Source organism: Erinaceus europaeus, chromosome 13, assembly GCF_950295315.1.
Source record: "Erinaceus europaeus chromosome 13, mEriEur2.1, whole genome shotgun sequence".
Taxonomy (NCBI): domain Eukaryota; kingdom Metazoa; phylum Chordata; class Mammalia; order Eulipotyphla; family Erinaceidae; genus Erinaceus; species Erinaceus europaeus.
Window position 1 is genome coordinate 97,776,809 of NC_080174.1, and position 288,358 is coordinate 98,065,166.

The following is a 288,358-nucleotide window of genomic DNA, read 5'->3' on the forward strand; positions in this document are numbered from 1 at the left end:
CTTTATCCAGCCCATGGACACACCAGGCCTTTTTCCATATATAGATATGGAAAGAGAGAGAGAGCTGTTACTGTATGGGACAAATGTGTCTCTACCTGGTGACTCTGAGGCCTGGCAGCCATACAGGTCACCAATAATCCATAGAGGCCACCTCCCGGACCAAAAATCTAAGTTCTTTTATATGGCAATGTGAGCATCCTATCAGTTGTACTCCCACACAGCCCTAAGTTTTTATCATTTGCTAATTACAAAACTACAGAAGGGTGATAGTGAGAATAGGTATATCTCACTGTCACATGAGATGCCAGGGATTGAACTCAGGGCCTCGTGAAAGAATATCCAGTATTCTAACCAATTTACCAACTTCTAGACAATGATTCAGAGGTATTTGATTCTCAAGTCACCAAAGACATGTTTGCAGATGAGAGAATCATTCACAGGCTTCCTAAAGTAGAGACTGAATGGCTAATCTGCTGTCACTCGCATTTTATCACATGAACACACTGCACATATTTTAGGGCTCAGTGACTTATGAAGCTGTAGCTGTAATATTCACTTAAGAGGAGTGGGCACTATTGAATCCTTCAGAGAAGAAACTCTACAGAGATGTGATGTGTGAAAGCTTCACAAACTGTTTCAGTAGCTAACTATAATCGCCTTAATTTTTGAACCAGAAGACAAATCACTTTTTGTTCAGCAATGTAAAAATGGAGACACTGTTAAGCGAGCAAGGTTTGACCATGAGTCATGATGGATCAAAAAGTAATCTATGTGTATAACTTCTAATGCTTTTATATTTTGTAATTTTAGAAAGGATAAGAGATACATTTACAATGAAGCATGATATCATTTACCACCTAAAAAGCTGTTTTCAAAAATTTTGTCCCTGTAATTTAATGATATCTGGTGCCTGCATGGTTTCCAGTATGACTCATGGGTTCTTTATTGTGTGCTCTCACTGAATAATTGCATAGCAAACCTTTTAATGCAATTTATTAAGAAAATGAAATGTATCACTACAACAAATAGATTAATTTTTAAATAAGTTAAACAAAAATACTTCATGAATAGGTTATAGAATAGTTGGGCAAGTGACTCAAATAAGATGTATGTGATCTGTGACTTCACCACTTGCAAAGCTTTCTTCCTGCAGGTGAAGACCAGGGTCTCAAACTCGGGTCCTGGAGAATTGTAGCATGTGCCCCCAGCCAGTTGTGTCACTGCCCAGCCCTTTTTACCAATTTTTAATAAATTTGTATTTATTAAGAAAGAAGACATTGACATAACCGTAGGCTAGGAGGGGTACACCTCCACACAATACCCACCACCTGATCTCCACATCCCATCCTCTCCCCTGATAGCTTTCCCATTCTATACCTCTCTGGGAATATGGTCAGTGTCCTTGTGGGTTGCAGAAGGTGGAAGGTCTGGCTTTTGTAATTGCTTCCCCACTGAACATGGGCATTAACTGGTCTGTCAATACTCCCAGTCTGCCTCTCTCTATCCCTAGAAGGGTGGGTCTCTGGGGAAGCAGAGCTCCAGGACACACTGGTGTGGACTTTAGTCCAGGGAATCCTGTTCGGCATCATGCTGGCATCTGGAAACTGGTGGCTGAAGAGAGTTAACATACAAAGCCAAACAAATTGTTGAACAATTAGGGACCTAAAGGATGGAATAGTGCAGATGAAGTGTTGGGAGGTACTCACTGCAGACTAATTTTCTGAAATTGGGTATTAAAGACTCTTGTGAACTTGTGCTATACAAAATATCTGTAAAGCTATTTTGCCTTAAATATGATTGCTTTCTCAAATTCCTATTGAAAAAATGAGGAACTGGAGCTTCTTGGTCCTACTTTTACTCTCTTTCCTTCTTTTGTCATTGGTGGTCTGCTAAGCTCTATCATATGGTCATGCTGGGAATTTAACCTGGGACTTCAGGGTCTCAAGAATGAAAATCTAGTTCACAAATCACTCTATCTTCCTAAACCCTGTTATCTTTCTAGCATGACTTCAACAACACCTGTTTTAATGCAATCTCTTCTAGGTGAGAGAACACACAATATCCGTGGATAACGTCTCACCACAGCAGCATGAATGCTTTGCCCCATCAGGATTTTCTCTTAGAATCTCCTGTACACACACCTGCTTCCCAAACCAGGGCAAATGGAATCAGAGTTCATAATGACAAGTCATATCTGCTCAGAGAGATTTTACATGACCACATTCTCCATAAAAACAGCCTTTTCGTGGAAGGTTGATAGCATAATGGGTATGCAAACAGATTCTCATGCCTGAGGCTCCAAAGTCTCAGGCTCAATCCCCCGCACCACCACAAGTCAGAGCTGAACATTGCTCTGGTTAAAAAAAAAATCCTTTCAGGGGCTGGGTGGTGGCACACCTGCTCCAATGCACATACTACCAGGCAGGAGGAGCTCGGTTCACGTCCCTGGTTCCCTCCTGCAGGGCGAAACCTTGAGGTGGTGAAGCAGTGCTGCAGGTGTCTCTCCCTCTCTATGGTCCCCTTCCCTCTCAATTTTTCTGACTGTATTAATAAATTGTATACTTTAAAAACAGCCTTTTCATGATCATCCAAATGGCTTAGGTTTGCCTGACACAAATGAAGATACTCAGTTTCAAGATAGTTCACTCACGAGGTACTTTATGATGCCCTTTAACACACAGGGGTTGGGGAGGGCACCATCATCTTATTTTCTCTATTTCAACAGTGAAAGACTAAAAAGGACACACAAGGTCAAGCTGCGAAGCAGGTGGCCCAAGGCAGACATACAACCTCAGAGTCCAGACTGGTGTTCAGGCCTGGCTCAGCACCTCAGCAGATTCCATATACTGAGAAGGACCAGGCCACTGTGAGCAGACATTTGTCAATTTCAATTTTTTATTTTTTAAATATTTATATACACATATTGTAGCATCCATTGTTCCTCCACTGTTTTACATTCACTCGTCACTCTAGGACAAGTTCTTTTATAGGACTGTAAACTCCCTCCACAAGGACTACACTGATAATTGTTTTTCTAATGGCAGTCATTTTATATGTGCAAAAACGGTTATCGATTTGAATACATCTAAGCATTGTTGACATCCAAGTTCCCAGTTTTTCACTGTTTATTTTCACTAGGTGTCTCTCTACTGTGAGATCATTCATGTATCCAAAGAAAACTGGCTTAAATGTTTGACTACATTGTTTACATTCAAGGTTTCTTTCTCTCCACTGTGAGTTCTATCATGTAACTGAAGAGAACTATATCCCACGAATGCTTTGTTTACATTCATAAGGTTTCTCTGCACTGAGTTCTTTCATGTGTCCAAAGATTTCCAGATTGCCTGAATGTCTTACTGCATAGGTTACATTCATAGGGTTTCTCTCCACTGTGAATTCTTTCATGTGTCCGAAGACTACCGGAACTCAATGTTTTATTACATTGTTTACATTCATAGGGTTTCTCCACTGTGAATACTTTCATGTGAGTTAAGACTACTGGAACAAATGTTTTACTATACTTTTTACATTTATAGGGTTTCTCTCCACTGTGAATTCGTTCATGTGCCTGAAGATGACTGTAACAACTGAATGTTTTACTACATTGTTTACATTCATAGGGTTTCACTCCCCTGTGAGTTTTCATGTTTCTTTAAGACTACTTGAACAACTGGATGTTTTACTACATTGTTTACATTCAGTTTGTCTCCACTGTGGGTTCTTTCATGTTTCTTAAGACTATTGGAACTGTTTTACTACATTGTTAACATTCATAGGGTTTCCTCCACTGTGAGTTCTTTCATGTTTCTTAAGACTACTGGAACAACTGAATGCTTTAGTACATTGTTTACATTCATAGGGTTTCTCTCCACTATGGGTTCTTTCATGTGTTCGAAGACTACTGGAAACACTGAATGTTTTACAACATTGTTTACATTTATAGGGTTTCTCTCCACTGTGAGTTCTTTCATGTTTCTTAAGACTACTGGAACAACTGAATGCTTTACTACATTGTTTACATTCATAGGGTTTCTCTCCACTGTGAGTTCTTTCATGTAATTTAAGACTACTGGAAACACTGAATGTTTTACAACATAGTTTACATTCATAGGGTTTCTCTCCACTGTGAGATCTTTCATGTAGCTTAAGGCTACTGGAACAACTGAATGTTTTACTACATTGTTTACATTCAAAGGGTTTCTCTCCACTGTGAGTTCTTTCATGTTTCTTAAGTTTACTGGAAAACATGAATTTTTTACTACATTGCTTACATTCATAGGGTTTCTCTCCACTGTGAGTTCTTTCATGTGTCCGAAGACTACTTGAAAAACTGAATGATTTACAACATTGTTTACATTCATAGGGTTTCTCTCCACTATGAGTTCTTTCATGTGAGCGAAGAGTCCTGGAACAACTGAATGTTTTACTACATTGTTTACATTCATAGGGCTTCTCTCCACTGTGAGTTCTTTCATGTAGCTTAAGACTCCAGGACCAACTGAATGTTTTACTACATTGTTTACATTCATAGGGTTTCTCTCCACTGTGAGTTCTTTCATGTAGCTTATGATTCCAAGACCAACTGAATGTTTTACTACATTGTTTACATTCATAGGGTTTCTCTCCACTGTGAGTTCTTTCATGTAGCTTAAGACTACAGGACCAACGGAATGTTTTACTACATTGTTTACATTCATAGGGTTTCTCTCCTCTGTGAGTTCTTTCATGTTTCTTAAGTCTACTGGAACAACTGAATGTTTTACTACATTGTTTACATTCATAGGGTTTCTCTCCACTGTGAGTTCTTTCATGTTTCTTAAGTTTACTGGAACAACTGAATGTTTTATTACATTGTTTACATTCATAGGGTTTCTCTCCACTGTGAGTTTTTTCATGTTTCCTAAGTTTACTGGAACAACTGAATGTTTTACTACATTGTTTACATTCATAGGGTTTCTCTCCACTGTGAGTTCTTTCATGTACCTGAAGATGACTGGGACAACTGAATGTTTTATTACACTGTTTACATCCATAGGGTTTCTTTCCACTGTGAATTCTTTCATATTTTTGAAGATGAATAGAATCAGTGAGTAATTTGTTGTATACTTCACATTCTTGAGATTTTCTACCATTCTGACTTTTTTTGCCCTCAGAGACTTTCACTGCTGTATTACTGTAAAATAATGAACAATTAATTAATTACATTTGAATGAATATAACTGATTCTATTATCAGGATGCAGAACATAATTTTACATAATAACATCAGATATTAACAATAGATTTTACTAGAACGTATACCGAAAAAAAAATCACAAAGATTCAAAATTAGAAAAAAAATCTCCAGGGAGTTGAGCTGTACCACAGTGGGTTTAGCAGGTGCAGTGCAAAGAGCAAGAATTGGTTAGGGGTTAAGCGCAGGTGGCGCAAAGCACAAGGACTGGCCTAAGGATCCCGGTTCGAGCCTCTGGCTCCCCACCTGCAGGGGAGTCCCTTCACAGGCAGTGAAGCAGGTCTGCAGGTGTCTGTCTTTCTCTGCCCCTCTCTGTCTTCCCCTCCTCTCTCCATTTCTCTCTGTCCTACACAACAACGACAACAACAATAATAACTACAGCAATAAAACAAGGGCAACAAAAGGGAATAAATAAATAAAATAAATATTAAAAAAAAAAGAATTGGTTAGGATCCCAATTCAAGTCCCTGGCTCTCCCTCCACCTGAAGTGGAGTCACTTCACAGGTAGGGAAGATAGTCAGAAGGTTTCTCTCTTCCTCCCTATCTCCCCCTTTTCTCTCTATACAATAATAATTTTTTTAAGATCTCGTATTAAATGTTAAAAAATTGGTTAAAAGGGGCTGAATTGGGAGTCAGGAGGTATCACAGCAGTCTAAACACACATGGTGTGAAAGGTAAACAGAGGTTGAAGAATTACAGTTTGATCCCCTGGCTTCCCACCTGCAGGGGAGTCACTTCACAGGTGGTATAGCAGGTGTTTAGGTGTCTATCTTTCCCATTCTCTCCAATTTTATCTCCTGTCCCAAATCAATGACAGCAACAACAACAAAACAAGGGCAACAAAAGGGAATAAATATTTCAAAAAATATTTTTAAAAGAGGGGGATGGGCAGTGGTGCACCTGACTGAGCACACATGCTACAATGAGCAAGGACCTGGTTGGAGTCCCTGGTCCCCACCTGTTGGGGGAAAGCTTTGCAAGTGCTGAAGAAGGACTGCAGGTCCTCTTTCTCTCTCTCTTCCTTTAGATTTCTGGCTGTCTCTATCTAATAAATAAATAATATAAAAACTGGTAAAAACATACTTTCATTTAAGTATATTATGCCACAACTAATGATATCTTTACAGGTATTTTGTATATATTAATAGAACTACTATTTGTTAACAGCCAGTTTTGGCATTGTGTTGAAATTTTTCACTGAAAATATTGATCTTTTCTAGAAGGACTATATCTACGTATCATAAAAATATAGGTATTCATACATTATAGATACTCTTATTGTTTCCAAGTGTACTATTTTATAAACACTAAGCATCTTTGCCCCCTTTTTAAGACTTCGATTTCCTTGTTACTTGTGAATGATTTTCCTATGATGTGAAGAATAGACAGATAATGTACAACATCATTATGGTCCTTTGGTTGCCAGTGAGTCAGATGGAACTTCAGTCATGTACGTCACATACATTGTATTTGAGTCACTTGTCCAACTATTCTATAACCTAGTCATGACGTATCTTTGATGAGATTATATAAAAATTAATTTATTTGTGGCAGTGATTATAAATTCTGTTTTTATTATAAATATCATTTTCTTAATAAGTTGTATTAAAAGAGCTACTATGAAATTATTGTCAGTAGAGAGCACACAATTAAGAACGCGTAAGTAGGGAGTCAAGTGGTAGCATAGCAGGTTAACCGTAGGTTCCAGAAAGAACAAGGACAAGTTTTAAGGATCTGGGCTCGAGCCCCTGGCGTAATACGGGGAAATTATGCAGGCACCAGAACTAGGTAAATAAAACAGAGACAAAATATTTGAAAACACAATAGCTTTCTGGGTGGCACATCACATATTATTGTAAGTTTAAATCTCACCTTTGTTGACTCCTGTGTAAGTAATGCTGCTTTTTGGTGGAAAGTTCTTGTATTTTTTCTAAAATTACAAAAATATTTAAAGGATTAGAGCTTATACAAACTGTGGTCACGGAGGTTGAACAGTGTGTAAGGCACTAAACTCTCAATCATGAGGTCCCAAGTTCAATACAGGCAGCGCATGTACCAGAGTTATGGCTGATTATTTTTTCCTCCTATCTTTTGCATGAATAAATAAGTAAATTAAAAAGACAGAAATTATACAAATAGATTGAATTTATTTATTTTATTTATTTTTACCAGAGCACAGCTCAGCTCTGGTTTATAATGCTGCAGGGCATTGAACCTGGGACTTATCAGAGTCTCAGGCCTGAGAGTCTGTATAACCATGGTGCTACCTACCCCCACCCTGAAAACTTTTTACCGGCCTCATCATCCTGGTTTGATATCCCGGCTTTCCACCTGCAGGGTAGTTGCTTCACAAGCGGTGAAATGGTCTGCAGGTGTCTGTCTTTGTCTACCACTCTAACTTCCCATTCTCTCTTAATTTCTTTCTGTCTTATCCGACAATAACAACAATAAAACAAGGGCAACAATAGGGAATAATTATTTCTTAATTCATGAGAAAGATAGTGTGAGAGAAAGAATCAGACATCAATCTAGTACGTGTGTATCCAAAGACCAACCTCAAGACATCATGGTCAAGAATCCAATATTTTATCCACTGTGCCATCTGCCGGACCACAAGACTGAATTTGTGATCCATTATGAGTCTCAGTCAAACTCTGCTCATATAACACTGTCTCCATTTCTACATTGGTGAACACAAAGTGACTTGTCTTCTAGTTGAAATATTAAGGCGATTAGTTACCTATGGAAAGAAAGTTCCTCAAGTTTTCACCCATCACATCTCTGTAGAGTTTCTTCTCTGAAGGATTCAATAGTGCCCACTCCTCTTGAGTGAATATCACGGCTACATCTTCATAGGTCACTGAGCCCTAAAATATGTGCAATGTGTTCATGTGAGAATATGTGAGTGGCAGCAGATTAGCATATAAACTACTCAGTCTCTTTTTCATAAATAAAATCTTAAAAAAAAATGAAACATCTCTAGCCACACATAGCTCTTTATAAAATCAACATCATTATGGAAGCATGGAAATTATACTATTTAGAGTCATCATAACACATTAGGCATCTCTGCAGTGTCAGTGTCCAATAAAGGGTTAAAAATGCAAGAATGTTATACAAATAAGTATTATCAGGTTCAGAGCAATGGTGCACCTGGTTAAGTGTACATTTCACCATGACACAGGACCTAGGTTGGAGGCCTGCTTCCCTTCAGAATTGGGCCACTTCATGAGCAGTCAGACAGGCCTGCAGGTGTCTCCTATCAAATAAAATGGAAAGAAAAACGGGATTTCTACAGCAGTGGATTCAAACTTTGCACAATGAGCTCAAGAAATAACCCTGGTGGCAGAAAAAACGATCGGAGTACAAGAATTGTTCCACAGTAAGCTACATCCTCCTCAATTTCTCTATCATAGGAAGTAAAATATAATTTATAAATACAAAAAGATTCTATGAGGAGGAGGGAGCCATTGTGGAAAGTCTGGCAGTGAAAGGTCTTATGTTCCTTAAGATGCACTTGGATGTTACAACATTAACCAAAAAAACGTATAGAAGTCAATCCGAGTACAGTACTAATATCTGATTTGGAAATGTCTTCAGAAACCTGAGCTCAACATTAAAGATAAATAAATGGAGACATGAACCACTGATAATACATGAAAATGAATATATTTGGCATAATGACAAGACCAAAGATAATATCACCAAGACAAAGAGATGAAGTAAAAAAATATATATATTTACATGCTATACATCAAAGCGCTAATGAGCAATATATGTACTCACACAACTCAGTAGAGTAACATAAACAACCACAGTAAATGCACAGAAAGACATGTATAATCTCTTTAACCAAGATGTTTAGTCACAGTGCAATTAAAAATCGCTCACAATCCCTGAGTGTCAGATACCTGTATGTTCTAACAATAAAGTTTCATTTTTTTAAAAAAAGAGTAATTCTGGTTTATTACCCTTTTGTAGAGTGACTGAATCTTATAATATCTTAGACAGAGGTCGTGAAAAGCACACATGGAAGCTAAGCAGATGTGTTAGGTCTGTGATATCCCAGGAGAGACATCTTCTCAGTAGGAATACTGCATTAATGTCATTACTTGTATCTGCAAAAATTAAGACATTTCAAATGGTCCTATGCCACTAATCAACATAAGAATTGTTGAACCTAGGAGTTGGGCGGTAGCACATGGGTTAAGCATACGTGGCGCAAAGCCCAAGGACCTAAGTAAAAATCCCGGTTTGAGCCCCCGGCTCCCTAACTGCAGGGGAGTCGCTTCACAGGCGGTGTAGCAGGTCTACAGGTGACTATATTTTTCTCCCTCTGACTTCCACTTCTCTCTCCATTTCTGACTGTCCTATCCAACAACTACATCAACAACAATAACTAAAACAATAAAAACAACAAAGGGAAACAAAGAGGAAATAAATACAGAGTAAAATAATAATGATAATAAAAAAGTATTGTTCATCCCACATGAATGCGGGATAGTTGGGTTGTAGTCAGCGGGTTAAAGCGCATGTGGTGCAGAGCTCAAGGACTGGAGTAACGATGCCAGCTTGAGCCCCCGGCTCCCCACCTGCTGGGGAGTCACCTTCACAGGTTTGCCGGTGTCAGTTTTTCTTTCCTGTCTTCCCCTCCTCTCTCCATTTCTCTCTGTCCTATCCAACAATAAAAACATCAACATCAATAAAAAGTACAACAATAAAACAAGAAGGCCAACAAAAGGGAATAAATAAATATTAAAAAAAACTCTTTGAAAAGAATGTTGGGTAGAGAGAAAAAGAAGGTGGGAGTCAGGCAGTAGCATAGCAGGTAAAGTGCATGTGGCGAAAAGCACAAGGATTGGAATAAGGATCCCAATTTGAGCTCCTGGCTCCTCACCTGCAGGAAAGTCGCTTCACAAGTAGTGAAGTAGGTCTGCAGGTGTCTCTCCCCCTGTCTTACCCTCCTCTCTCCATTTCTCTGTCCTAACACTGATGATGTCAATAAGAACAACAATAGTAATAAAAAAATGGCCAGGGGGTCAAGTGGTGGCACACTTCATTAAGTGTTCACTATAGTGTTCAAAGAACCAGTTCAAGCCCCTTGACCCCACCTACAGCAGGAAAGCTTCATGAAATGTGAAGCAGGGCTGCAGGTTTCTATCTATGTCTCTCCCTTCCTATCTCCCCTGCTCCATCAATTTCTCTTGTTCTCAATCCTTTATTAAATAAACAAATACTGTTTTAAAAATCTACTTTAAAAAACAGAGAAAATTCCTTTTAGTTCCATCCAAGATGGGCTCACTGTTCTTAAGTGAAGAACAGTGCAGTATTCAATTGTGTATATATACCACAGCTTTCTCAGCCAATCATCTGTTGTTGTTGGGCACCTGGGTTGCTTCCAGGTTTTCGCTACTACGAATTGTGCTGCTATGAACATAGGTGTACACATATCTTTTTAGTTGGGTGTTATGGTGTCCTTGGGATATATCCCTAGAAGAGGAATTACTAGGTCATACGTAAGGTTCATGTCTACCCTTGTGAGAGTTCTCCAGCAGGATTTCCAAGAGGCTGGACCAATTTGCATTCCCACCAGCAGTGCAGAAGGGTTCCTCTGTCCCTACAGCCTCTCCAACACTTATTGCTGTTGTCCTTTTTGATGTTTGCCATTCTCACTGGGGTGAGGTGCTATCTCAATGCTGTCTTTATTTGCATTTCTTTGACAATCAGTGACCTGGAGCAATTTTTCATGTGTTCATTAGCCTTTTGGATCTTCTATTGTGAATATTCTGTTCCCATCCTCTGCCCATTTTTGGATGGGGAAAGCTATCAGGGGAGGGGATGGGATAGGGAGTTCTAGTGTGGAAATTGTGTGGAGCTGAACCCTCTTATCCTATGGCTTTTTTTCAGTGTTTCCTTTTCATAACTAAAAAATAAAATTAAAAAGACAGAAAATGAAGACTCTGAATATTAGGAAGTATGTATTCTAACAAACCTCATTTGTGCCTGATTCCATTATTCTTGGTGGAATGATTTTATTTATTTATTTTCTCTAGATTAGACAAAAAAAAGGGAAGACTCCACAGTAATACCCATGAAGTTCCCCTTTTCATGTCTATCTGTGTTGTCAGGGCTTAAAACTCAATATCTGGGTATGACAAAGTAGCACTTTACAACATGAGTTATGTCTTGGTATTCAAAAATTATTTCACAGGCGCTTTCTGGTGGCATACCAAGTGGAGACCACAAATGATCACCTGTGAGAAGTCAGAAGGGTTCAAGAATCATCTCTCCAACAGCTGTAGAGGGAAGTCTCACAATTGTATGGGCTTAACAGCACCCCCCATTTCTTATATCTATTCATGTCTGTATATATGTAACATGACACTAAAGAATGGTGACACTGAGTCCCAGTAATAATACTAATTGGAAAATTAGTTTTAAGAGTAAATGGCTACGGAGATAGCATAGTGTTTATGCAAAATATTTCCATATTTGAGGATTTCAATCCCCAGTAACAACATAAGCCAGAGTTGAGCAGTACTCTGATCCGTCTCTATCTCTCTCATTGAAATAAATAACAAAAAAATAAATTAGGTGAGTCCTGCTTCCCCACAACTCTGCCCCACGAGGAAAAGCTTGAGACAGGCTGGGAGTATGGATTGACCTGTCAGTGGGGAAGCAATTACAGAAGTCAGATCTTCCATGATCTGGACCCCATAAAGATTCTGGGTCCATAGTTCCAGAGGATAAAGAATAGGAAAGCTATCAGGGGAGGGGTGGGATATGGCATTCTGCTGGTGGGAATTGGATGGAATTGTGACTCTCTTCTCCTATGGGTTTGTCAGAGTTACCTTTTATAAATAAATAAATAAATAATAAAAAAAAAGAATAAGTGAAAAGAGAAATACAAGGGTGGGGGAGGTAACAAAGTTTCTGCCTGCAGCTCTCAGGTTCCAGGTTCTACTTCCTGACACGTTAGCCAGAGATGAGCAGTACCTAGGTAGAAAGAGATAGAAAGAGACAGAAACAGTAAATTAAATATGTATCAACTAAAATACAACTTATTCAAGAGGAAAAAGATACAGAATCTGATGTGGGGCAAGTCAATCTGCCATCTCTTCCGCTTTTCCTGAATGTCTTTCAGGCCAGAAAATGGAAGATCAATCACAGCAATAGCTTGAGACTCTGTTTAAATCTAGCAGCACAGCCTCTTCACTGGACAGTATGACCTCTAGATGGAAGATACTGTAGTGAATAAAAGGTACAATACCCTAGCTGAGCAATGTGAACAGAAGAGGTTATGGAAACATTTAGCGAGTTATCCTGCCTATTAGGACCACTACAAAGCCCAGAAATTCTACTGACATCTCTTTCAACCTTTTAATTTTACTTCAACGAAAGCATTCACAATAATCTACTGAAAAGGGAGTCAGGAAGTATCAGAGTAGCGTGTTAAGCGCATGTGGCCCAAAGCTCAGGGACCAGCCTAAGGATCTGCTTTGAGTCCTTGTCTCCTCACCTGCAGGGGAGTCGCTTCACAGGTAGTGAAGCAGGTCTGCAGGTGGCTATCTTTCTCTCCCCCATTGTCTTCTACGCCTCTCCATTCTATCTAACAACAATGACATCAATAACTACAACTATAATTTAAAAAAGGACAACAAACAGGGAAAAGAAATAAAATGAAAAAAGGTTTAAAAAAATTAGTAAAATGTATATTACTTTTCTTATTTAATTCAAGCCTCACCTAAATACTGCTCAGACATCTGTATGTATTAAAACAGTGACATGTGGAGGGGGTGCAGTGGATGGAGCCAAGATGGCAGCTGAAGACACACCTGGCATGAGCTCTGCAAGGAGGCTGCTTTAATCCTGGGAATTGCAGGTGAGGGTAGGATTTCCAGGCCAGTGGCAGAGGCAGAATGTAGAAGAGCTCTAAGGAGCCTAGGAAGAGTCCTATAACCCACCCTTAGGCTGGCAAACCGAGGAAAAAAGGACAAAGGAAACGTGGGGTTGGCCCACTGGCTGTAAGTCTGACTCTTTCATACTGTACCCTAAGAGCAACCCTCACACCAGAGTAAAGGAACCAGCTTCAGACAGGAGATCACTAAAGATAATTTACTTCACAAGCGGTGAAGCAGGTCTGTAGGTGTCTGTCTTTCTCTCCCTCTCTGTTTTCCCATCCTCTCTCCATTTCTCTCTGTCCTATTCAACAAACACATCAATAATAACTACAACAAAAATACAAAATGGGAAACATAAGGGTTAAAACAATTTTTTTTAAATGGTAACTTCATTATCAAGATACCTAGAGCCATCCAGAGGGGGGTACTTTTCACAAACAAACGTTTTTTATTTTATTTATTTATTTTTACAAAGGCTGGAGCTCAATCTGAGTGGCTGAATACCTGACCAACCTCTGTCTCTGCTGGGGGCTGTGAGATTAATGTCCTTTGGTCTTACTTAGGTTAATTTATCTATTTTTCTTTCTCCATTATACCTATTGAGTATAATGATAGTAATATCGAGTAATTGATAGTTGCTTCTTGTGATTGTGTGTTTTTGCTTTGTTTAGGAAGTGGGTGGGGTTGTGTAGCCAATCTGGAATAGTTTAATCTAAAAACTGATTGTTTGGGTTTTATTAATCTGGATTTTTTTTTGGCAGGTTTTCTTCCTTGTATTTTTTTTTATTAACTTTATAGAACTCAGGACCTCATGGTTGAGAATCCAATGCTTGCTCCACTGCACCACCTCCCAGACCACTGTTTTTTTCCCTTTGATTTACAGTTGTCTGTTTTTCCTTCTCTCTAGGTTGACCAAAATTAGTTATTTTGCTTTTTCTATTGATTGGTGATTGGGTGTACTTTCTATTGTGGGAGGAGTTTGCTTTTCTTTCCTTTTCTCTTTCATTCCTCAATTCAGATAAGATCATTTTCCTTTTGCTACTGTTTTTCTGTAATCACTTATGCATGTTTGTGAATTATCCTGTGAAAGAAGTTAGACTCAGAGTGGATTCTCTTTTGTATTTTATAGTTGATTACTGTAATTGTTTATTTTTGCCTTGTCTGTATGGTTTGGATTGGTTTTTGTTCTTGTTTTGTTTTTGGAGTGGAGGTGTTGCTTGGCTAACTGGTTTGAGTGGAACTGCATTAATCTTTGCTTCTGTGGATAGTATTGTATTTTCTGAGGCTTGCGATTTCATCTGTGAAAGGACTTTGATTTGGTGTGCCTTGTACTCACAAAACACAACAACTGAATGACAACAGACAGGATAGAAAAATATAAACCCAACCACGTTAAAAACATAGTCAAATCTACCACAATTAAAGCAGCTACTGAATGAATTATGCATATCCCTTTGAATCAGTGTTGTTCTATCATTTTGGTCTATGCTTAGTAGTGGTATTGCTGGATATGTATTTGTTTTTCCATTTGTATTTGTTTAAGGATTCACCATAATGGCTGATAGTACTTAGCTTTCACTATTTTAAAAAATATTTTAAAAATTTATTTATTAATTTTCCCTTTTGTTACCATTTCTTAATGTTGTTACAGTTGTTGTTATTGATGTTTTCATTGTTATATAGGACAGAGACATGGAGAGAGGAGGGGAAGATGAAGGAGAAAGACAGACACCTGCAGACCTGCTACACCACCAGTGAATTCACTCTGCTGCACGTGGGGGTTGGAACAGGGGTGCTAAAATTGGTCCTTGTGCTTTGCGCCACATGCACTTAACCCCTTGCACTACTGTCTCATTCCCCCCCCCCCTTTTTTTAAAGCAGAGCACTGTCCAGCTCTGGCTTGTGGTGGGAGGATGGAACCTGGGGCTTTGGAGCCTCCGGCATGAGAGTCTCTGCATAACCATTATGCTATCTACCCTCTACCCTATCCGTTTAGTATTTTAAGTATGATTTCAACTTTTGAGTATGTTTCTCAATACTGGGGGATACTCTTGGAGAGAAATGTGTGACAAAAATGGCAATAGAGGGGTTTTAGCTCCATAGGCTTTAGCACCAATTGTTACAAATATGAGACACTAAGTGGTGCACGAAGAGTCAGGAATGTAGACAAAGGGAAGTTCAGTAGGAGCCAGGGGAGAGCTTGAGAAGCCCAGATAAAGTAGCCAGGAGAGCTTAGGAGGCCCATCCAGGATTGAAGAAGACCCAAAATGACTCTCATGCCTGAGGTTCCAAAGTCCAGGTTCAACCCCCCACATCACCATAAGCACAACCATTAGCCACAGCTGAACAGTGCTCAGGTTAAAAAGGAAAGAAAACGGACCAAAAAGCAGCAAAACCAAAAGCCTCCTGCAAATTGATGAAATCACCACTAAGGTGCAGGCTTGACCCATCGATGAGCTGAGTCAAGTATGTAACCCAGGCCCAAAGGATTCTGGAACATTTTCGGGTTTTATTTCAGTCTCTCCCTCACTCCCTCTCCCTTTTCCTCTCTCTCTTTCTCTCTCTCTCTCTCTCTCTCTCTCTCTCTCTCTATATATATATATATATATATATATATATTTCCAAAGACAGAGAGAAACAGACAGTTACAGATCTGCTTCACTGCTTGCAAAACTTTTCCACTGCAGGTGGGGACAGGGGGCTCATACTTGGGTCCTTGTGCTCTGTAACATGTGCACCACACCCAGCCCCACAAATGTTCATTTGCACACACCACCTTCCTCCCACTCCCAAGAAATGTATCAGTAACTTCCCTCTCTCTCTTTTTCATCTTGAAATATTTTTCAATTTTATTGGTGACTTAATATTGATTTATAAAATTATAAGATAACAAGAGCATGATTCCACATTGTTCCCTGAATCCTGTGTCTCAATCTCACCATTGGAATCAACAGCAGTTCTCACAAGGTTTAGGATATGGTTAATTATTATTCCTAAACTAACTGTCTATATTTGTCCTTTTTTTCCCCCCTCATGGTCCAATTTTATTTTCCATTCCACAGGAAAAATATTTTTCTTTTATTTTTTTATTCATGAAGAAGATAGGAGGAAAAAGAACCAGACATCATTCTGGTACATGTGCTCCTGGGGACTGAATTCAGGATTTCACACTTGAGAGTCCAATGCTTTATCCACCATACCACCTCATGGACCACTCTTTTTTCTTTTTCTTTCCCCTCCAGAGCACTGCTTGGCTCTGGTTTATCGTTTGGCCAGGGATTGAATCTGGGACCTCTGGTGCCTCAGGCGGGAAGGTCTTTTCCATAACCATTATGCTATCTCCCCAGCCCTTCTCTTCCTCTCCAAGCCACACCTATGACTATATCCAAATGCTCTTCCTTTCTTGCTTTTCTCTCTGTGGGTCCTGATGGAGTTGGACTCCAGAGCCCTCTGGTCATCTTCCCTCTATCATGGAACTCTAGGAGAATGGGCCAAAGTTCTTTTTGGGATGCAGAAACTGGGATCAATAACTTCTCTCTCTCTCTCTTAAATATTTATTTATTCTCCTTTGTTGCCCTTGCTGTTTTATTGTTGTAGTTATTATTGATATAGTTACTGTTGGATAGGACAGAGAGAAATGGAGAGAGGAGGGGAAGACATTGAGGGGGAGAGAAAGAGACACCTGCAGACCTGCTTCACCGCTAGGGAAGCGACTCCCCTGCAGGTGGGGAGTCGGGGGCTCAAACCAGGATCTTTATGCCAATCCTTCTCTTGCACCACCTGTGCTTAACCTGCTGCACTACCACTGGACTCCCTCTCTTTTTTTAATGGTTAGGTGCTACGATACAAAACAGTGTGGTCAAACATGTCCTGAGCAGTGCAAAAGACTTTTAAGTTCTCATCAAAAACATAATGCGGGGCCAGGCTGTGGCACACCTGGTTAAGCACTCAAATTACAGTGCTCAAGGATCCGGGTTCAAGACCCTCCTCTCCCCACCTGCAGGGTGAATTGTGAATCTGGGCTTCAGGTTTCTCTTTGTCTCTCTTCCTCTCTATCTCCTCCTCTCCCAATTTCTATATATATCAAAAAATAAGTAAAAATATTTTAAAAAGCAGAATGCTAATATGAGCTCTACTCAGGTGGATGGGGTTTACAGTGAATGGTATTTATATACTCTCCCAAATTAGAGAGCTACTCTCTGCTCTAATCCAGCTTTCTAGTTCTATTATCAACTCTGACACCAATGTCCCAGACTATGTTTTTACTCCACCTGCATGTTAGCAGTCTGGCTTTTCACGTAAAAATTACTCAAGTCATGGGCCCCTCAGAACATACCTAAAATAGACTCCCTAGCTTCTTCCCAAATGAAGACCCATAATTTCATCTGCTCTATTTCTACTTTTGGATCCTGTTTATTAAACAATTTGTCCTGCTTTATATCTTAGCACCTTTCAGTCACCATGCTGCTATGCAGATGCTACCATGATGCTATCCCAACTTCCCTGAACAGATGACCTCACCAATGTGTCCCAAAGTCTCAGCTCCCAAGAGCCCTGGCAGTATATACTCCAGCTAACCTCACCAGCCTATCCAAGTCTTCTCTTTCTGCTGACCTACCACTGCTGACTTCATCTTTGCATGTTTATTGACTGCTCACTTTTCTCACAATGTTCCTCGATGTTCAAGGAACCTCACCTTAACTTCTAATGTGTATGTACTTCCTCTGTGTTTTGGTAAACACCACTCTTTATTTTCATGTCAATTCTTCTCTACCTGGTCCTTGACTCCTAGTTTTGCTTGTTCCACAGCTGACCCTCTATGAAGAAGAAAAATTTCTTCAGTTGGCACTGACCAGACCAGACGTGCTGTGTTTCTTCCCCTGGACATCACATCCACTGACTGCTTCCCTTAGACTTGCTGGTGGCATGCTAGGACACTCTATATATTCCTCCCATGAATTTTCTGACAAATTACAACAGCTTATAGACTCCACCACAAATAGTCTTGAGTCACTACAGAGCCCCTTATGAGACCCCTTATTAGTCTTTTGTTAATGATTACCTTAAGACCCTTTATTTTTAATAAGATTACTGATTTTATAAAACGGCAGATTGACTCCTTGGCATCAAAACCTTTGCAAATTCATTATCACAGACTTGATTTGGCTGATAGAGGCCTGGCTGAACCTGAGGATGACAGACCTCCCTTTCGGATGGCATAAAACTCAGAATTATGTACTGAGACATCCAACCTTGGCAGGGCAAAGACACCAGTAAGGGGTGCAAGGCAAAGCACTGCAGGGGGAAGACCCTATAGTCCGCCTCTGAGTCCCCCGTGAAGCAAACCTGATTTGCATGGAGGTTGGTGTCAGCAACAAAAAATCATTTCCCTGGAAACTGTGGCTCTGCCTCCCCTCCCCAAAAAGACACCGAGAGCCTTATAAGATGCGGGAAGGTTGGTTTCTGCACCCACCCCGCGGGAGGAATCGGGTCAATACTTCCCCCCTCTGGTTATACCTGCTGTTCAGGTCCCTGCTCCTCACCTCAACTGCCTGCCTCAAGTTAAATTATAATGAAGGGATGAGATGCCAGGAGCCATTTCTCTGCTTGATAGATGATAAGCTTTGAAACAATGGAAGCCCTCAAGACAAGTCTCATTTCCCCCTGGGCAGGCCATTTTCCCCTCAGGTAGACCATTTAAACAGTGACACAACACATAGTTGTGATAGCAAACATGATTTCATCCATTGTATGTTGCAAGGAACATTCCCCCTTTGAAGATTGCTCCCCCTCCTCCTCCTCCAGCACTTCCCCAAAGCCTTATAATGCCTGTGTTCACAATAAAATTTACAGCTTGATCAGAAACTTGACTTGCTGTCATTCTTCGTGTCTCGTGTCCCTATCATTTCAGGTCTCATTGGGTTCCTAGCCCCTGCTCACCGCCCTGCTGGCCGGGGCACTTGCACTTTGCACCAACTGCGCTGATCCTGCTGTACTACCACGTGATTCAATTCCTCTCACATTATTTAAAAATACTCTTTTTTTCACCCACAATGACCCTGGATCCATACTCCCAGAGAAATAGAGAATGGGAAAGCTATCAGGGGAGAGAGTGGGATGTGGAGATAAGGATATAGGAATTATGTGGAACCGTACCCCTCCTATTCTATGGTACTGTTAATGTCTTCTTTCTTAAGTAAAAAATTATTCTCTTTTATCTTTATTAGTGGACACAGACAGGGAGAAATAGAAGGTGCTAGAGAGTGAGAGAGACAGAGATACCTGCATCTCTGCTTTACCCCTCATGAAGCTTTACCCCTGCAGGGGCTTGAACCTAGAGCCTTGTACACTGTTGCTGGGATAGCCTGAGGGTGCTTCTTCCTGAGCAAGTGCTCTCTGGGTTGGAGAGAACTCAACTGGAGCCAACCTAGGCTGCTGCTTGGGAGAGGGATCAGGAACTTGGCTAGCACTGCAGGAGAGACTCTGGGACTATTGGAGCCAGATGACATTCCAATGTGTTTAATCTGAAAAGAAGATTCCTTTATACATCCCAAGAAGGAAGTGCTAGGTTGTGACTAGGAGAGCGGCCGAAGCAAAAAGAGTGCAAACCAGTGGGGATTAAATGGTGGAAAACAGGGCGTGACTAGGACAGGAGGCGGAGAAAGAGTGTGAACCAGTGGGATTAAACCAGTGCCCTACAGGAAGGGCAGGTCTCAGGTAAAACAGTGATTATGTAAATAGACCACAGCATTAGTATTAAGGGGAAAATTGGCATACTGCCCAAGAAACTGTAATGTGTATACTTAATAAGGCATGCCACTACCTGATCCCCGTCTCCTTCTGCCCTCTCAATTTCTCTCTGTCGTATTATGAAATAGAGAAAAAATAGAAAAAATGGCCACCAGGAGCAGTGGATTCACAGTGCTGGAACTGAGCCCCAGCCATAACCTTGGTGGCAATAAAATACACACTTCTGGTGGCCCAACACACAAGGACTGGCTTAAGGATCTGGGCTCAAGCAACCAGCTCCTCACCTATGGGGCAGTGCTTCACAAGCAGTGATGCAGGTCTAGAAGTGTCTATCTTTCTCTACTCCTCTCTCCATCCTATAGAACAACGATGACAACAATAATAAAACAAGGGGAACGAAAGAATAAATACATATAAAAATCTTAAGAAAAAAATTAGACCTTAAAAATACACACTCCCAGAGGATAAAGAATATGGAAGCTTCCAGTGGAGGGTACTCTGGTGGACATGGAACTCTAGTGGTGGGAGTCAACGATCTTGTTCATCACTATTAAACCACTAATTTAAAATAATGAGTAAATAAGTAAATGAATGACAAAACAAAAAATCATTTAATCAAGAGAGTGTTGATATACAAAACTGTTCTATGCAAAGGGTAGGTAGCACGGGGGTAGGCAGTGGCACACCTGGTTAAGTGCACAAACCACAATGTGTAAGGACCCAGGTTCAAGTCCCTGGTCCCCACCTGCAGGGGGAAGCTTCACTAGTGGTGAAGTAGGGCTGCAGGTCTCTCTCTGTTTCTCTCCCTCTACTCTCAATTTTTCTCTGTCTCTAATAATAAATAAATAAAATTAGAAAAAGAAAAAAAAGGGTAAGTAGCAAAATGGTTCTGCAGAGATTCCGTGGCTCCAGAGCCCAGGGTAGTGTCACCACCCCTTAGTCTCCAGCGACACTGTGTCCTCACTGCTTTCCGACCATCCAACCTGCTTCCTTTGAGTCCCTGGATCAGCTGTGATAGACCACAGCTAATTAAAGTCTCACCTGTGTGTTCCATTTATCGCTCATTTTTCTTTTTTCAATTCCCCCCCCCATTTTTTTGTTGTTGTTCTTGTTTTATGCCCAGAGATCAGATACCATTCTCACAGAGTGGAGGCCAAAATCACATGTAAAAGCAAAGACTCTATTGAAGCAAGCTTAAGCCTGGGCTACATGCATTTCCCAATAGTGGAATATGAGCCCCGAAGGCAGGCAGATTAGTTTTATGCACATCAGAAGGGGGCACTTGAGGGGGTCACCTAAAGTTCAGACTTGCTTGTCAAGGGGTTCTTTGACCACAGTCCTTGACTACAGTCCAGCAGTCTTTGTCTGTTAAGCAAATTTTGGGTTTTGGGGTTGTAATGACCTTCATTTACAGAACTACTGCTGGACTGTAAGTAAGAACATTAGACTGGTTTCTCAAGGATAAGGTGCAGCTGCTCTGCAGCTGTAACTTGTTGGGTTATAGTATGGAGGAACTTCAAGGACTATCTAAAGTAACAGTGGCCCTCACATTTGTTGTCATTATTATGGTTGTTGCCATTGCTCTCGTCGTATAGGACAGAGAAGGAAAGAAAGAAATACAGATACCAGCTTCACTACCTGTGAAGCAACCCCCTGCAGGTGAGGAGCCCGGGACTCGAACTTTGATCCTTGCTCTTCCCGCCATGTGCGCTGAAACTGATGCGCTACTGCCTGACCCCCTTATTAACACTTATTATTAGGATAGAGTAACAAAAATGCAGGGAAAGATATACCTGCAGCCTGCTCTACCACTACTAAACTTTCAGTCCTGCATGTGGGGGCTGGACACTGGAACCTGTGTCCTCTCACTAAAGAACTTGTGACCTTTATGGTTGTTCCTACACATGACCACAGAATGTGAGCTCAGGTCACATAGGCTCCTCAGCTGAATCTGGGCCCCAGACGACATCAAATTGTTGGGGTCTACAGTCCACAATATTTATACCCCTTTCCCATAATAGGGAGCTACTTTCTTCCCTGATCCAGGTTTCTGTTCTTCTCCAGTCATGACATCATCTACCCTGACAGTAACTTGGATCCACCTGCTTATCAGATGTCAGGCTCAGAGGAAAGGAAAAAAAAAAAACTAGTATAGCCACAGGCCCTTTGGTATATATAAATTATGCCTACTAGCTATATGCAAAATGGAGACACCCCACTCCCCCAACTCTTCATCTGCACTACTCCAGCCTTTAGGTTCATGATTAGTCAACAACTTGTTTGGCTCTGTATGTTAACTCTATTCAGCAACCAGGTTCCAGATGCCAGCATGATGCCGACCAGGCTTCCCTGGACAGACCACCCCTCCAATGAGTCCTGGAGCACGGCTTCCCCAGAGACCCACCTTACTAGGGGAAGAGAGAGGCAGACTGGGAGTATGGATCGACCAGTCAATGCCCAAGTTCATCGGGGAAGCAATTACAAAAGCCAGACCTTCCACATTCTGCAACCCACAACGACACTGGGTCCATACTCCCAGAGGGATAGAGAATGGGAAAGCTATTGGGGAGGGGATGGGATACAGAGTTCTGGTGGTGGGAACTGTGTGGAGTTGCACACCTCTTATCCTATGGTTTTGTCAATGCTTCCTTTTTATAAATAGATAAAAAGTAAAAATTAAAATAAAAAATATTAATGAAGGATATAATATAATAAGCAGAAGAAAAAGAAAATAAACATTAATTTCACTTATCATATATGAATAACAATTTCATATGACACACACAGAGAGATATCTCTACTTTAAATTCTCCCTCACTTTTCTTATTAAATTTTCTTCACCTGATGCTGAAGACAGAATTAGCAAGATTGAGGATGAATTAGAGACAACTAAAAAAGAAGAGATCTCAAAAAGAAATTAAGAGATGCTGAAAACAACAACAGAGTCCTTTGGGATGACTTCAAAAGAAATAATATACACATTATTGGCATACCAGAGGAAGAAAGAGAAGGAGAGGAAGAAAGCATTTTCTAGGCCATAATAGCTGAAAACTTCTCTACTCTAGACAACATCAAAGACATAAAGTTTCAAGAAGCCCAGAGGGTCCCAAACAGAATTAACCCAGACCTAAAGACACCAAGACATATCGTACTTAGAATGGAAAGGAATAAGGATAAAGAAAGGATCCTCAAGGCTGCAAGAGAAAAACAAAGAGTCACCTACAAAGGAAAACCCATAAGACTAGCAGCAGACTTTTCCATACAAAAACTACAGGCCAGAAGAGAATGGCAAGATATCAATCGATCTCAATGAGAAAGGCTTTCAGCCAAGAATACTATATCCTGCTAGACTGTCACTCAGACTAGATGGAGGCATCAAAACCTTCTCAGACAAGCAACAGTTGAAGGAAGCAACTATCACCAAGCCTGCCCTAAAAGAAGTTCTGAAAGGTCTCCTATAAACAACCAGACCACCACAAATAGGACATATATCAAAATACTCTAAAACTCTACAAGAATGGCGTTAAAATATCTTCAATCTTTGATATCAATAAATGTCAATGGCCTGAATTCACCTATTAAAAGACACAGAGTAGGAAGATGGATGAGAAAACATAACCCAACAATATGTTGTCTACAGGAAACCCACCTAACTCAACAAGACAAACACAGACTTAAAGTGAAAGGATGGAAAAATATCATACAAGCCAATGACCCACAAAAAAGGGCAGGAACAGCTATTCTCATATCTGACATGATAGACTTTAATATAGATAAGATTTAAAAAGATCAGAATGGACACTACTTAATGCTCAGAGGATCAGTCAGTCAATAGGATTTAACAATTATTAACATCTATGCACCCAATGAGAAGCCATCTAAATACATAAAACTTCTACTGAAAGAGCTACAGCAATATATTAACAGTAACAGAATCATAGTAGGGGACTTCAACACCCTATTCTCTCAACTTGACAGATCATCCAGGCAGAAAATCAATAAAGACATAAGGGAGCTAAATGAAGAGATAGATAAACTAGAACTATTGGACATTTTCGGAGTCATTCATCCCAAGAAACTGGAATACACATTTTACTCAAATCCACATGGGTCATTCTCAAGGATAGACCATATGTTAGGCCAGAAAGACAGCTTCAGCCAATTAAAGAGCACTGAAATCATCCCAAACATCTTCTCAGACCACAGTGGAATTAAACTAACACTTAACAATCAACAAAAGATTAGTAACAGTACCAAAATGTGGAAGGTCAACAGTACACTTCTTTTTTTAATTTTTATTTATTTATTTTTATTTATTTATTCCTTTTGTTGCCCTTGTTTTGTTCTTGTTGTAGTTATTACTGATGTCATTGTTGTTGGATAGGACAGAGAGAAATGGAGAGGGGAGGGGAAGACAGAGAGGGGGAGAGAAAGACACCTGCAGACCTGCTTCACTGCTTGCTTTGAAAAGTATTCCAGAAGATTGAAGACACTGGAATACTCCCTGCCAGCTTCTATGAAGCCAACATCACCCTGATACCAAAAGCAGACAGGGACACAACCAAAAAAGAAAACTACAGACCAATATCTCTGATGAACATAGATGTGAAAATATTGAACAAAATTCTAGCCAACCGGATACAGCAGTATATTAAAAAGATTGTTCATCATGACCAAGTGGGGTTTATCCCAGGCATGCAAGGTTGGTTTAATATATGTAAATCAATCAATGTGATCCACCACATCAACAAAAAAACCTAAGGAATCCAGCAAGAAGCTTTTGGAAATCATCAGGCAATACAGTAAGGTGTCAGGCTATAAAATTAACATTCAAAAGTCAGTGGCATTCCTCTATGCAAACACTAAGTTAGAAGAAACTGTAATCCAGAAATCAATTCCTTTTACTATAGCAACAAAAACAATAAAATATCTAGGAGTAAACCTAACCAAAGAAGTGAAAGACTTGTATACTGAAAATTATGAGTCATTACTCAAAGAAATGAAAAAGACACAAAGAAGTGGAAAGATATTCCATGTTCATGGGTTGGAAGAATTAACATCATCAAAATGAATATATTACCCAGAGCCATCTACAGATTTAATGCTATCCCCATCAAGATCCCAAGCACATTTTTTAGGAGAATAGAAAAAATGCTACAAATGTTCATCTGGAACCAGAAAAGACCTAGAATTGCCAAAACAATCTTGAGAGAAAAGAACAGAACCGGAGGCATCACACTCCCAGATTTCAAACTGTATTAGAGGGTCACTGTCATCAAAACTGCTTGGTACTGGAACATGAATAGACACACTGACTAGTGGAATAGAATTGAGAGCCCAGAAATGAGGCCATACACCTATGGACACCTAATCTTTGACAAAGGGGCCCAGACTATTACATGGGGAAAGCAGAGTCTCTTCAACAAATGGTGTTGGAAACAATGGGTTGAAACATGCAGAAGAATGAAACTGAGTCACTATATTTCACCAAATACAAAAGTCAATTTCAAGACAATCAAGGACTTGGATGTTAGACCACAAACTATCAAATCTTAGAGGAAAATATTGGCAGAACTGTTTTCCGCATAAATTTATTTTTTATTTATTTTTATTTTTTAAATATTTATTTCCCCTTTTGTTGCCCTTCCGCATAAATTTTAAAGACATCTTCAATGAAACAAATCCAATTACAGACTAAGGCAAGTATAAACCTATGGGACTACATCAAATTAAAAGTTTCTTCACAGCAAAAGAAACCACTACCCAAACCAAGAGACCACTCACAGAATGGGAGAAGATCTTTACATGTCATACATCAGATAAGAGTTTAATAGTCAACATATATAAAGAGCTTGCCAGACTCAACAACAAGACAACAAATAACCTCACCAAAAAATGGGGGGAAGACTTGGACAGAATATTCACCACAGAAGAGATCCAAAAGGCCGAGAAACACATGAAAAAAATGCTCCAAGTCTCTAATTGTCAGAGAAATGCAAATAAAGACAACAATGAGATATCACTTAACTCCTGTGAGAATGTCATACATCAGAAAAGGTAACAGCAGAAAATGCTGGAGAGGGTGTGGGGTCAAAGGAACCCTCCTGTACAGCTGGTAGGAATGTCAATTGGTCCAACCTCTGTGGAGAACAGTCTGGAGAACCCTCAGAAGGCTAGAAATGGACCTACCTAAGGAACCCAACACATCCATCCAAAAAGATCTGTGTACACATATGTTCTTAGCAGCACAATTTTCAATAGCCAAAACCTGGAAGCAACCCAGGTGTCCAACAACAGATGAGTGGCTCAGCAAGTTTTGGTATATATACACAATGGAATACTACTCAGCTGTAAAATATGGTGACTTCACCGTTTTCAGTCGATCTGGGATGGACCTTGAAAAAATCATGTTGAAATAAGTCAGAAACAGAAGGATGAATAGGGAATGATCTCACTTTCAGGCAGAAGTTGAAAAACAAGATCAGAAAAGAAAACACAAGTAGAACCTGAAATGGAATTGGCATATCACACCAAAGTAAAAGACTCTGGGGTCGGTAGGCTGGGAGAATACAGGTCCATGAAGGATGGTAAATGACATAGTGGGAGTTGTATTGTTAAAGGGGAAACTGGGAATGTTATGCATGTACAAACTATTGTATTTACTGTTGAATGTAAAACATTAATTCCTCAATCAATAAAAAAATTAAAAAAAAACAAGGACAACAAAAGGGAACAAATAAATATTTAAAAACAAATTAAGATCATTATGGAAGCATGGAAATTATACTATTTAGAGTAATCATACCACATTAGGCTTCTCTGTAGTGTCATTGTCCAAAAAAAAAAAAAACCAGTTAAAAATGCAAGAATGTTACACAAATTGAGTATTATCAAGTGAAGGGCAGTGGTGCACCTGGTTAACTGTACACATCACCATGACACAGGACCTAGGTTTGAGCCCTGCTTCTCTCTTGAGAGTGGGGAACACTTCATGAGCAGTGAACAGGCCTGCAGGTGTCTCTCTACCTCTGTCAACTCTCCATTTCTTTCTGTCCTACCAAATAGAATGGAAAGAAAGTATTGCTTTCTGGAGCAGTGGATTCAAATTCTGACACTGAACTCAAGAAATAACCCTGGTGGCAGAAAAAAGAAGAGGAGGATGAAAAGAAAAACTGTTATTCAGTAATGTACACCCTCCTCTGCTTCTCTCTATAATAGGAAGTAAAATATTATTTATCTGCAGGGGAGTCACTTCACAGGCTGTGAAGCAGGTCTGCAGGTGTCTGTCTCTCCCCCTGTCTTACCATTCTATCCATTTCTCTCTGTCCTATCTAACAATGATGACATCACTAACTAATAATAACTACAACAATAAAAAAATCAAGGGCAACAACAGTGGGACAATAAATAAGTAAAAAGTTTACTAAAAGACAATTTAGAGAGAATATGTATTTTTAACTAGACAGATACAATTTATGCAAGAAAAAAATATAGATTCACATATTGTAGCATCCATTGTGATTCCACTGTTTTACATTCACTGGGCTCTCCAGTACAAGTTACTTAGTAGGTCTGCAATGTCATTCTACAATATCTATACTGATAAGAATAGTTTATCTTTTTTTTTTTTTTTAAAGATTTTATTTATTAACGAGAAAGGCAGAAAGAGAGAGAGAAAGAGCCAGACATCACTCTGGTACATGTGCTGCTGGGGCTTAAACTCAGGACCTCATGCTTGAGAGTCCAGTTCCTTAGCCACTGCGCCACCTCCCGGACCACTTTTTTTTTTTTTTATAAAGGTTTGTCTTTATAAAACATTTTGATTGGGGGCCGGGAGGAGCGCAGTGGGTTAAACACATGTGTCACAACGCACAAGGACCAGCTTAAGATCTAGATTTGAGTCCCGGCTCCCAACCTGCAGGGGAGTCGCTTCACATGTGAAGCAGGTCTGCAGGTGTCTGTCTTTGTCTCCCCCTCTGTCTTCCCCTCCACTCTGCATTTCTCTCTATTATATCAACAATGACATCAGTAACAACAACAGTAATAACTACAACAATTTCCAACTGTCTCTAATCAAACAAAGACAATTTAAAAATCAAGTTAAAAGAATAGTAATAAAATAAATTTCAAAAATGCAAAATAAATGAATCCTGCTTCCTCAAAGGTCTGTCCCACTAGGGAAAGATAGAGACTGGTTGGGAGTATGGACTGACCTGTCAACGTCCATGTTCAGTGGAGAAGCAATTACAGATGCAAGACCTTCCACCTTCTGAACCCCATAAATGACACTGGGTCGATAATCCGAGAGGGTTAAAGAAGAGAACTATCAGGATAGAGGATTGACTATGGAGTTCTGGTGGTGGGAAGTGTGTGGAACAGTAGCCCTCTTATCCTATAGTTTTGTGTTTCCATTATATAAATGATAATTAAATATTGGGAGTCGGGTTAAGTATACATGGCACCAAGCACAAGTACGTACATAAGGATGCCGGTTCAAGCCCCCGGCTCCCCCACATGCAGGGGAGTCGCGTCACAGGCTGTAAAGCAGGTCTGCAGGTGTCTTTCAATCCCCCTATGTCTTCCCCTTCTCTTTCCATTTCTCTCTGACCTAACAATGATGACAACAATAACAACAACAACAACAATAAAAAACAACAAGGGCAACAAAAGGGAAAATAGTTTTAAAAAAATTAAATAATAAAAGTAAAAAAGACTAAGTGAAAAGAGCAATACAAGGGAGGATAAGATAACACAGTTTCTGCCTGAGGCTATCAGGTTCTAGGTTGTATTCTATGACCATAAGCCAGGCATATAAGCCAGGGATGAGTAGTACCCTGGGAGAAAGACAGAGACACAGAAATATGATGGGCAAAACAGAAACAGTACATTAAATATTTATAAGTTAAAATACAACTTATTTAAGAGGAAAAAGAAACAGAATCTGATGTGGGGTAAGTGACTTACCCAAGAAACTGCCATCTCTTCCTCTTTCCCTGAATGTCTTTCAGGCCAGAAAATGGAAGATCAATCACAGCAATAGCTTGAGACTCTGTTTAAATCTAGCAGCACAGCCTCTTCACTGGACAGTATGGCCCCTAGATGGAAGATACTGTAGTGAATACAAAGTACAATTCCCTAACTGTGCAATGGAAACAGAAGATGTTCTGGAAACATGTAGTGAGTTATTCTGCCTATTAAGACCATGACAAAGCCCACAAATGCTACTGACATCACTTTCAACTTCTTAATTTTTCTTCAGCAAAAGCATCCATCAAAATTGAGTAAAACGGGAGTCGGGCAGTTGTACAGCATGTTAAGCTCACATGGTGCAAAGCTCAGAGACCTGCTCAAGGAGACATTAAGGCACCCATAGTATATTTAATAGTTAAGAGTCATGAGAAGCAATTTAGAGTTAGATTTGCATGTTGTAATGCACCAGAAAATATTTTAAGTATAGGAGAAATATGTAAGATATTCCCTAAGTTTTTATGTATGAAGAGAATTGCTAAAGCAATTCCATGTGGCCTAACCACTGTAAATATACTTGATATTAAGTGACCACGCACAGAACCTAGCTTCACCAATCAGTACCCAGTTAAGGAAGGAATGGAAGAGATTAGTGAAACAATTTAGATCATGCTAAAGGAAGGAATTATAGAACCTACTCAGAATTTTAACTATAACAGCCCAATATGGCCAGTTTAGAAGTCCAATGGTAAATGGAGGATGACAGTGGGCTATAGAAGAGCACGTGAAAGAACAGGAAAGATGCCAGGAAAATTACCAGACGTTGAAGATGTCTTTTTTTTAAATTCTTTTTGTAATTTTATTTATTTTCCCTTTTGTTGCCCTTGTTATCTTTTTATTCTTGTTGTAGTTATTATTGTTGATGTCATCGTTGTTGGATAGGACAGAGAGAAATGGAGAGAGGACGGGAAGACAGAGAGGAGAAGAAAAAGACAGACACCTGCAGACCTGCTTCACCGCCTGTGAAGCGACTCCCCTGCAGGTGGGGAGCTGGGGGCTCAAACCGGGATCCTCACGCCGGTCCTTGTACTTTCGGCCACCTGCGCCCAACCCACTGCGCCACCGCCGGCTCCCAGAGGATGTATTTCTAAGAATTAGGAAGGCTTCACCTAAATGGCTAGCCACCATAGACTTAACTGACATGTTCTATGCCATACCTTTAGCACCAGAATCTAGAGAGATTACAACTTTCTCATGGCAGGGAAGCAGTATCAGTTTACTCGTCTCCCACAAGGGTACAGAAATAGTCCTATCATTGCACATAATACCCTCAGATGGAGCTTAGAAGCATTACAGCTACAAAAGGGATGTGAAAGTTTTTCTTTTCTTTTTTAATATTTATTTTATTTATTTATTCCCTTTTGTTGCCCTTGTTGTTTTATTGTTGTAGTTATTATTGTTGTTGTCGTTGTTGGATAGGACAGAGAGAAATGGAGAGAGGAGGGGAAGACAGAGAGGAGGAGAGAAAGACAGACACCTGCAGACCTGCTTCACCGCCTGTGAAGCGACTCCCCTGCAGGTGGGGAGCCGGGGTTCGAACCGGGATCCTTATGTCGGTCCTTGTGCTTTGCGCCACCTGCGCTTAACCCGCTGTGCTACAGCCCGACTCCCGTGAAAGTTTTTCTTATGTAGATCATCTTTTAATTATAGGGCAGAATAAGGACACCATGACACAGACTCTTGATGTCTCTGTTAAACAACTGAGACATCAGGGATGGACTATCAATCAAGACAAGGTCCAAGGCCCTGCTGAAAGTGTAAAGTTCTTCTTTCTTTCTTTTTTTTTTATTTTCCCTTTTGTTGCCCTTGTTGTTCTTTATTGCTATAGTTATTATTGTTGTTAGATAAGACAGAGACAAATGTAGAAAGGAGGGGAAGGCAGAGAGGAGAGGAGAAGCACAGACACCTACAGACCTGCTTCACTGCTTGTGATGCAACTCCCCTGCAGGTGGGGAGCCAGAAGCTTGAACCCAGATACTTATGCTGGTCTTTGCACTTTGCACCATGTGCACTACCCACTGTGCCACCGACTGACTCCCAAATGTGTAAAGTTCTTAGGAGTACATTGGTCAACCATGGGTACCAAAAATTCCTGAGGCTATAAAAGACATAATTAAGGCCCTACCAACACCACAGAATAAATCTCAAACCCAGCAAGCAATAGTAGGTACATTCATGTATTTGAGGAATCATATACCATACTTACACATGGCGCTTAAACCTTTATATGACATAACTAAGAAAGCTGAAGATTCTGAATGGGGAAAACCACAAGAAGAGGCCTTCGGTATAGTGAAGAAGTGAATTATAGAATATAAGGAGCTCACTTACATTAAGGAAGGTCAAACAGTAGTCATTGATGTACTCTATAAACCCAGATGGGGAAACTGGAATATATTTGTGAGGGAACAGAGCAGGCTAACTCCCGTGGGATTTTACTGTAAAAGATTCCCATGGTCAGAGAACAAATTTTCCTTGTTTGAAAAATATGTATGGACAGTCTGAAGCTTTGAGAACGTGCCACTCTATTTTGAGGAATAATCCAGTAGTCCTCTGAACTACCGTGCCCATATTAGATTGCGTAAAGGCACTGGCAGAAGCATGGGCTGGCCTACCCATGGAAGCAAAGGTACTTCAATGGAAATGGTATCTCTCGGAGTTTCTTCGTGAGGTAGCTCAGAGTTATTGGAGGGAATTGAAAACACTGCACCTCAGGCAAGTAAAGGCACTGTGAGCTGGTATATGGGATGGCTTAGCTTTCTCTCAAGCTCCCCCTAGACCATTGGCTCCTTCTAGGACCTTGGGACCAAGGGGATGGAATGTCACAAACAAGAATATTCAAGCGTTCAGTTAAGTGTCTCTTACATATATCAGATGAAGAAAACATGACCCCTTCAACACAAGGGTGGAGACCTTGGATTCCTGAACAAATATGTCAAAGGAACTCTCTTACACTGCTGGTGGGAATGTCAATTGGTCCAACCTCTGTGGAGAACAGTCTGGAGAACCCTCAGAAGGCTAGAAATGGATCTACCCTATGATCCTGCAATTCCTCTCCTGGGGATATATCCTAAGGAACCCAAGACATCCATCCAAAAAGATCTGTGTACACATATGTTCTTAGCAGCACAATTTGTAATAGCCAAAACCTGGAGGTATCCAGGTGTCCAACAACAGATGAGTGGCTGAGCAAGTTGTGGTATATAAACACAATAGAATACTACTCAGCTGTAAAAAGTGGTGACTCCACTGTTTTCAGCCGATCTGGGATGGACCTTGAAAAAATCATGCTGAGTGAAATAAGTCAGAAACATAAGGATGAATATGGGATGATCTCACTCTCAGGCCGAAGTTGAAAACAAGATCAGAAAAGAAAACACAAGTAGAACCTGAAATGGAATTGGCCTATCCCACCAAAGTAAAAGACTCTGGGGTAGGTGGGTGGGGAAAATACAGGTCCAAGAAGGATTCCAAGAGGACCTAGTGGGGGTTGTATTGTTAAATGGGAAACGGGGGAATGTTATGCATGTACAAACCAATGTACTTACTGTTGAATGTAAAACATTAATCCCCCCCCCAAAAAAAAAAAAAAAAACAGAAAAAAAAAATCCCCGAACCAGACCTAGGAAAGGACTCGCACCAGCTAACTGGACCAGCACAGGACAAGATCAGGATAAGAACCAGGACCAGAACCTGAACAGATCTGGACCAGGACCAGAACCAGGGCCCATCCGAACAAGGCCTCTGCCTAGACCAGCTTGCTCAATCTGAGGACATCATTTGTCATGACCTTACCAATGCACCTCCCTGTCTTAAACTGAGGATGTATTTGGGATAAATTGCAATTATAAGAATTTGACGTCAGGATATTAAGATTTTTAAATTGCATTTCAATAACTTATTTTAATGTAAGAGTGTGATACTAGAGTGCAACGTGGTTAAAGCGCCATCTGGTGTCCATAAACAGTACTACAGGGAGTCAGGCGGTAGCGCAGCGGGTTAAGCGCCAGGGACCAGGGAAAGGATCCTGGTTTGAGCTCCCAGCTCCCCACCTGCAGGGGATTCCCTTCACAGGCCGTGAAGCAGGTCTGCAAGTGTCTATCTTTCTCTCCTCTTCTCTGTCTGCCCCTCCTCTCTCCATTTCTCTGTCCTATCCAACAACAATGACATTGATAATAACTACAACAATAAAACAAGGGCAACAAAAGGGAATACATAAATAAACATAAAAAAAAATAATAAACAGTACTACGGTACATAAAATAACAGCCTAGGTCTCCATTGGCAGATTCTTTACCCTACTCAATTCATTAATATCAGGGTCATTTTTTAGTCTATGCTCACGACAGTTTCCAAGGCTGTGGAGACCTCCCACGTTTACTACTAGTATTAAACAAGAGTAAAATGTCTTAGAAATATTTCTAATTCTTTCTGCCTGTTTTCAATGCAGCTTGTAAAAATTCACAGAAAGTTGCACAGAAGGGTGGGAATAGATAGCACAATGGTTAGGCAAAAACACTCTCATGCCGGAGGCTCTGAAGTCCCAGGTTCAATCCCCACACCACCATAAGCCAGAGCTGAGCAGTGCTCTGCTTAAAAAAAGGGGGGGGGAGTCGGACAGTAGTGCAGGGGGTTAAGCCGCACCGCAACACGTGAGGCGGCCGCGGAGTCGCTGCACAGGATCCTGCAGCGGGACCAGCTCCAGCAGGCCAGTCCCGCCCGGCCTCAGACACGAAGCTGGCGGCCACCTGCAGCCGCACAACCGCGCAGGCGCCGCGCGCACTCGGGAACCGCAGCCCCGCGCCTGCGCAGAAGCGCCGGTCCGCCCGCGGCCAAGGCCAGAGGCCGCCGCGCTCAGCGCCGCTCCCCGCCGCGGGTCCGCGCCCCCGGTCGCCCGCCGGAGCCCGGCCGGAGCCTGCCCGGGACACCCTGCAACCACCCCAGCGGCTCACGCCGCGCCACCGCGGGCCCCGCACCTCCCCGCAGCTCCGCCGGCCCCAAAGCGGGGCGAGGGGAAGCGGGACCCAGACCAGCAGGGAGGCGGCGCAGACTGGCCAGAGGCGAGGCTGGCGCACATCCCCGCACACACAGAGCCCCCGGTCTTTAAGGCCGGTCACGCCAAGGCCTCGCCCGGCTCCTGCCGCCACCCGACACCCACCAGCTGCCACTGACCTGATACCGCCGTGCAACCGACTCTGCACGACAGGACTCGCAGCTACAGCAACGCGAACCTGTCGCCCAGCCGCGCGTGTGCAGGACCCACTGGCGTCGCTTGGCCTGACGGGAGTTGTAGTCCAGCTCCTCGCCGTCAGCCGCGGGAGAAGCGCCGTGCGAACTACAAGTCCCAGCAGGCCGAGCGGCTGGCCTAAGCTGACCCTCCGGGAAATAGAGCTGTTTCAGCCCTGGAGCCCAGTGCTGCCTCTCTAGCCTGGTGGTTCAGGGTCGGCTTCTTGTGGTTTTTAAGGAGCCTGAAGCTCTAGATAATGAATGAGTGAGCTGCTCTGCGCCATGGTGATTTAATGAGAACAATCTAAGCTGTTTGCTTTTTTTTATTGATTTGTATTCATTTTGGACCAAGAAAGAGAATTGAGAGTAGGGACCGGGTGATGGTGCACCTGGCTGAGCGCACGTTACAGGCATGAGACTGAAATTATCTTCACTTGTTTATTGAACAGAGACAGGCAGAAATCAAGAGGGGTGGAGACCTACTCCGTTTGCTACATATAACCGTTTCAATTTGATGTCACTGTTTTCATTTATTTTTACTTTTGGTTTCCGTGCAATTAAGTTTGTTGGTGAACATGTTGACAAACTCATATAGAGGAGACTTCTGCATATGTTTTTATCTAAATATTTCATGATTTTTAGCCTATCAAATCATTTATCAGTCTGGAGCAAAATTTTAAGTCTTAATTTTCTTTAATAGGATACAGATAAATCACGAGAGAAGTGGTAGAGGGGGCAAGACATCTGCAGCACTTTTTCACAGCTTGCAGCTTGATAATCAAAATTAGATCCCATGAACTAGGACATGGGTGAAAGCACCCAGTGTCCACATGCAGGGCACAAGCTTTCACAGGCTGGGAGGCAGTGCTGAAGGTGGCTCTCTTTCCCTTACTACAATCTCCCAGTCAATTTCTCTCAGGCTTACCAAATAAAATGAAAGTATTTTAAATAAAAAGTATAAAAAGAGAAATTTAGAGAGAATATGTATTTTTGAACTAGACAGATACAATTTATGCACAAAGAAAATAAAGATTCACATATTACAGCATCCATTGTTATTCCACTGTTTTACATTCACTGATCTCCCCAGTACAAGTTCCTTACTAGGTTTGTAAATTCAGTCTAGAGTGTCTACACTGATAAGAACTTTATTTATTTATTTAAAAAAAACATTTTATATATTTATTAATGAGAAACATAGGAGAAAGCCAGACATCACTCTGGTACATGTGTTGCCAGGGATTGAACTCAGGACCTTATTGTAAATTTAACTCTCACCTTTGTTGTCTCCCATGCAAGTTATGCTGCTTTTTGCTGGAATGTTCTACTTTTTCTAAAATTAAAAATATATAAAGTATTAGAAATTATACATACAGTGGTCTGGGAGGTGGCACAGTGGCTAAGGCACAAGACCCTCAAGCATGAGGTGAATTTGTGATCCATTATGAGTCACAGTCAAACCCTGCTCACTTAACACTGTCTCCATTTCTACATTGGTGAACAAAAAGTGATTTGTCTTCTAGTTGAAAAATTAAGGCTATTAGAGTTACCTAGTGAAAGAAAGTTCCTCCAGTTTTCACACATCACAGCTCTGTAGAGTTTCTTCTCTGAAGGATTCAATAGTGCCCACTCCTCTTGAGTGAATATCATGGCTACATCTTCATAGGTCACTGAGCCCTAAAATATGTGCAATGTGTTCATGGGAGAAAATGCAAGCGACAGCAGATTAGACATTCAGTCTCTACTTTAGGAAGCCTGTGAAGGATTGTCTCATCTGCAAACATGTCTTTGGTGACTTGAGAATCAAATACCTCTTAATCATTCTGTAGAAGTTGGTACATTGATTAGAACACTGGCCTTTGTTTCACGAGGCCCTGAGTACAATCGCTGGCATCTCATGCGACAGAGAGAAATCCCTATTATCACTATTCCCCTCTATACTTTTGTAATTATGATACATTTCTTAGAAATGAAACATCTCATGGTCCCAGAAGTGGCACAGTAGTAAAGCTTTGGCCTATAAGCATGAGGTGCTGAGTTAGATCCCCCAGCAGCACATGTGCCAGAGTGATGTCTGGTTCTTTCTCTCTCCTCCTATCTTTCTCATAAATAAATAAAATCTTAAAAACAAAAAATGAAATGAAACATCTCTAGCCACACATAGCTCTTTATAAAATCAACATCATTATGGAAGCATGGAAACTATACTATTTAGAGTGATCATATCACATTAGGCATTTCTGCAGTGTCAGTGTCCAACAAAAAGCTAAAAATGCAAGAATGTTATACAAATAAAATAAGTATTATCATATGCATGGCAGTGGTGCACCTGGTTAAGTGTACATATCACCATGACACAGGACCTAGGTTTGAGGCCTGCTTCCCTCCTGAGTGGGGACACTTCATGATCAGGGAAACAGGCCTGCAGGTGTCAAATAAAATGGAAAGAATAAATGGATTTCTGCAGCAGTGGATTCAAACTTCTCATAATGAGCTCAAGAAATAACCCTGGTGGCAAACAAAAGAAGAGGAGGACAAGAAGAACTATTCTGCAGTGATCTACATCCTCAATTTCTCTCTATCATAGGAAGTAAAATATAATTTATAAATATAAAAAGATACTCTGAGGAGGAGGGAGCCATAGTGGAAAGTCTGGCAGTGAAAGGTCTTATGTTCCTTAAAATGCACTTGGATGTTACAACAGTAACTAAAAAACGATCCTCAGTACAGTACATAATAAAATTGCTTGCAATCCCTGACTGTCAGATACCTGTATGATATAACAGTAAAGTTTTTTTTTTTTTTTTTTCCCTCCTCCAGGGTTATTGCTGGGCTCGGTGCCTGCACCATGAATCCACCGCTCCTGGAGGCCATTTTTTTCCCCTTTTGTTGCTCTTGTTGTAGCTTCGTTGTGGTTATTATTATTGCCCTTGTTGACGCAATTCGTTGTTGGATAGGACAGAGAGAAATGGAGAGAGGAGGGGAAGACAGAGGGAGGAGAGAAAGATAGACACCTGCAGACCTGCTTCACTGCCTGTGAAGCGACTCCCCTGCAGCTGGGGAGCCGGGGGCTCGAACCGGGATCCTTACGCCAGTCCCTGCGCTTTGCGCCACATGCGCTTAACCCACTGCGCCACCACCCGACCCCCAAATTTCTTTTTTTTTAAAGAAGAGTAATTCTGGTTTATTACCCTTTTGTAGAGTTACTGAATCTTATGTCTTAGAAAAAGGTTTTGAAAAGCACACATGGAAACTAAGCAGAATTTTGTTAGGTCTGTGATATCCCAGGAGAGACATCATTCTCAGTAGGAATACTGGATTAATGTCATTACTTTTATCTGCAAAAATTAAGACATTTTCAACAGTTCTATGCCACTAATTAACATAAGAATTGTTGATCCCGGGAGTCAGGTAGTAGCGCAGTGGTTAAATGCACGTGGCGGAAAGCGCAAGGACCAGCCTCAGGATCCCCTTTCAAGCCCCCAGCTCCCCACTTGCAGGGGAGTCACTTCAAAGGCAGTGAAGCAGGTCTACAGGTGTCTATCTTTTTCTCCTCGTCTCAGTCTTCTCCTCCTCTCTCCATTTCTCTCTGTACTATCCAAAAACTACGTCAACAACAATAACAACAAGAACAATAAAAACAAGGAAAACAAAAAACAAATAAACAAATACTAAAAGAATCATTAATAAAGAATTGTTGATCCCACATAGAATGCTGGGTAGAGAGAGTTGGGTTGTAGCACAGCGGTTTAAGTGCACGTGGTGCAGAGCTCAAGGACTGGAGTACGTTGCCAGTTCAAGCCCCCCGCTCCGCACCTGCAGGGGAGTCCCTTGACAGGTGGTTAAGCAGGTCTGCAGGTGTCTGTCTTTCTCTCCCCCTCTGACTTCCTCTCCTCTCTCCATTTCTGTCTGTCCTATCCAACAACAAAAAGCCAACATCAATTAACAACAACAATAATAAGTACAACAATAAAACAACGGCAAAAAAAGAACAAATATTTTTTAAAACCTCTTTAAACGAATGCTGGGTAGAAAGAAAATGTGGCTAGGGAGTCAAGTGGTGGCACACGTCTTTAAGTGTTCAGTTTGAAGTGTCCAAAGAACCAGTTCAAGCCCCTTGACCCCACCTAGAGGAGGCAATCTTCATGTAATGTGAAGCAGGGCTGCAGGTTTCTCTCTATGTCTCTCCCTATCTCCCCTGCCCCATCCATTTCTCTGAGTCTCGATCCTTTATTAAATAAATAAATATTATTTTAAAAATCTACTTTAAAAAAGAAAGAAAATTCCTTTTATCTCCATCCAAGATGGGTCAGAGAAGGTGGGCTCACTGTTCTTAATACCTGTATAGTATCAATTGTGTATATATTTCACAGCTTTCTCAGCCACTCATCTGTTGTTGGGCCCCTGGGTTGCTTCCAGGTTTACGCTATTATGAATTGTACTGCTACACAGGTGTACACATATCTTTTTAGTTGGGTCTCATGGTGTCCTTGGGGTATATCTCCAAGAGAGGAATTACTGGGTCCATGTCTAGCCTTGTGAGAGTTCTCCAGACTGCTCTCCAGAAAGGCTGGACCAATTTACATTCCCAACAGTAGTGCAGAAGGGTTCCTCTGTCCCCACAGCCTCTCCAGCATTTGTTGCTGCTGTCCTTTTTGATGTTTGCCATTCTCACAGGGGTGAGGTGCTATCTCAAACTTGTCTTTATTTGCATTTCTTTGACAATCAGTGACCTGGACCAATTTTTCATGTGTTTGTTAGCCTTTTGGAATTCTTCTGTTGTGAATATTCTGTTCCTATCCTCTGTCCATTTCTGTATGGGGAAGGCTATCAGGGGAGGGGATGGATATGGATTTCTAGTGGTGGGAATTGTGTGGAATTGAACCCCTCTCATCCTATGGTTTTTTTTTGTTTCCTTTTCATAACTAAAAAATAAAATTAAAAAGAGACATAAAACAAAGATCTGAATATTAGGAAGTATGTATTCTAATGAACCTCATTTGTACATGATTCCATTATTCCTGGTGGAACGATTTTATTTACTTATTTTCTCTAGAGAGAAGATTAGACCAAACAAAAATGGAAAGACTCCAGAGTAACACCCATAAAGTTCTATATGTGTTGTCAGGGCTTGAAACTCAGAATCTGGGTATTACACAGTTGCACTTTACAACACGAGTTATGTCTATGTATTCAAAGATTATTTCACAGGGACTTTCTGGTAGCATACCAAGTGGAAACCACAAATGATCACCTGTGTGAACTCAGATGGGTTCAAGAATCATCTTTCCAATAACTGTAGAGGGAAGTCTCACAATTATATGTGCTTCACCACCACCACCACCACCACTTCTTGTATCTGTTTATATCTGTAGCTATATATCTATATAAGATGTCATTCGAGAATGGTGAAACTGAGTCCCAGTGATAATACTAATAGGAAAATGAGTTTTAAGAGTTAGTGGCTGTGGAGATAGCACAGTGGTTATGCAAAATACTTCCATACTTGAGGCTTTCAATCCCTAGCATCAAGATAAGCCAGAATTGAGCAGTACTCTGATCAGTCTCTATCTCTCATTAACATAAATAATAAAGAAATTAACGGGAGTCGGGCAGTAGCACAGCAGGTTAAGCACAGGTAGTGTGAAGCTCAAGGACCAGCGTAAGGAACCCGGTTCAAGCCCCAGGCTCCCCACCTGCAGGGAAGTCGCTTCACAGATGGTGAAGCAGGTTTGCAGGTGTCTATCTTCTCTGCCCCCATCTGTCTTCCCTGCCTCTATTTCTCTCTCTCCTATCCAACAATGATGACAGCAATAACTATAACGAGAAAACAAGGGCAGCAAAAGGGAATAAATAAATAAATGTAAAACATTAAAAAATTAACTAAGAGAGACCTGCTTCCCCAGAGCTCTGCCCCACTAGCGAAAGAGTGAGACAGGCTGGGAGTATGGATTGACCTGTCAATGTCCATGTTCAGTGGGGAAGTAATTACAGAAGCCAGACCTTCCACTTTCTGGACCCCATAATGATCCTGGGTCCATACTCCCAGAGGATATAGAATACAGGAAAGTTATCAGGGAAGGGGAGGGAAATATGGCATTCTGGTGGTGGGAACTGTATGGAATTGTAACCCTCTTCTCCTATGGTTTTGTCAGTGTTTCCATTTTATAAAAAAAAATTAAATGATAAAAAAAGAGTAAGTGAAAAGAGAAATACAAGAGGGGTAGATAACATCAAGTTTCTGCCTGAGGCTCTCAGGTTCCAGGTTCTATTCCCTGACCCAACATTAGCCAGGGATGAGCAGTGTCCTGACAGAAAGAGAAAGAGATAAGCAAAGAAATATGATGGGTAAAACAGAAACAGTAAATTAAACATGTATTAGTTAAAATACAACTTATTCAAGAGGAATAAGAAACAGAATTTGATGTGGGGCAAGTCAACTTACCCAAGAAACTGCCAATACCCTAGCTGTGCAATGGAAACGGAAGAGGTTCTGGGAACATATAGTGAGTTATCCTGCCTATTAGGACCATGACAAAGCCCACAAATTCTACTGACATCTCTTTCCAACATTTTAATTTTTATTCAACAAAAGCATTCACAATCATTTAGGAAAACAGGAGTCATTAAGCACATGTGGCAAGAAGCTCATGGATCAGCCTAAGGATCCAGGTTTGAGCCCTTGCCTCCCCACCTGCAGGGGAGTATCTGCTCAGGTGGTGAAGCAGGTCTGCAGGTGTCTATCTTTCACTTCCCCACAGGCTTCTCCTTCTCTCTCCATTTCTCTCTGTTCTATCTAACAATGATGACTACAATTACAGTAACTACAATTACAATTTAAAAAACAAGGATAACAGAAAAGCAAAATAAAATACATTTAAATAGGTTTAAAAAATCTAGTAGAACATCTGTTACTTTTCTTATTTAATTTAAGCCTCACCTAAGTACTGCTCAGAGATCTGTATTAAAACAGTGACATAGGGTGGGGAGGGGATAGATGGAGCCAAGATGGCAGCTTGAAGACAAACCTGGAGTAATTTCTGCAAGGAGGCTGCTTTAAACCTGGGAATTTCAAGTGAGGGTAGGATTTCCAGGCCAGTGGCAGAGGAAGAATGTAGGAGAGCTCTAAGGAGCCAAGGGAGTGTCCTTAGGCTGGAAAACTGAGGCTGGAAAGGACAAAGGAAACATGGGGTTGGTGCATGGGCTGTAAGTCTGACTCCCACTTCATCCCAAGACCAACCAGAGTAGTAAAGGAACCAGCTACAGACATGAAATCACTAAAGATAATTTCTTTATCTACTTCTACCTATATATTATAACAATAAATTTTCATTTTTTTTTAAAAAAGAGTAATTTGGGTTTAATATCCATTTCTAGATTTACTGAATTTTATAATATCTTAGACAAAGCTTAGAAAAAGCACACTAGTAAACTAAGCAGAATTTTATTAGGTCTCTGATATCCTGGGACAGACATCTTTCTCAGTAGGAATACTGGATTAATGCCATTACTTTTATCTGAAAAAACTAAAACATTTTCAACAGTTCTATGCTACTAATCAACATAAGAATTGTTCATCCCCTATAAAATGCTGGGAGAAGAAGGCTAGGTAGGGGGTCAAGTGGTGGCACACTTGGTTAAGTGTTCACTTTATAGTGTTCAAAGAACCAGTTCAAGCCTTCTGTCCACACCTACAGAAGGAAAGCTTCATTAATTGTGAAGCAGGGCTGCAGGTTTCTCTTTGTCTCTCCCTTTCTATCTCCCCTGCCACATCCACTTCTCTCTGTCTCAATCCTTTATTAAATAAACAAAAAATTTCAAAATCTACTTAAAAAAAATAAAATTCCTTCGAGCTCCATCCAAGATGAGTCAAGAAGGTGGGTTCACTTTTCTTAATAGCTGTGTAGTACTCCATTGTGCATATATACCACAGCTTTCTCAGCCACTGATCTGTTGTTGTGCCCCGGATTACTCCCAGGTTTTTGTAATCAGGAATTGTGCTACTATGAACAAATTGTGCTGCTATGCACATAGGTGCACACATATCTTTTTAGTTGGGTCTTATGGTGTCCCTCGGGCATATCTCCAAGAGAGGAATTACTGGGTCATATGGAAGGTCCTTGTGAGAGTTCTCCAGACTGCTCTCCAGAAAGGCTGAAACAATTTACATTCCCACCAGCAGTGCAGAAGGGTTCCTCTGTCCCCACAGCCTCTCCAACATTTGTTGCTGCTGTCCTTTTTGCTGTTTGCCATTCTCACAGGGGTGAGGTGCTATCTCAAACTTGTCTTTATTTGCATTTCTTTGACAATCACTGACCTGGAGCAATTTTTCATGTGCTTGTTAGACTTTTGGATTTCTTCTGTTGTGAATATTCTGTTCCTATCCTCTGCCCATTTTTGGATGGGGACATTTACTTTTTTGTGGCTAAGTTTGCTGAGCTCTTTGTACATTTTGGTTATTAGTCTCTTTTGTGATGTATGGCATGTGAAGATCCTCTCCCATTCTGTGAGGGGTCTGTTTGTTTGTGTGATAGTTTCTTTGGCTGTGCAGCTTTTCAATTTGAAGTAGTACCACTGATTTGTTATCATTATCTATTTCTTTTTTTATTAAAATATTTTATTTATTTATTTATTTATTATCTAGGGACAGCCAGAAATTGAGAGAGAAGGGAGGTATAGAGGAAGAGAGACAGGGAGGCACCTGCAGCTCTGCTTTCCCACTTGTGAAGCTTTCCCCCTGCAGGTGGGGCCAGGGACTCAAACCTGGTTCCTTGCACACTGTAATTGTGCGCTCAACCAGGTGTGCCACCACCCAGCCCCTATCACTTTCTATTTCTTTGAATACTGACTCAGTTTCCAGTCTTTCGCTTTTTTGGTCAGGTTTATTCCTAGGTATTTTATTAATATTGCTGCAACATGGAATAGGAGTGAATTCTGGATATGCTCTTCTTTGGGCTGATAGAGACAGAGAGAGACAGAAAGACACCTGAAGCTCTGTTTCACCACTTGTGAAGCTCTCCCCTTGCAGGTGGGGACCGGGGGGGTTGAACCTGGATCTTTGCACATTGTAACATTTGCGCTCAACCAGGTGCACCACCACCAGGCTCCTTTTTATGTTTTTCTAGGCAGACAGTCATATCAACTGCAAATAGTGAGAGCTTGACTTCTTCCCTTCCAATCTGTATTCCTTTGATTCCTTTCTCTCATCTGATTGCTATGGTGAGAACTTCCAATACCACTCATCTCTATCAGAAACAACAAAATAGACCCCTTTGTGGGCCCCCATAGGAATTTGCCCTCAACTTGGTTCATCAATGGTAGAGAATGTTCCATCTTCCAAAGGGAGGCTGGGTCCTGACAGTAGGTCAGATGGGTCCTGACAGTAGGCTAGCTTGGAACCTTGGAACCACAGAATGTGAGCTCAGATCTATAGGGATGTAAATAGACCAAAGCTTTGAATGGGATTAAATCTATCCCTATATAGGCATATGGTTAAGCAGAAGCCAGGGGGAGCTGGCATACTATCCAACATCTTCCCCTTTCTTTTTAACTATTTGCCATAGTATCAGGAGTGTGGGGCACTTTGTGAGGCAGGGAGACTGATAAGAGGCACACCTTTTTTGGGGTTCTACTGTCCCTCCTTGCTCAACCTCTCCGTGGAGAGAGAGACTAACAGGATTGACACACCCCTCAGGCTCAAGCCCTTCCAAGCTCAACCATATCCTCACAATTCCCCAACATCTCCCTCTTACTAAATGGCCATATGTAACTGGATCAATGTCTGTAAAAGGCTTCATCTCTGTCAGGGGAATAGCAGTGTAGGGGTGAACAGAAACCTGTTGGGAAGAAAGCAGAATGATAGCGTGTGTTTTCAAAAAGAACTAGCACAAGACAGGGAGGGATAAGTAAGAGTAGAAAGAGACAGAGTGAGCTTGATGGATGGAGGAGTGGGGGCCTGATAAGCCGAGGTGCTAGAGGGGTGATCTGGCATTGCCAAATCCTGAGTCAGCTGGCGGAAAGTTCTATGAACTGCTACAGTCATTCTTCAAGAAGTCCAGCAGTATAAAGGGAGTGTCCAGCAAGTTCTATAGAAGCATCAGTCCAATGTCAACGGCCAGGAAATAAATGCCACAAGTCTATCATGATGGAGGAGGACAGGCACTGGAACTTTTCTTCTCTGTAGAGAGTGACCTGGAACCGCCAAAACATGGTGGGCGAAACAGAAGCAGGAAGAGCAGACACCGATGGTTGAGAGAAAGGCAGTAGGAAAGTCTTGTCCTTTGGAGTCTGTGAATCAGGTTCTCCAGATCGTGTCAGGTCACATCATGGGTTTCGGGGGATGGCTGAAATTGTGGGTGATGTCAGAGGTCAGGGGTCCAAGATGGATTTCTGGTGATTCTATATGAGCAGATGCTTCTTTATGCGAAGGCTTGTCATAGCTGTAGTCAATTACTTATGAAAAAACTTTGTAACAAATTAGAAGTTTACTACAATTGATAACTCAATGATTATAATTGGTTTAGGTATCTTTATAATTTCGTGTAAAGGTCATCTTATGTGACCTCATGTAGCAGTCTCTATATAGCAAAATTTTCATACCGAATTTAAGTCACATATATTGATTCTTAACTATTTTTACATTGGGTTTTTAAGCAAATTCAGGTTACTAGAGTTGACACATTTTAGTGTCAATTTTTTTTGGTACATTTACAATATCAGATTGATGCCAAATTTGTTGCAGATTAATTTCCACAAGATAGCTTACAGGACATTTTTGGGGGCCCTCCAAAAATGTCCTGTATAGAGGATTTGTATTTTAACTTAGGAGATGATGAATTGTCACATTGAATATTTAGAGTTTTACCTTAAACACTCAGTTACTTTAATGAATTGATTTTACCTCTTCTCGTAAGAATGTAGCTTCGAAGTTACAATTTAACCGTTAAGTTAATGTTTACCAAACTTGAAACACGCATATTAATCATATAGTTTATAACACACAGGAGGAGAAAAACTTGTAACTAAGACATATCATTTCAAATGCGAATTTAGATCTACTGTCATAGTTGAACCATCTTTACTCACACAGTTTAAGACTAACCATTTCATATTTATATCAAGACTTAAAAAAGAAATCAAAAAGGGGAATGAACAATTTTTGGATTGTTTTTGGACGTCTCCAGAAACCATGGCTGCGTCCAGCCGTTTCATATAAAGTCAGTTAACTTTCAGAGTACTCTGAGCACAATGGGTCATACAAAAATTTTGATCACTCAACTCACTCAATTTTTTTTTTCACTCACTCACAAAACACAACTGGCCAGTCATAGCATAAGATATTCGGGGGGGGGGAAGAGTTCTGTGAATCTGATTTTTTTTTTTGATTCTGCCATGCTGTATTATGGATCCTGGGGTGCATCATGCAGCCAGTCCTCTTGCAGCCAGTCTTCTTGCAGTGTTTCTTGTTCTTCAGGGATATCAGCGCCATCATGTGGGTATTGCCGGACATGGCGGGCAGGAATCCAAACAGGCTTGGAGTAATTTTGTGGAAAAATGCATGCAAAACCCCTCCCCATAGTCAACAGGGGGTCAGGTCCTTTCCAAATTTTATCAAGTGGGTCTTTCCATTTGACTTTAATAGCTGGGGGGGTGGGTGGTGTTTGCCAATGAAGAATAATAGGAGGTTGGTCTGAGTTTTTGTAAATATTAAAGAGATTTAGTGTAGTTAAGGCTTTTGCCAGCTGGATATTGTGGGGGTACATTTCCCCTTTTTCTTTATTTAATTGAACCTTAAGAGTTTGATGGGCCTCTCAACAATGCCTTGTCCCTGTGGATTATACGGAATGCCTGTAGTATGAGTAATGTTCTAGAGGGAACAAAAATCTTTAAATTGTTTGCTGGTAAAAGCAGGTCCATTATCCGTTTTAAGTTGAAGATGTAAGCCCATTACAACAAAACAGGAGAGCATATGGCTTATAAGCTTCTTTGAGTTTTCTCCAGTCTGAGCTGTAGCCCACATAAACTTAGAGAAGGTATCATTGAGACGAACACATAATTTTGTTTGCCAAAGTTGGGTATGTGGGTAACATCAATTTGCCAAAGAGTGTTGGCTTTTAAACCTCGAGGATTAACCCCCAGAGTCTAAATAGCGGTGTTTTGATTAGACCTGCACATGAGGAACATGTAGCAAGAATACGTTTTAACTGTGGCAGAGGAATATCAGGAAATCGAGCTCGAAGACCTTTAAGATTAACATGGGTTAGGGAATGAAAGTCAGCAGGATTAGAGACAGAGGCTAGGAGAATTCCTGTGGAGGAAAGGTGGTCAGCTGCAGCATTCCCTTCAGACAGGGGACCAGGAAGAGGGCTGTGGGAACATAGGTGCTGAACATACAGTGGTTGGGTTCGAGAACAGAGCATAGAGGCAATTTGAATTAAAAGAGGAGAAAGTGGGTTGCCATCAATTCTTACATAAGATCGAGCAAGCCATGGAAGTAAGTTAACAGTATACACATTGTCAGAAAAAAGGTTGAAGGATTCTGGTACACCTTTTAATGCAAGGAAAACAGCATAAAGTTCTTTGTACTGAGGGGAATTATCAGGAAGTTCAGTAAAGAGAGGTTTGGGGTATTGCTGGTCTGGATAATATATACGGGCAGCAGCTCCCTTTTTTCCACCATCAGTGAACACTGTAGGAGCAGAGGGGATGGGATCTCGAGAGAAAAGTTTAGGTACTAGTAGAGGCAACAGAGGTAAATAAGCTATCAAATTATTAGAGGGAAAATGATTATCTAATTGTCCTGGAAAACCCATTAAACTTATGGCAAAACGAGAATGGTGGCGTATGAGCCATTCTGTATCTGTGAGAGAAAGGGGAAGAATGATTGAATCTGGTTCCCTTCCTAAGATCTGAACTGATCTGTTTCTTCCTTGGCGAACCATAAATGCTAAGGCATCAATCTCGGTAAGGAGTCTTGGAGCTCCGCCTACTGGCGTATGAAGCCATTCGAGAACACCATGTTTCTGCCACAATGCCCCCACTACCGTGGGGGTGGAGTTAAAGATTAGAAGATTTACTGGAGAGGAGGGGGAGAACCGAACGAGGTGCATGTCCTGGAGAACCTGGTTAACTTTTTCCAGTGCCAAAGAGGCTTCAGGGGTTAACATACACTTTGAGGAGGGCTGTTTGTTTCCTTTTAACAGATCAAACAGTGGTTGCAGGCAGCTCGTAGGCAGATAAAGATACTACCTAAGCCAATTCAAATTTCCAAGAAAACTTTGTAAAGAAGCAAGAGTGAGATTAGAAGGATAAGTAACACAAGGTTTTAAAGGATGAATCTGCGTTAGGGAAATCTCTGAGCCTAAGAAAGATATTGGAGGGATTAGCTGTATCTTCTCAGGAGCTACATTAAGTCCACTTCTCTTTAAGGCAGGGATTAGAAAATCACGTAGGGCGGAGAGATCTGTATCTAATTCTCCCCATATTAACACATCATCCATATAATGAAAAACCTTAAGGCCCTTATGAATATATGGGAAAAGGGCAGATTTAACAGCCTCTTGACAAATAGTAGGACTATTAGCCATGCCCTGGGGCAGTACCACCCATTCAAATCTATCGGCAGGGCTGGCATTATTAATAGAAGGAACAGAGAAAGCAAAAGGTTTACAATCTTGTCGGTGTAAGGGAATAGAGAAAAAACAATCCTGTATATCAATAGCTATGATTGGAATTCCTGTGGGAATTGCGGAAGCAAGAGGCAAACCCCTTTGGGGGGAGCCCCAAACCTGCATGGTTTTATTAACTGCACGAAGATCTTGGAGGAGGCGCCATTTTCCTGAGCGCTTTTTAATTACAAAGACTGGAGTATTCCATGGGCTCCGAGAATGACGAATGTGTCCCAAAGATAACTGCTCTTGGACGAGTTTTTAAAAAATTTCTAGCTTCTCCCTAGGCAAAGGCCACTGTTCCACCCAGACAGGCTCATTAGAAAGCCAATCTAAGCGGGGAGTTCTGTTACGAACAGTGGCAGTTAGTATTGGGGGTGCTGGTTGGGTCTAGCAGTCTCACAGGAGTGAGTGTGGTGTCCTGCAGAGGTGTCTGAGGATATCACTACATCTAAAGATTCCAGCAAGTCTCTTCCCAATAAATTGGTGCTTATATCAGCTATTAAAGGCTGAAAGCATCCGGTAGTCCCTTCTGGATCTTCCCACACAAGGGAATCTCGTGTGCGGAATGCCTGAGTCAATCCTCCAACACCATGTAAGCGTGGTCCTGGGAGGAGTTCCCAACTCTGGGGAACCTCTGCTTGTCTTAATATTGTCTTATCTGCTCCCGTGTCAATCAAACACTTAAAAGGAATATTACCAATCTTTACTGTCATAGTTGGGTGACCCCTTTCTAAAACAGGGGTGGTCCATAAAATCTCAGGCTCCGAATTCGAGCTGTTCTCTTGCTCCAGCTGGTTATTTCTATGCTGGAAGTTCCCACATACCGCGGGTTCCTCCTTCTGCTCACCCTCTGTTATTGTTACTTGGCGTGGTGGGTATAGCGATGGATTGGGTCCCAAGCTGGGCTTCTGTTTGTGGAAGAAGGGCACAGCACCAAGCAGGCGACCTGCTTCCTTCCCTCTTGGGGGCGGGGCTAAGGGAAGCCCCATACCTAGTTTAAATCCCTGTTTACATTTGGCAGAGGCGTGCCGTTCCTATGGAACCTTGACCAACAATCTCTCCTCCAGTGAAATCCTTTCTGGCATCTGGGACAAGGCATTCGTGGTCTCTGATTCCCTGTCTGGAGGCGGGGTTGCCCTGACTGGAGGTGGGGTCGCCCTGACTGGAGGCGGGGTCGCGGTCTATTTTCTGGACATTGGTTACGCCAATGCCCTTGGCGACTGCACTGAAAGCAAGCCCCTTTTTGCTTATGTAAGGTAGCTGCATAGGCCTGTAACATAGGTCCTTGAAAAGAGCTTGATCTGAGATCCTGTGTAGCTAGAATCCAAGTATCTGGGTGTTCGTTTTTAAGAGTGATATAGGCCTGTCGAAAATGCGGAAGCATTCCATCACAGACTATGGATCGCAGGAGGAGAAAACAAGCGTCAGGATTATAAATCTTCCTTTCCAAACTCGACTGGACCCTGGCAATGAATTTAGCGAGGGATTCATCAGGTTCTTGTTGCAGGGAGAGAATGGGGGCTGAGGCTGCTCCCATGGGTGGTGTTAATCGCTCCCATGCTTTTAATGCACACAGTCGTACTTGATCAAAATACCCCGGTGGAAACTTGGCTTCCGCCAGTTGAATCCCTGTTTCTAATTGGCCTGTTCCAAACAATGCATCAAAATTACCCTCTGGCTGATTTTGAATATTTTTCCGCGATTATTGTAAACATTCGTCGCGAAAGAATGCCTCCCATTGCTAGGGGGCCTGGGAGCGTAGCACGAGTCACATCTCTCCAATCTTGGGGGGTATTAAGGTTCTGAAGCAGGCCTTGTAAAATGGACCTGGTCCGTGGGGCATGAACACCGTCATCTTTGATAGCCTGGTGTAGTTCCTTCAGGTCTGTGGCGGAATATGGATACCAGGCCTGAGGTTTTTGTCTATTGGGGGCAACATTGACCGGAAATGTGTGGACTTGCTCTGATAAGTGTGTAGTGGTAGGAGGAGTCACCGAAGTGGAAGCTTCTGGACAAGTGGCCGAAGAAGTGGTTTTGGAGGCTACAGGAGAATTCGGACATGTGTCTATCAAAACAGGGGTGGGCGAAGAAGCAGCCATGGAGGCAGCAGGAGGTTCCGGACACGTGTCTGCCAAAATGGGGGTGGCCGAAGAAGTGGCTGTGGAGTCCAAAGGAGAATTCGGACACGTGTCTGCCAAAATAGGGGCCTCAGGGCAAGATGCCAAAATAGGGGCCTCAGGGCAAGATGCAGAGGAATTAGGGTGGGTCAAGATCACGACAGGCCTTTGCTTCTTCTTGTTTTTAAGGTGCTGGTTAAGTTCTATGATTACTTCCTTTATCTCTTGGACCTCAGCCTCTAGGTCCTTAAGCCTTTTGAGAGGTTGCCCTATATATCCCTTAAAAGCTGCTATGATGATCAACAGGATATAAGGTGAAGCCCCGAGAAAAATGTCCCAGATATATAAAAATTGTATACTGGAAAAAGAATGCAGAATTTGGAAAAGATTTTCCATGGTGGAGAGATCTCAAGAAAACAATAAAAAAGAAAAAAAGATCACAGTGCCTTAACACAATATTGCAGATACCCAAAAGGTGTGTACTTATCTAAGATGTCTTCTTGTAAATCTGCTGCTTACGGGTCCCTGTTCCGGGCGCCAGATGCCGGGATAGCCTGAGCGTACTTCTTCCCGAGCTAGTGCTCTCTGGCTTGGAGAGAACTCAACTGGAACCGATCTAGGCTGCTGCGTGGGAGAGGGATCAGGAACTCGTGCCGCACTAACTTCCGCAGGAGATACACTCTGGAACTTTCGGAGCCGGAAAGCAATTTCCAGGTGTCTTTAATCAGAAGAGCAGCTGTTTTTATACTCTCCAAGTAGGGTGGAAACAGGATGTGATATAGAGAGGGTGGAGAGAAAAGTGACTGGTGAAAATCAGAGTGTGACAAGGAGGGGGCGGAACAGGCGAGAATCCTATCACTGAACGACCAATGCCCTGGAGTGCTTTATGTAAAAGTGATTTATGTAAATAGACCAAAGCTTTGGATCAGTAAATCCCTATATAGGCATATGGTTAAGCAGAAGCCAGGGGGAGGTGGCATACTACCCAACAACCAAGCCTGCCCTGAAAGAAGTTCTGAAAGGTCTCCTATAAAGAACCAGACCACCACAAATTGGACATATATCAAAACACTCTAAAACTCTAAATAATGGCGTTAAAATATCTTCAATCTTTGATATCAATAAATGTCAATGGCCTGAATACACCTATTAAAAGACACAGAGTAGGAAGATGGATCAGAAAACACAACACGACAATATGGTGTCTACAGGAAACCCACATAACTCAACAAGACAAACACAGACTTAAAGTGAAAGGATGGAAAACTATCATTCAAGCCGATGGCCCACAAAAAAGGGTAGGAAGAGCTATTCTCATATCTGATATGATAGACTTTAAAATAGATATAATTTAAAAAGATCGGAATGGACACTACTTAATGCTCAGAGGATCAGTCAGTCAAGAGGACTTAACAATTATTAACATCTATGCTCCCAATGAGAAGCCATCTAAATACATAAAACTTCTACTGAAAGAGCTACAGCAATATATTAACAGTAACACAATCATACTAGGGGATTTCAACACCCCACTCTCTCAACTTGACAGATCATCCAGGCAGAAAATCAATAAAGACATAAAGGAGCTAAATGAAGAGATAGATAAAATAGAACTATTGGACATTTTCAGAGTCATTCATCCCAAGAAACTGGAATACACATTTTACTCAAATCCACATGAGTCATTTTCAAGGATAGACCATATGTTAGGCCACAAAGACAGCATCAGCCAATTCAAGAGCATTGAAATCATCCCAAGCATCTTCTCAGACCACAGTGGAATTAAACTAACACTTAATAATCAACAAAAGATTAGTAACAGTGCCAAAATGTGGAAGCTCAACAGTACACTTCTTAACAACTTCTGGGTCAAAGAGGAAACCAAGGAAGAAATCAAAATGTTTCGAGAGTTCAATGAAGACACAAGCTATCAAAATATTTGGGACACAGCTAAAGCAGTCCTAAGAAGGAAGTTCATAGGTATACAAGCACACATTAAGAAATAAGAAAAAGCACAAGTAAACAGCCTGATTGCACATCTTAAAGACCTAGAAGAACAACAAAGGAACCCTAAAGCAACAAGAAGGACAGAAATCACTAAAGTTAGAGCAGAAATAAATTACATTGAGAATAGGGAAACCATACAAAAGGTCAACGAAAGTAAACGTTGGTTCTTCGAAAGAGTAAACAAAATCGACAAACCTTTAGCCAGACTCACAAAACAAAAAAGGGAGAAGACCCAAAAAAAATCGGATAGTAAATGAAAGAGGAGATATCACAACAGACACAGCAGAAATTCAACATATCATGCGAGGCTTCTATGAACAACTATATGCCACCAAGCTAGAGAACCTGGAAGAAATGGACGATTTCCTAGATACCTACCAACTTCCAAAACTAAGTCAAGAGGAAGTGGATAACATGAACAGGCCCATCACAGCTAATGAAATTGAAACAGTTATCAGAGTCTCTTCAACAAATGGTGTTGGAAACAATGGGTTGAAACATGCAGAAGAATGAAACTGAATCACTGTATTTCACCGAATACAAAAGTAAATTCCAAGTGGATCAAGGACTTGGATGTTAGACCACAAACTATCAGATACTTAGAGGAAAATATTGGCAGAACATTTTTCCGCATAAATTTTAAAGACATTTTCAATGAAACAAATCCAATTACAAAGAAGACTAAGGCAAGTATAAACCTATGGGACTACATCAAGTTAAAAAGTTTCTTCACAGCAAAAGAAACCACTACCCAAACCAAGAGACCCCTCACAGAATGGGAGAAGATCTTTACATGCCATACATCAGATAAGAGTTTAATAACCAACATATATAAAGAGCTTTCCAGACTCAACAACAAGACAACAAATCACCCCATCCAAAAATGGGGGGAGGACTTGGACAGAATATTCACTACAGAAGAGATCCAAAAGGCGGAGAAACACATGAAAAAATGCTCCAAGTCTCTGATTGTCAGAGAAATGCAAATCAAGACAACAATGAGATATCACTTCACTCCTGTGAGAATGTCATACATCAGAAAAGGTAACAGCAGCAAATACTGGAAAGGGTGTGGGGTCAAAGGAACCCTCCTGCACTGCTGGTGGGAATGTCAATTGGTCCAACCTCTGTGGAGAACAGTCTGGAGAACTCTCAGAAGGCTAGAAATGGACCTACCCTATGACCCTGCAATTCCTCTCCTGGGGATATATCCTAAGGAACCCAACACATCCATCCAAAAAGATCTGTGTACACATATGTTCTTGGCAGCACAATTTGTAATAGCCAAAACCTGGAAGCAACCCAGGTGTCCAACAACAGATGAGTGGCTGAGCAAGTTGTGGTATATATACACAATGGAATACTACTCAGCTGTAAAAAATGGTGACTTCACCATTTTCAGCTGATCTTGGATGGACCTTGAAAAAATCATGTTGAGTGAAATATGTCAGAAACAAAAGGATGAATATGGGATGATCTCACTCTCAGGCCGAAGTTGAAAAACAAGATTAGAAAAGAAAACACAGTTCGACAGTCTGTCAGTGGAGACACCACCTCCAGTCTGCTCCACCAACAAGGGGACAGCTGAAGGGAGGAAAGGACTCCCCAGAGACTCACCAAGTACAACTCTGAGTCTCCATTGCTACTACCCTCAGAATCTGGAGCAGCAACAGGGAGGGACACCAGGGCACAGAGATCTAACCAGGAAACTCAGGGGAAGACCTATACCTCGGTGGCATAGCTGAAGGGCTGTGAAAGTCTCTTTACATAACCACTGGATTATCTCTGCCACACCCTGCTTTATCTCTTGGTCAGGAGTCATTGATTAAGCCAAGAAGCCTATTGATAGTTTAAAAGCCCTCAGGCTACCATAGCCTACAGGGGAAAAAAAAAAAAAGGCTTTTACACCACTGAACTCCAACTCAGGGATTGAAAAAACTGTTAACTTATATAAAATGGTTAAAACAACAAGAAAAAATAATGGAGACTCGAACCAGGACAAGAGTCCAGCTAAAAGTCCTCCAGAGGGCGAAGCACAAAACAACGAGTTCAACATCCAAACATTAGCTAAGGAAATAATAACAGGAGTGAGTAAAGAATTTGAAAAAATTGTAATCAGAACTGCAGGAACAACAAATGAGAATATGGAAGAAAATTCTAATAATCTCATGGTTATTAGAGAGCTGAAAGCTGAAATTGCTGAGCTAAGAAGGCAACTAGCTGAACAAGCTAAAACAGTATCAGAGCAGGGCAACAAAATAGATGAACTCCAGAAAGCAGTAGAGGGCAGAGAGAATAGAATCAATGAGGCTGAAGACAGAATTAGCAAGATTGAGGATGAATTAGAGACAACTAAAGAAGAAGTAAGAGATCTCAAAAAGAGATTAAGAGATGCTGAAAACAACAACAGAGTCCTATGGGATGACTTCAAAAGAAACAATATACGCATTATTGGCTTACCAGAGGAAGAAAGAGAAGGGGAGGAAGAAAGCGTTCTCCAGGCCATAATAGCTGAAAATTTCTCTAGTCTAGACAACACCAAAGACATAAAGATTCAAGAAGCCCAGAGGGACCCAAACAGAATTAACCCAGACCTAAAGACACCAAGACATGTCATACTTAGATTGGAAAGGAATAAGGATAAAGAAAGGATCCTCAAGGCTGCAAGAGAAAAACAAAGAGTCACCTACAAAGGAAAACCCATAAGATTAGCAGCAGACTTCTCCATACAAACACTACAGGCCAGAAGAGAATGGCAAGATATCTATCGAGTGCTCAATGAGAAAGGCTTTCAGCCAAGAATACTATATCCTGCTAGATTGTCATTCAGACTAGATGGAAGCATCAAAACCTTCTCAGACAAGCAACAGTTGAAGGAAGCAACCATCACCAAGCCTGCCTTGAAAGTTCTGAAAGGTTTCCTATAAACAACCAGACCACCACAAATAGAACACATATCAAAACACTCTAAAACTCTACAAGAATGGCGTTAAAATATCTTCAATCTTTGATATCAATAAATGTCAATGGCCTGAATTCACCTATTAAAAGACACAGAGTAGGAAGATGGATCAGAAAACACAACCCAACAATATGTTGTCTACAGAAAACTCACCTAACGCAACAAGACAAACACAGACTTAAAGTGAAAGGATGGAAAACTATCATTCAAGCCAATGGCCCACAAAAAAGGGCAGGAACAGCTATTCTCATATCTGACATGATAGACTACCCTATGATCCTGCAATTCCTCTCCTGGGGATATATCCTAAGGAACACAACATATCTATCCAAAAAAAATCTGTGTACACATATGTTCTTGGCAGCACAATTTGTAATAGTCAAAACCTGGAAGCAACCCAGGTGTCCAACAACAGATGAGTGGCTGAGCAAGTTGTGGTATATATACACAATGGAATACTACTCAACTGTAAAAAATGGTGACTTCACCGTTTTCAGCCAATCTTGGATGGACCTTGAAAAAATCATGTTGAGTGAAATAAGTCAGAAACAGAAGGATGAATATGGGATGATCTCACTCTCAGGCCAAAGTTGAAAAACAAGATTAGAAAAGAAAACACAAGTCGAACCTGAAATGGAATTGGAGTATTACACCAAAGTAAAAGACTCTGGGCTGGGTGGGTGGGTGGGTGGGTGGGGAGAATATAGGTCCATGAAAAATGATGAATGAAATAGTGGGGGTTGTATTGTTGAATGGGAATCTGGGGAATGCTATGCATGTAAAAAAAAAAAAAAAAAAAAGAAGTAGAAACGCAAAGCAGAAATTGACTGAGTTTGGAGTATGGCACCAAAGTAAGAAAGCAGAAGTACACTAGAGTTTGCAGTGAGTACCTCCCTAACACTTCCTCTCCACTTTTCCAAGCTTTGGGACCAGGATTGCTCAACAATTTGTTTGGCTTTGTATGTTAACTCTCTTTTCAGTCACCAGGTTCCAGGTGTCATCAGGATGCTGGCCAGACTTCCCTGGATTGAAGACACCACCAATGTGTCCTGGAGCTCAGCTTCCCCAGAGACCCATCCTACTAGGGAAAGAGAGAGGCAGACTGGGAGTATGGACCGACCAGTCAACACCCATGTTCAGCGAGGAAGCAATTACAGAAGCCAGACCTTCTACCTTCTGCAACCCTCAATGACCCTGGGTCCATGCTCCCAGAGGGATAGAGAATGGGAAAGCTATCAGGGGAGGGGGTGGGATATGGAGATTGGGCGGTGGGAATTGTGTGGAGTTGTACCCCTCCTACCCTATGGTTTTGTTAATTAATCCTTTCTTTAATAAAAAATTAAAAAAAAAATTAAACAATCCCTGGGCATGGGTATAGAGCATAATGGTTATGCTAAGAAACTCATGCCTGAGGCTCTAAAGTCCCAGTTTCAACCCCCCAAACCACCAGAAGCCAGAGTTGGGCATTGTTATGGTGTTTCTCTATCTCTGCATCTCTCAAAAATAAAATCAACAAAAAATTATTTTAGATGATAAACAATTCTTTCAAAATAGGTTCAATACATGGCCAGAATATTCTCAAGAGATCCACAGGGACAATAGATGTCTGAAAATATCCTCAGATACTGTTTAACATGGAAGGTAAATAAAACCAACAATGTGAGATTGTCAAGCTGTAGAAGAGACAGAAACACCAAGTGTTGGAGAAGCTACTGAGTGGTCTGGGAAGTGGTTTTATGCAAAACCTATCCACTATCCTACCTTCTGTGCCCTGACAAAATACCACAGTGAATTTACAGAAAAGCGTATGTTCCTTTCCTAGGCCACAGACCTGACCTTATCTCCAGGTGGTACAGAAAGAGGAGAGTGGAGGTGAGAGGAGGCACGACCTCCCACACGCAAAGTTTGAGCCCTCTCCAAAGCACTGGAATCTCTCTTAGGGTTTAGACCCCTCCTGAGGTCAGGGAGCCTTAACCTTAGAAGCTTCTTGAGCTCCCAGGGGCTGCAGGCAGCATCACCTTCATTTCCCTTCAAGCAAGTACAATCTTTATAATCTCAGATTGGTCACTTTGTTTGTAATTATATATATATATATATATATATATATATATATATATATATATATATATATATATATATGATAGAGACAGCAAAAAATTGAGATGAAAGGGGAAGGTAGAGAGGGAGAGAGACAGAGACACCTTCAGTCAGGTTTCACCACTCACAGCAATTTTCTCCTGCAGGTGGGGACCGGGAAATTGAACCTGGGTCCTTGTGCATTTTAACATGTGCCCTCAACCATGTGCGCCACCAGCCGACCAAAAATTGGTCACTTTATACCACTTCACATTCCAGTGGTTTCCCGGCTCCCCCTCAACTCTCTTCCTTCCCAACTTCTCAGTTCACACAGACTAGTGACTCATTGAGGCAGGTAGTCCAAAAACAAATGGTGTTATTAGGATGAATGATGACAGTTCCTGGTGACACAAACATTTGCTCTTCTTTACTTATTTTTGAGACAGATGCAGAGAGACAGACACAGAGAAAAACACCAGAGCACTGCACAGCTCTGGCTTATTGTGCTGTAGGGGATTGAACCTGGGACTTTGGGGCTTCAGGCATGAGACTCTCTTTGCATAACCATTATGCTATCTACACCCCCCCCACATTTGCTTTTCTAAAACTCTCAATTGTGCCCACCTGATTTTTCCAGTCCTTTCCTTGGGAGGTACAGTGACAATCACACTGTCTTTCCTCCTCCCCACTGGCATGTGTGCTATGACATGCTCCTTCAACCCTTCACCTTAGGGTCTGAGACTTAGACTCTTTCATTTTCTCCTTGCTGTGGGACTTTATTGCTTCAGGACAACTTTTTCTAAGAGAGAGAAACAGAAATATCTATTCCGCTCAGAGGGTAGATTCCAAGTTCCAGCCACTGGTACCTACCTGCAGGAGTAAAGCTTCACAAGTGGTGAAGCAGGTTTGTAGGTGTCTCTCGTTGTTGATTTTGGCAAGCTCTTTATGTATTTTGATTATTAAACTCTTGTCTGATGTATGGCATGTAAATATCTTCAGCCATTCTGTGAGGGGTCTCTTGGTTTGGGTAGTGGTATCTTTTGCAGTGCAGAAGTTTCTTTTATAATGCAGAACACTGTAATGTGAGCACTTAACCAGGTGTCCCACCACCTAGCCCCGAAGATATAATTTAAAAAAAATCAAGTAAGTAGAGGTCTAGTCATTCCTCTTCCCACAATTCAACCAATTTGAAGCCAGGATCCATCATCACCTCCTTTATCCAGCCCATGGACACAACAGGCCTTTATCCATATATAGATATGGAGAGAATAAGAGAGAGCTATTATTGTATGGCACAAATGTGTCTGTACCTGGTGACTCTGAGGCCTGGTAGCCATACAGGTCACCAATAATCCATAGAGGCCACCTCCTGGACCAAAAATCTAAGTTCTTTTATATGGCAATGTGAGCATCCTATCAGTTGTACTCCCACACAGCCCTAAGGTTTTATCATAAGCTAATTACAAAACTACAGAGGGGTGATAGTGAGAATAGGTATATCTCACTGTCACATGAGATGCCAGGGATTGTACTCAGGGCCTCGTGAAAGAATGCCCAGTATTCTAACCAATGTACCAACTTCTAGACAATGATTCAGAGGTATTTGATTCTCAAGTCACCAAAGACATGTTTACAGATGAATCATTCACAGGCTTCCTAAAGCAGAGACTGAATGGCTAATCTGTCACTCGCATTTTCTCACATGAACACATTGCACATATTTTAGGGCTCAGTGACCTACGAAGCTGTAGTTGTGATATTCACTCAAGAGGAGTGGGCACTATTGAATCCTTCAGAGAAGAAACTCTACAGAGATGTGATGTGTGAAAGCTTCACAAACTTTGTTTCACTAGCTAACTATAATCACCTTAATTTTGAACCAGAAGACAAATCACTTTTTGTTCAGCAATGTAAAAATGGAGACACTGTTAAGCGAGCAAGGTTTGACTACGAGTCATGATGGATCAAAAAGTAATCTATTTGTATAACTTCTAATGCTTTTATATTTTGTAATTTTAGAAAAGATAAGAGACACATTTACAATGAAGCATGATATACCACCTAAAAAGCTGTTTTCAAAAATTTTGTCTCTGTGTACTTACTGATATGGGTATGCAGATTCTCATGCCTGAGGCTCCAAAGTCCCAGGATCCATCCCCCACACCACAACAAGTCAGAGCTGAACAGTGCTCTGGTTAAAAAAACATCCTTTCAGGGGCTGGGTGGTGGCACACCTGGTCGAATGCACATACTACAATGCAGGAGGAGCTCAGTTCAAGTCCCTGGTTCCCTCCTGCAGGGCGAAACCTTCATGTGGTGAAGCAGTGCTGCAGGTGTCTCTCCCTCTCTATGGTCCCCTTCCCTCTCAATTTTTCTGTCTGTATTAAATAAATAAAATGTATATTTTAAAAACAGCCTTTTCATCATCATCCAAGTGGCTTAGGTTTGCCTGACACAAATGAAGATACTCAGTTTCAAGATAGTTCACTCACGAGGTACTTCATGATTGCCTTTAACACACAGGGGTTGAGGAGGGCACCATGATCTTATTTTCTCTATTTCAAAAGTGAAAGACTGAAAAGCACACGCAGGGTCAAGCTGGGAAGCAGGTGGCCCAAGGTAGACAGACAACCTCAGAGTCCAGACTGGTGTTCAGGCCTGGCTCAACACTTTAGCTGATTCCAAATGCTGAGGACCAGGCCAGTGTGAGCAGACATTTGTCAATTTAATTTTTTACTTTTTTAATATTTATATACACATATTGTAGCATCCACTATTATTCCAGTTTTACATTCACTCGTCACTCCAGGACAAGTTCTTTTCTAGGTCTGTAAACTCCCTCCACAAGGTCTACACTGATAATTGTTTTTCTAATGCCATCAATTTATATGTGCAAAAACTGTTATCGATTTGAATACATCTAAGGTTGACATCTAAGTTCCCAATTTTTCACTGTTTATTTTCATTAGGTTTCCCTCTACTGTGAGATCATTCATGTATCCAAAGAAAACTGGCTTAAATGTTTGACTACATTTACATTCATGAGATTTCTTTCTCTCCACTGTGAGTTCTATCATGTAACTGAAGAAACTATGCTTTCATTGTATACATTCATAAGGTTTCTCTGCACTATGAGTTCTTTCTTTTTTTTATTTTTTTATTTAAGAAAGGATTAATTAACAAAACCATAGGGTAGGAGGGGTACAACTCCACACAATTCCCACCGCCCAATCTCCATATCCCACCCCCTCCCCCGATAGCTTTCCCATTCTCTATCCCTCTGGGAGCATGGACCCAGGGTCATTGAGGGTTGCAGAAGGTAGAAGATCTGGCTTCTGTAATTGCTTCCCCACTGAACATGGGCGTTGACTGGTCGGTCCATACTCCCAGTCTGCCTCTCTCTTTCCCTAGTAGGGTGGGTCTCTGGGGAAGCTGAGCTCCAGGACATATTGGTGGGGTCTTCAATCCAGGGAAGTCTGGCCGGCATCCTGATGACACCTGGAACCTGGTGACTGAAAAGAGAGTTAACATACAAAGCCAAACAAATTGTTGAACAATCATGGACCCAAAGCTTGGAAAAGTGGAGAGGAAGTATTAGGGAGGTACTCACTGCAAACTCTAGTGTACTTCTGCTTTCTTACTTTGGTGCCATACTCCAAACTCAGTCAATTTCTGCTTTGCATTTCTACTTCTTTTTTTTTTTTTTACATGCATAACATTCCCCAGATTCCCATTTAACAATACAACCCCCGCTATTTCATTCATCATTTTTCATGGACCTGTATTCTCCCACCCACCCACCCACCCACCCCAGAGTGTTTTACTTTGGTGTAATACTCCAATTCCATTTCAGGTTCGACTTGTGTTTTCTTTTCTAAACTATGAGTTCTTTCATGTGAGGGAAGACTCCTAGAACAACTGAATGCTTTACTACATTGTTTACATTCATAGGGTTTCTCTCCCCTGTGAGTTCTTTCATGTGTTCGAAGACTACTGGAACAACTGAATGTTTTACTACATTGTTTACATTCATAGGGTTTCTCTCCACTGTGAATTCTTTCAAGTGTTCGAAGACTACTGGAACAACTGTTTTACTACATTGTTTACATTCATAGGGTTTCTCTCCACTGTGAGTTCTTTCATATGTTCGAAGACTACTGGAAAAACTGAATGTTTTACAACATTGTTTACATTCATAGGGTTTCTCTCCACTATGAGTTCTTTCATGTGTCTGAAGACTACTGGAACAACTGAATGTTTTACTACATTGTTTACATTCATAGGGTTTCTCTCCACTGTTACTTCTTTCATGGGCCTGAAGATGACTGGGACAACTGAATGTTTTACTACACTGTTTACATCCATAGGTTTTCTTTCCACTGTGAATTCTTTCATATTTTTGAAGATGAATAGAATCAGTGAGTAATTTGTTGTATACTTCACATTCTTGAGATTTTCTACCATTCTGACTTTTTTGTCCTCAGAGACTTTCACTGCTGTATTACTGTAAAATAATGAACAATTGGGGGAGTCGGGCGGTAGCGCAGTGGGTTAAGCGCAGGTGGCGCAAAGCACAAGGACCGGCGTAAGGATCTGGGTTCCAGCCCCTGGCTCCCCACCTGCAGGGGAGTCGCTTCACAGGCGGTGAAGCAGGTCTGCAGGTGTCTATCTTTCTCTCCCCCCTCTGTCTTCCCCTCCTCTCTCCATTTCTCTCTGTTCTATCCAATAACAACCACATCAATAACAACAACAATAATAACTACAACAACAATTAAAAAAGACAACAAGGGCAACAAAAGGGAAAATAAATAAATTAATTAAATTAAAAAAACTTTAAAAAATAATAATGGACAATTAATTAATGACATTTCAATAAATATAACTGATTGTATTATCAGGATGCAGAACATAATTTTACATAATAACATCAGATAGTAACAACAGATTTTATTAGAACATATACCAAAAAAATTACAAATATTCAAAACTAGAAAAAGATCTCCAGGGAGTTGGCGGTACCACAGTGGGTTTAGCACGTGCAGTGCAAAGAGCAACAACCAGTTAGGATCCCAGTTCAAGTCCCTGGCTCTACACCTGTAGGGGAGTCACTTCACAGGTATTTAAGCTGATCAGAAGGTGTTTCTCTTCCTCCCTATCTCCCCCTTTTATCTCTATGTCTCTATCCAATAACAAATAATCTTTTTTTAATCTCATAGTAAAAGTAAAGTTAAAAAATTGGTTAAAAGGGGCTGAATTGAGTGTCAGGAGGTAGCACAGCAGTCTAAACACACATGGTGTGAAAGGTAAAGAGTGGTTGAAGAATTCCAGTTTGATCCCCTGGCTTCCCACCTGCAGGGGAGTCACTTCACAGGTGGTAAAGCAGGTGTTTAGGTGTCTATCTTTCTCTCCCCTTCTCTCCAATTTTCTCTCCTATCCAAAATCAATGACAGCAACAACAACAAAACAAGGGCAACAAAAGGGAATATTTCAAAAAAATACTAATAAAAGAGGGGGTTGGGCAGTGGTGTACCTGAGCACACATGCTACAATGAGCAAGGACCTGGTTTGAGCCCCCAGTCCCCACCTGCAGGGGGAAAGCTTTGCAAGTGCTGAAGAAGGACTGTAGGTCCCCTTTCTCTCTCCCTATCTCTCCCTTCATTTAGATTTCTGGCTGTCTTTATCCAATAAATAATATAAAAACTGGTAAAAACTACATACTTTCATTTAAGTATATTATGCCACAACTAATGATATCTTTACAGGCATTTTGTATATAATAATTGAACCACTATTTGTTAACAGCCAGTTATGGAATTGTGTTGAAATTTTCCACTGAAAATATTGATCTTTTCTAGAAGGACTACATCTACGTATCATAAAAATGTAGATATTCATACATTATAGATACTCTTATTGTTTCCAAGTGTACTATTTTATAAATACTAAGCACCTTTGCCCCCTTTTTAAGACTTCCATTTCCTTGTTACATGTGAGAAAGATTTTCCTATGATGTGAAGAATAGACAGATAATGTAGAACATCATTATGGTCCTTTTGTTGCCAGTGAGTCAGATAGGAACTTCAGTCATGTACGTCACATGCATTGTATTTGATTAACTTGTCCAACTATTCTATAACCTAGTCATGAAGTATCTTTGATGAGATTATATAAAATTAATCTATTTGTGGCAGTGATTATAAATTCTATTTTTATTATAAATATCATTTTCTTAAAAAATCTATTAAAAGAGCTGCTATGCAATTATTAAGTCCGTAGAGAGCACACAATTAAGAACGCATAAGTAGGGAGTCAAGTGGTAGCATAGCAGGTTAAGCGTAGGTTCGAGAAAGAACAAGGACAAGTCTTAAGGATCTGGGTTTGAGCCCCCGACCTAATACGTGGAAATTATGCAGGCAACAGAACTAGGTAAATAACACAGACAAAATATTTGAAGACACAATAGCTTTCTGGGTGGTACATCACATTTTATTGTAAGTTTAACTCTCAACTTTGTTGACTCCTGTGCAAGTAATGCTGCTCTTTGGTGGAAAGTTCTTGTATTTTTCCTAAAATTACAAAATATATAAAGGATTAGAACTTATACAAACAGTGGTCAGGGAGGTGGAATAGTGTGTAAGGCACTAAACTCTCAATCATGAGGTCCCAAGTTCAATCCATGGCAGCACATGTACCAGAGTTAGGGCTGATTGTTTTTTTTCCTCCTATCTTTTGCATGAATAAATAAATAAATAATTAAAAAGAAAGAAATTATACAAATAGATTGAATTTATTTTTATTCATTTATTTCTACCAGAGCACTGCTCAGCTCTGGTTTATGATGTTGTAGGGGATTGAACCTGGGACTTGACAGAGTCTCAGGCCTGAGAGTCTGTATAACCATGATGCTACCTACCCCCACCCTGAAAACTTTTTAAAGAATTTATTTTCGGGGGAGTCGTGTGGTTGCATAGCCAGTTAAGCACACATGGCGCAAAGCATAAGGATCCTGGTTTGAGTTCCCGGCTTCCAACCTGCAGGGTAGTCGCTTCACAAGCGATGAAACGGTCTGCAGGTGTATATCTTTGTCTACCCCACTCTGTCTTCCCATTCTCTCTCAATTTATGTCTTATCTGACAATAACAACATCAATAACAACAATAAAACAAGGGCAACAAAAGGGAATGAATAAATAAATAAATATTTCTTAATTCAGGAGAAAGATAGTCAGAGAGAAAGAATCAGACATCAATCTAGTACGTGTGTAGCCAAAGACTAACCTCAAGACCTCATGGTCGAGAATCCAGTATTTTATCCACTGCGCCATCTGCCGGACCACAAGAATGAATTTGTGATCCATTATGAGTCACAGTCAAACTCTGCTCACATAACACTGTCTCCATTTCTACATTGGTGAACAAAAAGTGACTTGCCATCTAGTTCAAAAATTAAGGCGATTAGAGTTACCTATGGAAAGAAAGTTCCTCACGTTTTCATACATCACATCTCTGTAGAGTTTCTTCTCTGAAGGATTCAATAGTGCCCACTCCTCTGGAGTGAATATCATGGCTACATCTTCATAGGTCACTGAGCCCTAAAATATGTGCAATGTGTTCATGTAAGAAAATGTGAGTGGCAGCAGGTTAGCATATTAACTACTCAGTCTCTTTCTCATAAATAAAATCTTTAAAAAAAAATGAAACATCTCTAGCCACACATAGCTCTTTATAAAATCAACATCATTATGGAAACATGGAAATTATATTTAGAGTCATCATACCACATTAGGCATCTCTGCAGTGTCAGTGTCCAATAAAGGGTTAAAAATGCAAGAATGTTATACAAATAAAATAAGTATTATCAGGTTCAGGGCAATGGTGCACCTGGTTAAGTGTACATTTCACCATGACACAGGACCTAGGTTTGAGACCTGCTTCCCTTCTGAATGGGGCCACTTCATGAGCAGTGAGACAGGCCTGCAGGTGTCTCCTATCAAATAAAATGGAAATAAAAATGGGCTTTCTGCAGCAGTGGATTCAAACTTCTCACAATGAGCTCAAGAAATAACCCTGGTGGAAGAAAAAAGATTGGAGGACAAGAATTGTTCCACAGTAAGCTACATCCTCCTCAATTTCTCTCTCTATCACAGGAAGTAAAATATAATTTATAAATACAAAAAGATTCTATGAGAAGGAGGGAGCCATTGTGGAAAGTCTGGCAGTGAAAGGTCTTATGTTCCTTAAGATGCACATGGATGTTACAACAGTAACCATAAAAACCTATAGAAGTCATTCTCATTACAGTACATAATATCTGATTTGGAAATGTCTTCAGAAACCTGAGCTCAACATTAAAGATAAATAAATGGAGAATTGAACCACTGAGAATACATGAAAATGAATATTTTTGGCATAATGACAAGACCAAAGATAATATCACCAAGACAAAGAGATGAAGTAAAAAAAAAATAAGGAAACATATTTACATGTTCTACATCAAAGCGCTAATGAGCAATATATGTACTCACACAACTCAGTAGAGTAACATAAACAACCACAGTAAATGCACAGAAAGACATTTATAATCTCTTTAACCAAGAAGATGTTTAGTCACAGTGCAATTAAAAATCGCTCACAATCCCTGAGTGTCAGATACCTGTATGTTCTAACAATAAAGTTTCATTTTTTAAAAAAAGAGTAATTCTGGTTTATTACCCTTTTGTAGAGTCACTGAATCTTATACTATCTTAGAGGTTGTGAAAAGCACACATGGAAACTAAGCAGAATTGTGTTAGGTCTGTGATATCCCAGGAGAGACATCTTCTCAGTAGGAATACTGAATTAATGTCATTACCTTTATCTGCAAAAATTAAGACATTTACAACGGTTCTATGCCACTACTCAACATAAGAATTGTTGACCCTAGGAGTCGGGAGGTAGCACACGGGTTAAATGCACGTGGTGCAAAGCGCAAGGACCTCAGTAAAAATCCCAGTTTGAGCCCCCTGCTCCCCAAATGCAGAGGAGTCGCTTCACAGGCGGTGAAGCAGGTCTACAGGTGTCTATCGTCTATCTTTTTCTCCCCCTCTGTCTTCCACTCCTCTCTCCATTTCTGTCTGTCCTATCCAACAACTACATCAACAACAACAATAACTACAACAATAAAAACAACAAAGGGAAACAAAAAGGAAATAAATACAGAGTAAAATAATGATAATAATAAAAAAGAATTGTTTATCCCACGTGAATGCGGGATAGTCGGGTTGTAGTCAGCAGGTTAAAGCGCATGTGGTGCACAGCTCAATGTCTGGAGTAACAATGCCAGTTTGAGCCCCCGGCTTCCCAGCTGCAGGGGAGTCACCTCACAGGTTTGCAGGTGTCAGTCTTTCTCTCCCCTGTCTTCTCCTTCTCTCTCCATTTCTGTCTGTCCTGTCCAACAATAAGAACATCAACATCAATTAACAACAACAATAAAAACTACAACAATAAAATAAGAAGGCCAACAAAAGGGAATAAATATTTTAAAAAACTATTTGAAAAGAACGTTGGGTAGAGAGAAAAAGAATGTGGGAGTCAGGCGGTAGTGCAGCAGGTAAAGTGCATGTGGAGAAAAGCACAAGGATCGGAATAAGGATCCCAGTTTGAGCCCCTGGCTCCTCACCTGCAGGAAAGTTGCTTCACAAGTAGTGAAGTAGGTCTACAGGTGTCTCTCTCTCCCCGTCTTGCCCTCCTCTCTCCATTTCTCTCTGTCCTATCTAACAATGATGACATCAATAAGAACAATAATAATTAAAAAAGGCCAGGGGGTCAAGTGGTGGCACACTTCAATAAGTGTTCACTTTATAGTGTTCAAAGAACCAGTTCAAGCCCCTTGGTCCCAACTACAGGAGGAAAGCTTCATGAAATGTGAAGCAGGGCTGCAGGTTTCTATCTATGTCTCTCCCTTTCTTTTTTTTTAATTTAATTTAATTTTTTAAAATATTTATTTTATTTATTTATTCCCTTTTGTTGCCCTTGTTGTTTTAGTTCTTATTTGTTGTTTTTGTTGCCTTGTTGTTGTAGTTATTATTGTTGTTTTCGTTTTTGGATAGGACAGAGAGAAATGGAGAGAGGAGGGGAAGACAGAGAGGAGCAGAGAAAGATAGACACCTGCAGACCTGCTTCACCACCTGTGAAGCGACTCCCCTGCAGGGGGGGTGCCGGGGTTCGAACCGGGATCCTTATGCTGGTCCTTGTGCTTTGCGCCACCTGCGCTTAACCCGCTGTGCTACAGCCCGACTCCCTGGCTCTCCCTTTCTATCTCCCCTGCCCCATCCATTTCTCTTCGTCTCAATCCTTTATTAAATAAACAAATATTGTTTTAAAAATCTACTTTAAAAAAGAGAGAAAATTCCTTTTAGCTCCTTCCAAGATGGGCTCACTGTTCTTAATAGCTGTGTAGTATTCAATTGTGTATATATACCACAGCTTTCTCAGCCAATCATCTGTTGTTGGGCCCCTAGGTTGCTTCCAGGTTTTTCGCTATTATGAATTGTGCTGCTATGAACATAGGTGTACACATATCTTTTTAGTTGGGTCTTATGGTGTCTTTGGGATATCCCTAGGAGAGGAATTACTAGGTCATACGTAAGGTTCACGTCTACCCTTGTGAGAGTTCTCCAGACAGATTTCCACAGAGACTGGACCAATTTACATTCCCACCAGCAGTGTAGAAGGGTTCCTCTGTCCCCACAGCCTCTCCAGCACTTGTTGCTGCTGTCCTTTTTGATGTATGCCATTCTCACGGAGGTGAGGTGCTATCTCAATGCTGTCTTTATTTGCATTTCTTTGACAATCAGTGACATGGACCAACTTTTCATGTGTTTGTTAGCCATTTGGATTTCTTCTGTTGTGAATATTCTGTTCCTATCCTCTGCCCATTTTTGGATGGGGAAAGTTATCAGAGATAGATGGGATAGGGAGTTCTAGTGTGGGAATTGTATGGAGCTGAACCCCTCTTATCCTATGGTTTTTTTTTTCAGTGTTTCCTTTTCATAACTAATAAATAAAATTAAAAAGAGACAGAAAATGAAGATTCTGAATATTAGGAAGTAAGTATTCTAATGAACCTCATTTATGCCAGATTCCATTATTCTTGGTGGAATGATTTTATTTATTTTCTCTAGATTGAAGATTAGATAAAAAAAGGGAAGACTCCACAGTAATACCCATGAAGTTCCCTTTTTCATGTCTATCTGTGTTGTCAGGGCTTGAAACTCAGTATTTGGGTATGACAAAGTAGCACTTTACAACACGAGTTATGTCTTGGTATTCAAAAATTATTTCACAGGTGCTTTCTGGTGGCATACCAAGTGGAGACCACAAATAATCACCTGTGAGAAGTCAGATGGGTTCAAGAATCATCTCTCCAACAGCTGTAGAGGGAAGTGTCACAATTGTACGTGCTTCACAGCACCCTCCATTTCTTATAACTATTCATGTCTGTATATATGTAACATGACACTAAAGAATGGTGACACTGAGTCCCAGTAATAATACTAATTGGAAAATTAGTTTTAAGAGTAAATGGCTGTGGAGATAGCATAGTGTTTATGCAAAATATTTCCATATTCGAGGCTTTCAATCCCCAGTATCAACATAAGCCAGAGTTGAGCAGTACTCTGATCCGTCTCTATCTCTCTCATTGAAATAAACAACAAAAAATAAACTAGGTGAGTCCTGCTTCCCCACAACTCTGCCCCACTAGGAAAAGCTTGAGACAGGCTGGGAGTATGGATTGACCTGTCAGTGCCCATGTTAATTGGGAAGCAATTACAGAAGCCAGACCTTCCACAATCAGGACCCCATAATGATCCTGTGTCCATAGTTCCAGAGGATAAATAATAGGAAAGCTATCAGGGGAGGGGATGGGATATGGCATTCTGCTGATGGGAATTGTATGGAATTGTGACTCTGTTCTCCTATGGTTTTGTCAGTGTTTCCATTTTATAAATAAATAAATAAATAATTTAAAAAAAAGAGTAAGTGAAAAGACAAATACAAGGGTGGGGGAGGTAAAAAAAATTTCTGCCTGTGGCTCTCAGGTTCCAGGTTCTACTCCTTCTTCTAGCATTTGCCCAGGTTCTACTCCCTGACCCAACGTTAGCCAGAGATGAGCAGTGCCTTGGCAGAAAGAGAGAGGCAGAAACAGTAAATTAAACATATATCAGTTAAAATACAACTTATTCAGGAGGAAAAAGATATAGAATCTGATGTGGGGCAAGTCAACTTACCCAAGAATCTGCCATCTGTTCCTCTTTCCCTGAATGTCTTTCAGGCCAGAAAATGGAAGACCAAACACAGCAATAGCTTCAGACTCTGTTTAAATCTAGCAGCACAGCCTCTTCACTGGACAGTATGGGCCCTAGATGGAAGATACTGTAGTGAATAAAAGGTACAATACCCTAGCTGTGCAATGTGAACAGAAGAGGTTATGGAAACACTTAGCGAGTTATCCTGCCTATTAAAACCACTACAAAGCCCACAAATTCTACTGACACCTCTCTGATTCTTTCATACTGTACCCGAACAACAACCCTCACACCAGAGGAGTAAGGGAACCAGCTACAGACAGGAGATCACTAAAGATAATTTATCTACTTCACAAGCGGTGAAGCAGGTCTGTAGGTGTCTTGTCTTTCTCTCCCTCTGTTTTCCCATCCTCTCTCCATTTCTCTCTGTCCTATTCAACAAACACATCAATAATAACTACAACAAAAATACAACATGAGCAACATAAGGGAATAAAAATATTTTTTAATGGTAACTTCATTATCAAGATAGCTAGAATCATCCAGAGGAGGGGGGGTTTTCCACAAGCAAACGGTTTTCATTTTATTTTATTTATTTATTTATTTATTTTTACAAAGTTGGAGCTCAATCTGAGTGGCTGAATACCTGACCAACCTCTGTCTCTGCTGGGGGCTGTGAGATTAATGTCCTTTGGTCTTGCTTAGGTTAAAATTAACCTAATCTATTAATCTATATTTCTTTCTCCATTCTTCTTCTTCTAGCGTTTGCCCTTCTTCCGTAGCCAGTCAACAATGTCAGGTTGAGCCTGATGTAAAGTTTGAGACCTCCATTATAACTATTGAGTATAATGATAGTAATATAGAGTAATAGGTACTTGCTTCTTGTGATTGTGTGTTTTTGCTTTGTTTAGGAAGGGGGGGGGTTGTGTAGCCAATCTGGAATAGTTTAATCTAAAAATTGATTGTTAGGGTTTTATTAATCTGGATTTTTTTGCAGGTTTTCTTCCTTGTATTTTTTTATTGACTTTATAGAATTCAGGACCTCATGGTTGAGAATCCAATGCTTGCTCCACTGCACCACCTCCCAGACCACTGTTTTTTTCCCTTTGTTTGTTTTACTTTTGTCTGTTTTTCCTTCTCTCTAGGTTGACCAAAATTAGTTACTTTGCTTTTTCTGTTGATTGGTGATTGGGTATACTTTCTATTGTGGGAGGAGTTTGCTTTTCTTTCCTTTTCTCTTTCATTCCTCCTTTCTGATTGGAAAAATCCTTTTCCTTTTGCTGCTGTTTTTTCTGTAATCACTTATGCATGTTTGTGTATTATCCTGTGAAAGAAGTTAGACTCAAAGTGGATTCTCTCTTTTCTATTTTATAGGTGATTACTGTAATTGTTTATTTTTGCCTTGTCTGTATGGTTTGGATTTGTTTTTGTTCTTGTTTTGGTTTTGGAGTGGAGGTGTTGCTTGGCTAACTGGTTTGAGTGGAACTGCATTAATCTTTGCTTCCGTGGATAGTATTGTATTTTCTGAGGCTTGTGAGTTCATCTGTGAAAGGACTTTGATTTGGTGTGCCTTGTACTCACAAAACACAACAACTGAATGACAACAAACAAGATAGAAAAATATAAACCCCGCCATGTTAAAAACATGGTCAAATCTACAATTAAAGCAGCTACTGAATGAATTATGCATATCCCTTTGAATCAGTGTTGTTCTATCATTTGGGTCTATGCCTAGTAGTGGTATTGCTGGATAATATGTATTTGTTTTTCCATTTGTATTTGTGTAAGGATTCACCATAATGGCTGACAGAACTTTCAGTATTTTGAAATATATTTTTAATATTTATTTATTTTCCCTTTTGTTCCCATTTTTTAATGTTGTTGTAGTTGTTGTTATTGATTTTGTCATTGTTAGATAGGACTGAGAGACATGGAGAGAGGAGGGGAAGACAAAGGAGAGAGAAAGACAGACACCTGCAGACCTGCTACACCAACAGTGAATTGACTCTGTTGCACGTGGGGAGCTGGGAGCTGGAACAGGGGTGCTTAAGCTGGTCCTTGTGTTTTGCGCCACATACACTTAACCCCGTGCACTACTGTATCACTGCCTCCCCTCTTTTTTTTTAGTAGAGCACTGTCCAGCTCTGGCTTGTGGTGGGAGGGTTGAACCTGGGGCTTTGGAGCCTCCAGCATGAGAGTCTCTGCATAACCATTATGCTATCTACCCTCTACCCTATCCTTTTAGTATTTTAAGTATGATTTCAACTTTTGAGTATGCTTCTCAATACTGGGGGAATAATCTTGCAGAGAAATGCGTGACAAGAATGGCAATAGAGGGGTTTTAGCTCCATACGTTTTAGCATCAGTTGTTACAAATATGAGACACTAAGTGGTGCACGTAGAGTTAGGAATGTAGACAAAGGGAAGTCTAGTAGTAGCCAGGGGAGAGCTTGAGAAGCCCAGATAAAGGAGCCAGGAGAGCTTAGGAGGCCCATCCAGGATTGAAGAAGACTCAAAACGACTCTCATGCCTGAGGTTCCAAAGTCCAGGTTCAACCCTCCACACCACCATAAGCACAACCATTAGCCACAGCTGAACAGTGCTCAGGTTAAAAAGGAAAGAATAAAAATGGACCAAAAAGCAGCAAAACCAAAAGCCTCCTGCAAATTGATGAAATCACCACTAAGGTGCAGGCTTGACCCATCGATGAGCTGAGTTCCAAGGATGTAAGCCAGGCCCAAAGGCTTCTGGAACATTTTCAGGTTTTATTTTAGTCTCTCCCTCACTCCCTCTCCCTTTTCCACTATCTTCATATATATATATATATATATATATATATATATATATATATATATATTTCCAGAGACAGAGAGAAACAGACAGTTACAGATCTGCTTCACTGCTTGCAAAACTTTTCCACTGCAGGTGGGGACAGGGGGCTCAAACTTGGGTTCTTGTGCACTGTAACATGTGCACCACACCCAGCACCACAAATGTTCATTTGCACACACCACCTTCCTCCAACTCCCAAGATATGTATCAGTAACTTCCCTCTTTTTCTTATTGAAATATTTTTCAGTTTTATTGGTGTCTTAATATTGATTTATAAAATTATGAGATAACAAGTGTAGAATTTCACATTGTTCCCTGAGTCCTGTGTCTCAATCTCTCCACTGGAATCACCAGCAGTTCTCACAAGGTTGAGGATATGGTTAATTATTATTCCTAAACTAACTGTCTATATTTGTCCTTTTTTTGCCCCTCATGGTCCAATTTTATTTTCTGTTCCACATGAATAATATATATTTTTTTATTCATGAAGAAGATAGGAGAAAGAACCAGACATCACTCTGGTACATGTGCTCCCAGGAATTGAACTCAGGATCTCACACTTGAGAGTCCAATGCTTTATCCACCATAACAACCTCATGGACCACTCTTTTTTCTTTTTCTTTCCCCTCCTGAGCACTGCTTTGCTCTGGTTTATCATTTGGCCAGGGATTGAACCTGGGACCTCTGGTGCCTCAGGTGGGAAGGTCTTTTCCATAACCATTATTGCCAGGAGCCATTTCTCTGCTTTATAGATGATAAGCTTTGAGACAACGGAACCCCTCAAGACAAATGTTAATTCCCCCCTGGGCAGGCCATTTCCCCTTAGGTAAAGCATTTATCAGTAATCAAGTGAGTCAACACAAGTGAGTCAACACACAGTTTGGTTCCTGCCATTTGTTGCAAGGAATATTCCCCCTTTGAAGTTTGCTCCCCCTTCCCCTCCTCCAGAATTCCCTCTCCTTCCCCAAAGCCTTATAATGCCTGTGTTCTCAATAAAATTTACAGCTTGATCAGAAACTTGACTTGCTGTCATTCTTCGTGTCTCATGTTCCTCCATTTCAGGTTTCATTGGGTTCCTAGCCCCTGTTCACCACCCTGCTGGTCGGGGCATTCTGGCGCCCGGAACGTGGTTGAAGAAGCCTTCTGGACCTAGAAACTCTGCTGATCGAGAGGGTAGGCCTACCCGAATTCACTGAGTCACCGCGGCCCGAGGGGGGTAACGCAAAGACTCGCAGAGATCGCTACGGAAATACCCGACCGTGAGTCGCATCTGGAGGAGAGTGTCACAGCGGCTGAGGTAAGCAAAACCATGGGACATGAATTCAGCAAACTATTTATTCATTAAAGGACTCAAGGAGTCACTCAAGACACGAAGAAATAGGGTTAAAAAGAAAGAATTAAAGAAGTTTTTAGATTATATTGGAAATATTTGCCCCTGGTTCCCCCAGGAAGGCACTATATATGAGAAACGTTGGAGAAATGTTGATTGTCTTAATGATCACTTGATCACTATCAGTCTTTTGGTCCTGAACGTGTACCTGTTTCTGCCTTTTGTTACTGGAATTTAATTAATGATATCTTAAAAATCTATAATAATCACCCTGATATTAAAAACCTTATTACAGAGGGTGAAAAGGTCCTCCGGCAACTTTCTCGTCCGCCGTCTAGGACAAAGACCCCATCCCCATGCCCTTCTGTGATTATTGATCTTGATCCCCCAGTACCCAGTCAAAATAAAAGCCTCCCAGCACCTGATGAAAGTAAAAGCCCTATTCCCCTCCCTACAGGTCCCACTGCACTTACTAAAGTTCCCTCCATTGACTCTCCTATTGCTAATTCACATGAGAATGAAACCCAGCATTCTTTCCCCCACCTCTATCCAGTTTTACAAAACCTCCCACAAAACCCCCCCTCTCCTGAAGCACTTCCCGCGGAGGATGAGGCTTTGCTAGTAAAAGAGGCTGCCAGATACTACAATCCTGATTGGTGTCCTCCTCCCTTTAATTCCCCTCCCTATATCCATGCCCCTGCTCTCCAGCCTGACCCTCTCCTTGACAACCCCTCCGTCAGGAGGGCACGCTCAGGGGCCCTTACAGGAATATCCACCCTCTGCAAGGTCCTTGCTGACCGGAGAGAGCAGCTTCAATTAATGAAAAAATAGCTGCAGTCACAGAAGAGCTTACATTTTTAGCCTCACCAAAAAACCCTAAGCCCAAAAAACCTAAACCCAATCCCTAAAACTAAAGTTAAAACTAAACCATCCAAATCAAAACCAGTTTTGGCTTTCCCTGTTACTCGGAGCCAGGCTCAAACTGGCTAACCCTAACCCCTATGCTCTTCCTTGTCCAGACTGCCTCCCTACACCACCGCCCCTCCGTTTTGTGCTCTGGTCCTTGACTTTGCCAATAATACTGATTAAACCACCAAGGCTAAAACTCAACTAGCACGAAAAACAGCTTCCCTTAGAAAATTAGTAGGAAAAAAAAATGAGAACATTTACAATTAGTTAAAGAACTGTGGGCTCTTGATTTGGCATTATCTTAAAACTAGTCAGCCAAAAAAGATCCAGCTTTTTCCCCTCTACTCTGAGAAAGCTTAAAACCAGTTCTGAGTGAGATCTTATGGCTAACAAGCTATTCCTTAGAGAAAGAATAAAATCAATCAAACAAGATGTTCTCTTTAACTTAAAAGCTATTAATCAGAGAACCAGTACACACTTTTGATAGAAATTTAATGATTTGTTTCTTTAAAACTGTAAAATGTACCTTAGCCCAGAAAAAGAATTCCAAAGATTTTTCTCTGAGCGGCGGCGGTAAACTAAGCCCGCCTGTTCTGCCCGAACAGCCAATCACGGCACAGAGCCCCTGCTACACAGATTGGCAGACTGCAGTCAGTCACTCCCTAGCCACTAATGCCCCTCCTGGGTAGACAGTCTGTGAGTTAAGAATCCAAAAACCAAAGCGGTTTTTCAAAGGGAAAATTTTTCTGTTCACCAAGAATGTCTGTTTTAAGTCTGTGCTAACCTTGTTTTCATTAATGTGCGTTAACCCCTAAGTAACTAAAGTTTGTTTTAAGTTTTAAATAAGATTTAGTTAAGCTAAATGTGGTTTTAAAAATCCCGACTCATAGAGTTGGCACACCTTTACCAGAGTAAAATATAGGACAGTTTCGTCCTTCTGATAGCTAATATCAGCATCAATTCATTAATTAAAAGATTTTCTGAGATATCTAGGCATGGTAAAATGCCTCTGTAGTCTCTCTCACTCTTGTGAAAATTGTAGATATTACCAGCACCTCAATACCAACTGCCAATGTTTGTTAATTTAATTCCATGCTTGAACTGACTTTCTAATAACCCAGTCAGTGTAGAGCAGTGGCCTTGCCAGGAAAAAAAAAGGGTTAAACATATTGCTGGCCTGATAAAAAAATTTTCATTCAACAAAATTATTTAGTGTAAAATGGTCATCTAAAAGAAATGTTAACAGTAAAAATTTATTTTAACATTTCAGCTATGAGGTTTATCTTAGCTTTTTAAGTTACCTATCCAAATCAAAGTGAAAGATCAATTAAGTTGTGTACCCACCCTTGTTCATAGCTGCCCTAAGGGTGTGATAGCTTTGTGATAAACAAAGATCTTAACAAACAAAGTTTAACATTTTACTTAAAATTGTTTAAGTGATTTCAAAAAAAAAAAAGCTTTTAAAATACTTTCTCAACTAAACAGGCAAAACTGGCTTGGGTTAGTAAAAGATAACACAATGGTTATGTTAATTATTTACATGCCAGAGGCTTTTGCGCTGGTTTTCCTCTTTATATCTTTCTGCTTTTAAAAATTATCTGGTTTGTTTTAAGACACTGCCAGAGGTTTATTCTTGATAAATTAAGGTAATAAATGGTGTTTTTGGTCTGATAGAAGATTTGTTTTGGCAAATCCTGATTTAACAAAATTAATATTTTGAACATTTAAACTATGAGGTTTTATTTTAGCCTTTTAAGTTGCCATATTAGAGTTCTAAGGAACAAAATCTATTAAGAGTTTTATATCTATGCTTACTCATGATAGCCTTGTGATGAGTAAAGATCTTAGTAAACTAAAGGCATAATAGTGTGCTTAAACTGTCTAATCAGTTTAAAATAATGCTAAAATGGTACACATTTTATCATGTCAACACATTAGGTATTTACTTTCTATAACATATTGGTTTATTTTAATAAAGAGCCTTCTAAAATCATTAAAAAAACCTCAAGCCAATTCTAACCATTAGATCATCAATTAACTTGGTACAAGTTCTCTCCCTATGTAAATATTATAGGTACATCTGCACATGAAGAACTGACTGCTCATATGATAAGATTTAAAACTAAACATTTTTAATTTTTTATTTATGGGTGTGTGATGACTCCTAAAGTCACTCATATCCTAAAATTTTTCTCATTTTTTTTACAAGCCTCTTAAAAATTTTAATGCTTGACCTGCCATAGTGAGAGCATTTTACTGGCTCCTGCATTATTTAATTAAGATCTTGCTATTCAGACTTTTAAGATTAATCTCCATTGATAAAAGCCAATGCTCTCTGACAGATTGATGTAATTCACCTGCCCATGTTTAGTAAACAAAAAAACTTTTTTCTCAGTTGATATTTTTTCTAAATTTATGTGGGCTACAGCTCAAACAATAAAAACTAAAACCGTTAAGCTTAATTAATTAAAAAAAAAGAAGGGAACTGCACCCCCCAGTATTCAGTTGGCTAAAGTGTCAATGAATTAACATACTAAATCTTTTTAATATTTACAAAAATTTGAATTGTCCATTTATTGTATCTCATTGACAAAGCCACCCACTTTTCCAGTCATAGAGACATATTCTTTTTCTCTTTTTTCAACACTGGATGTCCATGTTTGTTTTCCTTTTATTATGGTGGATGACATTGCTCTTGCAAAATCCACAGAGTCCCTGTTGGCAAGTCCTTACCACAAAGGACACCATGGCAGTATATAGTCCAGCTAACCTCACCAGCTTATCCAAGTCTTCTCTTTCTGCTGACCTACCACTGCTGACTTCATCTTTGCATGCTTATTGACTGCTCACTTTTCTCAAAATATTCCTCCATGTTCAAGGAACCTCACCTTGACTTCTAATGTGTATGCACCTCCTCTGTGTTTTGGTACAACACCATCCTATATTTTCATGTCAATTCTTCTCTACCTGGTCCTTGCCTCCTAGTTTTGCTTGTTCCACAGCTGACCCTCTATGAAGAAGAAAAATTTCATCAGTTGGCACTGACCAGAATACCAGACGTGCTGTGTTTCTTCCCCTGGACATCACATCCACTGACTGCTTCCCTTAGACTTGCTGGTGGCACGCTAGGACACTCTATATATTCTCCCATGAATTTTTTGACAGATTACAACAGGTTATAGACTCCACCACAAATAGTCTTGAGTCACTACAGAGCCCCTTATGAGACCCTTATTAGTCTTTTGTTAATGGTTACCTTAGGACCCTTTATTTTTAATAAGATTACTGATTTTATAAAATGGCAGATTGACTCCTTGGCATTAAAACCTTTGCAAATACATTATCACAGACTTGATTTGGCTGACAGAGGCCTGGCTGAACCTGAGGATGACAGACCCCCCTTTTCGGATGGCATAAAACTCAGAATTATGCATCAAGACATCCAACCGTGGCAGGGCAAGGACACCAGTAAGGGGTGCAAGGCAAAGCACTGCAGGGGGAGGACCCTATTGTCCGCCTCTGAGTCCCCCATGAAGCAAACCTGATTTGCATGGAGGTTGGGGTCAGCAACAAAAATTGTTTCCCTAGAAACTGTGGCTCTGCCTCCCCTCCCCAAAAAGACACCAAGAGCCTTATAAGATGCGGGAAGGTTGGTTTTGCACCCACCCCGCAGGAGGAATCAGGTCAACACTTCCCTCCTCTGGTTACGCCCACCAAACCTGCTGTTAGGGTCTCTGCTCCTCACCCACATTTCCTGCCTCAATTTTAAATTATAACAAAGGGAGGATATGCCAGGAGCCATTTCTCTGCTTTATAGATGATAAGCTTTGAGACAACGGAACCCCTCAAGACAAATGTTAATTCCCCCCTGGGCAGGCCATTTCCCCTTAGGTAAACCATTTATCAGTAATCAAGTGAGTCAACACAAGTGAGTCAACACACAGTTTGGTTCCTGCCATTTGTTGCAAGGAACATTCTGCTTTGAAGTTTGCTCCCCCTTCCCCTCCTCCAGCATTCCCTCTCCTTCCCCAAAGCCTTATAATGCCTGCATTCTCAATAAAATTTACAGCTTGATCAGAAACTTGACTTGCTGTCATTCTTCGTGTCTCATGTTCCTTCATTTCAGGTTTCATTGGGTTCCTAGCCCCTGTTCACCGCCCTGCTGGTCGGGGCACATTATGCTATCACCCCAGCCCTTCTCTTCCTCTCCAAGCCACACCTACACCTATGACCTTATCCAAATGCTCTTCCTTTCTTGCTTTTCTCTCTGTGGGTCCTGATGGAGTTGGATTCCAGAGTCCTCTGGTTATCTGCCCTCTATCATGGACCTCTATGAGAATGGGCCAAAGTTCTTTTTGGGATGCAGAAGCTGGGATCAATAACTTCTCTCTCTCTCTCTTAAATATTTATTTATTCTCCTTTGTTGCCCTTGCTGTTTTATTGTTGTAGTTATTATTGATATTGTTGTTGTTGGATAGGACAGAGAGGAATGGAGAGAGGAGGGGAAGACAGAGAGGGGGAGAGAAAGAGACACCTGCAGACCTGCTTCACCGCTAGGGAAGCGACTCCCCTGCAGGTGGGGAGTCGGGGGCTCAAACCAGGATCTTTATGCCAATCCTTCTCTTGCATCACCTGTGCTTAACCTGCTGCACTACCATTGGACTCCCTCTCTTTTTTTAATGGTTAGGTGCTACGATAAAAAACAGTGTGGTCAAAGATGTCTTGAGCAGTGCAAAAGACTTCTAAGTTCTCATCAAAAACAGGATGTGGGGCCAGGCTGCAGCACACCTGGTTAAGCACTCAAATTACAGTGCTCAAGGATCCGGGTTCAAGTCCCTCCTCCCCACCTGCTGGGTTAATTGTGAATCTGGGCTTCAGGTTTCTCTTTGTCTCTCTTCCTCTCTATCTCCTCCTCTCCCAATTTCTATACATACCAAAAAATAAGTAAAAATATTTTAAAAAACAGAATGCTAATATGAGCCCTAGTCAGGTCGATGGGGTTTACAGTTAGTGGTATTTATATACTTTCCCAAATTTGAGAGCTACTCTCTGCTCTAATCCAGCTTTCTAGTTCTATTCTCAACTCTGACACCATCGTCCCTGACTATGTTTTTAGTCCGCCTGCATGTTAGCTGTCTGGCTTTTCAGGTAAAAATTACTCAAGTCATGGGCCCCTCAGAACATACCTAAAATAGACTCCCTAGCTTCTTCCCACATGAAGACCCCTAATTTCATCTGGTCTATTTCTACTTCTTGTATCCTGTTTATTAAACAATTTGTCCTGCTTTATACCTTAGCACCTTTCAGTCACAATGTTGCTATGCAGATGCTACCATGATGCTCTCCCGACTACCCTGGGCAGACGACCTCACCAATGTGTCCCAAAGTCTCAGCTCCCCAGAGCCCTGCCCCACTTGGGAAAGACAGAAACAGGCTGGGGGTGTGGAGCCACCTGCCAACACCTATGTCCAGTAGAGAAGCAATTACAGGAGACATATCTTCCACCTTCTGCACTCCATAAAGATCTTTGGTCCATACTCTCAAAGGGATAAAGAATAGGGAAGCTTCCAGCAAAGAACTCTGGTGGTAGGAACTGTGTTTGCACATTACAGTGCACAAAGACCTGGGCTTAAGCCCCCAGTCCCCACCTGCAAGGAGAAAGCTTCAGGAGTGGTGAAGCAGGGCTGCTGGTGACTCTCTGTCTCTCTCCCTCGCTATCTCCCCCTTCTCTCTCGATCTCTGGCTGTTTCTATCCAATAAATAAATAAAAACAATAAAAAAATTTGAAGGAACGTAGAAATAACCACTGTGGTTTTGCTCCATACTGCCCACTAGAGCTTCTCTGTAAGCATTGTAATTACAGGCACTGAACACATACAGGGTGTCTGTCACCCAGTTTGTCAATCAGGCACATCATTTCCACCTCCAGCAGAGATGCAGACTGTTTCCTTCTCTATATATTGATTAAAAACCGTGAAATACTTGGTAACTCGAGAACCACTCTACAGAAATGCCCCAGAATGTATGTCTGCTTGCTAATACTGTATGAAAATTTCTTTGCTTCAAACTCCTGTGTTTCACTCTTCAGTTCTTTGCTGACTGTCCAAAGAACCTAAGAAACTGGGGCTCTTCAATTGTTCTATCCCGTGACAGGGCCCGGGCTGGCCAGAAGCTGGCTGCACACGTTGCAAGGCAGACATTTCACTCAGTGAACCAACTCCAGATCTGGCTACAACATTCCTTTTTGAATTTTTTAATATTTATTTATTTATTTATTCACTTTTTGTTGGACTTCTTGATTGTTTTTATTATTGTTGTTATTGATGTCGTAGATGTTGGATAGGATAGAGAGAAATGGACAGGATGGGAAGACAGACAGGAGGAAAGATAGACACCTGTAGACCTGCTTCACTGCTTGGGAAGCTACCCCCCTGCAGGTGAGGAGCCGGGGACTCCAACCATTATCCTTACGGAGGTCCTTGGGCTTTGTGCCACCTGCACTTAACCCACTGCGCTACAGCCCAACTCCAACAATCCTTTTATTTTTCTACATTTTTCTTTTTGTTTTTTGGTCTTGTTTAGATGATGCAAAACCTTACTCTGTGTTAAAAAATGTTTTCATTGGGGCTGGGTGGTGGGGCTTTAGTGCAGTGCACATACTACCATGCAAAAGGAACCAGGTTCAAGCCCCTGCTCCCCAAATGCAGGAGGGAAAACTTCATGAGTGATGAACCAAGACTGAAGGTTTTTATCTCTCTCTCCCCATTAGTTTTTTATTTATTTGTTAAGAGTTTACTTATTATTTATGTTCCCTTTTGTTGCCCTTATTTTCCATTTTTGTTATAGGTAATGTCATTATTGTTAGAGAGGACAGAGAGAAATGGAGAGAGGAAGAGAAGACAGAGAGGGGGAAAGAAAGACAGACACCTGCAGACATGTTTCACCACAAGTGAAGCACCTCCACTGCAGGTTAGGAGTCATGAACTCAACCTGGGATCCTAATGCTGTCCTTGCACTTTGCACCACCTGCGCTGATCCTGCTGTACTACCACCCGATTCAATTCCTCTAGCATTATTTAAAAATACTCTTTTTTCAACCCACAAAGACCCTGGATCCATACTCCCAGAGAGATAGAGAATGGGAAGGCTATCAGGGGCAAGGATGGGATGTGGAGATCAGGATATGGGAATTGTGTGGAATCATACCCCTCTTATTCTATAGTATTGTTAATGTCTTCTTTGTTAAATAAATTTTAAAAATACTCTCTTTTATCTTTATTAGTGGACACAGACAGGGAGAAATTGAAGGTAGAGGAGCTAGAGAGTGAGAGAGACAGAGATAGCTTCAGCTCTGCTTTACCCCTTATGAAGCTTTACCCCTGCAGAGGCTTGAACCTAGAGCCTTGTACACTGTTGACGGGATAGCCTAAGGGTGCTTCTTCCTGAGCAAGTGCTCTCTGGGTTGGAGAGAACTCAACTGGAGCCAACCTAGGCTGCTGCTTGGGAGAGGGACCAGGAACTTGGCTAGCATTGCAGGAGAGAGACTCTGGGACTCTTGGAGCTGGATGGCATTCCAATGTGTTTAATCTGAAAAGAAGATTCTTTTATATATCCCAAGAAGGAATTGTTAGGTTGTGACTAGGAGAGTGGGCGGAACAAAAAGAGTGCAAACCAATGGGGATTAAATGGTTGAAAACAGGGTGTGACTAGGACAGAGGTCGGAGAAAAAGAGTGCGAACCAGTGGGATTAAACCAATGCCATGCAGGTAGGGCAGGTCTCAGGTAAAACAGTGATTATGTAAATAGACCACAGCATTAAGCATTAACGGGGGAGCTGGCGTACTGCCCAACATACTGTAATCTGTATACTTTATTAGGCATGCCACTACCTGGTCCCCCTCTCTTCTGCCCTCTCAATTTCTCTGTCGTATTAAATGAAATAGAAAAAAATGGAAAAAATGGCCAGCAGGAGCAGTGGATTCACAGTGCTGGAACTGAGCCCCAGCCATAACCTTGGTGACAATAAAATACACACTCCTGGTGGCCCAACGCACAAGGACTGGCTTAAGGATCCGGGCTCAAGCCCTCAGCTCCTCACCTATGGGGCAGTGCTTCACAAGCAGTGATGCAGGTCTAGATGTGTCTCTTTCTCTCCTCCTCTCTCCATCCTATAGAACAACGATGACAACAATAATAAGGGGAATCAAAAGAGAATAAATACATATAAAAATCTTTTTAAAAAATTAGACCTTAAAAATACACACTCTCAAAGGATAAAGAATATGGAAGCTTCCAGTGGAGGGTACTCTGGTGGACATAGAACTCTGGTGGTGGGAATCAACGATCTTGTTCATCATTATTAAACCACTAATTTAAAATAATGAGTAAATAAGTAAATGAATGACAAAACAAAAAATCACTTAATCAAGGGAGTGTTGATATGCAAAACTGTTGTATGCAGAGGGTAGGTAGCACAGGGGCAGGCAGTGGCACACCTGGTTAAATACCACAATGTGCAAGGACCCTGGTTCAAGTCACTGGTCCCCACCTGCAGAGGGAAGCTTCACTAGTGGTGAAGTTGGGCTGCAGATGTCTCTCTGTTTCTTTCCCTCTACTCTCAATTTCTCTCTGTCTCTAATAATAAATAAATAAAATTAGAAAAAGAAAAAAGAAGGGTAGGTAGCATAATGGTTCTGCAGAGTTTCTGTGGCTCCAGAGCCCAGGTTAGTGTCAGCACCCCTTAGTCTCCAGCCACACTGTGTCCTCACCGCTTTCCAACCATTCAACCTGCCCCGGTTGAGTACCTGGATCAGCTGTGATAGACCACAGCTAATTAAAGTCTCACCTGTGTTTTCCATTTATCGCTCCTTTTTATTTTTTCAATCCACCCCATTTTTTTGTTATTGTTCTTGTGTTATGCCCAGAGATCAGATACCATTCTCACAGAGTGGAGGCCAGAATCACATGTAAAAGCAAAGATTCTTTACTGAAGGAAGCTTAAGCCTGGGCTACATGCATTTCCCAATAGTGGCATGTGAGCCCCAAAGACAGGCAGATTAGTTTTATTCACATCAGTGCTGGGAAATTGTGCCGATGCAGTCACATCTGCCATGTTGTCCCCATGTTGTCAGGCTACTGGTAGTTCCCGCCAGAGTTGGGACATTCTCGGAGTGCCTGTTCAGCCATGTTGTGCCCTCAGGGCATTGTCTATATCCCCGTGATATTTGGAGTGCTTTGGTTACTCCTCCCCCCTCCCATTCTCATGAGAGTTATTATCCTATCCTGGAGTGCTATGGTTACTCCTCCATTCCCATTCTCGCGAAAGCTACTCCTATAATAGCCCTTCTTCTTCCGCACCTTGCTCTCTTGCCAGTGCTTCACTCCGGTGTTCAGACGCAGGAAGGGTTACTGCGTGAGGCAGCCATTTTCGCTACCTCCACGTGGCCCAACCTGCCTCTCTAGCACCCAACTCTGAGGTGCCAGCGCAAATAAAGATTTGTGTTTCCTCTTCAAAAGAAAAATAAAAGGGATAAGATAGTTCCCGCTTCCCTACACCTTAGAGTCTTTGTTAAAAGATAAGTTATTTTTCCCCATGAATATATAATAATAAATGAATAGGAAAGATACATCCCCCAATACTCAGTTGGCTGAGGCACCAAACCTCTTTTTCTATAAAGCATTCAAATCAGATGCCCTGCTAACCACAAGAAGCAGATTGCTTGTGTTTCTTCCACAGGAATCCCTGAAAAAAACCATCTGGACCCCTGCACACCCTGACTTCACCCACTAGATGGCACGACTACAGTGGCACCCCCCCCCCGAAACCCTAGATGTCATCTGACGCGATCTGAAGAACCTGATTCACAGACTCCAAGGAAAGAACTTTTTTACTGTCTGTCTGCCTTTCCTGCTTCTGCTTTGCCTGCCACGTTTTGGCGGTTCCAGCCCACAATCTACAGAAAAGCAGAATTGCAGAGGCTGACCTTCCTCATGCAACATTTCATCCCCTGCCATTTCTCCCCTAGTTGCCTACTTTGGACTGAGACTTTTATCGGACTTGCTGGTATACCCTTTGGACACTTTAGACAATTTTACAGCAGCTTCCTTCCCTTCACGTTGCTGGTTTTTCATAGACTGACCCTGAGTAGTTCATAGACTTTACACAGTTGCCCTGGGCATTAGATAAAAGGAAAGGGGGAGATACTGGGAAATTGTGCCGATGCAGTCACATCTGCCATGTTGTCCCCATGTTGTCAGGCTACTGGTAGTTCCCACCAGAGTTGGGACATTCTCAGAGTGCCTGTTCAGCCATGTTGTGCCCTCAGGGCATTGTCTATATCCCCGTGATATTTGGAGTGCTTTGGTTACTCCTCCCCCCTCCCATTCTCATGAGAGTTATTATCCTATCCTGGAGTGCTATGGTTACTCCTCCCCCTTCCCATTCTCGCAAAAGCTACTCCTATAAAAGCCCTTCTTCTTCCACACCTTGCTCTCTTGCCAGCGCTTCACTCCGGTGTTCAGACGCAGGAAAGGTTACTGCGTGAGTCGGCCATTTTCGCTACCTCCACGTGGTCCAACCTGCCTCTAGCACCCAACTCTGAGGTGCCAGCGCAAATAAAGATTTGTGTTTCCTCTTCGCTCCGGATCCCCTCTCTCTCTTCTCTGCGGCCCGTGCACAACAACACATCATGAGAAGGGGACTTGGGGTGGAGGTCATCTAAAGTTCAGACTTGCTTATCAAGGGGTTTTTTGACCACAGTCCTTGACTACAGTCCAGCAGTCTTCTCTGTTAAGCAAATTTTGGGTTTTGGGGTTGTAATGACCTTCGTTTACAGAACTACTGCTGGACTGTAAGTAAGAACATTGAGACTGGTTTCTCGAGGATAAGGTGCAGCTGCTCTGCAGCTGTAACTTGTTGGGTTATAGTATGGAGGAACTTCAAGGACAATCTAAAGTAACAGTGGCCCTCACATTTGTTGTCATAATTATGGTTGTTCTAATTGCTCTCGTTGTATAGGACAGAGAGAAATGGAGAGAAGGAAAGGAAAGAAAGAAAGACACCAGCTTCACTACCTGTGAAGCAACCCCCTGCAGGTGGGGAGCCCGGGACACGAACCTTGATCCTTGCTTTTCCTGCCACGTGCGCTGAAACTGCTGCACTACTACCTGACTGCCTTTTTAACATTTATTATTAGGACAGAGTAACATAAAATGCAGGGAAAGACATATCTGCAGCCTGCTCCAACACTACTAAACTTTCACTCCTGCATGTGGGGGCTGGATGCTAGAACCTGTGTCCTCTCACTAAGAAACTTGTGACCTTTATGGTTGTTCCTACACATGACCACAGAATGTGAGCTCAGGTCACATAGGCTCCTCAGCTGAATCTGGGCCCCAGACGACATCAAATCGATGGGGTCTACAGTCAATGTTGTTTTCGCCGGCTGGCTTCACGGGCGGGTAACAGATGACCCGGGACTCATGGCTGGGTTGTACACAGTATCTCTTTATTCATGCAGGACGCAGCGCAATCTATACCAAGCTAAGCTAAACCTAAAAACTACAAACAATCTTGTCCTTATAAATATACTAGCCCAGTAGGGTGGGAACAGGATGCGATGCAGAGAGGGTGGAGAGAAAAGTGACTGGTGAAAATCAGGGTATGACAAGGAGAGGGGGTGGAGCAGGTGAGAATTCTACCACTGAACCACTAATGCCATGAAGGGTGGTGCTTGTTAACAGAGGTTATGTAAATAGAATACAGTGTTATGTAAATAGAATGCAGGGGGGATTAAACCAAATGAAACAGAAGGGGTTTTTAAAAGCAGAATACGAAGCATACCAACAAGTCAACAATATTTATACCCATTTCCCATATTAGGGAGCTACTTTCTTCCATGATCCAGCTTTCTGTTCTTCTCCAGTTATGACATCATCTCCCCAGACAGTAACTTGGATCCACTTGCCTATCAGATGTCAGGCTCAGGGGAAAGGGAAAAAAAACTAGTATAGCCACAGGCCCTTTGGAATATATAAATTATGCCTAGTAACTATATGCAAAATGGAGACACCCCCCTCCCCCAACTCTTCATCTGCACTACTCCAGCCTTTAGGTTCATGATTAGTCAACAACTTGTTTGGCTCTGTATGTTCACTCTCTTTTTAGCAACCAGGTTCCAGATGCCAGCATGATGCCAACCAGGATTCCCTGGACAGACCACCCCTCCAATGAGTCCTGGAGCACCACTTCCCCAGAGACCCACCCTACTAGGGAAAGAGAGAGGCAGACTGGGAGTATGGATCCACCTGTCAACAACCATGTTCATCAGGGAAGCAATTACAAAAGCCAGACCTTCCACATTCTGCAACCCACAATGACCCTGGGTCCATACTCCCAGAGGGATAGAGAATGGGAAAGAAAAAAAAAATTCCGGAACCAGACCCAGGAAAGGACTCGCACCAGCTAACTGGACCAGCACAGGACAGATCAGGATAAGAACCAGGACCAGAACCGGAACAGAAATGGACCAGGATCAGAACCAGGGCTCATCAGAACAAGGACTCTGCCTGAACCAGCTTCCTCAACCTGAGAACATCATTTGTCATGACCTTACCAACGCACCTCCCTGTCTTATACTGAGGAGGTATTTGGGATACATAATTGTAATTATAAGAATTTGACGTCAGGATATTAAGATTTTTAAATTGCATTTCAATAACTTATTTTAATTTGTGTGATACTAGAGTGCAACGTGGTGTTAGAGCGCCATCTGGTGTCCATAAACGAATACTACATCACATATAAAATAACAGCCTAGGTCTCCACCCAACACCCACCAGCTGCCACTGACCTGAGGCCGCCTTGCAACTGACTCTGTATGGCCAACTCGCAGCTACAGCAACTCGAACCTGTCGCCCAGTAGCGTGTGCAGGACCCCGCTGGGCCTGACGGGAGCTGTAGTCCGCCGCCTCGCCGTCAGCCGCGGGAGAAGAGCCGGGCGAACTACAAGTCCCAGCAGCCCGTGCGGCTGGCCTAAGCTGACACTCCGGGAAACAGAGATGTCTCAGCCCTGGAGCCCAGTGCTGCCTCTCTAGCCTGGTGGTTCAGGGTCGGCTTCTTGTGGTTTTTAAGGAGCCTGAAGCTCTAGATAATGAATGAGTGAGCTGCTCTGCGCCATGGTGATTTAATGAGAGAAATCTAAGCTGTTTGCTATTTTCATTGATTTGTATTTATATTGGACCAAGAAAGAGAATGGAGAGTAGGGGCCGGGTGATGGTGCACCTGGCTGAGCGCACGTTACAGGCATGAGACTGAAATTATCTTTACTCATTTATTGAACAGAGACAGGCAGAAATCAAGAGGGGAGGGGACATGCAGAGCGAAAGAGGCAGAGACACATGCAGCCCTGCTTCTCCACTTGCAAAGCTTTCTCCCTGCAGGTGGGGCCCGGGAGCTCGAACCTGGGTCCTTGTGCTGTGACCTGTGCGCTCAGCTAGGGGCACCACCACACAGCACCGCTTTTTTTTTTTTTTTTAACAGAGCACTGATCATCTCTAATTAAGCTGGTGCAAAGGATTAAACAAGGGATTTGGAGACTAAGTCACTAGAGTTTCTTTCCATAAATAACCATTATGGTCTCTTCCCTGCCCATTGTATTTATTTATACATTTCCTTCTTTTTTTTAAAATTTAAGATAGAAGACATTAACAAAATCATAGGATGCTGGGGTACATCTCCACACATTTCCCGCCACCCAATCTCCATATCCCCTCCGCTCCCCAATAGCTTTCCCATTCTCTATCCCTCTGGGAGCATGGAAGGTGGAAGGACTGGCTTCAGTAATCGCTTCCCCGATGAACATGGACGTTGACAGGTGGATCCATACTCCCAGTCTGCCTCTCTCTTTCCCTAGTGGGGCAGGGCTCTGGGGAAGCGGGGCTCCAGGACACATTGGTGGTGTTGTCTGTCCAGGGAAGCCTGGCCGACATCCTGATGGCATCTGGAACCTGGTGGCTGAAAAGAAAGTTAACATACAAAGCCAAACAAATTGTTGAAGAATCATGGACCCAAAGGATGAAATAGTAGAGAGGAAGTATTGGGGGGTACTCACTGCAAACTAGTGTACTACTGCTTTCAGGTATATATTTGCCCTAGTTTATGGATACGTGTGAACATATGCTCTATCTCAGGGGACCTGGTCTATCTCTAGGTTTTAGGACTTTGTTAGGAAGTGAACCACCTGAGATGGAATTAGAGAATACTATGAAAGGAAAGGTGTCACCCGTGTAATGAAGCTGAAGGGTTGGAGTTCCACACCTGAAGCCTCCGGATACAGTCTGAGCTGAAGCATGTTGAGGTGGCACTCGTTGTGTTGATTATGTTGAGATCGGTGGATGCAATATTATTTCATAAGAATTTGGAGAAGCATGTAGGAAAGTGGGCCTTACCCTAGGGTCCCAGGACAGGGGGAAGTTTAGGCTCTATAGTGGAAATGTGAGGTTCCTGCTGTCTTAGGGTTCAAGAAGTCAGTGGATACTTATTGTTATAATCACATTATTTGGTAATTGGGTTAACTTTCAAAAGTTCCTTTGTTAGACATACAATTAATTTTCCCCCTCTCATATTAATTAAATACTGATTTATATGACTACAATTTAATAGGAGTGTACATACACACCATTCCTACCACCAAAAGATTGTGTCCCATCACACCCACCACACCCACCCCCACCAGCACAGAACGCCGTATGTCCACCCTCACCCTCACCACACGGTTTTTAGTTTGGTGCCCAATATTTTATAAATTTCTTTGTCTAACTAGAACACTGCTCAACTTTGGCTTCTGATGGTACAGGGGATTGAACCTGGCACTTTGGAGCCTCAGGCATGAGAGTCTCTTAGAGTAACCATTATGCTATCTGTCTACATGCATGGAACTAACACATTTGTTAGAGAAAAAATGTTTTAAACCTGAGACTTCACGGTTTGAGGGCAATTACTGACACCAATGGAAATGAAAGCCAATAAGTGCTCAGCCCTGGGGCCTGGATAAGAATATTCCACTAGTCCTTGGGGAGCTGACTATGCTGGAATGCAGCAGAGGACAGTCTGTGAAATGCATCCACAGAAAAGAGCCTTGTCCAGTTGCTGCAGAGTGAGGGGAACGCCAATCCGTCCAACTGTGACATTTTTCACACAGGGAAGCACTGGAAGAGAGGGTTCAGGGAAGGGGGCAGCAGAATACACAAGACCACTGAGCTCCTGGGAATACTGTAAACAGAACCACAGGAAAGTCTGTGCAGAATAATGGACCCCTTATACAGAGACAGAAAAATTTCTCTGCCCAAAGTTAACGCAAGACTGTTAAAGCAAAGAGCACTGCTCCTGTGTCAGACAACACCTATCCAGAATTAGAGAAGTTCTTTCCCTTTTGTCCTCCTGATTTTGAGAGCTTTTCACCTGCTTGAAGAACATCAGATTGCATACCTGCCCTTGAGTGGAGTGCCCCTCATGATTATCGAGCAGGACAAGGAAGTTGACAGGCTGCTGAACCTGGGTCTCCCTTTCCCAGTGAAGATGTTCACCCTACTGTGGGAATCTGATAGGTTCCAGTGTCCTTCAATCATTCTGTGAACCCTGGATGTTGAATTGCCACCTATTTGCTATGACTGAACTATTTAAACTTGACACTTTGCGGTTTGTGTGTGTCTAACTTTGTATTCATAAAGCAGTTCTTTGACTTCCGGAGGCGGAGCTAATAGCAGATCGCTTTCTCTCCTCTCCTCTCCTCTCCTCTCCTCTCCTGGATCAACTAGGAATACCAAAGGAGACCACCCAGACCGAAACAAGACAGGACTAGAATGACCACAGGAACCCAGTAAATCACCCGTGAGTACAAACATGCGTGGCTGGTGACAGAGAGGAGAGAGGGGTCTAAGGAGAGATTAAGTGACTGCTAACAGTTCAACAGTTTATCAGTGGAGACATCACCTCCACTCTGCTCCACCAACAAGGGGACAGCTGAAGGGAGGAAAGGACTCCCCAGAGACTCACCAAATGCAACTCTGAGTCTCCATTGCTACTACCCTCAGAATCTGGAGCAGCAACAGGAAGGGACACCAGGGGACAGAGATCTAACCGGGAAACTCAGGAGAAGACCTATACCTCCTTGGCATAGCTGAGGGGCTGTGAAAGTCTTTTTGCATAAACACTGGATTATCTCTGCCACACCCTGCTTTATCTCTTGGTCAGGAGTCAGTGATTAAGCTAAGAAGCCTATTGATAGTTTAAAAGCCCCCAGGCTCCCATAGCCTACAGGGAAAAAAAAAAAGAGGCTTTTACACCACTGAGCTCCAACTCAGGGATTGAAAAAACTGTTAACTTCCACCATGGTAAACCCTTTAATTAAATTACTTAGACACAAGTCAATCCAGGCAATAGTGATCAATAATTTGAAAATTACTGATAAAGGGAACTCATAACATAATATATAAAATGGTTAAAACAACAAGAAAAAATATTGGAGAATCGAACCAGGACAAGAGTCCAGCTAAAAGTCCTCCAGAGGGTGAAGCACAAAATAACGAGTTCAACATCCAAACATTAGCTAAGGAAATAATAACAGGAGTGAGTAAAGAATTTGAAAAAATTGTAATCAGAAATGCAGGAACAACAAATGAGAATATGGAAGAAAATTCTAATAATCTCATGGTTATTAGAGAGCTGAAAGCTGAAATCGCTGAGCTAAGAAGGCACCTAGCTGAACAAGCTAAAACAGTATCAGAGCAGGGCAACAAAATAGATGAACTCCAGAAAGCAGTAGAGGGCAGAGAGAATAGAATCTATGAGGCTGAAGACAGAATTAGCAAGATTGAGGATGAATTAGAGACAACTAAAAAAGAAGTAAGAGATCTCAAAAAGAGATTAAGAGATACTGAAAACAACAACAGAGTCCTATGGGATGACTTCAAAAGAAACAATATACGCATTATTGGCATACCAGAGGAAGAAAGAGGAGAGGAAGAAAGCATTCTCCAGGCCATAATAGCTGAAAATTTCTCTAGTCTAGACAACACCAAAGACAAGGATCCTAAAGGCTGCAAGAGAAAAACAGAGTCACCTACAAAGGAAAACCCATAAGATTAGCAGCAGACTTCTCCATACAAACACTACATGCCAGAAGAGAATGGCAAGATATCTATCGAGTGCTCAATGAGAAAGGTTTTCAGCCAAGAATACTATATCCTGCTAGACTGTCATTCAGACTAGATGGAAGCATCAAAACCTTCTCAGACAAGCAACAGTTGAAGGAAGCAACCATGACCAAGCCTGCCCTGAAAGAAGTTCTGAAAGGTCTCCTATAAACAACCTGACCACCACAAATAGGACATATATCAAAACACTCTAAAACTCTACAAGAATGGCGTTAAAATATCTTCAATCTTTGATATCAATAAATGTCAATGGCCTGAATTCACCTATTAAAAGACACAGAGTAGGAAGATGGATCAGAAAACACAACCCAACAATATGTTGTCTACAGGAAACTCACCTAACTCAACAAGACAAACACAGACTTAAAGTGAAAGGATGGAAAACTATCATACAAGCCAATGGCCCACAAAAAAGGGCAGGAACAGCTATTCTCATATCTGACATGATAGACTTTAAAATAGATAAGATTAAAAAAGATAGGAATGGACACTGCTCAGAGGATCAGTCAATCAAGAGGACTTAACAATTATTAATATCTATGCACCCAATGAGAAGCCATCTAAATACATCAAACTTCTACTGAAAGAGCTACAGCAATATATTAACATTAACACAATTATAGTAGGGGACTTCAACACCCCACTATCTCAACTTGACAGATCATCCAGGAAGAAAATCAGTAAAGGCATAAGGGAGCTAAATGAAGAGATAGATAAACTAGAACTATTGGACATTTTCAGAGTCATTCATCCCAAGAAACTGGAATACACATTTTACTCAAATCCACATGGGTCATTCTCAAGGATAGACCATATGTTAGGCCACAAAGACAGCATCAGCCAATTCAAGAGCACTGAAATCATCCCAAGCATCTTCTCAGACCACAGTGGAATGAAACTAACACTTAACAATCAACAAAAGATTAGTAACAGTCCCAAAATGTGGAAGCTCAACAGTACACTTCTTAAAAACTTCTGGGTCAAAGAGGAAATCAAGGAAGAAATCAAAATGTTTCGAGAGTTCAATGAAAATGAAGACACAAGCTATCAAAATATTTGGGACACAGCTAAAGCAGTCCTAAGAGGGAAGTTCATAGCTATACAAGCACACATTAGGAAACAAGAAAAGGCACAAATAAACAGCCTGATTGCACATCTTAAAGACCTAGAAGAAGAACAACAAAGGAATCCTAAAGCAACCAGAAGGACAGAAATCACTAAAGTTAGGGCAGAAATAAATAACATTGAGAATAGGAAAACCATACAAAAGATCAATGAAAGTAAATGTTGGTTCTTCGAAAGAGTAAACAAAATCGACAAACCTTTAGCCAGACTCACAAAACAAAAAAGGGAGAAGACCCAAATAAATCAGATAGTAAATGAAAGAGGAGATATCACAACAGACACCGCAGAAATTCAACATATCATGCGAGGCTTCTATGAACAACTATATGCCACCAAACTAGAGAACCTGGAAGAAATGGACGATTTCCTAGATACCTACCAACTTCCAAAACTAAGTAAAGAGGAAGTGGATAACATGAACAGGCCCATCACAGCTCATGAAATTGAAACAGTTATCAAAAATCTACCCAAAAATAAAAGTCCTGCACCAGATGGTTTTACAAATGAATTCTACAAAACTTTCAAAGAAGAACTAATACCTCTACTTTTAAAAGTCTTCCAGAAGACTGAAGACACTGGAATACTCCCTGCCAGCTTCTGTGAAGCCAACATCACCCTGATACCAAAAGCAGAGAGGGACACAACCAAAAAAGAAAACTACAGACCAATATCTCTATTGAACATAGATGAGAAAATATTGAACAAAATTCTAGCCAACCGGATACAGCACTATATCAAAAAGATTGTTCATCATGACCAAGTGGGGTTTATCCAAGGCATGCAAGGTTGGTTTAATATACGTAAATCAATCAATGTAATCCACCACATCAACAAAAGCAAGACCAAAATCCACATGGTCATATCAATATATGCAGAGAAAGCCTTTGACAAAATACAACATCCCTTTATGATCAAAACACTACAAAAAATGGGAGTAGATGGAAAATTCCTGAGGATATTGGATTCTATATATAGCAAACCTACAGCCAACATCATACTCAATGGTGAAAAACTGGAAGCATTTCCACTCAGATCAGGTACTAGACAGGGCTTCCCACTATCACCATTACTATTCAACATAGTGTTGGAAGTTCTTGCCATAGCAATCAGGCAGGAGCAAGGAATTAAAGGCATACAGATTGGAAGAGAAGAAGTCAAACTCTCCTTATTTGCAGATGACATGATAGTATACATGGAAAAACCTAAGGAATCCAGCAAGAAGCTTTTGGAAATCACCAGGCAATACAGTAATGTGTCAGGCTATAAAATTAACATTCAAAAGTCAGTGGCATTCCTCTATGCAAACACTAAGTTAGTAGAAATTGAAATCCAGAAATCAATTCCTTTTTCTATAGCAACAAAACCAATAAAATATCTAGGAGTAAACCTAACCAAAGAAGTGCAAGACTTGTATACTGAAAATTATGAGTCACTACTCAAAGAAATTGAAAAAGACACAAAAAAGTGGAAAGATATTCCATGTTCATGGCTTGGAAGAATTAACATCATCAAAATGAATATATTACCCAGAGCCATCTACAAATGTAATGCTATCCCCATCAATATCCCAAGCATATTTTTTAGGAGAATAGAAAAAATGCTACAAATGTTTATCTGGAACCAGAAAAGACCTAGAATTGCCAAAACAATCTTGAGAAAAAAGAACAGAACTGGAGGCATCACACTCCCCGATATCAAACTGTATTATATGGCCATTGTCATCAAAACTGCTTGGTACTGGAACATGAACAGACACACTGACCAGTGGAATACAATTGAGAGCCCAGAAATGAGGCCCCTCACGTATGGACATCTAATCTTTGACAAAGGGGCCCAGACTATTACATGGGGAAAGCAGAGTCTCTTCAACAAATGGTGTTGGAAACAATGGGTTGAAACATGCAGAAGAATGAAACTGAATCACTGTATTTCACCAAATACAAAAGTAAATTCCAAGTGGATCAAGGACTTGGATGTTAGTCCACAAACTATCAGATACTTAGAGGAAAATATTGGCAGAACATTTTTCCGCATAAATTTTAAAGACATTTTCAATGAAACAAATCCAATAATAAGGAAGACTAAGGCAAGTATAAACCTATGAGACTACATCAAATTAAAAAGCTTCTTCACAGCAAAAGAAACTACTACCCAAACCAAGAGACCCCTCACAGAATGGGAGAAGATCTTTACATGCCATACGTCAGATAAGAGTTTAATAACCAACATATATAAAGAGCTTTCCAGACTCAACAACAAGACAACAAATAACCCCATCCAAAAATGGGGGGAGGACGTGGACAGAATATTGACCACAGAAGAGATCCAAAAGGCGGAGAAACACATGAAAAAATGCTCCAAGTCTCTGATTGTCAGAGAAATGCAAAATCAAGACAACAATGAGATATCACTTCACTCCTGTGAGAATGTCATACATCAGAAAAGGTAACAGCAGCAAATACTGGAGGGGTTGTGGGGTCAAAGGAACCCTCCTGCACTGCTGGTGGGAATGTCAATTGGTCCAACCTCTGTGGAGAACAGTCTGGAGAACTCTCAGAAGGCTAGAAATGGACCTACCCTATGACCCTGCAATTCCTCTCCTGGGGATATATCCTAAGGAACCCAACACATCCATCCAAAAAGATTTTTGTACACATATGTTCTTGGCAGCACAATTTGTAATAGCCAAAACATGGAAGCAACCCAGGTGTCCAACAACAGATGAGTGGCTGAGCAAGTTGTGGTATATATACACAATGGAATACTACTCAGCTGTAAAAAATGGTGATTTCACCATTTTCAGCTGATCTTGGATGGACCTTGAAAAAATCATGTTGAGTGAAATAAGTCAGAAACTGAAGGATGAATATGGGATGATCTCACTCTCAGGCTGAAGTTGAAAAACAAGATTAGAAAAGAAAACACAAGTCGAACCTGAAATGGAATTGGAGTATTACACCAAAGTAAAAGACTCTGGGGTGGGTGGGTGGGTGGGGAGAATACGGGTCCATGAAAGATGATGAATGACATAGTGGGGGTTGTATTGTTAAATGGGAATCTGGGGAATGTTATGCATGTACAAACTATTGTATTTACTGTTGAATGTAAAACATTAATTCCCCAATAAAGAAAACATAAATTTAAAAAAAGCAGTTCTTTAACAGAAAGAAGAAAAAGAGAGAGAGTCAGGCTGAGAGTATGGATCGACCTGTCAATGCTCATGTTGAGCAGGGAAGCAATTACAGAGCCACACATTAAATCTTCAGCTCCCCATAATGGCCATGTGTCTATACTCCCAGAGGGATAAATAGGAAAGCTATCAGGGGAGGGGATGAGACCTGGAGTTCTGGTGGTGGGAATTGTGTGGAGTCATCTTATACTATGGTTTTTGTCAGTGTCTCCTTTTTAAAAAAATATTTATTCCTTTTTGTTGCCTTTATTGCTATATTGTACTTCCTATGACAGAGAGAAATTGAGAAGGATGTAGATTACTGAATAACAGTTCTTTTTGGCCTTCACTTTTTTCTGTCACCAGGGTATTTCTCCCCCCTTTTGTTGCAGCCTTGTTGTGGTTATTATTGTTATTGTGGATGTCACCTGTTGTTTGATAGGACAGAGAGAAATGGAGATAGAAGGAGAAGATAGAAAGGGGTAGAGAATGATAGACAACTGTAGACCTACTTCACCACCTGTGAAGTGACTCCCCTGCAGGTGGGCAGTCAGGGGCTTGAACTGGGATGCTTATGCTGGTCCTTGTGCTTTGCGCCACCTGGGCTAAACATGCTGCACTATCGCCCGACTCCCTAGTGTTTCCTTTATATAAAAATTTATAAATTCAGGGCACAGGAGGTTGAATAGTAGGTAGGTTTTAGATAAAACCACTTCCTGGACCTCTCAGTAGCTTCTACTGTTTCTGTCTCATCTAAAGCATGACAATCTCATATTGTTGGTTTTATTTACCTTCCCTGATAAACAGTGGTTTTGAGAATATTTTCAGATGTCTATTGTCCCTGTGGATCTCTTGAGAATATTCCATCTATATATTCCTATTTTTGAAGAGATTTTTTATATATTTTTTTTAAAAATATTTTGTTTATTTTTGAGAGATGCAGAGAGAGAAACACCATAGCAATGCCCAGCTCCAGCTGATGATGGTTTGCAGGGTTGAACCTTGGACTTTTGAGCCTCAAGCATGACAGTCTTTTTGCATAGCCATTGTGCTATCTATCTCCCTGCACAATGGATTAATTTTTTTAATTGATGGAATTCTTTATGTATTTTGCTTATCAATACTCTCTGATGTTAGACAAAACTTTTTCTCAGAGTCTGTGTGAAGTACCTGTTATGGTAGACTCCCTTTGCTGCATATAACCTTTTCAATTTGATGTCACTGTTTGTCATTCTGCACCACGTAGAAGAGAGAGGAGGTCCGGAGCAAAGAGGGAACACAAATCTTTATTTGCTCTGGCACCTCAGAGTTGGGTGCGAGAGAAGCAGTTTGGGCCACGTGGAGGTAGCGTAAATGACTGCCTCATGCAGTAACTTTTCCTGTGTCTAAACACCAAAGTGAAGCTCCAGCAAGAGAGAGAGGTGCAGAAGAAGAAGGGCTTTTATAGAAGCAGCTTTCACAAGAATGGGAAGGGGGAGGAGTAACCGTACCACTCCAGGATAGGATAATAACTCTCCTGAGAATGGGAGGGGGGAGGAGTAACCAAAGTACTCCAAATATCACAGGGAAATAGACAATGCCCTGAGGTCACAACATGGTGGAACAGGCACTCCGAGAATGTCCCAACTCTCTCGGGGACTAGCAGTGGCCTGAGGGGACAACATGGCAGATGTGACTGCCTCTGCACAATTTCCCAGCAACTGTTTTCATTTATTTTTGCTTTTGATTTCTGTGGAATTAAGTTTGTAGTGATGAACATGTTGACAAACTCATATAGAGGAGACTTCTGCATGTTTTTATCTAAATATTTGATGATTTTTAGCCTATCAAATAATATCAGTCTGGAGCAAAATTTTAAGTCTTTATTATCTTTATTAGGATACAGAAAAATCACCAGAGAAGTGAGTAGAGGGGGTAAGACATCTGCAGCACTTTTTCACAACTTGCAGCTTGATAATCAAAATTAGATCCCATGAACTAGGACATGGGTGAAAACCCCCAGTGTCCACATGCAGGGCACAAGCTTTCACAGGCTGGGAGGCAGTGCTGAAGGTGGCTCTCTTTCCCTTACTACCACCTCCCAGTCAATTTCTCTCGGACTTACCAAATAAAATAAAAGTATTTTAAATAAAAAGTATAAAAAGAGAAATTTAGAGAGAATATGTATTTTTGAACTAGACAGATACAATTTATGCAGAAAGAAAATAAAGATTCGGAGTCGGGCTGTAGTGCAGTGGGCTAAGTGCAGGTGGCGCAAAGCACAAGGACCGGCATAAGGATCCCAGTTCGAACCCCGGCTCCCCACCTGCAGGGGAGTCGCTTCACAGGTGGTGAAGCAGGTCTGCAGGTGTCTATCTTTCTCTCCTCCTCTCTGTCTTCCCCTCCCTCTCTCCATTTCTCTCTGTCTTATCCAACAACAACAACAATAACTACAAGAATAAAACAACAAGGGCAACAAAAGGGAATAAATAAATACAATAAATATAAAAAAATTAAAAAAAAAGAAATTAAAAAAAAGGGAGTCAGGCGGTAGTGCAGCAGGTTAAGCGCACGTGGCGCAAAGCGCAGGGACTGGCTCAAGGATCCCAGTTCGAGCACCTGGGTCCCCACCTGCAGGGGAGTCGCTTCACAAGCGTTGAAGCAGGTCTGCAGATGTTCGTCTTTCTCTCCCCCCTCTCTGTCTTCCCCTCCTCTCTCCATTTCTCTCTGTCCTATCCAACAATGACGACATCAACAACAATAATAGCTACAACAACAATGGAAACAACAAGGGCAACAAAAAGGAAATAAATAAATAAATATTAAAAAAAAAGAAAAGAAAGATTCACATATTATAGCATCCATTGTTATTCCACTGTTTTACATTCACTGGTCTCTCCAGTACAAGTTCCTTACTAGATTTGTAAATTCAGTCTAGAGTGTCTACACTGATAAGAACTGTTTTTATTTATTTATTTTTAAATCTTTTATATATTTTTTTATTAATGAGAAACATAGGAGGAGAAAGAGCCAGACATCACTCTGGTACATGTGCTGCCGGGGACTGAACTCAGGACCTCATGCTTGAGAGTCTGATGCTTTATGAACTGCACCACCTCCCGGACCACAAGAACTGTTTTTCTAATGCCAATGATTTCATATGTAAATATGTGTTAGCGATCTGAATACATCTAAGCATTGTTGCCATCAGGAAGTTCTCAGTAGCAAGTGGATTTTTTTATATATTAGAATTTATGATAAAGAATCAAAGTATTTACTCATATTCCTTACATTTATAGAATATTCAGAGGTATGTGTTCACTTGTATCATGAACTGTGATCCATACAATTATCTAGCTATATTTACTTACATATCTCCATTGCAAATATTTTCATGTGCTTGGAAGTTCGTGGAACATCTGAAAGGTTTATGACTTTCTTGGGGTTTTGATTCACTGTGAATCCTTTCATGTCCACAGAAAGGACCAGAATAACAGAATGGTTTCAACACTGCTTACATTTTATCAAATGTCTCTCTATTGTGAGTTATTTCATTTTGACAAAGATGAATGGCTTCAATCAATGTTTTGCTGTTTACTTTCACTGGGTTTCTCTCCACTGTGAGATCTTTTATGTATCCAAAGAACATTGACTTAAATGAATGTTTGACTACATTGTTTACATTCATGAGGTTTCTTTCTCTCCACTGTGAGTCCTATCATGTAACAGAAGAGAAAGAACTCCATGAATGCTTTCCTTCATAGTTTATATTCATAGGGTTTCTCTCCACTGTGAATTCTTTCATGTGACCAAAGACTACTGGAACAACTGCATGTTTCACTAGTTTACATTCATAGGGTTTCTCTCAACTGTGAATTCTTTCATGTCTCTAAAGACTACAGGACATCCTGAATGTTTTACCACACTTTACATTCAGATTGTCTCTCCACTGTGAATTCTTTCATGTGTCTGCTGATTAGAGTATTTCCTGAATGTTTTACTACATTGTTGACATTCATAGGGTCTCCACTGTGAATTCTTTCATGTGCCTGAAGATGACTGGAACAACTGAGTGTTTTACCACATTGTTTACATTCATAGGGCTTCTCTCCAGTGTGAGTTCGTTCATATCTCTGAAGACTAATGAATACCCTGAATGTTTTACTACTATGTGTACACCCATAAGGGTTCTCTCCACTGTGAATACTTTCATACATCTGAAGACTACTGAAACGACCGAATGTTTTACTGCACTGCTTACATTCATAGAGTTTCTCTCGCCTGTGAATTCTTTCATGGGTCTGAAGACTACTGGAACAACTGAATGTTTTTCAACACTGTTTACATTCATAGGGTTTCTCTCCACTGTGATTTCTTTCATGTGTCTGAAGACTACTGGAATAGCCGAATGTTTTTCTACAGTTTACATTCATAGGGTTTCTCTCCACTGTGAATTCTTTCATGTGTATGAAGACTACTGAAATAACTGAATGTTTTACTGCATAGTTTACATTCATAGGGTTTCTCTCCACTGTGAATTCTTTTATGTCTCTGAATATTGCTGGAATGACTGAATGATTTACTACATAGTTTACATTCATAGGGTTTCTCTCCACTGTGAATTCTTTCATATATATGAAGATGACCAGCTTGACTGAATGTTTTACTACAGTGTTTACATTCATAGGGTTTCCTTCCACTATAAATTATTTCATGTTTTTGAAGATGAATAGAATAAGCGAATGGTTTGCTGTATACTTTACATTCTTGAGATTTTCTACCATTCTGAATTTTTTTGCCCTCAGAGACTTTCACTGCTGTATTACTGTAAAATAATGAACAATTAATTAATAACATTTCAATGAATACAATTGATTCTATTACTAGGACGCAGAACTTAATTTTACTTCATAAACCAGAAACTCAGACATTAACAATAGATCTCACAAAAAAATGTATACTGAAAAAAATCACAAATATTCAGAATTAGAAAAAGATCTCCAGAGAATTGGGCGGTAGCACAGTGGGTTAAGCACACACAGCGCAAAGAGCAAGAACTGGTTAGGATCCCAGTTCAATCCCTGGCTCTCCACCTGCAGGGGAGTCCCTTCACAGGCAGTGAAGCAGGTCTGAAGGTGTCTCTCTTCCTCTCTATCTCCCCCTTCTCTTTCAATTTCTCTCTCTATCTAATAACAAATAAATTTTTTAAAATCTAGAATTAAAAGTAAAGTTTAAAAATTGGTTAAAAGGGGCTGGGCTTGGGAGTCAGGAGGTAGCACAGCAGGTTAAGCACACCTGGTGCAAAGTGTAAGGACAGGTTTCAGACTCCCAGTTTGAGCCAATGGCTTCCCACCTGCAGGGGAGTCACTTCAATGGTGGTAAAGCAGGTCTTCAGGTGTCTATCTTTTTCTCCTCTTCTCTCCATTTTTCTCTGTCCTATCCAAAATCAATGATAGCAATAACAACAATAATAAAACAACAAGGGCAACAGAAGGGAATAAATAATTTTTTATATTTATTTATTATTTATTTCCTTTTGTTGCCCTTGTTGTTTTATGTTGTACCTATTATTGTTGTTGTTATTGCTGTCATTGTTGTTGGATAGGACAGAGAGAAATAGAGAGAGGAGGGGAAGACAGAGGGGGAGAGAAAGATAGACACCTGCAGACCTACTTCACCACCCGTGAAGTGACTCCCCGCAGGTAGGGAACCAGGGGCTCGAACCGGGATCTTTTGGCTGGTCCTTGCGATTTGGGTCACATGCACTTAACCTGCTGCACTACTGCTTGACTCCCCGGGAATAAATATTTTTAAAAATAATTTTTTAAAAAGTGGGAATGGGCAGTAGTGCAGCAGACAGAGAGCACAAGCTACAATGAGTAAGCACCTGGTTTGAGCCCCCGGTGCCCACCTGGAAAGGGAAAGCTTTCCAAGTGCTGAAGAAGGACTGCAGGTGTCTCTCTTTCTCTTTCCCTTCCTTTAGATTTCTGGCTGTTGCTATCCAATAAATAAATAAGACAAAAATTGATAAAAACTACATACTTTCATTTAAGTATATTATACCACAACTAATGATACCTTTACAAGTATTTTGTATGTATTAATTGAACCACTATTTGTTAACAGCAATTTTTTGCTTTTTTAAAAAAATTTTTTTTATAATTTATTTCTTTATTGGGGAATTAATGTTTTACATTCAACAGTAAATACAATAGTTTGTACATGCATAACATTCCCCAGATTCCCATATAACAATACAACCCCCATTATGTCATTCATCATCTTTCATGGACCTGTATTCTCCCCACCGACCCACGCACCCCAGAGTCTTTTCTTTGGTGCAATACGCCAATTCCATTTCAGGTTCGACTTGTGTTTTCTTTTCTAATCTTGTTTTTCAACTTCGGCCTGAGAGTGAGATCATCCCATATTCATCCTTCAGTTTCTGACTTATTTCACTCAACATGATTTTTTCAAGGTCCATCCAAGATCGGCTGAAAATGGTGAAATCACCATTTTTTACAGCTGAGTAGTATTCCATTGTGTATATATACCACAACTTGCTCAGCCACTCATCTGTTGTTGGACACCTGGGTTGCTTCCAGGTTTTGGCTATTACAAATTGTGCTGCCAAGAACATATGTGTACACAGATCTTTTTGGATGGATGTGTTGGGTTCCTTAGGATATATCCCCAGGAGAGGAATTGCAGGGTCATAGGGTAGGTCCATTTCTAGCCTTCTGAGAGTTCTCCAGACTGTTCTCCACAGAGGTTGGACCAATTGACATTCCCAACAGCAGTGCAGGAGGGTTCCTTTGACCCCACAACCTCTCCAGTATTTGCTGCTGTTACCTTTTCTGATGTATGACATTCTCACAGGAGTGAAGTGATATCTCATTGTTGTTTTGATTTACATTTCTCTGACAATCAGAGACTTGGAGCATTTTTTCATGTGTTTTTCAGCCGTTTGGATCTCTTCTATGATGAATATTCTGTCCATGCCCTCCCCCCATTTTTGGATGGGGTTATTTGTTGTCTTGTTGTTGAGTCTGGCAAGCTCTTTATATATGTTGGTTATTAAACTCTTATCTGATGTATGGCATATAAAGATCTTCTCCCATTCTGTGAGGGGTCTCTTGGTTTGAGTAGTGGTTTCTTTTGCTGTGAAGAAGCTTTTTAATTTGATGTAGTCCCATAGGTATATAATTTTTGGCTTTGTGTTGAAATTTTTCCCTGAAAATATTGATCTTTTCTAGGAGGAAGGACTACATCTACATAATGTAGAACATCATTATGGTCCTTTTTTTTGCCAGTGAGTTAGATGGAAAGTTCAGTGAGGTACATCACATACATCACATTTGAGTCACTTGCCACAACTATTCCATAACCTAGTCATGAGAATTTTGATGAGATTATTCAAAAAATAATCTATTTGTGGCAGTGATTGTAAATTTTATGTTTTTATTATAAATAGTATTTTCTTCATAAATTGTATTAACAGAGCTACTATGAAATTATTAAGTCAGTACAGAACACACAATTAAGAACCCATAAGTAGGGAGTCAAATAGTAGTGCAGCGGGTTAAGGGTAGGTTCCACAAAGCACAAGGAGAAGCCTAGGGATCTGAGTTCGAGCCCCCAATTCCCCACCTGCAGGGAAGTCACTTCATAAGCGGTGAAGCAGGTCTGCTGGTGTCTGTCTTTCTCTCCCTGTTCTCTATCCATTTCTCTCTGTTCTATTCAACAATGACAACATCAATAACTACAACCACAAAACAGACAACAACAGGGAAAGAATAAATAAATTAATTAATTAAAACAGCAAAATATTTTAAAACAGTAGCTTTCTGGGTGGTACGTCACGTTTTATTGTAAATTTAACTCTCACCTTTGTTGACTCCCATGCAAGTTATGCTGCTCTTTGCTGGAATGTTCTACTTTTTTTCTAAAATTACAAAATATATAAATTATTAGAAATTATACATATAGTGGTCTGGGAGGTAGCACAGTGGCTAAGGCACAAGACTCTCAAGCATGAGGTGAATTTGTGATCCATTATGAGTCACAATCAAACCCTGCTCACTTAACACTGTCTCCATTACTACACTGGTGAACAAAAAGTGATTAGTCTTCTAGTTGAGAAATTAAGGCTATTAGAGTTACCTATGGAAAGAAAGTTCCTCACGTTTTCACACATCACATCTCTGTAGAGTTTCTTCTCTGAAGGATTCAATAGTGCCCACTCCTCTGGAGTGAATATCATGGCTACATCTTCATAGGTCACTGATCCCTAAAATATGTGCAATGTGTTCATGGGAGAAAATGTGAGCGACAGCAGATTAGCCATTCAGTCTCTACTTTAGGAAACCAGTGAAGGATTGTCTCATCTGCAAACATGTCTTTGGTGACTTGAAAATCAAATACCTCTTAATCATTCTCTAGAAGTTGGTACATTGATAAGAACACTGGCCTTTGTTTCATGAGGCCCTGAGTAGAATTGCTGGCATCTCATGTGACAGAGAGATATCCCTATTATCAGTCTTCCCCTCTATAATTTTGTAATTATGATACATTTCTTAGAAATGAAACATCTCATGGTCCAAGAAGTGGTACAGTAGTAAAGCTTTGGACTCTCAAGCAAGAGGTGTCGAGTTCAATCCCCCAGCAGCACATGTGCCAGAGTGATGTCTGGTTCTTTCTTTCTCCTCCTATCTTTCTCATAAATAAAGAAAATCTTAAAAATAAAAAATGAAATGAAACATCTCTAGCCACACATAGCACTTTATAAAATCAACATCATTATGGAAGCATGGAAATTATACTATTTAGAGTGATCATACCACATTAGGCATCCCTGCAGTGTCAGTGTCCAACAAAAAGCTAAAAATGCAAGAATGTTATACAAATAAAATAAGTATTATCATATGCAGGGCAGTGGTGCACCTGGTAAAGTGTACATATCACCATGACACAGGACCTAGGTGTGAGGCCTGCTTCCCTCCTGAGTAGGGGACTTCATGATCAGTGAAACAGGCCTGCAGGTGTCAAATAAAATGGAAAGAATAAATGGATTTCTGCAGCAGTGGATTCAAACTTCTCATAATGAGCTCAGAAATAACGCTGGTGGCAAACAAATGAAGAGGAGGACAAGAAGAACTGTTCTCCAGTGATCCTCCTCAATTTCTCTCTATCATAGGAAACAAAATATAATTTATAAATTCAAAATATACTCTGTGGAGGAGGGAGTCATTGTGGAAAGTCTGGCTGTTGAAGGTCTTATGTTCCTTAAGATGCACTTGGATATTACAACAATAACCAAAAAACGATCCTCAGTACAGTACATAATAAAATTGCTCGCAATCCCTGACTGTCAGATACCCATATGATATAACAATAAAGTTTCATTTAAAAAAAAAAGTAATTCTGGTGTATTTCCCTTTTGTAGAGTTACTGAATCTTATATCTTAGATAGAGGTTGTGAAGAGCACACATGGGAACTAAGCAGAATTGTGTTAGGTCTGTGATATCCCAGGATAGACATCATTCTCAGTAGGAATACTGGATTAATGTCATTACTTTTATCTGCAAAAATTAAGACATTTTCAACAGTTCTATGCCACTAATCAACATAAGAATTATTGATCCCGAGAGTTGGGTGGTAGTGCAGTGGTTAAACACACGTGGTGTTTAAGGATCCCCGTTTAAGCCCCTGGCTCCCCACTTGCAAGGGAGTCACTTCACAGGCTGTGAAGCAGGTCTACAGGTGTCTATCCTTTTCTCCCCGTCTGTGTCTTCCCCTCCTCTCTCCATTTCTCTCTGTACTATCCAAAAACTACGCTACATCAACAACAACAATAACTATAAGAACAATAAAAACAAGGAAACCAAAAAGGAAATAAGTAAACAAATACTAAAAGAATAACAAAGAATTGTTGACCCCACATAGAATGCTGGGTAGAGAGAGCTGGGTTGTAGCGCAGCGGTTTAAGTGCATGTGGTTCAGAGCTCAAGGACTGGAGTAAGGATGCCAGTTCAAGCCCCCGGCTCCGCATCTGCAGGGGAGTCACTCGACAGGTGGTGAAGCAGGTCTGCATGTGTCTGTCTCTCTTACCACCTCTGCCTTCCTCTCCTCTTTCCATTTCTGTCTGTCCTATCCAACAACAAAAAGTCAACATCTATTAACAACAACAATAAGTACAACAACAAAACAACGGCAAAAAAAAAATAGATATCGCTTTCTCTCCTCTTCTCTCCTCTCCCGGGTCAACTAGGAATACCAAAGGAGACCACCCGGACCGAAACAAGACAGGACTAGAATGACCATAGGAACCCAGTAAATCACCCGTGAGTACAAACACGCGTGGCTGGTGACAGAGAGGAGAGAGGGGCCTAAGGAGAGATTAAGTGACTGCTAACAGTTCAACAGTTTGTCAGTGGAGACACCACCTCCACTCTGCTCCACCAACAAGGGGACAGCTGAAGGGAGGAAAGGACTCCCCAGAGACTCACCAAATGCAACTCTGAGTCTCCATTGCCACTACCCTCAGAATCTGGAGCAGCAACAGGAAGGGACACCAGGGGACAGAGATCTAACTGGGAAACTCAGGAGAAGACCTATACCTCGGTGGCATAGCTGAGGCGCTGTGAAAGTCTCTTTGCATAACCACTGGATTATCTCTGCCACACCCTGCTTTATCTCTTGGTCAGGAGTCAGTGATTAAGCTAAGAAGCCTATTGATAGTTTAAAAGCCCTCAGGCTCCCATAGCCTACAGGGAAGAAAAAAAAAAAGAGGCTTTTACACCACTGAGCTCCAACTCAGGGATTGAAAAAACTGTTAACTTCCACCACGGTAAACCCTTTAATTAAATTACTTAGACACAAGTCAATCCAGGCAATAGTGATCAATAATTTGAAAAGTACTGATAAAGGGAACTCATAACATAATATATAAAATGGTTAAAACAACAAGAAAAAATATTGGAGAATCGAACCAGGACAAGAGTCCAGCTAAAAGTCCTCCAGAGGGTGAAGCACAAAACAACGAGTTCAACATCCAAACATTAGCTAAGGAAATAATAACAGGAGTGAGTAAAGAATTTGAAAAAATTGTAATCAGAAATGCAGGAACAACAAATGAGAATATGGAAGAAAATACTAATAATATCATGGTTATTAGAGAGCTGAAAGCTGAAATCGCTGAGCTAAGAAGGCACCTAGCTGAACAAGCTAAAACAGTATCAGAGCAGGGCAACAAAATAGATGAACTCCAGAAAGCAGTAGAGGGCAGAGAGAATAGAATCTATGAGGCTGAAGACAGAATTAGCAAGATTGAGGATGAATTAGAGACAACTAAAAAAGAAGTAAGAGATCTCAAAAAGAGATTAAGAGATGCTGAAAACAACAACAGAGTCCTATGGGATGACTTCAAAAGAAACAATATACACATTATTGGCATACCAGAGGAAGAAAGAGAAGGAGAGGAAGAAAGCATTCTCCAGGCCATAATAGCTGAAAATTTCTCTAGTCTAGACAACACCAAAGACATAAAGATCAAGAAGCCCAGAGGGTCCCAAACAGAATTAACCCAGACCTAAAGACACCAAGACATGTCATACTTAGAATGGAAAGGAATAAGGATAAAGAAAGGATCCTCAAGGCTGCAAGAGAAAAACAAAGAGTCACCTACAAAGGAAAACCCATAAGACTAGCAGCAGACTTTTCCATACAAACACTACAGGCCAGAAGAGAATGGCAAGATATCTATCGAGTGCTCAATGAGAAAGGCTTTCAGCCAAGAATACTATATCCTGCTAGACAGTCATTCAGACTAGATGGAAGCATCAAAACCTTCTCAGACAAGCAACAATTGAAGGAAGCAACCATGACCAAGCCTGCCCTGAAAGAAGTTCTGAAAGGTCTCCTATAAACAACCTGACCACCACAAATAGGACATATATCAAAACACTCTAAAACTCTACAAGAATGGCGTTAAAATATCTTCAATCTTTGATATCAATAAATGTCAATGGCCTGAATTCACCTACTAAAAGACACAGAGTAGGAAGATGGATCAGAAAACACAACCCAACAATATGTTGTCTACAGGAAACTCACCTAACGCAACAAGACAAACACAGACTTAAAGTGAAAGGATGGAAAACTATCATACAAGCCAATGGCCCACAAAAAAGGGCAGGTACAGCTATTCTCATATCTGACATGATAGACTTTAAAATAGATATGATTAAAAAAGATAGGAATGGACACTACTTAATGCTCGGAGGATCAGTCAATCAAGAGGACTTAACAATTATTAATATCTATGCACCCAATGAGAAGCCATCTAAATACATCAAACTTCTACTGAAAGAGCTACAGCAATATATTAACAGTAACACAATCATAGTAGGGGACTTCAACACCCCACTATCTCAACTTGACAGATCATCCAGGAAGAAAATCAGTAAAGACAAAAGGGAGCTAAATGAAGAGATAGATAAACTAGAACTATTGGACATTTTCAGAGTCATTCATCCCAAGAAACTGGAATACACATTTTACTCAAATCCACATGGGTCATTCTCAAGGATAGACCATATGTTAGGCCACAAAGACAGCATCAACCAATTCAAGAGCACTGAAATCATCCCAAGCATCTTCTCAGATCACAGTGGAATGAAACTAACAATTAACAATCAACAAAAGATTAGTAACAGTCCCAAAATGTGGAAGCTCAACAGTACACTTCTTAAAAACTTCTGGGTCAAAGAGGAAATCAAGGAAGAAATCAAAATGTTTCGAGAGTTCAATGAAAATGAAGACACAAGCTATCAAAATATTTGGGACACAGCTAAAGCAGTCCTAAGAGGGAAGTTCATAGCTATACAAGCACACATTAGGAAACAAGAAAAGGCACAAATAAACAGCCTGATTGCACATCTTAAAGACCTAGAAGAAGAACAACAAAGGAATCCTAAAGCAACCAGAAGGACAGAAATCACTAAAGTTAGGGCAGAAATAAATAACATTGAGAATAGGAAAACCATACAAAAGATCAATGAAAGTAAATGTTGGTTCTTCGAAAGAGTAAACAAAATCGACAAACCTTTAGCCATACTCACAAAACAAAAAAGGGAGAAGACCCAAATAAATCAGATAGTAAATGAAAGAGGAGATATCACAACAGACACCGCAGAAATTCAACATATCATGCGAGGCTTCTATGAACAACTATATGCCACCAAGCTAGAGAACCTGGAAGAAATGAATGATTTCCTAGATACCTACCAACTTCCAAAACTAAGTAAAGAGGAAGTGGATAACATGAACAGGCCCATCACAGCTCATGGAATTGAAACAGTTATCAAAAATCTTCCCAAAAATAAAAGTCCTGGACCAGATGGTTTTACAAATGAATTCTACAAAACTTTCAAAGAAGAACTAATACCTCTACTTTTAAAAGTCTTCTAGAAGATTGAAGACACTGGAATACTCCCTGCCAGCTTCTATGAAGCCAACATCACCCTGATACCAAAAGCAGAGAGGGACACAACCAAAAAAGAAAACTACAGACCAATATCTCTATTGAACATAGATGAGAAAATATTGAACAAAATTCTAGCCAACCGGATACAGCACTATATCAAAAAGATTGTTCATCATGACCAAGTGGGGTTTATCCAAGGCATGCAAGGTTGGTTTAATATACATAAATCAATCAATGTGATCCACCACATCAACAAAAGCAAGACCAAAATCCACATGGTCATATCAATAGATGCAGAGAAAGCCTTTGACAAAATACAACATCCCTTTATGATCTAAACACTACAAAAAATGGGAATAGATGGAAAATTCCTGAAGATATTGTAGTCTATATATAGCAGACCTACAGCCAACATCATACTCAATGGTGAAAAACTGGAAGCATTTCCACTCAGATCAGGTACTAGATAGGGCTGCCCACTATCACCATTACTATTCAACATAGTGTTGGAAGTTCTTGCCATAGCAATCAGGCAGGAGCAAGGAATTAAAGGCATACAGATTGGAAGAGAAGAAGTCAAACTCTCCTTATTTGCAGATGACATGATAGTATACATGGAAAAACCTAAGGAATCCAGCAAGAAGCTTTTGGAAATCATCAGGCAATACAGTAATGTGTCAGGCTATAAAATTCACATTCAAGAGTCAGTGGCATTTCTCTTTGCACACACGAAGTTAGAAGAAATTGAAATCCAGAAATCAATTCCTTTTACTATAGCAACAAAAACAATAAACTATCTAGGAGTAAACTTAACCAAAGAAGTGAAAGACTTGTATACTGAAAATTATGAGTCACTACTCAAAGAAATTGAAAAAGACACAAAGAAGTGGAAAGATATTCCATGTTCATGGGTTGGAAGAATTAACATCATCAATGAATATATTACCCAGAGCCATTTACAAATTTAATGCTATCCCCATCAAGATCCCAAGCACGTTTTTTAGGAGAATAGAAAAAATGCTACAAATGTTTATCTGGAACCAGAAAAGACCTAGAATTGCCAAAACAATCTTGAGAAAAAAGAACAGAACCGGAGGCATCACACTGCCAGATCTCAAACTGTATTATAGGGCCATTGTCATCAAAACTGCTTGGTACTGGACCATGAACAGACACACTGACCAGTGGAATAGAATTGAGAGCCCAGAAATGAGGCCCCACACGTATGGACATCTAATCTTTGACAAAGGTGCCCAGACTATTACATGGGGAAAGCAGAGTCTCTTCAACAAATGGTGTTGGAAACAATGGGTTGAAACATGCAGAAGAATGAAACTGAATCACTGTATTTCACCAAATACAAAAGTAAATTCCAAGTGGATCAAGGACTTGGATGTTAGTCCACAAACTATCAGATACTTAGAGGAAAATATTGGCAGAACATTTTTCCGCATAAATTTTAAAGACATTTTCAATGAAACAAATCCAATTACAAAGAAGACTAAGGCAAGTATAAACCTATGGGACTACATCAAATTAAAAAGCTTCTTCACAGCAAAAGAAACCACTACCCAAACCAAGAGACCCCTCACAGAATGGGAGAAGATCTTTACATGCCATACATCAGATAAGAGTTTAATAACCAACATATATAAAGAGCTTGCCAGACTCAACAACAAGACAACAAATAACCCCATCCAAAAATGGGGGGAGGACTTGGACAGAATATTCACTACAGAAGAGATCCAAAAGGCCAAGAAACACATGAAAAAATGCTCCAAGTCTCTGATTGTCAGAGAAATGCAAATCAAGACAACAATGAGATATCACTTCACTCCTGTGAGAATGTCATACATCAGAAAAGGTAACAGCAGCAAATACTGGAAAGGGTGTGGGGTCAAAGGAACCCTCCTGCACTGCTGGTGGGAATGTCAATTGGTCCAACCTCTGTGGAGAACAGTCTGGAGAACTCTCAGAAGGCTAGAAATGGACCTACCCTATGACCCTGCAATTCCTCTCCTGGGGATATATCCTAAGGAACCCAACACATCCATCCAAAAAGATCTGTGTACACATATGTTCTTGGCAGCACAATTTGTAATAGCCAAAACCTGGAAGCAACCCAGGTGTCCAACAACAGATGAGTGGCTGAGCAAGTTGTGGTCTATATACACAATGGAATACTACTCAGCTGTAAAAAATGGTGACTTCACCATTTTCAGCTGATCTTGGATGGACCTTCAAAAAATCATGTTGAGTGAAATATGTCAGAAACAGAAGGATGAATATGGGATGATCTCACTCTCAGGCCGAAGTTGAAAAACAAGATTAGAAAAGAAAACACAAGTTGAATCTGAAATGGAATTGGAGTATTACACCAAAGTAGAAGACTCTGGGGTGGGTGGGTGGGTGGGGAGAATACGGGTCCATGAAAGATGATGAATGACATAGTGGGGGTTGTATTGTTAAATGGGAAAAAAAAGAATAAATAAATATTTTCTAAAAACTCTTTAAAAGAATGCTGGGTAGAAAGAAAAAGAAGGCTAGGGAGTCAAGTGGTGGTACACATCTTTTAGTGTTCAGTTTGTAGTGTTCAAAGAACCAGTTCAAGCCCCTTGACCCCACGTAGAGAAGACAACCTTCATGTAATGTGAAGCAAGGCTGCAGGTTTCTATGTCTCTCCCTATCTCCCCTGCCTCATCCATTTCTCTCTGTCTCAATCCTTTATTAAATAAATAAATATTATTTTAAAAATCTACTTTAAAAAAGAAAGAAAATTCCTTTTAGCTCCATCCGAGTTGGGTCAGAGAAGGTGTGCTCACTGTTCTTAATAGCTGTATAGCATTCAATTGTATACACAATTGTATACACAGTTGTATACACATCTTTCTCAGCCACTCATCTGTTGTTGGGCCCCTGGGTTGCTTCCAAGTTTATGCTATTATGAATTGTGCTGCTCTGAACATAGGTGTACACATATCATTTTAGTTGGGTGTTATGGTGTCCCTGTAGTATATCTCCAAGAGAGGAATTACTGGGTCCATGTCTAGCCTTGTGAGAGTTCTCCAGACTGCTCTCCAGAGAGGCTGGACCAATATATATTCCCACCAGCAGTGCAGAAGGGTTCCTCTGTCCCCACAGCCTCTCCAGCATTTGTTGCTGCTGTCCTTTTTGATGTTTGCCATTCTCACAGGGGTGAGGTGCTATCTCAAAGTTGTCTTTATTTGCATTTCTTTGACAAGCAATGACCTGGACCAATTCTTCATGTGCTTGTTAGTCTTTTGGATTTCTTCTGTTGTGAATATTCTGTTCCTATTCTCTTCCCATTATTGGATGGGGACATTTGATTTTTTGTTGCTAAGTTTGCTGAGCTCTTTGTTATTTTGGTTATCAGTCTCTTGTGTGATGTATGGCATGTAAAGATCCTCTCCCATTCTTTGAGGGTTCTGTTTGTTTGTGTGATAGTTTCTTTGGCTGTGCAGCTTTTCAATTTGTTGTAGTCCCACTGATTTGTTATTATTATCTATTTCTTTTTTATAAAAATATTTTTATTTATTTATTTATTGTCAAGGGACAGCCAGAAATTGAGAGGGGGGTTATAGAGTAAGAGAAACAGGGAGGCGCCTGCAGCTCTGCTTCCCCACTTGTGAAGCTTTCCCCCTGCAGGTGGGGACCGGGGAGTCAAACTTGGTTCCATACACACTGTAACATGTGCACTCAACCAGGTGTGCCACCAACCAGCCCCTATCACTTTCTATTTCTTTGAATACTGACTCAGTTTCCAGTGTACAGGTCTTTCACCTCTTTGGTCAGGTTTATTCCTAGGTATTTTATTAATATTGCTGCAACAGGGAATGGGAGTGAATTCTGGATATCCTCTTCTTTGGGTTGATAGAGATGGAGAGAGACAGAGAGAGAGAGAGACACCTGAAGCTATGCATCACCGCTTGTGAAGCTCTCCCCTTGCAGGTGGGGACCAGGGGGCTCGAACCGGGATCCTTGCACCTTGGAACATTTACGCTCAACCAGGTGCGCCACCACCCGGCTCATTTTTATATTTTTCTATGCAGACAATCATATCAACTACAAATAGTGAGAGCTTGACTTCTTTCTTTCCAATCTTTATTTCTTTGATTCCTTTCTCTCATCTGATTGCTATGGTGAGAACTTCCGATACCACTCATCTCTATCAGAAACAACAAAATAGACCCCATTGTGGGCCCCCATAGGAACTTGCCCCCAACTTGGTTCATCAACGGTAGAGAATGTTCCATCTTCCAAAGGGAGGCTGGACAACATACTCTTATCTACCACCTGAGGAAGATGGGTCCTGATATTAGGCTAGCTTGGAACATTCCTACTCATGACCACAGAATGTGAGCTCAGATCTACAGGGATGTAGAGGTCACATAGGCTCCTAAGCTGAATACGGGAACCAGATCACATCAAATTGATGGGGTTTACAGTCAACAATACTTATATACCTTTCCCAAATTTGGGAGCTACTCTGTCCTTTCTCCAGCTATGACATCATCTTCCTAGAGAGTAACTTGGATCCAGCTGCATACCAGATTTCAGGCTCAGGGGGACAAAAAGTATAGCCACAGACTCTATGAAATATAACTAAAATAAACAACTTCACCAATGTGTCCTATAGCAGTAATTCCACAGAACCCCAACCCATTAGGGAAAGAGAGAGGCAGGGTGGGAATATGGATCGACCTGTCAACACCCATGTTCAGACCTTCCACCTTCTGCATCTCACAATGACCTTGGATGGGAATTGTGTGGAGTTGTATCCCTTTTATCCTATGGGTTTGTCACTTTTTCCTTTTTGTAAATAAAATAACATTTTAAATTTTAAAAAAGAGAGAAAAACGAAGCCTCTTAACATTAGGAAGTATGTATTCTATTGAAGCCTATTTGTGTGTGATTCCACTATTCCTGGTGGAACAATATTATTTATTTATTTTCTCTAGTGAGAAGACTAGACAAAAAATAAAAAAAGGAAATACACCAGAGTAACACCCAGGAAGTTTCCCTTTTCATGTCTATCTGTGTTTTCAGGGCTTGAAACGCAATATCCAGGCATGACAAAGTTTCACTTTACAACATGAGTTATGTCTTGGTATTAAAAATTATTTCACAGGCACTTTCTGCGGGCATACCAAGTAGAGACCACAAGTGATCACCTGAGAGATCCCAGATGGGTTCAGGACCCATCTCTCCAACAGCTGTAGAGGGAAGTCTCACAATTATATGTGCTTCACCCCCCATTTCTTTTCTCTATTTATATCTGTATCTATATATAACGTGACATTCAAGAATGATGACACTGAGTCTCAGTGATAATACTAAATGGAAAGTTAGTAGTTTTAAGAATAAGTGGCTGGGAGATCGCATAGTGGTTATGCAAAATAGTTCCATACTTGAGGCTTTCAACCCCAAGCATCAAGATAAGCCAGAGCTTGTCTCGATGCATAATTCTGAGTTTTATGCCATCCAAAAAGGGGGTCTGCCATCCTCAGGTTCAGCCAGGCCTCTGTCAGCCAAATCAAGTCTGTGATAATGTATTTGCAAAGGTTTTGATGCCAAGGAGTCAATCTGCCGTTTTATAAAATCAGTAATCTTATTAAAAATAAAGGGTCTTAAGGTAATCATTAACAAAAGACTAATAAGGGTCCCATAAGGGGCTCTGTAGTGATTCAAGAATATTTGTGGTGGAGTCTATAACCTGTTGTAATTTGTCAGAAAATTCATGGGAGGAATATATAGAGTGTCCTAGCATGCCACCAGCAAGTCTAAGGGAAGCAGTTAGTGGATGTGATGTCCAGGGGGAAGAAACAGCACGTCTGGTCTGGTCAGCACCAACTGATGAAATTTTTCTTCTTCATAGAGGGTCAGCTGTGGAACAAGCAAAACTATGAGGCAAGGACCGGGTAGAGAAGAATTGACATGAAAATATAGGATGGTGTTTACCAAAACACAGAGGAGGTGCATACACATTAGAAGTCAAGGTGAGGTTCCTTGAACATCGAGGAATATTTTGAGAAAAGTGAGCAGTCAATAAACATGCAAAGATGAAGTCAGCAGTGGTAGGTCAGCAGAAAGAGAAGACTTGGATAGGCTGGTGAGGTTAGCTGGAGTATATACTGCCATGGCGTCCTTTGTGGTAAGGACTTGCCAACAGGGACTCTGTGGATTTTGCAAGAGCAATGTCATCCACCATAATAAAAGGAAAACAAACATGGACATCCAGTGTTGAAAAAGAGAAAAAGGAAATATGTCTCTGTGACTGGAAAAGTGGGTGGCTTTGTCAATGAGATATAATAAATGGACAATTTGAATTTTTGTAAATATTAAAAAGGTTTAGTATGTTACTTCATTGACACTTTAGCCAACTGAATACTGGGGGGTGCATTCTTTTTTTATTAATTAAGCTTAAGGGTTTTAGTTTTTCTTGTTTGAGCTGTAGCCCATATAAATTTAGAAAAAATATCAACTGAGAAAAAAGTTTTTTTGTTTACTAAACATGGGCAGGTGAATTACATCAATCTGTCAGAGAGCATTGGCTTTTATCAATGGAGATTAATCTTAAAAGTCTGAATAGCAAGATCTTAATTAAACAATGTAGGAGCCAGTAAAGTGCTCTCACTATGGCAGGTCAAGCGTTACAATTTTAAGAGGCTTGTAAAAAAATGAGAAAAATTTTAGGATATGAGTGACTTTAGGAGTCATCACACACCCATAAATAAAAAATTAAAAATGTTTAGTTTTAAATCTTACCATATGAGCAGTCAGTTCTTCATGTGCAGATGTACCTATAATTATTTACTTAGGGAGAGAACTTGTACCAAGTTAATTGATGATCTAATGGTTAGAATTGGCTTGAGTTTTTTCTATGATTTTAGAAGGCTCTTTATTAGAATATACCAATATGTTATAGAAAGTCAATACTTAATGTGTTGACATGATAAAATATTTACCATTTTTTGGCATTATTTTAAACTGATTTGACAGTTTAAGCACACTATTATACCTTTAGTTTACTAAGATCTTTACTCATCACAAGGCTATCATGAGTAAGCATAGATATAAAACTCTTAATAGATTTTACTCCTTAGAACTTTAATATGGCAACTTAAAAGGCTAAAATAAAACCTCACAACTTAAATATTCAAAATATTAATTTTGTTAAATCAGGATTTGCCAAAACAAATCTATCAGACCAAAAGCACAATGTATTACCTTAATTTATCAAGAATAAACCTCTGGCAGTGTCCTAAAACAAACCAGATAATTTTTAAAAGCAGAAAGATATAAAGAAGAAAACCAGAGCAAGAGCCTCTGGCATGTAAATAATTAACATAACTATTGTGTTATCTTTTACTAACCCAAGCCAGTCTTAAAAACAATTTTAAGTAAAATGTTAAACTTTGTTTGCTAGGACCTTTGTTTATCACAAAGCTATCACACCCTTAGGGCAGCTATGAACAAGGGTGGATACACAACTTAATTGATCTTTCACTTTGATTTGGATAGGTAACTTAAAAAGCTAAGATAAACCTTATAGCTGAAATGCTAAAATAAATTTTTACTGTTAACATTTCTTTTAGATGACCATTTTACACTAAATAATTTTGTTGAATCACATCTGTTGAATGAAAATTTTTTATCAGGCCAGGAATAGCACGTTTAACCCTTTTTTTCCCTGGCAAGGCCACTGCTCTACACTGACTGGGTTATTAGAAAGTCAGTTCAAGGATGGAATTAACAAATTAACAAACAGTGGCAGTTGGCATTGAGGTGCTGGTAAGATTTACAATTTTTACAAGAGTGAGAGAGACTGTAGAGGAATTTTACCATGCCTAGATATCTCAGAAAATCTTTTAACTAATGAATTGATGCTGATATTAGCTATCAGAAGGACAAAACTGTCCTATATTTTACTCTGGTAAAGGTGTGCCAACTCTATGAGTCCGGATCTTTAAAACCACATTTAGCTTAACTAAATCTTATTTAAAACTTAAAACAAACTTTACTTACTTACGGGTTAACACACATTAATGAAAACAAGGTTAGCACAGACTTAAAACATACATTTTTGGTGAAAGGAAAATTTTCCCTTTGAAAAACCGCTTTGGTTTTAGGATTCCTAACTCACAGCCTATCTACCCAGGAGGGGCGTTTGTGGCTAGGGAATGACTGACTGCAGTCTTTGCCAATCTGTGGAGCAGGAGCTCTGTGCCGTGATTGGCTGTGCAGGCGGAACAGGCGGGCTTAGTTTACCACTGCACCGCCGCGCAGAGCAAAATCTTGAAAATTCTTTTTCTGGGCTAAGGTACGTTTTACAGTTTTAAAGAAAGTGGTCTAATCAGTATTATTGGCCAAGTTAAGGACCAGAGCACAAAACGGAGGGGCGGTGGTGTAGGGAAGCAGTCTGGACAAGGAAGAGCATAGGGGTTAGGGTTAGCCAGTTTGAGCCTGGCTCCAAGTAACAGGTTTTAGCTTTAGTTTTAGGGATTGGGTTTTTTGTTGAGACTAAAAATGTAAGCTCTTCTGTAACTGCAGCTATTTCTTTCATTAATTGAAGCTGCTCTCTCCGGTCAGTAAGGACCTTGCAGAGGGTGGAAATTCCTGTAAGGGCTCCTGAGCGTGCCCGCCTGACAGAGGGATTGTCAAGGAGAGGGTCAGGCTGGAGAGCAGGGGCATGGATATAGGGAGGGGAATTAAAGGGAGGAGGACACCAATCAGGATTATAGTATCTGGCAGCCTCTTTTTCTAGCAAAGCCTCATTCTCCACGGGAAGTGCTTCAGGAGAGGGAGGGTTTTGTAAAACTGGATAGAGGCGGGGGAAAGAATGCTGGGTTTCATTCTCATGTGAATTAGCAATAGGAGAGTCAATGGAGGGAACTTTAGTAAGTGTGGTGGGACCTGTAGGGAGGGGAACAGGGCTTTTACTTTCATCGGGTGCTGGGAGGCTTTTATGTTGACAGGGTACTGGGGGATCAAGATCAATAATCATAGAAGGGCATGGGGATGGGGACTTTATCCTGGGCGGTGGACTAGAAAGTTGCCAGAGGACCTTTTCACCCTCTGTAATAAGGTTTTTAATATCAGGGTGATTATTATAAATTTTTAAGATATCATTAATTAAATTCCAGTAACAAAAGGCAGAAACAGGTACACGTTCAGGACCAAAAGACTGATAGTGATCATTAAGACAGTCACCAATTCTCCTCCAACACTTCTCATCTATAGTGCCTTCCTGGGGAACCAGGGGCAAATATTTCCAATATAATCTAAAAACTTCTTTAATTCTTTCTTTTTAACCCTATTTCCTCGTGTCTTGAGTGACTGCTTGAGTCCTTTAATGAATAAATAGTTTGCTGAATTCATGTCCCATGGTTTTGCTTACCTCAGCCGCTGTGACACTCTCCTCCAGATGCGACTCACGGTCGGGTATCTCCGTGGTGATCTATGCGAGTCTTTGCGTTACCCCCCTCGGGCCGCGGTGACTCAGTGAATTCGGGTAGGCCAACCCTCTCGATCAGCGGAGTTTCTAGGTCCAGAAGGCTTCTTCACCCCATGTTCCGGGCGCCAGAATGCCCCAACCAGCAGGGCAGTGAACAGGGTTAGGAACCCAATGAGACCTGAAATTAAGGAACATGAGACACAAAGAATGACAGCAAGACAAGTTTCTGATCAAGCTGTAAATTTTTATTGTGAACACAGGCATTATAAGGCTTTGGGGAAGGAGAGGGAATGCTGGAGGAGGGGGGAGGGGGAGCAAACTTCAAAGCGGAATGTTCCTTGCAACAAATGGCGGGAACCAAGCTGTGTGTTGACTCACTTGTGTTGACTCACTTGATTACTGATAAATGGTTTACCTAAGGGGAAATGGCCTGCCCAGGGGGGAATTAACACTTGTCTTGAGGGGTTCCGTTGTCTCAAAGCTTATCATCTATCAAGCAGAGAAATGGCTCCTGGCAGGATCCTAACCAGTTCTTGTGCTTTGCAATGTGAGCTTAACCCACTGTACTATGGTCTGACTCCCTGGAGATTATTTTATAATTTTGAGTATTTGTGATTTCTTTCAGTCTGCATTTTTAGTGAAATCTATTGTTAATATCTGATTTTGTGACTTATTGAGTAAAATAATCTGCATTTTGATCATAGAATCAATTACAGTTTTATGCATTAAAATGTCATTAATTAATTGTTCATTATTTTACAGTAATACAGCAGTGAAAATCTCTGAGGGCAAAAAAGTCAGAATGGTAGAAAATCTCAAGAATGTGAAGTATACAACAAATTATTCACTTATAGTAACCTTCAAAAACATGAAAGAATTTACAGTGGAGAGAAACCCTATGAATGTAAACTATGTAGTAAAACATTCAGTTGTTCCAGTAGTCTTTGGGCATGTAAAAGAATTCACAGTGGAGATAAACCCCATGAATGTAAACTGTGTAGTAAAACATAAAGTTCTTCCAATAGTCTTCAGTCACATGAAAGAATTTACTATGAACGGAAACCCTATGAGTGTAAATTGTGTAGTAAAACATTCAGGCAATCCAGTAATCTTTGGACACATGAAAGGACTCACAGTGGAGAAAGACCCTTTGCATGTAAACTGTGTAGTAAAACATTCAGTTGTTTCAGTAATCTTCAGACACATGAAATAATTCACAGTGGAGAGAAACCCTATAAATGTAAACTATGTAGTAAAACATTCAGTTGTTCAAGTAGTCTTCAGACACATGAAAGAATTTACTGTGGAGAGAAACCCTAAGAATGAAAACAGTGTAGTAAAACATTCAGTGATTCCAGTAGTCTTTGGGAACATGAAAGAATTCACAGTGGAGAGAAGCCTTATGACTATAAAATATGTAGTGAAACAGTCTGGCAATCCAGTAATCTTCGAACACATGAAAAAACTCACAGTGGAGAGAAACCCCATGAATGTAAACAATGTAGTAAAACATTCAGTTTTTCCAGTAGTCTTCAGACACATGAAAGAATTCACAGTGCAGAGAAACCTTATGAATGTAAACAATGAAGTAAAGCATTCATGGGATCTAGTTCTCTTCAGTTAAATGATAGAACTCACAGTGGAGAGGAGGAAACCTCATGAATGTAAACAATGTAGTCAAACATTTTCATTTAAGTCAGTGTTCTTTGGAGACATGAAAAATCTCACAGTGGTGAGAAACCCAGTGAAAGTAAATAGCAAAACATTGATTCAAGCCAGTCATCTTTGTCAAAATGAAATAACTCACAATGGAGTTTGTCAAAATGAAATAACTCACAAGAAATTTGATGAATGCAAGCAGTGTTGAAAACATTCTGTTATTCTGATCCTCTCTATGGGCATGAAGAATTCACAGTGAAACCAAACCCAAGAAAGTCATAAAGCTTTCAGATTTTCCACTAATTTTCAAGCACATGAAAATATTCACAATGGAAATCAATATTTTGAGTATAAACTCTAATAAATTTTGTTGGTATGCTTCTAAAAACCCCTTCTGTTTCATTAGTTTAATCCCACCTCCCCCCTGCTTTTCTATTTACATAACACTGTATTCTATTTACATAACCTCTGTTAACAAGCACCACCTTCCCTCCAGGGCATTGCTGGTTTAGTGGTAGAATTCTCACCTGCTCCACCCCCTCTCCTTGTCATACCCTGATTTTCACCAGTCACTTTTCTCTCCACCCTCTCTATGTCACATCCTGTTCACACCCTACTTGGGAAGTATATATAAAGACAACATTGTTCGTTTTAGTTTAGTTTAGCTTAGCTCGGCTTAGATTGTGCTGCGTCCTGCATGAATAAAGAGATACTGCCTACAGCTCAACCATGAGTCCCTGGTCATCTGTTACCCGCTCGTGAAGCCAGCCTGTCGAAAACAACAAAATATTAGAGAGAGATATGCAACCTGAGACATGATGCAGAGGCTTGTGGTTCAATATAATAGCTCTCAGGTGTGAGCCTCTGCATGACATGGGCTAGAGATATGTTCTGTTTTTATTGTCTCTCTATCTCTTCTTCTTGTGTTAATATATAAGTAAATATATCTAGATAATTGTAGGGAATCACAGGGCCATGTGAACCCATACCTCTGAATATAGTATAAATATACAGAATGTGAGTATGTACTTTGATTCTTTATCATAAACTCTAATATATGAAAAAATCTACTTGGTACTGAGAACTTCCTGATGTCAACAATGCTTAAATGTATTCAAATCAATAACACATTTTTGCACATATAAAATCCTTGGCATTATAAAAACAATTCTTATTGTATAGACATTGTAGAATGACTTTACAGACGTACTAAGGTACTTGTACTGGTGAGACCAGTGAATGTAAAACAGTGGAATAATAATGGATGCTACAATATGTGAATCTTTATTTTCTTTTTGCATAAATTGTAACTGTCTAGTTCAAAAGTATATATTTGTTGTAGATTAACTTAAAAAGAGGTATGGGTGTTGGGGCTGCTTGTGGTGCACATAGAAGAATTCACAGTGGGAGCTGGGAACTGGTTTAATCAATACATGGTTTATTAGGGTGAAACAGGTAAAAGGCAAAATAAGGAATTATCATCAAGGGTTAAGTGTACTCTTGGTCTGTAAAGTCTGAATATAGTTATCAAAGTTTAGTCCCATAAGATAAACAATTATAAGCTCTGGTAAAGGTTGCTCATGGATGTAGAGGGGTCTAAAAGTTTACCGGCTAGCAGAGTCACACGTGCTCAGTTCCCAGGAGTAGACTTGGCGGATGGATGCCTGGGGCACCTCAGCTGAGAGGCGTCTCACCAGGAAAAGTCACAGTCAAAGAGACCCCAGAGTTCTGGCTGCTGTCCTTTTAAGTCTATTCAGCCTACCCACAATGTTTTGCACACCAGCAGTCTGGATTCACCTACAATCCACCATGCGCCTGTGCAGATCACTGCACACTCTGTCAGCCTTCTGTCGCCAAAGATGATGTCTCCACTGTGTCCTGGCATATAGCGTCACCACACATATTCTCTCTAAATTTCTCTTTGTATACTTTGTATTTAAAATACTTTTATTTTATTTGGTAAGCCAGAGAGAAATTGACTGGGAGGTGGTAGTAAGGGAAAGAGAGCCACCTTCAGCACTGCCTCCCAGTCTGAAAGCTGGTGCCCTGCATGTGGAAACTGGAGGCTTTTACCCATGTTCTAGTTCATGGTATCTCATTTTGATTATCAAGTTGCAAGTTATGAAACAGTGCTGCAGATGTCTTGTGCCCTCTACCCCTTTCTCTGTTGATTTTTCTTTATGCTAGTAAAGCAAATAAAGACTGTTAAAATTTTGCTCCATAGTGATAAATGATTTGATAGGCTAAAAATCATCAAATGTTTAGATAAAAACATTAGTTGCAAGGAAACCAAAAGTAAAAATAAATGAATAGTTACATCAAATTGAAAAGGTTATATGCAGCAAAGGGAGCCTACCATAACAGGTACTTCCTACAGATTCTGAGCAAAAGTTTTGTCCTACATCAGAGAGTATTGATAATCAAAATACATAAAGAATTCATCAATTAAAAAATTAAACGGGGTTGGGTGGTAGTGCAGTGGGCCAGTGAGATGGCCAGTGTACAGATCCTGGTTCAAGCCCCTTGCTCCCCACCTGCAGGGGAGTCGCTTCACAGGTGGTGAAGCAGGTCTGCAAGTGTCTCTCTTTCTCTACCCATCTATCTTACCCTCCTCTCCCCATTTCTCTCTGTCATAACTAGAGAGGGGAAGATAGTGAGGGGGAGCGAAATACACATACCTGCAGACATGATTCACTGTCTGTGAAGCATCTCCCCTGCAGGTTGGGATCAGGGGCTTAAAAAGGGATTTTTATGCTGTTCCTTGTGCTTTGCACCACGTGTGCTTAACCTGCTGTGCCTAAGCCCAATAGCCACTGGATTATTTGTTTATATATAACTATATTTATTGCATAAAGGCAACCATAAAATGAGAGGATGGGAGAAAGAGAGGAAGAGAGAGACACCTGAATCTTTATATATAGCTTCACTATACCTGAAGCTATATTCCTGCATGTGGGCACTGGGGACTCAAACCCTGGTCCTTGCGCACTACAATGTTTGTATTCAACCTGTTGTAGCACCACCCAGCCCCCACACACTTCAGGATTATTTTATCCAATGAGGTGGATGGGTCCCTCCATAAGACCAATCTTGAATCTCTAGGATACAGTCAGTGTGTGTGTGTGTGGGGGTACACAGCACTGCAGGAGCTGAGGGGGATCAGTGTCCCTATTACCTAGAGAGGAGTCTCCTGAGCTCAAGGAGGAAGGACACACAGACATCTCCACCTCTGACTAATGAATCTTTGGAGGAACTTGAGGATGGCAGCTCTTCTGGTGAGTGGCTGTGGAATGAGAGGGGCAGATGACCAGGACAGGATCTGGGGCAGGAACTTGGCTCTGTCCTTGCACAGGACTGAAGCCCCTCTTCCTTGGAGGGACTTTGACCATCTGCTGAGGATCCCAGCTCTGGTCAAGAAGGACATTCCTGGGGGAGTTGGGCAGCAGCACAGCAGGTTAAAGCACGTGGTTCAAAGTGCAAGGACCAGCATAAGGATCCCAGTTTGAGCACCCGGATCCCTACCTGCAGGGGAGTCTCTTCTCAGGCGGTGAAGCAGGTCAGCAGGAGTCCATCTTTCTCTTTCCTCTATGTCTGCCCTCTTCTCTCTATTTCTCTATGTCCTATCCAGCAATGACGACATCAATAACATCAAAAATAATAACTACAACAATAAAACAAGGGCAACAAAAGGGAATAAATAAGTAAATAATTATTATAAAAAAAGGATATTCCTCTCTTCCATCTCTGTTGGGTTGTATGGTGGGGGAGAGAGAAGAGACCAGAAACTCATGGCGGAGTGGGAACACAAATCTTTATTCACACAGGTGCGCCAGAGTTGTGTGTGAGCACAGAGGCTAAGGCCACATGGAGCTAGCAAAATGGCCGCCTCCCACTATGCCCACCAGCCCTTCTCCAGGTCTTCTCGGGTCGGGACATGGAAGAGAAAAGGGGACGAAACTGGAACAGCAGCAGGATTTATAGGGTTTATAGACACAAGTGGCAAGTCCAGACAGGACTGGCTAGGAAAGGGGGTGGAGAGAGGCAAAAGGCATGCTGTCTAGGTGGAAGCATCCTTAGCAACTGTTGTGATGGTTTTAACTAAATTAGCAATACCCTGAGGGGATAACGTGGTGATGCTCTTTCAGGCAAAACAGTGATTATGTAAGCAGAGAAGGGGTGCAGGCTTTAAGGCCCAACATCACCTCCTTTCTTTTTATCTAATGGCCATAGTATGATATTGTGAAATTGTGCAGGCATTTTTAAAAGAATTGGAATAAGACAAGGAGAAATAAATAAGAGTAGCAAGGGACAACGTGAGACTGAAGAGAGGCCCAGTAGGTAGAGAGGGGCTGCCTGATGGGCAGAAAGTGGGTGCTGCCTGTTAGGTGGAGGAGTGGGGGCCTGATAGGGTGAGGGGCGAGAGGGATATCTGGCGTTGCAGTCTCAGGACTTTTACAGTCAGTACTTGACAATGTCAGCAGTGTAAAGGGAGTGTCCAAAGGTGTACCAGCAAGTCTGATAGAAGTGTCAGTCCAATGCCAATGACCACAGGAAGAAATGCTGCACGTCTATCTCAATGGGGTAGGACAGCCACTGGAACTTCGCTTCTCTGTAGTGAGTGAGCTGGAACGGCCAAAAGGTGACAGGTGAAGCAGAGGCAGGATGGGTGAGAGAAACGCAATAAGGGGGAGATAGAGTGAAAAAGACGGAGACTCCAGCATTCCTACCTCACCACTTGCAAAGCTTTCCTCCTGCATGTGGGTACCAGGGTCTTGAACCTGGGTCCTTGAGACTTGTAGCATGTGCCCTCAGCTTGTTGTGCCACTGCCCAGCCCTTTTAACCAATTTTAATAAATTTGTATTTATTTTAAGGAGACATTGACAAAACCATAGGCTAGGAGAGGTACAACTCCACACAATACCCACCACCCAATCTTCACAGCCCATCCTCTCCCCTGATAGCTTTACCATTCTCTACCTCTCTGGGAGTATGGTCCCAGGGTCGTTGTGGGTTGCAGAAGGTGGAAGGTCTGGCTTTTGTAATTGCTTCCCCACTCAATATGGGCGTTAACTGGTCAATCCATACTCCCAGTCTGCCTCTCTCTATCCCTAGTAGGGTGGGTCTCTGGGGAAGCAGAGCTCCAGGTCACACTGGTGGGGTCTTTAGTCCAGGGAAGCCTGGTCGGCATCATGCTGGCATCTGGAACCTGGTGGCTGAAGAGACTTAACATACAAAGCCAAACAAACTGTTGAACAATTATGGACCTAAAGGATGGAATAGTGCAGATGAAGTGTTGGGAGGTACTCACTGCAGACTATTTTTCTGAAAATGGGTATTAGTGGACTCTTGTGAACTTCATGTGAGCGACTACTGGAACAAATGAATGTTTTACTACATTGTTTGCAATCATAGGGTTTCTCTCCACTGTGAGTTCTTTCATGTTTCTTAAGACTACTGGAACAGCTGAATGTTTTACTACATTGTTTACATTCATAGGGTTTCTCTCCACTGTGAGTTTTTCATGTTTCTTAAGACTACTGGAACAACTAAATGTTTTACTACATTGTTTACATTCATAGGGTTTCTCTCCACTGAGTTCTTTCATGTGTCCGAAGACTACTGGAACAACTCAATGTTTAACTACATTGTTTATATTCATAGGGTTTCTCTCCACTGTGAATTCTTTCATGTGCCGGAAGATGACTGGAACAACTGAATGCTCTACTTCACTGTGAGTTCTTTCATGTGTTCAAAGACTACTGGAAACACTGAATGTTTTACAACATTGTTTACATTCATAGGGTTTCTCTCCACTGTGAATTCTTTCATATAGCTTAAGACTACTGGAACAACTGAATGTTTCAGTACATTGTTTACATTCATAGGATTTCTCTCCACTGTGAATACTTTCATGTGAGTGAAGACTACTGGAACAAATGAATGTTTTACTACATTTTTTATAGGGTTTCTCTCCACTGTGAATTCTTTCATGTGCCTGATCACTGGAACAACTGAATGTTTTACTACATTGTTTACATTCATAGGGTTTCTCTCCACTGTGAGTTTTCATGTTTCTTAAGACTACTGGAACAACTGAATGCTTAACTACATTGTTTACATTCATGGGGTTTCTCTCCACTGTGTGTTCTTTCATGTTTCTTTTTTTTAATTCCCTTTTGTTGCCCTTGTTGTTTTATTGTTGTAGTTATTATTGTTTTTGTCGTTGTTGGATAGGACAAAGAGAAATGGAGAGAGGAGGTGAAGACAGAGAGGAGGAGAGAAAGATAGACACCTGCAGACCTGCTTCACCGCCTGTGAAGCGACTCCCCTGCAGGTGGTGAGCCGGGGTTCGAACCGGGATCCTTATGCTGGTCCTTGTGCTTTGCGCCACCTGCGCTTAACTCGCTGCGCTACAGCCAGACTCCCTCTTTCATGTTTCTTAAGACTACGGGAACAACTGAATGTTTTACTACATTGTTTACATTCATAGGGTTTCTCTCCAGTGTGAGTTCTTTCATGTATCTTAAGTCTACTGGAACAACTGAATGTTTTAGTACATTGTTTACATTCATAGGGTTTCTCTCCACTGTGATTTCTTTCATGTAGTTTAAGATTATAGGACCAACTGAATGTTTTACTACATTGTTTACACTCATAGGTTTTCTCTCCATAGGTTACATTCATAGGGTTTCTCTCCATAGGTTCTGGAACCACAGGTTCCAGAAAGAACAAGGACAAGTCTTAAGGATCTGGGTTCGAGCCCCCCAGCCTAATATGGGGAAACTATGCAGGCACCAGAACTAGGTAATTAACACAGAGACAAAATATTTGAAAACACAATAGCTTTCTGGGTGGTACACCACATTTTATTGTAAATTTAACTCTCACCTTTGTTGACTCCTGTGCAAATAATGCTGCTCTTTGGTGGAAAGTTCTTGTATTTTTTCTAAAATTACAAAATATATAAAGGATTAGAACTTATACAAACAGTGGTCTGGGAGGTGGAACAGTGTGTAAGGCACTAAACTCTCAATCATGAGGTCCTGAGTTCAATAACCGGCAGCACATGTAACAGAGTTATGACTGATTGTTTTTTTCTCCTATCTTTTGCATGAATGAATAAATAAATAATTAAAAAGAAAGAAATTATACAAATAGATTGAATTTATTTTTATTCATTTATTTTTACCAGAGCACTGCTCAGCTCTGGTTTATGATGTTGCAGGGGACTGAACCTGGGACTGGACAGAGTCTCAGGCCTGAGAGTCTGTATAACCATGGTGCTACCTATCCTCACCCTGAAAACTTTTTAAAGAATTTATTTTCAGGGGAGTCGTGTGTTGTATGCTTTACATTGGGTTGTTCTAGTTCTCCCCCGCCAACAAAATTGGATCAGACCTGCTAGTTTCGCGGGCCCGCATGGCCTCGCCCCAAGGAACCCCGAGAGAGTTCGAGAGTTCCAGAGTTCAAGAGTTGGAGAGTTGCAGAGTTAGAGAGAGTGCTTGGCGCTGCTGCGAGGGGAAAGAGGCAGCAGAGTTCTGTTTGGTGATTAGTTTGGTTTAGTTTATGAATCGTTGTTCCTGAATAAAGAAATACAGCTTCCCTGCCCAGCCGTTGTCTCCGTGTCTCTGTTACCCTCCCGTGAAGCTAGCCCGGCCAGCTAGAGCCACCGAATTTTAACAACAAATGGCGCCCACGTGGATCTGACCTGTGCATCTCTCAGATAAGTAAAGACAATTTGGCTACCTATGTACTATGGCCTTCTCTTCTGCTTGTGAAGAGATCTCCAAAGGCCTCTGCTCTTTCTTCACGAGACTGTTTTGCTGTTTCTGGAACATTTATCTCTGGACCACTCTGTGGTTTCCACTCACTCGGGCGAACTCAGAAGAGCCAGCGGAAATAGCCAGCGGGTGGGAGGCGAGGCGCGGAGCTGCTGTTTCCACCTGGTTAAACAGCCAGCCGGCTGTGCCCAGACAACCCCGCGCACCGCGCCTGCAGCCCTGCAGCCCCGCAGACCGCAGGAGGCTGACGCCAGCATGCAGGAGCCTGATGCCACCATGCAGGAGCCCGATGCCACCACACAGGAGCCCGATGCCAGCACGCAGGAGCCCGATGCCAACATACTGGAGCCCAATGCCACCACGCAGGAGCCCAATGCCAGCACGCAGTCCAGCCCACAAGAGCCAGCTCTCCACCGCCTGGCGCAGGGCACTGGACGTGTGATCCCTCCATGCTGCTCAGCCACTGCAAGCAGGGCAGCAGACATGACAGGGCCATGGGGCAGGGCCGCGGCAGCCTATTATGGCCGCCACCCCTGGGCACCTAGGCCCACGCCTTCTACAAGGCTGGCCCGCCTGCCCTCTTGCTATGAATTCTGGAATGATCCCGGACCTCCTGGACCCCCGGGCTCCCTGCCGAAACTGGGCATACGAGATCTCCAGCTGCCGGTCCGGTCTGAAGGCAGACAAGTTGGAGTACGCAGAGATTTGTGCAGAGATCGCAACCTGCAATTCCTAGAAGTGAAGCTGCCCAAGAGACCACCACTGGACAACACACCCCCCCCCAATAACTAAGACAGTACATATCTAAATTCGTGTTTAAAATGACATGTCTTCGTAACAAAGGTTTCTCTCCTTGTGTATTAATGACCATGTTTATGTGTGTGTTTAAAGTTTGGTAAACAGTAACTTTAAGGCTAAATTCTTACTAGACAAAGTTAAATGAAAAAGGTTTTCAACGTAATTCTCATAAAGATAAAATTAACGGGGGTCGGGCGGTGGCGCAGTGGGTTAAGCACATGTGGCGCAAAGCGCAGGGACCGGCGTAAGGATCCTGGTTCGAGCCCCCGGATCCCCACCTGCAGGGGAATCGCTTCACAGGCGGTGAAGCAGGTCTGCAGGTGTCTATCTTTCTCTCCCCTTCTCTGTCTTCCCCTCCTCTCTCCATTTTTCTCTGTCCTATCCAACAACGAATTGCGTCAACAAGGGCAATAATAATAACCACAACGAAGCTACAATAAGGGCAACAAAAGGGGGAAAAATGGCCTTCAGGAGTGGTGGATTCATGGTGCAGGCACCGAGCCCAGCAATAACCCTGGAGGATGAAAAGAAGAAGAAAAAAAGATAAAATTAACTTACATTTAAAGTCTGAGGTAAAAATTAGTTAACAATCAATATATTTTAACTAAGTTGGTCTAAACAAAAGGTTAAATAGACTTGTTGATATGTAAAACCCTCCATTACCTTCTCTATTAGAAATGGTAGATTGCACAATGGCTATGCTAATTATTCTCATGCCTGAGGTTTCCTTTCCTGCGCACACCTAGGGTGTGTCTCCATCTTGAATGGGTGTAACAAAAGGTTAAAAAGACGTTGTTGATATGTAAAAGTCTCAAATTCCTTCTCTATTAGAAACGTTAGATTGTGCTTGGTTATGCTAATAACAAGTTTTGTTTCATAGTAAGTAAATTGCAGTCAGCTGCCTTTGGGACTCTAGGCCGTTCCCCACCCTCATACAAATGTCCGTTGAGACAAGTACGCCCCCCAGAGGCAAGAAATGTTTTTTTTTAAACTGATAAAGTTTTGCCCACAGAGACAAAAAAATATGGCCCCCTCAGGCGTTCCCTTGGCAGCACACTGGTTCTTGTTACTTGCTTACATGTTTCTCCATGTTTGTGCCAGTTTCTTTTTAAAAAAAATGCCTGTATGATAGAGGTTTCTGTTCACCCCACACCCTTGATACTGTAGTTAAAAAGAAAAGGGGAAATTGTTGTATGCTTTACATTGGGTTGTTCTAGTTCTCCCCCGCCAAGAAAATTGGATCAGTCCTGCTAGTTTCGCGGGACCGCTTGGGCCTGCCCCAAGGAAGCCCGAGAGAGTTCCAGAGTTCCAGAGTTTGAGAGTTGGAGAGTTGCAGAGTTAGAGAGAGTACTTGGCGCTGCCGCGGAGGAAAGAGGCAGCAGAGTTCTATTTGGTGATTAGTTTGGTTTAGTTTATGAATCATTGTTCCTGAATAAAGAAATACAGCTTCCCTGCCCAGCCGTTGTCTCCGCATCTCTGTTACCCACCCATGAAGCTATCCCGGCCAGCTAGAGCCGTGGAATTTTAACAACAGTCGTGTGGTTGCATAGCCAGTTAAGCACACATGGTGCAAAGCGCAAGGACCGGCCTCAGCATCCTGGTTTTAGATCCTGGCCTCCCACCACAGGGTAGTCGCTTCACAAGTGGTGAAATGGTCTGCAGGTGTCTATATTTGTCTACCCCACTATAACTTCCCATTCTCTCTCCATTTCTTTCTGTCTTATCCAACAATAACAACATCAATAACAACAATAAAACAAGGGCAACAATAGGGAATAAATAAATAATTATTTCTTAATTCATGAGAAAGGTAGTCTGAGAGAAAGAATCAGACATCAATCTAGTACATGTGTAGCCACAGACCAACCTCAAGACCTCATGGTAGAGAATCCAATATTTTATTCACTGTGCCATCTGCCAGACCACAAGACTGAATTTGTAATCCATTATGAGTCACAGTCAAACTCTGCTCACATAACAGTGTCTCCATTTCTACTTAGGTGAACAAAAAGTGACTTTCCATCTAGTTCAAAAATTAAGGCGATTAGAGTTACCTATAGAAAGAAAGTTCCTCACGTTTTCACACATCACATCTCTGTAGAGTTTCTTCTCTGAAGGATTCAATAGTGCCCACTCCTCTTGAGTGAACATCACGGCTACATCTTCATAGGTCACTGAGCCCTAAAATATGTACAATGTGTTCATGTGAGAAAATATGAGCAGCAGATTAGCATATTAACTACTCAGTCTCTTTCTCATAAATAAAATCTTTAAAAAATGAAATGAAACATCTCTAGCCACACATAGCTCTTTATAAAATCAACATCATTATGGAAGCATGAAATTATACTATTTAGAGTCATCATAACACATTAGGCATCTCTGCAGTGTCAGTGTCCAATAAAGGGTTAAAAATGCAAGAATGTTATACAAATAAAATAAGTATTATCAGGTTCAGGGCAATGGCGCATCTGGTTAAGTGTACATTTCACCATGACACAGGACCTAGGTTTGAGGCCTGCTTCCCTCCTGAATGGGGCCACATCATGAGCAGTCGGACAGGCCTGCAGGTGTCTCCTATCAAATAAAATGGAAAGAATAATGGGCTTTCTGCAGCAGTGGATTCAAACTTCGCACAATGAGCTCAAGAAATAACCCTGGTGGCAGAAAAAACATAGGAGGACAAGAAGAATTGTTCCACAGTGAGTTACATCCTCCTCAATTTATATATGATAGGAAGTAAAATATAATTTATAAATACAAAAAGATTCTATGAGAAGGGAGCCATTGTGGAAAGTCTGGCGTGTAAGGTCTTATGTTCCTTAAGATGCACTTAGATGTTACAACAGTAACCAAAAAAACCTATAGAAGTCATTCTCATTACAGTACATAATATCTGATTTGGAAATGTCTTCAGAAACCTGAGCTCAACATTAAAGATAAATAAATGGAGACGTGAACCACTGAGAATACACAAAATGAATATTTTTGGCATAATGACAAGACCAAAGATAATATCACCAAGACAAACAGATGTAGTAAAAAAAAAAAATAAGGAAACAATTTATATGCTATACATCAAAGTGCTAATGAGCAATATATGTACTCACACAACTCAGTAGAGTAACATAAACAACCACAGTAAATGCACAGAAAGACATTTATAATCAATTTAACCAAGATGTTTAGTCACATTGCAATTAAAAATCGCTCACAATCACTGAGTGTCAGATACCTGTATGTTCTAACAATAAAGTTTCATTTTTTTAAAAAAGAGTAATTCTGGTTTATTACCCTTTTGTAGAGTCACTGAATCTTATAATATCTTAGACAGAGGTTGTGAAAAGCACACATGGAAACTAAGCAGAATTGTGTTAGGTCTCTGATATCCCAGGAGAGACATCTTCTCAGTAAGAATACTGGATTAATGTCATTACTTTTCTCTGCAAAACTTAAGACATTTTCAACGGTTCTATGCTACTAATCAACATAAGAATTGTTGACCCTAGGAGTTGGGAGGTAGTACACGGGTTAAGCGCATGTGGCACAAAGCGCAAGGACCTTAGTAAAAATCCCAGTTTGAACCCCCGGCTCCCAAACTGCAGGGGAGTCGCTTCACAGGCGGTGTAGCAGGTCTATAGCTGTCTGTATTTTTCTCACCCTCTCTGTCTTCCACTCCTCTCTCCATTTCTGTCTGTCCTATCCAACAACTACATCAACAACAACAACTACAACAATAAAAACAAAAAAGGGAAAGGAAAAGGAAATAAATACAGAGTAAAATAATGATAATAATAAAAAAGAATTTATCCCACATGAATGCGGGATAGTCGGGTTATAGCACAGCGGGTTAAAGCGCATGTAGTGCAGAGCTCAAGGACTGGAGTAACGATGGCAGTTTGATCCCCAGCTTCCCACCTGCAGGGGAGTCACCTTACAGGTTTGCAGGTGTTATTCTTTCTCTCCCCTGTCTTCCCCTCCTCTCTCCATTTTGTCTGTCCTGTCCAACAATAAAAACATCAACATCAATTAACAACAACAATAAAATGTACAACAATAAAACAAGAAGGCCAACAAAAGGGAATAAATAAATATTAAAAAAACTCTTTGAAAAGAATGTTGGGTAGAGAGAAAAAGAAGGTGGGAGTCAGGCGGTAGCGCAGCAGGTAAAGTGCATGTGGAGAAAAGCACAAGGATCAAAATAAGGATCCCAGTTTGAGCCCCTGGCTTCTCACCTGCAGGAAAGTCGCTTCACAAGTAGTGAAGTAGGTCTGCAGGTGTCTCTCTCTCCCCCTCTGTCTTGCCCTCCTCTCTCCATTTCTCTCTGTCCTATCTAACAATGATGACATCAATAAGAACAACAATAATAATAAAAAAAAGGCCAAGGGGGTCAAGTGGTGGCACACTTCATTAAGTGTTCACTTTATAGTGTTCAAAGAACCAGTTCAAGCCCCTTGGCCCCACCTAGAGCAGGAAAGATTCATGAAGTGTGAAGCAGGGCTGCAGGTTTCTATCTATGTCTCTCCCTTTCTATCTCCCCTGCTCCATTCATTTCTCTTGGGCTCAATCCTTTATTAAGTAAATAAATATTGTTTTAAAAATCTACTTTAAAAAATAGAGAAAATTCCTTTTAGCTCCATCCAAGATGGGCTCACTGTTCTTAATAGCTGTGTAGTATTCAATTGTGTATATATACCACAGCTTTCTCAGCCACTCATCTGTTGTTGGGCACCTGGGTTGCTTCCAGGTTTTCGCTATTACAAATTGTGCTGCTATGAACATAGGTGTACACATATCTTTTTAGTTGGGTCTTATGATGTCCTTGGGATATATCCCTAGGAGAGGAATTACTAGGTCATATGTAAGATTCATGTCTACCCTTGTGAGAGTTCTCCAGACAGATTTCCACAGAGGCTGGACCAATTTACATTCCCACCAGCAGTGCAGAAGGGTTCCTCTGTCCTCACAGCCTCTCCAGCACTTGTTGCTGCTGTCCTTTTTGATGTTTGCCATTCTCACAGGGGTGAGATGCTATCTCAATGCTGTCTTTATTTGCATTTCTTTGACAATCAGTGACCTGGAACAATTTTTCATGTGTTCATTGGCCTTTAGGATCTTCTATTGTGAATATTCTGTTCCTATCCTCTGCCCATTTTTGGATGCGGAAAGCTATCAGGGGAGGGGATGGGATAGGGAGTTCTAGTGGTGGGAATTGTGTGGAGTTGAACCCCTCTTATCCTATGGTTTTTTTCTTCAGTGTTTCCTTTTCATAACTAAAAAATAAAATTAAAAAGAGACAGAAAATGAAGACTCTGAATATTAGGAAGTATGTATTCTAATGAACCTCATTTGTGCCTGATTCCATTATTCTTGGTGGAATGATTTTATTTATTTATTTTCTCTATATAGAAGATTAGACAAAAAAAAAGGGAAGACTCCACAGTAATACCCATGAAGTTTCCCTTTTCATGTCTATCTGTGTTTTCAGGGCTTGAAACTCAATATCTGGGTATGACAAAGTAGCACTTTACAACATGAGTTATGTCTTGGTATTCAAAAGTCATTTCACAGGTGCTTTCTGGTAGCATACCAAGTGGAGGCCACAAATAATCACCTGTGAGAAGTCAGATGGGTTCAAGAATCATCTCTCCAACAGCTGTAGAGGGAAGTGTCACAATTGTACGTGATTCACAGCCACCCCATTTCTTATATATATTCATGTCTGTATATATGTAACATGACACTAAAGAATGGTGACACTGAGTCTCAGTGATAATACTAATTGGAAAATTAGTTCAAGAGTAAATGGCTGTGGAGATAGCATAGTGTTTATGCAAAATATTTCCATATTTGAGGCTTTCAATCCCCAGCATCAACATAAGCCAGAGTTGAGCAGTACTCTGATCTGTCTCTATATGTCTAATTGAAATAAATAACAAAAAAATAAACTAGGGGAGTCCTGCTTCCCCACAATTCTGGCCCACTAGGAAAAGCATGAGACAGGCTGGAGTATGGATTGACCTGTCAGTGCCCATGTTCAGTGGGGAAGCAATTACAGAAGCCAGACCTTCCACAATCAGGACCCCATAATGATCCTGGGTCCATAGTTCCAGAGGATAAAGAATAGGAAAGCTATCAGGGGAGGGCATAGGATATGGCATTCTGCTGGTGGGAATTGTATGGAATAGTGACTCTATTCTCCTATGGGTTTGTGTTTCCATTTTATAAATAAATAAATAAATAAATAAATAAATAAATACAAAAGAAAGTGGAAAGAGAAATACAAGGGTGGGGGAGGTAACAAAAGTTTCTGCCTGTGGCACTCAGGTTCCACGTTCTACTCCCTGACCCAATGTTAGCCAGAGATGAGCAGTGCCTTGGCAGAAAGAGAGAGAAAGAGACAGAAACAGTAAATTAAACATGTATCAACTAAAATACAACTTATTCAAGAGGAAAAAGATACAGAATCTGATTTTGGGCAAGTCAACTTACCCAAGAATCTGCCAGATTCCACTATCCTTGAATGTCTATCAGGCCAGAAAATGGAAGATCAATCACAGCAATAGCTTCAGACTCTGTTTAAATCTAGCAGCACAGACTCTTCAATGGACAGTATGGGCCCTAGATGGAAGATACTGTAGTGAATAAAAGGTACAATACCCTAGCTGTGCAATGTGAAGAGGTTATGGAAACATTTAGCGAGTTATCCTGCCTATTAAGACCACTACAAAGCCACGAATTCTACTGACATCTCTTTCAACCTTTTAATTTTTCTTCAACAAAAGCATTCACAATAATCTAGTAAAACGAGAGTCAGGAAGTAGCGTAGTAGTGTGTTGAGCGCATGTGGCCCACAGCTCAGGGACCAGCCTAAGCATCCAGTTTGAGCCCTTGGCTCCCTACCTGCAGGGGAGTCACTTCACAGGTGGTGAAGCAGATCTGCAGGTGGCTACCTTTATCTCCGCCACTGTCTTCCACTCCTCTCTCCATTCTATCTAACAACAATGACATCAATAACTACAACTGCAATTTAAAAAAGGACAACAAACAGGGAAAAGAAATAAAATGAAAAAAGGTAAAAAAAAATCTAGTAAAATGTCTATTACTTTTCTTATTTAATTCAAGCCTCACCTAAATACTGCTCAGACATCTGTATTAAAACAGTGACATGGGGAGGGGGTGCAGTGGATGGAGCCAAGATGGCAGCTGAAGACACACATGGCATGAGCTCTGCAAGGAGGCTGCTTTCATCCTGGGAAATGCAGGTGAGGGTACGATTTCCAGGCCAGTGGCAGAGGCAGAATGTAGAAGAGCTCTAAGGAGCCTAGGAAGAGTCCTATAACCCACCCTTAGGCTGGCAAACCGAGGCTGAAAAGGACAAAGGAAACATGGGGTTGGCCCACTGGCTCTAAGTCTGACTCTTTCATACTGTACCCTAACAACAGCCCTCACACCAGAGGAGTAAGAGAACCAGCGCTACAGACAGGAGATCACTAAAGATAATTTATCTACTTCACAAGCGGTGAAGCAGGTCTGTAGGTGTCTTGTCTTTCTCTCCCTCTGTTTTCCCATCCTCTCTCCATTTCTCTCTGTCCTATTCAACAAACACATCAATAATAACTACAACAAAAATACAACATGGGCAACATAAGGGAATAAATAAAAATATTTTTTAAATGGTAACTTCATTATCAAGATAGCTAGAATCATCCAGAGGAGGGGGGGGGTTTCCACAAGCAAACGTTTTTTATTTTCTTTCTTTCTTTCTTTCTTTCTTTCTTTCTTTTTCTTTATTTTTACAAAGGCTGGAGCTCAATCTGAGTGGCTGAATACCTGACCAACCTCTGTCTCTGCTGGGGCCTGTGAGATTAATGTCCTTTGGTCTTGCTTAGGTTAATTTATCTATTTTTCTTTCTCCATTATACCTATTGAGTATAATGATAGTAATATAGAGTAATAGGTACTTGCTTCTTGTGATTGTGTGTTTTTGCTTTGTTTAGGAAGTGGGGGGTGTTGTGTAGCCAATCTGGAATAGTTTAATCTAAAAACTGATTGTTAGGGTTTTATTAACCTGGATTTTTTTGGCAGGTTTTCTTCCTTGTATTTTTTTTAATAACTTTATAGAACGCAGGACCTCATGGTTGAGAATCCAATGCTTGCTCCACTGCACCACCTCCCAGACCACTGTTTTTTTCCCTTTGTTTTACTTTTGTCTGTTTTTCCTTTTCTCTAGGTTGACCAAAATTAGTTATTTTGCTTTTTCTATTGATTGGTTATTGGATGTACTTTCTATTGTGAGAGGAGTTTTGCCTTTCTTTCCTTTAACGTTCATTCCTCCTTTCTGATTGAAACTTTTTTTTCCTTTTGCTGCTGTTTTTTCTGTAATCACTTATGCATGTTTGTGAATTATCCTGTGAAAGAAGTTAGACTCAGAGTGGATTCTCTTCTCTTTTTCCGCTATTTCTAGAATTTATAGTTGATTACTCTAATTGTTTATTTTTGTCTTGTCTGTATGGTTTGGATTTTTTTTGTTGTTCTTGTTTTGTTTTTGGAGTGGAGGTGTTGCTTGGCTAACTGGTTTGAGTGGAACTGCATTAATCTTTGCTTTCGTGGATAGTATTGTCTTTTCTGAGGCTTGTGATTTCATCTGTGAAAGGACTTTGATTTGGTGTGCCTTGTACTCACAAAACACAACAACTGAATGACAACAGACAGGATAGAAAAATATAAACCCCACCACGTTAAAAACATGCTCAAATCTACAACAATTAAAGCAGCTACTGAATGAATTATGCACATCCCTTTGAATCAGTGTTGTTCTATCATTTGGGTCTATGCCTAGTAGTGGTATTGCTGGATAATATGTATTTGTTTTTCCATTTGTATTTGTGTAAAGATTCACCATAATGGCTGACAGTATGTAGCTTTCAGTATTTTAAAAAATATTTTTAATATTTATTTATTAATTTTCCCTTTTGTTCCCATTTTTAATGTTGTTGTAGTTATTGTTGTTCTTGATGTTGTCATTGTTAGATAGGACAGAGAGACATGGAGAGAGGAGGGGAAGACGAAGGGGAGAGAAAGACAGACACCTGCAGACCTGCTACACCACCAGTGAATTGACTCTCCTGCACGTGGGGAGCTGGAAGCTGCAACAGGGGTGCTTAAGTTGATCCTTGTGCTTTGCGCCACATGCACTTAACCCCCTGCACTACTGTCTCACTCACCCCCCCCCCTTTTTTTTAGCAGAGCACTGTCCAGCTCTGGTTTGTGGTGGGAGGATTGAACCTGGGGCTTTGGAGCCTCCAGCATGAGAGTCTCTGCATAACCATTATGCTATCTAACCCCTGCCCTATTCTTTTAGTATTTTAAGTATGATTTCAACTTTTGAGTATGCTTCTCAATACTGGGGGATACTCTTGGAGAGCAATGTGTGACAAGAATGGCAACAGAGGAGTTTTAGCTCCATAGGCTTTAGCACCAATTGTTACAAATATGAGACACTAAGTGGTGCACGTAGAGTCAGGAATGTAGACAAAGGGAAGTTTAGTAGTAGCCAGGGGAGAGCTTGAGAAGCCCAGATAAAGTAGCCAACAGAGCTTAGGAGGCCCATCCAGGATTGGAGAAAACCCAAAACGACTCTCATGCCTGAGGTTCCAAAGTCCAGGTTCAACCCTCCACATCACCATAAGCACAACCATTAGCCACAGCCGAACAATGCTCAGGTTAAAAAGGAAAGAATAAAAATGGACCAAACAGCAGCAAAACCAAAAGCCTCGTGCAAATTGATGAAATCACCACTAAGGTGCAGGATTGACCCATCGATGAGCTGAGTTCCAAGGATGTAAGCCAGGCCCAAAGGCTTCTGGAACATTTTTGGGTTTTATTTCAGTCTCTCCCTCACTCCCTCTCCCTTTTCCTCTCTTCATATACATATACATACACACACACACACACACACAGACACACACACACACACACACACACATATATATATTTCCAGAGAGAGAGAAACAGACAGTTACAGATCTGCTTCACTGCTTGCAAAACTTTTCCACTGCAGGTAGGGACGGGAGCTCAAACTTGGGTCCTTGTGCACTGTAACATGTGCACCACACCGAGTCCCACAAATGTTCATTTGCACACACCCCCTTCCACCCATTCCCAAGATATGTATCAGTAACTTCCCTTTTTCCTCTTGAAATATTTTTCAATTTTATTGGTGACAATATTGATATATAAAATTATAAGATAACAAGAGTATAATTCCACATTGTTCCCTGAGTCCTGTGTCTCAATCTCTCCATTGGAATCAACAGCAGTTCTCACAAGGTTAAGGTTGAGGATATGATTAATTATTATTCTTAAACTAACTACTGTCTATATTTGTCCTTATTTTTTCCCCCTCATGGTCCAATTTTATTTTCCATTCCACAAAAAAAATTTTTTTTCTTTATTTTTTTATTCATGAGAAGATAGGAGGAGAAAGAACCAGACATCACTCTGGTACATGTGTTCCCGGGGATTGAACTCAGGATCTCACACTTGAGAGTCCAATGCTTTATATCCACCATACCACCTCATGGACCACTCTTATTTTTTTCTTTCCCCTCCAGTGCACTGCTTAGCTATGGCTTATTGTTTGGCCAGGGATTGAACCTGGGACCTCTAGTGCCTCAGGCGGGAAGGTCTTTTCCATAACCATTATGCTATCTCCCCAGCCCTTCTCTTCCTCTCCAAGCAACACCTACGACTATATCCAAATGCTCTTCCTTTCTTGCTTTTCTCTCTGTGGGTCCTGATGGAGTTGGACTCCAGAGCCCTCTGGTCATCTTCCCTCTATCATGGGCCTCTAGGAGAATGGGCCAAAGTTCTTTTTGGGATGCAGAAGCTGGGATCAATAACTTCTCTCTCTCTCTTTTTAAATATTTATTTATTCTCCTTTGTTGCCCTTGCTGTTTTATTGTTGTAGTTATTATTGATATTGTTGCTGTTGGATAGGACAGAGAGAAATGGAGAGAGGAGGGGAAGACAGAGAGGGGGAGAGAAAGAGACACCTGCAGACCTGCTTCACTGCTAGGGAAGCGACTCCTCTGCAGGTGGGGAGTCGGGGGCTCAAACCAGGAACTTTATGCCAATCCTTCTCTTGTACCACCTGTGCTTAACCTGCTGCACTACCACTGGACTCCCTCTCTTTTTTTTTTTTTCTTTCCCTCCAGGGTTATTGCTGGGCTCGGTGCCTACACCATGAATCCACCACTCCTGGAGGCCACTTTTTCCCCCTTTTGTTGCCCTTGTTGTTGTAGCCTCGTTGTGGTTATTATTATTGCCCTTGTTGACGCTATTCGTTGTTGGATAGGACAGAGAGAAATGGAGAGAGGAGGGGAAGACAGAGTGGGGGAGAGAAAGATAGACACCTGCAGACCTGCTTCACCGCCTGTGAAGCGACCCCCCTGCAGGTGGGGAGCCGGGGGCTCGAACTGGGATCCCTACGCCGGTCCTTGCGCTTTGCGCCACATGCGCTTAACCCACTGCGCCACTGCCCGACCCCCTCCCTCTCTTTTTTAATGGTTAGGTGCTAGGATACAAAACAGTGTGGTCAAACATATCCTGAGCAGTGCAAAAGACTTTTAAGTTCTCATCAAAAACAGGATGTGGGGCCAGGCTGTGGCACACCTGGTTAAGCACTCAAATTACAGTGCTCAAGGATCTGGGTTCAAGACCCTCCTCCCCACCAGCAGGGTGAATTGTGAATCTGGGCTTCAGGTTTCTCTTTGTCTCTCTTCCTCTCTATCTCCTCCTCTCCCAATTTCTATATATATCAAAAAATAAGGAAAAATATTTTAAAAAACAGAATGCTAATATGAGCCCTAGTCAGGGGGATGGGGTTTACAGTTAGTGGTATTTATATACTTTCCCAAATTTGAGAGCTAATCTCTGCTCTAATCCAGCTTTCTAGTTCTTTTCTCAACTCTGACACCATCGTCCCTGACTATGTTTTTAGTCCAGTTGCATGTTAGCAGTCTGGCTTTTCAGGTAAAAATTACTCAAGTCATAGGCCCCTCAGAACATACTAAAATAGACTCCCTAGCTTCTTCCCACATGAAGACCCCTAATTTCATCTGCACCATTTTTTTTCCCCTCCAGGGTTATTGCTGGGCTCGGTGCCAGCACCATGAATCCACCACTCCTGGAGGCCATTTCCCCCCCCCCTTTTGTTGCTCTTGTTGTAGCCTCCTTGTGGTTATTATTATTTCCATTGTTGATGTTGTTCGTTGTTGGATGGGACAGAGAGAAATGAGAGAGGAGGGGAAGACAGAGAGGGGGACCTGCTTCACCACCTGTGAAGCGACTCCCCTGCAGGTGGGGAGTCGGGGGGCTCGAACCGGGATCCTTACACAGGTCCCTACGCTTTGCGTCACATGCGCTTAACCCACTGCGCCACCGCCTGACCCCCTCATCTGCTCTATTTCTACTTTTGGATCCTGTTTATTAAACAAATTGTACTGCTTTATATGTTAGCACCTTTCAGTCACCATGTTGCTATGCAGATGCTACCATGATGCTCTCCCGACTTCCCTGGGCAGACGACCTCACCAATGTGTCCCAAAGTCTAGCTCCCCAGAGCCCTACCCCACTTCAGAAAGACAGAAACAGGCTGGGGGTGTGGAGCCACCTGCCAACACCCATGTCCAGTGGAGAAGCAATTACAGGAGACAAATTTTCCACCTTCTGCACTCCATAAAGATCTTTGGTCCATACTCTCAGAGGGATAAAGAATAGGGAAGCTTCCAACGAAGAACTTTGGTGATGGGAACTGTGTTTGCACATTACAGTGCACAAAGACCTGGGCTCAAGCCCCCAGTCCCCACCTGCAGGGAGAAAGCTTCAGGAGTGGTGAAGCAGGGCTGCAGGTGACTCTGTCGCTCCCTTGCTATGTCCCCATTCTCTCTCGATCTCTGGCTGTCTCTATCCAATAAATAAATAAAAATAATAAAAAAAAATTTGAGGGAATGTAGAAATAACCACTGTGGTTTTTGCTCCATACCGCCCACTAGAGCTTCTCTGTAAGCATTGTTTACAGGCACTGAGCATATACAGGGTGTCTGTCACCCAGCTTGTCAATCAGGCACATCATTTCCACCTCCAGCAGAGATGCAGACTGTTTCCCTCTCTATATATTGATTTAAAAAGTTGAAATACTTTCTAACTCGAGAGCCACTCTACAGAAATCCCCCAGAGTGTATGTCTGCTTTCTAATACTGTATGAAAATTTCTTTGCTTCAAACTCCTGTGCTTCACTCTTCAGTTCTTTGCTGATTGTCCCAAGAACCAAAGAAACTGGGGCTCTTCAATTGTTCTATCCCTTGACAGGGCCAGGGCTGGCCAGAAGCTGGCTGCACACGTTGCAAGGCATTTCACTCAGTGAACCAACTCCAGATCTGGCTACAACATTCCTTTTTGAATTTTTTAATATTTATTTATTCACTTTTTGTTGGCCTTCTTGATTGTTGTAGTTATTATTGTTGTTATTGATATTGTCGATGTTGGATAGGACAGAGAGAAATGGAGAGGAGGGGAAGATGGACAGGAGGAAAGATAGACACCTGCAGACCTGCTTCATTGCTTGTGAAGAAACCCCCCTGCAGGTGAGGAGCCGGGGACTCCAACCATTATCCTTATGGAGGTCCCTGGGCTTTATGCCACCTGCACTAAACCCACTGTGCTACAGCCCGACTCCTAACAATCCTATTCTTTTTCATTTTTCTTTATCTTTTTGTTTTCTGATCTTGTTTAGATGATGCAAAACCTTACCCTGTATTAAAAAATGTTTTCATTAGGGGCTGGGTGGTGGGGCTTTAGTGCAGTGCACATGCTACCATGCAAATGGAACCAGGTTCAACCCCTGTTCCCCACCTGCAAGAGGGAAAACTTCATGAGTGATGAAGCAAGGCTGAAGGTTTTTCTCTCTCTATCTCTCACCTCATTAGTTTTTTATTTATTTGTTGAGTTTATTTATTATTTATTTCCCCTTTTGTTGCCCTTATTTTCCATTTTTGTTATAGGTAATGCCATTATTGTTAGAGAGGACAGAGAGAAATGGAGAGAGGAAGAAAGAGAGGGGGAGAGAAAGACAGACACCTGCAGACATGTTTCATAAGTGAAGCGCCTCCACTGCAGGTTAGGAGCCATGAGCTCAACCTGGGATCCTAATGCTGTCCTTGCACTTTGCACCACCTGCGCTGATCCTGCTCTACTACCACCTGATTCAATTCCTCTCGCTTTATTTAAAAATACTCTTTTTTCAACCCACAACGACCCTGGATCCATACTCCCAGAGAAACAGAGAATGGGAAGGCTATCAGGGGAGAGGGTGAGATGTGGAGATCAGGATATGGGAATTCTGTGGAATCGTACCCCTCTTATTCTATGGTATTGTTAATGTCTTCTTTCTTAAATAAATAAAAAAAATACTCTTTTATCTTTATTAGTGGACACAGACAGGGAGAAATTGAAGGTAGAGGAGCTAGAGAGTGAGAGAGACAGAGATACCTGCAGCTCTGCTTTACCCCTTATGAAGCTTTACCCCTGCAGGGCTTGAACCTAGATCCTTGTACACTGTTGACGGGATAGCCTGAGGGTGCTTCTTCCCGAGCAAGTGCTCTCTGGGTTGGAGAGAACTCAACTGGAGCCAACCTAGGCTGCTGCTTGGGAGAGGGATCAGGAACTTGGCTAGTATTACAGGAGAGACTCTAGGACTATTGGAGCCGGATGGTATTCCAATGTATTTAATCTGAACAGAAGATCCTTTTATACATCCCAAGAAGGAAGTGCTAGGTTGTGACTAGGAGAGTGGGCGAAGCAAAAAGAGAGTGCAAACCAGTGGGGATTAAATGGTGGAAAACAGGGTGTGACTAGGACAGGGGGCAGAGAAAAAGAGTGTTAACCAGTGGGATTAAACCTGTGCCCTGCAGGCATGGCAGGTCTCAGGTAAAACAGTGATTATGTAAATAGACCACAGCATTAAGCATTAAGGGGGGAACTGGCATACTGCCCAACACACTGTAATGTGTATACTTAATAAGGCATGCCAGTCACTACCTGGTCCCCGGCTCCTTCTGCCCTCTCAATTTCTGTCTGTCGTATTAAATGAAATAGAAAAAAAAATGGAAAAAATGGCCACCAGGAGCAGTGGATTCACAGTGCTGGAATTGAGCCCCAGCCACAACCTTGGTGACAATAAAATAGATACTCCAGGTGGCCCAATGCGCAAGGACTGGCTTAAGGATCGGGGCTCAAGCCCCCAGCCCCTCACCTATGGGGCAGCGCTTCACAAGCAGTGACGCAGGTCTAGAAATTTCTATCTTTCTCTCCCCCTCTCTCCATCCTATAGAACAACTATGACAACAATAATAAAACAAGGGGAATGAAAGAGAATAAATACATATAAAAATCTTTTTAAAAATTAGACCATAAAAATACACACTCCCAGAGGATAAACAATATGGAAGCTTCCAGTGGAGGGTACTCTGGTGGACATGGAACTCTGGTGGTGGGAATCAACGATCTTGTTCATCATTATTAAACCACTAATTTAAAATGAGTAAATAAGTAAATGAATGACAAAACAAAAAATCATTTAATCAAGGGAGTGTTGATATACAAAACTGTTGTATGCCGAGGGTAGGTAGCACAGGGGCAGGCAGTGGCACACCTGGTTAAGTGCACATACCTCAATGTAAGGACCCAGGTTCTAGTCCCTGGTCCCCTCCTGCAGGGGGAAGCTTCACTAGTGGTGAAGTAGGGCTGCAGGTGTCTCTGTTTCTCTCCCTCTACTCTCAATTTCTCTCTGTCTCTAATAATAAATAAAATTAGAAAAAGAAAAAAAGGGTAGGTAGCATAATGGTTCTGCATAGTTTCTGTGGCTCCGGAGCCACAGGTTAGTGTCAGCACCCCTTAGTCTCCAGCCACACTGTGTCCTCACTTTCCGACCATCCAAACTGCCCCCTTTGAGTCCCTGGAGCAGCTGTGATAGACCACAGCAAATTAAAGTCTCACCTGAGTTCCATTTATCGCTCCTTTTCCTTTTTTCAATACCCCCCCCATTTTTTTGTTGTTGTTCTTTTCTTATGCACAGAGATCGGATCCCATTCTCACAGAGTGGAGGCCAGAATCACATGTAAAAGCAAAGACTCTTTATTGAAGCAAGCTTAAGCCTGGGCTACATGCATTTCCCAATAGTGGCATGTGAGCCCCGAAAAGAGGCAGGTTAGTTTTATGCACATCAGGAGGGGGGAAATTGGGGGGGTCACCTAAAGTTCAGAATTGCGTGTAAGGAGTTCTTTGACCACAGTCCTTGACTACAGTCCAGCAGTCTTGTCTGTTAAGCAAACTTTGGGTTTTGGGGTTGCAATGACCTTTGTTTACAGAACTACTGCTGAACTGTAAGTAAGCACATCGAGACTGGTTTCTCAAGGATAAGGTGCAGCTGCTCTGCAGCTGTAACTTGTTGGGTTTTAGTATGGAGGAACTTCAAGGACTATCTAAAGTAACAGTGGCCCTCACATTTGTTGTCATTATTATGGTTGTTGCCATTGCTCTCGTTAAATAGGACAGAGAAGGAAAGGAAAGAAATACAGATACCAGCTTCACTACCTGTGAAGCAACCCCCTGCAGGTGGGGAGCCTGGGACACGAACCTTGATCCTTGCTCTTCCCGCCACGTGCGCTGAAACTGCTGCGCTACTGCCTGACCCCCTTTTTAACATTTATTATTAGGATAGAGTAACATAAATTGTAGGGAAAGACATACCTGCAGCCTGCTCCACCACTACTAAACTTTCACTCCTGCATGTGGGGGCTGGATGCTGGAACCTGTGTCCTCTCACTAAGGAACTTGTGACCTTTATGGTTGTTCCTACACATGACCACAGAATGTGAGCTCAGGTCACATAGGCTCCTCAGCTGAAAAGCGTATGTACCTTTACCAGGCCACAGACCCGACCAGATCTCCAGGTGGTACAGAAAGAGGAGAGTGGAGGTGAGAGGAGGGACGACCTCCCACATGCAAAGTTTGAGCCCTCTCCAAAGCACCAGAATCTGCCTTAGGGCTTAGAACCCTAGTGAGGTCCAGGGGCCTTAACCTTAGAAGCTTCCTGGTGAGCTCCCAGGGGCTGCAGGCAGCACCACCTTCATTTCCCTTCAAGCACGTGCAATCTTTATAATCTCAGATGGGTCACTTAGTTTGTAATTAAAAAAAATATATAGATATCTATTTATTTATTGGATAGACAGCCAGAAATTGAGAGGGAAGAGGAAGGACGAGAGGGAGCGAGACAGAGAGACACCTGCAGCCAGGTTTCACCACTCACAGCATTTTTCTCTTGCAGGTGGAGACCAGGAAATTGAACCTGGGTCCTTGTGCATTTTAACATGTGCCCTCAAGCAGGTGTGCCACCAGCTGATGGCAAATTGGTTATTTTATACCATTTCACATTCCAGTGGTTTCCCGGCTCCCCCTCAACTCTCTTCATTCCCAGCTTCTCAGTTCACACAGACTAGTGACTCATGAGGCAGGTAGTCCAAAACCAAATAGTGTTATTAGGATGAATGATGACAGTTCCTGGTGACACAAACTTTTGCTCTTCTTTATTTATTTTTGAGACAGATGCAGAGAGACGGACACAGAAACACCAGCGCACTGCACAGCTCTGGCTTATTGTAGTGTAGGGGATTGAACCTGGGACTTTAGAGCCTCAGGTATGAGACTCTCTTTGCATAACCATTATGCTATCTACCCCCCTAACATTTGCTCTTCTAAAGCTCTCAGATGTGCCCACCTGATTTTTCCAGTCCTTTCCTTGGGAGGTACAGTGACAATCACACTGTCTTTCCTCCTCCCCAATGGCTTGGTGTGCTATGACACGCTCCTTCAAGCCTTAACCTTAGTGGCTGAGACTTAGACTCTTCTTTCATTTTCTCCTTGCTGTGGGACTTTATAGCTTCAGGACATTTTCTAAGAGAGAGAAACAGAAATATCTATTCCGCTCAGAGGATAGATTCCAAGTTCCATCCCCTGGTCCCTACCTGCAGGAGTAAAGCTTCACAAGTGGTGAAGTGGGTTTGTACGTGTCTCTTGTCATTGAGTTTGGCAAGCTCTTTATGTATTTTGATTACTAAACTCTTGTCTGATATATGGCATGTAAATATCTTCAGCCATTCTGTGAGGGGTCTCTTGGTTTGGGTAGTGGTATCTTTTGCAGTGCAAAAGTTTCTTTTATAATGCAGAGCATTGCAATGTGAGCACTTAACCAGGTGTCCCACCACCTAGCCCAGGAGATATAATTTTTAAAAAAATCAAGTAAGTAGAGGTCTAGTCATTCCTCTTCCCACAATTCAACCAGTTTGAAGCCAGGATCCATCATCACCTCCTTTATCCAGCCCATGGACACCTGGTGACTCTGAGGCCTGGTAGCCATACAGGTCACCAATAATCCAGAGGCCACCTCCTGGACGAAAAATCTAAGTCCTTTTATATGGCAATGTGAACATCCTATCAGTTGTACTCCCACACAGCCCTAAGGTTTTATCATTTGCTAATTACAAAACTACAGAAGGGTGATAGTGAGAATAGGTATATCTCACTGTCACATGAGATGCCAGGGATTGTACTCAGAGCCTCGTGAAAGAATATCCAGTATTCTAACCAATGTACCAACTTCTAGACAATGATTCAGAGGTATTTGATTCTCAAGTCACCAAAGACATGTTTGCAGATGAGAGAATCATTCACAAAGTACAGGCTTCCTAAAGTAGAGGCTGAATGGCTAATCTGCTGTCACTCACATTTTCTCACATGAACACATTGCACATATTTTAGGGCTCAGTGACCTATGAAGCTGTAGCTGTGATATTCACTCAAGAGGAGTGGGCACTATTGAACCCTCAGAGAAGAAACTCTACAGAGATGTGATGTGTGAAAGCTTCACAAACTTTGTTTCACTAGCTAACTATAATCGCCTTAATTTTTGAACCAGAAGACAAATCACTTTTTGTTCAGCAATGTAAAAATGGAGACACTGATAAGCGAGCAAGGATTGACCATGAGTCATGATGGATCAAAAAGTAATCTATGTGTATAACTTCTAATGCTTTTATATTTTGTAATTTTAGAAAAGATAAGAGATACATTTACAATGAAGCATGATGTACCACCTAAAAAGCTGTTTTCTAAAATTTTGTTTCTGTGTAATTTACTGATATCTGGTGCCTGCATGGTTTCCTGTATAAGTAGACTCATGGGTTCTTAATTGTGTGCTCTCACTGAAAAACTGCATAGAACACCTTTTAATGCAACTTATTAAGAAAATGAAATGTATCATCACTACAACAAATAGATTTTTAAATAAGCTCATCAAAAATACTTCATGAATAGGTTATAGGAATAGTTGGACAAGTGACTCAAATAAGATGTATGTGATCTGTGACTAAACTTTTCATTTGGGTCACTGGCAACAAAAATACCATGATGTTTACCCTTTGTCTTTTATCCACTTCATAGGAAAATCTTCCTCACATGTAACAAGTAAATTGAAATTTTAAAAAGGAGGCAAAGATGCTTAGCATTTATAAAACAGTACATTTGGAAAAAATAAGAGTATCTTGAAGGTATGCATATATGTACTTTTATGATACTTAGAGGTAGTCCATGTAGAAAATATCAGTATTTTCAGTAAAAATCTCAACACATACCGAAACCTTGCTATTAAAAATAGTAACTCAAGTCACACATACAAAATACCTGTAAAGATATCATTAGTTTTAGCATAATATATTTATATGAAAGTATTTAGATTTCACCAATTAAAATTTTTTCCCTTTTGTTTCTCTTGTTGATTTCACCAATTTATCTTATTTATTTATTAGATAGAGATATCCAGAAATCAAGAGGAAGGGGGAGATAGAGAGGGAAAAACACAGAGACTCCAGCATTCCTACTTCACCTCTTGCAGGTGAGGATGAGGGTCTCAAACTCGGGTCCTTGCGAATTCTAGCATGTGCCCCAGCCAGTTGTGCCACTGTCCAGCCCTTTTTACCAATTGTTAATAAATTTGTATTTATTAAGAAAGAAGACATTGACAAAACCATAGGCTAGGAGGGGTATAACTCCACACAATACCCACCACCCGATCTCCACAGCCCATCCTCTCCCCTGATAGCTTTCCCATTCTATACCTCTCTGGGAGTATGGTCACAGGGTTGTTGTGGGTTACAGATGGCGGAAGATCTGGCTTTTGTAATTGCTTCCCCACTGAATATGGGTGTTAACTGGTCGATCCATACTCCCAGTCTGCCTCTCTCTATCCCTAGTAGGGTGGGTCTATGGGGAAGCAGAGCTCCAGGACACACTAGTGGGGACGTTAGTCCAGGGAAGCCTGGTCAGCATCATGCTGGCATCTGGAACCTGGTGGCTGAAGAGAGTTAACATACAAAGCCAAACAAATTGAACAATTATGGACCTAAAGGATGGAATAGTGCAGATGAAGTGTTGGGAGGTACTCACTGCAGACTATTTTTCTGAAAATGGGTATTAATGGACTCTTGTGAACTTCTGCTTTACACAATATCTGTAAAGCTATTTTGCCTTAAGTATGATTGCTTTCTCAAATTCCTATAGAAAAAAAATGAGAAACTGTCCCGGGATAGCCTGAGGGTACTTCTTCCCGAGCTAGTGCTCTCTGGCTTGGAGAGAACTCAACTGGAGCCGATCTAGGCTGCTGCGTGGGAGAGGGATCAGGAACTCGTGCCGCACTAACTTCCGCAGGAGATACACTCTGGAACTCTCGGAGCCGGAAATCAATTTCCAGGTGTCTTTAATCAGAAGAGCAGCTGTTTTTATACTCTCCAAGTAGGGTGGAAACAGGATGTGATATAGAGAGGGTGGAGAGAAAAGTGACTGGTGAAAATCAGAGTGTGACAAGGAGGGGGCGGAACAGGCGAGAATCCTATCACTGAACCATCAATGCCCTGGAGTGCTTCTTGTAAAAGTGATTTATGTAAATAGACCAAAGCTTTGGATCAGTAAATCCCTATATAGGCATATGGTTAAGCAGAAGACAGGGGGAGGTGGCATACTACCCAACATCTCCCCCTTTCTTTTTACACACTATCATTCTGCTTTCTTCCCAACAGGTTTCCGTTCACCCCTACACTGCTATTCCCCTGACAGAGATGAAGCCTTTTACAGACATTGACCCAGTTATATGTGGCCATTAAGTAAGAGGAAGATGTTGGGGAATTGTGAGGATATGGTTGAGCTTGGAAGGGCTAGAGCCTGAGGGGTGTGTCAATCCTGTTAGTCTCTCTCTCCACGGAGAGGTTGAGCAAGGAGGGACAGTAGAACCCCAAAAAAGGTGTGCCTCTTATCAGTCTCCCTGCCTCACAAAGTGCCCCGCACTCTTGATACTATGGCAAATAGTTAAAAAGAAAGGGGGAGATGTTGGGTAGTATGCCACCTCCCCCTGGAGTTGAGCTCCCTCCAAGCCAGAGAGCACTAGCTCGGGAAGAAGTACCCTCAGGCTATCCCGGCAAAACTGGAGCTTCTTAGTCCTACTTTTACTCTTTCCTTCTTTTTTTGTCATTGGTGGTCTGCTCAGCTCTAGCATATGGTCGTGTTGGGAATTTAACCTGGGACTTCAGGGTCTCAAGTATGAAAATCTAGTTCACAAATCACCCTATCTTCGAAAACCCTGTTATCTTTCTAGCATGACTTCAACTACACCTGTTTTAATGCAATCTCTTTTAGGTGAGAGAACACACAATATCCCTGGATAATGCCTCACCACAGCAGCCTGAACGCTTTGCCCCACCAGGATTTTCTCTTAGAATCTCCTGTACACACACCTGCTTCCCAAACCAGGGCAAGTGGAATCAGAGTTCATAATGATAAGTCATATCTGCTCAGAGAGATTTTACATGACCACATTCTCCATAAAAACAGCCTTTTCGTGAAGGGTAGATAGCATAATGGGTATGCAAACAGATTCTCATGCCTGAGGCTTCAAAGTCCCAGGATCCATCCCCCGCACCACCACAAGTCAGAGCTGAACAGTGCTCTGGTTTAAAAGACATCCTTTCAGGGGCTGGGTGGTGGCACACCTGGTCCAATGTACATACTACAATGCATGAGGAGCTCAATTCAAGTCCCTGGTTCCCTACAGCAGGGTGAAACTTTCAGGTGGTAAAGCAGTGCGGCAGGTGTCTCTCCCTCTCTATGGTCCCCTTCTCTCTCAATTTTTCTGTCTGTATTAAATAAAATGTATATTTTTAAAACAGCCTTTTCATCATCATCCAAGTGGCTTAGGTTTGCCTGACACAAATGAAGATACTCAGTTTCAATAGTTCACTCACGAGGTACTTCATGATGGCCTTTAACACACAGGGGTTGGGGAGGGCACCATAATCTTAATTTCTCTATTTCAAAAGTGAAAGATTGAAAAGCACACGCAGGGTCAAGCTGGGAAGCAGGTTCCCCAAGGCAGACATACAACCTCAGTCCAGACTGGTGTTCAGGCCTGGCTCCGCACCTCAGCAGATTCCACATGCTGAGAAGGACCAGGCCAGTGTGAGCAGACATTTATCAATTTCAATTATTTATTTAATATTTATATACACATATTGTAGCATCCACTATTATTCCACTGTTTTACATTCACTTGTCACTCCAGGACAAGTTCTTTTCTAGGTCTGTAAACTCACTCCACAATGTCTACACTGATAATTGTTTTCCTAATGACAGTCATTTTATATGTGCAAAAACTGTTATCGATTTGAATACATCTAAGCATTGTTGATATCTAAGTTCCCAGTTTTTCACTGTTTATTTTCACTAAGTTTCTCTCTACTGTGAGATCATTCATGTATCCAAAGAAAACTGGCTTAAATGTTTGACTACATTGTTCACATTCAAGGTTTCTTTCCACTGTGAGTTCTATCATGTAACTAACAAGAACTACATCCCAGGAATGCTTTGTTTACATTCATAAGGTTTCTCTGCACTGAGTTTTCATGTGTCCGAAGATTTACACATTGCCTGAATGTCTACTACATAGGTTACAATCATAACGTTTCTCTCCACTGTGAATTCTTTCATGTGTCCAAAGAGTTGTGTATTGACTGTATGTTTTACTTTACATTTATATGGTTTCTCTCCACTGTGAGTTCATTCATGTTGCCATAGAATACAGGATTGTCGAAATGTTTTACTACATTGTTTACATTTAAAGGGTTTCCCTCCTGTGTTAATTCTTTCATGTGAGCAAAGACTACTGGAACAAATGAATGTTTTACTACATTGTTTACATTCATAGGGTTTCTCTCCACTGTGAGTTCTTTCATGTTTCTTAAGACTACTGTAACTGAATGTTTTACTATATTGTTTACATTCATAGGATTTCTCTCCACTGTGAGTTCTTTCATGTGTCCAAAGACTACTGGAACAAATGAATGTTTTACTACACTGTTTACATTTATAGTTTCTCACCACTGTGAATTCTTTCATGTGCCCGAAGATGACTGGAACAACTGAATGTTTTACTACATTGTTTACATTCATAGACTTTCTCTCCACTGTGAGTTTTCATGTTTCTTAAGACTACTGGAACAACTGAATGTTTTACTACGTTGTTTACATTCATAGGGTTACTCTCCACTGTGAGTTCTTTCATGTGTTCGAAGACTACTGGAAAAACTGAATGTTTTACTACATTGTTCACATTCATAGGGCTTCTCTCCACTGTGAGTTCTTTCATGTACCCGAAGATGACTGGAAGAACGGAATGTTTTACTACATTGTTTACATTCATAGGGTTTCTCTCCACTGTGAGTTCTTTCATGTTTCTTAAGACTACTGGAACAGCTGAATGTTTTACAACATTGTTTACATTCATAGGGTTTCTCTCCACTGTGAGTTCTTTCATGTGAGCGAAGACTACTGGAACAACTGAATGCTCTACTACATTGTTTACATTCATAGGGTTTCTCTCCAGTGTGAATTCTTTCATGTAGCTTAAGACTACTGGAAAAACTGAATGTTTTACTACATTGTTTACATTCATAGGGTTTCTCTCCACTGTGAGTTCTTTCATGTGAGTGAAGACTACTGGAACAACTGAATGTTTTAGTACATTGTTTACATTCATAGGGTTTCTCTCCACTGTGAGTTCTTTCATGTTTCTGAAGACTACTGGAACAACTGAATGTTTTACTACATTGTGTACATTCATAGGGTTTCTCTCCACTGTGAGTTCTTTCATGGTTTTTAAGTATACTGGAACAACTGAATGTTTTACTACATTGTGTACATTCATAGGGTTTCTCTCCACTGTGAGTTCTTTCATGATTCTTAAGTATACTGGAACAACTGAATGTTTTACTACATTGCTTACATTCATAGGGTTTCTCTCCACTGTGACTTCTTTCATGTTTCTTTAGACTACTGGAATAACTGAATGTTTTACAACATTGTTTACATTCATAGGGTTTCTCTCCACTGTGAGTTCTTTCATGTAGCTTAACATTACTGGAAGAACTGAATGTTTTACTACATTGTTTACATTCATAGGGTTTCTCTCCACTGTGAGTTCTTTCATGTATCTTAAGTTTACTGGAACAATGGAATGTTTTACTACATTGTTTACATTCATAGGGTTTCTCTCCACTGTGAGTTCTTTCATGTAGCTTAAGACTACTGGAACAACTGAATGTTTTTCTACATTGTTTACATTCATAGGGTTTCTCTCCAGTGTGAGTTCTTTCATGTACCCGAAGATAACTGGGACAACTGAATGTTTTACTACACTGTTTACATCCAGAGGGTTTCTTTCCACTGTGAATTCTTTCATATTTTTGAAGATGAATAGAACCAGTGAGTAATTTGTTGTATACTTCACATTCTTGAGATTTTCTACCACTCTGACTTTTTGTGCCCTCAGAGACTTTCACGGCTGTATTACTGTAAAATAATGAACAATTAATTAATGACATTTCAATGAATATAACTGATTCTATTAACAGGATGCAGAACATAATTTTATATAACATCAGATATTAACAATAGATTTTACTAGAACCATATAATGAAAAAAATCACAAATATTCAAAATTAGAAAAAGATCTTCAGGGAGTTGGGTGGTACCACAGTGGCTTTAGCAGGTGCAGTGCAAATAGCTAGAACCAGTTAGGATCCCAGTTCAAGTCCCCGGGTCTCCACCTGCTGGGGAGTCACTTCACAGGTAGTGACGCTCATCAGAAGGTGTCTCTCTTCCTCCCTATCTCCCCGTTTTCTCATTATGTCTCTATCCAATAAAAATAATTTTTTAAAACTCTCGTATTAAAAGTAAAGTTAAAAAATTGGTTAAAAAGGGCTGAATTGGGAGTCAGGATGTAGCACAGCATTCTAAACACACATGGTGTGAAAGGTAAAGAGAGTTTGAGGAATTCCAGTTTGATCCCATGGCTTCCCACCTGCAGGGGAGTCACTTCACAGGTGGTAAAGCAGGTGTTTAGGTGTCTATCTTTCTCTCCCCTTCTCTCCAATTTTCTCTCCTGTCCAGAATCAATGACAGCAACAACAATAAAACAAGAGCAACAAAAGGGACTATTTCAATAAACACTAAAAAAGGAGGGGGATGGGCAGTGGTGTAGCTGACTCAGCACACATGCTACAATGAGCAAGACCTGGGTTGAGCCCCAGTACCCACCTGCAGGGGGAAAACTTTGCAAGTGCTGAAGAAGGACTGCAGGTCCTCTTTCTCACTCCCTTCCTTTAGATTTCTGGCTGTCTCTATCCAATAAATAAATAAGATAAAAACTGGTAAAAACTACATACTTTCATTTAAGTATATTATGCCACAACTAATGATATCTTTACAGGCATTTTGTATATATTAATTGAACCACTATTTGTTAACAGCCAGGTATGGCATTGTGTTGAAATTTTTCACTGAAAATATTGATCTTTTCTAGGACTACATCTACGTATCATAAAAATATAGGTATTCATACATTATAGATACTCGTACTGTTTCCAAGTGTACTATTTTATAAAATACTAAGCATCTTTGACCCCTTTTTAAGACTTCCATTTCCTTGTTACATGTGAGAAAGATTTTCCTATGACATGAAGAATAGACAGATAATGTAGAACATCATTATGGTCGTTTTGTTGCCAGTGAGTCAGATGGGAACTTCAGTCATGTATGTCACATACATTGTATTTGAGTCACTTGTCCAAATGTTCTATAACCTAGTCATGAAGTATCTTTGATGAGATTATATAAAAATTAATCTGTTTGTGGCAGTCAAGTGGTAGCATAGCAGGTTAACCATATGTTCCAAAAAGAACAAGGACAAGTCTTAAGAATCTGGGTTCGAGAACGCGGCCTATTACAGGGAAATTATGCAGGCACCAGAACTAGGTAAATAACACAGAGACAAAATATTTGAAAACACAATAGCTTTCTGGGTGGTACATCACATATTATTGTAAGTTTAACTCTCACCTTTGTTGACTCCTGTGCAAGTAATGCTGCTCTTTGGTGGAAAGTTCTTGTATTTTTTCTAAAATTACAAAATATATAAAGGATTAGAACTTATACAAACAGTGGTCTGGGAGGTGGAACAGTGTGTAAGGCAAAACTCTCAATCATGAGGTCCCAAGTTCAATCCCTGGCAGCACATGTACCAGAGTTATGGCTGATTTTTTTTTTCCTCCTATCTTTTGCATGAATAAATAAATAATTAAAAAGAAATTATACAAATAGATTGAATTTATTTTTATTCATTTATTTTTACCAGAGCACTGCTCAGCTCTGGTTTATGATGTTGCAGGGGATTGAACCTGGGACTGGACAGAGTCTCAGGCCTGAGAGTCTGTATAACCATGGTGCTACCTACCCCCACCCTGAAAACTTTTTAAAGAATTTATTTTTGGGGGAGTCGTGTGGTTGCACAGCCAGTTAAGCACACATGGCGCAAAGCACAACGACCGGCCTCAGCATCCTGGTTTGAGATCCCGGCTTCCCACCTGCAGGGTAGTCGCATCACAATGGTGAAATGGTCTGCAGGTGAAATGGTCTTTGTCTACCACACTCTAACTTCCCATTCTCTCTCCATTTCTTTCTGTCTTATCCAACAATAACAACATCAATAACAACAATAAAATAAGGGCAACAATAGGGAATAAATAAATAATTATTTCTTAATTCATGAGAAAAGTAGTCTGAGAGAAAGAATCAGACATCAATCTAGTACGTGTGTAGCCAAAGACCAACCTCAAGACCTCATGGTCGAGAATCCAGTATTTTATCCACTGCGCCATCTGTCGGACAAGACTGAATTTGTGATCCATTATGAGTCACAGTCAAACTCTGCTCACATAACACTGTCTCCATTTCTACATTGGTGAAGAAAAAGTGACTTGAATTCTAGTTGAAAAATTAAGGCGATTAGAGTTACCTATGGAAAGAAAGTTCCTCAAGTTTTCACACATGACATCTCTGTAGAGTTTCTTCTCTGAAGGATTCAATAGTGGCCACTCCTCTTGAGTGAATATCACGGCTACATCTTCATAAGCCACTGAGCCCTAAAATATGTGCAATGTGTTCATGTGAGAAAATGTGAGCGGCAGCAGGTTAGCATATTAACTACTCAGTCTCTTTCTCATAAATAAAATCTTAAAAAAAAATATGAAACATCTCTAGCCACACATAGTTCTTTATAAAATCAACAACATTGGGAGTCGGGTGGTAGCGCAGCAGGTTAAGCGCAGGTGGCGCAAAGCACAAGGACTGGCGGAAGGATCCCGTTTAGAGCCCCCGGCTCCCCACCTGAAGGGGAGTCGCTTCACAGGCAGTGAAGAAGGTCTCCAGGTGTCTTTCTTTCTCTCCCCCTTTCTTCCCCTCCTCTCTCCATTTCTCTCTGTCCTATCCAACAATGATGAATTAATGACAACAACAATAAACAAGGGCAACAAAAGGGAATAAATTAATTAAAATTTTTAAAAAATCAACAACATTATGGAAGCATGGAAATTATACTATTTAGAGTCATCATAACACATTAGGCATCTCAGCAGTGTCAGTGTCCAATAAAGGGTTAAAATGCAAGAATGTTATACAAATAAAATAAGTATTATCAGGTTCAGGGCAATGGTGCACCTGGTTAAGTGTACATTTCACCATGACACAGGACCTAGGTTTGAGGCCTGCTTCTGTCCTGAATAGGGCCACTTCATGAGCAGTGAGACAGGCCTTCAGGTGTCTCCTATCAAATAAAATGGAAAGAAAAACAGGCTTTCTGCAGCAGTGGATTCAAACTTTGCACAATGAGCTCAAGAAATAACCCTGGTAGCAGAAAAAAGATCAGAGGACAAGAAAAATTGTTCCACAGTAAGCTACATCCTCCTCAATTTCTCTCTCTATCATAGGAAGTAAAACATAATTTATAAATACAAAAAGATTCTATGAGAAGGGAGCCATTGTGGAAAGACTGGCAGTGAAAGGTCTTATGTTCCTTAAGATGAACTTGGATGTTACAACAGTAACCAAAAAAACCTATAGAAGTCATCCTCAGTACAGTACATAATATCCAATTTGGAAATGTCTTCAGAAACCTGAGCTCAATATTAAAGATAAATAAATGGAGAAATGAACCACTGAGAATACACGAAAATGAATATATTTGGCATAATGACAAGACCAAAGATAATATCACCAAGACAAAGAGATGAAGTAAAAAAAAATTAAAGAAACATATTTACATGCTCTACATCAAAGCACTAATGAGCAATATATGTACTCACACAACCCAGTACAGTAACATAAACAACCACAGTAAATGCACAGAAAGACATTTATAATCTCTTTAACCAAGAAGATGTTTAGTCACAGTGCAATTAAAAATCGCTCACAATCCCTGAGTGTCAGATACCTGTATGTTCTAACAATAAAGTTTCATTTTTTAAAAAAAGAGTAATTCTGGTTTATTACCCTTTTGTAGAGTCACTGAATCTTATACTATCTTAGAGGTTGTGAAAAGCACACATGGAAACTAAGCAGAATTGTGTTAGGTCTGTGATATCCCAGGAGAGACATCTTCTCAGTAGGAATACTGAATTAATGTCATTACCTTTATCTGCAAAAATTAAGACATTTACAACGGTTCTGCAGGAATCAGTCTTTCTCTCGTCTTCCCCTCCTCTCTCCATTTCTCACTGTCCTATCCAACAATAAAGACATCAACATCAATTAACAACAACAATAAAATGTACAACAATAAAACAAGAAGGCCAACAAAAAGGAATAAATAAATATTAAAAAACTCTTTGAAAAGAATGTTGGGTAGAGAGAAAAAGAAGGTGGGAGTCAGGCGGTAGTGCAGCAGGTAAAGCGCATGTAGCGAAAAGCACAAGGATTGGAATAAGGATCCCAGTTTGAACCCCTGGCTCCTCACCTGCAGGAAAGTCGCTTCACAAGTAGTGAAGTAGGTCTGCAGGTGTCTCTCTCTCCCCCTCTGTCTTGCCCTCCTCTCTCCACTTCTCTGTCCTAACACTGATGACATCAATAAGACCAATAATAATAATAAAAAAAAGGCCAGGGGGTCAAGTGGTGGCACACTTCATTAAGTGTTCACTTTATAGTGTTCAAAGAACCAGTTCAAGCCCCTTGGCCCCACCTACAGCAGGAAAGCTTCATGAAATGTGAAGCAGGGCTGCAGGTTTCTATGTCTCTCCCTTTCTATCTCCCCTGCTCCATCCATTTCTCTTGGGCTCAATCCTTTATTAAATAAACAAATATTGTTTTAAAAATCTACTTTAAAAGGGAGAAAATTCCTTTTAGCTCCATCCAAGATAGGCTCACTGTTCTTAATAGCTGTGTAGTATTCAATTGTGTATATATAACCACAGCTTTCTCAGCCAATCATATGTTGTTGGGCACCTGGGTTGCTTCCAGGTTTTCGCTATTACAAATTGTGCTGCTATGAACATAGGTGTACACATATCTCTTTAGTTGGGTGTTATGGTGTCCTTGGGATATATCCCTAGGAGAGGAATTACTAGGTCATACGTAAGGTACATGTCTAGCCTTGTGAGAGTTCTCCAGACAGATTTCCACAGAGGCTGGACCAATTTACATTCCCACCAGCAGTGCAGAAGGGTTCCTCTGTCCCTACAGCCTCTCCAGCACTTATTGCTGCTGTCCTTTTTGATGTTTGACATTCTCACAGGGGTGAGGTGTTATCTCAATGCTGTCTTTATTTGCATTTCTTTGGCAATCAGTGACCTGGAACAATTTTTCATGTGTTTATTAGCCTTTTGGATCTTCTATTGTGAATATTCTGTTCCTATCCTCTGCCCATTTTTGGATGGGGAAAGCTATTAGGGGAGGGGATGGGATAGGGAGTTCTAGTGGTGGGAATTGTGTGAAGTTGAACCCCTCTTATCCTATGGCTTTTTTTCAGTGTTTCCTTTTCATAACTAAAAAATAAAATTAAAAAGAGACAGAAAATGAAGACCCTGAATATTAGGATGTATTCTAATGAACCTCATTTGTGCCTGATTCCATTATTCTTGGTGGATTTTATTTATTTTCTCTAGATAGAAGATTAGACCAAAAAAAGGGAATACTCCACAGTAATACCTATGAAGTTCCCCTTTTCATGTCTATCTGTGTTGTCAGGGTTTGAAACTCAATATCTGGGTATGACAAAGTAGCACTTTACAACATGAGTTATGTCTTGGTATTCAAAAATTATTTCACAGGCGCTTTCTCGTGGCATACCAAGTGATACCACAAATCATTGTGGCATACCACAAATGATCACCTATGAGAACTCAGATGGGTTCAAGAATCATCTCTCCAACAGCTATAGAGGGAAGTCTCACAACTGTACTTCTTCACAGCACCCCCTATTTCTTAAATCTATTCATGTCTGTATATATGTAACATGACACTAAAGAATGGTAACACTGAGTCCCAGTGATAATACTAATTGGAAAATTAGTTTTAAGAGAAAATGGCTGCGGAGATACCAGTGTTTATGAAAAATATTTCCATATTGGAGGCTTTCAATCCCCAGCATCAACATAAGCCAGAGTTGAGCAGTACTCTGATCCATCTCTATCTCTCTCATTGAAATAAATAACAAAAAAAATAAACTAGAGGAGTCCTGCTTCCCCACAACTCTGCCCCACTAGGAAAAGCTTGAGACAGGCTGGGAGTATGGATTGACCTGTCAGTGCCCATGTTCAGTGGAGAAGCAATTACAGAAGCCAGACCTTCCATGATCTGGACCCCATAATGACCCTGGGTCCATAGTTCCAGAGGATACAGAATAGGAAAGCTATCAGGGGAGGGGAGGGGATATGGCATTCTGCTGGTGGGAACTGCATGGAATTGTGACTCTATTCTCCTATGGGTTTGTGTTTCCATTTTATAAATAAATAAATAATTAAATAATAAAAAAAGAGTAAGTGAAAAGAAATACAAAGGTGGGGGAGGTGACATAAAGTTTCTGCCTGCGGCTCTCATGTTCCAGGTTGTATTCCTTGACCCAAAGTTAGCCAGAGATGAGCAGTGCCTTGGCAGAAAGAGAGAGAAAGAGACAGAAACAGTAAATTAAACATGTATCAATTAAAATACAACTTATTCAAGAGGAAAAAGATACAGAATCTGATGTGGGGCAATTCAATTTACCCAAGAATCTGCCATCTCTTCCTCTTTCCCTGAATGTCTTTCAGGCCAGGAAATGGAAGATCAATCACATCAATAGCTTCAGACTCTGTTTAAATCTAGCAGCACAAACTCTTCAATGGACAGTATGGGCCCTAGATGGAAGATACTGTAGTGAATAAAAGGTACAATACCCTAGCTGTGCAATGTGAAGAGGTTATGGAAACATTTAGCGAGTTATCCTGCCTATGAAGACTACAAAGCCCACAAATTCTACTGACATCTCTTTCAACCTCTTAATTTTTCTTCAACAAAAGCATTCACAATAATCTAGTAAAACGGGAGTCAGGAAGTAGCATAGTAGTGTGTTAAGCGCATGTGGCCCACAGCTCAGGGACCAGCCTAAGGATCAGGTTTGAGCCCTTGGCTCCCCACCTGCAGGGGAGTCGCTTCACAGGTGGTGAAGCAGGTCTACAGGTGGCTATCTTTCTCTCCCCCACTGTCTTCCACTCCTCTCTCCATTCTAACAACAATGACATCAAAAACTACAACTACAATTTTAAAAAGGATAACAAACAGGGAAAAGAAATAAAATTAAAAAAGGTAAAAAAAAATCTAGTAAAATGTCTATTACTTTTCTTATTTAATTCAAGCCTCACCTAAATACTGCTCAGACATCTGTATTAAAACAGTGACATGGGGAGGGGGGTGCAGTGGATGGAGCCAAGATGGCAGCTGAAGACACACCTGGCATGAGCTCTGCAAGGAGGCTGCTTTCATCCTGGGAAATGCAGGTGAGGGTACGATTTCCAGGCCAGTGGCAGAGGCAGAATGTAGAAGAGCTCTAAGGAGCCTAGGAAGAGTCCTATAACCCACCCTTAAGCTGGCAAACCGAGGCTGAAAGAGACAAAGCAAACATGGGGTTGGCCCACTGGCTCTAAGTCTGACTCTTTCATACTGTACCCTAAGAACAATCCTCACACCAGAGTAAAGGAACCAGCTACAGACAGATCACTAAAAATAATTTATCTACTTCACAAGCGGTGAAGCAGGTCTGTAGGTGTCTTGTCTTTCTCTCCCTCTGTTTTCCCATCCTCTCTCCATTTCTCTCTGTCCTATACAACAAACACATCAATAATAACTACAACAAAAATACAACATGGGCAACATAAGGGAATAAATAAAAAAAATTTTTAATGGTAACTTCATTATCAAGATATCTAGAGCCATCCAGAAGAGGGGGGGTTCTTTTCCCAAGCAAATGTTTTTTATTTTATTTTATTTATTTATTTACTTTTACTCAATCTGAGTGGCTGAATACCTGACCAACCTCTGTCTCTGCTGGGGCCTGTGAGATTAATGTCCTTTGGTCTTGCTTAGGTTAATTTATCTATGTTTCTTTTTCCATTATACCTACTGAGTATAATGATAGTAATATCGAATAATTGATAGTTGCTTCTTGTGATTGTGTATTTTTGCTTTGTTTAGGAAGTGGGGGGGTTGTTTAGCCAATCTGGAATAGTTTAATCTAAAAATTGATTGTTAGGGTTTTATTAATCTGGATTTTTATTTTTGCAGGTTTTCTTCCTTGTATTTTTTTTATTAACTTTATAGAACGCAGGACTTCATGGTTCAGAATCCAATGCTTGCTCCACTGCACCACCTCCCAGACCACTGTTTTTTTCCCTTTGTTTTACTTTTGTCTGTTTTTCCTTTTCTCTAGGTTGACCAAAAATAGTTATTTTGCTTTTTCTATTGATTGGCAATTGGGTGTACTTTCCATTGAGGAGTTTGCTTTTCTTTTCTTTTCTCTTTCATTCCTCCTTTCTTATTGGAAATATCTTTTTCTTTTTGCTCCTGTTTTTCTGTAATCACTTATGCATCTTTGTGAATTATCCTGTGAAAGAAGTTAAACTCAGAGTGGATTCTCTCTTTTGTGTTTTATAGCTGACTACTGTAATTGTTTATTTTTGCTGTGTCTATATAGTTTGGATTTGTTTTTGTTCTTGTTTTGTTTTTGGAGTGGAGGTGTTGCTTGGCTAACTGGTTTGAGTGGAACTGCACTAATCTTTGCTTCTGTGGATAGTATTGTCTTTTCTGAGGCTTGTGATTTCATCTGTGAAAGGACTTTGATTTGGTGTGCCTTGTACTCACAAAACACAACAACTGAATGACAACAGACAAGATAGAAAAATATAAACCCCACCACGTTAAAAACATGGTCAAATCTACAACAATTAAAGCAGCTACTGAATGAATTATGCATATCCCTTTGAATCAGTGTTGTTCTATCATTTGGGTCTATGCCTAGTAGTGGTATTGCTGGATAATATGTATTTGTTTTTCCATTTGTATTTGTTTAAGGATTCACCATAATGGCTGACAGTATGTAGCTTTCAGTATTTTAAAAAATATTTTTAATATTTATTTATTAATTTTCCCTTTTGTTCCCATTTTTTAATGTTGTTGTAGTTATTGTTGTTATTGATGTTGTCGTTAGATAGGACAGAGAGACATGGAGAGAGGAGGGAAAGACGAAGGAGAGAGAAAGACAGACACCTGTAGACATGCTACACCACCAGTGAATTGACTCTGCTGCACTGGGAGCTGGAACAGGGGTGCTTAAGTTGGTCCTTGTGCTTTGCGCCCCATGCACTTAACCCCCTGCACTACTGTCTGACTCACCCCCCCCCTTTTTTTTTTTTAGCAGAGTACTGTCCAGCTTGGCTTCTGGTGGGAGGATTGAACCTGGGGCTTTGGAGCCTCCAGCATGAGAGTCTCTGCATTACCATTATGCTATCTATCCTCTGCCCTATCCTTTTAATATATATATTTTTTTCCTCCAGGGTTATTGCTGGGCTCAGTGCCTGCACCATGAATCCACCGCTCCTGGAGGCCATTTTTCTCCTTTTGTTGCCCTAGTTGTTGCAGCCTCATTGCGATTATTATTGCCATTGTTGACGTTGCTTTGTTGTTGGATAGGACAGAGAGAAATGGAGAGAGGAGGGGAAGACAGAGAGAGGGGAAGAGATAGATAGACACCTGCATACCTGCTTCACCGCCTGTGAAGCGATTCCCCTGCAGGTGGGGAGCTGGGGGCTCGAACCGGGATCCTTACGCTGGCCCCTGCGCATTGCGCCACGTGCGCTTAACCCACTGCGCCACCGCCTAACCCCCCCTTTTAATATTTTAAGTATGACTTCAACTTTTGAGTATGCTTCTCAATACTGGGGAAGACTCTTGGAGAGAAATGTGTGACAAGAATGGCAAGAGAGGGGTTTTAGCTCCATAGGTTTTATCACCAAGTGTTACAAATGAGACACTAAGTGGTGCATGTAGAGTCAGGAATGTAGACAAAGGGAAGTCTAGTAGTAGCCAGGGGAGAGCTTGAGAAGCCCAGATAAAGTAGCCAACAGAGCTTAGGAGGCCTATCTAGGATTGAAGAAGACCCAAAACGACTCTCATGCCTGAGGTTCCAAAGTCCAGGTTCAACCTTCCACATCACCATAAGACACAGCCATTAGCCACAGCTGAACAGTGCTCAGGTTAAAAAGGAAAGAATGAAAATGGACCAAAAAGCAGCAAAACCAAAAGCCTCCTGCAAATTGATGAAATCACCACTAAGGTGCAGGCTTGACCCATCGATGAGCTGAGTTCCAAGGATGTAAGCCAGGCCCAAAGGCTTCTGGAACATTTTTTGGTTTTATTTCAGTCTCTCCCTCACTCCCTCTCCCTTTACATATATATATATATTTCCAGAGACAGAAACAGACATAGATCTGCTTCACTGCTTGCAAAACTTTTCTACTGCAGGTGGGGACAGGGAGCTCAAACTTGGGTTCTTGTGCACTGTAACATGTGGACCACACCCAGCCCCACAAATGTGCATTTGCACACACCCCCTACCTCCAACTCCCAAGATATGTATCAGTAACTTCCCTCTCTTTTTCCTCTTGAAGTATTTTTTCAATTATTTGGTGACAATATTGATATATAAAATTATAAGATAACAAGAGTATAATTCCACACTGTTCCCTGAGTCCTGTGTCTCAATCTCTCCACTAGAATCAACAGCAGATCTCACAAGGTTGAGGATATGGTTAATTATTATACCTAACTGCCTATATTTGTCCTTTTTTTCCCTGCCTCATGGTCCAATTTTATTTTCCATTCCACAGGAAAAATATTTCTTTTTTTATTCATAAAGAAGATAGGAGGAGAAAGAACCAGACATCACTCTGGTACATGTGCTCCCGGGGATTTAATTCTGGATCTCACACTTGAGAGTCCAATGCTTTATCCACCATAACAACCTCATGGACCACTCTTTTTTCTCTTTCCCCTCCAGAGCACTGCTTAGCTCTGGTTTATCATTTGGCCAGGGATTGAACCTGGGACCTCTGGTGCCTCAGGTGGGAAGGTCTTTTCCATAGCCATTATGCTATCTCCCCAGCCCTTCTCTTCCTCGCCAAGCCACATCTACACCTATGACTATATCCAAATGCTCTTCCTTTCTTGCTTTTCTCTCTGTGGGTCCTGATGGAGTTGGACTCCAGAGCCCTCTGGTCATCTTCCCTCTATCATGGGCCTCTAGGAGAATGGGCCAAAGTTCTTTTTAGGATGCAGAAGCTGGGATCAATAACTTCTCTCTCTCTCTTTTAAATATTTATTTATTCTCCTTTGTGGCCCTTGCTGTTTTATTGTTGTAGTTATTACGGATATTGTTGTTGTCGTATAGGACAGAGAGAAATGGAGAGAGGAGGGGAAGACAGAGAGGGGGAGAGAAAGAGACACCTGCAGACCTGCTTCACCACTAGGAAGCAACTCCCCTGTAGTTGGGGAGTCGGGGGCTCAAACCAGGATCTTTATGCCAATACTTCTCTTGTACCACCTGTGCTTAACCTGCTGCATTACCACTGGACTCCCTCTCTTTTTTTAATGGTTAGGTGCTAGGATACATGGGTCATACTCAAGGATAGACCATATGTTAGGCCACAGAGACAGCATCACCCAATTCAAGAGCATTGAAATCATCCCAAACATCTTCTCAGACCACAGTGGAATTAAACTAACACTTAACAATCAGCAAAAGATTAGTAACAGTCCCAAAATGTGGAAGCTCAACAGTAACAACTTCTGGGTCAAAGAGGAAATCAAGGAAGAAATCAAAATGTTTCAAGAGTTCAATGAAAATGAAGACACAAGCTATCAAAATATTTGGGACACAGCTAAAGCAGTCCTAAGAGGGAAGTTCATAGCTATACAAGCACACATTAGGAAACAAGAAAAAACACAAACAGCCTGATTGCACATCTTAAAGACCTAGAAGAAGAACAACAAACGAACCCTAAAGCAACCAGAAGGAAAGAAATCACTAAAGTTAGAGCAGAAATAAATGACACTGAGAATAGAAAAACCATAAAAAGATCAACGAAAGTAAATGTTGGTTCTTCGAAAGAGTAAACAAAATCGACAAACCTTTAGCCAGACTCACAAAACAAAAAAGGGAGAAGACCCAAATAAATCGGATAGTAAATGAAAGAGGAGATATCAAAACAGACACCGCAGAAATTCAACATATCATGCGAGGCTTCTATGAACAACTATATGCCACCAAGCTAGAGAACCTGGAAGAAATGAATGATTTCCTAGATACCTACCAACTTCCAAAACTAGGTAAAGAGGAAGTGGATAACATGAACAGGTCCATCACAGCTAATGGAATTGAAACAGTTATCAAAAATCTACCCAAAAATAAAAGTCCTGGACCAGATGGTTTTACAAATGAATTCTACAAAACCTTCAAAGAAGAACTAATACCTCTACTTTTAAAAGTCTTCCAGAAGATTGAAGACACTGGAATACTCCCTGCCAGCTTCTATGAAGCCAACATCACCCTGATACCAAAAGCAGACAGGGACACAACCAAAAAAGAAAACTACAGACCAATATCTCTGATGAACATAGATGCGAAAATATTGAACAAAATTCTAGCCAACCGGATACAGCAGTATATCAAAAAGATTGTTCATCATGACCAAGTGGGGTTTATCCCAGGCATGCAAGGTTGGTTTAATATACGTAAATCAATCAATGTGATCCACCACATCAACAAAAGCAAGACCAAAAACCACATGGTCATATCAATAGATGCAGAGAAAGCCTTTGACAAAATACAACATCCCTTTATGATCAAAACACTACAAAAAATGGGAGTAGATGGAAAATTCCTGAAGATACTGGAGTCTATATATAGCAAACCTACAGCCAACATCATACTCAATGGTGAAAAACTGGAAGCATTTCCACTCAGATCAGGTACTAGACAGGGATGGCCACTATCACCATTACTATTCTACATAGTGTTGGAAGCTCTTGCCATAGCAATCAGGCACGAGCAAGGAATTAAAGGGATACAGATTGGAAGAGAAGTCAAACTCTCCTTATTAGCAGATGACATAATAGTATACATGGAAAAACCTAAGGAATCCAGCAAGAAGCTTTTGGAAATCATCAGGCAATACAGTAAGGTGTCAGGCTATAAAATTCACATTCAAAAGTCAGTGGCATTCCTCTATGCCAACACTAAGTTAGAAGAAATTGAAATCCAGAAATCAATTCCTTTTACTATAGAAACAAAAACAATAAAATATCTGTTGTTAAAATTCCGGATGGCTCCAGCTGGCCGGGCTAGCTTCACGGTGGGTAACAGAGACGCGGAGACAACGGCTGGGCAGGGAAGCTGTATTTCTTTATTCACGAACAACGATTCATAAACTAAGACAAACTAATCACCAAACAGAACTCTGCTGTCTCTTTGCGGCGGCACAAGCACTCCGTCTTACTCTCGAACTCAGGAACTCTCCAACTCTGGAACTCTGGAACTCTCTTACTGGGGAACCCTCTGAAACTCTCTTTCTAACTCTGGAACTCTTAAACTCTCGTACTCGGAAACCCTCTGAAACTCTGGCACTCTCGAACTCAGGAACCCTCTCTCGGGGTTCCTTGGGGCGGGGTCAAGCGGACCCACGAAATTAACTGGACTGATCCAATTCTCTTGGCGGGGGAGGGCTAGAACAAACCAATGTAGCCGCAATGTAGCTGCTGGTGGGAATGTAAATTGGTCCAAGCTCTGTGGAGAACAGTCTGGAGAACTCTCAGAAGGCTAGAAATGGACCTACCCTATGACCCTGCAATTCCCCTCCTGGGGATATATCGTAAGGAACCCAACACATCCATCCAAAAAGATCTGTGTACACATATGTTCTTAGCAGCACAATTTGTAATAGCCAAAACCTGGAAGCAACCCAGGTGTCCAACTACAGATGGCTCAGCAAGTTGTGGTATATATACACAATGGAATACTACTCAGCTGTAAAAAATGGTGACTTCACCGTTTTCAGCTGATCTGGGATGGACCTTGAAAAAATCATGTTGAGTGAAATAAGTCAGAAACAGAAGGATGAATATGGGATGATCTCACTCTCAGGCAGAAGTTGAAAAACAAGATCAGAAAAGAAAACACAAGTAGAACCTGAAATGGAATTGGCATATTGCATCCAAGTAAAAGACTCTGGGGTGGGTGGGTGGGGAGAAAGAAGTCCATGAAGAATGATAAATGACATAGTGGAAGTTGTATTGTTAAATGGGAAACTGGAGAGTGTTATGCATGTACAAACTATTGTATTTACTGTTGAATGTAAAACATTAATTCCCTGATAAATAAAAAAATAATAAAAAAACAAGGACAACAAAAGTGAATAAATAAATATTTAAGAACAAATTAACATCATTATGGAAGCACGGAAATTATACTATTTAGAATGATCATATCACATTAGGCTTCTCTGTAGTGTCATTGTCCAAAAAAACAAAAAAAAACAGTTAAAAATGCAATAATGTTACACAAATTGAGTATTATCAAGTGAAGGGCAGTGGTGCACCTGGTTAAGTGTACACATCACCATGACACAGGACCTAGGTTTGAGCTTTGATACTCTCCTGAGAGTGGGGAATACTTCATGAGCAGTGAACAGGCCTGCAGGTGTCTCTCTACCTCTATCAACTCTCCATTTCTTTCTGTCCTACCAAATAGAATGGAAAGAAAGTATTGCTTTCTGGAGCAGTGGATTCAAATTCTAACACTGAGCTCAGGAAATAACCCTGGTGGCAGAAAAAAGAAGAGGAGGATGAAAAGAAAAACTGTTATTCAGTAATGTACACCCTCCTCCGCTTCTCTCTGTAATAGGAAGTAAAATATTATTTACCTGCAGGGGAGTCACTTCACAGGTGGTGAAGCAGGTCTGCAGTTGTCTGTCTCTCCCCGTCTTACCCTCCTCTATCCATTTCTCTCTGTCCTATCTAACAATGACGACATCACTAACAATAATAACTACAACAATGAAAAACCAAGGGCAACAAATGTGGGAAAATACATAAGTAAAAAAAGTTTACTAAAAGACAGTTTAGAGAGAATATGTACTTTTATCTAGACAGATACAATTTATGCAAGAAAATATAGATTCACATATTGTAGCATCCATTGTGATCCCACTGTTTTACATTCACTGGGCTCTCCAGTACAAGTTACTTAGTAGGTCTGCAATGTCATTCTACAATATCTATACTGATAAGAATTGTTTATCTTTTTCTGTTTTTTTTTAAAGATTTTATTTTTTAATAAGAAAGGCAGGAGGAGAAAGAGCCAGACATCACTCTGGCACATGTGCTGCTGGGGCTTAAACTCAGGACCTCATGCTTGAGAGTCCAGTTCCTTAGCCACTGCACCACCTCCCGGACTTTTTTTTTTTTTTATAAAGGTTTGTCTTTATAAAAAATTTTTATTGGGGGCCGGACAGAGCGCAGTGGGTTAACGCACATGGTGCAAAGCACATGGTACAAGGACGACCTTAAGATCCAAGTTCGAGTCCCGGCTCCCAACCTGCAGGGGAGTCACTTCACACATGGTGAAGCAGGTCTGCAGGTGTCTGTCTTTCTCTCCCCTTCTCTGTCTTCCCCTCCTACTGCATTTCTCTCTGTCATATCAACAATGACATCAGTAACAATAACAATAATAACTACAACAATTTCCAGCTGTCTCTATTCAAATAAAGACAATTAAAAAATTTAAAAATCAAGTTAAAAGAATAATAAAATAAATTTCAAAAGTGCAAAATAAATGAATTCTGCTTCCTAAAAGCTCTGCCCCACTAGGGAAAGATAGAGACTGGTTGGGAGTGTGGACTGACATGTCAACATCCATGTTCAGTGGGGAAGCAATTACAGACGCAAGACCTTCCACCTTCTGAACCCCATAAATGACACTGGGTCGATACTCCGAGAGGGATAAAGAAGAAGAGAGCTAAAAGGATAGAGGATTAAATATGGAGTTTTAGCAGTGGGAAGTGTGTGGAATAGTAGCCCTCTTATCCTATAGTTTTGTGTTTCCATTATATAAATGATAATTAAATAATAGGGAGTCGGGTTAAGCACACGTTGGGCACCAAGCACAAGTACGTACATAAGGATGCCGGTTCATACCTCTGGCTCCCCACCTGCAGGGGAGTCACAGCACAGGCTGTGAAGCAGGTCTGCAGGTGTCTTTCTTTCCCCCTATGTATTCCCCCCCCTCCATTTCTCTCTGACCTATCTAACAATGATGACAACAAAAACAACAACAACAACAATAAAAAACAAGGGCAACAAAAGGGAAAATAAATAGTTTTAAAAAATCAAGAGATTTTTAAAAAATTAAATAATAAAAGAAAAAAGGACTAAGTGAAAAGAGCAATACAAGGGAGGATAAGATAACAAAGTTTCTGCCTGAGGCTCTCAGGTTCTATGTTGTATTCTATGACCATAAGCCAGGCATATACGCCAGGGATGAGTAGTACCCTGGCAGAAAAACAGAGATATGATGGGCAAAACAGAAACAGTAAATTAAACATGTATCAATTAAAATACAACTTATTCAAGAGGAAAAAGAAACAGAATCTGATGTGGGGCAAGTGACTTACCCAAGAAAATGCCATCTCTTCTGCTTTCCCTGAATGTCTTTCAGGCCAGAAAATGGAAGATCAATCACAGCAATAGCTTGAGACTCTTTAAATCTAGCAGCACAGCCTCTTCACTGGACAGTATGGCCCCTAGATGGAAGATACTGTAGTGAATACAAGGTACAATTCCCTAGCTGTGCAATGGAAACAGAAGAGGTTCTGGAAACATGTAGTGAGTTATCCTGCCTATTAAAACCATGACAAAGCCCAAAAATTCTACTGACATCTCTTTCAACTTCATAATTTTTCTTCAGCAAAAGTATCCACAAAAATTGAGTAAAACGGGAGTCAGGCAGTAGTATAGCATGTTAAGCTCACATGGCGCAAAGCTCAGCACCAGCTCAAGGAGACATTAAGGCACCCATAGTATATTTAGTAGTTAAGAGTCATAGAAGCAATTTAGAGTTAGATTTGCATGTTGTAATGCACCAGAAAATATTTTAAGTATAGGAGAAATATCTAAGATATTCCCTAAGTTTTTATATATGAAGAGAATTGCTAACGCAATTCCATGTGGCCTAAACACTGTAAATATATTTGATATTAAGTGACCCGCACAGAATCTAGCTTCACCAATCAGTACACAGTTAAGGAATAAATGGAAGAGATTAGTGAAACAATTCAGATCATGCTAAAGGAAGGAATCATAGAACCTACTCAGAGTTTTAACTGTAACAGCCCAATATGGCCAGTTCAGAAGCCCAATGGTAAATGGAAGATGACAGTGGACTATAGAAGAGTTCATGAAAGATGCCAGGACAATTACCAGATGTAGAAGATGTATTTCTTTTTTTTTATTTTTTTTTAAATTTTATTTATTTATTTTCCCTTTTGTTGCCCTTGTGTCTTTTTATTGTTGTTGTAGTTATTATTGTTGTTGTTGTTGATGTCATCCTTGTTGGACAGGAGAAATGGAGAGAGGAGGGGAAGACAGAGAGGAGGAGAAAAAGACAGACACCTGCAGACCTGCTTCACCGCCTGTGAAGTGACTCCCCTGCAGGTGGGGAGCCGGGGGCTCGAACCGGGATCCTAACGCCGGTCCTTGTGCTTTACGCCACCTGCACCCAAGCTGCTGTGCCACCGCTGGCTCCCATAGGATGTAATTTTAAGAATTAGGAAGGCTTCACCTAAATGGCTAGCCACCATAGACTTAACTGACATGTTCTATGCCATATCTTTAGCACCAGAATCTAGAGAGATTACAACTTTCTCATGGCAGGGAAAGTAGTATCAGTTTACTCGAGTCCCACAAGGGTACAGAAATAGTCCTATCATTGCACATAATACCCTCAGATGGAGCTTAGAAGCATTACAGCTACAAAAGGGATGTGAAAGTTTTTCTTATGTAGATCATCTTTTAATTATAGGGTAGAATAAGGACACCACGACACAGGCTCTTAATGTCTCTGTTAAACAATTGAGACATCAGGGATGGACTATCAATCAGGATAAGGTCCAAGGCCCTGCTGAAAGTATAAAGTTCTTCTTTCTTACTTTCTTTTTTATTTTCCCTTTTGTTGCCCTTGTTGTTCTTTATTGCTATAGTTATTATTGTTGTTAGATAAGACAGAGAGAAATGTAGAGAGGAGGGGAAGGCAGAGAGGAGGGGAGAAACACAGACACCTACAGACCTGCTTCACTGCTTGTGATGCAACTCCCCTGCAGGTGGGGAGCCAGGAGCTCGAACCCGGATACTTATGCTGGTCCTTGCACTTCGCACCATGTGCGCTACCCACTGTGCCACCGAACGACTCCCAAATGTGTAAAGTTCTTAGGTGTACATTAGTCAACCATGGGTACCTAAAATTCCTGAGGCTACAAAAGACATAATTAAGGCCCTACCAACACCACAGAATAAGTCTCAAACCCAGCAAGCTATCGTAGGTACATTCATGTATTTGAGGAATCATATACCATACTTACACATGGTGCTTAAACCTTTATATGACAGGGAGTCGGGCTGTAGCGCAGCGGGTTAAGCGCAGGTGGCGCAAAGCACAAGGACCGGCATAAGGATCCCGGTTCGAACCCTGGCTCCCCAACTGCAGGGGAGTCGCTTCACAGGCGGTGAAGCAGGTCTGCAGGTGTCTATCTTTCTCTCCTCCTCTCTGTCTTCCCCTCCTCTCTCCATTTGTCTCTGTCCTATCCAACAACGACAACAACAATAATAAGTACAACAATAAAACAACAAGGGCAACAAAAGGGATTAAATATAATAAATAAATAAATAAAATTTAAAAAAAACCTTTATATGACAAAACTAAGAATGCTGAAGATTCTGAATGGGGAAAACCACAAGAAGAGGCCTTCGGTATAGTGAAGAAGTGGATTATAGAATATAAGGAGCTCACTTACATTAAGGAAAGTCAAACAGTAGTCATTGATGTACTCTATAAACCCAGCTGGGGAAACTGGAATATATTTGTGAGGGAACAGAGCAGACTGACTCCTGTAGGATTTTACTGTAAAAGATTCCCATGGTCAGAGAACAAATTTTCCTTGTTTGAAAAATATGTATGGACAGTCTGAAGCTTTGAGAACGTGCCACTCTATTTTGAGGAATAATCCGGTAGTCCTCTGAACTACCGTGCCCATATTAGATTGGGTAAAGGCACCGGCAGAAGCATGGGCTGGCCTACCCATGGAAGCAAAGGTACTTCAATGGAAATAGTATCTCTCGGAGTTTCTTCGTGGGGTACGGCTGCTAGCAAAGGGGATGGTACCAATGGTGTCGGAGCAATTGTTACAAGCTCTGGGGGACGGGTATATTCCCCCCCACACACACCTCCCCTTCACAGAAACAGGTACCCATTGGACAATGGGGACCAGCACAATACTCCCCCTCTCTGGTTAATGCCTGGTTCACTAATGGTTCCTCTACCACCCAAAATAACATGGTAAGATGGAAAGCTGAGTCGTTGCGGCCATCCGATAACATAATCATGACAGCAACCTGGGCAGCAGGATTGTGAGCCTGTTACATGGATAAAGGATCATATACTCAGTATTCCTGTTTTTATTACGTGTTAATTGGGCAACCAGAGGGCACATTCACATCCCTGGAAGGAGACTGTTTCTCTAGATACCCCCCAGCAGACAAGGCCTATTAGCCCAAAAGCTTAGAACTGTATGCAACCCGTGTTATCTAAAAACCTCTTTTCGAGGAATGTAATCACCAATACATAGCTCAGAGTTATTGGAGGGAATTTAAAACACTGCACCTCAGGCAAGTGCAGGCACTGTGAGCTGGTATATGGGATGGCTCAGTTTTCTCTCAAACTCCTTCTAGACCATTGGACCTATTGGGCCTTCTAGGCCCTTGGGACCAAGGGGATGGAATGTGACAAACAATAATATTCAAGCATTCAGTTAAGTGTCCCTTACATATATCAGATGAAGAAAACATGACCCCTTCAACACAAGGGTGGAGACCTCGGATTCCTGAACAAATATGTCAAAGGAACTCTCTTATACTGCTGGTGGGAATGTCAATTTGTCCAACCTCTGTGGAGAACAGTCTGGAGAACCCTCAGAAGGCTAGAAATGGACCTACCCTATGATCCTGTAACTCCCCTCCTGGGGATATATCCTAAGGAACCCAACACACCCATCCAAAAAGATCTGTGTACACATATGTTCTTAGCAGCACAATTTTTCATAGCCAAAACATGGAAGTAACCAAGGTGTCCAACAACAGATGAGTGGCTGAGCAAGTTGTGGTATATAAACACAATGGAATACTACACAGCAGTAAAAAATGGTGACTTCACCGTTTTCAGCTGATCTGGGATGGACCTTGAAAAAATCATGTTGAGTGAAATAAGTCAGAAACAGAAGGATGAATATGGGATGATCTCACTCTCAGGCAGAAGTTGAAAAACAAGATCAGAAAAGAAAACACAAGTAGAACCTGAAATGGAATTGGCCTATCGCAACAAAGTAAGACTCTCGAAAAATACAGGTCCAAGAAGGATTCAGAGGACCTAGTGGGGGTTGTATTGTTATATGGGAAACTGGGGAATGTTATGCATGTACAAACCAATGTACTTACTGTTGAATGTAAAACATTAATTCCCCAATAAAAAAAAAAAAAAAGAAAAAACATTTCCCGAACCAGACCCAGGAAAGAACTCGCACCAGTTAACTGGAAAAGCACAGAACAAGATCAGGACAAGAACCAGGACCAGAACCGGAACAGATCTGGACCAGGACCAGAACCAGGGCCCATCCGAACAAGGACTCTGCCCACACCAGCTTCCTCAACCTGAGAACATCATTTGTCATGACCTTACCAACGCTCCTTCCTGTCTTATACTCGGGAGGTATTTGGGATACATAACTGTAATTATAAGAATTTAACATCAGGATATTAAGATTTTTAAATTGCATTTCAATAACTTATTTTAATATGAGTGTGATGTTAAGAGTGCAACGTGGTGTTAAAGCGCCATCTGGTGTCCATAAACGAGTACTACAGCACATAAAATAACAGCCTAGGTCTCCAATTGGCAGATTCTTTACCCTACTCAATTCATTAATATCAGGGTCATTTTTTAGTCTATGCTCACGACAGTTTCCAAAGCTGTGCACACCTCCCACATTTACTACTAGTATTAAACAAGAGTAAAATGTCTTAGAAATATCTCTAATTCTTTCTGCCTGTTTTCAATGCAGCTTGTAAAAATTCATAGAAAGTTGCACAGAAGGGTGGGAGTAGATAGCACAATGGTTAGGCAAAGAAACTCTCATGCCTGAGGCTCTGAAGTCCCAGGTGCAATCCCTACACCACCATAAGCCAGAGCTGAGCAGTGCTCTGCTTAAAAAAAGGGGGGGGAGTCGGACAGTAGTGCAGGGGGTTAAGCCGCACCGCAGCACGTGAGGCGGCCGCGGAGTCGCTGCACAGGATCCTGCAGCGGGACCAGCTCCAGCAGGCCAGTCCCGCCCCGCCTCAGACACGCAGCTGGCGGCCACCTGCAGCCGCACAACCGCGCAGGCGCCGCGCGCACTCGGGAACCGCAGCCCCGCGCCTGCGCAGACGCGCCGGTCCGCCCGCGGCCAAGGCCAGAGGCCGCCGCGCTCAGCGCCACTCCCCGCCGCGGGTCCGCGCCCCCGGTCGCCCGCCGGAGCCTGGCCGGAGCCTGCCCGGGACACCCTGCGCCCGCCCCAGCGGCTCACGCCGCGCCCCCGCGGGCCCCGCACCTCCCCGCAGCTCCGCGGGCCCCAAAGCGGGGAGAGGGGAAGCGAGACCCAGACCAGCAGGGAGGCGGCGCAGACTGGCCAGAGGCGAGGCTGGCGCACCTCCCCGACACACGCAGAGCCCCAGGTCTTTAAGGCCGGTCACGCCGAGGCCTCGCCCGGCTCCCGCCGCCACCCGACACCCACCAGCTGCCACTGACTTGACACCGCCGTGCAACCGACTCTGGATGGCCGACTCGCAGCAACGCGAACCTGCCGCCCAGCCGCGCGTGTGCAGGACCCCGCTGGCGCCGCTTGGCCTGACGGGAGCTGTAGTCCGCCCCTCGCCGTCATCCGCGGGAGAAGAGCCGTGCGAACTACAAGTCCCAGCAGCACGTGCGGTTGACCTAAGCTGACGCTCCCGGAAACAGATGTCTCTGCCCTGGAGCCCAGTGCTGCCTCTCTAGCCTGGTGGTTCAGGGTCGGCTTCTTGTGGTTTTTAAGGAGCAGAAAGCTCTAGATAATGAATGAGTGAGCTACTCTGCGCCATGGTGATTTAATGAGAACAATCTAAGCTGTTTGCTTTTTTTATTGATTTGTATTCATTTTGGACCAAGAAAGAGAATTGAGAGTAGGGGCCGGGTGACGGTGCACCTGGCAGAGCGCACGTTACAGGCATGAGACTGAAATTATCTTCACTTATTTATTGAACAGAGACAGCAGAAACTAAGAGGGGAGGGGACTTAGGAAGTGAAAGAGGCAGAGACACGTGCAGCCCTGCTTCTCCACTTGCAAAGCTTTCTCCCTGCAGGTGGGGCCCAGGAGCTCGAACCTGGGTCCTTGCGCTGTGACCTGTGCGCTCAGCTAGATGCACCACCACACAGCCCCGCTTTTTTTTAATTCTAGCCAGAGCCCTGATCATCTCTAATTAAGCTGGTGCAAAGGACTAAACCTGAGATTTGGAGACTAAGTCACTAGAGTTTCTTTGCATAAATAACCATTATGGTCTCTTCCCTGCCCATTGTATTTATTTATACATTTCCTTTTTTTATTTAAGAAAGGAGACATTAACAAAATCATAGGATGGTGGGGTACAACTCCACACACTTCCCGACACCCGATCTCCATATCCCATCCCCTCCCCAATAGCTTTCCATTCTCTATCCCTCTGGGAGCATGGACACAGGGTCATTGTGGGTTGCAGAAGGTGGAAGGTCTGGCTTCAGTAATTGCTTCCCGACTGAACATGGGCGTTGACAGGTGGATCCATACTCCCAGTCTGCCTCTCTCTTTCCCTAGTAGGGTGGGTCTCTGGCGAAGCAGAGCTCCAGGACACATTGGTGGTGTTGTCAGTCCAGGGAAGCCTGGCCGACATCCTGATGCCATCTGGAACCTGGTGGCTAAAAAGAAAGTTAACATACAAAGCCAAACAAATTGTTGAAGAATCATGGACCCAAAGGATGGAATAGTGGAGAGGAAGTGTTGAGTGGTACTCACTGCAAACTCTAGTGTACTACTGCTTTCAGGTCTATATCTGCCCTAGTTTATGGATACGTGTGAACATATGCTCTATCTCAGAGGACCTGGTCTATATCTAGGTTTTGGGACTTTGTTAGGAAGTGAACCACCTGGGATGGGATTATAGAATACTATGAAAGGAAAGGTCTCACCCATGTAATGAAGCTGAAGGGTTGTTCCACACCTGAAGTCTCTGGACACAGTCTGAGCTGAAGCATGTTGAGGTGGCACTCCTTGTGTTGATTATGTTGCGATCGGTGGATGCAATATTATTTGATAAGAATTTGGAGAATCATGTGGGAAAGTGGGCCTTACCCTAGGTTCCCAGGACTGGGGGAAGTTTAGGCTCTATAGTGGAAATGTGAGGTTCCTTCTGTCTTAGGGTTCAAGAAGACAATGGGTAAGTATTGCTATCATCACATTATTTGGTAATTGGGTTAACTTTCAAAAGTCCATTTGTTAGACATACAATCAATTTTCTCCCTCTCATATTAATTAAATACTGATCTATATCACTACAATTTAATAGTGTACATAAACACTATTCCTACCACCAAAAGACTGTGTCCCATCCCACCCATCCCACCCCCCGCCGGCCCAGGAAGCCGCATGTCCACCCTGCCCCTCACCACAGGGTTTTTACTTTGGTGCCCAATATTTATAAATTTCTTTGTCTAACTAGAACACTGCTCAACTTTGGCTTCTGGTGGTACAGGCGATTGAACCTGGCACTTTGGAACCTCAGGCATGAGAGTCTCTTAGAGTAACCATTATGCTATCTGTCTACACACACACACACACACACACACACACACACACACACACACACACACACTAATGGCTGTCTTGTTAAATGCAAGGCTGGTGCATGGAAGTAACACATTTGTTAGAGAAAAAAAGGTTTAACCCTGAGACATCACGGTTTGAGGGGCAATTACTGACACCATTGGAAATGAAAGCCAATAAGTGCTCAGCCCTGGGGCCTGGATAAGAAGATGCCACTTGTCCTTGGGGAGCTGACTATGCTGGAATGCAGCAGAGGACAGTCTGTGAAATGCATCCACAGAAAAGAGCCTTGTCCAGTTGCTGCAGAGTGAGGGGAACTCTAGTCGGGTTCACTGTGACATTTTTCACACAGGGAAGCACTGGAAGAGAGGGTTCAGGGAAGGGGGCAGCAGATTACACAAGACCACTGAGCTCCTGGGCAGACTGTAAACAGAACCACAGGAAAGTCTGTGCAGACTAATGGACCCCTTAAACAGAGACAGAAAACTTTCTCTGCCCAAAGTTAACACAAAAGACTGTTAAAGCAAAGAGCACTGCTCTTCTGTCAGAAGACACCTATCCTAATTAGAGATGTTCCTTCCCTAAAATCCTCCTAATTTTGAGAGCTTTTCACCTGCTTGAAGGACATCAGATTGCATACCTGCCCTTGAGTGGTGTGCCCCTCGTGATTCTTGAGCAGGACAAGGAAGTTGACAGGCTGCTGAACCTGGGTCTCCCTTCCCCCATGAAGATGTTCACCCCACTGTGGGAATCTGATAGGTTCCAGTGTCCTTCAATCATTCTGTCAACCCTGGGTGTTGAATTGCCACCTATTTGCTATGACTGAACTATTGAAACTTGACACTTTGTGGTTTGTGTGTGTCTAACTTTGTATTAATAAAGCAGTTCTTTAACAGAAAGAAGAAAAAGAGAGAGAGACAGGCTGGGAATATGGATCGACCTGTCAATGCCCACGTTGAGCAGGGAAGCAATTACAGAGCCAAACCTTAAATCTTCAGCTCCCCATAATGGCCATGGGTCTATACTCCCAGAGGGATAAGTAGGAAAGCTATCAGGGGAGGGGATGAGACCTGGAATTCTGGTGGTGGGAATTGTGTGGAGTCATCTTATACTATGGTTTTTTCAGTGTCTCCTTTTTAAAAAAAAAAAACTTATTCCTTTTTGTTGCCCTTGTTGTTATATTTTACTTCCTATGACAGAGAGAAATTGAGAAGGATGTAGATTACTGAATAACAGTTCTTTTTGGCCTTCACTTTTTTTCTGTCACCAGGTTATTTCTCCCCCCCTTTTGTTGCAGCCTTGTTGTGGTTATTATTGTTATTGTTGATGTCGCCTGTTGTTTGATAGGACAGAGAGAAATGGAGAGAGAAGGGGAAGTTAGAAAGGGGTAGAGAATGATAGACAACTGTAGACCTACGTCACCACCTGTGAAGTGACTCCCCTGCAGGTGGGGAGCCAGGGGCTAAAACTGGGATGCTTATGCCGGTCCTTGTCCTTTACGCCACCTGGGCTTAACACGCTGCACTATCGCCCGACTCCCTAGTGTTTCCTTTATATAAAAATTTTTAAATTCAGGGCACAGGAGGTTGAATAGTCGGTAGGGTTTGGATAAAACCACTTCCTGGACCTCTCAGTAGCTTCTTCTGTTTCTGTCTCATCTAAAGCATGACAATCTCACATTGTTGGTTTTATTTACCTTCCCTGATAAACAGTGGTTTTGAGAATATTTTCAGATGTCTATTGTCCCTGTGGATCTCTTGAGAATATTCCGGCTATATATTCCTATTTTCGAAGAGATTTTTTTATCTTTTTTTTTAAAAAAATATTTTGTTTATTTTTGAGAGATGCAGAGAGAGAAACACCATAGCAATGCCCAGCTCCAGCTGATGATGGTTTGCGGGGTTTAACCTTGGACTTTAGAGCCTCAAGCATGACAGTCTCTTTGCATAACCATTGTGCTATCTACCCCCCCTGCACAATGGATTAATTTTTTAATTGATGGAATTCTTTATGTATTTTGCCTATCAATACTCTCTGATGTTGGACAAAACTTTTTCTCACAGTCTGTGTGAAGTACCTGTTATGGTAGACTCCCTTTGCTGCATATAACTGTTTCAATTTGATGTCACAGTTTTCATTTATTTTTGCTTTTGGTTTCTGTGGAATTAAGTTTGTAGTGATGAACATGTTGACAAACTCATATAGAGGAGACTTCTGCATATGTTTTTATCTAAATATTTGATGATTTTTAGCCTATCAAATCATTTATTAGTCTGGAGCAAAATTTTAAGTCTTTATTTTCTTTAATAGGATACAGAAAAATCAACAGAGAAGTGAGTAGAGAGGGTAAGAAATCTGCAGCACTTTTTCACAACTTGCAGCTTGATAATCAAAATTAGATCCCATGAACTAGGACATGGGTGAAAGCCCCCAGTGTCCACATGCAGGGCACAAGCTTTCACAAGCTGGGAGGCAGTGCTGAAGGTGGCTCTCTTTCCCTTACTACCGTCTCCCAGTCAATTTCTCTCGGGCTTACCAAATAAAATAAAAGTATTTTAAGTAAAAAGTATAAAAAGAGAAATTTAGAGAGAATATGTATTTTTGAACTAGACAGATACAATATATGCAGAAAGAAAATAAAGATTCACATATTATAGAATTCACATATTATAGCATCCATTGTTATTCCACTGTTTTACATTCACTGGTCTCTCCAGTACAAGTTCCTTACTAGGTTTGTAAATTCAGTCTAGTGTGTCTACACTAATAAGAACTGTTTTTATTTATTTCTTTAAAAAAGATTTTATGGGAGTCGGGCGGTAGCACAGCGGGTTAAGCGCAGGTGGCACTAAGCACAAGGAACAGCGGAAGGATCCCGGTTCGAGCCCCTGGCTCCCCACCTGCAGGGGTGTCACTTCACAGGCGGTGAAGCAGGTCTGCAGGTGTCTGTCTTTCTCTCCCCCTCTCTGTCTTCCCCTCCTCTCTCCATTTCTCTCTGTCCTATCCAACAACAATGACATCAGTAATAACTACAACAAGAAAACAACAAGGGCAACAAAATGAATAAATAAATAAATTTTTTAAAAAATTAAAATATATATATTTTATATATTTATTAATGAGAAACATAGGAGGAGAAAGAGCCAGACATCACTCTGGTACATGTGCTGCCGGGGATTGAACTCAGGACCTCATGCTTGAGAGTCTGATGCTTTATCCACTGCACCACCTCCCGGACCACAAGAACTGTTTTTCTAATGCCAGTGATTTCATATGTAAAAATGTGTTAGCGATCTGAATACATCTAAGCATTGTTGCCATCAGAAAGTTCTCAGTACCAAGTGGATTTTTTCATATATTAGAATTTATGATAAAGAATCAAAGTATTTACTCATATTCCTTACATTTATAGAATATTCAGAGGTATGTGTTCACTTGTATCATGAACTGTGATCCCTACAATTATCTACCTATATTTACTTACATATATCCATTGCAAATATTTTCTTTCTTTCTTTATTTTTATTTATTGGGGAATTAATGTTTTACATTCAACAGTATGCAAATATTTTCATGTGCTTGAAAATTAGTGGAACATCTGAAACGTTTATGACTTTCTTGGGGTTTTGATTCACTGTGAATCCTTTCATGTCCACAGAAAGGAACAGAATAACAGAATGGTTTCAACACTGCTTACATTTTATCAAATGTCTCTCTAATGTGAGTTATTTCATTTTGACAAAGATGAATGGCTTCAATCAATGTTTTGCTGTTTACTTTCACTGGGTTTCTCTCCACTGTGAGATCTTTTATGTATCCAAAGAACATTGACTTAAATGAATGTTTGACTACATTGTTTACATTCATGAGGTTTCTTTCTCTCCACTGTGAGTCCTATCATGTAACTGAAGAGAAAGACTCCATGAATGCTTTCCTTCATAGTTTACATTCAGAGGGTTTCCCTCAACTGTGAATTCTTTCATGTCTCTAAAGACTACAGGATGTCCTTAATGTTTTATCATACTTTACATTCAGAGTGTCTCTCCACTGTGAATTCTTTCATGTGTCTGAAGATTGGAGTATTTCCTGAATGTTTTACTACATTGTTTACATTCATAGGGTCTCCACTGTGAATTCTTTCATGTGCCTGAAGATGACTGGAACAACTGAGTATTTTACCACATTGTTTACATTCATAGGGCTTCTCTCCACTGTGAGTTCATTTTTTTTTTTTTAGTTATTCAATTCACTCACAAAACACAACTGGGCAGTCATAGCATAAGATATTCAGAGAAGGGGGAAGAGGGCTCTGTGAACGACTTTTCAGATTCCGTCATGTCATATCATGTGTCCTGAGGTGCGTCCTGCAGCCAGTCCTTTGCAGTGTTTCTTGTTCCTCAGGGATAGCAGTGCCATCATGCAGGTATTGGTGGACAGGAAACCAGACAGGTTTTGAGTAATTCTGTGGAAATACGTATGCAAAACGCCTCCCAGTTCAAGCCCCCGGCTTCACACCTGTAGGGTAGTCGCTTGACAGGTGGTTAAGCAGGTCTGCAGGTGTCTCTTTTTCTCTCCCCCTCTGTCTTTCTCTCTGATATCTCCTTTTCTGTCTGTCCTATCCAACAACAAAAAGTCAACATTAATTAACAACAAGAATAATAAGTATAACAATAAAACAGTGACCAAAAGAAAAGAATAAATATCTTTTAAAAACTCTTTAAAAGAATGCTGGGTTGAAAGAAAAAGAAGGCTAGGGAGTCAAGTGGTGGGACACGTCTATAAGTGTTCAGTTTGTAGTGTTCAAAGAACCAGTTCAAGTCCCTTGACCCCACCTAGAGGAGGCAATCTTCATGTAATGTGAAGCAGTGCTGCAGGTTTCTCTGTCTCTCCCTATCTCTCCTGCCCCATCCATTGTTGTCTCAATCCTTTATTAAATAAATAAATAATATTTTTAAAAATATTTATTTTATTTATTCCCTTTTGTTGCCCTTGTTGTTTTATTGTTGTAGTTATTATTGTTGTTGTCATTGTTGGATAGGACAGAGAGAAATGGAGAGAGGAGGGGAAGACAGAGAGGAGGAGAGAAAGATAGACACCTGCAGACCTGCTTCACTGCCTCTGAAGCGACTCCCCAGCAGGTGGGGAGCCGGGGTTTGAACCGGGATCCTTATGCCGGTCCTTGTGCTTTGAGCCACCTGCGCTTAACCCGCTGTGCTACAGCCCGACTCCCAATAAATAATATTTTTTAAATCTACTTTAAAAAAAAAGAAAATTCCTTTTAGCTCCATCCAAGTTGGGTCAGAGAAGGTGGGTTCACTGTTCTTAATAGCTGTATAGTATTCAATTGTGTATATATACCACACCTTTCTCAGCCACTCATCTGTTGTTGGGCCCCTGGGTTGCTTCCAGGTTTATGCTATTATGAATTGTGCTGCTATGAACATAGGTGCACATATATCTTTTTAATTGGGTCTTATGGTGTTCTTGGGGTATATCTCCAAGACAGGAATTACTGGGTCCATGTCTAGCCTTGTGAGAGTTCTCCAGACTGCTCTCCAGAGAGGTTGGACCAATTTGCATTCCCACCAGCAGTGCAGAAGGGTTCCTCTGTCCCCAGAGTCTCTCCAGCATTTGTTGCTGCTGTCCTTTTTGATGTTTGTCATTCTCACAGGGTGAGGTGCTATCTCAGAATTGTCTTTATTTGCATTTCTTTGACAATCAGTGACCTGGAGCAATTTTTCTTTTTTTTATTTAAATATTTATTTATTTATTCCCTTTTGTTGCCCTTGCTGTTTTATTGTTGTAGTTATTATTGTTTTGTTGTTGTTGGATAGGACAGAGAAAAATGGAGAGAGGAGGGGAAGACAGAGAGGAGGAGAGAAAGATAGACACCTGCAGACCTGCTTCACCGCCTGTGAAGCGACTCCCCTGCAGGTGGGGAGCCGGGGTTCGAATCCGAATCCTTATGCTGGTCCTTGTGCTTTGTGCCACCTGCGCTTAACCCGCTGTGCTACAGCCCAACTCCCCTGGAGCAATTTTTCATGTACTTGTTAGCTTTTTGGATTTCTTCTGTTGTGAATATTCTGTTCCTATCCTCTGCCCATTTTTGATGGGGAAAGCTATCAGGGGAGTGGATGGATATGGATTTCTATTGGTGGGAATTGTGTGGAGTTGAACCCCTCTTATCCTATGGTTTTTTTTTTTAGTGTTTCCTTTTCATAACTAAAAAATAAAATTAAAAAGAGACAGAAAACGAAGACTCTGAATATTAGAAAGTATGTATTCCAATGAACCTCATTTGTGCATGATTCCATTATTCCTGGTGGAACGATTTTATTTATTTATTTTCTGAAGAGAGGTTAGACCAAACACAAATGGAAAGACTCCAGAGTAACACCCATAAAGTTCTATATGTGTTGTCAGGACTTGAAACTCAGAATCTGGGTATGACAAAGTTGTGCTTTACAACACAAGTTATGTCTATGTATTCAAAGATTATTTCACAGGGTCTTTCTGGTGCCATACCAAGTGGAAACCACAAATGATCACCTGTGTGAACTCAGATAGATTCAAGAATCATCTTTCCGATAGCTGTAGAGGAAAGTCTCACAATTATATGTGCTTCACCACCACCACCCCCATTTCTTGTATCTGTTTGTATCTGTAACTATATATGTGTGTGTGTGTGTGTGTGTGTATATATATATATATATATATATATATATATATATATATATATATATATACAACATGCCATTTGAGAATGTTGACACTGAGTCCCAGTGATAATACTAATTGGAAAACTAGTTTTAAGTATAAGTGGCTGTGGAGATAGCATAGTGGTTATGCAAAATACTTCCATACTTGAGGCTTTCAATCCCCAGCATCAAGATAAGCCACAATTGAGCAGTACTCGGATCAGTCTCTATCTCTCATTAAAATAAATAATAAAAAAATTAACGGGAGTCGGACGGTAGCACAGTAGGTGGCATGAAGGTCAAGGACCAGAGTAAGGAACCCAGTTGATCCCCGGGCTCCCCACCTGGAGGGGAGTCGCTTCACAGATGGTGAAGCAGGTCTGCAGGTGTCTATCTTCTCTCCCCCCCTTCTGTCTTCCCCGCCTCTCTCCATTTCTCTCTGTCCTATTCAACAATGACAACAACAACAACTACAACAAGAAAACAAGGGCAACAAACGGGAATAAGTAAACATAAAGCATTAAAAAAATTAACTAAGAGAGTCCTGCTTCCCCAGAGCTCTGCCCCACTAGCAAAAGAGTGAGACAGGCTGGGAGTATGGATTGAACTGTCAATGTCCATGTTCAGTGGGGAAGTAGTTACAGAAGCCAGACCTTCCAGCTTCTGGACCCCATAATGACCGTGGGTCCATACTCCCAGAGGATATATAATATAGGAAAGCTATCAGGGGAGGGGAGGGGATATGGCATTCTGGTGGTGGGAACTGTATGGAATTGTTACCCTCTTCTCCTATGGTTTTTGTCAGTGTTTCCATTTTATAAATAAAAATTAAATAATAAAAAAGAGTAAGTGAAAAGAGAAATACAAGAGTGGGGTAGATAACATAAACTTTCTTCCTGAGGCTCTCTGGTTCCAGGTTCTATTCCCAGATCCAACATTAGCCAGGGATGATCAGTGCCTTGACAGAAAGAAAGAGATAGAGATAAGGAAAGAAATATGATGGGCAAAACAGAAACAGTAAATTAAACATGTATTAATTAAAATACAACTTATTCAAGAGGAATAAAAACCACAATTTGATGTGGGGCAAGTCAACTTACCCAAGAAACTGCCGTCTTTCCCTGAATGTGTTTCAGGCCAGAAAATGAAAGATAAATCACAGCAATAGCTTGAGAGTCTGTTTAAATCTAGCAGCACAGCCTCTTCATTGGACCCCTAGAAGGAAGATACTGTAGTGAATACAAGGTACAATACCCTAGCTGTGCAATGGAAACAGAAGAGGTTCTGGAAACAGTAGTGAGTTGTCCTGCCTATTAGGACCATGACAAAGCCCACAAATTTTACTGACATCTCTTTCCAACATTTTGATTTTTCCTCATCAAAAGCATTCACAATCATCTAGGAAAACGGGAGTCGTTAAGCACATGTGGCAAGAAGCTCAGGGACCAGCCTAAGGATCCAGGTTTGAGCCCTTGCCTCCCCACCTGCAGGGGGGTCTCTGCACAGGTGGTTAATCAGGTCTGCAGGTGTCTATCTTTCTCTTCCCCACAGGCTTCCCCTCCTCTCTCCATTTCTCTCTGTTCTATCTAACAATGATGACAGCAATAACTACAATTACAATTTAAAAAACAAGGACAACAAAAAAGGAAAACAAAATACATTTAAAATAGGTTAAGCAAATCTAGTAGAACATCTATTATTTTTCTTATTTAATTCAAACCTCACCTAAGTACTGCTCAGAGATCTGTATTAAAACAGTGACATGGGGTGAGGAGGGGGTGTATGGAGCCAAGTTGGCAGCTTGAAGACAAACCTGGAGTAATTTCTCCAAGGAGGCTTCTTTAAACCTGGGAATTTTAAGTGGGGGTAGATTTTCCAGGTTAGTGGCAGAGGAAGAATGTAGGAGAGCTCTAAGGAGCCAAGGAAGTGTCCTGAGGCTGGAAAGGACAAAGGAAACAAGGGGTTGGTGCATGGGCTGTAAGTCTGACTCTCCCAATTCACCCCAAGACCAACCAGAGGAGTAAGGGAATCAGCTACAGACAAGAAATCACTAAAGATAATTTCTTTATCTACTTATACCTATATATTATAACAATAAATTTTCATTTTTTTTAAAAAAAGTAATTTGGGTTTAATACCCATTTCTAGATTTACTGAATTTTATAATATCTTAGACAAAGCTTAGAAAAAGCACATATGGAAACTACGCAGAATTTTGTAAGGTCTCTGATATCCTGGGACAGACATCTTTCTCAGTAGGAATACTGGATTAATGCCATTACTTTTATCTGAAAAAACTAAAACATTTTCAACAGTTCTATGCTACTAATCAACATAAGAATTGTTCATCCCCTATAAAATGCTGGGAGAAGGCTAGGGGGTCAAGTGGTGGCACACTTGGTTAAGTGTTCACTTTATAGTGTTCAAAGAACCAGTTCAAGCCTCCTGTCCACACCGACAGAAGGAAAGCTTCATGAATTGTGAAGCAGGGCTGCAGGTTTCTGTCTCTCCCTTTCTATCTCCCCTGCCCCATCCACTTCTCTCTGTCTCAATCCTTTATTAAACAAACAAACATTTTAAAAATCTACTTTAAAAAAGAAAGAAAATTCCTTCAAGCTCCATCCAAGATGAGTCAAAAAGGTGGGTTCGATTTTCTTAAGAGCTGCGTAGTACTCCATTGTGCCTATATACCACAGCTTTCTCAGCCACTCATCTGTTGTTGGGCCCCTGGGTTGCTCCCAGGTTTTTGTAATCATGAATTGTGCTGCTATGAAAAAATTGTGCTGCTATGCACATAGGTGCACACATATCTTTTTAGTTGGGTGTTATGGTGTCCCTGGGGTATATCTCCAAGAGAGGAATTACTGGGTCATATGGAAGGTCCATGTCTAGCCTTGTGAGAGTTCTCCAGACTGCTCTCCAGAGAGGCTGGGCCAATTTACATACGCACCAGCAGTGCAGAAGGGTTCCTCTGTCCCCACAGCCTCTCCAGCATTTGTTGCTGCTGTCCTTTTTGATGTTTGCCATTCTCACAGGGATGAGGTGCTATCTTAAAGTTGTCTTTATTTGCATTTCTTTGACAATCAGTGACCTGGAGCAATTTTTAATGTGCTTGTTAGTCTTTTGGATTTCTTGTGAATATTCTGTTCCTATCCTCTGCCCATTTTTGGATGGGGACATTTGCTTTTTTGTTGCTAAGTTTTCTGAGCTCTTTGTATATTTTGGTTATTAGTCTCTTGTGTGATGTATGGCATGTAAAGATCCTCTCCCATTCTGTGAGGGTTCTGTTTGTTTGTGTGATAGCTTCTTTGGCTGTACAGTTTTTCAATTTGAAGTAGTCCCACTGATTTGTTATTATCATTATCTATTTCTTTTTAAATATAAATATATTTATTTATTTATTGTCAAGGGACAGCCAGAAATTGAGAGAGGGGGGTATAGAAGAAGAGAAACAGGGAAGTGCCTGCAGCTCTGCTTCCCCACTTGTGAAGCTTTCCCCCTGCAGGTGGGGACTGGGGACTCAATTCTGGTTCCTTGCACACTGTAACATGTGCACTCAACCAGGTGTGCCACCACCCAGACCCTATCACTTTCTATTACTTTGAATACTGACAGTTTCCAGTGTACAGGTCTTTCACCTCTTTGGTCAGGTTTATTCCTAGGTATTTTATTAATATTGCTGCAACATGGAATGGGAGTGAATTCTTCTTTGGGTTGATAGAGATGGAGAGAGACAGAGAGAGAGACACCTGAAGTTATGCATCGCCGCTTGTGAAGCTCTCCCCTTGCAGGTGGGGACTAGGATCGAACCTGGATCCTTGCACATTGTAACAATTACGCTCAACCAGGTGCGCCACCACCCGGCTCCTTTTTATGTTTTTCTATGCAGACAATCATATCAACTACAAATAGTGAGAGCTTGACTTCTTCCCTTCCAATCTGTATTCCTTTGATTCCTTTCTCTCATCTGATTGCTATGGTGAGAACTTCTGATACCACTCAAAAACAACAAAATAGAACCCTTTGTGGGCCCTCATAGGACCTTGTCCTCAACTTGGTTCATCAACAGTAGAGAATGTTCTATCTTCCAAAGGGAGGCCAGACAACATACTCTATCTACCACCTGATGAAGATGGGTCCTGATATTAGGCTATCTTGGAACCTTGCTATTCATGACCACAGAATGTGAGCTCAGATCTACAGGGATGTAGAGGTCACATAGGCTCCTAAGCTGAATACAGGCCCCAGATCACATAAAATTGATGGGGTTTACAGTTCAACAAAACTTATACACCTTTCCCATGTTTGGGAGCTACTGTCTGTACTTTTTACAGCCATAACATCATCTCCTTAGAGAATAACTTCGATCCAGCTGCATATCAGATTTCAGGCTCAGGGGAAAAAAGTATAGACACAGATCTTATGAAATGTAACTAAAAGAAACAACTTCACCAATGTGTCCTATAGCACTAATTCCACAGAATCCCAACCCATTAAGGAAAGAGAGAGGCAGGGTGGGAGTATGGATCGAACTGTCAACACCCACGTTCAGTGGGGATTCCAGAAGGCAGATCTTCCACCTTCTGCATCTCACAATGACCTTGCATGGGAATTGTGTGGAGTTGTATCCCTTTTATGCTATGGTTTTGTCTCTTTTCCTTTTTTGTAAATAAAATAACATTTTAAATTTAAAAAGAGAGAAAAATGAAGCCTCTCTACATTAGGAAGTATGTATTCTAGTGAAGCTTATTTGTGCATGATTCCACTATTCCTGGTGGAACAATTTTATTTATTTATTTTCTCTAGTGAGAAGACTAGACAAAAAAAAAGGAAAGACACCAGAGTAACACCCAGGAAGTTTCCCTTTTCATGTTTATCTGTGTTGTCAGGGTTTGAAACACAATATCCCGGTATAGCAAAGTTTCACTTTACAACATGAGTTATGTCTTGGTATTTAAAAATTATTTCACATGGTCTTTTTGGCGGCATACCAAGTTGAGACCATAAATGATCACCTTTGAGAACTCAGATGGGTTCAAGACCCATCTCTCCAACAGCTTGTACAGGGAAGTCTCACAATTATATGTGCTTCACCCCCCATTTCTTTTCTCTGTTTATATCTGTACCTTTATATAATGTGACATTCAAAAATGATGATGCTAAGTCCCAGTGACAATACTAAATAGAAAGTTAGTAGTTTTAAGAGTAAGTGGCTGGGGAGATAGAATAGTGGTTATGCAAAATACTTCCATACTTGAGGCATTCAATCGCAAGCATCAAGATAAGCCAGAGCTGAGCACTATGCTGGTCTCTCTCATTAAAATAATTTTAAAAAATTAAAATAAGAGAGTCCTGCTTTTCCAAAGCTCTGCCCCACCACAAACAGAGGTAGACAGGTTGGGAGTATGGCCTGGCCTGTTAATGCCCATGTTCACTGGGGAAGCCAGACCTTCCACCTTTTGGACCCCATAATGACCCTGGGTCCATACTCCCGGAGGCATAAAGAATATAGGAAAGCTAACAGGGGAGGGGATGGGATATGGCATTCTGGTGGAGGAAATTGTATGGAATTGTACCCTTCATATCCTATGGTCTGGTCAGCATTTCCATTGTTTTTTAAAGATTGTTTATTTTACTAATGAGAAAGTTAGGAGGAGAGATAGAGCCAGACATCACTCTGGTACATGTGCTGCCAGGGGTAGAACCCAGGACCTCATGCTTGAGAGTCTAGTTCCTTAACCACTGTGCCACCTCCCAGACCACAGCATCATTATTTTATAAATAAAAATTAAATAATAAAGAAATGTGAAAATAAATACAAGGGTGGGGGAGATAATGTAAAGTTTCTGCCTAAGCTCTTAGGTTCCAGGTTCTATTCCCTGACCCAACATTAGCCAGAGATGAGCAGTATCCTGGCAGAGAGACAGAAACAGTAAATTAAACATGTATCAATTAAAATAAAAACCCAGTGTCCTTTTGTCTCCCTTTTTTTCTCAGACACTCTCTGCCCCAGTGTCCTATCTCTTTGCAATATGCACATTGATCTTTAAGGAGCTTCTTTTCTCCCTCCCCGAATGGACCTCTGCTCTTTTCAAATCCTCAGGGAGGATGCGCCTCTCAGCCTTTCCATTGAGGGTATGCTGTGGTAGCTGTCAACAATACCTCAGTGAGGTTGTGAGTCTGTTGCTTGCTGGCTGCTGTTATTGTAAGTAATTGGAATTCTTTAGGGGTCTCTTGGTTGTTAGACTTTCTCCACTACTGCCAGTAGTTCCTGTAAAGACTTATCTGCTAATCCATTTTTTGGAGTTTTTTCTGGATATCAGGGGCAGCCTGGTTTACAAAGGACATAATTACTGCTGACGTATTCTCTGGAGCTTCTGGATCTAGGGGAGTGAACATTCGATATGCCTCCATAATTCTTTCTAAGAATGCAGCTGGGGTTTCTGTCTTTTCCCATTGCACACTACTAACCTTGGCCAAATTGGTGGGTCGGCGTGAAGCCACCCAGAGACCTCCCATTAGAGTCTGGTGATAGACTTGAGCTTCTCCTAACCTTCACGTGAGTTAAAATACCAGGTGATTCTTATCAGAAGGAAACTGGCATCTATCAGGGCTGATTTATGGTGGGGTTCTCATCTACCCTGGGCACGAGTTTTCAGGCTTCCAAGATGATCCTTTCTCTTTCTTCCGTGGTAAAAAGAATCTGTAAAAGCTGCTGCAGTCATCCCAGGTTGGCTGATGGGTAAACACAACAGAATCTAACAGGTCAATGAGTGCTGCTGGTTTTTCTGAAAACTTAGGGTTCTGCATTTTCCAATTATAAAGGTCACTAGTGAAAAATGGCCAATACTGCATCAATTGTTCGCTATTCTTGTTCAGGGGTTCTGTGGCTCAGAGGGGCAGTGCCACTGAATCGGGGGTTTTCTGGGATATATGGGCTTGCATATGAGGAGGGCTCCATAATTTCTGGCCTGCTGCTGGGGGTTCCTGTGGGACTGGGGGAGGTTGAGGTTGGTAGGGAGGAGAGTACTCTAGTAGGTTTTCTTCTATTTCTGTACTCTTGTGGGACTCAAGTAAACTGATATTGCTTCCTCTGCTATAAGAAAGTTGTAATCTCTCTAGAGTCTGGTGCTAAAGGTATGGCAAAGAACATGTCAGTTAAGTCTATGGTGGCTAGCCATTTAGGTGAAACCTTCCTAATTCTTAGAAATATATCTTCTACATCTGGTGATTATCCTGGCATCTTTCCTGTTCTTTCATGAACTCTTCTATAGTCCACTGTCATCCTCCATTTACCATGGGCTTCTGAACTGGCCATATTGGGTTGTTATAGTTAAAGCTCTGAGTAGGTTCTGTAACTCCTTCTTTTAGCATGATCTGAATTGTTTCACTAATCTCTTCCATTCCTCCCTTAATTGGGTACTGATTTCTGAAGCTAGTTTCTGTGCATGGTAACTTAATATCAAGTATATTTACAGTGCCTAGGCCACATGGAATTGCTTTAGCAATTCTCTTCATACATAAAAATTCCAGGAATATCTTATGTATTTCTCCTATACCTAAAATATTTTCTGGTGCATTACAACATGCAAATCTAACTCTAAATTGCTTCTCATAACTCTCAACTACTGAATATACTGTGGGTGCCTTAATCTCTCCTTTGGCTGGTCTATGAGCTTTGCGCCATGTGTGCTTAACATGCTGCACTACCTCCCAACTCCTGTTATAGTAGATTTTTGTGAATGCTTTTGTTGAAGAAAAATTAAAGCGTTGGAAAGAGATGTCAGTCGAGTTTGTGGGCTTCGTCATGGTCCTAATAAGCAGGACAACTCACTAAATGTTCCCATAACCTCTTCTGTTTACATTGCACAGCTAGTATATTGTATCTTTTAAAAAATTTTTTATATTTTATTTATTCCCTTTTGTTGCCCTTGTTGTTTTATTGTTGTAGTTATTATTGTTGTTGTCGTCATTGTTGGATAGGACAGAGAGAAATGGAGAGAGGGGGGAAGACAGACAGGAGGAGAGAAAGATAGACACCTGCAGACCTGCTTCACCGCCTGTGAAGTGACTCCCCTACAGGTGGGGAGCCAGGGCTCGAATCGGGATCTTTATGCCGGTCCTTGTGCTTTGCGCCACCTGAGCTTAACCCACTCCACTACAGCCCGACTCCCAGTATATTGTATTCACTACTGTGTCTACCATCTAGAGGCCATGCTGTCCAGTGAATAGGCCGTGCTGCTAGATTTAAACAGTCTCAAGCTATTGCTGAGATTGATCTTCCATTTTATGGCCTGAAAGATATTCAGGGAATGAAGAGATGGCAGTTTCTTGGGTAAGTGACTTGCCCCACATCAGAGTCTTTCTTTTGCCTCTTGAAAAATATATCCTTTAATTGATACATGTTTAATTTACTGTTTCTGTTTTGCCCATCACATTTCTGTATCTCTGTTTCTTTCTCTCTTTTTCTGCCAGGGCACTGCTCATCCCTGGCTTATGGTCAGTGATTAGAACCTAGAACCTGAGAGCCTATGGCAGACACTTTATGTTATCTTCCCCTCCCTTGTATTGCTCTTTTCACTTACTCTTTTCTTTTATTATTTAATTTTATTAAGTCTCTTTAGATTTTAAAAAAATATTTATTTTCCCTTTTATTGCACGTTTTTTATTTTTGTTGTAGTTATTCTTGTTGTTGTTGTCATTGTTAGATAGGTCAGACAGAAGTGGAAAAAGGAGGGGAAGACAGAGAAGGGGAGAGAAAGACAGTCACCTGCAAACCTGCTTCACCACATGTGAAGTGACTCCCCTGCAGGTGGGGAGCCGGGGGCTCAAACCAGGATCCTTATGCCTGTCATTGCTCTTTGCACCATGTGCACTTAATGCACTGTGCTACCGCCAACTCCCTCTTATTTCATTAGGAAGCACAAAACTATAGGATAACAGGGGAACAACTCCCCACACTTCCCACCACCAGATCTTCATATTCCATCCCCTACCCTTACGTCATTCCTTGTGCTTGTACCACGTGCACTTAACCCGCTCTGCTACCGCCTTACTCCCTTCATCCCCTACCCTGATAGCTCTCCTATTTTTTATCCCTCTGGGATTATGGACCCAATATAATTTGTGGGGTGTTGAATGTGGAAGGTTTGGCTTCTGTAATTGCTTCCGCACTGAACATGGGTGTTGACAGGTCAATTCATACTCCCAACCTGTCTCAATATTTCCTAGTGGGGCTAATCTTTGGGGAAGTAGAACTCATTTATTTTACATTTTTTAAATGTATTTTATGTTTACTTTTTTAAACTTGATTTTTAAATTTTTTAATTGTCTTTATCAATTTATTTGGATAGACAGCTAGAAATGGAGAGTGAAGGGTGGGATAGAGTAAGAGACACAGACACCTGCAGCACTGCTTCACCATTCGTGAAGCTTTCCCCCTGCAGGTGGGGACCGGGGACTTGAACCTGGGTCCATGAGCACTGTAATATGTGTGCTAAACCAGGTGCGCCACGACCCAGCACCTTTACATTTATTTTTCAATATTTATGTATTTATTAGCTCTTGTTGCCCTTGTTGTTTCTTTACATTTATTTTAATGAAGGTGTGAGAGGAAGAGAGACTGACCAGAGTACTGCTCAACTCTGGCTTATAGTGATGCTGGGGAATGAAAGCCTCAAGTATGGACATATTGTGCATGATCACTATGCTCTCTGCCCAGCCACTTACTCTTCAAACTCTTACTTTCCAATTAGGATTATCACTGGGACTCTGTCAACATTCTTGAATGTCATGTTAGATATAGATGATACAGAGATAACTAGATACGAGAAATCGGGGCAGGGTGAAGCACATTCAATTGTGAGACTTCCCTCTACGGCTGTTGGAGAGATGGGTCTTAAACCCATCTGGGATCTCTCAAAGATCACTTGTGGTCTCTACTTGGTATGCCCCCAGAAAGCGCCTGTGAAATAATATTTGAATACCAAGACATAACTCGTGTTGTAAAGTGCAACTTTGTCATACCCAGATATTGAGTTTCAAGCCCTGACAACACAGATAGACATGAAAGGGGGGGGGGGAACTTCATGAGTCTTCCTCTGATGTCTTTTTTCTAATATTCTAAGAAAGACAAAACACCTGCAGACCTTCTTCACCACTTGTGAAGCAACTCTCCTACAGCTGGGGAGTTGGAGGGGGGAATCAGACCCGGTTCCTTACACTGGACCTTTTGCTTTGCACCACCTTCACTTAACCCACTGCGCTACCGCCCAAATCCCAAGAGCTATTTTTAATTGCCCTGTGACTAAACATCTTCTTGGTTAAAGAGACTATAAATTTCTCTGCACATTTGCTGTGGTTACTTATGTTACCCTACTGAGTTGTGTGAGAACATATATTGCTCTTTAGGCCTTTGACATATAGCATGTAAATGTTTTCTTAATTTTTTTTTACTGCATCCCTTTTGTTGCCCTTGTTTTATTGTTGTTGTTGCTGTCATTGATTTTGGACAGGAGAGAAAAATGGAGAGAAGGGGAGAGAAAGATAGACACCTAAACACCTGCTTTACCACCTATGAAGTGACTCCCATGCAGGTAGGAAGTCAGGGGCTCAAACTGGAATCCTTCCACCTGTCCTTACACTTTGCGCCATGTGTGCTTAACCTGCTGTGCTACTTCCCGACTCCCAAACCCAGCCCCTTTTAACCAACTTTTAAACTTTACTTTTAATTCGAGATTTAAATAAAAAAAATTGTGTTATTGGATAGAGATAGAGATAAAGAGAGAAAAGGGGGAGATAATCAGCACCCCCAATACTAACTGCCACTATTCGTATACAAACTCCCTGCTTAGACTGGATTTGTAATGAGCCTGTCTGGGTGGAACAGTGGCCTTTACCTAGGGATAAGCTAGAAATTTTAAAGGAGCTTGTCCAAGAGCAGTTATCCTTGGGACACATTCGTCATTCTCGAAGCCCATGGAATACTCCTGTCTTTGTGATTAAAAAGTGCTTGGGAAAATGGCGCCTCCTCCAAGATCTCAATGCGGTAAATAAAACCATGCAGGTCTGGGGCTCCCCCCAAAGGGCTTTGCCCCTTGCTTCTGCAATTCTCACGGGAATTCCAATCATAGCTATTGATATACAAGACTGTTTTTTCTCTATTCCCTTGCATCTGCAAGATTGTAAACGTTTTGCCTTCTCTGTTCCTTCTATTAGTAATGCCAGCCCTGCCGATAGATTTGAATGGGTGGTGCTGCCCCAGGGCATGGCCAATAGTCCTAGAATTTGTCAGGAGGCTGTTAAATCTGTCCTTTTCCCATATATTCATAAGGGCCTTAATGTTTTTCATTACACAGATGACATATTAATATGGGGAAAATCAGATACAGATCTCTGTGCCTTATGTGATTTTCTCATTCCTGCATTAAAGAAAAGCAGCCTTAATGTAGCTCCTGAGAAGATACAGCTAATTCCTCCAATATCTTTCTTAGGTTCAGAGATTTCTCCAACGCAAATTCATCCCTTAAAACCTAGTGTCACCTTTCCTTCTAACCTTACTCTTGCTTCTTTACAAAGTTTTCTTGGAAATTTAAATTGGCTTAGGCAGTATTTTTATCTGCCTACTAGCTGCCTACAACCACTGTTTGACCTGTTAAAAGTAAACAAACAGCCCTCCTCAAAATGTAAGTTAACACCCGAGGCCTCCTTGGCACTGGAAAGGGTAAACCAGGCCCTCCAGGACAAATTCCTATGGAAAAAAAATGAGGAACTGGAGCTTCTTGGTCCTACTTTTACTCTGTCTTTCCTTCGTCATTGGTGGTCTGCTCAGCCCTAGCATATGGTCATGCTGGGAATTTAACCTGGGACTTCAGGGTCTCAAGAATGAAAATCTAGTTCACAAATCACTATATCTTCCTAAACCCTGTAATCTTTCTAGCATGACTTCAACAACACCTGTTTTAATGCAATCTCTTTTAGGTGAGAGAACACACAATATCCCTGGATAATGCCTCACCACAGCAGCCTGAGTGCTTTGCCCCATCAGGATTTTCTCTTAGAATCTCCTGTACACACACCTACCTCCCAAACCAGGGCAAGTGGAATCAGAGTTCATGACAAGTCATATCTGCTCAGAGAGATTTTATATGACCACATTCTCCATAAAAACAGCCTTTTCATGGAGGGTAGATAGCATAATGGGTATGCAAACAGATTCTCATGCCTGAGGCTCCAAAGTCCCAGGCTCCATCCCCCACACCACAACAAGTCAGAGCTGAACAGTGCTCTGGTTAAAAAACATCCTTTCAGGGGCTGGGTGGTAGCACACCTGGTAAAATGCACATACTACAATGCAGGAGGAGCTCGGTTCAAGTCCCTGGTTCCCATCTGCAAGGCGAAATTTTCATGTGGTGAAGCAGTGCTGCAGGTGTCTCTCCCTCTCTATGGTCCCCTTCCCTCTCAATTTTTCTGTCTGTATTAAATAAAATGTATATTTTAAAAACAGACTATTCATCATCATACAAGTGGCTCAGTTTTGCCTGACACAAATGACGATACTCAGTTCCAAGATAGTTCATTCACGAAATACTTCATGATGGCCTTTAACACACAGGGGCTAGGGAGAGCATCATGATCTTATTTTCTCTATTTCAAAAGTGAAAGACTGAAAAGCACAAGCAGGGTCAAGCTGGGAAGCAGGTGGCCCAAGGCAGACATACAACCCGGGAGTCCAGACTGGTATTCAGGCCTGGCTCAGCACCTCAGTAGATTCCATATGCTGAGAAGAACATCAATGTGAGCAGACATTTGTCAATTTAAATGTTTTATTTTTATTAATATTTATATACTCCCTTTTTCTTGCCTTTTACTGTTGTCATTTTTGTTGTTGTTATTGATGTCACTGATAGATAGGACAGAGACAAATGGAGAGAGGAGGGGAAGACAGAGAGGAGAGAAAGATGACACCGGGAAACCTGCATCACCAACTGTGAAGTGACTCCCCTGCAGGTGGGGAGCTGGTGGCTCAAACCAGGATCTGTATGCCAGTCTTTGCGCTTTGCACCATATACACATATTGTAGCATCCACTATTATTCCACTGTTTTACATTCACTGGTCACTTCAGAAAAAGTTCCTTTCTAGGTCTGTAAAGTCATCCTACAATATCTACACTGGTAAGAATTGTTTTTCTAATGCCAGTCATTTTATATGTGCAAAAACTTAATCAATTTGAATACATCTAAGCATTGTTGACATCTAAGTTCCCAATAACAGGTGGATTTTTTCATATATTAGAATTTATGATAAAGAATCAAAGTACTTACTCATATTCTGTATATTTATACAATATTCAGAGGTATGGGTTCCCATGGCCCTGTGATTCCCTACAATTATTTATACATAGTTACTTATATATTAACACAAGATGGCAAGATGGAGAGTCAATAAAACAAAACATCTCTTGCCCATGTATTGCAGAGGCTCACACCTGAGAGCTATTATATTGAACCATAAGCCTCTGCATCATGTCTCAAGTTGCATCTCTCTCTCTCTGATCTTTAGTAGAGTTTATGCTCAAAATATTAGTTTCCTTTGCGAATATTTTCATGTGATTGAAAATTAGTGGAACATCTGAAAACGTTAACTTACTTGGGGTTTGGTTTCACTGTGAATTCTTTCATGTCTACAAAGAGGACCAGAATAACAGAATGCTTTCAACACTGCTTACATTGATCAAATTTCTCTCCATTCTGAGTTATTTCATGTTGACAAAGATGACTGGCTTGAATCAATGTTCTGCTGTTTATTTTCACTAGGTTTCTCTCCACTGTGAGATCTTTCATGTATCCAAAGAAAACTGGCTTAAATGTTTGACTACATTGTTTACATTCATGAGGATTCTTTCTCTCCACTGTGAGTTCTATCATGTAACTGAAGAGAACTAGATTCCAAGAATGCTTTATTTACATTCATAAGGTTTCTCTGCACTGTGAGTTCTTTCATGTGTCTGAAGATGACTAGAACAACTGAATGTTTCACTACCTAGTTACATTCATAGGGTTTCTCTCCATAGTGAATTCTTTTTTTTTTTGTTTAGGAGGGAGAAGGGTTTTTATTCATAAAGAAAGCTCATCCTGTCTTCCATCAAGAGGGACCCTGGGGCTTCCAGAGAGAACATCCTTTTCCTGGGGCAGACCCCGAAGGGGAAGCTTCCTGGCTCAGTTCCTGACAGACCCTGGCACAATGAATGGGACAATGCTCTCAGGTACCAGGCTCTGCTCTTTTTTAGTTTTGCATTTACATTTGTTGCTCAGGGCGAAAGCTATGCCAACCAAGCAGAGGACTCCTGCCAGCTGCAGGGTCTCTCAGTCATAGTACAAGAGACTGCTCTCATCAACGGCATCACTGGCTTCAGGGCAGGAAGACTTGCCAGCAGCAACAGCAGCAGGTGTCCAGTGATTAATTCCATGTCATCACAGCTGGGAGGGTACAGGCTGAGGATAGGGCGCTAGGAGCAGGTTTGAAGCTGTGATTCCGCAGTGAATTCTTTCATGTGTCCAAAGATTTCCGGATTGCCTGAATGTCTTACTACATAGGTTACATTCATATAGGGTTTCTCTCCACTGTGAATTCTTTCATGTGCCCGAAGAGTTTTGGATTGCCTAAATGTTTTACTACATTTTACATTTATATGGTTTCTCTCCACTGTGAGTTCGTTCATGTTGCCATAGAATACAGCATTGTCGAAATCTGTTACTACATTATTTACGTTCATAGGGTTTCTGTGTGAATTCTTTCATGTGAGCGAAGACTACTGGAACAAATGAATGTTTTAGTACATTGTTTACATTCATAGGGTTTCTCTCCACTGTGAGTTCTTTCATGTACCCGAAGATGACTGGAAGAACGGAATGTTTTACTACATTGTTTGCATTCATAGGGTTTCTCTCCACTGTGAGTTCTTTCATGTAGCTTAAGACTACTGGAAAAACAAAATGTTTTTGTACATTGCTTACATTCATAGGGTTTCTCTCCACTGTGAGTTCTTTCATGTAGCTTAAGACTACTGGAAAAACTGAATGTTTTACTACATTGTTTACATTCATAGGGTTTCTCTCCACTGTGAGTTCTTTCATGTGAGTGAAGACTACTGGAACAACTGAATGTTTTAGTACATTGTTTACATTCATAGGGTTTCTCTCCACTGTGAGTTCTTTCATGTGAGTGAAGACTACTGGAACAAATGAATGTTTTAGTACATTGCCTACATTCATAGGGTTTCTCTCCACTGTGAGTTCTTTCATGTACCCGAAGATGACTGGAAGAACGGAATGTTTTACTACATTGTTTACATTCATAGGGTTTCTCTCCACTGTGAGTTCTTTCATGTAGCTTAAGACTACTGGAACAACTGAATGTTTTAGTACATTGTTTACATTCATAGGGTTTCTCTCCACTGTGAGTTCTTTCATGTACCCGAAGGTGATTGGAACAACTGAATGTTTTACTACATTGTTTACATTCATAGGGTTTCTCTCCACTGTGAGTTCTTTCATGTGAGCGAAGACTACTGGAACAACTGAATGTTTTAGTACATTGTTTACATCCATAGGGTTTCTTTCCACTGTAAATTCTTTCATGTTTTTGAAGATGAATAGAATCAGTGAGTAATTTGTTGTATACTTCACATTCTTGAGATTTTCTACCACTCTGACTTTTTTTGCCCTCAGAGACTTTCACTGCTGTATTACTGTAAAATAATGAACAATTGATTAATTAATGACATTTCAATGAATATAACTGATTCTATTATCAGGATGCAGAACATAATTTTACATAATAACATCAGATATTAATAATAGATTTTACTAGAACGTATACTGAAAAAAATCACAAATATTCAAAATTAGAAAAAGATCTCCAGGGAGTTGGGGGTACCACAGTGGGTTTAGCACGTGCAGTGCAAAGAGCAAGAACCGATTAAGATCCCAGTTCAAGTCCCCGGCTCTCCACCTGCAGGGGAGTCACTTCACAGGTAATGAAGCTCTACAGAAGGTGTCTCTCTTCCTCCCTATTTCCCCCGTTTCTATCCAATAAATAATTTTTTAAAAATCTCGTATTAAAAGTAAAGTTGAAAAATTGGTTAAAAGGGGCTGAACTGGGAGTCAGGAGGTAGTACAGCAGTCTAAACAAACACGGTGCGAAAGGTAAAGAGAGGTTGAAGGATTCCAGTTTGATCCCCTGGCTTCCCACCTGCAGGGGAGTCACTTCACAGGCGGTAAAGCAGGTGTTTAGGTGTGTATTTTTCTCTGCCCTTCTCTCCAATTTTCTCTCCTGTCCCAAATCAATGACAGCAATAACAACAAAACAAGGGCAACAAAAGGGAATAAATATTTCAAATAATACTAAAAAAAGAGGGTGATGGGCAGTGGTGCACCTGTCTGTGCACACATGCTACAATGAGCAAGGACCTCGTTTGAGCCCCCGGTCCCCACCTGCACGGGGAAAGCTTTGCAAATGCTGAATAAAGACTGCAGGTCCTCTTTCTCTCTCCCTCTATATCTCTCCCTTCCTTTAGATTTCTGGCTGTCTCTATCCAATAAATAAATAATATAAAAACTGGTAAAAACTACATACTTTCATTTAAGTATATTATGCCACAACTAATGATATCTTTACAGGTATATTGTATATACTAATTGAATCACTATTTGTTAACAGCCAGTTATGGCATTGTGTTGAAATTTTTCAATGAAAATATTGATCTTTTCTAGAAGGACTACATCTACGTATCATAAAAATATATTCATACATTATAGATACTCTTATTGTTTCCAAGTGTACTATTTTATAAACACTCAGCATCTTTGGCCCCTTTTTAAGACTTCCATTTCCTTGTTACATGTGAGAAAGATTTTCCTATGACGTGAAGGAGAGACAGATAATGTAGAACATCATTATGGTCGTTTTGTTGCCAGTGAGTCCGATGGGAACTTCAGTCATGTACATCACATACATTGTATTTGAGTCACTTGTCCAACTATTCTATAACCTAGTCATGAAGTATCTTTGATGAGATTATATAAAATTAATCTATTTGTGGAAGTGATTATAAATTCTGCTTTTATTATAAATATAATTTTCTTAAGAATTGTATTAACTGAGCTGCTATGAAATTATTAAGTCAGTACAGAACACACAATTAAGAATACATAAGTAGGGAGCCAAGTGGTAGCATAGCAGGTTAAGCATAGGTTCCAGAAAGAACAAGGACAAGTCTTAAGGATCTGGGTTTGAGCCCCCAGCCTAATACGGGGAAACTATGCAGGCACCAGATCTACGTAAATTACACAGAGACAAAATATTTGACAACAAAATAGCTTTCCGAGTATACATCACATTTTATTGTAAGTTTAAGTCTCACCTTTGTTGACTCCTGTGCAAGTTATGCTGGTCTTTGGTGGAAAGTTCTTGTATTTCTTCTAAAATTACAAAATGTATAAAGGATTAGAACTTATACAAACAGTGGTCAGGGAGGTGGCACAGTGGGTAAGGCACTAAACTCTCAATCATGAGGTCCCGAGTTCAATCCATGGCAGCACATGTACCAGAGTTATGGCTGATTGTTTTTCTCCTATCTTTTGCATGAATAAATAAATAATTAAAAAGAAAGAAATTATACAAATAGATTGAATTTATTTTTACTAGAGCACTGCTCAGCTCTGGTTTATCTTGTACTAGGGGATTGAACCCGGGACTTGACAGAGTCTCAGGACTAAGAGTCTGTATTCCCAGGGAGCTACCTACCCCCACCCTGAAAACTTTTTAAAGAATTTATTTTCGGGGGAGTCGTGTGGTAGCATAGCAAGTTAAGCACACATGGTGCAAAGTTCCAGGACCGGCCTCAGCATCCTGGTTTGAGATCCTGGCTTCCCACCTGCAGGGTAGTCGCGTCACAAGCGGTGAAATGGTCTGCAGGTGTATATCTTTGTCTATCCCACTCTAACTTCCCATTTTCTCTCAATTTCTTTGTCTTATCAACAATAACTACATCAATAACAACAATAAAACAAGGGTAACAAAAGGGAATACATAAATAATTATTTCTTAATTCATGAGAAAGGTAGTCTGAGAGAAAGAATCAGACATCAATCGAGTACGTGTGTAGCCACAAACCAACCTCAAGACCTCATGGTCGAGAATCCAATATTTTATCCACTGCGCCATCTGCCGGACCACAAGACTGAATTTGTGATCCATTATGAGTCACAATCAAACTCTGCTCACATAAAACTGTCTCCATTTCTACATTGGTGAACAAAAAGTGACTTGACTTCTAGTTGAAAAATTAAGGCGATTAGAGTTACCTATGGAAAGAAAGTTCCTCAAGTTTTCACACATGACATCTCTGTAGAGTTTCTTCTCTGAAGGATTCAATAGTGCCCACTCCTCTTGAGTGAATACCACGGCTACGTCTTCATAGGTCACTGAGCCCTAAAATATGTGCAATGTGTTCATATGAGAAAATGTGAGTGGCAGCAGGTTAGCATATTAACTACTCAGTCTCTTTCTCATAAATAAAATCTTTAAAAAAATCAAATAAAACATGTCTAGCCACACACAGCTCTTTATAAAATCGACATCATTATGGAAGCATGGAAATTATACTATTTAGAGTCATCATACCACATTAGGCATCTCTGCAGTGTCAGTGTCCAATAAAGGGTTAAAAATGCAGGAATGTCGGGAGTCGGCAGTAGCACAGCGGGTTAAGCGCATGTCATGCAAAGCACAAGGACCAGCGTAAAGATCCCGGTTCGAGCCCCCGGCTCCCCACCTGCAGGGGAGTTGCTTTAAAGGCGGGGAAGCAGGTCTGCAGGTGTCTATCTTTCTCTCCCCTTCTCTATCTTCCCCTCCTCTCTCCATTTCTCTCTGTCCTATCCAACAACGACATAAAAAATATCTACAACAATAAAAACAAGGACAACAAAAGGAAATAAATAAATAAAATTTAAAAAAATGCAGGAATGCCATACAAATGAAATAAGTATTATGAGGTTCAGGGCAATGGTACACCTGGTTAAGTGTACATTTCACCATGACACAGGACCTAGGTTTGAGGCCTGCTTCCCTTCTGAATGGGGCCACTTCATGAGCAGTGAGACAGGCCTGCAGGTGTCTCCTATCAAATAAAATGGAAAGAAAAACGGGATTTCTGCAGCAGTGGTTTCAAACATCGCACAATGAGCTCAAGAAATAACCCTGGTGGCAGAAAAAAGATTGGAGGACAAGAATTGTTCCACAGTAAGTTACATCCTCCTCAATTTCTCTATCATAGGAAGTAAAATATAATTTATAATTACAAAAAGATTCTATGAGGAGGAGGGAGCCATTGTGGAAAGTCTGGCAGTGAAAGGTCTTATGTTCCTTAATTTGCACGTGGATGTTACAACAGTAACCAAAAAAAACCTATAGAAGTCATCCCGAGTACAGTACATAATATCTGATTTGGAAATGTCTTCAGAAACCTGAGCTCAACATTAAAGATAAATAAATGGAGAAATGAACCACTGAGAATACATGAAAATGAATATATTTGGTATAATGACAAGACCTATCACTAAGACAAAGAGATAAAGTAAAAAAAAATAAGGAAACATATTTACATGGTATACATCAAAGCACTAATGAGCAATATATGTACTCACACAACTCAGTAGAGTAACAAACAACCACAGTAAATGCACAGAAAGACATTTATAATCTCTTTAACCAAGAAGATGTTTAGTCACAGTGCAATTAAAAATCGCATACAATCCCTGAGTGTCAGATACCTGTATGTTCTAACAATAAAGTTTCATTTTTTAAAAAAAGAGTAATTCTGGTTTATTATCCTTTTGTAGAGTCACTGAATCTTATAATATCTTAGACCTTGTGGAAAGCACACATGGAAACTAAGCAGAATTGTGTTAGGTCTGTGATATCCCAGGAGAGACATCTTCTCAGTAGGAATACTGGATTAATGTCATTACTTTTATCTGCAAAAATTAAGACACTTACAATGGTTCTATGCCACTAATCAAAATAAGAATTGTTGACCCTAGGAGTTGGGCGGTAGCACATGGGTTAAGCGCCCGTGGTGCAAAGTGCAAGGACCTCAGTGAAAATCCCGGTTTGAGCCCCCGGCTCCCAGACTGCAGGGAGTCACTTCACAGGTGGTGAAGCAGGTCTACAGGTGTCTTTTTCTCCCCCCCTGTCTTCCACTCCTCTCTCCATTTCTCTGTCCTATCCAACAACTACATCAACAACAATAAAAACAACAAAGGGAAACAAAAAGGAAATAAAGAGTAAAATAATAATAATAAAGAATTGTTTATCCCACATGAATGCGGGATAGAGTCCAGTTGTAGCGCAGCGGGTTAAATTGCATGTGGTCCTGAGCTGAAGGACTGCAGTAATGATGCCAGTTTGAGCCCCAGGCTCCCCACCTGCAGGGGAATCACCTCACAGGTCTGAGGTGTCAGTCTTTCTCTCCCCTGTCGGCCCCTCCTCTCTCCATTTCTCTCTGACCTGTCCAACAATAAAAACATCAACATCAATTAACAACAACATAAAAAAGTACAACAATAAAACAACAAGGGCAACAAAAGGGAATAAATAAATATTAAAAAAAAAACTCTTTGAAAAGAATGTTGGGTAGAGAGAAAAAGGTGGAAGTTGTGGTAGCACATCAGGTAACGCGAATGTGGCGAAAAGCACAAGGATCAGAATAAGGATCCCAGTTCGAACCCCTGGCTCCTCACCTGCAGGAAAGTCGCTTCACATGTAGTGAAGTAGGTCTACAGGTGTCTCTCTCTCCCCCTCTGTATTGCCCTCCTCTCTCGATTTCTCTCTGTCCTATCTAACAATGATGACATCAATAAGAACAACAACAACAAAAAAGGCCAGGGGGTCAAGTGGTGGCACACTTCATTAAGTGTTCATTTTATAGTGTTCAAAGAACCAGTTAATGCCTCTTGGCACCACCTACAGCAGGAAAGCTTCATGAAATGTGAAGCAGGGATGCAGGTTTCTATCTATGTCTCTCCCTTTCTATCTCCCCTGCCCCATCCATTTCTCATGGGCTCAATCCTTTATTAAATAAACAAACAAATACTGTTTTAAAAATCTACTTTAAAAGAGAGAGAAAATTCCTTTTAGCTCCATCCAAGATGGGCTCACTGTTCTTAATAGCTGTGTAGTATTTAATTGTGTATATATACCACAGCTTTCTCAGCCACTCATCTGTTGTTGGGCACCTGGGTTGCTTCCAGGTTTTTGCTATTATGAATTGTGCTGCTATGAACATAGGTGTACACAAATCTTTTCAGCTGGGTGTTATGGTGTCATTGGGATATATCCCTAGGAGAGGAATTACTGGGTCATACGTAAGGTTCATGTCTAGCCTTGTGAGAGTTCTCGTGACAGAACAAAGGCTGGATCAATTTACATTCCCACCAGCAGTGCAGAAGGGTTTGCTGTCCCTCAGCCTCTCCAGCACTTGTTGCTGCTGTCATTTTTGATGTTTGTCATTCTCACGGGGGGAGATGTGCTATCTCAATGCTGTTTTTATTTGCAATTTTTCATGTGTTTGTTAGCCATTTGGATCTTCTGTTGTGAATATTCTGTTCCTATCCTCTGCTCATTTTTGGATGGGGAAAGCTCTCTGGGGAGTGGATGGGATAAGGAGTTCTAGTGGTGGGAATTGTGTGCAGCTGAACCCCTCTTATCCTATGGCTTTTTTTCAATGTTTCCTTTTCATAACTAAAAAATAAAATTAAAAAGAGACAAAAAATGAAGACTCTGAATATTAGGATGTATTCTAATGAACCTCATTTGTGCCTGATTCCATTATTCTTGGTGGATTTTATTTATTTATTTTCTCTAGATAGAAGATTAGACCCCACCAATATGTCCTGGAGCTCAGCTTCCCCAGAGACCCACCCTACTAGGGAAAGAGAGAGGCAGACTGGGAGTATGGACCGACCAGTCAATGCCCATGTTCAGCAGGGAAGCAATTACAGAAGCCAGACCTTCTACCTTCTGCAACCCACAATGATCCTGGGTCCATGCTCCCAGAGGGATAGAGAATGGGAAAGCTATCGGGGGAGGGGGTGGGATATGGAGATTGGGCGGTGGGAATTGTGTGGAGTTGTACCCCTCCTACCCTATGGTTTTGTTAATTAATCCTTTCTTAAATAAAAAAAAGAAAAAGAAAAAAAAAACAAAAAAAACAAACAAAAAAAAGAAGATTAGACCAAAAAAAGGGAAGACTCCACAGTAATACCCATGAAGTTCCCCTTTTCATGTCTATCTGTGTTGTCAGGGCTTGAAACTCAATATCTGGGTATGACAAAATAGCACTTTATAAGACGAGTTATGTCTTGGTATTCAAAAATTATTTCACAGGCGCTTTCTGGTGGCATACCGAGTGGAGACCACAAATGATCACCTGTGAGAACTCAGATGGGTTCAAGAATCATCTTTCCAACAGCTGTAGAGGGAAGTCTCACAATTGTACGTGCTTCACAGCACCCCCAATTTCTTATATCTATTCATGTCTGTATATATGTAACATGACACTAAAGAATGGTGACACTGAGTCTCAGTGATAATACTAATTGGAAAATTAGTTTTAAGAGTAAATGGCTGTGGAGATAGCATAGTGTTTATGCAAAATATTCCCATACTTGAGGCTTTCAATCCCCAGCATCAAGATAAACCAGAGTCGAGCAGTACTCTGATCCACATCTATCTCTCTCATTGAAATAAATAACAAAAAAAATAAACTAGGGGAGTCCTGCTTCCCCAGAACTCTTACCCTATAGGAAAAGCATGAGACAGGGTGGTAGTATGGATTGACCTGTCAGTGCCCATGTTCAGTTGGGAAACAATTACAGAAGCCAGACCTTCTATGATCTGGACCCCATAATGATACTGGGTACAAAGTTCCAGAAGATAAAGAATAGGAAAGCTATCAGGGGAGGGGATGAGATATGGCATTCTGCTGGTGGGAATTGTATGGAATTCCCATACAATTCTATGACCCCCTTTTATGGTTTTGTCAGTGTGTCCATTTTATAAATAAATAATTATATAATAAAAAAAAGAGTAAGTGAAAAGAGAAATACAAGGGTGGGGGAGGTAACATAAAGTTTAAGCCTGTGGCTCTCAGGTTACAGGTTCTACTCCCTGACCCAACATTAGCCAGAGATGAGCAATACCTTGGCAGAAAGAGTGAGAAAGAGACAGAAACAGTAAATTAAACATCAATTAAAATACAAGTATCAATTAAAATACAACTTATTCAAGAGGAAAAAGATACAGAATCTGATGTGGGGTAAGTCAACTTACCCAAGAATCTGCCATCTCTTCCTCTTTCCCTGAATGTTTTTCAGGCCAGAAAATGGAAGATCAATCACAGCAATAGTTTCAGACTGTTTAAATCAAGCAGCACAGCCTCTTCACTGGACAGTAGGGGCCCTAGATGGAAGATACTGTAGTGAATACAAGGTACAATACCCTAGCTGTGCAATGTGAACAGAAGAGGTTATGGAAACATTTAGCAAGTTATCCTGTCTATTAAGACCACTACAAGCCCACATATTCTACTGACATCTCTTTCAACCTTTTTATTTTTCTTCAACAAAACCATTCACAATAATCTAGTATAACTTCTTGGCGCCGTCATGTGAGAAGGATGCAGGAGAGTTCTGTTTGGTGATTAGTTTGGAAATGGTAGATTACGGAAGGTGGAGCTACGAGCAGCAGATCGCTTTCTCTCCTCTCCTCTCCTGGATCAACTAGGAATACCAAAGGAGACCACCCAGGACTGAAACAAGACAGGACTAGAATGACCACAGGAACCCACTAAATCACCGGTGAGTACAAACACCTGTGGCTGGTGACAGAGAAGAGAGGGGCCTAAGGAGAGATTAAGAGACTGCTAACAGTCAGCAGTTTATCAGTTGAGACACCATCCAGTCTGCTCCACCAACAAGGGGACAGCTGAAGGGAGAAGAGGACTCCCCAGAGTTCACCAAGTGCAACTCTGAGTCTCCATTGCTACTACTCTCAGATTCTGAAGCAGCGACAGGAAGGAAACCAGGGGACAGAGATCTAACTAGGAAACTCAGAAGACCTATACCTCAGTGGCAAAGATGAGGGGCTGTGAAAGTCTCTTTGCATAACCACTGGATTATCTCTGCCACACCCTGCTTTATCTCTTGGTCAGAAGTCAGTGATTAAGCAAAGATGCCTACTGATAGTTTAAAAGCCCTCAGGCTCCCATAGCTTACAGGGAAGGAAAAAAAAAAGAAAGAGGCTTTTAAACCACTGAGCTCCAACTCAGAGATTGAAATAACTGTTAACTTCCACCACTGTAAACCCTTTAGTTAATTTATTTAGACACAAGTCAATCCAGGCAATAGTGATCAATAATTTGAAAAGGACTGATAAAGGGAACTCATAACATAATATATAAAATGGTTAAAACAAGAAAAAATATTGGAGAATCGAACCAGGACAAGAGTCCAGCTAAAAGTCCTCCAGAGGGTGAAGCACAAAATCAGTTCAACATCCAAACATTAGCTAAGGAAGTAATAACAGGAGTGAGTAAAGAATTTGAAAAAATTGTAATCAGAAATGCAGGAACAACAAATGAGAATATGGAAGAAAATACTAATTATCTCATGGTTATTAAAGAGCTGAAAGCTGAAATCGCTGAGCTAAGAAGGCAACTAGTTGAACAAGCTAAAACAGTATCAGAGCAGGGCAACAAAATAGATGAACTCCAGAAAACAGTAGAAGGTAGAGAGAATAGAATCTATGAGGCTGAAGACAGAATTAGCAAGATTGAGGATGAATTAGAGACAACTAAAAAAGAAGTAAGAGATCTCAAAAAGAGATTAAGAGATGCTGAAAACAACAACAGAGTCCTATGGGATGACTTCAAAATAAACAATATACGCATTATTGGCATACCAGAGGAAGAAAGAGGAGAGGAAGAAAGCATTCTCCAGGCCATAATAGCTGAAAACTTCTCTAGTCTAGACAACATCAAAGACATAAAGATTCAAGAAGCCCAGAGGGTCCCAAACAGAATTAACCCAGACCTAAAGACACCAAGACATAGCATACTTAGAATGGAAAGGAATAAGGATAAAGAAAGGATCCTCAAGGCTGCAAGAGAAAAACAGAGTCACCTTCAAAGGAAAACCCATAAGATTAGTAGCAGACTTCCCCATACAAACACTACAGGCCAGAAGAGAATGGCAAGATATCTATCGAGTGCTCAATGAGAAAGGATTTCACCCAAGAATACTATATCCTGCTAGACTGTCATTCAGACTAGATGGAGGCATCAAAACCTTCTCAGACAAGCAACAGTTGAAGGAAGCAACCATCACCAAGCCTGCCCTGAAAGAAGTTCTGAAATTTCTCCTATAAACAACCAGACCACCACAAATAGGACATATATCAAAACACTCTAAAACTCTACAAGAATGGCGTTAAAATATCTTCAATCTTTGATATCAATAAATGTCAATGGCCTGAATTCACCTATTAAAAGACACAGAGTAGGAAGATGGATCAGAAAACATAACCCAACAATATGCTGTCTACAGGAAACCCACCTAACTCAACAAGACAAACACACACTTAAAGTGAAAGGATGGAAAACTATCATACAAGCCAATGCCCCACAGAAAAGGGCAGGAGCAGCTATTCTCATATCTGACATGATAGACTTTAAAATAGATAAGATTAAAAAAGAGACAGGACAGAGAGAAATGGAAAGAGGATGCGAAAACAGTGAGGGAGAGAAAGACAAGACACCTACTGACCTGCTTCACTGCTTGTGAAGTAGATCAATTATCTTTAGTGATCTCCTGTCTGTAGCTGGTTCCCTTACTCCTCTGGTGAGGGTTTTTTTAGGGTACAGTATGAAATGAAAAAGTCAGCCTTACAGCCAGTGGGCCAATCCCATGTTTCCTTTGTCCTTTTCAGCTTCGGTTTGCCAGCCTAAGGTTGGGTTATAGGACTCTTCCTAGGCTCTTCCTACATTCTGCCTCTGCCATTGGCCTGGAAATCCTACCCTCACCTAAAATTCCCAGGATTAAAGCAGCCTCCTTGCAGAGCTCATGCCAGGTGTGTCTTCAGCTGCCATCTTGGCTCCATCCACTGCACCCTCTCCCCATGTCACTGTTTTCTTTTAATTTTTTAAATGTTTATTTATTTATTTATTTACTTATTTTCCTTTTTGTTGCCCTTGTTGTTTAACATTGTTGTGGTTATTAATGTCGTTGTTGTTGGATAGGACAGAGAGAAATGGAGAGAGGAGGGGAAGACAGAGAGGAGGAAAGACAGACACCTGCAGACCTGCTTCACCGCTTGTGAAGTGACTCCCCTGCAGGTGGGGAGCCAGGGGCTCAAACTGGGATCCTTTTTTTTTTTTTAAAATTATTTAAAGATTTCTCTCTGTCCTATTCAACAAACACATCAATAATAACTACAACAAAAATACAACATGGGCAACATAAGGGAATAAAAATATTTTTTAAATGGTAACTTCATTACCAAGATATCTAGAGCCATCCAGATGAGGGGGGTTCTTTTCCCAAGTAAGCGTTTTTTATTTTATTTATTTATTTTTACAAAGGAGCTCAATCTGAGTGGCTGAATACCTGACGAATCTCTGTCTCTGCTGGGGGCTGTGAGATTAATGTCCTTTGGTCTTGCTTAGGTTAATTTATCTACTTTTATTTCTCCATTATACCTATTGAGTATAATTATAGTAATATTGAGTAATTGATAGTTGCTTCTTGTGATTGTGTGTTTTTGCTTTGTTTAGGAAGTGGGGGGAGGGACTTTGTAGCCAATCTGGAATAGTTTAATCTAAAAACTGATTGTTAGGGTTTTATTAATCTGGATTTTTTTTTTTGGCAGGTTTTCTTCCTTGTATTTTTTTTGGTTAACTTTATAGAACTCAGGACCTCATGGTTGAGAATCCAATGCATGCTCCACTGTACCACCTCCCAAACCACTGTTTTTTTCCCTTTGTTAGTTTTACTTTTGTCGTGTTTTTTTCTCTAGGTTGACCAAAATTAGTTACTTTGCTTTTTCTATTGATTGGTGATTGGGTGTAGTTTCTGTTGTGGGAGGAGTTTGCTTTTCTTTCCTTTTCTCTTTCATTCCTCCTTTCTGATTGGAAAAATCTTTTTCCTTTTGCTGCTGCTTTTTCTGTAATCACTTATGCATGTTTGTGAATTATCTTGTGAAAGAAGTTAGACTCAGATTGGATTCTCTCTTTTCTCCTTTTCCAGTATCTCTAGAATTTATAGTTGACTACTGTAATTGTTTATTGTTGTTGTCCTGGCTGCAGAGAAGAGAGAGGAGGTCGGCGCGAAGAGGGAACACAAATATTTATTTGCGCTGGCACCTCAGAGTTGGGTGCTAGAGAAGCAGGTTGGGCCACGTGGAGGTAGCGAAAATGGCCGCCTCATGCAGTAACCTTTCCTGCGTCTTAACACCGAAGTGGAGCGCTGGCAAGAGAGCGAGGTGCGGAGGAAGAAGGGCTTTTATAGGAGCAGCTTTCGCGAGAATGGGAAAGGGGAGGAGTAACCATAGCACTCCAGGATAGGATAATAACTCTCATGAGAATGGGAAGGGGGAGGAGTGACCAAAGCACTCCAAATATCACGGGGAAATAGACAATGCCCTGAGGGAACAACATGGTGAAACAGGCACTCCGAGAATGTCCCAACTCTCGCGGGAACTAGCAGTAGCCTGAGGGGACAACATGGCAGATGTGACTGCATCTGCACAGTTTCCCAGCATCTCCCCCTTTCCTTTTATCTAACGCCAAGGGCTACAGTGTGTAAAGTCTATGAACTACTCAGGGTCAGTCTATGAAAAACCAGCAACGTGAAGGGAAGGAAGCTGCTGTAAAAATGTCTAAAGTGTCCAAAGGGTATACCAGCAAGTCCGATAGAAGTCTCAGTCCAAAGTAGGCGACTAGGGGGAGAAATGGCAGGGGATGAAATGCTGTATGAGGAAGGTCAGCCTCTGCAATTCTGCTTTTTTGTAGAGTGAGCTGTAACCGCAAAAATGTGATAGGTAAAAGCAGAAGCAGGAAAGGCAGACAGGCAGTAAAAAGGTTCTGTCCTTGGAGTCTGTGAATCAGGTTCTTCAGATCGCATCAGGTGACATCTAGGGTTTCGGGGGGGGGGTGTGTGCCACTGTAGTCATGCCATCTAGTGGGTGATGTCAGGGTGTGCAGGGGTCCAGATGGTTTTTTTCGGGGATTCCTGTGGAAGAAACAAAAACAATCTGCTTCTAGTGGTTAGCAGGGCATCTGATTTGAATTTTTTATAGAAAAAGAGGTTTAGTGCCTTAGCCAACTGAGTATTGTGGGATGTATCTTTCCTTTTTATTAATTATTAGTATTTTATATTATTAGTCATGGTAGTCATCCATTATCTGGAAGGTCCTGGGTGATTCATGGGGAAAAACAACTTATCTTTTAACAAGGACTCTAAGGTGCTTGTGATTTCATCTGTGAAAGGACTTTGATTTGGCGTGCCTTGTACTCACAAAACACAACAACTGAATGACAACAAACAAGATAGAAAAATATAAACCCCACAACGTTAAAAACATGGTCAAATCTACAACAATTAAAGTAGCTACTGAATGAATTATGCATATCCCTTTGAATCAGTGTTGTTCTATCATTTGGGTCTATGCCTAGTAGTGGTATTGCTGGATAATATGTATTTGTTTTTCCATTTATATTTGTTTAAGGATTCACCATAATGGCTGACAGTACTTATATTTCAGTATTTTAAAAAATACTTTTAATATTTATTTATTTATTTTCCCTTTTGTTGCTATTTTTTACTGTTGTAGTTATTGTTATAGATGTTGTCATTTTTAGATAGGATAGAGAGACATGGAGAGAGGAGGGGAAGACGAAGGAGAGAGAAAGAAAGACACCTGCAGACCTCCTACACCACCAGTAAATTGACTGCTGCATGTGGGGAGCTCGGAGCTAGAACAGGGGTGCTTAAGTTGGTCCTTGTGATTTGCACCACATGCACTTAACCCCCTGCACTACTGTCTCACCCCCCCTTTTTTTTTTTTTAAAGCAGAGCACTGTTCAGCTCTCTTGTAGTGGGAGGATTGAACCTGGGGCTTTGGAACCTCCGGCATGAGAGCCTTTAGGTTCATGAGTAGTCAACAACTTGTTTGGCTCTGTATGTTAACTCTCTTTTCAGCTACCAGGTTCCAGATGCCAGCATGATGCCGACCAGGCTTCCCTGGACAGACCACCCCTCCAATGAGTCCTGGAGCACCGCTTCCCCAGAGACCCACCCTACTAGGGGAAGAGAGAGGCAGACTGGGAGTTTAGATTGAGCAGTCAACGCCCATGTTCATCGGGGAAGCAATTACAGAAGCCAGACCTTCCACCTTCTGCAACCCACAACGACCCTGGGTCCATACTCCCAGAGGGATAGAGAATGGGAAAGCTATTGGGGAGGGGAGGGGATACAGAGTTCTGGTGGTGGGAACTGTGTGGAGCTGCACACCTCTTATCCTATGGTTTTGTCAATGTTTCCTTTTTATAAATAGATAAAAAGTAAAAATTAAAATAAAAATATTCCTGGAAGGATATAATAAGCACGAGAAAAAGAAAATAAACATTAATTTCACTTATCATATATGACTAACAATTTCATATGACACACAGAGAGGTATCTCTACTTTACTTTATACCTCACTTTCCTTATTAAATTCTCTTCACCTATATAAAACTCAAAAATATAAATAAAGAAAATGGACAGTGGGTTAATGAATTTATAATGAAGCCACAGTGGTTAAAGAAAAAGATGGGGTGGTCTGGGAGGTGGCACAGTGGCTAAGGAACTGGACTCTCAAATACGAGTTCATGAGATCAGTCCCCAGCAGCTCATGTACCAGAGTGATGGCTGGTTTTTTCTCTCCTATCTTCTCAGAAATAAATATTTAAAAAGGGATTAAAAAAACAACTAATGAAGATTATGACAGTGTTAGAAAGGAAACATGTCTAGCCACACATAGCTCTTTATAAAATTAACATTATCATGGGGAGTAGGTGGGTAGCACAGCGGGTTAAGTGCATGTGGCACAAAGTGCTTGGATTGGCATAAGGATCCCGGCTCCTCACATCTTCCCCTCCTCTCTCCATTTCTCTCTGTTGTATCCAACAATGACTGCCAGGCTAGCCTGAGGGTGTTTCTTCCCGGGCATGTGCTCTCTGGGTTGGAGAGAACTCTGCCAGAGCCAACCTAGGCTGCTGCCTAGTCATAGATGTGGGAGAGGAACCAGGAACTCTCATGGCTGAGCAGGAACCCAATGCCATGCTGCCTTTATTCATTTGCATTTATACTCTCCAGGAAGGAAGTGGTAGGGTGTAAAAAGAAGAACATAGGATAAGGGGGCAGAGTGGAAACAGATCGAACAAGTGGGGATTACATGGTGGAAAACAGGATGTGACTAGGAGAGGGGGCAGAGCAAAAAGAGAGTGTGAACCAGTGGGATTAAACAGTGCCCTGCAGGCAGGGTGGGTCTCAGGTAAAAGCGATTGTGTAAATAGACCACAACAGTTAAGCAATGGAGCAGAGGGGAGCTGGCATACTGCCCCAAGAATGACAACAACAATAATAATGACTACAACAATAAAAAACAAGGGCAACAAAAGGGAATAAATATTTTTTTAAAAAATTAATATCATTATGGGAGCATGGAAATTATACTATTTAGAGTGATCATACCACATTAGGCTTCTCTGTAGTGTCATTGTCCAAAAAAAAAAAAAAAAAACAGTTAAAAATGCAAGAATGTTATACAAATTAAGTATTATCAAGTAAAGGGCAGTGGTGCACCTGGTTAAGTGTACACATCACCATGACACAGGACCTAGGTTTGAGCCCTGCTTTTCTCCTGAGAGGGGAACCCTTCATGAGCAGTGAACAGGCCTGCAGGTGTCTCTCTACCTGTCCACTCTCCATTTCTTTCTGTCCTATCAAATAAAATGGAAAGAAAGTATGGCTTTCTGGAGCCGTGGATTCAAATTCTGACACTGAGCTACAGAAATAACCCTGGTGGCAGAAAAAAGAAAAGGAGGATGAAAAGAAAAACTGTTATTCAGTAATGTACACCCTCCTCTGCTTCTCTCTATAATAGGAAGCAAAATATTATTTATCTGCAGGGGAGACACTTCACAGGCGGTTAAGCAGTTCTGCAGGTATCTGTCTCTCCCCATCTTACCCTCCTCTATGCATTTCTCTCTGTCCTACCTAACAATGACAACATCACTAACAATAATAACTACAACAATAAAAAAACAAGGGCAACAAAAAAGGGAAAATAAATATGTAAAAAAAAGTTAAAAAAGATAATTATAGAGAATATGTACTTTTAACTAGACAGATACAATTTATGCAAGAAAAATTAAGATTCACATACTGTAGCATCCATTGAGATTCCACTGTTTTACATTCACTGGGCTCTCCAGCACAAGTTACTCAGTAGGTCTGCAATGTCATTCTACAATATCTATACTGATAAGAATTGTTTATCTTTTTTCATTTTTTTTCTTTTAAAAGATTTTATTTATTAATGAGAAAGGCAGGAGGAGAGAATGAGCCAGACATCACTCTGGTACATGTGCTGCTGGGGCTTAAACTGAGGACCTCATGCTTGAGAGTCCAGTTCCTTAGCCACTGCACCACCTCCCGGACCACTTTTTTTTTTTTAATGAAGGTCTGTCTTTATAGAAAAATTTTGATTGGGGGCTGGGCAGTAGCGCAGTAGGTTAAACGCATGTGGCGCAAAGCACATGGACCAGCTTAAGATCCAAGTTCGAGTCCCGGCTCCCCACCTGCAGGGGAGTCATTTCACAGGCGGTGAAGCAGGTCTGCAGGTGTCTTTCTCTCCCCCTCTCTGTCTTCACCTTCTCTTTCCATTTCTATCTGACCTATCGTAACAATGATGACAACAATAACAAAAACAACAATAAAAAACAACAAGGGCAACAAAAGGGAAAATAAGTATTTTTAAAAAATCAAGAGACCTTAAAAAAATTAAATAATAAAAGAAAAAAGACTAAGTGAAAAGAGAAATACAAGGGATGGTAAGATAACAAAGTTTCTGCCTGAGGCTATCAGGTTCAAGGCTGTATTCTATGACCATAAGCCAGGCATATAAGCCAGGGATGAGCAGTTCCCTGGCAGGAAGGGAGAGAAAAAGACAGAGATACAGAAATATGATGGACAAAGCAGAAACAGTACATTAAATATGTATGAATTAAAATACAACTTATTCAAGAGGAAAAAGATACAGCATCTGATGTGGGGCAAGTCAACTTACCCAAGAATCTGCCATCTCTTCCTCTTTTCATGAATGTCTTTCAGGCCAGAAAATGGAAGATCAATCACAGCAATAGCTTCAGACTCTGTTTAAATCTAGCAGCACAGCCTCTTCACTGGACAGTATGATGGAAGATACTGAAGTGAATACAAGGTACAATACCCTAGCTGTTCAATGGAAACAGAAGAGGTTCTGGAAACATGTAGTGAGTTATCCTGCCTATTAGGACCATGACAAAGCCCATAGATTCTACTGATATCTCTTTCAACCTATTAATTTTTCTTCAGGAAAAGCATCCACAAAAATTGAGTTAAACTGGAGTCGGGCAGTATTACAGCATGTTAAGCTCACATGGCGCGAAGCTCAGAGACCAGCTTAAGGAGAGATTAAGACACCCATAGTATATTTAGTAGTTAAGAGTCATGAGAACCAATTTAGAGTTAGATTTGCATGTTGTAATGCACCAGAAAATATTTCAAGTATAGGAGAAATATGTAAGATAATCCCTAAATTTTTATGTATGAAGAGAATTGCTAAAGCAATTCCATGTGGCCTAACCACTGTAAATATTCTTGATATTAAGTGACCAGCACAGAACCTAGCTTCACCAATCAGTAGCCAGTTAAGGAAGGAATGGAAGAGATTAGTGAAACAATTCAGATCATGCTAAAGGAAGGAATTATAGAACCTACTCGGGAGGCGGAGCTACGAGCAGCAGATTGCTTTCTCTTCTCTCCTCTCCTCTCCTCTCCCAGATCAACTAGGAATACCAAAGGAGACCACCCGGGACTGAAACAAGACAGGACTGGAATGACCGCAGGAACACAGTAAATCACTGGTGAGTACAAACACATGTGGCTGGTGACAGAGAGGAGAGAGGAGCCTAAGGAGAGATTAAGTGACTGCTAACAGTACAGCAGTTTATCAGTTGAGACACCACCTCCAGTCTGCTCCACCAACAAGGGGACAGCTGAAGGGAGGAGAGGAATCCCCAGAGACTCACCAAGTGCAACTCTGAGTCTGCACTGCTACTACCCTCAGAATCTGGAGCAGTGACAGGGAGGGACACCAGGGGACAGAGATCTAACCGGGAAACTCAGGAGAAGACCTATACCTTGGTGGCATAGCTGAGGGGTTGTGAAAGTCTCTTTGCATAACCACTGGATTATCTCTGCCACCCATTACTTTATCTCGTAGTCAGGAGTCAGTGATTAAGCTAAGAAGCCTATTGATAGTTTAAAAGCCCTCAGGCTACCATAGCCTACAGGGAAGAAAAAAAAAGGCTTTTAAACCACTGAGCTCCAACTCAGGAATTGAAACAACTGTTAACATCCACCACTGTGAACCCTTTAATTAACTTACTTAGACACAAGTCAATCCATGCAATAGTGATCAATAATTTGAAAAGTACTGATAAAGGGAACTCATAACATAATATAAAAAATGGTTAAAACAACAAGAAAAAATATTGGAGAATCGAACCAGGACAAGAGTCCAGCTAAAAGTCCTACAGATGGTAAAGCACAAAACAACGAGTTCAACATCCAAACATTAGCTAAGGAAATAATAACAGGAGTTGAGTAAAGAATTTGAAAAAATTGTAATCAGAAATGCAGGAACAACAAATGAGAATATGGAAGAAAATTCTAATTATCTCATGGTTCTTAGAGAGCTGAAAGCTGAAATCACTGAGCTAAGAAGGCAATTAGCTGAACAAGATAAACAGTATAAGAGCAGGGCAACAAAATAGATGAACTCCAGAAAGCAGTAGAGGGCAGAGAGAATATAATCTATGAGGATGAAGACAGAATTAGCAAGATTGAGGATGAATTAGAGACAACTAAAAAAGAAGTAAGAGATCTCAAAAAGAGATTAAGAGATGCTGAAAACAACAACAGAGTCCTATGGGATGACTTCAAAAGAAACAATATATGCATTATTGGCATACCAGGGGAAGAAAGAGAAGGAGAGGAAGAAAGTATTTTCCAGGCCATAAGAGCTGAAAACTTCTCTACTCTAGACAACATCAAAGACATAAAGATTCAAGAAGCCCAGAGGGTCCCAAACAGAATTAACCCAGACCTAAAGACACCAAGACATATCATACTTAGAATGGAAAGGAATAAAGATAAAGAAAGGATCCTGAAGGCTGCAAGAGAAAAACAAAGAGTCACCTATAAAGGAAAACCCAAAAGATTAGAAGCAGACTTCCCCATACAAACACTACAGGCCAGAAGAGAATAGGAAGATATCTACCTACCCTATGACCTTGCAATTCCTCTCCTGGGGATATATCCTAAGGAACCCAACACACCCATCCAAAAAGATCTGTGTACACATATTTTCTTGGCAGCACAATTTGTAATAGCCAAAACCTGGAAGCAACCCAGGTGTCCAACAACAGATGAGTGGCTGAACAAGTTGTGGTATATATACACAATGGAATACTACTCAGCTGTAAAAAATGGTGACTTCACCGTTTTCAGCCGATCTTGGATGGACCTTGAAAAAATCATGTTGAGTGAAATAAGTCAGAAACAGAAAGATGAATATGGGATGATCTCACTCTCAAGCAGAAGTTGAAAAACAAGATCAGAAAAGAAAACACAAGTAGAACCTGAAATGGAATTGGCGTATTGCACCCAAGTAAAAGACTCTGGGGAGGGTGGGTGGGGAGAATACAGGTCCATGAAGGATGATAAATGACATAGTGGGGGTTGTATTGTTAAATGGGAAACTGGGAAATGTTATGCATGTACAAACTATTGTATTTACTGTTGAATGTAAAACATTAATTCCCCAATAAAGAAATAAAAAAAAAGAACCTACTCAGAGCTTTAACTATAACAGCCCAATATGGCCAGTTCAGAAGCCCAATGGTAAATGGAGGATGACGGTGGACTATAGAAGAGTTCATGAAACAGGAAAGATGCCAGGACAATTACCAGATGTAGAAGTTATATTTCTAAGAATTAGGAAGGCTTCACCTAAATGGCTAGCCACCATAGACTTAACTGACATGTTCTTTGCCATACCTTTAGCACCAGAATCTAGAGAGATTACAACTTTCTCATTGCAGGGAAAGCAATATCAGTTTACTGGAGTCCCACAAGGGTACAGAAATAGTCCTATCACTGCACATAATACCCTCAGATGGAGCTTAGAGGCATTACAGAGGCTACAAAAGGGATGTGAAAGTTTTTCTTATGTAGATCATCTTTTAATTATAGGGCAGAATAAGGACACCACGACACAGGCTCTTGATGTCTTTGTTAAACAACTGAGACATTAAGGATGGACTATCAATCAGGATAAAGTCCAAGGCCCTGCTAAAAGTGTAAAGTTCTTTCTTTTTTTCTTTTTTTTTCATTTTCCCTTTTTTTGCCTTTGTTGTTCTTTATTGCTATAGTTATTATAGTTGCTAGATGAGACAGAGAGAAATGTAGAGAAGAGGCGAAGGCAGAGAGGAGGGGAGAAACACAGACACCTACAAACCTGCTTCACTGCTTGTGATGAAATTACCCTGCAGGTGGGAAGCCAGAGGCTCAAACCCGGATATTTACGCTGCTCCTTGCACTTCTCTCCATGTGTGCTACCCACTGTGCCACCGACCGACTCCCAAATGTGTAAAGTTCTTAGGAGTACATTGGTCAACCATGGGTACCTAAAATTCCTGAGGCTACAAAAGACATAATTAAGGCCCTACCAACACCACAGAATAAGTCTCAAACCCAGCAAGCTATCGTAGGTACATTCATGTATTGGAGGAACCATATACCATACATACAAATGGTACTTAAACCTTTATATGACATAATTAAGAAAGCTGAAGATTCTGAATGGGGAAAACCACAAGAAGAGGCCTTTAGTATAGTGAAGAAGTGGATTATAGAATATAAGGAGCTCACTTACATTAAGGAAAGTCAAACAGTAGTCATTGATGTACTCTATAAACCCAGCTAGGAAAACGGGAATATATTTGTGAGGGAACAGAGCAGGCTAACTCCGTAGGATTTTACTGTAATAGATTCCCATGGTCAGAGAACAAAATTTCCTTGTTTGAAAAATATGTATGGACAGTCTGAAGCTTTGAGAACGTGCCACTCTATTTTGAGGAATAATCCGGTAGTCCTCTGAACTACCGTGCCCATATTAGATTGGGTAAAGGCACTGGCAGAGGCATGGGCTGGCCTACCCATGGAAGCAAAGGTACTTCAATGGAAATAGTATCTCTCGGAGTTTCTTCGTTGGGTACAGCTGCTAGCAAAGGGGATGGTACCAATGGTGTCGGAGCAATTGTTACAAGCTCCGGGGGACGAGTATATTCCACCCCCCGACACCTCCCCTTCACAGAAACAGGTACCCATTGGACAATGGGGACCAGGGAAATACTCCCCCTCTCTGGTTAAGGCCTGGTTCACTAATGGTTCTTCTACCACCCAAAATAACATAGTAAGATGGAAAGCCGAGGCGTTTCGGCCATCACATAACATGATCATGTTTGATCAAGGTACATCCCACTCTGCACAGCATGCAGAAGTTACAACAGCTCTTCCAGCTGCCAGACACTCCGTAAAGAAGAGAAAAGATTTACATTTGTTCTCTGACTCATGGTGTGTAGTGAAAGAGATAGCCTTATGGTCAGGAAAATGGGAACATACAGATTGGAAAATCAATGGAAAGGCTATTTGGAGTAAGGAAGCATGGAAGGAGCTACACCAGATGGGGAGACAGATCAAAATTCTGGTATATTATGTAGATGCTCATAAGAAAGATGAGTCTTTACAGACTAAATATAATAATGAGGTTGATAAATTAGCAGCTCTTATAGGAAAACCAGACGGGATGGACAGTGACAGAAAACATAGGAACAAAATTAAAGTTAAAAAGGAACTCCCAGATTAGACCCATCACACTAAAGGAAGTCTGAGAAGTTTATAAATTTTTAGGGCATCCCGAGATTCATGGAACACACAAGTGGTTTAAAGAAAGGAATGCTAAAGTCACTTGGCATATGGTAAGCTGTCAGGTCCTATAAGAATTGTCCAAATGAACAAAGTAGATTTTCTCATAGATACCCAGGACAGACTGCAATAAAAATACATTTTAACCATACCCTACAAATAGATTTTAGAGGACCCCTAAAACAGTACAGGGACAGGTATGCTTATACAGTAGTGGATGCATGTACAGGTCTAGGATTAGCAAGAAGTGGCAATAGCCCCTCCCAAAATCTGGCTATTTTTACTTTATGCAATTGGATATCAGCATATGGTATTCCAATTGTCATACAGTTAGTTCCTTGATCTCAAGGAACCCACATTACTGAAAACATAATCCAACAATGGGCACAGAACTTAGGTATCATATGGGAATTCCATATGGCTTACAACCCAACAGCAGCAGGATATGTAGAGAGAAGGAATGGGCTCATTAAAGCTAAATTAGTGAACAGTGAATATAAAAACCTTGAGGAAGCAAGAGTAAAGGCATCTTATAAGTTAATCAATAGGAACTCCCGTATTCGAGAGGCAATCAGACCAAGTACCTGTTTTAGAATATGTAAACCTCCCAGACCAGCAAATAATTAGACCATACACTTGTCTCTACAGGGACAAGAAAACGCAATCACTGAGAAAGGCTAAGATTGTGACAGAAGGTCAAGGGAACACCGCTTGGATTACTAAGGACAAGGGTGACTTAAGGTTGGCCAAACTGGACCAAATAGCATAAGAGGAACTTAGAATAGAATATTAATGTACAATGAGTGTGAACTTAGTGTTGTGACTTATGCCCAAACTTAGACTAGAATAATATTAATGTATAAGGAATGTGAACTTAGAATAATACTAAAGAGTGTACTTGAAACAATAATATGTACTTGAAATAATATGTACATGAAATAATAAGTGTGTACTTAAGACATATATAAGAAGTGTGAGAATATTAATTGTGAAAGTATTCCTTTGAGTGTGAAATGGTTAAATAGACTGGAAATATTAGGATAAGTTGTTTAATTTTAGAGTGTTTGTTAGAGTTAAAGTGAATATTCAAGTGTAAGAATATTATATTGAGTTTGAAATGTTAAAATGCTTGAGTGATGAAATACTGTTAAAATTAAAGTGCTAAAATGCTCTTGAGTTTTAAGTGAGAAAGTAAAGTGAAAGATAAAACTTAGAACCTCAGCCCCCAAGTCCTGCAGGCCTGCATAGTTAAGTCCTATGCAGGATAAACACCCTGAAATGCCCAGAAGTGCCTCTGCACAGGCATAAGATAAAGTTCCATGCAGAGCAAGGCTTATGCGGCCCCCTTAGTTCTTTGAAATGCCCCTCCAGGCCTGCATAAGATAAAGTCTTGTGAAGGGCAAGCTCAGTGCGGCCCCCGAGTTCTCTGACATGCCCCTTACACCTGCATAAAATAAAGTCATATGCAGGGCAGGCCCTACATCTGTATTGCCTGATAAAGTTAGACATACATGTCAGGAAGACCCCAATTCTCAGTGGCTGGAAATGACCTAATTCACACCCCAGCCTAGCTCAGAGACATGGATGGCAACTTTTGAACTGCCTGCTACTCTCTAAGTTCAGAAGCCCCCATCCAGCATATCCCATGACAATCAACATACCTACAGTCATGAGGTGTCTGCAGATTCCCTGACCAGACCCAGGAGAGGACTCGCACCAGCTAACTGGACCAGCACAGGACAAGATCAGGACAAGAACCAGGACCAGAACCGGAACAGATCTGGGCCAGTACCAGAACCAGGGCCCATCCGAACAAGGACTCTGCCCGGACCAGCTTCCTCAACCTGAGGTCATTATTTATCATGACCTTACCAACGCACCACCCTGTCTTATACTAAGGAGGTATTTGGGATACATAATTGTAATTATAAGAATTTGACGTCAGGATATTAAGATTTTTAAACTGCATTTCAATAACTTATTTTAATGTAAGAGTGTGATGTTAGAGAGCAACGTGGTGTTAAAGCGCCATCTGGTGTCCATAAACGAGTACTACAGCACATATAAAATAACAGCCTAGGTCTCCATTGGCAGATTCTTTACCCTACTCAATTCATTAATAACAGGGTCATTTTTTAGTCTATGCTCACGACAGTTTCCAAAGCTGCGCACACCTCCCACATTTACTACTAGTATTAAACAAGAGTAAAATGCCTTGAAAATATTTCTAATTCTTTCTGTTTTCAATGCAGCTTGTAAAAATTCATAGAACGTTGCACAGAAGGGTGGGAGTAGACAGCACAATGGTTATGCAAAGCGACTCTAATGCCTGAGGCTCTGGATTCCCAGGTGCAATCCCTACACCACCATAAGCCGAAGCTGAGAAGTGCTCTGCTTAAAAAAAAAGGGGGGGAGTCGGACAGTAGTGCAGGGGGTTAAGCCGCACCGCAGCACGTGAGGCGGCCGCGGAGTCGCTGCACAGGATCCTGCAGCGGGACCAGCTCCAGCAGGCCAGTCCCGCCCGGCCGCAGACACGCAGCTGGCGGCCACCTGCAGCCGCACAACCGCGCAGGCGCCGCGCGCACTCGGGAACCGCAGCTCCGCGCCTGCGCAGACGCGCCGGTCCGCCCGCGGCCAAGGCCAGAGGCCGCCACGCTCAGCGCCGCTCCCGTGGCGGGTCCGCGCCCCTGGCCGCCTTCCGGAGCCCGGCTGGAGCCTGCCGGGGACACCCTGCGCCCGCCCCAGCGGCTCACGCCGCGCCCCCGCGGGCCCCGCACCTCCCCGCAGCTCCGCGGGCCCCAAAGCGGGGCGAGGGGAAGCGGGACCCAGACCAGCAGGGAGGCGGCGCAGAATGGCCAGAGGCGAGGCTGGCGCACCTCCCCGACACACGCAGAGCCCCCGGTCTTTAAGGCCGGTCACGCCGAGGCCTCAGCCAACACCCACCAGCTGCCACTGACCTGACCGCAGCTACAACAACTCAAACCTGCCGCCGAAAACCTGCCGCCCAGCCGCGCGTGTGCAGGACTCCGCTGGCGCCGCTTGGCCTGACGGGAGCTGTAGTCCGCCTCCTCGCCGTCAGCCACGGGAGAAGAGCCGTGCGAACTACAAGTCCCAGCAGCCCGTGCGGCTAGCTTAAGCCCACGCTCCCGGAAACAGAGATGTCTCCGCCCTGGAGCCCCGTGCTGCCTCTCTAGCTTGGTGGTTCAGAGTCGGCTTCTTGTGGGTTTTTTTTTTTTTTTTTTCTTTTTTTTTAATTTTTTTATTTAAGAAAGGATTAATTAACAAAACCATAGGGTAGGAGGGGTACAACTCCACACAATTCCCACCGCCCAATCTCCATATCCCACCCCCTCCCCTGATAGCTTTCCCATTCTCTATCCCTCTGGGAGCATGGACCCAGGGTCGTTGAGGGTTGCAGAAGGTAGAAGGTCTGGCTTCTGTAATTGCTTCCCCGCTGAACATGGGCGTTGACTGGTTGGTCCATACTCCCAGTCTGTCTCTCTCTTTCCCTAGTAGGGTGTGTCTCTGGGGAAGCTGAGCTCCAGGACACATTGGTGGTGTCTTCAATCCAGGGAAGTCTGGCCGGCATCCTGATGACACCTGGAACCTGGTGACTGAAAAGAGAGTTAACATACAAAGCCAAACAAATTGTTGAGCAATCATGGACCCAAAGCTTAGAAAAGTGGAGAGGAAGTATTAGGGAGGTACTCACTGCAAACTCTAGTATACTTCTGCTTTCTTACTTTGGTGCCATACTCCAAACTCAGTCAATTTCTGCTTTGCGTTTCTACTTCTTTTTTTTTTTTTTACATGCATAACATTCCCCAGATTCCCATTTAGCAATACAACCCCCACTATTTCATTCATCATTTTTCATGGACCTGTATTCTCCCCACCTACCCACCCACCCCAGAGTCTTTTACTTTGGTGTAATACTTCAATTCCATTTCAGGTTCGACTTGTGTTTTCTTTTCTAATCTTTTTTTTCAACTTCGGCCTGAGAGTGAGATCATCCCATATTCATCCTTCTGTTTCTGACTTATTTCACTCAACATGATTTTTTCAAGGTCCATCCAAGATCGGCTGAAAACGGTGAAGTCACCATTTTTTACAGTTGAGTAGTATTCCATTGTGTATATATACCACAACTTGCTCAGCCACTCATCTGTTGTTGGACACCTGGGATTCTTGTGGTTTTTAAGGAGCCGGAAGCTATGGATAATGAATTAGTGAGCTGCTCTGGCCCCGATGGTGACTTAGTGAGAACAATCTAAGGTGTTTTCTATTTTGTTGATTTGATTTGTATTTATTTTGGAACAAAGAGAATTGAGAGTAGGGGCAGGGTGATGGTGCACCTGGCTGAGCGCAAGTTACAAGCATCAGACTGAAATTATCTTCACTTGTTTATTGAACAGAGACAGCCAGAAATCAAGAGGGGAGGGGACATACGGAGCGAAAGAGGCAGAGACACCTGCAGCCCTGCTTCTCCACTTGCAAAGCTTTCTCCCTGCAGGTGGGGCCCGGGAGCTCGAACCTGGGTCCTTGCGCTGTGACCTGTGCGCTCAGCTAGGGGCACCACCACACAGCACCGCTTTTCTTTTTTTTCTTACCAGAGCACTGATCATCTCTAATTAAGCTGGTGCAAAGGATTAAACCTGAGATTTGGAGACTTAAGTTTCTAGAGTTTCTTTGCATAAATAACCATTATGGTCTCTTCCCTGCCCATTGTATTTATTTCTACATTTTTTTTTTTATTTAAGAAAGGAGACATTAACAAAATCATAGGATGGTGGGGTACAACTCCACACACTTCCCGACACCCGATCTCCATATCCCATCCCCTCCCCAATAGCTTTCCCATTTTCTATCCCTCTGGGTGTATGGACCCAGGGTCGTTGTGGGTTGCAGAAAGTGGAAGGTCTGGCTTCAGTAATTGCTTCCCGACTGAACATGGGCATTGACAGGTGGATCCATACTCCCAGTCTGCCTCTCTCTTTCCCTAGTAGGGTGGGTCTCTGGCGAAGCAGAGCTCCAGGACACATTGGTGGTGTTGTCTGTCCAGGGAAGCCTGGCCGACATCCTGATGCCATCTGGAACCTGGTGCTAAAAAGAAAGTTAACATACAAAGCCAAAGAAATTGTTAAAGAATCATGGACCCAAAGGATGGAATAGTGGAGATGAAGTGTTTGGGGGTATGCACTGCAATTTCTAGTGTACTACTGCTTTCAAGTATATATTTGCCCTAGTTTATGGATACGTGTGAACATATGCTCTATCTCCTGGAACCTGGTCTATATCTAGGTTTTGGGACTTTGTTAGGAAGTGAACCACCTGGGATGGGATTATAGAATACTATGAAAGGAAAGGTCTCACCCATGTAATGAAGCTGAAGTGTTGTCGTTCCACACCTGAAGTCTCTGGACACACTCTGAGCTGAAGCATGTTGAGGTGACAATTGTTGTGTAGATTATGTTGCGATCGGTGGATGCAATATTATTTGATAAGAATTTGGAGAAGCATGTGGGAAAGTGGACCTTACCCTAGTGTCCCAGGACTGGGGGAAGTTTAGGCTCTATACTGGAAATGTGAGGTTCCTGCTGTCTTAGGGTTCAAGAAGACAATGGATAATTATTGCTATCATCACATTATTTGGTAATTGGGTTAACTTTCAAAAGTCCCTTTGTTAGACATACAATCAACTTTCCCCCCTCTCATATTAATTAAATACTGATTTATATGACTACAATGTAATAGGAGTGTACATAAACAGCATTCCTACCACCAAAAGATTGTGTCCCATCCCACCCACCCCACCCCCCTGCTGGCCCAGGAAGCCGCATGTCCACCCTCCCCCTCACCACAGGGTTTTTACTTTGGTGCCCAATATTTATAAATTTCTTTGTCTAACTAGAACACTGCTCAACTTTGGCTTCTGGTGGTACAGGCGATTGAACCTGGCACTTTGGAGCCTCAGGCATGAGAGTCTCTTAGAGTAACCATTATGCTGTCTACACACACACACACACACACACACACACACACTAATCGCTGTCTTGTTAAATGCAAGGCTGGTGCATGGAAGTAACACATTTGTTAGAGAAAAAAAGGTTTAACCCTGAGACTCGGTTTGAGGGGCAATTACTGACACCATTGGAAATGAAAGGCAATAAGTGCTCAGCCCTGGGGCCTGGATAAGAAGATGCCACTTGTCCTTGGGGAGCTGACTATGCTGGAATGCAGCAGAAGACAGTCTGTGCAATACATCCACAGAAAAGAGCCTTGTCCAGTTGCTGCAGAGTGAGGGGAACGCCAATCTGGCCAAGTGTAACATTTTTCACACAGGGAAGCACTGGAAGAGAGGGTTCAGGGAAGGGGGCAGCAGAATACACAAGACCACTGAGCTCCTGGGCAGACTGTAAACAGAACCACAGGAAAGTCTGTGCAGACTAATGGACCCCTTATACAGAGACAGAAAACTTTCTCTGCCCAAAGTTGGCACAAAAGACTGTTAAAGCAAAGAGCACTGCTCCTGTGTCAGACGACACCTATCCTAATTAGAGAAGTTCTTTCCCTTTAATCCTCCAGATTTTGAGAGCTTTTCACCTGCTTGAAGAACATCAGATTGCATATTGCCCTTGGGTGGAGTGCCCCTCATGATTATCAAGCAGGACAAGGAAGTTGACAGGCTGCTGAACCTGGGCCTCCCTTCCCCCATGAAGATGTTCACCCCACTGTGGGAATCTGATAGGTTCCAGTGTCCTTCAATCATTCTGTCAACCCTGGGTGTTGAATTGCCACCTATTTGCTATGACTGAACTATTGAAACTTGACACTTTGTGGTTTGTGTGTGTCTAACTTTGTATTAATAAAGCAGTTCTTTAACAGAAAGAAGAAAAAGAGAGAGAGACAGGCTGGGAATATGGATCGACCTGTCAATGCCCATGTTGAGCAGGGAAGCAATTACAGAGCCAAACCTTAAACCTTCAGCTCCCCATAATGGCCATGGGTCTATACTCCCAGAGGGATAAGTAGGAAAGCTATCGGTAGGGGATGAGACCTGGGTGGTAGGAATTGTGTGGAGTCATCTTATACTATGGTTTTTTCAGTGTCTCCTTTTTAAAAAATACTTATTCCTTTTTGTTGCCCTTGTTGTTATATTTTACTTCCTAGGACAGAGAGAAATTGAGGAGGATGTAGATTACTGGATAACAGTTCTTCTTTTTGGCCTCCACTTATTTTTTCTGTCACCAGGGTTATTTCTCCCCCCCCCTTTTGTTGCAGCCTTGTTGTGGTTATAATTGTTATTGTGGATGTTGCCTGTTGTTGGATAGGACAGAAAGAAATGGAGAGAGAAGGGGAAGAAAGAAAGGGGTAGAGAATGATACACAACTGCACCCTACTTCACCACCTGTGAAGTGACTCCCCTGCAGGTGAGGAGCCAGGGGCTTGAACTGGGATGCTTATGCCGGTCCTTGTCCTTTACACCACCTGGGCTTAACACGCTGCACTATTGTCCGACTCCCTAGTGTTTCCTTTATATAAAAATTTTTAAATTCAGGGCACAGGAGGTTGAATAGTCGGTAGGGTTTGGATAAAACCATTTCCTGGACCTCTCAGTAGCTTCTTCTGTTTCTGTCTCATCTAAAGCATGACAATCTCACATTGTTGGTTTTATTTACCTTCCCTGATAAACAGTGGTTTTGAGAATATTTTCAGATGTCTATTGTCACTGTGGATCTCTTGAGAATATTCCGGGTATATATTCCTATTTTTGAAGAGATTTTTAACTTTTTAAAAAAATATTGTTTATTTTTTAGAGATGCAGAGAGACAAACACCATAGCAATGCCCAGCTCCAGCTGATGATAGTTTGCGGGGTTGAACCTTGGACTTTAGAGCCTCAAGCATGACAGTCTCTTTCCATAACCGTTGTGCTATCTACCCCCCTGCACAATGGATTAATTTTTTAATTGACTGAATTCTTTATGTATTTTGCCTATCAATACTCTCTGATGTTGGACAAAACGTTTTCTCAGAGTCTGTGTGAAGTACCTGTTATGGTAGACTCCCTTTGCTGCATGTAACCATTTCAATTTGATGTCACTGTTTTCATTTATTTTTGCTTTTGGTTTCCATGCAATTAAGTTTGTAGTGATGAACATGTTGACAAACTCATATAGAGGAGACTTCTGCATATGTTTTTATCTAAATATTTGATGATTTTTAGCCTATCAAATAATTTATCAGTCTGGAGCAAAATTTTAAGTCTTTATTTTCTTTAATAGGATACAGAAAAGTCAACAGAGAAGGGGGTACAGGGGGTAAGACATCTGCAGCACTTTTTCACAACTTGCAACTTGATAATCAAAATTAGATCCCATGAACTAGGACATGGGTGAAAGCACCCAGTGTCCACATGCAGGGCACAAGCTTTCAGACTGGGAGGCAGTGCTGAAGGTGGCTCTCTTTCCCTTACTACCATCTCCCAGTCAATTTCTCTCTGGCTTACCAAATAAAATAAAAGTATTTTAAATAAAAAGTATAAAAAGAGAAATTTAGAGAGAATATGTATTTTTGAACTAGACAGATACAATTTATGCAGAAAGAAAATAAAGATTCACATATTATAGCATCCATTGTTATTCCACTGTTTTACATTCACTGGTCTGTCCAGTACAAGTTCCTTACTAGGTTTGTAAATTCAGTCTAGAGTGTCTACACTCTAGTGTCTATTTATTTTTTAAAAAATATTTTATATATTTATTTATTTATGAGAAACATAGGGGAGAAAGAGACAGACATCACTCTGGTACATGTGCTGCCGGGGATTGAACTCAGGAACTCATGCTTGAGTGTCTGATGCTTTATCCACTGCGCCACCTCCCAGACCACTAGAACTGTTTTTCTAATGCCAATGATTTCATATGTAAATATGTGTTAGTGATATGAATACATCTAAGCAATGTTGCCATCAGACAGTTCTCAGTACCAAGTGGATTTTTTCATATATTAGAATTTATGATAAAGAATCAAAGTGTTTACTCATATTCCTTACATTTATAGAATATTCAGAGGTATGTGTTCACTTGTATCATGAACTGTGATCCATACAATTATCTAGCTATATTTACTTACATATCTCCATTGCAAATATTTTCATGTGCTTGAAAGTTCGTGGAACATCTGAAAGTTTTATGACTTTCTTGGGGTTTTGATTCACTGTGAATCCTTTCATGTCCACAGAAAGGACCAGAATAACAGAATGGTTTCAACACTGCTTACATTTTATCAAATGTCTCTCTATTGTGAGTTATTTCATTTTGACAAAGATGAATGGCTTCAATCAATGTTTTGCTGTTTACTTTCACTGGGTTTCTCTCCACTGTGAGATCTTTTATGTATCCAAAGAACATTGACTTAAATGAATGTTTGACTACATTGTTTACATTCATGAGGTTTCTTTCTCTCCACTGTGAGTCCTATCATGTAACGGAAGAGAAAGAACTCCATGAATGCTTTCCTTCATAGTTTATATTCATAGGGATTCATATTCATATTCATATTCATAGTTTATATTCATAGGGTTTCATATTCATATTCATAGGTTTCCCACCTGCAGGGGAATCACTTCAATGGTGGTAAAGCAGGTCTTCAGGTGTCTTTTTCTCCCCTTCTCTCGATTTTTCTCTGTCCTATCCAAAATCAATGACAGCAATAACAACAACAATAAAACAACAAGGGCAACAAACAGGAATAAATTTTTTTTAAAACTGAGTTGAACCACAGAAGGGAATCCAACTTCTTTTTTTATTATCTTAATTTATTTATTGAATAGAGACAGTTATAAATTGAGAGAAATGAGAGATAGAGAGGGTAAGAGACAGAGAGACACCTGCAGTACTGCTTCACCACTTGTGAACCTTTCCTCCTGCAGGTGGGAACTGGGGGCTTGAACCTAGGTCTTTGCACATTGTAACGTGTGCACTCAACCAGGTGTGCCACCATCTGGCCCCGAATAAATATTTTTTAATATTTATTTATTATTTATTTCCTTTTGTTGCCCTTGTTGTTTTATTGTTGTGGCTATTATTGTTGTTATTATTGCTGTCATTGTTGTTGGATAAGACAGAGAGAAATGGAGAGAGAAGGGGAAGACAGAGGGGGAGAGAAAGATAGACACCTGCAGACCTACTTCACCACCTGTGAAGTGACTCCCTGCAGGTGGCGAGCCGGGGGCTCGAACTGGGATATTTATGCCGGTCCTTGCAGTTTGCGCCACATGTGCTTAACCCGCTGCACTACCGCCTGACTCCCCAGGAATAAATTTTGTTTTTTTGTTTTTTGTTTTTTAAATATTTATTTTATTTTTCCCTTTTGTTACCCTTGTTGTTTTATTGTTGTAGTTATTATTGTTGTTGTCGTTGTTGGATAGGACAGAGAGAAATGGAGAGAGGAGGGGAAGACAGAGAGGAGCAGAGAAAGATAGACACCTGCAGACCTGCTTCACCGCCTGTGAAGCAACTCCCTTGCAGGTGGGGAGCCGGGGTTCGAACCGGGATCCTTATGCCGGTCCTTGTGCTTTGCGCCACCTGCGCTTAACCCGCTGCGCTACAGCCCGACTCCCCGGAATAAATATTTTTTAAAAAAATTTTTTAAAAATGTAGGAATGGGTAGTGGTGCACCAGACAGAGAGCACAAGCTACAATGAGTAAGGACCTAGTTCGAGCCCCCGGTCCCCACCTGCAGGGGGAAAGCTTTGCAAGTGCTGAAGAAGGAATGCAGGTGTCTCTCTTTCTCTTTCCCTTCATTTAGATTTCTGGCTGTCGCTATCCAATAAATAAATAAAAACTGGTAAAAAAATACATAATTTCATTTAAGTATACTATGCCACAACTAATGATATCTTTACAGGTATTTTGTATGTATTAATTGAACCACTATTTGTTAACAGCAATTTTTGGCTTTGTGTTGAAATTTTTCCCTGAAAATATTGATCTTTTCTAGAAGGACTACATCTACGTATCATAAAAATATAGATATTCATACATTATAGATACTCTTATTGTTTCCAAGTGTACTACTTTATAAAATACTAATCAACTTTGCTCCCTTTTTAAGACTTCCATTTCCTTGTTACATGTGAGAAAGATTTTCCTACAAATTGGCAAAAGACAGATAATGTAGAACATCCTTATAGTCCTTTTGTTTCCAGTGAGTTAGATGGGAAGTTCAATCAGGTACATCACATACATATTTGAGTCACTTACCCAACTATTCCATAACCTATTCTGCCACACCTGTCTGGCCAGATAGGCAGGCCACGACCGCGGTGTGACAAAACAGTGCGGGTGACCTGGTTAGGGAACCGGACAGGGGCCTTACAAGCTCCTGTACGGAAGACCGTACCCAAGATAGGTGGTGGACAGAAGCCTGGATATTTGTGTGGACGGATCCCTGGGTCTCCCGGTTGGCGGAAAGGCCTTGGAGGGCTAGGTGGACTTGGTTTCGCTTCTGAAAGCTTACTGTTTTTGTTTATCATGCTTTATGCAGGCCACCCAGGGAATGTCCAGGAGACTCCGGAGACGCTTACAGTGCAACCCCCCAAGTCTAGTCTGGACATTCCAGATGGGACCCCACTGGATGAAAAGCCCCTTACAACAGTAAATCCCAGCACTTCAAGCCCCAATGACTTGGCTATCCAGGTTGAGCAAGGACTGAGCACTATTCTCAGAAATATTACATTCAATCATACAGACAATGGTCCTTTAGCTTTCCCAGGAAACATGTTACATAGCAACCCTGAAATGCACCTGCATATTGTCTTAGGTAGATTACAGGAAAGGGAGTTTGGCATAAGGATCAGAGCAAGACGCCGTGTTCCCACTAGTGCCCCCCCCCCTATTCTGGGTATTAAGGTCCAGTGCTTGGAAGGAGAAAGAATAGCCCTTTGGATAAATGAGAGCAGTGAAAGCATTTAGTTCTTACTGATAAATTGACTTTTGTCTGAAACCAAAGGGATGTGGTTAATAACCCATGAAAGAACAGTATGGCTGTGCTTTCGTTTTGATGGTAGTTGTATGCCTTCAGTTCCTCCTGTCTGTGTTACTTATAAAAAATGTACCCTGCGTACTTTGTGGTCAACTAACTTGACCAGCTTTTGATTTATGCTTCTTTGTTATGCTATTATAAAAAGAATCTCTATATCAGTAAAAGATTGCAGCAGCATTGAAACTCATGTGTCTCAGTGTTGTCTGTCGCGCCGAATCCACCTCCCACCTATAAGTCTCATTCTCCCTGGATAGGCCTGCTGAGCCCCCAGTTGGGTGGTCGGCGGCACTATTCATGAATAATTTTGATGGGATTATTTAAAAATTAATCTATTTGTGGCAGTGATTGAAAATTTTGTTTTTATTATAAATAGTATTTTCTTCATAAATTGTATTAACAGAGCTACTATGAAATTATTAAGTGAGTACAGAACACACAATTAAGAACCCATAAGTAGGGAGTCAAGTAGTAGCACAGCGGGTCAAGGGTACATTCCACAAATCACAAGGACAAGCCTAGGGATCCGGGTTCGAGCCCCCAATTCCCCACCTGCAGGGAAGTCACTTCACAAGTGGTGAAGCAGGTCTGCAGGTGTCTGTCTTTCTCTCCCTGTTCTCTATACATTTCTCTCTGTTCTATTCAACAATGACAACATCAACAACTACAACCACAAAACAGAGGCAACAACAGGGAAAGAATAAATAAATAAATTAATTAATTAAAACAGCAAAATATTTTAAAACAGTAGCTTTCTGGGTGGTACGTCACATTTTATTGTAAATTTAACTCTCACCTTTGTTGACTCCCATGCAAGTTATGCTGCTCTTTGCTGGAATGTTCTACTTTTTTTCTAAAATTACAAAATATATAAAGTATTAGAAATTATACATATAGTGGTCTGGGAGGTGGCACAGTGGCTAAGGCACAAGACTCTCAAGCATGAGGTGAATTTGTGACCCATTATGAGTCACAATCAAACCCTGCTCACTTAACACTGTCTCCATCTCTACATTGGTGAACAAAAAGTGATTTGTCTTCTAGTTGAAAAGTTAAGGCTATTAAAGTTACCTAGTGAAAGAAAGTTCCTCCAGTTTTCACATATCACATCTCTGTAGAGTTTCTTTACTGAAGGATTCAATAGTGCCCACCCCTCTGGAGTGAGTATCACGGCTACATCTTCATAGGTCACTGAGCCCTAAAATATGTGCAATGTGTTCATGGGAGAAAATGCGAACGACAGCAGATTAGCCATTCAGTCTCTACTTTAGGAAGCCATTGAAGGATTGTCTCATCTGCAAACATGTCTTTGGTGACTTGAAAATCAAATACCTCTTAATTATGCTCTAGAACTTGGTACATTGATTAGAACACTGGCCTTTGTTTCACGAGGCCCTGAATACAATCGCTGGCATCTCATGTGACAGAGAGATATCCCTATTATCAGTCTCCCCCTGTATACTTTTGTAATTATGATACATTTCTTAGAAACTAAACATCTCATGGTCCAAGAAGTGGCACAGTAGTAAAGCTTTGGACTCTCAAGCATGAGGTGCCAAGTTCGATCCCCCAGCAGCACATGTGCCAGAGTGATGTCTGGTTCTTTCTCTCTCCTCCTATCTTTCTCATAAATAAATAAAATCTTAAAAACAAAAAAATTAAATGAAACATCTCTAGCCACACATAGCTCTTTATAAAATCAACATCATTATGGAAGCATGGAAATTATACTATTTAGAGTGATCATACCACATTAGGCATCTCTGCAGTGTCAGTGTCCAACAAAAAGCTAAAAATGCAAGAATGTTATACAAATAAAATAAGTATTATCATATGCAGGGCAGTGGTGCACCTGGTAAAGTGTACATATCACCATGACACAGGACCTAGGTGTGAGGCCTGCTTCCCTCCTGAGTGGGGGACACTTCATGATCAGGGAAACAGGCCAGCAGGTGTCAAATAAAATGGAAAGAATAAATGGATTTCTGTAGCAGTGGATTCAAACTTCTCATAATGAGCTCAGAAATAACCCTGGTGGCAAACAAAAGAAGAGGAGGACAAGAAGAACTGTTCTCCAGTGATCTACATCCTCCTCAATTTCTCTCTATCATAGGAAGTAAAACATAATTTATAAATACAAAAAGATACTCTGAGGAGGAGGGAGACATTGTGGAAAGTCTGGCAGTGAAAGGTCTTATGTTCTTAAGATGCACTTGGATGTTACAACAGTAACCAAAAAACGATCCTCAGTATAGTATGTAATAAAATTGCTTGCAATCCCTGAATGTCAAATACCTGTATGATATAACAATAAAGTTTCATATTTGTTTAAAAAAGAGTAATTCTGGTTTATTACCCTTTTGTAGAGTTACTGAATCTTATATCTTAGACAGAGGTTGTGAAGAGCACACATGGGAACTAAGCAGAATTGTGTTAGGTGTGTGATATCCCAGGAGAGACATCATTCTCAGTAGGAATGCTGGATTAATGTCATTACTTTTATCTGCAAAAATTAAGACATTTTCAACAGTTCTGTGCCACTAGTCAACATAAGAATTGCTGATCCCAAGAGTTGGGCGGTAAAGCAGTGGTTAAACGCACGTGGCGCAAAGCGCAAGGACCAACAACATAAGGATCCCCGTTCGACCCCCTAGTTCCCCACTTGCAGGGGAGTCACTTCACAGGCTGTGAAGCAGGTCTACAGGTGTCTATCCTTTTCTCCCCGTCTGTGTCTTCCCCTCCTCTCTCCATTTCTCTCTGTACTATCCAAAAACTATGCTACATCAACAACAACAATAACTACAAAAACAAGGAAAACAAAAAGAAAATAAGTAAACAAATACTAAAACAATAACAAAGAATTGTTGACCCCACATAGAATGCTGGGTCGAGAGAGTTGGGTTGTAGCACAGCGGTTTAAGTGCACGTGGTGCAGAGTTCAAGGACTGGAGTAAGGATGCCAGTTCAAGCCCCCGGCTCCGCACCTGCAGGGGAATCACTTGACAGTTGGTGAAGCAGGTCTGCACGTCTCTGTCTTCGACTCCCCTTCCATTTCTCTCTGTCCTATCCAACAACAAAAAGTCAACAACAATTAACAACAATCATAAGTACAACGATAAAACAATGGCAAAAAAAATACTAAATTTTTTCTAAAAAATCTTTAAAAGAATGCTGGGTAGAAAGAAAAAGAAGGTGGGAGTCGGGCTGTAGTGCAGCGGGTTAAGCGCAGGAGGCGCAAAGCACAAGGACCGGCATAAGGATCCCGGTTCGAACCCGGCTCCCCACCTGCAGGGGAGTCGCTTCACAGGCGGTGAAGCAGGTCTGCAGGTGTCTATCTTTCTCTGCTCCTCTCTGTCTTCCCCTCCTCTCTCCATTTCTCTCTGTACTATCCAACAATGACAACAACAATAATAACTACAACAACAAAACAACAAGGGCAACAAAGGGAATAAATAAACTAAATTTTTTTTAAAAAAAAAGAATGAAAAAGAAAGCTAGGGAGTCAAGTGGTGGTACACGCCTTTAAGTGTTCAGTTTGTAGTGTTCAAAGAACCAGTTCAAGCTCCTTGACCCCACCTAGAAGAGGCAATCTTCATGTAATGTGAAGCAGGGCTGCAGGTTTCTCTCTTTGTCTCTCTCTATATCCCCTGCCTCATCCATTTCTCTCTGTCTCAATCATTTATTAAATAAATAAATATTATTTTAAAAATCTACTTTAAGAAAGAAAGAAAATTACTTTTAGCTCCATCCAAGATGGGTCAGAGAAGGTGAGCTCACTGTTCTTTTTTTTTTTTTTTCAATCTTTTTTATATGTATTTTCCCTTTGATTGCCCTTGTTGTTTTTTCATTGTTGCTGTAGTTTTATTGTTGTTGTTGATGATGATATCAGTGTCAGACAGGACAGAGAGAAATGGAGAGAGGAGGGGAAGACAGAGAGGGGGAGAGAAAGACAGACACCTGCAGACCTGCTTCACCGCCTGTGAAGCGACGCCCCTGCAGGTGGGGAGCCGGGGGCTCGAACCGGGATCCTTATGCCGGTCCTTGCGCTTTGCGCCATGTGCGCTTAACCCGCTGCGCTACCGCCCGGCTCCCGAGCTCACTGTTCTTAATAGCTGTATAGTATTCAGTTGTATACACAATTGTATACACAGCTGTATACACAGCTTTCTCAGCCACTCATCTGTTGTTGGGCCCCTGGGTTGCTTCCAGGTTTACGCTATTATGAATTGTGCTGCTCTGAACATAGGTGTACATGTATCCTATTAGTTGTACGGGTGAGACCAGTGAATGTAAAACAGTGAATAATGGATGCTACAATATGTGAATCTTTATTTTCTTTTTGCATAAATTGTAACTGTCTAGTTCAAAACCATATATTTGTTGTAAATCAACTTAAAAAGAGGTATGGGGGTTGTGGCTGCTTGTGGCGCGTATAGAATTCACAGTGGGAACTGGGAACCGGTTTAACCAATACACTGTTTATTACGGTGAAACAGGTAAAAGGCAAAATAAACAATTATCATCAAGGGTTAAGTGTACACTAGGTCTATAAAGTCGGGATATGGTTATCAAAGTTTAGTCCCATAGATAAACAATTATAAGCTCTGGTAAAGGTTGCTCATGGATGTAGAGGGGTCTAAAAGTTTACCGGCTAGCAGAGTCACACATGCTCAGTTCCCAGGAGAAGTAGATATGGCAGATTGATGCTTGGGGCACCTCCGCTGAGAGGCATCTGACCAGGAGAAGCCACAGCCTAAGAGACCCCAGAGTTCTGCCTGCTGTCCTTTTAAGTCTATTCAGCCTACCCATAATGCTTTAAACACCAGCAGTCTGGATTCACCTACAGTCCACCATGCGCCTGCGCAGATCACTGCACACTCTGTCAGCCTTTTGTCACCAAAGCTGATGTCACCACTGTGTCATGGCATATAGCGTTACCACACATATTATCTCTAAATTTCTCTTATATTTTGTATTTAAAATACTTTTATTTTATTTGGTAAGCCAGAAAAATTGACTGGGAGCCACCTTCAGCACTGCCTCCCAGTCTGAAAGCTTGTGCCTTGCATGTGGAAACTGGGGGCTTTTACCCATGTCCTAGTTCATGGTATCTCATTTTGATTATCAAGTTGCAAGTTGTGAAACAGTGCTACAGGTATCTTGTGCCCTCTACCCCTTTCTCTATTTTTCTCTCTGCTACTAAAGCAAATAAAGACAAAATTTTGCTCCAAACTGATGATTTGATAGGCTAAAAATCATCAAATATTTAGATAAAAACATATGCAGAACTCTCCTCCATATAAGTTTGTCAACATGTTCACCACTACAAACTTAGTTGCAAGGAAACCAAAAGCAAAAATAAATGAATACAATTACATCAAATTGAAAAGGTTATATGCAGCAAAGGGAGGCTACCATAACAGATACTTCCTACAGACTCTGAGCAAAAGTTTTGTCCTACATCATAGAGTATTGATCATCAAAATACATAAAGAATTCGTCAATTAAAAAATTAAATGGTTTCAGGTGGTAGTGCAGTGGGCCAGTGAGACGGCCGGTGTACAGATCTTGGTTCAAGCCCCTTGCTCCCCACCTGCAGGGGAGTCGCTTCACAGGTGGTGAAGCAGGTCTTCAAGTGTCTATCTTTCTCTACCCATCTGTCTTACCCTCCTCTCCCCATTTCTCTCTGTCATATCGAACCATGAATGGCATCAACAATAACAATAATAACCACAATGAGGCTACAACAACAAGGGCAACAAAAAGGGGGAAAATGGCCTTCAGGAGCTGTGGATTCATGGTTCAGGCATTGAGTGAGCCCCAGGAATAACCCGGGAGGTAAAAAAAAAAAATTAGAGCAGATCGCTTTCTCTCCTCTCCTCTCCTCTCCTGGATCAACTAGGAATACCAAAGGAGACCACCCGGACCGAAACACGACAGGACTAGAATGACCACAGAAACCCAGTAAATCACCCGTGAGTACAAACACGCGTGGCTGGTGACAGAGAGAAGAGAGGGGCCTAAGGAGAGATTAAGTGACTGCTAACAGTTCGACAGTCTGTCAGTGGAGACACCACCTCCAGTCTGCTCCACCAACAAGGGGACAGCTGAAGGGAGGAAAGGACTCCCCAGAGACTCACCAAGTACAACTCTGAGTCTCCATTGCTACTACCCTCAGAATCTGGAGCAGCAACAGGGAGGGACACCAGGGCACAGAGATCTAACCGGGAAACTCAGGGGAAGACCTATACCTCGGTGGCATAGCTGAAGGGCTGTGAAAGTCTCTTTACATAACCACTGGATTATCTCTGCCACACCCTGCTTTATCTCTTGGTCAGGAGTCATTGATTAAGCCAAGAAGCCTATTGATAGTTTAAAAGCCCTCAGGCTACCATAGCCTACAGGGGAAAAAAAAAAAAGGCTTTTACACCACTGAACTCCAACTCAGGGATTGAAAAAACTGTTAACTTATATAAAATGGTTAAAACAACAAGAAAAAATAATGGAGACTCGAACCAGGACAAGAGTCCAGCTAAAAGTCCTCCAGAGGGCGAAGCACAAAACAACGAGTTCAACATCCAAACATTAGCTAAGGAAATAATAACAGGAGTGAGTAAAGAATTTGAAAAAATTGTAATCAGAACTGCAGGAACAACAAATGAGAATATGGAAGAAAATTCTAATAATCTCATGGTTATTAGAGAGCTGAAAGCTGAAATTGCTGAGCTAAGAAGGCAACTAGCTGAACAAGCTAAAACAGTATCAGAGCAGGGCAACAAAATAGATGAACTCCAGAAAGCAGTAGAGGGCAGAGAGAATAGAATCAATGAGGCTGAAGACAGAATTAGCAAGATTGAGGATGAATTAGAGACAACTAAAGAAGAAGTAAGAGCTCTCAAAAAGAGATTAAGAGATGCTGAAAACAACAACAGAGTCCTATGGGATGACTTCAAAAGAAACAATATACGCATTATTGGCTTACCAGAGGAAGAAAGAGAAGGGGAGGAAGAAAGCGTTCTCCAGGCCATAATAGCTGAAAATTTCTCTAGTCTAGACAACACCAAAGACATAAAGATTCAAGAAGCCCAGAGGGACCCAAACAGAATTAACCCAGACCTAAAGACACCAAGACATGTCATACTTAGATTGGAAAGGAATAAGGATAAAGAAAGGATCCTCAAGGCTGCAAGAGAAAAACAAAGAGTCACCTACAAAGGAAAACCCATAAGATTAGCAGCAGACTTCTCCATACAAACACTACAGGCCAGAAGAGAATGGCAAGATATCTATCGAGTGCTCAATGAGAAAGGCTTTCAGCCAAGAATACTATATCCTGCTAGATTGTCATTCAGACTAGATGGAAGCATCAAAACCTTCTCAGACAAGCAACAGTTGAAGGAAGCAACCATCACCAAGCCTGCCTTGAAAGTTCTGAAAGGTTTCCTATAAACAACCAGACCACCACAAATAGAACACATATCAAAACACTCTAAAACTCTACAAGAATGGCGTTAAAATATCTTCAATCTTTGATATCAATAAATGTCAATGGCCTGAATTCACCTATTAAAAGACACAGAGTAGGAAGATGGATCAGAAAACACAACCCAACAATATGTTGTCTACAGAAAACTCACCTAACGCAACAAGACAAACACAGACTTAAAGTGAAAGGATGGAAAACTATCATTCAAGCCAATGGCCCACAAAAAAGGGCAGGAACAGCTATTCTCATATCTGACATGATAGACTACCCTATGATCCTGCAATTCCTCTCCTGGGGATATATCCTAAGGAACACAACATATCTATCCAAAAAAAATCTGTGTACACATATGTTCTTGGCAGCACAATTTGTAATAGTCAAAACCTGGAAGCAACCCAGGTGTCCAACAACAGATGAGTGGCTGAGCAAGTTGTGGTATATATACACAATGGAATACTACTCAACTGTAAAAAATGGTGACTTCACCGTTTTCAGCCAATCTTGGATGGACCTTGAAAAAATCATGTTGAGTGAAATAAGTCAGAAACAGAAGGATGAATATGGGATGATCTCACTCTCAGGCCAAAGTTGAAAAACAAGATTAGAAAAGAAAACACAAGTCGAACCTGAAATGGAATTGGAGTATTACACCAAAGTAAAAGACTCTGGGCTGGGTGGGTGGGTGGGTGGGTGGGGAGAATATAGGTCCATGAAAAATGATGAATGAAATAGTGGGGGTTGTATTGTTGAATGGGAATCTGGGGAATGCTATGCATGTAAAAAAAAAAAAAAAAAAAAGAAGTAGAAACGCAAAGCAGAAATTGACTGAGTTTGGAGTATGGCACCAAAGTAAGAAAGCAGAAGTACACTAGAGTTTGCAGTGAGTACCTCCCTAACACTTCCTCTCCACTTTTCCAAGCTTTGGGACCAGGATTGCTCAACAATTTGTTTGGCTTTGTATGTTAACTCTCTTTTCAGTCACCAGGTTCCAGGTGTCATCAGGATGCTGGCCAGACTTCCCTGGATTGAAGACACCACCAATGTGTCCTGGAGCTCAGCTTCCCCAGAGACCCATCCTACTAGGGAAAGAGAGAGGCAGACTGGGAGTATGGACCGACCAGTCAACACCCATGTTCAGCGAGGAAGCAATTACAGAAGCCAGACCTTCTACCTTCTGCAACCCTCAATGACCCTGGGTCCATGCTCCCAGAGGGATAGAGAATGGGAAAGCTATCAGGGGAGGGGGTGGGATATGGAGATTGGGCGGTGGGAATTGTGTGGAGTTGTACCCCTCCTACCCTATGGTTTTGTTAATTAATCCTTTCTTTAATAAAAAATTAAAAAAAAAATTAAACAATCCCTGGGCATGGGTATAGAGCATAATGGTTATGCTAAGAAACTCATGCCTGAGGCTCTAAAGTCCCAGTTTCAACCCCCCAAACCACCAGAAGCCAGAGTTGGGCATTGTTATGGTGTTTCTCTATCTCTGCATCTCTCAAAAATAAAATCAACAAAAAATTATTTTAGATGATAAACAATTCTTTCAAAATAGGTTCAATACATGGCCAGAATATTCTCAAGAGATCCACAGGGACAATAGATGTCTGAAAATATCCTCAGATACTGTTTAACATGGAAGGTAAATAAAACCAACAATGTGAGATTGTCAAGCTGTAGAAGAGACAGAAACACCAAGTGTTGGAGAAGCTACTGAGTGGTCTGGGAAGTGGTTTTATGCAAAACCTATCCACTATCCTACCTTCTGTGCCCTGACAAAATACCACAGTGAATTTACAGAAAAGCGTATGTTCCTTTCCTAGGCCACAGACCTGACCTTATCTCCAGGTGGTACAGAAAGAGGAGAGTGGAGGTGAGAGGAGGCACGACCTCCCACACGCAAAGTTTGAGCCCTCTCCAAAGCACTGGAATCTCTCTTAGGGTTTAGACCCCTCCTGAGGTCAGGGAGCCTTAACCTTAGAAGCTTCTTGAGCTCCCAGGGGCTGCAGGCAGCATCACCTTCATTTCCCTTCAAGCAAGTACAATCTTTATAATCTCAGATTGGTCACTTTGTTTGTATTATATATATATATATATATATATATATATATATATATATATATATATATATGATAGAGACAGCAAAAAATTGAGATGAAAGGGGAAGGTAGAGAGGGAGAGAGACAGAGACACCTTCAGTCAGGTTTCACCACTCACAGCAATTTTCTCCTGCAGGTGGGGACCGGGAAATTGAACCTGGGTCCTTGTGCATTTTAACATGTGCCCTCAACCATGTGCGCCACCAGCCGACCAAAAATTGGTCACTTTATACCACTTCACATTCCAGTGGTTTCCCGGCTCCCCCTCAACTCTCTTCCTTCCCAACTTCTCAGTTCACACAGACTAGTGACTCATTGAGGCAGGTAGTCCAAAAACAAATGGTGTTATTAGGATGAATGATGACAGTTCCTGGTGACACAAACATTTGCTCTTCTTTACTTATTTTTGAGACAGATGCAGAGAGACAGACACAGAGAAAAACACCAGAGCACTGCACAGCTCTGGCTTATTGTGCTGTAGGGGATTGAACCTGGGACTTTGGGGCTTCAGGCATGAGACTCTCTTTGCATAACCATTATGCTATCTACACCCCCCCCACATTTGCTTTTCTAAAACTCTCAATTGTGCCCACCTGATTTTTCCAGTCCTTTCCTTGGGAGGTACAGTGACAATCACACTGTCTTTCCTCCTCCCCACTGGCATGTGTGCTATGACATGCTCCTTCAACCCTTCACCTTAGGGTCTGAGACTTAGACTCTTTCATTTTCTCCTTGCTGTGGGACTTTATTGCTTCAGGACAACTTTTTCTAAGAGAGAGAAACAGAAATATCTATTCCGCTCAGAGGGTAGATTCCAAGTTCCAGCCACTGGTACCTACCTGCAGGAGTAAAGCTTCACAAGTGGTGAAGCAGGTTTGTAGGTGTCTCTCGTTGTTGATTTTGGCAAGCTCTTTATGTATTTTGATTATTAAACTCTTGTCTGATGTATGGCATGTAAATATCTTCAGCCATTCTGTGAGGGGTCTCTTGGTTTGGGTAGTGGTATCTTTTGCAGTGCAGAAGTTTCTTTTATAATGCAGAACACTGTAATGTGAGCACTTAACCAGGTGTCCCACCACCTAGCCCCGAAGATATAATTTAAAAAAAATCAAGTAAGTAGAGGTCTAGTCATTCCTCTTCCCACAATTCAACCAATTTGAAGCCAGGATCCATCATCACCTCCTTTATCCAGCCCATGGACACAACAGGCCTTTATCCATATATAGATATGGAGAGAATAAGAGAGAGCTATTATTGTATGGCACAAATGTGTCTGTACCTGGTGACTCTGAGGCCTGGTAGCCATACAGGTCACCAATAATCCATAGAGGCCACCTCCTGGACCAAAAATCTAAGTTCTTTTATATGGCAATGTGAGCATCCTATCAGTTGTACTCCCACACAGCCCTAAGGTTTTATCATAAGCTAATTACAAAACTACAGAGGGGTGATAGTGAGAATAGGTATATCTCACTGTCACATGAGATGCCAGGGATTGTACTCAGGGCCTCGTGAAAGAATGCCCAGTATTCTAACCAATGTACCAACTTCTAGACAATGATTCAGAGGTATTTGATTCTCAAGTCACCAAAGACATGTTTACAGATGAATCATTCACAGGCTTCCTAAAGCAGAGACTGAATGGCTAATCTGTCACTCGCATTTTCTCACATGAACACATTGCACATATTTTAGGGCTCAGTGACCTACGAAGCTGTAGTTGTGATATTCACTCAAGAGGAGTGGGCACTATTGAATCCTTCAGAGAAGAAACTCTACAGAGATGTGATGTGTGAAAGCTTCACAAACTTTGTTTCACTAGCTAACTATAATCACCTTAATTTTGAACCAGAAGACAAATCACTTTTTGTTCAGCAATGTAAAAATGGAGACACTGTTAAGCGAGCAAGGTTTGACTACGAGTCATGATGGATCAAAAAGTAATCTATTTGTATAACTTCTAATGCTTTTATATTTTGTAATTTTAGAAAAGATAAGAGACACATTTACAATGAAGCATGATATACCACCTAAAAAGCTGTTTTCAAAAATTTTGTCTCTGTGTACTTACTGATATGGGTATGCAGATTCTCATGCCTGAGGCTCCAAAGTCCCAGGATCCATCCCCCACACCACAACAAGTCAGAGCTGAACAGTGCTCTGGTTAAAAAAACATCCTTTCAGGGGCTGGGTGGTGGCACACCTGGTCGAATGCACATACTACAATGCAGGAGGAGCTCAGTTCAAGTCCCTGGTTCCCTCCTGCAGGGCGAAACCTTCATGTGGTGAAGCAGTGCTGCAGGTGTCTCTCCCTCTCTATGGTCCCCTTCCCTCTCAATTTTTCTGTCTGTATTAAATAAATAAAATGTATATTTTAAAAACAGCCTTTTCATCATCATCCAAGTGGCTTAGGTTTGCCTGACACAAATGAAGATACTCAGTTTCAAGATAGTTCACTCACGAGGTACTTCATGATTGCCTTTAACACACAGGGGTTGAGGAGGGCACCATGATCTTATTTTCTCTATTTCAAAAGTGAAAGACTGAAAAGCACACGCAGGGTCAAGCTGGGAAGCAGGTGGCCCAAGGTAGACAGACAACCTCAGAGTCCAGACTGGTGTTCAGGCCTGGCTCAACACTTTAGCTGATTCCAAATGCTGAGGACCAGGCCAGTGTGAGCAGACATTTGTCAATTTAATTTTTTACTTTTTTAATATTTATATACACATATTGTAGCATCCACTATTATTCCAGTTTTACATTCACTCGTCACTCCAGGACAAGTTCTTTTCTAGGTCTGTAAACTCCCTCCACAAGGTCTACACTGATAATTGTTTTTCTAATGCCATCAATTTATATGTGCAAAAACTGTTATCGATTTGAATACATCTAAGGTTGACATCTAAGTTCCCAATTTTTCACTGTTTATTTTCATTAGGTTTCCCTCTACTGTGAGATCATTCATGTATCCAAAGAAAACTGGCTTAAATGTTTGACTACATTTACATTCATGAGATTTCTTTCTCTCCACTGTGAGTTCTATCATGTAACTGAAGAAACTATGCTTTCATTGTATACATTCATAAGGTTTCTCTGCACTATGAGTTCTTTCTTTTTTTTATTTTTTTATTTAAGAAAGGATTAATTAACAAAACCATAGGGTAGGAGGGGTACAACTCCACACAATTCCCACCGCCCAATCTCCATATCCCACCCCCTCCCCCGATAGCTTTCCCATTCTCTATCCCTCTGGGAGCATGGACCCAGGGTCATTGAGGGTTGCAGAAGGTAGAAGATCTGGCTTCTGTAATTGCTTCCCCACTGAACATGGGCGTTGACTGGTCGGTCCATACTCCCAGTCTGCCTCTCTCTTTCCCTAGTAGGGTGGGTCTCTGGGGAAGCTGAGCTCCAGGACATATTGGTGGGGTCTTCAATCCAGGGAAGTCTGGCCGGCATCCTGATGACACCTGGAACCTGGTGACTGAAAAGAGAGTTAACATACAAAGCCAAACAAATTGTTGAACAATCATGGACCCAAAGCTTGGAAAAGTGGAGAGGAAGTATTAGGGAGGTACTCACTGCAAACTCTAGTGTACTTCTGCTTTCTTACTTTGGTGCCATACTCCAAACTCAGTCAATTTCTGCTTTGCATTTCTACTTCTTTTTTTTTTTTTTACATGCATAACATTCCCCAGATTCCCATTTAACAATACAACCCCCGCTATTTCATTCATCATTTTTCATGGACCTGTATTCTCCCACCCACCCACCCACCCACCCCAGAGTGTTTTACTTTGGTGTAATACTCCAATTCCATTTCAGGTTCGACTTGTGTTTTCTTTTCTAAACTATGAGTTCTTTCATGTGAGGGAAGACTCCTAGAACAACTGAATGCTTTACTACATTGTTTACATTCATAGGGTTTCTCTCCCCTGTGAGTTCTTTCATGTGTTCGAAGACTACTGGAACAACTGAATGTTTTACTACATTGTTTACATTCATAGGGTTTCTCTCCACTGTGAATTCTTTCAAGTGTTCGAAGACTACTGGAACAACTGTTTTACTACATTGTTTACATTCATAGGGTTTCTCTCCACTGTGAGTTCTTTCATATGTTCGAAGACTACTGGAAAAACTGAATGTTTTACAACATTGTTTACATTCATAGGGTTTCTCTCCACTATGAGTTCTTTCATGTGTCTGAAGACTACTGGAACAACTGAATGTTTTACTACATTGTTTACATTCATAGGGTTTCTCTCCACTGTTACTTCTTTCATGGGCCTGAAGATGACTGGGACAACTGAATGTTTTACTACACTGTTTACATCCATAGGTTTTCTTTCCACTGTGAATTCTTTCATATTTTTGAAGATGAATAGAATCAGTGAGTAATTTGTTGTATACTTCACATTCTTGAGATTTTCTACCATTCTGACTTTTTTGTCCTCAGAGACTTTCACTGCTGTATTACTGTAAAATAATGAACAATTGGGGGAGTCGGGCGGTAGCGCAGTGGGTTAAGCGCAGGTGGCGCAAAGCACAAGGACCGGCGTAAGGATCTGGGTTCCAGCCCCTGGCTCCCCACCTGCAGGGGAGTCGCTTCACAGGCGGTGAAGCAGGTCTGCAGGTGTCTATCTTTCTCTCCCCCCTCTGTCTTCCCCTCCTCTCTCCATTTCTCTCTGTTCTATCCAATAACAACCACATCAATAACAACAACAATAATAACTACAACAACAATTAAAAAAGACAACAAGGGCAACAAAAGGGAAAATAAATAAATTAATTAAATTAAAAAAACTTTAAAAAATAATAATGGACAATTAATTAATGACATTTCAATAAATATAACTGATTGTATTATCAGGATGCAGAACATAATTTTACATAATAACATCAGATAGTAACAACAGATTTTATTAGAACATATACCAAAAAAATTACAAATATTCAAAACTAGAAAAAGATCTCCAGGGAGTTGGCGGTACCACAGTGGGTTTAGCACGTGCAGTGCAAAGAGCAACAACCAGTTAGGATCCCAGTTCAAGTCCCTGGCTCTACACCTGTAGGGGAGTCACTTCACAGGTATTTAAGCTGATCAGAAGGTGTTTCTCTTCCTCCCTATCTCCCCCTTTTATCTCTATGTCTCTATCCAATAACAAATAATCTTTTTTTAATCTCATAGTAAAAGTAAAGTTAAAAAATTGGTTAAAAGGGGCTGAATTGAGTGTCAGGAGGTAGCACAGCAGTCTAAACACACATGGTGTGAAAGGTAAAGAGTGGTTGAAGAATTCCAGTTTGATCCCCTGGCTTCCCACCTGCAGGGGAGTCACTTCACAGGTGGTAAAGCAGGTGTTTAGGTGTCTATCTTTCTCTCCCCTTCTCTCCAATTTTCTCTCCTATCCAAAATCAATGACAGCAACAACAACAAAACAAGGGCAACAAAAGGGAATATTTCAAAAAAATACTAATAAAAGAGGGGGTTGGGCAGTGGTGTACCTGAGCACACATGCTACAATGAGCAAGGACCTGGTTTGAGCCCCCAGTCCCCACCTGCAGGGGGAAAGCTTTGCAAGTGCTGAAGAAGGACTGTAGGTCCCCTTTCTCTCTCCCTATCTCTCCCTTCATTTAGATTTCTGGCTGTCTTTATCCAATAAATAATATAAAAACTGGTAAAAACTACATACTTTCATTTAAGTATATTATGCCACAACTAATGATATCTTTACAGGCATTTTGTATATAATAATTGAACCACTATTTGTTAACAGCCAGTTATGGAATTGTGTTGAAATTTTCCACTGAAAATATTGATCTTTTCTAGAAGGACTACATCTACGTATCATAAAAATGTAGATATTCATACATTATAGATACTCTTATTGTTTCCAAGTGTACTATTTTATAAATACTAAGCACCTTTGCCCCCTTTTTAAGACTTCCATTTCCTTGTTACATGTGAGAAAGATTTTCCTATGATGTGAAGAATAGACAGATAATGTAGAACATCATTATGGTCCTTTTGTTGCCAGTGAGTCAGATAGGAACTTCAGTCATGTACGTCACATGCATTGTATTTGATTAACTTGTCCAACTATTCTATAACCTAGTCATGAAGTATCTTTGATGAGATTATATAAAATTAATCTATTTGTGGCAGTGATTATAAATTCTATTTTTATTATAAATATCATTTTCTTAAAAAATCTATTAAAAGAGCTGCTATGCAATTATTAAGTCCGTAGAGAGCACACAATTAAGAACGCATAAGTAGGGAGTCAAGTGGTAGCATAGCAGGTTAAGCGTAGGTTCGAGAAAGAACAAGGACAAGTCTTAAGGATCTGGGTTTGAGCCCCCGACCTAATACGTGGAAATTATGCAGGCAACAGAACTAGGTAAATAACACAGACAAAATATTTGAAGACACAATAGCTTTCTGGGTGGTACATCACATTTTATTGTAAGTTTAACTCTCAACTTTGTTGACTCCTGTGCAAGTAATGCTGCTCTTTGGTGGAAAGTTCTTGTATTTTTCCTAAAATTACAAAATATATAAAGGATTAGAACTTATACAAACAGTGGTCAGGGAGGTGGAATAGTGTGTAAGGCACTAAACTCTCAATCATGAGGTCCCAAGTTCAATCCATGGCAGCACATGTACCAGAGTTAGGGCTGATTGTTTTTTTTCCTCCTATCTTTTGCATGAATAAATAAATAAATAATTAAAAAGAAAGAAATTATACAAATAGATTGAATTTATTTTTATTCATTTATTTCTACCAGAGCACTGCTCAGCTCTGGTTTATGATGTTGTAGGGGATTGAACCTGGGACTTGACAGAGTCTCAGGCCTGAGAGTCTGTATAACCATGATGCTACCTACCCCCACCCTGAAAACTTTTTAAAGAATTTATTTTCGGGGGAGTCGTGTGGTTGCATAGCCAGTTAAGCACACATGGCGCAAAGCATAAGGATCCTGGTTTGAGTTCCCGGCTTCCAACCTGCAGGGTAGTCGCTTCACAAGCGATGAAACGGTCTGCAGGTGTATATCTTTGTCTACCCCACTCTGTCTTCCCATTCTCTCTCAATTTATGTCTTATCTGACAATAACAACATCAATAACAACAATAAAACAAGGGCAACAAAAGGGAATGAATAAATAAATAAATATTTCTTAATTCAGGAGAAAGATAGTCAGAGAGAAAGAATCAGACATCAATCTAGTACGTGTGTAGCCAAAGACTAACCTCAAGACCTCATGGTCGAGAATCCAGTATTTTATCCACTGCGCCATCTGCCGGACCACAAGAATGAATTTGTGATCCATTATGAGTCACAGTCAAACTCTGCTCACATAACACTGTCTCCATTTCTACATTGGTGAACAAAAAGTGACTTGCCATCTAGTTCAAAAATTAAGGCGATTAGAGTTACCTATGGAAAGAAAGTTCCTCACGTTTTCATACATCACATCTCTGTAGAGTTTCTTCTCTGAAGGATTCAATAGTGCCCACTCCTCTGGAGTGAATATCATGGCTACATCTTCATAGGTCACTGAGCCCTAAAATATGTGCAATGTGTTCATGTAAGAAAATGTGAGTGGCAGCAGGTTAGCATATTAACTACTCAGTCTCTTTCTCATAAATAAAATCTTTTAAAAAAAATGAAACATCTCTAGCCACACATAGCTCTTTATAAAATCAACATTATTATGGAAACATGGAAATTATATTTAGAGTCATCATACCACATTAGGCATCTCTGCAGTGTCAGTGTCCAATAAAGGGTTAAAAATGCAAGAATGTTATACAAATAAAATAAGTATTATCAGGTTCAGGGCAATGGTGCACCTGGTTAAGTGTACATTTCACCATGACACAGGACCTAGGTTTGAGACCTGCTTCCCTTCTGAATGGGGCCACTTCATGAGCAGTGAGACAGGCCTGCAGGTGTCTCCTATCAAATAAAATGGAAATAAAAATGGGCTTTCTGCAGCAGTGGATTCAAACTTCTCACAATGAGCTCAAGAAATAACCCTGGTGGAAGAAAAAAGATTGGAGGACAAGAATTGTTCCACAGTAAGCTACATCCTCCTCAATTTCTCTCTCTATCACAGGAAGTAAAATATAATTTATAAATACAAAAAGATTCTATGAGAAGGAGGGAGCCATTGTGGAAAGTCTGGCAGTGAAAGGTCTTATGTTCCTTAAGATGCACATGGATGTTACAACAGTAACCATAAAAACCTATAGAAGTCATTCTCATTACAGTACATAATATCTGATTTGGAAATGTCTTCAGAAACCTGAGCTCAACATTAAAGATAAATAAATGGAGAATTGAACCACTGAGAATACATGAAAATGAATATTTTTGGCATAATGACAAGACCAAAGATAATATCACCAAGACAAAGAGATGAAGTAAAAAAAAAATAAGGAAACATATTTACATGTTCTACATCAAAGCGCTAATGAGCAATATATGTACTCACACAACTCAGTAGAGTAACATAAACAACCACAGTAAATGCACAGAAAGACATTTATAATCTCTTTAACCAAGAAGATGTTTAGTCACAGTGCAATTAAAAATCGCTCACAATCCCTGAGTGTCAGATACCTGTATGTTCTAACAATAAAGTTTCATTTTTTAAAAAAAGAGTAATTCTGGTTTATTACCCTTTTGTAGAGTCACTGAATCTTATACTATCTTAGAGGTTGTGAAAAGCACACATGGAAACTAAGCAGAATTGTGTTAGGTCTGTGATATCCCAGGAGAGACATCTTCTCAGTAGGAATACTGAATTAATGTCATTACCTTTATCTGCAAAAATTAAGACATTTACAACGGTTCTATGCCACTACTCAACATAAGAATTGTTGACCCTAGGAGTCGGGAGGTAGCACACGGGTTAAATGCACGTGGTGCAAAGCGCAAGGACCTCAGTAAAAATCCCAGTTTGAGCCCCCTGCTCCCCAAATGCAGAGGAGTCGCTTCACAGGCGGTGAAGCAGGTCTACAGGTGTCTATCGTCTATCTTTTTCTCCCCCTCTGTCTTCCACTCCTCTCTCCATTTCTGTCTGTCCTATCCAACAACTACATCAACAACAACAATAACTACAACAATAAAAACAACAAAGGGAAACAAAAAGGAAATAAATACAGAGTAAAATAATGATAATAATAAAAAAGAATTGTTTATCCCACGTGAATGCGGGATAGTCGGGTTGTAGTCAGCAGGTTAAAGCGCATGTGGTGCACAGCTCAATGTCTGGAGTAACAATGCCAGTTTGAGCCCCCGGCTTCCCAGCTGCAGGGGAGTCACCTCACAGGTTTGCAGGTGTCAGTCTTTCTCTCCCCTGTCTTCTCCTTCTCTCTCCATTTCTGTCTGTCCTGTCCAACAATAAGAACATCAACATCAATTAACAACAACAATAAAAACTACAACAATAAAATAAGAAGGCCAACAAAAGGGAATAAATATTTAAAAAAACTATTTGAAAAGAATGTTGGGTAGAGAGAAAAAGAATGTGGGAGTCAGGCGGTAGTGCAGCAGGTAAAGTGCATGTGGAGAAAAGCACAAGGATCGGAATAAGGATCCCAGTTTGAGCCCCTGGCTCCTCACCTGCAGGAAAGTTGCTTCACAAGTAGTGAAGTAGGTCTACAGGTGTCTCTCTCTCCCCGTCTTGCCCTCCTCTCTCCATTTCTCTCTGTCCTATCTAACAATGATGACATCAATAAGAACAATAATAATTAAAAAAGGCCAGGGGGTCAAGTGGTGGCACACTTCAATAAGTGTTCACTTTATAGTGTTCAAAGAACCAGTTCAAGCCCCTTGGTCCCAACTACAGGAGGAAAGCTTCATGAAATGTGAAGCAGGGCTGCAGGTTTCTATCTATGTCTCTCCCTTTCTTTTTTTTTAATTTAATTTAATTTTTTAAAATATTTATTTTATTTATTTATTCCCTTTTGTTGCCCTTGTTGTTTTAGTTCTTATTTGTTGTTTTTGTTGCCTTGTTGTTGTAGTTATTATTGTTGTTTTCGTTTTTGGATAGGACAGAGAGAAATGGAGAGAGGAGGGGAAGACAGAGAGGAGCAGAGAAAGATAGACACCTGCAGACCTGCTTCACCACCTGTGAAGCGACTCCCCTGCAGGGGGGGTGCCGGGGTTCGAACCGGGATCCTTATGCTGGTCCTTGTGCTTTGCGCCACCTGCGCTTAACCCGCTGTGCTACAGCCCGACTCCCTGGCTCTCCCTTTCTATCTCCCCTGCCCCATCCATTTCTCTTCGTCTCAATCCTTTATTAAATAAACAAATATTGTTTTAAAAATCTACTTTAAAAAAGAGAGAAAATTCCTTTTAGCTCCTTCCAAGATGGGCTCACTGTTCTTAATAGCTGTGTAGTATTCAATTGTGTATATATACCACAGCTTTCTCAGCCAATCATCTGTTGTTGGGCCCCTAGGTTGCTTCCAGGTTTTTCGCTATTATGAATTGTGCTGCTATGAACATAGGTGTACACATATCTTTTTAGTTGGGTCTTATGGTGTCTTTGGGATATCCCTAGGAGAGGAATTACTAGGTCATACGTAAGGTTCACGTCTACCCTTGTGAGAGTTCTCCAGACAGATTTCCACAGAGACTGGACCAATTTACATTCCCACCAGCAGTGTAGAAGGGTTCCTCTGTCCCCACAGCCTCTCCAGCACTTGTTGCTGCTGTCCTTTTTGATGTATGCCATTCTCACGGAGGTGAGGTGCTATCTCAATGCTGTCTTTATTTGCATTTCTTTGACAATCAGTGACATGGACCAACTTTTCATGTGTTTGTTAGCCATTTGGATTTCTTCTGTTGTGAATATTCTGTTCCTATCCTCTGCCCATTTTTGGATGGGGAAAGTTATCAGAGATAGATGGGATAGGGAGTTCTAGTGTGGGAATTGTATGGAGCTGAACCCCTCTTATCCTATGGTTTTTTTTTTCAGTGTTTCCTTTTCATAACTAATAAATAAAATTAAAAAGAGACAGAAAATGAAGATTCTGAATATTAGGAAGTAAGTATTCTAATGAACCTCATTTATGCCAGATTCCATTATTCTTGGTGGAATGATTTTATTTATTTTCTCTAGATTGAAGATTAGATAAAAAAAGGGAAGACTCCACAGTAATACCCATGAAGTTCCCTTTTTCATGTCTATCTGTGTTGTCAGGGCTTGAAACTCAGTATTTGGGTATGACAAAGTAGCACTTTACAACACGAGTTATGTCTTGGTATTCAAAAATTATTTCACAGGTGCTTTCTGGTGGCATACCAAGTGGAGACCACAAATAATCACCTGTGAGAAGTCAGATGGGTTCAAGAATCATCTCTCCAACAGCTGTAGAGGGAAGTGTCACAATTGTACGTGCTTCACAGCACCCTCCATTTCTTATAACTATTCATGTCTGTATATATGTAACATGACACTAAAGAATGGTGACACTGAGTCCCAGTAATAATACTAATTGGAAAATTAGTTTTAAGAGTAAATGGCTGTGGAGATAGCATAGTGTTTATGCAAAATATTTCCATATTTGAGGCTTTCAATCCCCAGTATCAACATAAGCCAGAGTTGAGCAGTACTCTGATCCGTCTCTATCTCTCTCATTGAAATAAACAACAAAAAATAAACTAGGTGAGTCCTGCTTCCCCACAACTCTGCCCCACTAGGAAAAGCTTGAGACAGGCTGGGAGTATGGATTGACCTGTCAGTGCCCATGTTAATTGGGAAGCAATTACAGAAGCCAGACCTTCCACAATCAGGACCCCATAATGATCCTGTGTCCATAGTTCCAGAGGATAAATAATAGGAAAGCTATCAGGGGAGGGGATGGGATATGGCATTCTGCTGATGGGAATTGTATGGAATTGTGACTCTGTTCTCCTATGGTTTTGTCAGTGTTTCCATTTTATAAATAAATAAATAAATAATTTAAAAAAAAGAGTAAGTGAAAAGACAAATACAAGGGTGGGGGAGGTAAAAAAATTTCTGCCTGTGGCTCTCAGGTTCCAGGTTCTACTCCTTCTTCTAGCATTTGCCCAGGTTCTACTCCCTGACCCAACGTTAGCCAGAGATGAGCAGTGCCTTGGCAGAAAGAGAGAGGCAGAAACAGTAAATTAAACATATATCAGTTAAAATACAACTTATTCAGGAGGAAAAAGATATAGAATCTGATGTGGGGCAAGTCAACTTACCCAAGAATCTGCCATCTGTTCCTCTTTCCCTGAATGTCTTTCAGGCCAGAAAATGGAAGACCAAACACAGCAATAGCTTCAGACTCTGTTTAAATCTAGCAGCACAGCCTCTTCACTGGACAGTATGGGCCCTAGATGGAAGATACTGTAGTGAATAAAAGGTACAATACCCTAGCTGTGCAATGTGAACAGAAGAGGTTATGGAAACACTTAGCGAGTTATCCTGCCTATTAAAACCACTACAAAGCCCACAAATTCTACTGACACCTCTCTGATTCTTTCATACTGTACCCGAACAACAACCCTCACACCAGAGGAGTAAGGGAACCAGCTACAGACAGGAGATCACTAAAGATAATTTATCTACTTCACAAGCGGTGAAGCAGGTCTGTAGGTGTCTTGTCTTTCTCTCCCTCTGTTTTCCCATCCTCTCTCCATTTCTCTCTGTCCTATTCAACAAACACATCAATAATAACTACAACAAAAATACAACATGAGCAACATAAGGGAATAAAAATATTTTTTAATGGTAACTTCATTATCAAGATAGCTAGAATCATCCAGAGGAGGGGGGGTTTTCCACAAGCAAACGGTTTTCATTTTATTTTATTTATTTATTTATTTATTTTTACAAAGTTGGAGCTCAATCTGAGTGGCTGAATACCTGACCAACCTCTGTCTCTGCTGGGGGCTGTGAGATTAATGTCCTTTGGTCTTGCTTAGGTTAAAATTAACCTAATCTATTAATCTATATTTCTTTCTCCATTCTTCTTCTTCTAGCGTTTGCCCTTCTTCCGTAGCCAGTCAACAATGTCAGGTTGAGCCTGATGTAAAGTTTGAGACCTCCATTATAACTATTGAGTATAATGATAGTAATATAGAGTAATAGGTACTTGCTTCTTGTGATTGTGTGTTTTTGCTTTGTTTAGGAAGGGGGGGGTTGTGTAGCCAATCTGGAATAGTTTAATCTAAAAATTGATTGTTAGGGTTTTATTAATCTGGATTTTTTTGCAGGTTTTCTTCCTTGTATTTTTTTTATTGACTTTATAGAATTCAGGACCTCATGGTTGAGAATCCAATGCTTGCTCCACTGCACCACCTCCCAGACCACTGTTTTTTTCCCTTTGTTTGTTTTACTTTTGTCTGTTTTTCCTTCTCTCTAGGTTGACCAAAATTAGTTACTTTGCTTTTTCTGTTGATTGGTGATTGGGTATACTTTCTATTGTGGGAGGAGTTTGCTTTTCTTTCCTTTTCTCTTTCATTCCTCCTTTCTGATTGGAAAAATCCTTTTCCTTTTGCTGCTGTTTTTTCTGTAATCACTTATGCATGTTTGTGTATTATCCTGTGAAAGAAGTTAGACTCAAAGTGGATTCTCTCTTTTCTATTTTATAGGTGATTACTGTAATTGTTTATTTTTGCCTTGTCTGTATGGTTTGGATTTGTTTTTGTTCTTGTTTTGGTTTTGGAGTGGAGGTGTTGCTTGGCTAACTGGTTTGAGTGGAACTGCATTAATCTTTGCTTCCGTGGATAGTATTGTATTTTCTGAGGCTTGTGAGTTCATCTGTGAAAGGACTTTGATTTGGTGTGCCTTGTACTCACAAAACACAACAACTGAATGACAACAAACAAGATAGAAAAATATAAACCCCGCCATGTTAAAAACATGGTCAAATCTACAATTAAAGCAGCTACTGAATGAATTATGCATATCCCTTTGAATCAGTGTTGTTCTATCATTTGGGTCTATGCCTAGTAGTGGTATTGCTGGATAATATGTATTTGTTTTTCCATTTGTATTTGTGTAAGGATTCACCATAATGGCTGACAGAACTTTCAGTATTTTGAAATATATTTTTAATATTTATTTATTTATTTTCCCTTTTGTTCCCATTTTTTAATGTTGTTGTAGTTGTTGTTATTGATTTTGTCATTGTTAGATAGGACTGAGAGACATGGAGAGAGGAGGGGAAGACAAAGGAGAGAGAAAGACAGACACCTGCAGACCTGCTACACCAACAGTGAATTGACTCTGTTGCACGTGGGGAGCTGGGAGCTGGAACAGGGGTGCTTAAGCTGGTCCTTGTGTTTTGCGCCACATACACTTAACCCCGTGCACTACTGTATCACTGCCTCCCCTCTTTTTTTTTAGTAGAGCACTGTCCAGCTCTGGCTTGTGGTGGGAGGGTTGAACCTGGGGCTTTGGAGCCTCCAGCATGAGAGTCTCTGCATAACCATTATGCTATCTACCCTCTACCCTATCCTTTTAGTATTTTAAGTATGATTTCAACTTTTGAGTATGCTTCTCAATACTGGGGGAATAATCTTGCAGAGAAATGCGTGACAAGAATGGCAATAGAGGGGTTTTAGCTCCATACGTTTTAGCATCAGTTGTTACAAATATGAGACACTAAGTGGTGCACGTAGAGTTAGGAATGTAGACAAAGGGAAGTCTAGTAGTAGCCAGGGGAGAGCTTGAGAAGCCCAGATAAAGGAGCCAGGAGAGCTTAGGAGGCCCATCCAGGATTGAAGAAGACTCAAAACGACTCTCATGCCTGAGGTTCCAAAGTCCAGGTTCAACCCTCCACACCACCATAAGCACAACCATTAGCCACAGCTGAACAGTGCTCAGGTTAAAAAGGAAAGAATAAAAATGGACCAAAAAGCAGCAAAACCAAAAGCCTCCTGCAAATTGATGAAATCACCACTAAGGTGCAGGCTTGACCCATCGATGAGCTGAGTTCCAAGGATGTAAGCCAGGCCCAAAGGCTTCTGGAACATTTTCAGGTTTTATTTTAGTCTCTCCCTCACTCCCTCTCCCTTTTCCACTATCTTCATATATATATATATATATATATATATATATATATATATATATATATATATATATATATATATTTCCAGAGACAGAGAGAAACAGACAGTTACAGATCTGCTTCACTGCTTGCAAAACTTTTCCACTGCAGGTGGGGACAGGGGGCTCAAACTTGGGTTCTTGTGCACTGTAACATGTGCACCACACCCAGCACCACAAATGTTCATTTGCACACACCACCTTCCTCCAACTCCCAAGATATGTATCAGTAACTTCCCTCTTTTTCTTATTGAAATATTTTTCAGTTTTATTGGTGTCTTAATATTGATTTATAAAATTATGAGATAACAAGTGTAGAATTTCACATTGTTCCCTGAGTCCTGTGTCTCAATCTCTCCACTGGAATCACCAGCAGTTCTCACAAGGTTGAGGATATGGTTAATTATTATTCCTAAACTAACTGTCTATATTTGTCCTTTTTTTGCCCCTCATGGTCCAATTTTATTTTCTGTTCCACATGAATAATATATATTTTTTTATTCATGAAGAAGATAGGAGAAAGAACCAGACATCACTCTGGTACATGTGCTCCCAGGAATTGAACTCAGGATCTCACACTTGAGAGTCCAATGCTTTATCCACCATAACAACCTCATGGACCACTCTTTTTTCTTTTTCTTTCCCCTCCTGAGCACTGCTTTGCTCTGGTTTATCATTTGGCCAGGGATTGAACCTGGGACCTCTGGTGCCTCAGGTGGGAAGGTCTTTTCCATAACCATTATTGCCAGGAGCCATTTCTCTGCTTTATAGATGATAAGCTTTGAGACAACGGAACCCCTCAAGACAAGTGTTAATTCCCCCCTGGGCAGGCCATTTCCCCTTAGGTAAAGCATTTATCAGTAATCAAGTGAGTCAACACAAGTGAGTCAACACACAGTTTGGTTCCTGCCATTTGTTGCAAGGAATATTCCCCCTTTGAAGTTTGCTCCCCCTTCCCCTCCTCCAGAATTCCCTCTCCTTCCCCAAAGCCTTATAATGCCTGTGTTCTCAATAAAATTTACAGCTTGATCAGAAACTTGACTTGCTGTCATTCTTCGTGTCTCATGTTCCTCCATTTCAGGTTTCATTGGGTTCCTAGCCCCTGTTCACCACCCTGCTGGTCGGGGCATTCTGGCGCCCGGAACGTGGTTGAAGAAGCCTTCTGGACCTAGAAACTCTGCTGATCGAGAGGGTAGGCCTACCCGAATTCACTGAGTCACCGCGGCCCGAGGGGGGTAACGCAAAGACTCGCAGAGATCGCTACGGAAATACCCGACCGTGAGTCGCATCTGGAGGAGAGTGTCACAGCGGCTGAGGTAAGCAAAACCATGGGACATGAATTCAGCAAACTATTTATTCATTAAAGGACTCAAGGAGTCACTCAAGACACGAAGAAATAGGGTTAAAAAGAAAGAATTAAAGAAGTTTTTAGATTATATTGGAAATATTTGCCCCTGGTTCCCCCAGGAAGGCACTATATATGAGAAACGTTGGAGAAATGTTGATTGTCTTAATGATCACTTGATCACTATCAGTCTTTTGGTCCTGAACGTGTACCTGTTTCTGCCTTTTGTTACTGGAATTTAATTAATGATATCTTAAAAATCTATAATAATCACCCTGATATTAAAAACCTTATTACAGAGGGTGAAAAGGTCCTCCGGCAACTTTCTCGTCCGCCGTCTAGGACAAAGACCCCATCCCCATGCCCTTCTGTGATTATTGATCTTGATCCCCCAGTACCCAGTCAAAATAAAAGCCTCCCAGCACCTGATGAAAGTAAAAGCCCTATTCCCCTCCCTACAGGTCCCACTGCACTTACTAAAGTTCCCTCCATTGACTCTCCTATTGCTAATTCACATGAGAATGAAACCCAGCATTCTTTCCCCCACCTCTATCCAGTTTTACAAAACCTCCCACAAAACCCCCCCTCTCCTGAAGCACTTCCCGCGGAGGATGAGGCTTTGCTAGTAAAAGAGGCTGCCAGATACTACAATCCTGATTGGTGTCCTCCTCCCTTTAATTCCCCTCCCTATATCCATGCCCCTGCTCTCCAGCCTGACCCTCTCCTTGACAACCCCTCCGTCAGGAGGGCACGCTCAGGGGCCCTTACAGGAATATCCACCCTCTGCAAGGTCCTTGCTGACCGGAGAGAGCAGCTTCAATTAATGAAAGAAATAGCTGCAGTCACAGAAGAGCTTACATTTTTAGCCTCACCAAAAAACCCTAAGCCCAAAAAACCTAAACCCAATCCCTAAAACTAAAGTTAAAACTAAACCATCCAAATCAAAACCAGTTTTGGCTTTCCCTGTTACTCGGAGCCAGGCTCAAACTGGCTAACCCTAACCCCTATGCTCTTCCTTGTCCAGACTGCCTCCCTACACCACCGCCCCTCCGTTTTGTGCTCTGGTCCTTGACTTTGCCAATAATACTGATTAAACCACCAAGGCTAAAACTCAACTAGCACGAAAAACAGCTTCCCTTAGAAAATTAGTAGGAAAAAAAAATGAGAACATTTACAATTAGTTAAAGAACTGTGGGCTCTTGATTTGGCATTATCTTAAAACTAGTCAGCCAAAAAAGATCCAGCTTTTTCCCCTCTACTCTGAGAAAGCTTAAAACCAGTTCTGAGTGAGATCTTATGGCTAACAAGCTATTCCTTAGAGAAAGAATAAAATCAATCAAACAAGATGTTCTCTTTAACTTAAAAGCTATTAATCAGAGAACCAGTACACACTTTTGATAGAAATTTAATGATTTGTTTCTTTAAAACTGTAAAATGTACCTTAGCCCAGAAAAAGAATTCCAAAGATTTTTCTCTGAGCGGCGGCGGTAAACTAAGCCCGCCTGTTCTGCCCGAACAGCCAATCACGGCACAGAGCCCCTGCTACACAGATTGGCAGACTGCAGTCAGTCACTCCCTAGCCACTAATGCCCCTCCTGGGTAGACAGTCTGTGAGTTAAGAATCCAAAAACCAAAGCGGTTTTTCAAAGGGAAAATTTTTCTGTTCACCAAGAATGTCTGTTTTAAGTCTGTGCTAACCTTGTTTTCATTAATGTGCGTTAACCCCTAAGTAACTAAAGTTTGTTTTAAGTTTTAAATAAGATTTAGTTAAGCTAAATGTGGTTTTAAAGATCCCGACTCATAGAGTTGGCACACCTTTACCAGAGTAAAATATAGGACAGTTTCGTCCTTCTGATAGCTAATATCAGCATCAATTCATTAATTAAAAGATTTTCTGAGATATCTAGGCATGGTAAAATGCCTCTGTAGTCTCTCTCACTCTTGTGAAAATTGTAGATATTACCAGCACCTCAATACCAACTGCCAATGTTTGTTAATTTAATTCCATGCTTGAACTGACTTTCTAATAACCCAGTCAGTGTAGAGCAGTGGCCTTGCCAGGAAAAAAAAAGGGTTAAACATATTGCTGGCCTGATAAAAAAATTTTCATTCAACAAAATTATTTAGTGTAAAATGGTCATCTAAAAGAAATGTTAACAGTAAAAATTTATTTTAACATTTCAGCTATGAGGTTTATCTTAGCTTTTTAAGTTACCTATCCAAATCAAAGTGAAAGATCAATTAAGTTGTGTACCCACCCTTGTTCATAGCTGCCCTAAGGGTGTGATAGCTTTGTGATAAACAAAGATCTTAACAAACAAAGTTTAACATTTTACTTAAAATTGTTTAAGTGATTTCAAAAAAAAAAAAAGCTTTTAAAATACTTTCTCAACTAAACAGGCAAAACTGGCTTGGGTTAGTAAAAGATAACACAATGGTTATGTTAATTATTTACATGCCAGAGGCTTTTGCGCTGGTTTTCCTCTTTATATCTTTCTGCTTTTAAAAATTATCTGGTTTGTTTTAAGACACTGCCAGAGGTTTATTCTTGATAAATTAAGGTAATAAATGGTGTTTTTGGTCTGATAGAAGATTTGTTTTGGCAAATCCTGATTTAACAAAATTAATATTTTGAACATTTAAACTATGAGGTTTTATTTTAGCCTTTTAAGTTGCCATATTAGAGTTCTAAGGAACAAAATCTATTAAGAGTTTTATATCTATGCTTACTCATGATAGCCTTGTGATGAGTAAAGATCTTAGTAAACTAAAGGCATAATAGTGTGCTTAAACTGTCTAATCAGTTTAAAATAATGCTAAAATGGTACACATTTTATCATGTCAACACATTAGGTATTTACTTTCTATAACATATTGGTTTATTTTAATAAAGAGCCTTCTAAAATCATTAAAAAATCCTCAAGCCAATTCTAACCATTAGATCATCAATTAACTTGGTACAAGTTCTCTCCCTAAGTAAATATTATAGGTACATCTGCACATGAAGAACTGACTGCTCATATGATAAGATTTAAAACTAAACATTTTTAATTTTTTATTTATGGGTGTGTGATGACTCCTAAAGTCACTCATATCCTAAAATTTTTCTCATTTTTTTTACAAGCCTCTTAAAAATTTTAATGCTTGACCTGCCATAGTGAGAGCACTTTACTGGCTCCTGCATTATTTAATTAAGATCTTGCTATTCAGACTTTTAAGATTAATCTCCATTGATAAAAGCCAATGCTCTCTGACAGATTGATGTAATTCACCTGCCCATGTTTAGTAAACAAAAAAACTTTTTTCTCAGTTGATATTTTTTCTAAATTTATGTGGGCTACAGCTCAAACAATAAAAACTAAAACCGTTAAGCTTAATTAATTAAAAAAAAAAGAAGGGAACTGCACCCCCCAGTATTCAGTTGGCTAAAGTGTCAATGAATTAACATACTAAATCTTTTTAATATTTACAAAAATTTGAATTGTCCATTTATTGTATCTCATTGACAAAGCCACCCACTTTTCCAGTCATAGAGACATATTCTTTTTCTCTTTTTTCAACACTGGATGTCCATGTTTGTTTTCCTTTTATTATGGTGGATGACATTGCTCTTGCAAAATCCACAGAGTCCCTGTTGGCAAGTCCTTACCACAAAGGACACCATGGCAGTATATAGTCCAGCTAACCTCACCAGCTTATCCAAGTCTTCTCTTTCTGCTGACCTACCACTGCTGACTTCATCTTTGCATGCTTATTGACTGCTCACTTTTCTCAAAATATTCCTCCATGTTCAAGGAACCTCACCTTGACTTCTAATGTGTATGCACCTCCTCTGTGTTTTGGTACAACACCATCCTATATTTTCATGTCAATTCTTCTCTACCTGGTCCTTGCCTCCTAGTTTTGCTTGTTCCACAGCTGACCCTCTATGAAGAAGAAAAATTTCATCAGTTGGCACTGACCAGAATACCAGACGTGCTGTGTTTCTTCCCCTGGACATCACATCCACTGACTGCTTCCCTTAGACTTGCTGGTGGCACGCTAGGACACTCTATATATTCTCCCATGAATTTTTTGACAGATTACAACAGGTTATAGACTCCACCACAAATAGTCTTGAGTCACTACAGAGCCCCTTATGAGACCCTTATTAGTCTTTTGTTAATGGTTACCTTAGGACCCTTTATTTTTAATAAGATTACTGATTTTATAAAATGGCAGATTGACTCCTTGGCATTAAAACCTTTGCAAATACATTATCACAGACTTGATTTGGCTGACAGAGGCCTGGCTGAACCTGAGGATGACAGACCCCCCTTTTCGGATGGCATAAAACTCAGAATTATGCATCAAGACATCCAACCGTGGCAGGGCAAGGACACCAGTAAGGGGTGCAAGGCAAAGCACTGCAGGGGGAGGACCCTATTGTCCGCCTCTGAGTCCCCCATGAAGCAAACCTGATTTGCATGGAGGTTGGGGTCAGCAACAAAAATTGTTTCCCTAGAAACTGTGGCTCTGCCTCCCCTCCCCAAAAAGACACCAAGAGCCTTATAAGATGCGGGAAGGTTGGTTTTGCACCCACCCCGCAGGAGGAATCAGGTCAACACTTCCCTCCTCTGGTTACGCCCACCAAACCTGCTGTTAGGGTCTCTGCTCCTCACCCACATTTCCTGCCTCAATTTTAAATTATAACAAAGGGAGGATATGCCAGGAGCCATTTCTCTGCTTTATAGATGATAAGCTTTGAGACAACGGAACCCCTCAAGACAAATGTTAATTCCCCCCTGGGCAGGCCATTTCCCCTTAGGTAAACCATTTATCAGTAATCAAGTGAGTCAACACAAGTGAGTCAACACACAGTTTGGTTCCTGCCATTTGTTGCAAGGAACATTCTGCTTTGAAGTTTGCTCCCCCTTCCCCTCCTCCAGCATTCCCTCTCCTTCCCCAAAGCCTTATAATGCCTGCATTCTCAATAAAATTTACAGCTTGATCAGAAACTTGACTTGCTGTCATTCTTCGTGTCTCATGTTCCTTCATTTCAGGTTTCATTGGGTTCCTAGCCCCTGTTCACCGCCCTGCTGGTCGGGGCACATTATGCTATCACCCCAGCCCTTCTCTTCCTCTCCAAGCCACACCTACACCTATGACCTTATCCAAATGCTCTTCCTTTCTTGCTTTTCTCTCTGTGGGTCCTGATGGAGTTGGATTCCAGAGTCCTCTGGTTATCTGCCCTCTATCATGGACCTCTATGAGAATGGGCCAAAGTTCTTTTTGGGATGCAGAAGCTGGGATCAATAACTTCTCTCTCTCTCTCTTAAATATTTATTTATTCTCCTTTGTTGCCCTTGCTGTTTTATTGTTGTAGTTATTATTGATATTGTTGTTGTTGGATAGGACAGAGAGGAATGGAGAGAGGAGGGGAAGACAGAGAGGGGGAGAGAAAGAGACACCTGCAGACCTGCTTCACCGCTAGGGAAGCGACTCCCCTGCAGGTGGGGAGTCGGGGGCTCAAACCAGGATCTTTATGCCAATCCTTCTCTTGCATCACCTGTGCTTAACCTGCTGCACTACCATTGGACTCCCTCTCTTTTTTTAATGGTTAGGTGCTACGATAAAAAACAGTGTGGTCAAAGATGTCTTGAGCAGTGCAAAAGACTTCTAAGTTCTCATCAAAAACAGGATGTGGGGCCAGGCTGCAGCACACCTGGTTAAGCACTCAAATTACAGTGCTCAAGGATCCGGGTTCAAGTCCCTCCTCCCCACCTGCTGGGTTAATTGTGAATCTGGGCTTCAGGTTTCTCTTTGTCTCTCTTCCTCTCTATCTCCTCCTCTCCCAATTTCTATACATACCAAAAAATAAGTAAAAATATTTTAAAAAACAGAATGCTAATATGAGCCCTAGTCAGGTCGATGGGGTTTACAGTTAGTGGTATTTATATACTTTCCCAAATTTGAGAGCTACTCTCTGCTCTAATCCAGCTTTCTAGTTCTATTCTCAACTCTGACACCATCGTCCCTGACTATGTTTTTAGTCCGCCTGCATGTTAGCTGTCTGGCTTTTCAGGTAAAAATTACTCAAGTCATGGGCCCCTCAGAACATACCTAAAATAGACTCCCTAGCTTCTTCCCACATGAAGACCCCTAATTTCATCTGGTCTATTTCTACTTCTTGTATCCTGTTTATTAAACAATTTGTCCTGCTTTATACCTTAGCACCTTTCAGTCACAATGTTGCTATGCAGATGCTACCATGATGCTCTCCCGACTACCCTGGGCAGACGACCTCACCAATGTGTCCCAAAGTCTCAGCTCCCCAGAGCCCTGCCCCACTTGGGAAAGACAGAAACAGGCTGGGGGTGTGGATCCACCTGCCAACACCTATGTCCAGTAGAGAAGCAATTACAGGAGACATATCTTCCACCTTCTGCACTCCATAAAGATCTTTGGTCCATACTCTCAAAGGGATAAAGAATAGGGAAGCTTCCAGCAAAGAACTCTGGTGGTAGGAACTGTGTTTGCACATTACAGTGCACAAAGACCTGGGCTTAAGCCCCCAGTCCCCACCTGCAAGGAGAAAGCTTCAGGAGTGGTGAAGCAGGGCTGCTGGTGACTCTCTGTCTCTCTCCCTCGCTATCTCCCCCTTCTCTCTCGATCTCTGGCTGTTTCTATCCAATAAATAAATAAAAACAATAAAAAAATTTGAAGGAACGTAGAAATAACCACTGTGGTTTTGCTCCATACTGCCCACTAGAGCTTCTCTGTAAGCATTGTAATTACAGGCACTGAACACATACAGGGTGTCTGTCACCCAGTTTGTCAATCAGGCACATCATTTCCACCTCCAGCAGAGATGCAGACTGTTTCCTTCTCTATATATTGATTAAAAACCGTGAAATACTTGGTAACTCGAGAACCACTCTACAGAAATGCCCCAGAATGTATGTCTGCTTGCTAATACTGTATGAAAATTTCTTTGCTTCAAACTCCTGTGTTTCACTCTTCAGTTCTTTGCTGACTGTCCAAAGAACCTAAGAAACTGGGGCTCTTCAATTGTTCTATCCCGTGACAGGGCCCGGGCTGGCCAGAAGCTGGCTGCACACGTTGCAAGGCAGACATTTTACTCAGTGAACCAACTCCAGATCTGGCTACAACATTCCTTTTTGAATTTTTTAATATTTATTTATTTATTTATTCACTTTTTGTTGGACTTCTTGATTGTTTTTATTATTGTTGTTATTGATGTCGTAGATGTTGGATAGGATAGAGAGAAATGGACAGGATGGGAAGACAGACAGGAGGAAAGATAGACACCTGTAGACCTGCTTCACTGCTTGGGAAGCTACCCCCCTGCAGGTGAGGAGCCGGGGACTCCAACCATTATCCTTACGGAGGTCCTTGGGCTTTGTGCCACCTGCACTTAACCCACTGCGCTACAGCCCAACTCCAACAATCCTTTTATTTTTCTACATTTTTCTTTTTGTTTTTTGGTCTTGTTTAGATGATGCAAAACCTTACTCTGTGTTAAAAAATGTTTTCATTGGGGCTGGGTGGTGGGGCTTTAGTGCAGTGCACATACTACCATGCAAAAGGAACCAGGTTCAAGCCCCTGCTCCCCAAATGCAGGAGGGAAAACTTCATGAGTGATGAACCAAGACTGAAGGTTTTTATCTCTCTCTCCCCATTAGTTTTTTATTTATTTGTTAAGAGTTTACTTATTATTTATGTTCCCTTTTGTTGCCCTTATTTTCCATTTTTGTTATAGGTAATGTCATTATTGTTAGAGAGGACAGAGAGAAATGGAGAGAGGAAGAGAAGACAGAGAGGGGGAAAGAAAGACAGACACCTGCAGACATGTTTCACCACAAGTGAAGCACCTCCACTGCAGGTTAGGAGTCATGAACTCAACCTGGGATCCTAATGCTGTCCTTGCACTTTGCACCACCTGCGCTGATCCTGCTGTACTACCACCCGATTCAATTCCTCTAGCATTATTTAAAAATACTCTTTTTTCAACCCACAAAGACCCTGGATCCATACTCCCAGAGAGATAGAGAATGGGAAGGCTATCAGGGGCAAGGATGGGATGTGGAGATCAGGATATGGGAATTGTGTGGAATCATACCCCTCTTATTCTATAGTATTGTTAATGTCTTCTTTGTTAAATAAATTTTAAAAATACTCTCTTTTATCTTTATTAGTGGACACAGACAGGGAGAAATTGAAGGTAGAGGAGCTAGAGAGTGAGAGAGACAGAGATAGCTTCAGCTCTGCTTTACCCCTTATGAAGCTTTACCCCTGCAGAGGCTTGAACCTAGAGCCTTGTACACTGTTGACGGGATAGCCTAAGGGTGCTTCTTCCTGAGCAAGTGCTCTCTGGGTTGGAGAGAACTCAACTGGAGCCAACCTAGGCTGCTGCTTGGGAGAGGGACCAGGAACTTGGCTAGCATTGCAGGAGAGAGACTCTGGGACTCTTGGAGCTGGATGGCATTCCAATGTGTTTAATCTGAAAAGAAGATTCTTTTATATATCCCAAGAAGGAATTGTTAGGTTGTGACTAGGAGAGTGGGCGGAACAAAAAGAGTGCAAACCAATGGGGATTAAATGGTTGAAAACAGGGTGTGACTAGGACAGAGGTCGGAGAAAAAGAGTGCGAACCAGTGGGATTAAACCAATGCCATGCAGGTAGGGCAGGTCTCAGGTAAAACAGTGATTATGTAAATAGACCACAGCATTAAGCATTAACGGGGGAGCTGGCGTACTGCCCAACATACTGTAATCTGTATACTTTATTAGGCATGCCACTACCTGGTCCCCCTCTCTTCTGCCCTCTCAATTTCTCTGTCGTATTAAATGAAATAGAAAAAAATGGAAAAAATGGCCAGCAGGAGCAGTGGATTCACAGTGCTGGAACTGAGCCCCAGCCATAACCTTGGTGACAATAAAATACACACTCCTGGTGGCCCAACGCACAAGGACTGGCTTAAGGATCCGGGCTCAAGCCCTCAGCTCCTCACCTATGGGGCAGTGCTTCACAAGCAGTGATGCAGGTCTAGATGTGTCTCTTTCTCTCCTCCTCTCTCCATCCTATAGAACAACGATGACAACAATAATAAGGGGAATCAAAAGAGAATAAATACATATAAAAATCTTTTTAAAAAATTAGACCTTAAAAATACACACTCTCAAAGGATAAAGAATATGGAAGCTTCCAGTGGAGGGTACTCTGGTGGACATAGAACTCTGGTGGTGGGAATCAACGATCTTGTTCATCATTATTAAACCACTAATTTAAAATAATGAGTAAATAAGTAAATGAATGACAAAACAAAAAATCACTTAATCAAGGGAGTGTTGATATGCAAAACTGTTGTATGCAGAGGGTAGGTAGCACAGGGGCAGGCAGTGGCACACCTGGTTAAATACCACAATGTGCAAGGACCCTGGTTCAAGTCACTGGTCCCCACCTGCAGAGGGAAGCTTCACTAGTGGTGAAGTTGGGCTGCAGATGTCTCTCTGTTTCTTTCCCTCTACTCTCAATTTCTCTCTGTCTCTAATAATAAATAAATAAAATTAGAAAAAGAAAAAAGAAGGGTAGGTAGCATAATGGTTCTGCAGAGTTTCTGTGGCTCCAGAGCCCAGGTTAGTGTCAGCACCCCTTAGTCTCCAGCCACACTGTGTCCTCACCGCTTTCCAACCATTCAACCTGCCCCGGTTGAGTACCTGGATCAGCTGTGATAGACCACAGCTAATTAAAGTCTCACCTGTGTTTTCCATTTATCGCTCCTTTTTATTTTTTCAATCCACCCCATTTTTTTGTTATTGTTCTTGTGTTATGCCCAGAGATCAGATACCATTCTCACAGAGTGGAGGCCAGAATCACATGTAAAAGCAAAGATTCTTTACTGAAGGAAGCTTAAGCCTGGGCTACATGCATTTCCCAATAGTGGCATGTGAGCCCCAAAGACAGGCAGATTAGTTTTATTCACATCAGTGCTGGGAAATTGTGCCGATGCAGTCACATCTGCCATGTTGTCCCCATGTTGTCAGGCTACTGGTAGTTCCCGCCAGAGTTGGGACATTCTCGGAGTGCCTGTTCAGCCATGTTGTGCCCTCAGGGCATTGTCTATATCCCCGTGATATTTGGAGTGCTTTGGTTACTCCTCCCCCCTCCCATTCTCATGAGAGTTATTATCCTATCCTGGAGTGCTATGGTTACTCCTCCATTCCCATTCTCGCGAAAGCTACTCCTATAATAGCCCTTCTTCTTCCGCACCTTGCTCTCTTGCCAGTGCTTCACTCCGGTGTTCAGACGCAGGAAGGGTTACTGCGTGAGGCAGCCATTTTCGCTACCTCCACGTGGCCCAACCTGCCTCTCTAGCACCCAACTCTGAGGTGCCAGCGCAAATAAAGATTTGTGTTTCCTCTTCAAAAGAAAAATAAAAGGGATAAGATAGTTCCCGCTTCCCTACACCTTAGAGTCTTTGTTAAAAGATAAGTTATTTTTCCCCATGAATATATAATAATAAATGAATAGGAAAGATACATCCCCCAATACTCAGTTGGCTGAGGCACCAAACCTCTTTTTCTATAAAGCATTCAAATCAGATGCCCTGCTAACCACAAGAAGCAGATTGCTTGTGTTTCTTCCACAGGAATCCCTGAAAAAAACCATCTGGACCCCTGCACACCCTGACTTCACCCACTAGATGGCACGACTACAGTGGCACACCCCCCCCGAAACCCTAGATGTCATCTGACGCGATCTGAAGAACCTGATTCACAGACTCCAAGGAAAGAACTTTTTTACTGTCTGTCTGCCTTTCCTGCTTCTGCTTTGCCTGCCACGTTTTGGCGGTTCCAGCCCACAATCTACAGAAAAGCAGAATTGCAGAGGCTGACCTTCCTCATGCAACATTTCATCCCCTGCCATTTCTCCCCTAGTTGCCTACTTTGGACTGAGACTTTTATCGGACTTGCTGGTATACCCTTTGGACACTTTAGACAATTTTACAGCAGCTTCCTTCCCTTCACGTTGCTGGTTTTTCATAGACTGACCCTGAGTAGTTCATAGACTTTACACAGTTGCCCTGGGCATTAGATAAAAGGAAAGGGGGAGATACTGGGAAATTGTGCCGATGCAGTCACATCTGCCATGTTGTCCCCATGTTGTCAGGCTACTGGTAGTTCCCACCAGAGTTGGGACATTCTCAGAGTGCCTGTTCAGCCATGTTGTGCCCTCAGGGCATTGTCTATATCCCCGTGATATTTGGAGTGCTTTGGTTACTCCTCCCCCCTCCCATTCTCATGAGAGTTATTATCCTATCCTGGAGTGCTATGGTTACTCCTCCCCCTTCCCATTCTCGCAAAAGCTACTCCTATAAAAGCCCTTCTTCTTCCACACCTTGCTCTCTTGCCAGCGCTTCACTCCGGTGTTCAGACGCAGGAAAGGTTACTGCGTGAGTCGGCCATTTTCGCTACCTCCACGTGGTCCAACCTGCCTCTAGCACCCAACTCTGAGGTGCCAGCGCAAATAAAGATTTGTGTTTCCTCTTCGCTCCGGACCCCCTCTCTCTCTTCTCTGCGGCCCGTGCACAACAACACATCATGAGAAGGGGACTTGGGGTGGAGGTCATCTAAAGTTCAGACTTGCTTATCAAGGGGTTTTTTGACCACAGTCCTTGACTACAGTCCAGCAGTCTTCTCTGTTAAGCAAATTTTGGGTTTTGGGGTTGTAATGACCTTCGTTTACAGAACTACTGCTGGACTGTAAGTAAGAACATTGAGACTGGTTTCTCGAGGATAAGGTGCAGCTGCTCTGCAGCTGTAACTTGTTGGGTTATAGTATGGAGGAACTTCAAGGACAATCTAAAGTAACAGTGGCCCTCACATTTGTTGTCATAATTATGGTTGTTCTAATTGCTCTCGTTGTATAGGACAGAGAGAAATGGAGAGAAGGAAAGGAAAGAAAGAAAGACACCAGCTTCACTACCTGTGAAGCAACCCCCTGCAGGTGGGGAGCCCGGGACACGAACCTTGATCCTTGCTTTTCCTGCCACGTGCGCTGAAACTGCTGCACTACTACCTGACTGCCTTTTTAACATTTATTATTAGGACAGAGTAACATAAAATGCAGGGAAAGACATATCTGCAGCCTGCTCCAACACTACTAAACTTTCACTCCTGCATGTGGGGGCTGGATGCTAGAACCTGTGTCCTCTCACTAAGAAACTTGTGACCTTTATGGTTGTTCCTACACATGACCACAGAATGTGAGCTCAGGTCACATAGGCTCCTCAGCTGAATCTGGGCCCCAGACGACATCAAATCGATGGGGTCTACAGTCAATGTTGTTTTCGCCGGCTGGCTTCACGGGCGGGTAACAGATGACCCGGGACTCATGGCTGGGTTGTACACAGTATCTCTTTATTCATGCAGGACGCAGCGCAATCTATACCAAGCTAAGCTAAACCTAAAAACTACAAACAATCTTGTCCTTATAAATATACTAGCCCAGTAGGGTGGGAACAGGATGCGATGCAGAGAGGGTGGAGAGAAAAGTGACTGGTGAAAATCAGGGTATGACAAGGAGAGGGGGTGGAGCAGGTGAGAATTCTACCACTGAACCACTAATGCCATGAAGGGTGGTGCTTGTTAACAGAGGTTATGTAAATAGAATACAGTGTTATGTAAATAGAATGCAGGGGGGATTAAACCAAATGAAACAGAAGGGGTTTTTAAAAGCAGAATACGAAGCATACCAACAAGTCAACAATATTTATACCCATTTCCCATATTAGGGAGCTACTTTCTTCCATGATCCAGCTTTCTGTTCTTCTCCAGTTATGACATCATCTCCCCAGACAGTAACTTGGATCCACTTGCCTATCAGATGTCAGGCTCAGGGGAAAGGGAAAAAAAACTAGTATAGCCACAGGCCCTTTGGAATATATAAATTATGCCTAGTAACTATATGCAAAATGGAGACACCCCCCTCCCCCAACTCTTCATCTGCACTACTCCAGCCTTTAGGTTCATGATTAGTCAACAACTTGTTTGGCTCTGTATGTTCACTCTCTTTTTAGCAACCAGGTTCCAGATGCCAGCATGATGCCAACCAGGATTCCCTGGACAGACCACCCCTCCAATGAGTCCTGGAGCACCACTTCCCCAGAGACCCACCCTACTAGGGAAAGAGAGAGGCAGACTGGGAGTATGGATCCACCTGTCAACAACCATGTTCATCAGGGAAGCAATTACAAAAGCCAGACCTTCCACATTCTGCAACCCACAATGACCCTGGGTCCATACTCCCAGAGGGATAGAGAATGGGAAAGAAAAAAAAAATTCCGGAACCAGACCCAGGAAAGGACTCGCACCAGCTAACTGGACCAGCACAGGACAGATCAGGATAAGAACCAGGACCAGAACCGGAACAGAAATGGACCAGGATCAGAACCAGGGCTCATCAGAACAAGGACTCTGCCTGAACCAGCTTCCTCAACCTGAGAACATCATTTGTCATGACCTTACCAACGCACCTCCCTGTCTTATACTGAGGAGGTATTTGGGATACATAATTGTAATTATAAGAATTTGACGTCAGGATATTAAGATTTTTAAATTGCATTTCAATAACTTATTTTAATTTGTGTGATACTAGAGTGCAACGTGGTGTTAGAGCGCCATCTGGTGTCCATAAACGAATACTACATCACATATAAAATAACAGCCTAGGTCTCCACCCAACACCCACCAGCTGCCACTGACCTGAGGCCGCCTTGCAACTGACTCTGTATGGCCAACTCGCAGCTACAGCAACTCGAACCTGTCGCCCAGTAGCGTGTGCAGGACCCCGCTGGGCCTGACGGGAGCTGTAGTCCGCCGCCTCGCCGTCAGCCGCGGGAGAAGAGCCGGGCGAACTACAAGTCCCAGCAGCCCGTGCGGCTGGCCTAAGCTGACACTCCGGGAAACAGAGATGTCTCAGCCCTGGAGCCCAGTGCTGCCTCTCTAGCCTGGTGGTTCAGGGTCGGCTTCTTGTGGTTTTTAAGGAGCCTGAAGCTCTAGATAATGAATGAGTGAGCTGCTCTGCGCCATGGTGATTTAATGAGAGAAATCTAAGCTGTTTGCTATTTTCATTGATTTGTATTTATATTGGACCAAGAAAGAGAATGGAGAGTAGGGGCCGGGTGATGGTGCACCTGGCTGAGCGCACGTTACAGGCATGAGACTGAAATTATCTTTACTCATTTATTGAACAGAGACAGGCAGAAATCAAGAGGGGAGGGGACATGCAGAGCGAAAGAGGCAGAGACACATGCAGCCCTGCTTCTCCACTTGCAAAGCTTTCTCCCTGCAGGTGGGGCCCGGGAGCTCGAACCTGGGTCCTTGTGCTGTGACCTGTGCGCTCAGCTAGGGGCACCACCACACAGCACCGCTTTTTTTTTTTTTTTTAACAGAGCACTGATCATCTCTAATTAAGCTGGTGCAAAGGATTAAACAAGGGATTTGGAGACTAAGTCACTAGAGTTTCTTTCCATAAATAACCATTATGGTCTCTTCCCTGCCCATTGTATTTATTTATACATTTCCTTCTTTTTTTTAAAATTTAAGATAGAAGACATTAACAAAATCATAGGATGCTGGGGTACATCTCCACACATTTCCCGCCACCCAATCTCCATATCCCCTCCGCTCCCCAATAGCTTTCCCATTCTCTATCCCTCTGGGAGCATGGAAGGTGGAAGGACTGGCTTCAGTAATCGCTTCCCCGATGAACATGGACGTTGACAGGTGGATCCATACTCCCAGTCTGCCTCTCTCTTTCCCTAGTGGGGCAGGGCTCTGGGGAAGCGGGGCTCCAGGACACATTGGTGGTGTTGTCTGTCCAGGGAAGCCTGGCCGACATCCTGATGGCATCTGGAACCTGGTGGCTGAAAAGAAAGTTAACATACAAAGCCAAACAAATTGTTGAAGAATCATGGACCCAAAGGATGAAATAGTAGAGAGGAAGTATTGGGGGGTACTCACTGCAAACTAGTGTACTACTGCTTTCAGGTATATATTTGCCCTAGTTTATGGATACGTGTGAACATATGCTCTATCTCAGGGGACCTGGTCTATCTCTAGGTTTTAGGACTTTGTTAGGAAGTGAACCACCTGAGATGGAATTAGAGAATACTATGAAAGGAAAGGTGTCACCCGTGTAATGAAGCTGAAGGGTTGGAGTTCCACACCTGAAGCCTCCGGATACAGTCTGAGCTGAAGCATGTTGAGGTGGCACTCGTTGTGTTGATTATGTTGAGATCGGTGGATGCAATATTATTTCATAAGAATTTGGAGAAGCATGTAGGAAAGTGGGCCTTACCCTAGGGTCCCAGGACAGGGGGAAGTTTAGGCTCTATAGTGGAAATGTGAGGTTCCTGCTGTCTTAGGGTTCAAGAAGTCAGTGGATACTTATTGTTATAATCACATTATTTGGTAATTGGGTTAACTTTCAAAAGTTCCTTTGTTAGACATACAATTAATTTTCCCCCTCTCATATTAATTAAATACTGATTTATATGACTACAATTTAATAGGAGTGTACATACACACCATTCCTACCACCAAAAGATTGTGTCCCATCACACCCACCACACCCACCCCCACCAGCACAGAACGCCGTATGTCCACCCTCACCCTCACCACACGGTTTTTAGTTTGGTGCCCAATATTTTATAAATTTCTTTGTCTAACTAGAACACTGCTCAACTTTGGCTTCTGATGGTACAGGGGATTGAACCTGGCACTTTGGAGCCTCAGGCATGAGAGTCTCTTAGAGTAACCATTATGCTATCTGTCTACATGCATGGAACTAACACATTTGTTAGAGAAAAAATGTTTTAAACCTGAGACTTCACGGTTTGAGGGCAATTACTGACACCAATGGAAATGAAAGCCAATAAGTGCTCAGCCCTGGGGCCTGGATAAGAATATTCCACTAGTCCTTGGGGAGCTGACTATGCTGGAATGCAGCAGAGGACAGTCTGTGAAATGCATCCACAGAAAAGAGCCTTGTCCAGTTGCTGCAGAGTGAGGGGAACGCCAATCCGTCCAACTGTGACATTTTTCACACAGGGAAGCACTGGAAGAGAGGGTTCAGGGAAGGGGGCAGCAGAATACACAAGACCACTGAGCTCCTGGGAATACTGTAAACAGAACCACAGGAAAGTCTGTGCAGAATAATGGACCCCTTATACAGAGACAGAAAAATTTCTCTGCCCAAAGTTAACGCAAGACTGTTAAAGCAAAGAGCACTGCTCCTGTGTCAGACAACACCTATCCAGAATTAGAGAAGTTCTTTCCCTTTTGTCCTCCTGATTTTGAGAGCTTTTCACCTGCTTGAAGAACATCAGATTGCATACCTGCCCTTGAGTGGAGTGCCCCTCATGATTATCGAGCAGGACAAGGAAGTTGACAGGCTGCTGAACCTGGGTCTCCCTTTCCCAGTGAAGATGTTCACCCTACTGTGGGAATCTGATAGGTTCCAGTGTCCTTCAATCATTCTGTGAACCCTGGATGTTGAATTGCCACCTATTTGCTATGACTGAACTATTTAAACTTGACACTTTGCGGTTTGTGTGTGTCTAACTTTGTATTCATAAAGCAGTTCTTTGACTTCCGGAGGCGGAGCTAATAGCAGATCGCTTTCTCTCCTCTCCTCTCCTCTCCTCTCCTCTCCTGGATCAACTAGGAATACCAAAGGAGACCACCCAGACCGAAACAAGACAGGACTAGAATGACCACAGGAACCCAGTAAATCACCCGTGAGTACAAACATGCGTGGCTGGTGACAGAGAGGAGAGAGGGGTCTAAGGAGAGATTAAGTGACTGCTAACAGTTCAACAGTTTATCAGTGGAGACATCACCTCCACTCTGCTCCACCAACAAGGGGACAGCTGAAGGGAGGAAAGGACTCCCCAGAGACTCACCAAATGCAACTCTGAGTCTCCATTGCTACTACCCTCAGAATCTGGAGCAGCAACAGGAAGGGACACCAGGGGACAGAGATCTAACCGGGAAACTCAGGAGAAGACCTATACCTCCTTGGCATAGCTGAGGGGCTGTGAAAGTCTTTTTGCATAAACACTGGATTATCTCTGCCACACCCTGCTTTATCTCTTGGTCAGGAGTCAGTGATTAAGCTAAGAAGCCTATTGATAGTTTAAAAGCCCCCAGGCTCCCATAGCCTACAGGGAAAAAAAAAAGAGGCTTTTACACCACTGAGCTCCAACTCAGGGATTGAAAAAACTGTTAACTTCCACCATGGTAAACCCTTTAATTAAATTACTTAGACACAAGTCAATCCAGGCAATAGTGATCAATAATTTGAAAATTACTGATAAAGGGAACTCATAACATAATATATAAAATGGTTAAAACAACAAGAAAAAATATTGGAGAATCGAACCAGGACAAGAGTCCAGCTAAAAGTCCTCCAGAGGGTGAAGCACAAAATAACGAGTTCAACATCCAAACATTAGCTAAGGAAATAATAACAGGAGTGAGTAAAGAATTTGAAAAAATTGTAATCAGAAATGCAGGAACAACAAATGAGAATATGGAAGAAAATTCTAATAATCTCATGGTTATTAGAGAGCTGAAAGCTGAAATCGCTGAGCTAAGAAGGCACCTAGCTGAACAAGCTAAAACAGTATCAGAGCAGGGCAACAAAATAGATGAACTCCAGAAAGCAGTAGGGGGCAGAGAGAATAGAATCTATGAGGCTGAAGACAGAATTAGCAAGATTGAGGATGAATTAGAGACAACTAAAAAAGAAGTAAGAGATCTCAAAAAGAGATTAAGAGATACTGAAAACAACAACAGAGTCCTATGGGATGACTTCAAAAGAAACAATATACGCATTATTGGCATACCAGAGGAAGAAAGAGGAGAGGAAGAAAGCATTCTCCAGGCCATAATAGCTGAAAATTTCTCTAGTCTAGACAACACCAAAGACAAGGATCCTAAAGGCTGCAAGAGAAAAACAGAGTCACCTACAAAGGAAAACCCATAAGATTAGCAGCAGACTTCTCCATACAAACACTACATGCCAGAAGAGAATGGCAAGATATCTATCGAGTGCTCAATGAGAAAGGTTTTCAGCCAAGAATACTATATCCTGCTAGACTGTCATTCAGACTAGATGGAAGCATCAAAACCTTCTCAGACAAGCAACAGTTGAAGGAAGCAACCATGACCAAGCCTGCCCTGAAAGAAGTTCTGAAAGGTCTCCTATAAACAACCTGACCACCACAAATAGGACATATATCAAAACACTCTAAAACTCTACAAGAATGGCGTTAAAATATCTTCAATCTTTGATATCAATAAATGTCAATGGCCTGAATTCACCTATTAAAAGACACAGAGTAGGAAGATGGATCAGAAAACACAACCCAACAATATGTTGTCTACAGGAAACTCACCTAACTCAACAAGACAAACACAGACTTAAAGTGAAAGGATGGAAAACTATCATACAAGCCAATGGCCCACAAAAAAGGGCAGGAACAGCTATTCTCATATCTGACATGATAGACTTTAAAATAGATAAGATTAAAAAAGATAGGAATGGACACTGCTCAGAGGATCAGTCAATCAAGAGGACTTAACAATTATTAATATCTATGCACCCAATGAGAAGCCATCTAAATACATCAAACTTCTACTGAAAGAGCTACAGCAATATATTAACATTAACACAATTATAGTAGGGGACTTCAACACCCCACTATCTCAACTTGACAGATCATCCAGGAAGAAAATCAGTAAAGGCATAAGGGAGCTAAATGAAGAGATAGATAAACTAGAACTATTGGACATTTTCAGAGTCATTCATCCCAAGAAACTGGAATACACATTTTACTCAAATCCACATGGGTCATTCTCAAGGATAGACCATATGTTAGGCCACAAAGACAGCATCAGCCAATTCAAGAGCACTGAAATCATCCCAAGCATCTTCTCAGACCACAGTGGAATGAAACTAACACTTAACAATCAACAAAAGATTAGTAACAGTCCCAAAATGTGGAAGCTCAACAGTACACTTCTTAAAAACTTCTGGGTCAAAGAGGAAATCAAGGAAGAAATCAAAATGTTTCGAGAGTTCAATGAAAATGAAGACACAAGCTATCAAAATATTTGGGACACAGCTAAAGCAGTCCTAAGAGGGAAGTTCATAGCTATACAAGCACACATTAGGAAACAAGAAAAGGCACAAATAAACAGCCTGATTGCACATCTTAAAGACCTAGAAGAAGAACAACAAAGGAATCCTAAAGCAACCAGAAGGACAGAAATCACTAAAGTTAGGGCAGAAATAAATAACATTGAGAATAGGAAAACCATACAAAAGATCAATGAAAGTAAATGTTGGTTCTTCGAAAGAGTAAACAAAATCGACAAACCTTTAGCCATACTCACAAAACAAAAAAGGGAGAAGACCCAAATAAATCAGATAGTAAATGAAAGAGGAGATATCACAACAGACACCGCAGAAATTCAACATATCATGCGAGGCTTCTATGAACAACTATATGCCACCAAGCTAGAGAACCTGGAAGAAATGGACGATTTCCTAGATACCTACCAACTTCCAAAACTAAGTAAAGAGGAAGTGGATAACATGAACAGGCCCATCACAGCTCATGAAATTGAAACAGTTATCAAAAATCTACCCAAAAATAAAAGTCCTGGACCAGATGGTTTTACAAATGAATTCTAAAAAACTTTCAAAGAAGAACTAATACCTCTACTTTTAAAAGTCTTCCAGAAGACTGAAGACACTGGAATACTCCCTGCCAGCTTCTGTGAAGCCAACATCACCCTGATACCAAAAGCAGAGAGGGACACAACCAAAAAAGAAAACTACAGACCAATATCTCTATTGAACATAGATGAGAAAATATTGAACAAAATTCTAGCCAACCGGATACAGCACTATATCAAAAAGATTGTTCATCATGACCAAGTGGGGTTTATCCAAGGCATGCAAGGTTGGTTTAATATACGTAAATCAATCAATGTGATCCACCACATCAACAAAAGCAAGACCAAAATCCACATGGTCATATCAATATATGCAGAGAAAGCCTTTGACAAAATACAACATCCCTTTATGATCAAAACACTACAAAAAATGGGAGTAGATGGAAAATTCCTGAGGATATTGGATTCTATATATAGCAAACCTACAGCCAACATCATACTCAATGGTGAAAAACTGGAAGCATTTCCACTCAGATCAGGTACTAGACAGGGCTTCCCACTATCACCATTACTATTCAACATAGTGTTGGAAGTTCTTGCCATAGCAATCAGGCAGGAGCAAGGAATTAAAGGCATACAGATTGGAAGAGAAGAAGTCAAACTCTCCTTATTTGCAGATGACATGATAGTATACATGGAAAAACCTAAGGAATCCAGCAAGAAGCTTTTGGAAATCACCAGGCAATACAGTAATGTGTCAGGCTATAAAATTAACATTCAAAAGTCAGTGGCATTCCTCTATGCAAACACTAAGTTAGTAGAAATTGAAATCCAGAAATCAATTCCTTTTTCTATAGCAACAAAACCAATAAAATATCTAGGAGTAAACCTAACCAAAGAAGTGAAAGACTTGTATACTGAAAATTATGAGTCACTACTCAAAGAAATTGAAAAAGACACAAAAAAGTGGAAAGATATTCCATGTTCATGGCTTGGAAGAATTAACATCATCAAAATGAATATATTACCCAGAGCCATCTACAAATGTAATGCTATCCCCATCAATATCCCAAGCATATTTTTTAGGAGAATAGAAAAAATGCTACAAATGTTTATCTGGAACCAGAAAAGACCTAGAATTGCCAAAACAATCTTGAGAAAAAAGAACAGAACTGGAGGCATCACACTCCCCGATATCAAACTGTATTATATGGCCATTGTCATCAAAACTGCTTGGTACTGGAACATGAACAGACACACTGACCAGTGGAATACAATTGAGAGCCCAGAAATGAGGCCCCTCACGTATGGACATCTAATCTTTGACAAAGGGGCCCAGACTATTACATGGGGAAAGCAGAGTCTCTTCAACAAATGGTGTTGGAAACAATGGGTTGAAACATGCAGAAGAATGAAACTGAATCACTGTATTTCACCAAATACAAAAGTAAATTCCAAGTGGATCAAGGACTTGGATGTTAGTCCACAAACTATCAGATACTTAGAGGAAAATATTGGCAGAACATTTTTCCGCATAAATTTTAAAGACATTTTCAATGAAACAAATCCAATAATAAGGAAGACTAAGGCAAGTATAAACCTATGAGACTACATCAAATTAAAAAGCTTCTTCACAGCAAAAGAAACTACTACCCAAACCAAGAGACCCCTCACAGAATGGGAGAAGATCTTTACATGCCATACGTCAGATAAGAGTTTAATAACCAACATATATAAAGAGCTTTCCAGACTCAACAACAAGACAACAAATAACCCCATCCAAAAATGGGGGGAGGACGTGGACAGAATATTGACCACAGAAGAGATCCAAAAGGCTGAGAAACACATGAAAAAATGCTCCAAGTCTCTGATTGTCAGAGAAATGCAAAATCAAGACAACAATGAGATATCACTTCACTCCTGTGAGAATGTCATACATCAGAAAAGGTAACAGCAGCAAATACTGGAGGGGTTGTGGGGTCAAAGGAACCCTCCTGCACTGCTGGTGGGAATGTCAATTGGTCCAACCTCTGTGGAGAACAGTCTGGAGAACTCTCAGAAGGCTAGAAATGGACCTACCCTATGACCCTGCAATTCCTCTCCTGGGGATATATCCTAAGGAACCCAACACATCCATCCAAAAAGATTTTTGTACACATATGTTCTTGGCAGCACAATTTGTAATAGCCAAAACCTGGAAGCAACCCAGGTGTCCAACAACAGATGAGTGGCTGAGCAAGTTGTGGTATATATACACAATGGAATACTACTCAGCTGTAAAAAATGGTGATTTCACCATTTTCAGCTGATCTTGGATGGACCTTGAAAAAATCATGTTGAGTGAAATAAGTCAGAAACTGAAGGATGAATATGGGATGATCTCACTCTCAGGCTGAAGTTGAAAAACAAGATTAGAAAAGAAAACACAAGTCGAACCTGAAATGGAATTGGAGTATTACACCAAAGTAAAAGACTCTGGGGTGGGTGGGTGGGTGGGGAGAATACGGGTCCATGAAAGATGATGAATGACATAGTGGGGGTTGTATTGTTAAATGGGAATCTGGGGAATGTTATGCATGTACAAACTATTGTATTTACTGTTGAATGTAAAACATTAATTCCCCAATAAAGAAAACATAAATTTAAAAAAAGCAGTTCTTTAACAGAAAGAAGAAAAAGAGAGAGAGTCAGGCTGAGAGTATGGATCGACCTGTCAATGCTCATGTTGAGCAGGGAAGCAATTACAGAGCCACACATTAAATCTTCAGCTCCCCATAATGGCCATGTGTCTATACTCCCAGAGGGATAAATAGGAAAGCTATCAGGGGAGGGGATGAGACCTGGAATTCTGGTGGTGGGAATTGTGTGGAGTCATCTTATACTATGGTTTTTGTCAGTGTCTCCTTTTTAAAAAAATATTTATTCCTTTTTGTTGCCTTTATTGCTATATTGTACTTCCTATGACAGAGAGAAATTGAGAAGGATGTAGATTACTGAATAACAGTTCTTTTTGGCCTTCACTTTTTTCTGTCACCAGGGTATTTCTCCCCCCTTTTGTTGCAGCCTTGTTGTGGTTATTATTGTTATTGTGGATGTCACCTGTTGTTTGATAGGACAGAGAGAAATGGAGATAGAAGGAGAAGATAGAAAGGGGTAGAGAATGATAGACAACTGTAGACCTACTTCACCACCTGTGAAGTGACTCCCCTGCAGGTGGGCAGTCAGGGGCTTGAACTGGGATGCTTATGCTGGTCCTTGTGCTTTGCGCCACCTGGGCTAAACATGCTGCACTATCGCCCGACTCCCTAGTGTTTCCTTTATATAAAAATTTATAAATTCAGGGCACAGGAGGTTGAATAGTAGGTAGGTTTTAGATAAAACCACTTCCTGGACCTCTCAGTAGCTTCTACTGTTTCTGTCTCATCTAAAGCATGACAATCTCATATTGTTGGTTTTATTTACCTTCCCTGATAAACAGTGGTTTTGAGAATATTTTCAGATGTCTATTGTCCCTGTGGATCTCTTGAGAATATTCCAGCTATATATTCCTATTTTTGAAGAGATTTTTTATATATTTTTTTAAAAAATATTTTGTTTATTTTTGAGAGATGCAGAGAGAGAAACACCATAGCAATGCCCAGCTCCAGCTGATGATGGTTTGCAGGGTTGAACCTTGGACTTTTGAGCCTCAAGCATGACAGTCTTTTTGCATAGCCATTGTGCTATCTATCTCCCTGCACAATGGATTAATTTTTTTAATTGATGGAATTCTTTATGTATTTTGCTTATCAATACTCTCTGATGTTAGACAAAACTTTTTCTCAGAGTCTGTGTGAAGTACCTGTTATGGTAGACTCCCTTTGCTGCATATAACCTTTTCAATTTGATGTCACTGTTTGTCATTCTGCACCACGTAGAAGAGAGAGGAGGTCCGGAGCAAAGAGGGAACACAAATCTTTATTTGCTCTGGCACCTCAGAGTTGGGTGCGAGAGAAGCAGTTTGGGCCACGTGGAGGTAGCGTAAATGACTGCCTCATGCAGTAACTTTTCCTGTGTCTAAACACCAAAGTGAAGCTCCAGCAAGAGAGAGAGGTGCAGAAGAAGAAGGGCTTTTATAGAAGCAGCTTTCACAAGAATGGGAAGGGGGAGGAGTAACCGTACCACTCCAGGATAGGATAATAACTCTCCTGAGAATGGGAGGGGGGAGGAGTAACCAAAGTACTCCAAATATCACAGGGAAATAGACAATGCCCTGAGGTCACAACATGGTGGAACAGGCACTCCGAGAATGTCCCAACTCTCTCGGGGACTAGCAGTGGCCTGAGGGGACAACATGGCAGATGTGACTGCCTCTGCACAATTTCCCAGCAACTGTTTTCATTTATTTTTGCTTTTGATTTCTGTGGAATTAAGTTTGTAGTGATGAACATGTTGACAAACTCATATAGAGGAGACTTCTGCATGTTTTTATCTAAATATTTGATGATTTTTAGCCTATCAAATAATATCAGTCTGGAGCAAAATTTTAAGTCTTTATTATCTTTATTAGGATACAGAAAAATCACCAGAGAAGTGAGTAGAGGGGGTAAGACATCTGCAGCACTTTTTCACAACTTGCAGCTTGATAATCAAAATTAGATCCCATGAACTAGGACATGGGTGAAAACCCCCAGTGTCCACATGCAGGGCACAAGCTTTCACAGGCTGGGAGGCAGTGCTGAAGGTGGCTCTCTTTCCCTTACTACCACCTCCCAGTCAATTTCTCTCGGACTTACCAAATAAAATAAAAGTATTTTAAATAAAAAGTATAAAAAGAGAAATTTAGAGAGAATATGTATTTTTGAACTAGACAGATACAATTTATGCAGAAAGAAAATAAAGATTCGGAGTCGGGCTGTAGTGCAGTGGGCTAAGTGCAGGTGGCGCAAAGCACAAGGACCGGCATAAGGATCCCAGTTCGAACCCCGGCTCCCCACCTGCAGGGGAGTCGCTTCACAGGTGGTGAAGCAGGTCTGCAGGTGTCTATCTTTCTCTCCTCCTCTCTGTCTTCCCCTCCCTCTCTCCATTTCTCTCTGTCTTATCCAACAACAACAACAATAACTACAAGAATAAAACAACAAGGGCAACAAAAGGGAATAAATAAATACAATAAATATAAAAAAATTAAAAAAAAAGAAATTAAAAAAAAGGGAGTCAGGCGGTAGTGCAGCAGGTTAAGCGCACGTGGCGCAAAGCGCAGGGACTGGCTCAAGGATCCCAGTTCGAGCACCTGGGTCCCCACCTGCAGGGGAGTCGCTTCACAAGCGTTGAAGCAGGTCTGCAGATGTTCGTCTTTCTCTCCCCCCTCTCTGTCTTCCCCTCCTCTCTCCATTTCTCTCTGTCCTATCCAACAATGACGACATCAACAACAATAATAGCTACAACAACAATGGAAACAACAAGGGCAACAAAAAGGAAATAAATAAATAAATATTAAAAAAAAAGAAAAGAAAGATTCACATATTATAGCATCCATTGTTATTCCACTGTTTTACATTCACTGGTCTCTCCAGTACAAGTTCCTTACTAGATTTGTAAATTCAGTCTAGAGTGTCTACACTGATAAGAACTGTTTTTATTTATTTATTTTTAAATCTTTTATATATTTTTTTATTAATGAGAAACATAGGAGGAGAAAGAGCCAGACATCACTCTGGTACATGTGCTGCCGGGGACTGAACTCAGGACCTCATGCTTGAGAGTCTGATGCTTTATGAACTGCACCACCTCCCGGACCACAAGAACTGTTTTTCTAATGCCAATGATTTCATATGTAAATATGTGTTAGCGATCTGAATACATCTAAGCATTGTTGCCATCAGGAAGTTCTCAGTAGCAAGTGGATTTTTTTATATATTAGAATTTATGATAAAGAATCAAAGTATTTACTCATATTCCTTACATTTATAGAATATTCAGAGGTATGTGTTCACTTGTATCATGAACTGTGATCCATACAATTATCTAGCTATATTTACTTACATATCTCCATTGCAAATATTTTCATGTGCTTGGAAGTTCGTGGAACATCTGAAAGGTTTATGACTTTCTTGGGGTTTTGATTCACTGTGAATCCTTTCATGTCCACAGAAAGGACCAGAATAACAGAATGGTTTCAACACTGCTTACATTTTATCAAATGTCTCTCTATTGTGAGTTATTTCATTTTGACAAAGATGAATGGCTTCAATCAATGTTTTGCTGTTTACTTTCACTGGGTTTCTCTCCACTGTGAGATCTTTTATGTATCCAAAGAACATTGACTTAAATGAATGTTTGACTACATTGTTTACATTCATGAGGTTTCTTTCTCTCCACTGTGAGTCCTATCATGTAACAGAAGAGAAAGAACTCCATGAATGCTTTCCTTCATAGTTTATATTCATAGGGTTTCTCTCCACTGTGAATTCTTTCATGTGACCAAAGACTACTGGAACAACTGCATGTTTCACTAGTTTACATTCATAGGGTTTCTCTCAACTGTGAATTCTTTCATGTCTCTAAAGACTACAGGACATCCTGAATGTTTTACCACACTTTACATTCAGATTGTCTCTCCACTGTGAATTCTTTCATGTGTCTGCAGATTAGAGTATTTCCTGAATGTTTTACTACATTGTTGACATTCATAGGGTCTCCACTGTGAATTCTTTCATGTGCCTGAAGATGACTGGAACAACTGAGTGTTTTACCACATTGTTTACATTCATAGGGCTTCTCTCCAGTGTGAGTTCGTTCATATCTCTGAAGACTAATGAATACCCTGAATGTTTTACTACTATGTGTACACCCATAAGGGTTCTCTCCACTGTGAATACTTTCATACATCTGAAGACTACTGAAACGACCGAATGTTTTACTGCACTGCTTACATTCATAGAGTTTCTCTCGCCTGTGAATTCTTTCATGGGTCTGAAGACTACTGGAACAACTGAATGTTTTTCAACACTGTTTACATTCATAGGGTTTCTCTCCACTGTGATTTCTTTCATGTGTCTGAAGACTACTGGAATAGCCGAATGTTTTTCTACAGTTTACATTCATAGGGTTTCTCTCCACTGTGAATTCTTTCATGTGTATGAAGACTACTGAAATAACTGAATGTTTTACTGCATAGTTTACATTCATAGGGTTTCTCTCCACTGTGAATTCTTTTATGTCTCTGAATATTGCTGGAATGACTGAATGATTTACTACATAGTTTACATTCATAGGGTTTCTCTCCACTGTGAATTCTTTCATATATATGAAGATGACCAGCTTGACTGAATGTTTTACTACAGTGTTTACATTCATAGGGTTTCCTTCCACTATAAATTATTTCATGTTTTTGAAGATGAATAGAATAAGCGAATGGTTTGCTGTATACTTTACATTCTTGAGATTTTCTACCATTCTGAATTTTTTTGCCCTCAGAGACTTTCACTGCTGTATTACTGTAAAATAATGAACAATTAATTAATAACATTTCAATGAATACAATTGATTCTATTACTAGGACGCAGAACTTAATTTTACTTCATAAACCAGAAACTCAGACATTAACAATAGATCTCACAAAAAAATGTATACTGAAAAAAATCACAAATATTCAGAATTAGAAAAAGATCTCCAGATAATTGGGCGGTAGCACAGTGGGTTAAGCACACACAGCGCAAAGAGCAAGAACTGGTTAGGATCCCAGTTCAATCCCTGGCTCTCCACCTGCAGGGGAGTCCCTTCACAGGCAGTGAAGCAGGTCTGAAGGTGTCTCTCTTCCTCTCTATCTCCCCCTTCTCTTTCAATTTCTCTCTCTATCTAATAACAAATAAATTTTTTAAAATCTAGAATTAAAAGTAAAGTTTAAAAATTGGTTAAAAGGGGCTGGGCTTGGGAGTCAGGAGGTAGCACAGCAGGTTAAGCACACCTGGTGCAAAGTGTAAGGACAGGTTTCAGACTCCCAGTTTGAGCCAATGGCTTCCCACCTGCAGGGGAGTCACTTCAATGGTGGTAAAGCAGGTCTTCAGGTGTCTATATTTTTCTCCTCTTCTCTCCATTTTTCTCTGTCCTATCCAAAATCAATGATAGCAATAACAACAATAATAAAACAACAAGGGCAACAGAAGGGAATAAATAATTTT

The 288,358-nt window shown here is 41.2% G+C and overlaps 1 protein-coding gene, 1 long non-coding RNA gene and 1 pseudogene across 6 annotated transcripts; all 3 read right to left on the reverse strand.

The window, feature by feature from the left end:
* Positions 1–2,722: 2,722 nt before the first annotated feature.
* LOC103128135 (zinc finger protein 14-like) lies at positions 2,723–225,398 on the reverse strand. Of its 5 annotated transcripts, none has more exons than XM_060205011.1 (5): positions 225,347–225,398; positions 208,369–208,497; positions 7,974–8,100; positions 7,106–7,163; positions 2,724–5,173 (listed from the first exon to the last, which is right to left on the reverse strand). In XM_060205011.1, exons 2-5 carry the CDS (start codon positions 208,381–208,383, stop codon positions 3,739–3,741), a joined length of 1,635 nt encoding a protein of 544 aa, XP_060060994.1. In that variant the 5' UTR covers positions 208,384–208,497; positions 225,347–225,398; the 3' UTR covers positions 2,724–3,738. The 5 variants fall into 5 exon arrangements, with proteins under 5 accessions (XP_060060996.1, XP_060060994.1, XP_060060995.1 ...); XM_060205010.1 differs by lacking the exons at positions 208,369–208,497; positions 225,347–225,398 and adding exons at positions 28,849–28,979; positions 145,827–146,214 and having other exon boundaries at positions 2,725–5,173; XM_060205014.1 differs by lacking the exons at positions 2,724–5,173; positions 7,106–7,163; positions 7,974–8,100 and adding exons at positions 151,649–152,337; positions 152,839–155,632; positions 156,530–156,656.
* On the reverse strand, positions 203,156–203,418 carry LOC132542457 (uncharacterized). Its single transcript, XR_009553471.1, has 2 exons — positions 203,343–203,418; positions 203,156–203,202 (listed from the first exon to the last, which is right to left on the reverse strand). It is a non-coding gene; the product is annotated as an uncharacterized LOC132542457 (long non-coding RNA).
* Positions 225,399–247,578: 22,180 nt separating the features above from the next.
* On the reverse strand, positions 247,579–250,087 carry LOC132542403 (zinc finger protein 709-like; annotated as a pseudogene).
* Between the last annotated feature and the right edge of the window lie 38,271 nt (positions 250,088–288,358).

Coding starts and splice junctions, on each gene's coding strand:
- LOC103128135 (XM_060205011.1), bottom strand. Junction 7,164..7,973: donor GAGGAACTTTCTTTCCATAG/GTAACTAATCGC, acceptor TTGTAATTTTAG/AAAAAATACAAGAACTTTCC. Junction 5,174..7,105: donor TTACACAGGAGTCAACAAAG/GTGAGATTTAAA, acceptor ATTATTTTACAG/TAATACAGCAGTGAAAGTCT.